Source organism: Eulemur rufifrons, chromosome 17, assembly GCF_041146395.1.
Source record: "Eulemur rufifrons isolate Redbay chromosome 17, OSU_ERuf_1, whole genome shotgun sequence".
Taxonomy (NCBI): Eukaryota; Metazoa; Chordata; class Mammalia; order Primates; family Lemuridae; genus Eulemur; species Eulemur rufifrons.
Window position 1 is genome coordinate 53,495,928 of NC_090999.1, and position 288,358 is coordinate 53,784,285.

The window sequence follows — 288,358 nt, forward strand, 5'->3', positions numbered from 1 at the left end:
GAATAATGTTGGTATGAGCATTCTTGTGCCTAATATATTTTGTAAATCCTTTTACACTGAGGAGAATCCCTGGTTATGAGTACTTCCTTCCCAAAGTAGAAACCAGAACTCAGGTGCCTGCTTCCTCAGCAGCATTGGCATGTGACCTAGGCTCCGCTTTTAGACATACCTGCCCATGACTTCAGTGTGGGGAGAAAATCATGAGGAAGTAGCTGGTAAGAGTGGTGGAGAGTGACCCAGAGACTCTGAGCAGCCAGGGGCAGAGCGGCAGGGCAGCGGTGGTCTCCTGTGGATGCCAGCGCCAGATGGGGGCTGGAGCCTCCAGGCAGTCCTGGGAAGTTCCTGGCTCTGTGCCCCAAACCTCAAAGCCTGACTCTCTCATCCTCACCAGGATTGTTTGAACTCCTTTATTAAATTCCCATTCTGCTTAAAGAACTTGGAGAGGTTTTTGTTATTCATAAAGAGAAGAAACTATTAGAACAAGACTAGATAAACCTCATTTGACCCTATGGGAACAGGAGAAATGCCCCCCTTTGGAAAGGTGGACAAGTCCCAGATAGTGCTTAAAAGCATTAATTCTAAAGCCAGACTGCTTAGGTTCTGTGAAAATTGTCAGAATCAAAATAGTAACCTTTGTCAACAAAAACCCTGAAAAATAGAGCCAGGAAAGGTTATGAAGGTAGAGTTCTCCTGCATAAATGCTTGATAACAAAAGCTATCACAAAAGATGCTGCAAAAACCACAACCTTTTGCAAAGGTCATTGCAACCTTACCGAAAATGTACTTCTGTGAAGACATCTACCCAGCAACTGCTTGTGCAGCCTTGGACTGGTGCCACCTTATTATTGATCCTTACAGCCAAGGATGATTGTCTCAAAACAATCATGTAATCCTTCTCATCTTTCCTTTAAAAACCTTCGTCTTCCCTTACTTCCCCGAATACACACATAGTTTACTCTGACACATGTATTCCCATTACTGTGCTCTATTCCTGAACAAATATCATTTTCTTTTAGAGAGTCTCTGTTTTTTTTTTTATTTGGATTAACAGTTCAAATTCTGGTTCTGCAACTTATGAGCTATGTGTCTTTGGGTAAGTTACTCAACCTCTCTGTGCCTTAGTTTCTTCATTGTAAAAGAGTGATAATAATAAAATGCACATCAAAAAGTTGCTGTAAGGATCAAATTAGTTAACTTATAAAATTTAATTGTGAAGTGACATATCCCAACATCTGGCACTTAGTAAGCAAGTGCCATGTGTGTTTGCTGTTATTGTCACTATTGTTACCTGGGACACTACCAGGCTCCTGGGCTTCTTCGGATGAAAGCTTAATCAGCAGGAAATGCTGGGCAGGCCTAAGTGACTTAACCGGACAGTGTCATTTGTACAGCAGGAATCTCCAGTGTGTTCGGTTCAAAAGAATGGAGGGAGGGAACCTCAGTGGCTGAAGTAGCTGGGCAGGGATGGCCTTGACTGGGGCTTGCGATCCCACCTCCCAGGGACTGAGGGTTGCTCTGTTCCTCCCTACTCCCTTGTCTTTTCTTTCTTTTTTAGTTCAATAGATTTAGGGGGTACAAGTGTTTTGTTACACAGATGAATTATAGAATGCTGAAGTCAGGGCTTTTAGTGTACCTGTCACCAGAATGGTGTACATTGTACCGGATAGGTAGATTCTTATCCCTCACCCCCCACTCTCCCCCTTCTTAGTTCTCAATGTCCTTCACACCTCTTTATGGCCATATATATTTCTCGTTTAGCTCCCACTTATAAGTGAGAACATGTGGGTTTTGTTTTTCCATTCCCGAGATACTTCACTTAGGATAATGATCTCCAGTTCCGTCCAAGTTGCTGCAAAGTACATTATCTCATTCCTTTTTGTAGCTGAGTAGTACTCCATGGTGTGTGTACGTGTGTGTGTGTACACACACACCACATTTTCTTTATCCACTCATCAGTTGAAGGGCAGAAGAGAGAAGGAACTATTAAAAAGCATGCATTTGCCAGGTGAAGAAAGGTTACTCTTACAGAATAACAATATAAATAAAGAACTAGAGGCAGAAAACATTCATTTATTCAATAAACCCTTTGAGCATAGTAAAAACTGAGATCGACCAGAAGTCCAGGGTTTCTGGAGCTCTATAATTGAAATAACTAGTGGCAGGAGATGAGACAGGTCTGGAACCGAGACCAGACACAGACCCTCGGGCTTCTTCAGTGAGAGATGGCATCTGACCTGGGGACTCGGATGTGGACTGGTGCTGAAGAATTTCACTTCATCAGTCTCAGCAAGTCTCTCCATTTCTCAGTCTTACTGTCTCTCGCCAGCTTGGGAAACACTTAGGGATTCTGAACTAAGATTTGCTGCCTCTTTCTTTTTGGTAATCATCCAACTCAGTCACCTTGTTGTTCTGGTGGCCCCAGGTAAAACTCACCTTGGCATTTTGTCTTGCCTGCCTCATAAACATCTGTGCCTGTGTGAGTCCTCTCCTCTCAGATGGGGAACTCTTAGAGGCTCGTGTGTCTTGTTCACATTTGTTTCCATCATCAGCACCATCACTAGTAGGAATTCAATAAATGTTTGTTGAATTGACCTCTGAATGATGTGAATCACAGAGACCATAAACTTATTTCTAGTTTGGGCAAACAGAGTTGGGAGTGTAAGGTTGTATGTTTTAAAGTCTAGGGCTGGAACACTCCAGTGCTCAGAGCATACCTCTGGCAGTTGGCCCTTGAATAAGTCATGAAGCAGCACGACAGCTGTGTGTCTGATGTCTGCCAGTCTTGGGCTTGCTTGGTCTCAAATCCACTTTTGCCCACTTGTGGCCTCTGCATCTGTCTCCCAGGCTCTGCCTGGGTCCAGCCAACAGGAGGCATTGGCGAGTTCGGAAGTCAGGAGAGAGCGTGGAGCCAGTTCTCTCCCCATCTCTGCCGTGGCTGATGTCTGCTGCCAGGGCTGAGCCTCCTCCCTGGTTCAGCTCCCACCAGACAAGCCCACCCTGATTCAGCTTCTGTCAGGTGACTCCAGGTGCCCAGGTGTTCACCTTCTCCCTTTGTCTCTTCAGACTAGAAGTTATAGTATCTTCCTGCAGTTCCTAATTTTTGAGTTTCCACCCCAAATTCTGTTTGGTCTTCCATCCCTGAATTAAATTCTTTTTGTTTAAAATTCTTAAATTTTCCTAATTGGACCCTGAATGATATAATATCTCCCAATCTCCTTTCTGCCTTAATATCATTAATTATCATCATTAACATCACCCTGTACCTCTCTTCCCCCTCCCTCCCTACAATTTCCCTCTTTTAGATCCAGGGCTTTCATGCTGCTCTATTTCTCTTGTTGGGAGGAACATGATCTGATAAACCCATTCATACAAAGATGTGTATCTCTGTGGGGAGTGTATGCATTTAAAAAAAATGTCCAGGGACACAGTAATGATAAACTCAAAGTGATGACTCATGGATGGTAGAATCTCTCTTTCCTAGTGTCCTTCAGAGGCCTATGCCCCCATCCACATTGCCACTTCTAGATTTTGTGTGAATCAGTGAGCATCACTCTACGCCCTCACCCCCAGCATTCTCTGGTCCAGATTTCTGTCCTTGGCCCCATGTGTGGGTCAATGGAAGACTGTGGATGGACCACGGAGCCTATTGCCAGCACTGGAAAATCAACTGAGAATGTATGTTTTGCTAGTAGTGGGTGCGTAATTTTTTTTTCAAATATAAAGTACATACACATTGTTATTCTTTATCTATTTCTTTACAATTTGTACCAAAGCCTGCACAAAAAAGAATAATCCCTATTTAAAAAGTGTGCTTCCCATACTAACAGTTGCAGAATCTCATTTTAGTTGCCTCAGGCAAACATGCTACTCTATGTGTGTATTTGGCTCTGATACATTTACTGCCTCAGAACATGAACATTTTACCATTTAAAATAAACCATGGAAATGTAACTGCATAAAGATTTGATAACAAGCTCCAGCATGGTAAATCTTAGGTCATCTGGGAACTCATCACTTCCACTCTCAAGTACTCAGATGGACTTAAACCTTGAATGCCCTTGAAAACAGCTCTTGGAAACAAAGAAGTCATGCATTGACACTCAGGGTTAGGGAGATCAACCATCCCATTTTTGGGGGAATGAGGGAGGGATGGGGATGGAGGAGTTTGCAGGATGCAGAACTTTCAACGATGAAACCAGGAAGTCCTGGGCAATCTGGGACAAGGTGGTCACCCGATGAAGAACGGATGGCCGGGAAGAGGCAAAGCTCTGAATTTTACAGCTGAAGTTCTGTGTTTGGCCAGGCTGCCATCTAGAAGGAAAACAGCTCTCTGATTGGGTGTGGAGGTTGACACCCAGAAGGAAAGCACCTCTTTGATTGGCTAACCTTGGCTGTGTAGGGTTAGCCTTTTAGCCCACAGAGCTAGGCTACAGGTGAAATAACCCACTAGAAGAGATGAGTGAGGACAAATAGGAAAGGAGAAGCTAGTGAAAGAATGAGAGGAGGAGTGGACCCTCGCAGAGGAGGAGAGGAATTGAAGAGGGAGAAGACAAGCACCTGGATAAGATGGATGGTTTCATACAACTCAGGAGCACGTGCCTCAAAGGCCAAGAGCAGTGGTTCTTAACCCTAGTTAGCCATTAGAATTACTTGGAAACTTCTGACCTCAACCTAAAGGATATGAATGTGCACTCCCAAGGGTACCTTGGCCAGCATACCTAATTTGTGTGTGTGTGTGTGTGTGTGTGTGTGTGTGTGTTTGTTTAGGCACCAACATCCAGCGATAATAAATAAGGAAACATGCCTCTTAATAACTAATTACCATGCTTCCATATCCCATCCAGCTGACTGTAGGAATTTTGCCATCAAAAAGTGTTATTGCTAAAAGGCCACTGGGAGGCCAGGCATGGTGGTTCACACCTGTAATCCCAGTACTCTGGGAGGCTAAGGCAGGAGGATCACTTGAGCTCAGGAGTTCAAGACCAGCCTGAGAAAGAGCAAGACCCATCTCTACTAAAAATAGAAAAAAAAAATAGCTGGGAGTGGTGGCATGTGCCTGTAGTCCCAGCTACTCAGGAGGCTGAGGCAGGAGGATCGCTTGAGCCCAGGAGTTTGAGGCTGCATTGAGCTCTGATGACTCCATTACACTCTAGCCAGGGCGACAGAGTAAGACTCTGTCTCAAAAAAAAAAAAAAAAAAATGCCCACTGGGCTGCTTCCTTGCTTCCTTATGAGGTCTCATAAAGATGTTTGCACAGAGTCTCCTGCTCCAGCCTCCTCACTGAGTTTCCGTTTTTGTCTATTATCTCCTGGCAGCTGGAATTGCCTCCATGCAATTCCAGAGCCTCTCCTTCCTCAGGCCAGTTGGAATGATGACTGTTAGGAAAAGCAACACTCACCTTTACCAACCCATTCCAAGCATGGAATAGGTCCTTTTTTAAATTTTCCTCAGAAGCACAGAGAACTCAGAGTTCAGAGAGAGAAGAGAATGCAGGTGTTAAACATGGAGACTAACACAGGAGATTCCTGCTACTAAAGAGAGCCGCTCTCTCCCTTCGGTCCAGCCTTTCCTCTCCAGTTCTTATTTCTTGTCTTGGAATCAACCTCCTCTCAGGGTGATTTTATGGAAGGAAGATTCATTCTAATTAGGGGAAAACACATGCCCTACCCCTTGTTTAAGAACTTAATGGTACTTCAGGGTCCAACGTGAGCCATCTGTGGTCCTCTGTGTTAAATAAGTCACCTCACCTCAGGTAGGGAGGACATCAATAGTCCAGTCCATGGTGAGTTTCTGCCAAGCTTGGTGGAGCTCTTTTTCAGTCTCTCCTGCCTGTGGGTTAAGGTACCTATTTACTCTGTAGCTATCCCAGCAACATCAACTCTCCATCTTATATGAGCAACTGTCAAATTATTTCCCAGGAACAAAGACAGAATTTCCACTTCTTGCCTTAAACAACTAAAAAACAGGACAAAATATGTGAAACAGTGGTTTCCAGACACGGTAAAATTGGCAATAACAGATCATAATCCTTGATTAAAGGAAGCAAACAAGATGAGCACTCAGGGTGCCCCAGCCTAAGCCCAGGGAGCGTTGCTGAGCTGCAGCGCTGAGCGGGAGAATCCAAAGAGGCCCCGATGGCCTCCCTGGGACGAAGAGCTCAGTGAGCCCAGTGACGAGAATATACAGGACAGATAAAAGGTATACTGATATGAAAGGAAGAAATAAAAGTATATTTATTAACAGACAACATGATTGTCTATGCAGAAAATCTTAATCTACAAAAAGGTTACAAGCACTTATAAGTGAATTTAGCCAGGTTTCAGGATATAAGATCAATATATCAAAATTAATTCTATTTCTACCTACTATCAATGAACAAGCATAAAATAACTTAAAACACACCATTTACTATTGCATCAAAAAATATGAACTACTTAGAGTTAAGTCGGGCAAAAGTTGTGCAAGACCTGTACACTGAAAACTACACACCACCACTGAGAGAACTTAAGGAAGACCTAAACAAGTGAAAAGATAAACCTTACTCATGGATTGAAGGATTCAATATTGTTAAGATGTCAGTTCTCTTAAAACTGACCTGTAGATTCAAGCCAATTTTAATCTAAACCCCAGCAAGACATTTTTGGTAGAAATTCACCAGCTAAGATTTGAAGTTAAGATTTATATGAAAATATTATACAAAAGACTTAGAATAGCCAAAACAATTTTGAAAATGAAGAACCAAACTGAAAGTTTTAAACTACTTGATTTTAAGACTTTTTGGAAAATTAAAATCAAGATAGTGTCATGTTGGTGTAAAGATATATATCAATGTAGATTTGTGTATATATAAAGACATACATTAAAGGAACAGAATAGGGTCCAGAAAGAGATCCGTACATGTATAGCCAATTGATTTTTGACAAAGGAATTCCATAGAGAAAGAATAATCTTTTCAACAAATGGTGCTGAAATGGTTGGATAGCCATATTCAAAAATACTGACCTCAATTCATACCTTATACCATTGGATCATAGGCCTAAATGTAAGAGCTAACCTCAGAAAACTTCTGTTGATAAAAAAAAAAAAATAGAATAAAATTTTAGCATTCTTGAGTTAACCCAAAGGACAACCCAAGTGTCCATCAATGGGTGAGTGTATAAACACATGTTTTTGTGTGCCCATCCAATAGAATACAATACAATAGAGTACTATTCAGCAATGAAAAGAAATAAACTCTCGATATACTCATCAAAATGGACAAACTTCAAAATCATTATGCTGAATGAAAGAAGCCAGACAAAAGAGTACATACTGTATGAGTCCATTTACATAACATTTTAAAAATTACAAACAAAGCAGACCAGGAGCAGCCTGGCGTTGAGGGGGAAAAAAGGTGGGACAAGGGATTTCCAAGGGGAATGAGGTGACTTTTTGGGGTGATGGAAATGTTTCTTATTTTGATTGTGGTGTTGGTTTCATGGGTATCTAATTTACTGAAACTTATCAAATAGTATTCTTTAAATATGTGAAGTTTGTGGTAAGTCAATTGTACCACAATAAACCTGTTTTTTGTTTTTTTTTTAAATACAAAGAGTAGTTTGTAGCAGAGTGCAATTTAAATCCATAGAGTAATATATCAGTCAGGGCAATTAATGCTAGTTGCTGTAACAAGAAACCAAATATCTCAGTGGCTTGATATAACAATAGTTGGTTTGTTGCTTATGTCACAATTCCATGTGGGTTGGGTTGTTCCTGGGAGCTCACAGCCAAGCAGTGACTCAGGGACCCTGGCTCTTTCCATCTTGTAACCCTGCTACCTTCAACATGTGGTCTCCACTCTTTTGGAGGAAGAAAAGAGAGAAGAGATCGTCATGATGAAGTCCATGAGGAGGTGCCTGCCACGTCTGCCCACATCCCTGAGGCCGAAACCCAGTTCCATTTTAGGGCGGTGGGCAAATACAGTCCTCCCCATGCCAAGAAAGAAGAGTAGTGCTTTCATTCATATTCTCACCAGTCTCTGCCAGAAGAAAAAAAAAATTGCTCTCCCCTTAGTATCTATGCGCATGATAACACGTATTACAAAAGAACACTGAGCTTCGGAGCCAAATACCTACATTCAGATTCCTTCACAGTTTTCTCTCACAGCTTTCTTCCACCAGGCGAATCCAAGTCTCCAACTTTTAGAAGACAGAGAAGTGGTTATAGTTTTAAAATCAATCCCACTGCCTCCCCAACTTCTTTTCCACTTTTACCCCTAAGGTTTCAAAACTTTCAAGGTCCAGCCTGAGCAAAGGACTGCAGCCTTGTGTCCTACACCGTCCACATCTCTGAACCTCCAGCATGAGGGGAAACTGAGTCCAGCATGCTGACACAGAGCCGCCCAGAAAATTTGGCCCATTATAGCAGGATAGAGGGACTCCTTGCCCACCAGATAGCCTTGATGAGTGACCATTTGGACAGTCAGTGACAGTGAGAAGATGTGGATCCAAGGGCTTAGACTACCAGTTGTGTGACACTGGGCAAGATAAGTCCTTCTGAGACTGTCAGTTTCTTCATTGATCACAAATATGGGGACAATTATAATATGATCAAAATCAATTAAATAAATAGTTCCTGAGTGCTGTGATGAAATAGTGAACCGTATATTGAACAGTTATGGAACTTGCAGTCTAGAGTTGGAAGCAAAAAAGCAAAGACAGTTAATATGATGTGTTAAAGTCTCTAATAGGAATAATACTCATCTTACCTTGTAAGGCTACAAGGCTCAAATGAGGCATAACAAATACATTTAAATTTTACGTAAACTGTGAAGCACCTTACAAATGTTTGTTATTGCTATTAAAGAAATAGTCCCTGATGTCCACTAGACACTATCACATCCCTGCCACCACCTCAAATGTTTGAAATGTAGAGAATTACTCAATTGTATGACACATTTGTACAGAATTGGAATTAAACGAGATAGTAACACAAGTAGAAGCATTCTGTAAACTCACACATCACATACATATAATTTATTTAATATTCATGTTGTTATTTCTGATGTTTATTACCAAGGGTACTGCCTATGTGGTTCACGATACTCTTGCCATGATGGGATAGCTTGAAAGGGCTGCTGTTTTTCAGCCTTGAGTACATGATCCATGATATAGATGATTGTCAACATGTCTGACTGCAACATAAATAATTCCCCTGACCTCATCATCTGCATAAGAACATAGGGTGAATTGAGAAGTTTTAAATGCCATGAACAGCATATTTTTCACACATGAGAGAAAGGATATTTCATCGCAATATTTATTCCCACCTCACCCCCTATCCTTTCCATTACAAACTTCATCTACACTATCCATGTATCTCCTCTGTTGACATGACATATCATATTTTCAGGGCTAACCAGGAGTCTTTCCCTCATCACATTTCTCCTGAGGCAGTGGGTCTCCCCCAAGCCAAACCCAGCAAAGCTTCTCAACAGGTGCCTGTGGTCCTGGGGCACTTGTTGACCTGACCCGTGTCAGGACATCACTGAAACTCACCTGAAGGGGCCAACAGATGACTCTGCTCAGAAAGACGTGATCTGACTGTTGAGCTTCCAAGTCTAGAGCATGTGAGTTGATTGATACAGGTTTTTTTTTTGTTTTTTTTTTTTTAATATTTTTGTTTTGATTTGCTTCCTGGATTTTTAGTGTCAGTCTGCTCAGGCAGAATTCCTGAGGTTGAGATTGGGCTCACAGTTCTGACACTTCTCTGGACTGGACTAATTGTTCCATTAAAGACAGACACATAATTAGTCCATCCTATGAGGAAAAGAATAAACGCTTTTCTAAACTTAGTATTTATTGTGAGCTTCAAAACACCCAGGGAACAAAAACGTTGTTTTCTTCAGATAACCAAAAAAATAGGAAAAATAAGAATTACCAGATTTAGATCCAACTCTGGAATTCTGTTTCTCCCTCTGACTCCAGGGATGTTTAATGGGAGGTCACTATGTCAATCCTCAAAATGAAAGACATCATTCCAGCAGCTGAGTCTCCTTTAATGCTCTCTCCTCAAGGTAGCATTGTTCCTAGCTCTGTGCTCACTTCTTTTTTCTGTTGGAAGTCTCACCCTGTCCTGTGTAATGATGTCATTACTATATGATGGACTATGTTCTAAGCACTTTGCACATATTAACTATTAAACTCTCATGGCAACCCCAGGAATAAGATCCTATTATAACCCCTATCTCTAATGTTGAAACTGAGACATAGATAAATTAAGTAACTTGCCCAACATAATAAATGTCAGAGTCAGAGCTGGAGCACATGGCACACGCCCTCAGCTTTAACTCTCACCTCTATGCGACAGCGGAGGAGGCATTGTATAATGAAAAGAGTGTGGGTTCTCTAGTCAGACAAGCCTGGGTGCAAATCCTGCCTCTGAAACTCACAAGTTATGCAATTTTAAGAAAATTACTTACATTCTCCGAACGTATTTTTCTTCTATACAATGAGCCTGATAATAATACCTAGTTAGTAGGGTGGATATGACAATCAAATGTACATAAATCACCACTTAAAGGGCTTGCCTACATTTCCAGGCAGATGACTTATAAAGGATATTACAGTATTTTATCTTAGAAACTCCAAGACACCACTGTACCTCTCTCCATCTAGATAGCTCATGGTTGCCTTAAAGTCAAGTCCAAACAAAAATGTGTTATCAGTTCTCTTGCTCAGGCTAGAAATCTAGAGCTAACTTGGACTCTTCCCTTTTCTCCATCTTCCATCCTCCATATTTAATTTGTAGCTTGTCAGTTCTTCCAATTTGGCTGGAAACATCACCTCCATCGCCATTGATAAAACTTACCATGTGCCAGGTGCTGTGTTGAATAATTTAAAATACCTCCTGAGGTAGATATTACTATTACCTGTATCTCCAGTTTAGTGATGAGAAAATGAGCCTTTAAGAGATTAGGTGGTTTGCTCAAGATTTCTTAATTAATATGTAATAAAGCAGAGATTTGTTTTTAAATATATATTTTTATTTTTAATTATTACAGGTACATAATTCTTGTATATCCTTATAGGGTACATGTGATGCTTTGATACAGGCATACAACGTGAATGACTCAAATCAGGGTGATTAGGGTATCCACCACCTCAGGCATTTAATATTTCTTTGTGTTAGGAACATTCCAATTCTACTCTTTTAGTTATTTTAATATATACCCTAACCTATTGTTGTTTATAGCCACTTTGTTATGCTATCAAATATTGTTCATTCTATCTAATTATCTAACTATATTTTTGCACTAATTAACCATCCACAATTTATCCCTCCTTCCACACTACCCATCCCAGCCTCTGGTAACCGTCATTCATTAACTCTCTGTTTCCATGAGATGAATTGTTTTTAATATTTAGCTTCCACATATGAGTGAGAACATGCAAGATTTGGCTTTCTGTGCTTGGCTTATTTCACTTAACATAATGTTCTCCAGTTCCATTGGTGTCAGTTTCAAATGACAGGATTTCATTCTTTTTGTGGCTAAGTAATATTCCATTGTGTATACGTACCACAATTTCATTATCCATTCATTCATTCATGGATACTTAGCCTGATTCCATATCTTGGCTATTGTGAATAGTGCTGAGATTAACTTGGGAGTGCAGATATCTTTTTGATATACTGATTTCTCCTCCTTTGGATATATAGCCAGCTGTGGGATTGCTGGGTCTTGTGGTAATACTATTTTTAGTTTTTTTGAGGAATCGCCATACTGTTTTCAATACTGGTTGCACTAATTTACATTCCCACTAACAATGTATGAAGGTTTCACTGTCTCCACATCCTTGGCAGCATTTTTTGCCTGACTTTTTGATAAAAGCCATTTTAACTGGGTGAGATGATATCTAGTTTTGATTTGCATGTCTCTGATGACTAATGATGTTGAGCTTTTTTTTTCATATACCTGTTGGCCATTTGCATGTCTTCTTTTGAGAAATGTCTATTCAGATCCTTTGCCTGTTTTTTAATTGAATTATTTGACTTTTTCCTATCGAGTTATTGTAGCTCCTTATATATCCTAGTTATTGATACCTTGTCAGATGGGTAGTTTGCAAATATTTTCTCCCTTTTTGTGGGTTATCTCTTCACTTTGTTGATTGTTTCTTTGCCATGCAGAAGCTTTTTAGCTTGATATGATCGCATTTGTGCAATTTTGCTTTGGTTGCCTGTGCTTTGGCGGTGTTACTCAAGAAGTTCTTGCCCAGACCAATGTCCTGAAGCACTTCCCCAGTGTTTTCTTTTAGTAGTACAGTTTCGGGACTTAGATTTAAGTGTTTAATCCACTTTGATTTGATTTTTGTATATGGTAAGAAATAAGGGTCTAGTTTCATTCTTCTGCATACGGATATCCAGTTTTCCCAGGACCATTTTTTTTTTTTTTTTTTTTTTGAGACAGGGTCTTGTTCTGTCACCTGGGTTAGAGTGCAGTGGCATCATCATAACTCACTGCAGCCTCAAACTCCTGTGCTCAAGACATCCTCCTGCCTCAGCCTCCCAAGTAGCTGGGACAACAGGTATGTGCTACCATGTCTGGCTAATTTTTCTATTTTTTTGTAGAGAAGGGGGTCTCGCTTTGGCTCAGGCTGGTCTTGAACTCCTGACCCCAAGTGATCCTCCTACCTTCGCCTCCCAGAGTGCTAGGATTATAGGCATGAGCCATCACACCCAGCCTCCCAGGACCATTTATTGAAGAGTCTTCCCTTTCCCCATTGTATGTTCTTGGCACCTTTGTTGAAGATATGTTCACTATACATGTGAGGATTTATTTCTGGATTCTTTGTTCTGTTCCATTGGTCTATGTGTCTGTTTTTATGCCAGTACCATGCTGTTTTGGTTACTGCAGCTCTGTAGTATAATTTGAAGTCAGGTAATGTCATTCCTCCAGTTTTGTTCCTTTTGTTCATGATAGCTTTGGCTATTCTGTGTCTTTTGTGGTTCTGTGTAAGAAGAATATCATTGGTATTTTGATGGGGATTGCATTGAATCTATAGATTGCTTTGGGTAGTATAGATCTTTTAAGAATATTGAATTTCCTTTTTTGTGTGTGTCCTCTTCAATTTCTTTCATCAGGGTTTTATAGTTTTCATTATACATATTCTTCACGTCTTTGGTTAAGTTTATTCCTAGGTATTTTTGGGGGGTATTTTATTTTATTTGCAGCTATTGTAAATGGGATTATTTTCTTGGTTTCTTTTTCAGATTGTTTACTGTTGACATATAGAAATGCTACTGATTTTTGTATGTTGATTTTGTATCCTGCAACTTTACTGAATTTGTTTATCAGTTCTAATAGTTCTTGGGTAGAGTCTTTAGGTTTCTCTAGATATAAGATCATATCATGTGCACAGAAGTATAATACGACTTCTTTCTTTCCAATTTGGATGCCCTTTATTTCTTTTTCTTGTCTGATTGGTCTAGCTAGAACTTCCAATACTATGTTGAGTAACAGTGGTGAAAGTGAGTATCCTCGTCTTGTTCCAGATCTTAGAGGAAAGGCTTTCAGTTTTCTCCATTCATTATGATACCAGCTATGAGTGTCATATATGGCTTTTATCATGCTGAGGTAAATTCCCTCTATGCCCTCAATTTGAGAGTTTTTATCATGAAGGATGTTGAATTTTATTGAATGCCTTTTCAGCATCAATTGAAATGATCATATGGCTTTTGTCCTTCATTCTGTTGATATGATATATCACATTGACTTATTTGTATATGTTGAACCATCCTTGCATCCCTGGGATAAATTCCACTTGATCATGATGAATAATCTTTTTTATGTGTTGCCGAATTCATTTGCTAGTATTCTGTTGAGGATTTTTGCATCTATGTTCATCAGAGATGTTGGCCTATAGTTTTCTTTTTTTGGTGTCTTTATCTGGTTTGGGTATCAGGGTGATACAGGCCTTCTAGAATGAGTTTGTAAGTATCCCCTCCTCGTTGATTTTTTGGAATAGTTAAAGTAGGATTGGTTAGTTCTTTTTTGAATGTTTGATAGAATTCATCAGTGAAACCATTGGGTCCTGAGCTTTTCTTTGATGGGAGATTTTTTATTATTGCTTCTATCTCATTATTTGTTATTGGTTTATTCAGATTTTGGATTACTTCCTGGTTCAATCTTGGTAGGATGTATGTGTCTAGGAACTTATCCATTTCTTCTAGGTTTTCAATGTATTGGCATATAGTTGCTCATAGAAGTCTCTAATGATCCTTTGGATCTCTGCAGCATCAGTTGTAATGTCTCATTTTTCATCTCTTATTTTATTTATTTGAGTCTTCTCTCTTTTATTCTTAGTCTAGCTAAAGGTCTATTTTGTTTGTCTTTTCAAAAGAAAAACTTTTCATTTCATTGATCTTTTGTATTATTTTTATAGTTTCAGTTTCATTTATTTCTGCTCTGATATTCATTATTTCTTTTCTTCCACTAACTTTAGGTTTGGTTTGCTCTTGTTTTCCTAGTTCTTTGAGATGCATGATTAGGTTATTTATTTGAAGCTTTTCTAGTTTTTTCATGTAGGCACTTATTGCTATAAACCTTTCTCTTATTACTGCTTTCTCTGTATCCCATAGGTTTTGATATATTGTGTTTTCATTTTCATTTGTTTTGAGAATTTTTAAAATTTCCTTCTTAATTTCTTCATTGACCCATTGATCATTCAGGAGCATGTTGTTTAATTTCTATGTGTTTGTACATTTTCCAATATTCCTCATGTTCCTGATTTTTAGTTTTGTTCCATTTTGGTCAGTGAAAATACTTGGTATGATTTCAAATTTTTTTTTTAATTTTTGAGACTTGTTTTGTGGCCTACCATATGGTCTATCTTTGAGAATGATCCCTCAGCTGAGGAGGAAAATATGTATTCTGTCATATGAAAAATTCTGTAAATATCTATTAGGTCCATTTGTCTATGGTGCAGGTTAAGTCCAAAGTTTCTTTGTTGATTTTCTGTCTGGATGATCTGTGCAATGCTGAAAGTGGAGTGTTGAGGTCTCCAGTGATTATTCTATAGGGATCGATCTCTCTCTTTAGCCTGGATATCTTTGCTTTATATTAATATATCTAGGTGTTTCAGTGTTGGGTGCATATATATTAATAAATAGAGTTGTTATATTTTTTGTTCAATTGACTCCTTTATCATTACATAATGACCTTCTTTGTTTATTTTTATAATTTTTGTCTTGAAATCTATTTTATCTGATAGAAGTATAATTACTACCGTTCTTTTTTGGTTTCCATTTGCATGGAATATCTTTTTCCACCCCTTTATTTTAAATTTATGTGTGTCTTCATAGGTGAAATGTGTTTCCTGCAGATAACACATAGTTGTCTCTTGGTTTTTTTAATCCATTCAGCACTCTATGTCTTTTGATTGGAGAGTTTAGCCCATTTATATTCAATGTTATTATTGATAGGTAAGTACTTACTACTGCCATGTTGTTATTTGATTTCTGGTTGTTTTGTGGTTCTCTCTTTCTTCTGTCCTTCCTGTCTTTCTTTGTTAAAAGTAATTTTCTCTGGTAGTGTGTTTTAATTTTTTGCTTTTTATTTTTTGTGTATCTGATATAGGTTTTTTGGGTTTGAGGTCACTATGAGGCTTGCAAAAAACATTTATAATCAATTACTTTAAACATATGACAACTCTGCTTACAAACAATCACATAAACAAGCAAAGAAAAATCTAACAGAAATTCTACCCTTTAACTCTATTGCCCCCTCCCACTTTTTAACTTTTTGTTGTTTCTATACTTATCTTTTTATACTATCTCTCAAAAAGTTGTTATTTTTGATAGGTTTTTATTTTAGTCTTCCTACTGAAAATATAAGTGGTTTATACACCACAATTACAGCAATAGAGTGTTCTGTATTTGTGTTCTTACTGTTACCAGTGAGTTGTGTACCTTCAGATGATTTCTTATTATTCATTAACATCCTTTTCTTTCAGATTGAAGAACTCCTTTTAGCATTTCTTGTAGGTTAGGTTTGGTGTTGATGAAATCTGTTAGCTTTTGTTTGTCTGGGAAAGTCTTTATTTCTCCTTCATGTTTGAAGGATAGTTTGCAGAATACAATATTCTAGGGTTAAAGTTTTTTTTCCTTCAGCACTTTGAGTATGTCATGCCACTCTCTCCTGGCCTATAAGGTTTCCACTGGGAAGTTTGCTGCTGGACATATCAGATCTCTCTCTCTCTCTCTCTCTCTTTTTTTTTTTTTATTTAAGACAGGCTAGAGTGCCATGGCATCACCCTAGCTCACAGCAACCTCAAACTCCTGGGCTTAAGCAATCCTTCTGCCTCAGCCTCCCGAGTAGCTGGGACTACAGGCATGTGCCACCATGCCCAGCTAATTTTCTTTTTCTATATATATTTTTAGCTGTCCAAATCATTTCTTTCTATTTTTAGTAGAGATGGGGTCTCACTCTTGCTCAGGCTGGTCTCGAACTCCTGACCTCAAGTGATCCTCCCGCCTCAGCTTCCCAGAGTGCTAGGATTACAGGCATGAGCCAGCACGCCTGGCCTCAGATCTCCTTTATATGTTATTATTTTTTTTTCTTTTTTCCTGCTTCTCTTAGGACTTTTTCTTCATCTGTGATGTTTGGGAGATTGATTATTAAATGCCTTGAGGTAGTCTTGTTTTGGTTAAATCTGCTTGGTATTCTATGGCCTTCTTGTACCTGAATATTGATATCTTTTTCTGGGTTTGGAAAATTCCCTGTTATTATTTCTTTGAATAAACTCTCTACCCCAATCTCTCTTTCTGCCAATGGATATTCATGGAGTCTCACTGTGAATAATGTTCAGGAATGTAGGTGCTAGCAGTGACAGAGACAGAAAGGATATAGCAGTGAGGGAGACAGAAAATATCAAGCAAATAAGTGGACTTTCAGGTAGTGATGAATGCCAGAGAGGAACATGAGGACAAGGTCGAGCACTAAGGGACAGGGTTTTATTCTGAGTATGATGGGAAGATGTAGGGTGGTGTCGAGCAGAGAAGAGGCATGATAGTGATTTGTGTTTTCAAGGGTTCTCATTGGCTGCTGAATGGAGACCAGTAGGAGAGCAAGGGTGAATGTGGGGAGATGGTAGACTACTCCAGTGGTCCAGGAGAGAGAAATGGTGGTGCACTGTGTAGGGCATGGCAATGGGAGCTGTGAGAAATGGTTACATTCAGGATATACTTTGAAGGCAGAGCTGAGCAGGGCATGACAAGATGAAAGGACTCATAGATGACTCTGAGTTTTTGTTTTTTTTCTTCTTAGAGACAGAGTCTCAACTCAATGCCCAGGCTGGAGTGCAGTGTTGATATCATAGGTCACTGCAAGCTCCAACTCCTGCCTCATTCTCTTAAATAGCTGGGACTACAGGTGTACACTGCCACTCTCAGCTAATGTTTTTCTTTTTTATAGAGACAGGGTATCACTATATTGCCCAGGCTGGTCTCAAACTCCTGGGCTCAAGCGATCCTCCCTCCTTGGCCTCCCAAAATGCTGGGATTACAGGAGTGAGCCACTCTGCCCAGCCAACTCCAAGTTTTTGACTTTAGAAATGGAAGGATAGAATTGCTGTATACTGAGATGAGAAGGACCGTGGGAGGAACAGTTGTTTTTTCCCACAGGAAAGCTTGGTTTTTAACGTGTTGAGCTTGAGATGCCTACTAGATATCCAAGAAGAGATATGGAGTAGGCAGATATACAAGTCTGCAGTTCAGGGGAGGAGGGGGTGGAAAGACTTATTTAAAGCCATAGAATGGATAAAAAGACATAGATAAAGAAGAGAAGACATAGCAGGATGGGGCCCTGGGGCAGTATACTACTTAGAGGTTAGGAAGACGAAGAGGACAGCCATGAGAAAGTAAGGATGCAGCAGATGAGGCAGGAAGGGCCTGGAGAGTGTGGTTTCCCAGAAGCTAAGTGAGGAAAGTGTTTCCAGGAAGAGGCAGTGATCACCTATATCAAATGCTGCTTTGATATCAAGTCAGATGCAGACTGAGACCTGACTGTGGAGCTTGGCAGCATGGAGATTGTTGGTGACCATGACAACAGTGGTTTTGGTGGGTTGATGGGGATGCAAAGACTGAATGGAGTGGTTCAGGAGAAAATGGGGAGAAGGAAGTGGGCCTGGTGTGTAGAGATAATTTATTCAAAGGTGAGTTTTGCTATAAAGGGAAGCAGGGAATATGATGGGGTTTTTACTTACCACTAAATCATGTGTATTTCCTTGGGTCTTCAAGAATTCCTTGTATATTATGACTTATTTAAGCATTCCCCCATTAGTGAACAGTTAAGGTATTTCTCACTTTTTGCTATCATAAATATCACTATATTGAACATCTTTGAACAGAAATAACTTTGGTGTTTCTGATAATTTCATTTCAAGGGAAACCTATAATCTCAAAGTGCCTTGGTATATTCTTGGTATGAAAATTGGGGGCCACTCTATATTGGAGATTCTCTCATGTATATACTTTGGAGAAAATGTAAAATTTTTCAAGGCTGTCCCTATTATATACATCAAAAGAAAGCAGCATTAAGAAGCAAAGTGTTTTATAGTGGCAATAGCTACTATTAATAATTGTCACTGTTGTTTTAACACAATATGATTGATCTCAATATGATTGACCTATACTTTTTTTTTGTGACACTAAAAAGTATAAAAGTAATACTGTTGGGTAGATAGCAAGGGATTTCGGGTCTTCTAGGGATGAAAGTGGGTGCTGTTGCCCCCATCTTGGTCCTGGCCAACAATAATTCTCCATACCTGGGGGAGGAGGGAATACCCTATGAATCTGCCAATCATAACTTATTGTGCCAGTTGCAAAAGAATGCAAAGGACTCTTTAACCCATGGGCCAAACAGCATAGGTACCATAGAGTCCGGAAATTGACCTAGAACAACCCACATGTGTAGTAATGCAACTCCCAACTCTCCAATCAAAGTGGTTTCATGGTGATGTCTGAGTCACTAGGGAGGTTCCAATCCGGGCACTATAAAGCAAGACACAGACTATAACCAGTCCCTTTTTGCACCCTTCCTTTTGCTCTCCCCTTGCTGTGCCAGTGGGTCTGGTCATCATCTGTGGTGTATGTATCACACTCTGTAAACCTATATCTTGTTCTTGCTCCATATCCTATCTTTCTCTCCTCAATGAACCTCATTTTCGTGCTTGCCTAATTTTGGTTCATCTGGTCATTCTTCGGCGATGAGCGCTCCAAGAACCAACATTTCAGACTGAAACCTGAAAATACATGCATAATTTCCACTACTGGATGTAATGTGAATGCTTAAACCCATGTTTTACATTTTCAGGGCATAGCTGAGAAGCCAAAAGAAAACTGCCTCCAGCAGCCAAAATAATTTCCATGTAGTTCTAACTAGAGGATTACATACTTCACTCTCTAGAGGGTTCTTTGAGATCTTATAGTTTTATGTATAATAAATTCATATTTATGTTTCACAAAGTTCTTAGAAGCTTGAGAGCCTGGTCCCCAAGTCTTTAAGAAATCTGAAAATGACAATTAGGAGGTTGGGATGGAGGAGGGGTGAAGGAAGGGTTTGGGTTTGTGGAACAGGTGTAGAATTTCAGAAAGTACAGCTGTTCCTGGCCACCTGGAGGGAGGCAGACAGCGCACACTGCCATGCTCAGTTGTGCAGGTTGATCACTGCACAGAACTCCATGCACAGAGCTGCATCCATTCAGGGGAGGGGTACTTTTTATTCACAGAAAGTCATCATCCACTCACCATGTTCACGTTCTCAGGGCTGTGTGCACCTTAAGGGAGAGCTTTTCCCTAATCCATGCTCCCAGAGGTTGTGCCTTTTTCTAATTTGCACGAATGAGTACAGGTTAGCAACAGCTCTAGTCTAGCTCCTAGATACATTGAATTTAGAATAGTGACCTTAACTCATCAAGAAGATGCCAAAGTATCTTCATTTTACAGAAGGCAGAGATGTACAGTTCATTTATTTATCTTTAGTGTTTGAAGGAGAAGCTTTGGCCATCTAGAACATTGAGTTAGGAAAAACATCATACAGACCTCAGACAAATGGTTTTATTAGCTCTGAGTAATTTGTTCTAGTATTTTGTGTCTCATATTTTGCAAACAAAGAGTTTTCTTTGGTCAAAAGACTGCTGGAAATGAGGAAGGGATAATCCTTTTAGGTTTTAAATACTTGGGGAAGATACTAATTGAGTATCAAGAGACAACATAGAATCAGATATGTGTAAGAGATGGGAACGTTGTATCTTTTAGAAACAGTCTGGGATTCTTACTGGGCCTGCATTATTAAATGCAGTAGTTTCTACATCTATAAGCCATCAAGATGACAATTCCTTAAATGATCTTCTGTCAGGCCAAGAAAAGGATCTTCGTAATACCTTGGCTTTGCTTGACATAATATTTCTCCAAGGACCCAGTGCTGAGGCATTTCTGAATTATAGAAACCATAGGGAGGCTATTTGAGGCCAGGAGTTCAAGACCAGACCAGGAGACATAGTGAGACCCTGTCTCTACAAAAAATTAAAAACTTAGCCGGGTGTAGTGGCTTGCGCCTGTAGTCCCAGCTATTCAAGAGGATGAGGCAGGAGCATCCTTTGAGCCCAGGAGTTGGTGGTTACAGTGAGCTATGGTCATGCCACTGCACTCTAGCCTGGGCAACAGTGCGAGAACTTGCTTCTAAAAAATAAAAACAGAATCAAAAAATAGAGAAAAGTCATTGCAAAAACTCACGAAGCCCATTTAAATTCTACTAACAAAACAGAGTTTAGAGAAGGCAAAAACATTAAAACCTACCTTCTGTGTCTGAAAGATAAGGCCTGAGTTAGGGATTTTGAAAAGCTATAGATTAGGCCGTTCATGCCCCATCCCCCAACTTTAAAAGCTTTGGACAACTCAGATAAAATACCTACTTCCTCCCTTCCTCTCTTCCTCTCTCCCTCCCTCCCTCCTCCCTTTCCTTCCTCCCTCCTTCCCTCTTTGCCTTCCTTTTTTCATCAAATTATCTGAAAAATGTCTCCCTCTGTAAGTATTAATAGTAATTAGGGTTTCCAGATACGGTAGCTCATGTATCCTCTTCACTTGCCCAGAAAAGCGCAAAGAGGACACTCTCACAATTATCAGTGAGAAATGTTTTGTTGCCCTAAAAAACAACTTAAACTGGACCTCTCAGGAAAGAGTCCATGAAATGCCAGCAGGAAAAACAATGAATTCACAGAAGAGCTTGTTCCCAACCACTTGAAACAGTAGTCCCTTTTTCTAACCAGTTTGATCAGCTGGGGGAAATCATCCTCATTTGCATAACCTGCTGGCCCTTTGTGTTTCTGGATGGCACCATTCCAGGGATGCGGTTTCCATATGAATGAAGGAGGTTAAAGGTCCACAGATGCCCATCACACACCTACTATGGTTATAACATCTCTAGATTGTCCAGGGGTTTCTCGTTGTTTTCCTCTCTTGCAATCTTGCAGAAGGATCTAATATTTGCAAATGTTTGTGCCTTCTTTAACAATCCAATAACCAAATATTAAATTATCTTAGAAAATATCTGTGAATTACTTGTGTGCCGACTGCATATAAGCTCTCCCACTGGGTGCTGCAGGGATTAGGGAGACGGCTGTGCATTTGAGAAGCAATCAGGTGAGGAGAAGCACCTAAACATTAGAGCCTCTTCCTATTAGACTGTGAGCACACCAGGAACACGGGCAATATTTTTTCTCTATATCTTCTACATCACCTAAATATAGTGTTGAGGACATAAACTCATGATCAATAAATGGTTCTTGCAGCAAATTTCCATAATTAAAACTCACAACAGTCACCAGCCAAATTTTGGAGGAAACCAGAGCTCCTTTTTCTCATTGTCAGGGGACAGATGACAGCCACAACACCGTATGTGGTAGGACATGATGTCAGACAAGAGGTTGAGAAGAATATTTCATGTGGTTCAAATGAAAAGGACATTGAAGGAGACAGGAAGGGTGAGACTAGTATTAATACCACAGACATTGCTTATTGAGGAAAAGAATCTTTCACATCCGAAAAAACTCAAAGGGTTAGAAGGTTCAAATACTCATCATTAAATTGTTTCTGTGCTAATTTCACACCCTTAATGGTTTCTGCTAAAACATAGAGCTTATCAACTACGCAGGTGTCTGCCTGCTTACTGTTCTCACTGCTGGGATTGGACCACAGAGAAAGAAATAAAAGGCCTCCTGAGGCAATCACCAGCTCCTCTGCATCTAGAATCTGGCTCAAACATGTTGCCCACATTTACTTACTGTCTCTATGGTTGTATCTCCTCTGAAGAACAATGCAAGCTCCCAGCTGGGTTAAACTCAATTTAGTGACAGTACTGTCCTTTAGATATTTAAAAATGTGTAAAGAGAAATGACCATAGTTCTCACACTGTAATTTCAAAATGGCAATTTTCCTGTTATATAGTTTTTAATAGTGAAAGATTTTTGAAAAGGTAAAATGAAAAAAAAATTTATTTTTTTGTGCTGCTCAGTGAGGCAGAGTTAAAATATTCTGCAAAAACAGCACTTACAGAATAGGCAGAACCCTGGGGCTACCATTTATGAACACACAACTGGCAGCACAAGACAGGTGTATTGTCACAGATTCACCACTCAGAAAAGCATTTTATTATTTGCTTTGAACAATAAACACTTTATGGCACACCATTTTAATGATAAATCACTAAGGGGAATAAAAAAATGCGTATAGCAGGACCAAATACAGGAACTCTCTGGGGGTTTCACTAGCTTTCTCTCACAGCTGCTGGGTACATGATTTCTTTTCCGCTTACATTTTATAGTAGGGGGTCTTGGTTTCGGCTGTACCTGTCAGATTTGTTAATCAAATGAATCCAGTCCTAGAAAGGGCATCTGGTGAGCCTATGACAGCATGGCCTTTGGGGATGGATTCTGCCCCCAGCTGCAAAGTCTCCCTTGTTTGGCTATTTTTTCCCGGTTGAAAACTTCACACTTAAAATTTCTTTTTTTTTTTTTTTTTTTCGAGACAGAGTCTCACTCTGTTGCCCAGGCTAGAGTGAGTGCTGTGGCGTTAGTCTAGCTCACAGCACACACTTAAAATTTCTCATCTTACTCCATCAAATAACACGTGTCCACAAGGAACCAAAGGCACCTGATGCTTTTCTGGGAACACTTGGGCTATTCTCATTAACCTTTGCCGCCACCAGTTTTAAATACCACAGTGTAGGTATAAGTGGAAAAGCCAATGTGGCCCCGGTATGCAAAGCCACCCTGTGACTTCCCCCACTGCCATGGGAACATACTTGTGGATGTGGAATGAGTGTGAGAGTGGGTTTATGAGTGTCCGGATGTCATGAATATGTATTGTCTGTATGTGTGTGGGTGCTTGTGCGTGAGTGTGCATTTGTGTGAGTGTTTCAAGGTGAATTTATGTGTTTGTATGTGAATGTGTGTATTTGTGTTCATCTGTGTATGTGTTTGTATGTGATTCTTTGCCTGTGTGAGTCTATGTATGATTGTGAATTTGTGAGTATATGTGCATGTTTGTGTGTGTATGGGTGTAAATGTGTGTATAAGGATATGTTTGCTTGTGAGTTTGAATGTGTGCATTGTGTATGTGAGTGTGTGTGAGCATCTCAGTTTGTGCCTGTGTGTGGTTGCCTGTGTAAATGTGTATTTCTGCGTGAGTCTGTATTTTGATGTGCAGGAGTGGGCATTGTGGGTGTATCTGAGTGTGTATTTGTGTGTATTCTTGTTTGCATGAGTATGTTGTTTGAATTGTGTATTTGTGCAAATGTAGTTGTGTATTGTGTGCGCACGTATTTGCCTATGTGAATGTGTATTTTTGTGTATGTCTGTGGGGCCGTATTGGTCTGCGCGTGTGTATGCGAGTGTACATTTGCGTGTGTGTGTGCACGCGTTGTGCCTAGTGTGCGAGCGCGCGTGTGAGCGTGTGTGTGGTGCGACCGGGCGCTCCACCTCGCGACGACCCGCCCCATTCCCGCACCAGAGCAGAGGCAGCGGCCCGGGCCGGGGCGGGCCAAGGACGGACGCGCGCCGGGGAGAGCCGGCTGCGCCTCCGCCGCCGCCGCGCCGACTTTGCCCTTTAAATCGGTCTCCAAGCCGATTACAGCTGATCTCCCACGTGACGTTTTACCTTCTGTCTCCCGGAGCGCGTTGCCCGAGGACAGTCCTTCTCTCGCTGCCACGCGTCGCGCCGCCCCAGCCCGCCGCGGGGGCTCGGCGTCCGCAACTTTGGGCGAAGCACCGCCGGCGCCGGTGCCCTCGCGGAGCCGCTCTTGACGCGGGCGTCGGGGGATTGGGGGCTTCTCTCGACCGGGAGGGTGGCGGTCAGAGCGGAGAACGTGCCCCGGCCGCAGCCCGCGCCCCTTGGACCCGAAAGCGGGCCGGGTGCCCTGCGCGCTGCGTCGGGAAAGGGGGCGCCCTTCGCCCGCTGGGACCTGAGCGGGCGCGCCATCGGGGGAGCCGGCCGGGCGATGGCCTCGAGGCAGCGGTGAGGCGGGCGGTCGCACGCGCGCCCCCCGCACCCTCACCATGCAGAAGAGCGTGCGCTACAACGAGGGGCACGCCCTGTACCTGGCCTTCCTGGCGCGCAAGGAGGGCACCAAGCGCGGCTTCCTGAGTAAGAAGGCGGCCGAGGCGAGCCGCTGGCACGAGAAGTGGTTCGCCCTCTACCAGAATGTGCTCTTCTACTTCGAGGGGGAGCAGAGCGGCCGCCCGGCGGGCATGTACCTCCTGGAAGGCTGCACCTGCGAACGGACGCCCGCGCCACCCAGGGCCGGCGCGGGACCCGGAGGCGGCCGGGACGCGCTGGACAAGCAGGTACCGCGCGCCCTCCCTCTCGGATCTCCCAGCCTCCGGCCGCCGCACTCCCTTGCTGTTCTAACCCTGGGGTCGGGGGCGGGAGCTTGACAGAGAGCGAGGACAGTGCTCTGGAATCCCCCTGCGGCGTCAGTGGCGGGACATTTCCACGCATCTGCCCGTCTTCATCCAGGGATTGTCCCCATCTCCATCCCCCCACCTTAGCGCCGAGTGATCAGTTCTGCTAGGGGCCCGGCTTTATATTTTTCGCTACCCTGATAGAGGTCGGGTCGTTTTAGTTTCTCTGCTAACCATCCATTGCTTCTCTAGACCTTGCTGGGAAGGATTCTGTCTGGTGACGTGTATTGACACCTGTTGGATGTAGATTGGCAGGATGGAACTAACTTATTTGGAAAAGTTTGATTTCTCCCTTACCAGGATGGCTCGTGTAGATTTCTTTGCCTGCAGATGTTTGATCACAAGCAGGGCTCCTTAAGACGGACAAACACTTTCTGTTGGTCATTTTCAATCAGTCTTTGTGGTTTCGGTCAGTTTACTTTGGTAACATTTGACCGGCTGGGTCTAATTATAAAGGTAAATGTGTATCCGTATTCCTCAGGATTAATATTTGGTAGCCACATTCTTGCTATCTTTAAAAATGTGAGCATTTAAAAAAACGTTTCTGTACTTTTAAATAATGAATGCAACCTAATTCTGGATCATAATTTTATTAATTTTGCTGTTTGCTCATGGGGCCTGGAGTGGGGAAGAAAAACCATGTAGGTTTAGTAACCCCCAATTCTCCATTCATGCAAATACAAAATTTGTATTTTTCAATTACCATTTGGTTATTAAAGTTAGTGCAGACTAATCAAATGTTCCTACTTCACTTCTAGATCCCCACCTTGAAAAAAAAAAAGGCTGATTGTCTTTGCTGTTGCATAAAAATATTTCGCAGCCGAATTTTCCGTGCAAGTCAGACCAAACAGCCTCTACTGCAAACCACAGAGGCTGTGGGAGAAGCTAGCAATGGAATGATGCATAAGATGCCTGCCTAACCCCTTAGGGCTCATAAAACGATGTGTAAAATTAAGAGGAGTTCAAACTAGACCAATGAGAAGTTTTGGGTTTATTTTCCCCCAGCTTTGTTTCACTATAAACCATTAACAGAATTAATTGATTAAAGTTGTTATAAAGATTATAAATGTGAAATTTTAAACATGCCCTTTGATTTTTGAGTGCACATTCAGAGTCATTTGAAAAACTGATTTCCAACTTTATAGATATAGATACTAGAAATATAAACATAAATTTCAAGTCATGCATTTTAGAATTTAAATTAGGAGAAGGAGAAGAGTTTTGAGGAAACAGGTTGTTTTAGTATACACACACACATATATATATATTGCTATTGGTGGAATTTTTAAAAAAGGTATGTGTTCCAAGACTCCACAGGAACCAAAACAGATATCTAAGTGTTATGTCTATAATAAAATAGGGTACTTTAAATTATTCTGAATATATGTCATTGACTTAATTCCAAATTATTTGTTCTCTTTGTATTTATACTAATATCATGAGATAACCACTTTTCTTTTGGAGCTGGGGCTGGGGAGTTGTCACCTGTTACAATTCATATGGCTGTCTGACTTGTTAGCATTATATGGAAACCAACATTTTTCTACTTGGAAAATATCTGGACTCTTATCTTCAGGACTGTTTTCTTTTATACTTTAATAAAGAAACATAACCTCCAAATAGTTTGACTTTCACACCACTTTCTAATTGTAGTCCTAAACAGGTCACTTTAGGACAAAATTTTTTCTCTGTTTATGACCATACAAGTTATAAGTATTTCTCAATCATTTTATGCATCTTAAGAGGTTAGAAATTAGACTCTTTGGTGTTTGGAGACAAAACTGAGATGTAGAGAAGCAAACATTCTACGATGCATTAGGAGTTGGGTTGGGAAACCTCCCAAATTTTATGTTATAGTAGACGTGTTTCTGTGACTTGGGTTAGCTTAGCAGACGAATACTTTTCTCTGGCACTGCCTCTCTGGGTATGTTCAAAGAATTAAAGAAGAAACTGTGAAAATAAGAAACAGTCTGCCTTAAATCTACAGTTTATGCAATTGGTTCCCTTTCAGTTAATTTGTGTTGCTGATGGGCTCAGATCATCTCAAACACCGAGACATGGATCTGTGAAACTGGCGAGGTTGAGTGAGTAGATGAGCAGATGTCAAGGTCTGTTTTACCATGTAGGTTTCTGGAGCTTTCCATAGAAATATCTCCCTCAGCCCTGTAAGCACAGTTGAAGGTTAGGGCTTGAAATAGGATTTAGAGAGTAGAGTTGTTTTCCTACATCATGTTTCTGTGTGACTTCTTTATGCAAATCTCTCACTGTTTTCTCTTTTTTTTCTTTTTTTCTGTTAATAAAATCTCTGTTTGCTAATATGTGAAAATTAAGGGTTTGGCTAAGACGATTTCCAAATTGCCTTCCAATAATGGCATTTTCTGTGTCTAACATTAGCTTTTTGCTGTGTAGAGGATGTGAAAGACAATTTCACAAGATCTAAAGATTACCAGCATCTGTGATAAATACTGCATTGGAGAAGCTGAGGACAAGCAGATGATTGAAGCGGACATTCTGATAAATCAGTCAGCAGATGCACAAACCTATAGTAACAACATGGTCTGAGACAGAGACATTCTTATCACTTACATTGTAGGATGACATATTTATTGCAGTCTCCTAGACAGTTAATACTGGATGTAAATCTTGTAAACTGCCTCTAAACATTCTTGAGAGATCAAATTCCACCTCTTCTTCAAATTATTTTTTATTCTAATTAATTGTGTTTTTAGGTAAGCTACAAAAAGAAAACACCCATTGGTTTGCTTCGTCTAAATAATGATTCAAAGTAAGCTGGTTGACCAAAAAAAAATTTTTTTTACTTGGGTCTTAAGCTGTTTCTGGTTAAGCATAAAAAAGCAAGATATATTTCACTTTCCAAATATGCCTAGGTTGAAGGACTATTTGCACTGATCCATTTTTTTTTCACGGTGTCTCAAGATTTCACTTTGGTGAGTTCTTGGAATATGACGAGGCTCTCTCATCAGCCTTTCGCAGTGACTGCTGTTTTTGAGATGGTAAAGGTGGTATAATAAAAATGAGTTGAGTTTAAAAAAATTTTTAAGTAGTTTCTTTTCTCCAAAAGGCTTGTTTTTTTCCTTGAAAATGTGTCTGGGTGGGACTTCATTCTAAAAAAGCTCCATTTATGGAAAATGAAAAACTTCCCTCTCATTCTAGGTTTGAGGTGTTTAAGGAGAAAGGGAACTTGCATTTAGCAAGTACCTTCTGTGTGTTAAGCTCTAGGTTCTGGGTGTTACCTTCCATTATCTCATCTAATTTGAACTTTACTTCAGCTCTTAGAGATTATTCATATTATTGTTATTATTATGTTCATTTTTACCTATGCTAACACTGAGGCTCAAAGAGTTCTAGGGAGATGATCAATGTCCAACTTCAGATATGAAGGCTAAATGATGTTCGAGAGTTCCTTACTAAGGAGACTGTATTTAAATCCGCTGACCTTCAAGAAATGGCAAATCTGGGTGGATAGGGGTTTGGGTGTAGTGTGCGAATCACTATTTTGTTTATTCTTATTTCCCTTTAAAAACTACTTCAATGGCTGTTTTAATTCTTGAGAAATACAATTGCAGACCATTACATGTTCAAAGAAAAATGTGATTTATTTTTAAATAAACGGTTTTACAGGGCATTCCTTTACTTCAGTGGGGTACCTTTAAAAATATTTGCATTTAGGGCGAAAGTACACATCCCAGTTAGTCTGGTCTGTTTTGCCTACTAACAGGAGAGACATATAGCAACAAAACCATCTTTATTCTTATTTTTCTGGTAATGTTAAATGCTCTATTCAGCCTGATTTCAGTTGTTTTGGTGGAAAATATTTCTTTAGCTCTGGAGGTTTAAAGAAGTAGACCCTTGTCATATTGTGCCGAATTAAACATGCTGATTTAATTTTAAAGGGATTAAAGGTATATGATTTCCCCTGTCACCTCATTATTACACAGTCATTTTAGCCTTGCTACCTTGACCGCAAGCAGAGGATTTTAATTGTTTGGTTGAATTAGGCAGAGCCACATGCAAGCCCTAAAATATGTGTGGAGTATGTGGATGCTGGATTTTCATTCTAGTTCATGTTGGTTAACTGATGTATGATGGCCAACTCAATATATTCTTTTCACCTATTGCTTACTGAACACAAAAGGAAAATGGAATAAAGATACTTGCTAAATCTTATAAAATGTTTAAAAATATAATTTAGGGAACAAAATGATTTATTACTTAAACTTTGTAATCATTCTTCCATTGAAAGTTAAACGAAGAAAAATAACTCATGAATTAGCAAAATTTAGTTATTTTAATTTTGGCTACACTAAACCTAACTATTTAGATGTTAAGAATTCAACATAGAAAAATCCATCTTTGATGTGACAGATATACATAAAAATGCATTTTTATTGTGAGCAAGTATTTTTCTGTGGATTTTACCAAGTGACACCTGAATGCACCATTGAGCGGTGGAAAATATTTGTAGTATGATAACATAATTTTTTTCCTTCTTTTGGGACTTAAAAAATAGAGATATTTTCCTTACATTGGTGTTGATAAGACCTAAAACATGTGTGATAACCAAATGTTTCTGATTTTAGCAAGCAAATGTCAATAGTTTGTTAAAACAGTTGGTGTTGTTGCTATCTATTTAATGCAGATTAATTTTTTAAGTTGATTTTCCCCACATTTTCCAATACTACTTAAATATGCATGCTGTAGTTAGTATAATTTTAATTTTGTGGAATAGAAAAACTTAGTCTTTAAGATTACTTTGTAATGAAATAAGTCATATTGACAAACAATATGGATTTACTCAGATCTTAAATCCTAATATTTACAATTTTTAAGTGGCTTTGTGTTTTTATGTCTGTTCATTTGTCTTACAAGAAAGGGGTGTGTGTGTGTGTGGTAAGATTATTAAGTTTGTTACCTTCTACCATTGAATATTAAATGTTTGTTATGGAATTATATATGTTGAAGTTTGCAGATTTTTATTTGTATCAACATTTCAGGATGTGAGTTATAAATCCAATCTGTCTACAGTTGGGGGGGCTTCATTTTTGAGGACTAAGGATATGTAACGATTCTGTTAAATTACTCACAGTATAAATTCCTTTCTGAAAAGGAAATCTTATCAATATTTAAATGAAACTAGAAATGATATTTGTTAAATATCAATATAGCATTGTGATAAATGTTTATTTTACAACATTCATCTCTTATTCTAAAAATTAACTATTATTCCAAAATTATTCATTACCTTTCCATTGGTGTAACTTTCAAATTTTAACTGATGGAGAAGTTGTAAGTACATTAATTTAATTCCACCAAAGAGAAAATGTTAGTAATTTTTCCCAAGGAGTTAAAATGTAATTGTGTGTATATTTAGGTGGAAAAAAGTAGCAGGTTTTTCTTGTTGTTGTTTTTGTAGAAAACATTGGCATCTGTGGGTGGAACAGAGATGCAGAAAGTGCATATTCTCATAGTTTTTCAGTGGTGCTTGGAAAACTTATGATTCAATGAAAAGTGAGGGTTCAAATCATTTTACCTAAAACTTCTCACAGTGACTACCACATGCTCCAAATATGCTTTTATGGAAAAGGCAGAAATAAAATAAGTTTGAGTTGATCTATGTATATTTAAATGATATAGTATTTCTTTCTGTTTTGAACTGTAAAGGAAGAAATGAGACAAAAAGTTGGGGAGACCTATATAAGAACAATTTACAGCATCAGAGTGAGTAGGTAATAAGAATTACAGTTCTCATAAGATCTGAGAAGATACAGATAAAATGATGTTTTAAAAAAGCTGTGCTTGGCCGGGCGCGGTGGCTCAAGCCTGTAATCCTAGCACTCTGGGAGGCCGAGGTGGGCGGATCGTTTGAGCTCAGGAGTTCGAGACCAGCCTGAGCAGGAGCGAGACCCCACCTCTACTAAAAATAGAAAGAAATTATATGGACAGCTAAAAATATATATAGAAAAAATTAGCCGGGCATGGTGGCGCATGCCTGTAGTCCCAGCTACTCGGGAGGCTGAGACAGGAGGATCTCTTGAGCTCAGGAGTTTGAGGTTGCTGTGAGCTAGGCTGACGCCACGGCACTCACTCTAGCCTGGGCAACAGAGTGAGACTCTGTCTCAAAAAAAAAAAAATAAAAAAAAAAAATAAAAAAGCTGTGCTTAAAAATAATGTGTATTCATCCTTTAGCGTTTTATTTTTTTTAAATGTAGGCCAAATTTCTTTTGTTAGCTCTTTTGATGCTTATCAATATGGCATTGCTAAGACCTATGATAATTGAAACAGCAGGGATGTGAAGAGGCTGGTTACTGGTACTTTGCATTATTTTCAGGATCTTGAAATGTTTTATTTTGTCATTGTGTGATTTAATTTAAACAATGCCTGATTCATTTCCTGAACTGTATTTATGAGCTCATGCCATTAGTGTGACTAATGTAAACAGTGGGGTGAGTCCTTTCAAATCGAGGGAGTATTGGAAAGCTAGGAAGTTTCCTGGGGTTAGCAATGTGGAAATAGGGAGGCTCATTGTATAACATTATAACTAAAAGAAGTCAGGACAAGATAATGTCAGTGGTTCACAAGAATAGGAGGCTACTCATATCCAATATGAATTTGTTTTCTTTTACCTTTAAGGATATCAGTTTCCAGGTAAAGTGTTAGTATCGTGCGTGGTTCATTTCAGGAGCTAAACTGCATGGGTTTCAGTCTTAGCTCCACTATTGACCAGATATATAATCTTGAGTAATTTCTCTTTCTAAGCCTGGTTCCCCACCTGGAAGATGGGGCTCATGACAGTACCTGCTCACCAGGTTTGTGGGAGACTCACAGGCAATAGTCCAGGCCAAGCTCTTAGCACATCTGTCAGCAAGTATCCTTATTATTCCCTTTACCCTTTTATCCTTATTACTCCCTTTCTAATGTAATTCTTCTTCGTCGTCTTTTTGATTTCATATTAGGATCACTTAGAAAGTTTTTTCCTTCTTCTTTAAAAAATACTTTAAATTTGATGCACACAGAATGGTTCAAGGAACACTGATATACTCGTCATCCAACTTCAGTCATCTTCAACTTCTTGCTATTGTCATATCTGTTTCTCTCCATGCATACTTTTTTCTTTTGCTAGACTATTTTAAAGCAAGTTCCAGACATGGTATTATTTCACTTGTAAGTAAGGAATTTTTTTCCTTTTTGGCATTGCACTGTTTGGCACTAAAGATGTAGTGCTGAAAAGAGCTATCTTGGAAAGAGTTTGTAATGTGTTTCTGTTATGATGTATATTATCACGGTAATCATCTTTTTGTTTCTTTCATGTTATAGTAAAGGAAGAAACTTAAGACTGTAGTTGTGAAGACATAAAGGTGGTGGAATTAGCTTTTAAATAACTTCTAGTGTGTTAAATTCCAAAGAGAAGAAAGTTTGAAATCAGTTGTCTAACCATGATCATGGCATGAAGGTATTTTCATGATCTGACCCTACTCTGGAGGGAAATTAAATTATTGGTGATTCTCTTACTGAGGGATTGTCTTGTGTTTACTGAAGTCCACTTACCCACTTCCTCCTTGTGCAGTGATCTCATGCAGAGTCAAGGACGAGAGTTTCCTGCGCTGACCCCAATAGTGCTTTTTCTCCCTCAGTGCTTTGCACAGGTTTGCAACAGTGATCCATAAGCCAATGTTTCATCCAACTTTCACAATCAATTCTGAGACCTAATAGCTAGTCAATATTATTTTGAAGCAATTACTAAGGCTTCATTAATCAAATGGGTAGGTAGCTTTTTCTGGTATTGCTAAACTTTTCTAGGGTTACTTGCTTTCTGTTATATGACTGATTGCTTTAGGTCCTTTTGATTGCAAGGGAGAAACAGGAACTCAAGTTGTCTTGAATAATGGTCACAGCTGAGTGTGGAGGGAACAGTGGGAATAAAAATTGTAAGGCAGTATAAGGGTGAGTAGTGCTGTGTCTTTACTGGGACCTACCTATTCTTTGGATGTTGCTACTGGCTGAACTTTCATTGTTTGGTGCCTGTTTGATTTCTTATTGCTTGTGTTTCCACACAGCTTTTGCTTCCTCTAACTTTAGGTTTCTGTATACCCCTCATGGTATGGACTCAAGGTTGTGGCCCCCCTTTTCCTGCCTTTTTTTCTGCTTCAATTTTCATTGCAGCATCTCCTGGTATATCTAGGGTCATATTCTTGAGAGAGAGAATCTCATTATTTCAGTTCATATTTGGGGGCTGGACAAAATCATTGACCTCTGACCAGTCCATGAATTGGCTGCCAGATAGCAGGAGGGGTGGATGGGGGAGTTTCACGGAAAGTTTGGTGGGTGTGATAGACATTATCATTCACACATCTAGTGCATTTATCAACCTAGTTAATAGTATTTTCATCAAACTTATATTTGTTCATTATGACAGGCCACATTCTCTTCCTTCAGTAGCAGTTTTACATTCTCACCTTATCAGTAAGATCTCTACAAAAAGATCTGTACAATTCCTGTCCTCTTATCCTGTACTGTCCCCTGTACTGTCCAAGGTTCACGTTCATAATTTTTGTGTACTTTTTAATATTTTTAAAGTGATTTAAGTGTTTTTCCTTTGACCATAAATTAAAAATAAACCTATTTTTCAAGTGCAGTATACATACAGAAAAGTGCCCAAATCCTAAGGTTGCCACTGATGAATTTTCACAAAATGAATCTGTTTTTGTAATCAGCACCCAAATCAAGCACTTGCCTTGATGAGCCCTTCAGAAGCTAACCTCATGTCTGTTCCTCTTCACTACCCCAGCCACGTGTGGCCACCATCTTTACTTGTAACACCATAGATTGTTTTTGCCCGGTTTTGAACTTCATATCTATGGATTCATACAGTAAGTACTATTTTGTGTTGGGCTTCTTTTCTTCAACATCATATTTGTGAAAGTCATCCATGTTGTTGGATGTTGTAGTTCATTTCTTTTCATTCATTTGCAGTATTTCATTGCATGAGTTTACAATGATTTCTTTATCCATTTTTCTGTTGATGTATATTTGGTTTGTTTCCAGTTTGGAGCTATTGCAAATAATACTGCTATGAAAATTCTTGTACATGTCTTTTGGTGCGCATACCTGTGTGCATTTCTGTTGAGTGTATATACTCAGAAATGACATTGGTTCGTAGGGCATAAATATATTCAATTTCAGTAGTTTCTGCTAAACAGTTTTCTAAAACAGTTATATCCATTTATGCTCCCACCAGCCGGGTTTAAGAATTCCACTTGCTCTACATCCTTGCCAATCCTTGGTATCATCAGTTATTTTAGTTGTAATTGTTCTAATAGGTGTCTGGTAGTATGTCATTTTGGTTTTAATTTTCATTTTGCTGATAAATAATGAGGGTGAGCACCTTTTCAGGTACATATTGGCTATTTGATTATTTTCTGTTTTGAAGTGCTTGTTCAGCCTTTACCCACTTTTTATTGACTTGTCTTGTGTAATTGATTTGTAGGAGTTTGAAATAGTAAGTTCAACTATATGAATTGCTATTTTTGTACATCAAAAATGGTTGAATATTATAATTTCATATTGTTCATCTTAATATATATGAAAGTGAGTCCTTTGTAGTTATATGTATTGCAACTGCTTTCTCCCACTGTGGTTTGCCTTTTTACTCTCTTACTGGTGTCTTTTAAGGAACAGAAGTTTCAAACTTTAATGTAGTATGAAGTATCTCTCTTTTTCTTTATGGCATTTGTCCATGAAATGAATGGGAATGAGGACATTTGAAGCTGCTTTGTGCAGAAGGTGCAGGAACTGGGGCCCTTCCCTGCTGCTGTGATAGATCAAGTGTGGTCGAAGCGATCAATCACTAAAGACCCAATAGCAAATTAAGTGCAGTGTGCTTACAGCAGTTTGGGATTGCCACACCAGGATGTTTTCCTTTTGGAGGAAGGTGCCAAGGACAATTCTGAAAGACAAAAATCATGATGTTCTTCCTTCCCTCATCCTCCTGGGGTTTAACGTGCTCCCTCTCAAGGTGCTGGGTTGTTGCTCTTCTTCCGCCTCCTCGAATTCTGGGGGTCTCATTCTAGTGGCTCTAACTTCATGTTTTTCCCAGTCATTCCCTACTCAAACCTTGACCTTTCATCTGGAAGGGACTAGGGCACTTTATAAAACTTAACCAGAATTACGTTTGAGTCTCAGAGGCCTTCCTTCAGCTGTGCTGCCAGCTGGAGGGTGTGCCAGCCAGGCTGGCCAGGGGGTGCTGTTAGGAAAAGAAGAATGCCTCATGCCCAGCCAGGGTCAAGGCAGAATCCTCAATTTTCAAAACAGGTCTATATAATATTCTAGGGTTGTAATCACCCTCTGCCCTTCTGTCCTGATCATTATCCAGGAATTGGCCAAGAAGTGACAATCCCTTTCTGGGATAGCCGAATTCAGTGATCAAACTGCCTTACTAAAAAGTGTGTGAACCAGGAGGCGATGAGCAAGAGAGAGACAAACTATCAGTCCATTGTCAAGCACATAGATTAGTTTTAAGAGCCACAATGGTGTGTCTGGAAACAGCTTACCAGTAACCTGACAAAGTACCAACAGCAGTGAGGCAGCACTGATCACCCTGAGAGAGCTTTGAAGGTCTGATGTAGCCAATCTGCCAGGAGCAGTAGGGAATAATGCTCCTTGTAATGTGACCCTCCTCCTGGTGAGACAAATGGGTCAACTTTTGGCAGAAGTCGCAGGTCTGCCATGCAGTGGTAGCCTCTGCATCAGAAAGAGTCAGACTCGATCAGCAGCTGGTCCCATCAGAGAACCAGTTTTTACTTACAGAACCTACATAATTGTTCCAGATCAGCAGCCATGATTTGTTTCCAGGTTCACATCCCCAAGGAAGGATCTCTTTAATCTTCCAGTCTGTAGTTTTCCAAGTGGTAGACCAAACAGCTATGACATTGGCAACAGCCCAAAAGTCTGAGTTCTGCCTCCTGAATGGAGCAACCACATCTGCTTTTGCTTCTGCATAGCTGACACTGAGGATGAACAGCTACAGCACCCCAATGAACACCACTGGGGTTGTAGCTTAGCCAAACCATCAGTGAACCAGGCCCCCGGGCATTCAGGGAATCTTTCTGAATCTAGGGCCTCAAGGAGCCAGTGGCTTTGGTTCAGGTAGCAGAGTGGGGAATAAAGTTTCCCCCAGACCAGCTGTGTTCTTCAATACACCATTTTCATTTGACAAGCAAAGCTTTGGCCTTTCTCACCTTGTTAGTTCTGGAGTCTGACTTGACCATCCTAAAATGAGAATATCAGGCGGGAGAGTCACAAGGTCCCTATGGGTCAGTTTTGACAAGGACTCAGCAGCAAACTTAGTAGTTGCCTGTATGCCTTGTAATTTTGATTGAATGCTGGACATTGGGTGTGAAAAATCATAGAGGTAATTTGAGGACCTGGATGATGTTATTTTCCTTCAGAGAGGATTCACTTTTGCTTTCTTGCAGGCATTAGTGTGGGGATACATTACATTAATCCAGGTCAGCTAGGTTTCAGGCTTTGTGTGAGCTTGTCTGTTTCCAATTTGCCCTAATTTCTAAAGTATAGCTTTTCCAGGGTCCTTTCTGGAATTCTGGCATGTTTACACAACTCTTCCTCCTTAGTCTCCTCAGTCCCATGAAATTGCCAGAAATCGTGCTGCTCCCCGTCTGTTAGCTGCTGCTTCCTGCTTGGGTTCATACCTCTTGGCTCTGCACTCTTATAAGTTAACAAATTCCTGGAGGGGGGAAACTTCTCAGACTGTCAGACTCACTAGTTTACTTCCTTTCTCTCAGATACCCTTGCTCCTCATGCCTTGGCTGACATTTTGCTCAGAGATATTTTCAAACAGATTTTTTTTATATTGTGTCCAACTTTTAAAATTTGTTTGTGTGTGTGTGTGTGTGTGGCTGAGGGTGGGGAAGAGTCTATAACAAGCTACTTGGCCAGTACCACTTAGCAATGAGTTTTAAAAGTGAGTCCAAAAATGTGTGAAATTCCTTTTAAAATAGTGGAGCAGTTATCTCATTTTTTTTCTTGGAGACTTATCTGTTAATTCCTTCTGTTAATATTTTGATAATGATGGACTACTAAGAAAATTATAACTAATCCTTACTTTATCAACTTAATTCGGCATATCTTTGAGCATCATATATTTGAACAGAATATAACAAAAATATCATTTTGTAGTCATAAAATGTTTTACAGATGTTTACCTTTATATTACTAATGGAGGTGTATATTTTGAAGGTACCATGGTGTGAGGCCCATTTTTTCCTCATGTAGTGAGTGAGTTTAGTTTAAACTTTGCTTTTAGATAATTTTCTCATATCTGATGCCTGTCTATCTATTGTCTATTTTAGTTGACGAGCATTTAATTGAAAGCAATCATCTTACTGCACTCATATAGGAGATACTACTAACTTGTTAATTTTTTATGAACACTCTTTTGTATTATACAGTTGTAAGAGCCACGGTTTATTTAATGTGATTTGGGGTTAACATTGAGGCAAGTACTTTACATATATTATCTCACTTAATCTTTACAACCACCTTGAGATGACAGTATCCTGTTTATTTTGCAGATAAGGATACTGAGGCTTAGAGTGGTTTAGTAATTTACTCAGGGCAAACCTTCACTAAATAGGAAATCTGGTTAATAGAACCAAGTTTAGTAACTTAGCATTTATTGAGCATGGCCCCTATCTAGGAGCTAGAAATATATGACCAGGAGGGAAAAGTTTTTGTCTTCACTTTCATTCTTCTCCATCTGAACTTTTCAGTTTGAGTGGAAAACTTCTTGGTCTGATCTGGCCCCCTTCATAAAGCCCATCAGGAAGGCACTGTTTCTACCCTAGATTCATAAAAGCGTGTCAGTAAGGCAAAGCTATGGACCCATATTTATCTAAGGGAAGCATTAGAACTAGTTTTCATAACCACAGTAATCTCTCATATAGAGATCATGAACCCCGTGCTGAGGGCATAAGAGCCCAAACATGGTAGAGAGTGGGGTGCTGGTTAACAGGCCAGTCTGACTGTCTCTGGAGAACTCCGTGTTTTCCTACTGAGCCTCTTGACTTACAGCTCGGGCTTCCTTCTTGGTGTCTGCTCACACCAGGAGGTGCCTGTCACTTGAAGATGTAGAAAGCAGAGCCGTTTGCCTCTTCGACCTTGCCTATGCTATGGCTCTTGACTTTGTGAGAACGTTTCTTACATTTTAATGTGAGTTTGCATCCTCAGTGCCTTGATCTATGCTACCACTTTTTGGCTACTAGCTCTAACTAGGTTTCAGTCTCCCCAGACCCAGAGCAGTGAATACCGTGCTGTCTGAAATGCTGGGCAATGGGGAATGACACTTGGAGCCTGTGCCAGCAACATGCATGTAATTAAATGAGAATGGCCCATATATGTGTGCAGTCTTTCTGTTCTGGGCCAAAGTGTCCCCAGGTATTTGTTTTGTTGGCAAGTTTCACCTGCTGTCTGGAATTGTGAAATCTAAAGATTGACCAGTAGCATCCTGTGATTGTAGATACCCAACTGTGATTTCCTCCCATAAATATCATTATATACATTTGTTTTCAGTGTGGCAGTTTGAGCTGAGACCATTCTTCCTGCTCACCTCTCCCGTCCTTTGCCTTACAGCACTGAAGGAGCAGTGGCTTCCATCTGTTGAATGGTACAGAATGCCCAGTACACTGAGACCAAGTTCCCAAGGTCAGGTTCGAGAGCCACCTTTAACAAGCTGTGGATCTTCAAGCTTAGTCATTTCTTCATCTGGAAAATGGGCATGATAATTTCTACCTAATATATAAAGTGGAAATATTAAATTAATTGAGATCATTTATGTGATAAAAGCTTTGTAAACTATAAAATGCTACAAATATGTTATTTTAAATTCTTCACACACTTTTTTTTTTTTTTTTTTTTTTTGAGACAGAGTCTCACTCTGTTGCCCGGGCTAGAGTGAGTGCCGTGGCTTCAGCCTAGCTCACAGCAACCTCAAACTCCTGGGCTCAAGCGATCCTCCTGCCTCAGCCTCCCGAGTAGCTGGGACTACAGGCATGCGCCACCATGCCCGGCTAATTTTTTGTATATATATATTTTAGTTGTCCATATAATTTCTTTCTATTTTTAGTAGAGACGGGGTCTCACTCTTGCTCAGGCTGGTCTCGAACTCCTGACCTCGAGCGATCCACCCGCCTCGGCCTCCCAGAGTGCTAGGATTACAGGCGTGAGCCACCGCGCCCGGCCCGACACACTTTTTCATTTAAGTGAGGGCAATCTAAACAGCAAATAGTTGAAAGTTTAGTTGCCACAGATGTTTGTTCTGTTCATTTTATGGTCTATTTCAAGAACGAGGGAGAGTATCTGCCTAGTTTGTAGGTATCTCTAGGAGTCCAAAATTTTTAAGTTCTATGGAGAATATTTAGTGGATGGTAAATTCCTTAAAGAATAGTTGGAAGATTACTTTTACCAATTGCAGAAAAATACTACCTTAAAGGATAGATCAGTGAGGGGGGTTTTCTTTGTCATGTGAATTTTTTGGTATGTAGATCCTTCTGACTGTAATAATTATATTAAATATATTAAAGTAAGAATAATTGGCACTTTTTCCAGAAGAAAAAAATGTAGCTAAATTGATATTTGTGCTTTAAAAGCGCTTTTTTTTTTTTTTTTTTTTTTTTTACAGAGAGTGTCTAAAATGTATAATAAAAGGGAAAATAACACAAGTCCACAGCTTACTCATTTTTCTTCCTTTTGGTATAAAGTACTATGGTAATAGGACATTTTTTTAAAAGTAATTTTTTATTTCTAAAAGCAATGTTTATTATGTAAAATTTGAAAATCACAGAGAACTAAAAAGGAAGAAAATGAAAATCACCTGACATCCTATCCCTTAGAGAAAACTGTGTATTGTTGGAGAATTTCCTACAAGGATTTTTTCTATGTATGTCTATAATAAATAGATATTTTTAAAGGGGACAAAATTGTATGTAGAGCTTTGGATCCTGATTTTTTACTGATCATTACATTGTGAGCATTTTCCTTGCCAGTAAATGTTGTTTGAAAATATGTTTTTTTTTCAAATTTAAGAAGTTTAATATTGATAGAATACTAATATCCAATCGACAGATTTTATCTATGAATATATTATTTTTAATGCCTATACAGCATTCTTTCTATCACACATACAATAACCATTCTCCTACTGTTAGATCTACATCTATATCTATATCTATATTATAGATATGATATAGAGATGGAGTCTCACTCTGTTGCTCAGGCTGGAGTGCAGTGGCATCATCATAGCTCACTGCAGCCTTTAACTCTTGGGCTCAAGGGATCCTCCTGCCTCAGCCTCCCAAGTTGCTGGAACTACACATGGGCCTCCCTGCCCGGCTAATTTTTAAATTTTTTTTGTAGAGACGGGGTCTCCCTATGTTGCCCAGGCTGGTCTTGAACTCCTGGCCTCTAGTGATCCTTCTGCTTTGGCCTCCCAAAATGCTAGGATTACAGGCATGAGCCACTGTGCTCTGCCATTTCTTTTAATATTGTAAAGGTTTGTTTTGCTGTTATTGCAAGTGAGGCCTTAGGGAACATCAGGATGGCATTTGTGAATAAAAATTGGCAGCACAGGTGGGGCACATGCAAACAAATGAACAAACAAAAAATTGAGAAGTGAGAGTTTCCCTTTTAACCACCACAATGAAGGTGGTTTTCCCAACTTCTCCACCTTAATTAAAAACTATTTTCTTTAATGGACACACTCCATTTGCATTTCAAGGTTGCTTCAAAACTGGTTGAAAATCCAACCTAAAGCATAAATTTCTGGAATGAAAGTATGATCTCATCTGTGAATTAAAAATATAGAAATAAATATGACCAAATATGGTAGTCTAATTTCTTGAAATAAAACTAAGTTGTGAATACTGTGGTGGAATTTACTCTCACCAGGGGTGATACTTGTTGTAATTAAAGTGCCTAATACTATTATCAATGAGCTCCATTTGAATTCGAAAAGTAGAAATACCTAAAATTACCATATATCATTGATTCTAAGAATATTTGCATTTTAATATTTTACATTTTCTGATATTAGGTTATTTTCAGTCATTGTGTACCTTTGATGTGGTAATATTTTTCCTAAAATCTTTTGCTCACTTATGTTGCATTTCACAGTACCATCTTAGAAACGAAGAAATGTGGCAGCTTCTAGACAAGAGATAGGTGGCATTTATTATTGATTTCAAAGATCTTTGCTTCCATGTGTATTTGGAAGAGCATACAGGAACTGTATAAGGATGTCTATATTGTGTCCTGTACTGTGAACTTTGGCCTTTTGATAAGGACACAGCCGCTGTTAAGAAGTGAAACCCTTCCATTTTAGATTTTATTAAGACTTTTGTTGTTGTTTTTTATTGTTAATACTATTTGGCTTTTTGTTGCCTAATTGATACCACAGCATGGATTCCAAGTTTTCCAGGACAGTTTTTTAAGATAGGGAATATCATTGCCATATGAGAAAGAGGAGAATTCAGTGCTTGACTTTTGTAGTGCTTACTCTGAAAAGATACCTGGAGAGATGGCAGATGTTAGTACCAGTCAACTTTCACCGTCGTTGATTTTTATCTCTTCCTGTAGCCCCAATGGGCCACAAGGTCTTTGCTCACTAAAATTCGAGATGCTGTTGCTGATTCTTTATACAGCTACTGCATTATCTACTTATTTGGTAGTGGGTTTCCATTTTTCATATTCTTCCATTGGGGTTAGAGAATGGGAAATTTGACAGTTAATTTTAGCCCATTCTTAAATTTGATTATGTTACCTTTGTGATTTGAAAAGACCAAAACAAAACAATTAACACTCCCCTTGGGAAACTCCTTCTTCCCTACCTTTAATGTTGGTAAAAGCTGCCTTGCCTCCTTGGACATATTGTATCCTTTCCAGTAGAGCATCGTGTTCCCAGAAGCCCCCCAGCCCTTCCCTGTCAAGGCTTTCTGGGTGGTATTTGATAACGAGGGTAATTTTGGCCAAAGACAGGACTCTTGAAAGAATAGCATTGAACTTCTCATGCTCCCTCCCCCAGCCCCTGTTTTAAAACTTTATATCCCACTGTGGATTTTAATAGGTGAACTCTCTAAATTTGATGTTTAGGCAAAACATCTTATTTGAAAATTATTTTGGGGTCTTGGAAGGCAGGTTTCTTGGGAGCATCTTCATCATTTTGAGGCGGGGAGGATGGGCCCTTGGCTTTTCTCCTGGCAGCCTTGTTGGCTGGAGAAGTGGGTTTCTTCCAGAGCCCACTCGCTACACCCCTGCGAGCCTGTTTCCATACTCCTTAGGATTGCTGCAAATGATTCCCCAGTTAAATCCAGTCAGGCATTTTCTAGGTACTTAGTAATCTCTTTTCTACATTTATCTAAAAGCCACTTACAGTTTTGGAGGGTACATATTGACCATGTTACCATAGTCATATACCAGTACTAGTTACTTACACAGTCACTGTTAAGAAGTGAAAACATTCCATTTTAGATTTTATTAAGACTTTTGTTGTTGCTGTTATTGTTAATACTGTTTGGCTTTTCGTTGCCTAATTGATACCACGGCATGGGTTCCAAGTGTTCCAGGACGGTCTTGATTTAAAATATTCTATCTCTACAGTCCTATAAATGCTTTTGGATTTTCAGGTCATGGTGTCATAGTTTGCTTTGGAAATTGGGGTTCCTGTACTTCCTGATAGCTTTAAAAAATTTTACAAATCCATGGTTAGAATCTTAAATGGTGTTCTCAGCAGTCCATGTGGTACAACTAAATTGTAAGGAAGCTCCCTTACAGCAAGGGTTGTTTGTTGTTACTGAGGTTTGTGAGTACATGAGAGACAGAGAGAGTGAGGGGGAAGGTAGTGGTGCTTTAGTAACTAAAGTCCTCTTTAGGAGGTGCCCGAGAAATTTTCTTTGTCATACTAAAATGTGGTTTGTAAAAGCAAAGCATCTTGTTTAAATGAGAAAAATGATGTGAAGGATATAAAGTCTGTTATAAAGAGAAATAAAATTTTGGCCATGAATTAATTCACTAGCAGTGGAGCACAATAGTGACATGGCTCTTGCCCTAAAATGATAGATGAGGACAGGTATTAATAGGACTTTTCTGCCCATGAGGGTGTGAATATATGTCCTCAACTCTGGTGGCTTTTAGGAGGCCTGCATGTGTCCATAAGCTGGGCTCACCTTCGTTAGAGCCCAGGCACTTCATTCCTTCATTTGCTCACTAAGCAGTTTTGAGCATTTGCTGAGTATAAGGGCTGTACGGAGAGGCCTATGAAAGAAGTTTAAGGTCTCATCTCTGCTGTCCTGAAAGCCTCTGTCAATAGAGGCTGTGAGATGGTATATTTGAAGCTCTGATGACTTAGGTGGTTTAGTAAATACTATACATGTTCTAGGAGGGGGAAGACCTTTCTAGCTTTGTGGTGAGGGAGGGTTTTAGGAACATCTGAGGTCATCCTTGACAGAGCTTAACTCATAGAAGAAGGAAGAGCTAGGCTCATTTTGACTTAAGTTGGGGACATTTAGGTTCAAGTTGGAAAATACCATTTGAGCAAGACTGGAAAAGCAGATGGGGCAGACTGTGTGGCTGGGGGCAGGGGGTAGGAGAGGAATTTGGTTCTATTATTAATAAAATTTACTCTGGGGAATTTTTCCTGATGTCAAACAAGGCTCCACAAAATTTACAATAGCTTGGAGCCGTGTCTCTCCACATTAGCCATGTGTTATGAGGAACATCCACTGTGTACTTTGGTGTTCCTTGTAAAAATGGGTTCCACTGCCAAAAAAATGTGTGGGGGAAATCTGGGTCACACAAAGCAAAGTAGGTTTCCTTAGGATGAGATTTCTCAGAACCTTTGCTATGCAAATGCCTGTGTTAATCCTCCCTTACTTGATCAGTCTGTCTTTGTTAATCCTGCCTTCCTGGGTCTGCCCTCTGTGAAAGTCGATGGCCGGGCACCAGGAGCTGCAGAGACCAAGTTGCGGCTTCCTTTTGCCCCTGTTCCCCTCTGCTCCCAGGACCTGTCGCTCTGGCTAGCATCCACGCCTTGCTGCTGACCATGGCCTGCTCTGGTCAGCACGAACACGTTGGGGTCTCTGTGGTGGCAACTGCAGGGCACTGGATGGTGGAATCTCTGGGAGTTTCAGTTGCTGAGTCTCCCTCCTTCTGGCCACCTGCTCAAGTTGTGGTGACTTGGGCTGTCAGGGGAAGAGACAAGGGCTCACTGGGACCTGGGCAAAACTGATGGCAGCTGCCCTGCCGGCCTTGGGCCAGTTGCTCTTCATCCTGAGAGTGTCTTCATCTGAGGGCACTTGGGTGCAAAGCTGCTCACCACCCCAGGCGGCCCACTCCTGGCAAACAGTGCTATTTAAGTACCTACATAATATCCTGATTTTGCCTGTGGGCCTGCAAAGCCTAAGATATTTACTGTCTGGTCTTTACAGAAAAAACTTGCCAGCCTCTGCTCTGCATCTGTACTGTCCATTATGGTAGCCACGAGCCACATGTGGCTTTTGAGCCCTTAAAATGTGGCTAGTCCCAAATGAGATGTGTTTACATTTACACATGCTGGAATTTGGATATTTGGTACCAAAAAAGGGGGAAAGATCTCAATAATTTTTTTTATTTGAGTACATGTTGAAAGGATATTTTGGATACACTGGGTGAAATAAAATGTATAATGAAAGTTAGTTTCACCTATTTCTTTTTAATTTTTTTCATGTAGCCACTAGCAAATTTAAAATTACATGGATGGCTTGCCTTTGTCATACGTATTATATTTCTATTGTCCAGTAGTTACGTGTAGTATGGCATCCAAGTTTATTGCCCACAGAGCTCTTCTTCAAGAGCTCTACTCAAGCTCTTGAGTAAACCTAGCTGATTTTTCTTGGGGTACAAGTTTAGCAAACATGACTGAACCTTAAGTATATTATGGCTTGAGGTTTGTGTTCTGTTCATAGCTAAGCTATAATTTAATAGATGTAAACTCTTACCTTTAAATAGAGATATGTGTTTCTCTTTGTGTTTTTCAAATATAGATATACTTTTTATATTATATTTTATTTTAAATCAGGTATTCCTTTATCATTCCTCTATCATGTATGTTTTAAACAATCTATGAGCTATATATTTCCTATATAAAAATCATGACCTTGTCATGTCTAGTCTTTGATCCAGCAACTCTACTTCTAGAATTCTGTCCCGAGGAAACAACTGGATGAGTGTGCAAAGATCTGTGTATGAGTAGGCTCGTTATGGAATTGTCATTAATAATGAAAAATTGGATACAGTCTCAATGCCCAAGCCTAAAGATTGATTACTTAAATTATAGAATATCTACATGATTATATTGCTGATATAAACGATGGCAATGGGTTATTAAAGAGTATTTGTAGATGATCAGTATTTTAAAGAGAAATGTATGAATTTGTACTTTTAAAAATTCTGAAAGAAGCAGGTTCTAACTGTTCATACTGATTTTCTTTGAAAAATTTGGGGTACTTTTAATTTTCTTCATTCGTATTTACATGGTCTAATTTTCTATAACAGACTTGTGTATCTTCTATAGTTAATTAAAATAATTACTTAACCATTTAGTAACTGACACATGAAGAAGTAGCTACACGAAAAGTTCAAAATTCTAAGTGAAGATATTTTTGCCGCATGAGAGTTCATAAAAATAGATGTTATTGTCACATAGTAAGGGATATTAGATAAAGAGTATTTTCCCCCAGGTTAGTATTGCAAACATATTGCAAACAAATTGGTCTACTAGTAATGTAAGGAATCATTGGTAAGAAGTAAAGGAATTTGTACTGTCTAAACAATACAGTTATTTGAAAACCTCCTGAGATCTGTTCTGTGTTCTCCACTTTGCTATAATTGTGATGATCAGTGATTTTTCCACTAAAATAATTTCCTGAATTTTAAAATGACTTATGGCTAGTTATTTTTAAGTGGCCCAGCACAGGAAGGATTTGGAGGGGTGGAGTACTATGGGAACTCCTGCCAGTTAATGGAAAATTTGTTTAAAAGTGAACTAAGGCCACCAAATGTACTCTGAAGAGAGTGCTATGTATGAAACAAAGGTTTTATTGTGGCAGATAAATACAGAGTTTAACTTCAGTAGGTCTTTGGATATATAGTGTTTCTTTTTTGCATTTTATTTGTTTCTATGGTGAAATTCAGTGCTAAGAATCAGTTTGACAGTTGAAAAGGTGAGAAAATGGTTTTTATCATAGTAGTTAACAGGTGAGCCCCAGCTAGCAAGCAGAACTCTACAAATGAGATTACCTTTAACATTCACAATATTAAACAAAATTTCATGGAATCCATCACATTCTATTTTGAAATTATACATTTTGGATAGCTTTTATATAGCTTTAGCTAAGTTAATGGGAAATGTCACTGGCAGCATGTATATCATTTAAAACATTGGTGATAGATCTTTTAGATTTTTTTTCTTTTTTAAAGACAGAGTCTCTCTAGTGCCCAGGCTGGAGTGCAGTGGTGGGATAATAGCTCACTGCAGCCTTGAACTCCTGGGCTCAAGAGATCCTCCTGCCTCAGCCTCCTGAGTAGCTAGGACTACAGACTACAGGCATGTGCCACCATACTCAGCTAATTTTTAAAAAAAAATTTTAGAGACAAAGTCTTGTTGCCCAGGCTGGTCTCATACTCCTAGCCTCAAGCGATCCTCCCACCTCAGCCTCCCAAAGTGCTGGGATTACAGGCATGCACCACCACACCTGGCCTCTTGCAGATTATTAAGACATTCATGGGGTTACGTGTTACCTTCTTCATTCCAGCCAGGCCTCTGTGTATACACCACCCCATATACATCTCTTATGGCATTGGGGTCATCGTGTGGTTATTATCTGTATGTCCATCCATCTCCTATGAAACTCTGAACTCCTTGACCACCAGAACTGTATCTTGTTTTTGTATCTCTAACTACCAAACCAGGATATGTAGTTAGTGCCTAGTCAACGTTTGCTGAAAGAGGAAAAATAGGAGAGGGATGTTCTGGATGGGAAAATTATTAACTGTTCCCCATGTTCAAAAGGCAGTAGTTTGAATTGCCCCATGCTGGGTGCTTTTCGGACACAAGGACATCTGACAATATCAAGCTTGGGGAATTTAAGCTACATTTTGTAGGGAGAAATTTATTACTAGTATTTGTCAAGGTTCAGCTTTGCATCTTGCTCACCACTACTTGAATTCAGACCCTCAACTTACCTCGGTTAAGCTTCTAGGTGACTTCCACGCTTCCTTTCCAATTTGTCCTCCACACTGTCATCACGCTGTTTCTCTAAATTAGTCTCATCCCATTATTTTCCTGCTTAAAGTCTGTTATTAGCCCCTTGTAACTGCTAGATGATCCACCCTCTTTCCAGGACGTTGGAGCCCTTGGAGGTCCCTCCCTTTTACTCCCACTGTCTCCATTTCTGGGCCCCAGTCACACCATCAGAGCTGGTCACCATTCTTTAATAGGCCTTGTGCATTGCTGTTTTCTCTGCTTGAAATGCCTTGCAGCTTCCTATTTCTGCCAGATGAGCTCCTTTTCTGCAGAAGAACAGCTCTCTGGCCCCTCCTGGAAGTTTGCCACGCCCTTCCAGCAGTCCCTGTCCAGTGCTTACCAGCTCTTTGATTTACAGTGACCTTGTGTGTCTGTCCTTTGCTTCTGGGCTGCTGCTTCTTCAGATCCCCGTTGTTCAGCTACAGTGCACAAGAAGTGGAAGCGCCCATTCTAAACTGTGGCAGAAACCACAGCTTACCTAGGGGTGACCATCTATTTGATGTAGGGGTGGGAGGTTGAGTGGTTGAGTATAGACCTCTCCACTATCATTTTAAAATAGACAAATAGCCTAAGTCATTTGATTTCAACATTCATTTTATTTTGGCTTCATGAAAGGACAATTTTTGGAAATAAATGGTGGGCGATTTGTGGTAGGTGATTTGTAGTGATGTCATTCATTTACTCTGCTAGTTTGTTTTTGGGCAAATCATTGCACACTGGTGGGAGGGCAGACCAGGGAAGGAACAGGGAGCTGGCTTCCACTTAGTACTCAGAAGGTTGCACTGGAACACCGAAACAAAAAGGAATAAAGTCAGAATATTGATAAGCATAAAATGTAGATTCTTGGTTAAAGGAAAACCACTATGAAATAGCTCATCACAGTTTCATATGATTTGAGCTACTTTGTGACATATATGCTATTCTCCAGCTGCCATCTCCATCACTCCTGTTCCTTTTTGCTTCTGTTATTGATCATGGTATGAAATTCCCTCCCCCCGCCCCTCTCCAATCCAAACAGTATTTCCTTAGAAAGCTACCTTAGGGATCACTTCCACAAGACTTCCTATTATATATGTCATCTTTCCCTTTATTTTGTTTACACCATACTATCATCTCTACTTATATGTAGCTTTGGAATAAATGTATTTTGTGTATATATTTTTGTCTCTTTAATTAGTCTGCAAAGTCGTAGCCAAGGACTGTAGCTTTTCTTTTAAATTACCTGGAGTTCTTAGTACCATTCTATGAAGGTTGTTAATGAATGTTAGAGTCTTGCTGAATTAAGTCATTGTTAAATGTTTAAAATCTTAGTTGATGTATACAGTCCAGGCCCTGATGTATACTTTTTGCATTTGTTTAATAGCAATTGAGAGAGAAACGGCTGGTTTCAGATACTGACATTGCTACATATTAGCAGTCTAGCCTTTTTGCGCTTCAGTTTTTCATCTCTTAATGAAGTCAAAATAACTCTACCTCATAGGATCGATACATGCTATTGCTAGAAGGCATATGGAAAATGCATAACAATGCCTGGCACATAGTAAATACTCAATACATCTTTGTCATTATGTATAGTTTGTACATACAAACAGAAAAAAAAAGCATAACAAAGCATGCATAGTTTGTCCATACATAATTTATCCTGATTCTAAAATTTACTTATTAAATTGGAGACATTAAAAATTTAAGGTGATGTTAATTGAGAATCAGAAAGTTGAACATTATTGTTATTTTTTAAAGAAATAACTCCTTTATTGTGTGTTGATATTAAAAATCAGATTAAGCCATTCAAAATCAGATTAAGTTTTGCTATATAAAGTCTAACCTAAAGTGACTAGCTGTTAAAAGAATTGAGCAAAAACATACTTATGGAAATGTTATTCATGATTTTGCCCATTTCTGTGCAACCATTTTTAGTTAGATATTCTACCATAATGGGGTTTGCCTAAAAACTCCTCTGTGTGAGATTCTGTATTGGAGCAACCTTTATCACTGGAACAACTAATAACGTTGTTGTAGACTTTGGTGCTATTACTGTAGAGTGGTGAAAAAATGTTTTCATAAAGTGCCACATTGTGTTAGCAAATGAGATCTGGAAGGTGGAGATGGAATGCGAGCAGAGAGGGGCTAGCCAGCCCTGCTCCCATGCTGAAATAAACAGCTCCATTTTGAAGCATGGGCTTTATTATGTTCTTTGATTTTGAAATGTATACTATTATGGCCAGTGTAATACGGTGTAGTTATACTGTCGTTAATCATGCTGTCAGTCAATTTGTAAAACTCAATATCATTTTGTGGTAAAATACAATTATAATAACAGTTATTATGAGATGAGAGGGATGGGTGAGCCCTCTGGGAGCTATTTCCTCACCTCTAGAATACTGTTCTTTGTCTGATCGCTTATTGGATTCTGGGATTCCTGCGCTTATGTACTCTCCCCTCCTGTTTTCCCCCACCTACCTTAGGGGCTGCCAAGGTGGGGAGGATAGACAGCTTTGTGCATAAAGGTTGCATGTGTGTTTATGCTGGAGGCCAAGTGGGAGCTGTGTCCCCTGGAGAAAGTAGGGCTATTTTCTTAGCACACAGGTGCCTTCTATTTGCTCAGCTCATTGCTCCATCACCCAGAGGAAAGGCCTTTTACTAATTTGACTGGTAGAAGGTTTTTTCCTTTTTCTGCCCAGCTGGTGCACTGTTGTCTAAATTGCATAATGTGTTGTCTAGTGGTGGCTTGATTTCCAGGTTCTATAGGAAGTAGGTGAGCTTCCCTCATGGTCATAGTTTTATGGCCAACCCAGAGCCAATTCTTGGAGCTCTGAGAATCCTCTGACCACTCTTGCAGTCCTGTTGCCAGTGAAAGGAACGGGGAGGGAGCTCCAGGGAAGGAGCCAGGACCCCCACTGCTGGGCCAAAAAAGTTCTGAGGTTGGGGCTTCCTGTGTGCTGGGGGCATTTTCACTCCTCTACCTGGTTTGCATGAGTAGCTTTGCAGCAGTGGCCCTGTTCTGTAGAGTAGGGCTGTCAGTCCACACCTTCGCTGCCCACACCTCCAGTGCCCCACTGGGCTCCTGTATGATGTCATCCTTTTGTAATTCCTAGCTGGGTTATTCCTTCCCCTGGGTTGAATCACTGGCTGGCTGGCCCTTGTCCTCTTCATTCTGATGGTTTCTAAACTCTATTTAGTGGAAATTCCTCAGTATGAATCTGGGAAAGAGCAGAGGTAAGTACAGTGAGTTCAAATTTCCATTGTAAATTAGAAACACTGACTTCTTAGTACGTGAAGTTTCACAGAAGGTGAGCTGCACGAGCTCAGGTTAGTGATATGGGTCATAGAATTTTGTAAGTTTGTGTGTCACAGGAGTTTGTAAATGTGTGGGTCATAGGAGTTTGCTGATTTGTGTGTCATAGGAGTTTGTCAAGTTGTGGGTCATAGGAGTTTGTCAGTTTGTAGGTCACGGGAGTTTGTAAACTAGATGATAGCAGGAAAGTTATTTACTTCAAGAAATAATAAAACCTTATTTTCACTTTGCTATAGATGTCAGGGACACTTTGTTTCTATCAGCATCTGTTTTCTTTTCTTTTTTTCTTGAAACAGAGTCTCACTTTGTTGCCCGGGCTAGAGTGAGTGCCGTGGCATCAGCCTAGCTCACAGCAACCTCAAACTCCTGGGCTTAAGCGATCCTCCTGCCTCAGCCTCCCGGGTAGCTGGACTACAGGCATGCGCCACCATGCCTGGCTAATTTTTTCTATATATATTTTTAGTTGTACAGATAATTTCTTTCTATTTTTAGTAGAGACAGAGTCTCGCTCTTGCTCAGGCAGGTCTTGAACTCCTGAGCTCAAACAATCCACCCGCCTTGGCCTCCCAGAGTGCTAGGATTACAGGCATGAGCCACCGCACTCGGCCTATCAGCATCTCTTAATTTTATGTTTTCACAGACAGAATATCTGAGCTTCAGGTACCTTAGAGCAAGGCCTTGCAAATCTTACAAAGGTTTGTGAATCACCTGGGGACCTTTTAAAGTGCAGGCTTGGGCAGGACCTGAGATTCTGCATTTCTAGCAAGCTCTAGGAAGACCTTAGAAGCCTTCTGTCACTTAATAGAACCTTGACCATTTTCACCTTTTTCCATTTTTACCTCAAACTCCTACCTTACACACCCATTTTTATTTTGTTTCATTTTATTACTAGAGCCATTTCTGGTGGCTTTTATATCGCTAAGATGTGTATCAATGCACATTTTTGAAAACCTCCTAAACTGTTGAATGTGTTTCCAAGATAACATATACAAAAAAGTTGCTGTCATTTAAAAAATGTTTTTCTCTTTAAGGGATGTAAACATGTTCAAATTTTACAGAAATGTTTTGAGCACCTACAATTTACACAAGTCCTTTGCCAGGGAAGGTGCTTTTAACCCAACTAACAACATTGATGTGAATTCTGAAGGGACAAGGCCCTAGATAAGTAAGTGCTACTATGATGGGTGAATTTAGCATGTAGACAGACTGAATGGACAAGGGAATGGCTCTTTGGGTGAGATGTGCTGGGAAGAAGTTGCCATCAGGAAAGTCGTAATGCACACAGTCTTCCATATCAGCGCCTGCAGCAGCTGGTCCCAGCCTCTCCTGGCCCCATCGTGCCTCCACCCACAACCCCTTCCTGGACCAGAGAAGCCCCAGTGCCTCAGCTGAAATTCCTTTTAACATAGAGAGTGTCACTGTTTACATGTGTGCACATGCACACACAAGAGTGACAGAGACCAAGAGACCAGACTCTCAGTAATGCCAGTATTGCCTTTCTTTGGTAGGATTCTGCCCCTTAAGATCCGAAGTTTCTCTTGACTTTGAGGCTGCAGCAGGGAGCTGCCTCCCAGCCCCACTCAGGGGCGTAAGCAGCCTTCACGTCCACGTGTCTGCAGGAAATTGGCCTTTTTGAGGTTTCTATGAGTTTACCCAATGTAGTCTCCCATCTGTTCCACTTTTTTTTCTGGTTAATAAAGTAAAAAAATTAGTGTTCTAATTTGCAGAAGAGAATAGGAGGGAGATACAGCCGGGATCTTATTTGTGAAAGAGAAGAAACTCTCTAGCAAACAGGAAGCAATTGTTAGCAATCCTAAGAAAAGCTTCAGGATAAGTTATAAAGGTTATTATTCCAACTTGGGCTTGCGTATGGTTTTAAGAGAGCTTAAAATATAGATTAAACTTCATGAGGAAAGATACATGTCACTGTTTTCAGCCTTTTTTGAAAGTTTGTTCTCAATTATCTTCATCCCTGCCTCATTTCAAAAGGATTTGATACAGCCCACAAAGATATACTCACAAAGATTAAAAAAATAAAAAAAAATTCATGAGAAGATGGAGTGGAAAGAAAAGAAGCCAGGAGTATGATCAACATACAAAATATTTTCTAGAAGACGCTGTTCCCTTGGTTAGAGGTGAGCTACAAATTTGGCTGAGAGCTTCTAGGCTCCCTGAGTCAGTGATAGGATTCATAATGTCCAAAAGATAAAGGTAAAACTGTTTTTCCTGTGCTGAGACTTGAAAGAAACACCTTGTAAAAGGAATACTGTGTGTGTATATAGTGAAATACGTTCCCAGCAACACTCCCGAAATAAGTCTGGTACAGTGTTTTGTGGGGCTGCTTTTCAAAAGGTCCTTCGATAGAGGCTGATGACATCATATCTATGCATAATTTAGTGAAGACCTTTCTACAGGGGCACCAAATGATGAAGTCTAAGTGTATAGCTCTTTGGCTGCCTCTGAGGATGAATTTGCAATGTCTGGAGGAATGCATGGACCCCGTGTCCATTGTGCAGTCTTTCATGAGCATTATTTTGCTCAGCCAAGCTCTATTTTTGGAGTATGTAAAGTTGAAATATTTTAAATCACTCAGTGGAAAATTTGTGACTAAACCTTTTGTTAGCAGAAAGTCATCAATTTTAATTTCAAGGAAAGTATATACAAAGTAGATTAAATCCAGTGGCTACTACTGATTGCTCAGTTTCCTAATTTGTGTGGTGACAGGGTTTAAATATGTCATTGAAGTCTGTTTTGTCTCTAAAGTCCTCTGCAGTAGCCAGGGTCTTGGCAAGTAAGGGCTGACATTCTCAAACTGGGTAATTGAGGCTCCTTCTATAAAGGGACAGTTTATTAATACAAAGGTGAGAGCAGGGCTTTGGGAGCCAGCAGGACGATGTGCAGTGCCCAGAGCTGGCTAGGGCAGGGGGCCATTACCACCTCCAGGCCTGAAGGCAAGGGAGCAGGGAGTGGTTACAGAAATGAGAGGTTAGCTTGCGGGAACTAGTTGACAAAAGCCATAGAAGGATGCAGCCAGTCCTGGCAGGGAGTTGAGCTGGAGGGATGGCGACCTCAGCTTCACCCTTTCCCCCTCTTGTCTCCTGATGGTGGCCCTGACGGGTCAAACCCAGTACAAATCTAGAAGGTTTTTGTGTACCTCAGCCCCCTGGGGCACAGCGTGGGTTAAAGAAAGGTGGAGAGGGTGCAGGGGCATGTAGAAAGAACTTTCCCTAACGACACGTTCCTAAACAAATGCTTTGAGTTTTTCCTCAAGGCAAAGAAATTCTGCCTTCATGTGAGCATCAGGAGGGCTTAACCCAGGAGCTGGTCGGGATAAAGCACAGTGGGCAGTGCACCTTCGCAGGGGCAGCAAGCACACTGTCGGGCAGAAGGCGATGCACAGAAATGGCAAACTGATGGCTTCGTCACAGTTCTTCAAGTCTTTTTGTCCTAGTCCTAATGAAACGTATGAGAGAATAGTTTTCGGACTGGAGGGCAAAAATAAAACCTTCATAAAATTTCATTCGCTGCTTTCATCTTTTATAGCGTCGGAGAAAATGCCCCATCCTCTGATCCGTAAATCTCACAGATGGATGACAAGACGGTATTGTGGCCTTTTCTGTGTGACAGCCTCTGCTGGGGAGAACCACCCTCTGAGCTTGTACTCGCTGACGTGATAGCTTGAAGCTAAATCGGCTGGGCCACAAAAATATTATGATTTGAAATCACGTATGGGTACATACTCTCTTGAGGGAATTATAGTGGATTTCCCCTTAGCTTCCCAAACAATTAGTGCAGTTTTCAAAAAGTATAATTGGGGTGTAGTTTATATACAATAAAATTCATCCATTTTAAGTATCTTTTTCCGTGAATTTGGGTGCTTGTACACAACTGTGCTCTCACCACCACAATCAACATACAGAATATTTTCATCACCCCCAAAAGGTGACATGGCCCTCTTTGTAAGTCAGTCCCCTCCCTAACTCCCAGCTCTAAGCAACCTCTGATTTTTGTCACTATCGTTAGAATTTCATATAAATGGAATCTCACACACACACAGTATTTAAATCTTAGAACCAACTTTTGTACCTGGTAACAATATTTATCCAAGTATGTGTGCACGGCAAAAATGATCTGGGTGGTCCTGTAATAACACGGAAGGGCTTAAAATGAAAAGGCAAGTCTACCACCCCACTCTTTCTCATTTCTAATCCCACTTCTTAGAGGCAACAGCATCTAGCTGTCTCTGTCATTAGTTTTTCTAGAGGTTTTGATTAATGTATAAACCACTGTTTCCTGACAGTGGCTGCTGACATGTGCAGGGAGAGGTGACGGTCTTGCCCATTCCATTACCTCCTCCTCTCTTCCGCCGCCTTTTCTCCTCCTCCCTGTACTTGTTAGTTAAATCAGTACTTCTATTGCCTCTACTTTGAACCTTTAATGTTTATTCTTGATTTTACATTTTGAACTAAACTATCACTTTGAGGAAGAAAATAGTTACAATTCTTGGACTTAGTAGAATATCCTTTATGTAAAATAACTACATAAACTATAAAATTCAGGAGCGGGGTTCAGGCATGAGCAATGAAGTTCACTTTGCTATTCTGTGTGTGTGAGATAATTTGTGACTCACTTTTGTTTCAGTCGTATATATATATTGCAAAACAGTTAAATTAGACCTCTGATGCTAACTTAATTTTTGTAAACGTAGCCAAGAAAATTGAGAAGAAACTGCAGGACACCTAAAAAAAGCATTAAAATGTTTGTTTTGCTTTGGTGTATACAGATTCAGAAAAGCAAAGTCAGAGGAAGTTTGCTGTTTCCAGCAAAAACATGAAATTTAAAAGCTTGAGGCACATGATAAAAATTAGCTGGCAATAAAGATTTTATGACTAAAGGGCTCATGATTTGGCAATTAACTGAGTTAAAACATTTTTAGCCAATATTACAAGAACAAAACTTTCACAGGAATATTTATGAACATGAGCCTACTTTCTTTGCTCTTTTATAAATAGTTCTCTTTGAGAGGACTGAGGTTTTCCTCTGGTATGGAGAGTTGCAGGTGCAAACAGAATGGTTTAGCCATTTACCTTCTCGAAATCTTCTCTGGAGGTTGTTGGGTTTGCAGTATCCCAAGTCTGGCGTCCACTTTGCGGGTCATACTTCTCCAAGGATGCCGCACACTAGAATTTCTTTGCCAAACAGAAGGCCTCTCTGTGCTTAAGGACACTATTGACTCACAAAATGCTTAAGGCAAGTATGAAGAGACCTCTTAATACAAGAACAGACCCCTCTTACAGCAACCACAACTTCAAGAAATTTGTTTAACTAAATCTAACAACAACAAGAACAAATTGCGATCTTAATGAATCCCAAAGAACAATTGTCTTCTTTGGTGTATTTATCTAGGGACGATGGCTAAAGTGGAAATTCACTGAAACAGCAAGAGCTTCACATTCATATCAAGAAACTTACTCTTTTGTCACAAAATGCAACAGTTTCTGTAGTTTATGCACAAGTGAAATCTAAAACATAGAAGAAAATCAGCAAATATTTCCCCATGGAGAGATCGAGACAACAGCTGCATCTTTAAAATAGGAAGAAGTGACATTAGGAACATAAGGTAGGAACTGGTGCTGAAGGAGGGCTTTGTATGACCAGAACCAGAGGGCCTTTTGTTTGAGGAGGGAACTATTTCTTCCAGAAGCTGAAATGTCCAGGTGTTCACATGTTGGGTGCATAGGGCTGGAATAACCTTCCCACAGGGATTATCACCTTCCCAGTTTTATGACTTTCATACTATTTGTAAATTTATCTTTCTTGTTTCATCCACTTTCAACGGTACCTTTTGGTTCTCTACTTTCTGCCCTTCGTCCTCTTCTCCTCCTCCTGCCTGTACTTGAAATTATTGTAACTGATACCATGCATTCTGAGATTTAAATAGTCATGTGTGCTTTATGCATAGGTTGATTTTTGAAAGACACAAGCTGAAAATAGGTTTCATCGCAGCGTACAGGAGTCTACTCTGATTAATTTCTTTCTTTGTGGTTCCAATGCCACAACTTCTTTGTCTTCAAGAAATAAGCTTAAACATATTCTCTTCCCAGTGTGCTCACCATATTGTGCCACATTTTAGTAGGCTTGTGCTGTGACTTTCTTTTGATTTTCTCCTCCCTGGAGTTCCTTCTTGCCTTTCATTTTTCTTATTGAGAGACGCATAGAACACCTTCTGCTATGCCCTTCTACACCCACTCTCCATCCTTCCTTGCCCTGCTCTGCCTCCAGGGGTTGCGTCGGCAGGCTCCCATGCCTGGTGGCTTCTGGCTCTGTTCAGCCGATGACTAGTCCAATAGGAGATGAGCAAGAGCAGGGAGGATGAGGCCAGGGTATTCATTCTGCTGTGAGGTGGCCTTAGTCTGGCTATGTACTATGTACTGAAGGCCACTTTTCTTCTCAAGGTAGCATTTTTGCAGACTCCTGGCCTTTTTGACTTGGGTAAATCCTTACTCTCTTGGCACTTGGGCTTGGAAAGGAGTGACAGTCCCTCCGTTGCTAGCCTCCAGTATTTCACTGTCTCTTTTTCTCACATTTTGGTAAAAAGACTCCAAATTATCCTAATCTGAGGGTGCCACTGGCCTCCTGTTGGGACCCTGACTGACACAATGGGGTTCGAGAAGGGAGCAGGATTTACCCAGAGGTGGAGGTTTGTTCACTCATTCCTATTTAAGATGGAAGAACCAAGAAGGCTGCCTGGGCTCTCTGTGTACGTGGTTGGGATGATCTTCACTTTAGGGTGATGAGGTGGAGAGCTCTCTACCACACACTGCATATCACCCCCACAGCCCCTCTCCCTAAAGCCAAAATGGTAACAGTTTTCATTCCTGGGGAAGACTATATACCCGTGTCAGCTGCTTCAGTTCTCCTCAGTTCAATTTCTTTAAAGAAGAGCCTCTGTGTTTTTATTTTATGACTATTTTATTTTATTTTGAGATAGGTTCTCACTCGGTCACCCAGGCTAGAGTGCAGTGGGATCATCATAGTTCACTGCAGCCTCAACTCCTGGGCTCAAGTGATCCTCCTGCCTCAGCCTCCCGAGTAGTTGGCACTACAGGTGCACACCACCAAGCCTGGCTAATTTTTCTATTTTTTGTAGAGATGGGGTTTCGCTCTTGCTCAGGCTGGTCTAGAACTCCTGACCTCAAGTGATCCTCCTGCCTCGGCCTCCCAAAGTGCTAGGATCACAGGTGTGAGCCACTATGCCCAGCCTTTTATTGTGTTCTGTGTTGCTTTTCGTTTGGGCCTGGTGATAAATTGTGGTGCCCTGGGGTGGGAAAAGCAGAGAAGGGTTGTTTCGTAACAAACTAACCCACCCCTCATCCCCCATAAATCTTAGCAGCATAAAACATCAGTCATTTTATTAAATATTATGTTCACAGATTCTGTGAGTCAGGAATTCAGAAAGGGCACAGTGGGGAGGGCTCTCCTCTGTCTTGCAGTGCCTGGGGCCTCCTCTGGGATGGCTGGGACTAGACTAGTGTGGCCGGGAATGGCTGGGGTTGCAACAGCTGGGGCTGAAGGAACCACTTCCAAGGTGGCTTCTAGATTCCCAGTCTTGTGTCTGCGCTGGGGTGGCTGAAGGAAAGACTCGCTTTTGAAGCCCTGAGCTGCCAGGTAAACCATCCACCTATACTGTGGATGCCGCGCTGGAGAGGGCACATATCTGTGCTTTACCTTAAGTCCCAACGGAGCCATGACCTCAGTTTCCACTCTGTTTTCCCTTATGGAAAAGGCAGGATCTAGCTCTTACTTTTGAACAACTTATTTTAAAGCAATATTGTTAGTAAATTAGGTTCTCATACTGAGTCATTTACCATAGTTTGTGATTTTTTTCTGTAGTAAAAGTTAAAGTGTCAAGGGCATATCCGACTTTACCCAATGCTGCTGTTTGTCAAAGTGTGCAGGCAGCTCTGGTGGTGTGGGACTGGTGTTTGAATGCAGTTTCAGAGGGTACATTATCTTGGTTGTGTTCTGTGCATCTCTGCATGCCAGAAACTTTAGCAGAGAAAGGCTCTGTTCAGTTTGGGTTTCTTCAACATGATACACAAAATACAGAACAATATGCATAACTGGCCATAGCAGCTTACTGTTGAATCTAGCCTCCATAACGCTGGACACAAACATTCTTAAAAAATGAGAATCCGTGAGTTAAAAGGATGGTGAATTGTTGCATAACCAAGTTATGCGCCAGTGAATGCGATCTCAATTATTTTATATATTTTCTTATTTCCTATTTAAATAGACTGGGCATGTCCACCAGACTCTAGGGTGCATGTAGTCTTAGTTAAGAAAGTTAAGAAATAGTGTTCTAAAAAGATTAAGCTGATATTTGTGATCCTACAGGGTTACTTTTTTTTTTTTTTTCTCTGTTGTTGTTAGTATGTCTTCACTCCTGGGAAATACAATTGTTTCCCAGACAATAGTCTTCCAGCATCAGTCTTTTTTATTAGATTTACGAATGAAGCTAGTCTTGATTTGATAGGTCTTCTCTAGAATAATTTTAATCAAGGATAAGATCCTATGAGCTAATGATGGGTTTGAGAATTGAGTTACCAGCCTTTGTTAGGCTTCTTTGCTGTCTGAGTTCATTACCAGGCCTGTGTTCCCAAAGGACCCCACAGATTTCAGGTGCACTGTTTGATATTCCTGCAAAATGTACCTTTGCAGTCTTGGTACGCTTTGACCTTTTTACACATGGGCACCTTCATTTTCACTGCCATTTCAGGGCCTTCAGATCTGATTATTTTTCCCTTGAGACCATGAAGGTGCTTCTCAACACTATGATAATCAAGGATTCCTCCCTTCTTGAGCATAGGTTCTGCTCCTGGGCGATTGGAAGGGTATGATGTGGATGTTTGGTGGCAGAGAGATTTCTCACAGACACATACACATACTGTTCTCTTCTGAAAAACTCGGAGCAACCTCTTCATGACACTTAATTGTACCCTGACTTGTATTTGTTTACTTGTTTTCTTGCCTCTGTTTTGTTGTAGGATTGTAATCTCCTTAAGGTCTGGGAGGAATAGTTTTTCATCTTGATAGACAAACAATGCCTAGCATAGATTCTATAATACAATGTGATAGACACTTGGAAATCTGTGTTAAATAAAAAGGAATTCTGGGCTTCTCATCTACTGGTTTGAACAAGATCTTTGTCTTCTGTGTCCTCTTGAAGGGTGACAGAATTAGTAGCTTCTAGGGAAGTTTCATACATTTCACTTGGAAAAGTGTTCATCTAACCAGTTTATCTATGAAGAGACATCTATGTGTAGAGAGTTATCACTGTAGTTTTTTAGCAAATGACTTTGCATCAGTAGTCAAGATGGTAAAATACTGTAGCTATTCAGTGGAAAGTCTATTTTTGAAATGAATATCAATCAATTTTTCCTTCTTCTAGTTTTGCTTTGCTGGAGGAAGTAAAGATGGCATATTTAGCATTTAACATCCATTTCCATTTATAGAGGGAGTAGTTATCTCATCTGTCAACTTTATTTTCAGGGCTTTTTTTCCTCCCCGTAATACATCTAATTATATATTTGCTTTTCTTTCCTGCATTTGTATTCTGGGTATTGGATTTAGTGGTAGGTTTTGATCAAAGTATTTACTAGAATATGTATATAGCAATTAAGATGCCATTCATTTGCTACCTGTTTTAGATGGTCAATAATGAAGGAAGCAAAAAAAACTATAACTGAGGGACAACTAAGGAGCATCTGAGCAATAATTTGTGGCAATCTGTCCATTTTTAATATTTTCTGTGACTCAGAAAACGAGATTTTGTCCTTGTAAACAAGTGATCCTATAATATTAAAGTGAAGGGCCTTTAATTACTGCTGGGTAATTTGCATCTTTGGAAGAAGTAAAAAAGAAAAAGCCATTTTTGCTGTACCTTTATTTAGTAATGATCTAGGTTTCAAAGTATGTTTGTACTTACTGAATATCAAGACCATATAAATAAGACTGTAATCTGGAAATTTTGTAATGAAGCCATCATTTTCCAGGATATTATAAGATATTATCTCACTAGACAGAGTGAAATGAAATATTAAAAAATAGGGTTTTCATTTTCCCTGATGATAAATTATCAGCATTATAATGTTAGGTAGAATGGCAGAACTGATTTTGGTCATGAGGCTGCTTATGGAAAAAAATGCTTTTTGGATGTCTTCAAACCAGCTAGAAGCTGTCAGTGAGGGTTCTTTGAACTCCTTTGTTCAGTTGACATGAATTTGGTCAAAGTAATTGATTACTTGCCAGAAGAAAGTAGTAGCCATGAAGCCTTAATATTTTTTAATATCACAAAGAATTAGACAATTTTTTAATAAAGGAAAAGTAAGTTGGTTTAGATTTTAAGGTTTATTCATACAAACAAAAATAAAAATTTGAATTACAGGTGTCAAAATAGAAATCTATATAACACTAGGCTAGTGCTGAGGCTGACCTACAGACCTAAAGATGCAGAATGTCAATTTTGCATTATTTTGGGGAAAAGAAGCCTGTATATTTTCCCCCAAATTGTGGTGAGCTGAGTCTTCTGAAGTGTTTACCATCATGTTAGTTCTTTGATGAGAGTCCTGGAGATCAGAATTAGGGGACTTTGGACAAAAGAGGTGATCATTTAACTTTACATCAATGGTTCTACTAAGGGCCTTAGTCAGTTGCAAACATTCCCACCCTGTTTACAAATTCCTGCCTGAAAGCAGTCTCTCTGCTCCAGAGCTGTTGGTAACATGTGAACTGGGAGTTGATTTCTGTGCCTTGGATTTGTGCTAATATTGGCAGGCCCCTCTGATCACAGCCCGAGAGCATGTAATGTTCTCTGGAATGATTTGAGGCCTGTAGCCAGGAGAAAGTTCTCATTTGCTGCTGAACTCTAAACACAGTGAGCAATTTCCTGTCATTTATCAGGAGAGTAAATTATGCTCAGCTACTGATTTTTGATGTACTTGGATTTGAAATGTGATGGGGTGTGGCACATTACTTGTCGCACCCCTTCTTATTTCTGGGCAGTGGCTGACCTGCTGATCCCAGACTGGTATTTATTTACCAGAGAGTTTGTGGACTTCCTGTGGGTGAGAAGTGGGGCTTTCTAAGAGGCCGTTTTGGGTGTGGTAGGCCATGAAGCTGCACATCCAGTAGCAACATTCCACCAATTTGGCTTGGGGGTGAGAATCACTAGGCACCTGATTGCTTGGTCAAATCACTTGAAGCAGATTCAATTCTTGCATCTTACTGATGTCCTGTTCTTTAAAGCAAGTGGATCTCTTGGCCAAGTCTGGCTTGTTCCATGAGGTGGTATACACAACAGCTTAAGCTGCTCATTGCATCAGTTAAAATGAGTCTGGAGAATTTACCCTTTTAACACATAGAGGCAGGAGTCCTATAGCCTGGGCAACATAACCAAGTGCAGCACAGCAAATATGGAAAAGGTCCAAATACCCTGATTGAAATCACAGTCTATGTAGCTGGTTGTTTTCTCCCTGGTATGACATCATCAGTATTGTTCTTTACTTGGAACAGAAGTGCGGTCAGTGTTGATAAATTTTAGGTATTTGTTTTCAGCTGCACCCATCATCGTAGTGAATTTCAGAACATTTTCATTACCTGCAAAAAAAAAAACCCATCATCCCTTAGCCATCACCCCCTAATTCTCCCAACATTTCCCAGCCCTAGGCAACCACTTAGTTACTTTCTGTCTCTATAGATTTGCCTGTTCTGGACATTTCATATAAATGAGACCATGCAATATATGGTCATTTGTGACTGGCTTCTTTCACTTAGCATTAGTGTTTTTAAAATTCACTCATGTTGTAGCATGTGTCAGTACTTCATTCTTTTTTATGGCGAAATCATATTCCATTGTATGGATATACCACATTTTGTTTATCCATTCCTCAGCTGATAGACATCTGGTTGTTTCTACTCTTCAGCTACTGTGACTAGTGCTGCTGTGAACATTCATGTACAAGTTTATGTATGGATGTATGTTTTATTTCTCTTGAGTGCATACTGAAGCATTATATTTTGCAATGGTTTTTTCCTTTCTATCTGGAAAATGTAAGGAGAGCTTCCTTGGCAATAATATAGGCTCTGTGTTGGAGAGAGCTTTGATTAGGAGGCAGGAATTGTGGGTTAGAGTTCCAGGTCTGCCCCTGACTAGGCATGTGTTAGGAAATTCATTGTTTCCTCGGCTGTGGAATGAAGTTGTTTTATCGGACAATCTTTAAGGTCCCTTCCAAGTTAAAACATTTTCCTGAGTGATACTAAAAGACTTTTAAGATATGAAGGGAAATATTTCCAGCAGAGTTTAAGTAATAAACCACACCCTACCAAGAACCCCAGATTCTGTTTCTTTGTTTCCTAGTTTGAAAACAACTTGGACTTTAATATTTATTTAAATTTTGTGTTTTTTAATAAAAACAAATAAATGCTCTAAAAATGAATGAATATAGAACCAAAATTACACCAATTTGTATTACCCAATGACAGCTACTTTACTATTTTAGCGTATTTCCCGTCCAGTTTTTCCTCTTTAGGTTGTTTTATTGTTTACGGAGCTGTGATCAAGCTCACTACACAATTTTCTGTTGGGATCCTGTTTTGATCATCCTTCAGACCAGTCTTGAGTTCACTTGTATGCTTCTTGCTCTGATCAAAGAACCTTTGAAAATGGAGAGTCTTTTGGTTTAAATGGCTTTCGGAAAGCCATGATAGTTTTGAAAGTGTAACAGTGTCTCCAAAAAGTGTGTTACAAACTAGAATACTCAGTAGAAAGATTTGTAATTGTAGGAAGAGATGAGGCTGTAAATGAGTTAAAATCTAATAGTTTCTTACCCTGGAGCAGCTAATCCATTTCTTCTTCCTATATTTTGACTGATTTAGAGGCTTATTCCTTTTGTTGGGACTCAGAAACCGATACCCCAAAACATGGCTCTTTGACGTGCTGAACTGAGAGAAGAAGCCTGAAGGTTTCCCTGACTCTCCCACCCACAACTCTCATTTTTCTGTCTCTTCCAAAGCACAGGATGAAGTTATCCTCTGAGGGACGTTCCCTTATCTACCCCAAGTCCAGACCCTCCAAAGAAGAAAACAATGACCTCTGGTACCCTCCTTGAGTTTTCATTAAGTGAACTCAAATCTCAGGAAGGAAGACTGAAGTCTGTCAACACACCTGGGCAGACTTATCACAAACCATTGTCCGCCCTGTGGGTCCAATGGACTTTGTCCCAGGCCACAGTATGTTCTTTAAGCCAATTAAATTCTCCTAAAAATACCTTATTTACTAACCCCCTAAAATCATCCACACTTCCCCATCTCCTTTTCCCCTGAGAAGAAGGGTGTAGAACCATCTGTACCCTGTTTTTGGTGGGGTCATCACTCTGTGATCTCTACTCCCTGCAATGCGTATGCCTTTCCCCTATAATCTGTGTGCCTTTTCTCCTATTAATCTGCCTTTTGTCAGATGTGGCTCCTCATCTGGGAGGGGTTGTGATTTTCAGCAAACCTTCAGAGGGTGATGGGGAAATTTTCCCTTGGCCTCTACTCTTTCACAATGGCAGAAATTTCATAATGTAATCTGCTCAAAAAGTTTCTGATTGTGGTTTCAAATTGACCACATCTTCCCAGAAAACACGCTGCAAAGATTCTTTCCTGTGTTGGAAGGAAGGTTGAACTTGTTTTTCCTTTTGCCTGCTTTCTGGTTTTCAAGCTCAGCAACTGGAGAATTTGCAGTGACCCTTTCAGCTCCTGAGCAACCACTCTGGACAGTGAAGCAGGCCCTTCTGCCCTGAGGAAGGCGTCCATCCCTTCCCAGGGACTCTTTCCCAAGATGAGCCTTGAGGCTCAGACATCTCCTCCCCACTGGCACCAAGGGCCTTTAGAGAGCCCCATTGTCAGCGTCCCCTGGGATGTTGTTGTTTCCTTTTGTGGTAAGAGTTAGTTGGCTGTATATTCCCTTACATTTTCTTTTTTCTGTTTTTAAAAAATTCATGCCGCCAAACTCAACTTTCTCACGGTGGTCCTTGTGGTTATAGTAAATATTGAATGCGGAGAGGCTGGTGTTAGGATCAGGAAAGTGGGCCATTCGGATCAGCTGCCTCTCCATCTTGACTGCAAGTGCAACTGAGGACAGAAGGGTGACCCTATGTCATTCTTCAAAGCAGTGACCTCACCCACCAGGAGAACTACCCAGGAAATGCAAAATGCTGAGCAAGCAGGTCAGATGTGACTCCTCATTTGGGAGGCGGTGAATGGAGGATGGAGATGAGAGTGGGAAAAGCAGCAGAAACGTCTACTTCCCTTGGTCCTGACAGTAATGAGGGAGCTCCAAATGCCCCCAGTTCCCGGGACCCTCCAGCAAGAGACCTGTCTCATACATGCCAATCTTTTCATACCTCCTCTTCCCATATTCTGGACCATCCTTCTTATCTGGAATGTTCCGGTCCTCCTTTGGGATTGACTCAAATGTATTTAGATCTGTTTGTGCAATGAACTATAGCATTTATTGTCATATATGGTAAACACTTTCTGATAGGCCAAAATTAGTATGCAAGGTCTGATATATGGGACCAACTAGTTCAAATGTTTCATAGTGGAAAAAAATGAATGGTGATGGTTGCAATTTTCATACAGCTTATTTTAGCACTTTGACACATCTTGTACTATTTACTTAATTTTGTATTATTATTTAATTGCTTTATGAGTGCCTTATTTAGCTCTTTAGCAAAATTGTATTCTCCTTAAGACCACTGTGTGTGTGTGTATATGTGTGTTTAAAATACATACCAGCATGACACTTTTTAAAATAAGATAGTTGATAAATATTTAATGATTTCTCCATTCCTCCTTCTCTTCTTCCTTCCCTCCTTTCCTTTTTGTAGCACCTGCTGTCTCTTAGGCTGCTGATGTAAAGATTAGAAATGAGATTAGAAATGGCTAGGGTGGCATCTAGGACTATTATAAAATTCAAGGGCAGAATGGAACTGTGTAGACTTGATGATGTTTGGAAATATATTTTCTGAACACACTTATTGTCTGAACAGGTTCTGGCCCATCTATTTCTTCCTTTCCATGTGGTCCATCCCCTCATGGAGGATTGGCTCAGCAAAGTGGACCTCTGTGTCAGAGTCCTGGGGTTTTGGACCCCTTCGACCTGGCTGGCTTTGCCACATGTATAGCTTTCACAGCAGAGAACAGGCAGCAGAGTGTGCGTGGGCCAGTGGGAGCCCATCCCTACTCCTGGCCTATGGCTTAGGGCACGTGCCTTGATGAACATCATACCTCTTTAAGCTTATTTCCTCATCTGTAAAATGGGAATAAATCATGGTGTCATTATGAGAATTAAATGAAGAAATGCAGGATGAATCTTAGAACAATGCCTGATATATATAAAGCACTGAGTATTATTAGTTATTATTTTATTCTAATACTATTTATAATATAATAATAGATATTTATTATAATATTATTGATATTAGTTACTATTTTTATGCCTAAACATGTAGGTATGAACATCATCTTATGCTGCCCAGGCTAATGAAGCTCCCCTGAGAGTATAAGCTCCTAGAGGATAGGAACCACCCCACTGCCTATAATTTCCACTTATGGTATCACACATGGGGCCACTCAGTTGTGAAAATTGTGATGTGAGTGTTGTTCAGTAGCTGATTATCACGGCTGTCAGCTGGAGCCTCACATCAGCTTTGGCAAACACGAGGAGAAGATCCAAAGAAAATCTAAAAACAAGTTTAAAAAAACCAAACTATTCATATCTTCCATCTACTCTTGAGACTCTCAATTAATGGAGTAACCCAGTAGAGTAACCCAAAATTCAAATAAAAAGTTTTACGTACCAAGATTTATAAGGAATAATTCAAAACCTTCTAAGTGTTTCAAAAATAGGCAAATATAATTTAAACAAACATGGAAGTAGTATATCCTCTTTATGTAACATTATGCAGCCTTTATATAAATGTTTACTACATTTTGAAGTAACATGGAAAAATGCTCAGGTTATCATGCGACCTGAGAAATGCTTGAATAACATTGCATATGCAGCAGGAGTGCAACTATCTTACAATAGTTTTAGAAAATAGCCTAGATTGACATACATCAAAATTTAACAGTGGTTGTCCTTGGAATGATGGTGGTATTATGAATTTTCCTCTCTAATTTTGTTTCTCTGTATTTTCTGTATTAATATATATGTTTTATTTTCCTGGACAGAACAAACAAACTTTTTCATAAGAAAAAGTGTACATAGGTGATAGACAAAAGTCATGGTAGTTGGCTTATATTTTCACAATGAAATAACAAAGTCAAATTTGTAAGGCACAGAACTGAATTATTTGTAGTGTATAAGAAATAAGAGTGTGCATAAGCTAAATTAAAGAGACACTATTTTGGAGAGTTTGAGAGAAGTTTAGATTTTTGAAGATTTTTGGAGAAGCAGCAAAAATGTAAAGGTGTAGGCAATGCACATGTGCATGTGTCAGTTTTCTTTTCCGACACTGAAGTTTGGTATTCTTAGCCATTCTGATTGTTGGAGATTGGAGACTGTCATTTTCTTCCAAAAGTCTGACAGCTATAAGCTTTCAGCTATCGGCAAATGAGGTGAAAATGTATTTTTAATATTGAAAGTCTTCTTAGAGAAGGAGGCCCAGCAAAACCATCATTAGTAGTTCACATTCAGGCGACATGTAAGCTCCCTTCCTAATCCTGCTCCTATGGTATTTAATAGCCAGCCTTGTTCACCAGATGTGCTCCAAGTTCTTTTATTTACATAAGTGTTTCCAGCAATTCAGTGTATATTTTTCTACTTATAAATAAATGCATACCAAATAGCCCTCTTTTGCACATTGCTATCCTACAGCATCATGTTTGTTTTAAAGCAGGAAAACATCTAATAGACCCTGAGTATTTTTCACAACTTTACCACACACAGGACTGTTTATATTTATATCTTTAAAATGTATATGATATATTTGTTATGGCTAATTTGAAAAATGCTTAAAATGTGTGAATAAGAGGTAACTACTGTTAACATTTTGGTATGTTTCCTTCCATTTATTTTTATTAATACTCTTTCATAAATGTTACCAATTCTGTGTTTATTTTCTAGCTTGTTTAATATAAGTGTGTCTTATTCATGTTGGTACAGAAAGATCTAACTCATTCTTTTAAACTGCTTATTCATGGTATGACTGTGCTATAGTTTGTTTAGCAATCCCTTTACTGGTAGACATTTAGGTCATGGCACCCCTTTTTTTTTTTTTTGCCTTAAAACAATATTGCAGTGAATATCCTTGTATATGCTCTTTGAATGATTGTTTGTCTAGGCAGTAGTTACTCGATGAGATTTTTGTTTATATTCTCTTCACTTAGTATGTGTTTTCAGTGTATTTCTTTATCCATTTACAAACATGTACATTATATATACATAGATGTTTTATATATTTATTTTTCTTTTAGAGTAAAAGGTCAGTTGCTCAAAATCTTGCTTTTTGTCACTGATTGATGTAATATTCACCTCTTTCCATGTCGTATGTACAGAAAGGGTAAATGTTGCCGATGGGCTGAACTTTTACAGCAGATGCTGCTCCACAGATGCCTGGAAATATGACTGTGAACTTGCTTTCTAGCAACCCAGCTTTTAAAAGGTTTTTATTTTTTATTATTTCAAACGGCAGGAAACTTGCAAGAGTAGTACAAAAAACTTTTTATGTCCATTACCCAGATTTCCTAGTTATGAACATTTTACCCCATTTGCTTTCTCACTCTTTCTTTCTGTATGTATAAACTTATAATTTTTTTCTTGACCTTATTTACCTGATTATGATTGCCTGCCAGAGTTCTCCATCATAAAGTTATTTTTTCCTGTGTAATTAATAATAAATTATGGGGAGATTCATTCATGTTGTATGTATCATTAGTTATTTTTTTCTTGCTGAATAAGTTTTCATTGTGTTAATATACCATACATTGTTTCTCTATTCACCTATCAGTGGACATTTGGTCTCCCCTTCAGAGGAGTTGCTGCCTGACTGCAGAGAATGTGGTCAACCGACAGGCTCTAGACAGCCTCTGTCAGCTCCTTCTGAGTCTGCCGCAGCGCAGAGAGCTGCCTTGTCCAAGGCTATGCCCTTGCTGAGACAGTCCACATTCAGTGACTGAGTGAGGGGGTGGGTATACAAACCCAACCATTTCAGCCTGAGGTGGGACAACTCTGAGATGCAGTTTTTACTCTTTGCCTCTATAGCATCCACCACTGTTCCAACAGCACCCCTTTCTCAGCAAACATCTATGGGTGTGTGGGGGATCCTCTACAACCAGAGGAGGGAGAAGGAAAAAGCCCAAGCTTGGGTTATGGATGGGTCAGCTCAATATGACCCTGAAAGACTAAGACAAGGGAAAATCTTCCTAATGCACAGACCATCAGGTTGTTATCCACTTTGGGAGGGGAGAGAAGTGAACTGAGGTTCAAATATATACAGACTATGGACAGTGGCAAACGGTCTGACTGCCATCAAGGGACTGGAAGGAAAAGGATTAGTTTGGAGACAACAAAGCCTGGGTAGAAGCATATGGATGGATGTGTAGGGGTGACCCCCAAATATGATGATGGCGTTTTTAAGAGACTCTGGATTCTGTTATTTTCCCCTGAAGAGTGTTCATTTATATTCTAGCAGGCACTTGACTTGACTGACTCAGTGTCCAAACTGCCTCCCCTATACATGGGGGCAGCAGCTGAAATCTTTGGATCAATTTTTTTAGTCTTCAAGAGATTGCTTTCCACTGGGCTCCTTGGAACTTGTATGTACAGGGGCCAGCCAAGGATTTGAGCAAAGTTTCTAATGCAGATTTTAGGACATCTCCTCTGTGATTTTCACCTTTTTCAGTATTTTCTCTCTTACTTTCTATTGCTCTGGCACTTCTTCATTCTGTCCTCATTTACTCCTCAAACTAGTAAACTGTGGCTTTCTGCGGGATTTGTGGCAGTGCCACACCACCTGGGCTGTGGTATGCCCTCATGTGAAAAGCTGTATAGACTTGAATCTCATGTACAGATTTCTTCTTTCAAGAATCAAATCTTCCCTTATATTTTGTTGTTTCATAGTTATATATGTCATCCCAAATGTATTTGTTTTATATACATGTTATGTTATATATATTGTGTTATATATGTTATCCCAAATATATTTATGTTGTATATGTTATCCCAAATTTATGATTGTTCTCTACTGGAGAGTTAGTTTGATAAAAGGCACTCTGCCACTTCTAGAACCAGAAACTCATTTCAAATTTTAATAGATACTATCAAATGCTTCTCCACAGGTGGTTTTACCAATGTTGTATCGTTGTTCCCATTTCCCCATATTTTAATAATGATATTGTAAAGCCGTTATCATAGTAACCTGTCTGATGGGTGGAAATGTTACTTCAATGGTTTTTTTTTTTTTTAGAGACAGCGTCTCACTCTGTCACCCAAGCTAGAGTGCAGTGGCATGATCATAGCTCACTTTAACCTTGAACTTGTGGACTCAAGGAGTCCTTCTGCTTCAGCCTCCTGAGTATCTAGGACTACAGGTGTGCCCCACCTGTATCTGCATCTTTTGTAGAGATGCTGTGTTGTCTAGGCTGGTCTTGAACTCCTGGCCTCAGGTGATCCTCGTACTTCAGCCTCCCAGAGTGCTTGGGATTATAGGTGTGAGCTACCACGCCTGGCCTATTTCAATGTTTTACTTGGCATTTTCCTAAATTCTAATGAAGTTGAGAATAGTTTTATATTTATTGGAAAGTTCTATTTTCTATTTTTTAAATTGCCTATTTATAGTTTTACCCATTTTCCTATGGGTTGCTTTTTTGCTTTTTCTTAACAGAGATAGTCTTGCTTTGGTACCTAGGGTGGAACTCCTGGGCTCAAGCGATCCTTCTGCCACAGCCTCCCAAAGTGCTGGGATTATAGGCATGAGCCTCCATGCCTAGCCATGTCTTTTTCTTATTGATTATATATGTGGATTATGATTGTCAGCCATTTACATTACAAATATCTGATAGTCTAATTTCACCTTTGCTCATGGTGTATTTTATCCCACAAAAGTTATCTTTTGTGTCTGCTTCTTTATGCTATTGCTTTTCTAGATATATATATATATATATATATATTTTTTTTTTTACAAAATTTATTTCATACTCTGTAACCAAACTCTGTTTTCCCTGTGGTGGGCAGCAATTGAAAAGTACTAATATGCTATTTTATAACTTTCTTTGAAACTTGTTTAAAATAAAGAATATTTATATGAATATTTCTGAAAATTTTCTTAGGGAGTGTGATTATTAATTTAATCACTCAGAGTGTTCCAGTTTAAATATTCCACAATTAACTTGTCCACTATTGTTGGACTTTTTTATTATTATTAATGATGCTAGGAACATTCTTGTTACCTAGTCATTGTATATATTTCCAATTATTTCATTGGTATAGATTCCTCTATGAAATGGGAATATTTTAAAGTCTGTGATACAAATTGCCAACCATTTCCACAAAGATTGTAACCACTTTTATACCAATCAGCATAATACAGTTTCCAACTCTGGATTTTATTATTTTTTAAAAGTTGAAATTTGTGTAAAATGGTCTTAATGTACAAATATGCATTTCTTTGATTATCAGTGATATTTTTCATATTTTTATGTGTTCTGTAATTGTTTTGTTTTGTGGGCATGTGAATATTCTGTTCCTTTTCCCACATTTCTATTGGGATATTTAGTTTTTCCTTATTTATTAATATTTAGAAAACCTCTTTGCATATTAAGTATATTAATTTGTCCTTTTATATTATCTAGTTTCTTCATGAGCATATGCTATTTTGGATGTATGTGATAATTTTATTATTATTTCATCATCATTATTATTAGGGCTTCCATCTTTGAGGTTTGCAATAATTATCAATACATAAATTCATTGAGTAGTTAGCACCTAAAATGTAAAAATTGAAACAATTTTTTTGTTTTTTTGGAGACACGGTCTTGCTCTGTCACCCAGGCTAGAGTGTAGTGGTGTCATCATAGCTCACTGCAGCCTCAAACTCCCAGGCTCCGGTGATCCTCCTGTCTCAGCCTCCTGAGTAGCTGGGACTACAGGTGTGCACCACGGTGCCTGCCTAATTTTTCTATTTTTTGTAGAAACGGGATCTCACTCTTGCTCAGGCTGGTCTCGAACTCCTAGCCTCTAGCGATCCTCCTGCCTCGGCCTCCCAAAGTGCTAGGATTACAGGCCTAAGCCACCTTGCCTGGCCTGAAACAATGTTTTAAACTAAAGGATTCTTTTTGTCACTTTTATAACGTAATTAACCTAATACTTCTGATTAAAACCCTTTAATGCAAGTGTTTCCTAATTTGGTAAGTATAAGTGATGATTACTGATTTAAACCAGGCACAGTGTCAGAAAAGACTTAGTCATGTCACCATAAGAGGACACTGTGACAATGATGACTAAATTCACAATTGTGCTAGGTCTGAAGCTGACCACAGTTAGATGTCTCTCTCTAAACAAGTAAATAGAGGGCTGGGTGTGGGGGAAGCCAATCATATAGATTAAATATTATCTTCAATAACATCGATTGCTATCTGGAGTGGTAATACAGGAGGAACACAAGAACTTATGTGAGAATTTAATAAAACATGGAGAGGAACCATTGCCTTTCCCTGAAAGTTGGGGATGATGACATAAGCCACCATGTATCACTCTCCATTTGCATAATTTCAGTAGGCCTGGTAATTTACAGGAGCTCAGTTTCCTTGGTTGACAAAAGTTTCTCTGTTCCAATTCTTATGAAATAGCCTTTCAATGATTCGAAGAGAAACCAAATATATCAAGTTCTTTTGGCCATTCTTAAAATGACAGGTTTTCTGACCCCTTATTGTCCTTGTCACTCTCCAATGAACATAGTTGAGTTTGATTCAGTTGTTTATAAAATTTGGAAGCCAAACTGAATGAGTTTTTCCTGTTGTGGTAGAAACTACAGCAGAAAGTAGTTCAACTCTTACTTTTGGAGCTGGATTCTAAGTTACATTCTTGTCTATTAAAATATGTTTAATAGAAGAATACATTCTAAGGCAGTTTGTGAAAGCTGATATTGCAGCATAGTATAGATTTTATGCATGCTAATGCTTAGTTTTATTCAGTTTCATATTTCCACTCTATATGTTGGCTTCTCTTGGGACAAACCATTCAGCAAACTCTTGCATGTCATTGAAGCTTCAAAATATGAACTCCTTTCTGTTTTTTTTTTATTTCAGAATATTGTGGGTGTACAAACAATTTGGTCACATAAATTGTCTTTGCACTGCCTGAGTCAAAGCTACAAGCATGCCCATCCCCCAGACAGAGCACACCGCACCCATTAGGTACAAATTTACCCATTCCCTCCTCCCCCTCCCACCTGCCCGACACCCTATGAACATTGCCTCCATATGTACACATAAGTGTTGATCGATTAGTTCCAATATAATGGTGAGTACATAGGGTATTTGTTTTTCCATTCTTGTGATACTTCACTGAGAAGAATGGGCTCCAGTGCCATCCAGGACAATACAAGAGATATTAGTTCCCCATTTCTTTTATGGCTGAATAGTACTCCATGGTATACATATACCACATTGTATTAATCCACTGATGTATTGGTGGGCTCTTGGGTTGTTTCACATCTTTGCAATTGTGAATTGTGCTGCTGTAAACATTGGACTGCAGATGTCTTTTTTATAGAATGTCTTTTTTCTTTTGGGTAAATACCCAGTACTGGGATTGCTGGATCACCTCTTTCCATAGAGGTGGCACTAGTTTGCAGTCCCACCAGCAGGGTATGAGGGTTCCCATCTCTTTGTATCCATGCCAGCATCTGTTGGTTTGGGACTTTTTGATAAAGGCCATTCTCACTGGAGTTAAACAATATCTCATTGTGGTTTTGATTTGCATTTCCCCAATGAGTAGAGATGTTGAGCATATTTTCATGTTTTTTGGCCATTAGTCTGTCTTCTTTAGAAAAGTTGTGTTCATGCAAAATATGAACTCCTTTCTAAGCCTTTTGGAGCATTAGAACTCTTTTCATCACGAGTATCAAGCAACCACCAAAAAATCCTCAAATACAAAACAACTAACAAACAACCACCACAACAAAAACAGTATGACCTCTTCTTAATTACCAAGGACCCAGTGTACTGGTTCATAATTGTCATACATCCCCTTCTTCTTTTCCCTGTGGATTAGCACATTTATCTGAGGCAAGCAGGGTAAAAAGAGAAGGAACACTGAAATTACCCCGTTCCCCCTGGTAGGGGCCCAGTGTCCTAGGTAGCCAGGAGGTGGCTGGTTCCCAGATGTGCTCTGGCAGTTCTACTCCCACAGCAATGACAAGGTGCACTTCATGCTTTTCAAGACACTTTGATGTATGTTACTGCATTTGATCCTCACCTTGGAGGTTAATAGGAAAGGTGGCCTTGTCTCCACTTGGCCTTAGAACAAAGTGAGCACAAAGAGGAACTTGACAGGGCTCACACTGTGTTCTCCAAGGTGGAATGAGAGTCCTAATGTGTCACCTTCTAGTCTTGGGCTCCCACTGCTGAACCTGTGAAGTCGGCTTGAACGGAAGCGAGTATGCCCACAGCAAGCCCTGTGAACTGAGATGCTGAAAAGGAAGGGAGCTGATAGGAAGAGGGAAAATTCTTCAGCATCTTAGATATTTGTTCTTAAGGAGACCTGGAGGAGGCAGTTGGATGATTTGACATCTGTTTTAACAATAAAGAATGAGCTTTAACATACTATATAAACCATGATATGAAAAGATGGAGTCTATAAATGAGTGGGAGAGTCAGTCTCCTTTGATTGACACAGAATTTTCTTGAAGCTACAAGTGCCCATAGGATAGAGTTGTGGTAAAGGAAAGATCCCAGTCTATAGAAACAGCTACCGAGGCACAAGAGTGAAATGCCTTCTCTCCTAGAGACCAGCAGAGCTGGATCAAGGATAGAATTTTAGACTTTTCTTCTTCAATTAATGTTCTACCAGCTAGCACAATGCTGAGCAGATGCAGTGGGCAGAGAAGCCCCTTACAAATAACATTTTAATGGCAGGAAGTATGAAAGAGTAAGACTGCGAGGAGCAGAAGGAGAGGAAATGTTATCAAGAAACGTAAGTTATTTCCCCCTTTTTTACGCCCACCTTGCTGTTATCTTAATTTGTCTTCTCTCAGTTCTCTCTCTCCCATTTGCTGTTTCATAGTGGCAGCAAATCAGATTTAGTGTGATCTGTCTGTGCCTCTAGGGCTCAAGGATGGGATATGTTTCTCTTATGCACCAGACATACCAGAAAAACATTAATTGAAGCTCCCATGAATGTTAACAATAGCTCAGTTGTCAGTTTGGATAAGTTTTGAGATATATGAAAGTTAAACTCAGAGTCAACATTTGTATAAAGTTTCATCAATATATCAAATGCTTAAAAATATATTTTATTTCCACTTTACAAGCGGTTACAGAAAGAAGAGAGGGGAAAAAACAAGCCAGTGGAGGAGGTAATGAATCATAGGAAGAATAACATGACCACATACTTTATTATTGCTTTTGAAATGCACCTGGGCTGGAGAATTCCTGTCTGTGGTTTTTATCCATCCCCACATCCCGAAACACTTGGAGTCTCTGCTCTGGCTGGGATGGATGGTCATAGTGACCCATGGGGGTGTTGGGGAAATATGCCCCGGGCTGCAGTGGGCCCCTCAATATTATTGTTCAAATTTCTAGGGAATAGGAAGGCCAGACCCCAAGGCCTGGGTGGGACGGAGCGCTCCCGAGCTGTGATGTGGTCTCAGAGGCACTGCTCTCCCGGCTGCTTTGTGACTGTGTGACTGCGATGGGACAGTGGTCCATGTGTTCATTAAGTCATGGAGCCAGGGACAATTGGAAGGCAGCCATTTCTTTATCCACCCAGAATCTGCCTTGCAGGGTGAGAAGCCTGGCAGCCCGAGAAGAGAAGACCACAGTTAAGTTCCTGTGGGGCGCTCCCATCCCCCCTGGCAGGAACCTTGACAGCTGTAGGGAAAGGGTTGGCATATTTGCAAGAAGCTAGGCTTTAGTTCTCTTTATCGAAAGCTGAGAAATGTAAAGAACATGTGTCGTGATTCAAAACCCTGCAGCACCATCCAAATAATATGTATGGGGGCAGCATATTTTATAGAAATTATATTTTTGCTATATACCTTTAAGAAAACCCCAAATGGTTTTTAATCTTAAGTTGAATATTATTGATTTGGCTAATGTAATTTACTATCTATGGGTATGTAAGCAATATGAGAAAGACCTTGGCATAGTTTTGAAAATGGAATAAATATCTTTATTGCTGATTATAAAGCCAGACACGTTTATGATAAATGATTCAAACAATTTACAAATGAAATACGTATATTTTTTGTTAGCTGTATAGCTATACATGTTTACTGTAAATGATTCAAACAATGTAGAAATGTAGAAAGGGGAGGGGCCCTGGTAATGCCATTGCTCAGAAATTGCCACTGTTAGCTGTAAATTTGTTTCAAAGTTGCAGAAGGTTAAGGACCAGAGTTGTAAGTGAACTTCTGTTCTCATGTTGGGTTACATTTGTTCTCTCTGCCAAAAAAATAAAAAATAAAAAAAAAAATAAACAGCAGCAAACACATTATCATAAAAACCAGAAAACTGAAAATGAAAATTCACATAGATGCTAGTAAGACCCTGAACCTTTATATTTCCTATATCTGTTCATTTTGTTGCCTTTCTGGCATTGTATGGTTTTTGTAGGTAAGAGGTAAGAATTTTCGGTGAACCTGTCAACAAACAGTATCTATTCTTTTTGCTCTGCTAGAGGTTTGTGAGATCATTGTGATGTTCTGGTTTTCCATGGCTTATGATAAATTTGGAGGCTTACAGGATCTTTCTTTTCCGTAGAGCAATTTACCTATAATCTCTAAAAAAAATTTGTGTATAAATTCCTTCTCTAGATGGCTACCTGGATGTGACTATGTAGTAATGAAATTGATTATCATGGATGCTGTTTGAAGCAAATTTATTAGGTTAATTGCACCTCACGTTTTTTTCTACTGGTGATCATTTATGCCCCAAATGTTAGTAAGGGCTTTCTGTGTGCCAGGCACAGTGCTAGGATCGCGGGTACAGCAGGACTGGACTGGCAGGGAAGAGATACACATTAATGGACAACTCTAAGGCAGTGGGAGGGAAGAAGGTGCCCAGGGCTATTGGAGGCCAGAGGAAGGAGTGACTTCTTTTTTGCCAGAAAGTGCCAGGGAAGGATTCTCTTAGAATCTTCATGCCACGTTTCAGTGACATGAGTCAAGAAAGTCCAGTAAGAATTTGTGGGTACAGAGTGGACTGGGGATGAAGAAAGAAACAAAGTATGTCAAGACAAAGAGGCACACTAGTAGAGAAGGGAATTGACATTTGTGAAGTGCCTACTGCGGGCCAGGCGCTGGATGTCAGCTGGTTTCAATCCTATAAGGTGTCTGTCATTGTCCTCAGTTGCCCACAAGGAAACTCAGGCTGAGAAAGGTTAAGCAACTTGCCCAAGGTCTCACAGCTTCAGTTACCACTTGGAGGCGTCAGGCATCACATGCAGATCTGACCATGCCACAGGCTTCGCTGTCACAGCTTGAGGCCAAGGAAAGAGCTTCTTGGGGGAGGATATGTCGAAGCTGCTGGTGTGTGCATGGGAAGAAACAGGCAAAAGTGAAAATATGGGGACTGGGGCGAGTTTGTGAAGGGCATTTTCAGCCTCTTTAAGATTTGCTATTAGAATTTGAGAATATGAGCGAAGGTTTTGTAAGCACACATGATAGCTCAGATTTATCTTTTAGAAAGAAAACTCTGTCCGCCTTGTTTGGGATAGAAGGATTTGAGAAAATTGGAGGCAGGGTCACAGATGTATCCTCACTACACTTAGATGTGCAAAGAAAATATTTTTCTAAATTTGATCTTTCTCCTTAAGACTCCCTGTTCCCTCTGAATAAATGGAGAAAAAAGAAGATGCATTTGGTTGAGAGTAATAAATTCAGCTTGATAGGGAGTAGTAAACTCCAGTGATGTAAAAGGTCTCTTTGGTAATTCATTCTTCCTTCTGTGCCATGCTAAGATGGTAGCTCAGTAAAAGGGGGCTTATGTGTCCTGGAGGGTATGTGAGTGTGTGAGTGTGTGTGTGTGTATCAGAGGGCGGAGGCTTTGCTGGTGGTGCTGATCGGGTTTGGACATTATTGTGGCTCTGCCTTGGGCATTGTGTTGACATCTGTTGCTGAAGCATGTGGCTGCTGTAACCTGTGGTCCATTCTCTCTGAGGTCCATTTGCTTACTTGGTCCCCTGGGGCGCTTGCTGAGGTCTCATAGTGCACTTCCCTCCACAGCCCTTCACAGCACACTTGGGGACGTCCACACCACATAGACGCTGGCGAAGGTCGCGATAACTAAACTCAGCCCCTTTCTTTACTTAACTGCTGGGACACCCGTTTTACTGATTTATGTGGCATGGTCATCACCTGTACTGTCCTGAGGTTGGAGGTGGGACATGAGGCTATGGCTATGAGGATATCCTCTAGAGCCCCCAAAGGGAAAGTGGTGCAGAAGCTCCCTGGCTTTGGCTTTGTCATCAACACTTTTAACCCCTCACCCTTCTCTGGGATCTTAGCCCAGAGTGGGGAGAAGCTGTACCATATGCGTCCCTCCCTCTTTCTGCTTTCTCTACCTACCTTGGACCTCTTCTCGTCACACTTCTCCTTGTGTTCCCAGCTCACTGGGACTCCCCCTTGGGCATCCTGTTGGCCTCCCACTTTGGGCTGTAATGGCTGCTGGGATATAGGGAGGGAGAGAGACCAGCTGTGACATAAAGCAACATAAATTGGAAAGTATTTCAAAGCTGTCATATCTGTTATCCCAGCGGTAAAGCTGGTTTCATTCGTCTAGTTGAGGGACAATAAATGCCAGAAGAGGTTCCTAGGAGGGAGCATCGGTGAAACCATTTGGGTGGGGCTGAGAAGGAGAGAGAAACTGATGGTAACTTGGGGGTTCCTAGCTGGGATAGCTGTTGAATGCCAGTGCACTTTACTTGAGAGAGAAGACAAGAGGAGAAGGAATAGTTTTGAGGGCAGGGTGTAAGAGAAAGGGCCCTGGGGGATGGGAGGGAGGGAAGGAAGGTAGCACGTGAATTCAGGTTTGGATCTGATTGCGATGCTGTCTAAAGTAGAAGCAGAGGGTCGCTGCCTGGGAAGAACCTGGCAAGAGACACGGAGTTGGGACTTGGTACTATCCAGGGAGGAAAAAAGTAGACAAACTCATTGTCATTTTAGATGTTGAATTTAAAGACATAAACAAGGACATCACTCTGTTTTAATGCTTCCTCTCACTTTCTGATGACCCAGTACTTTGTAACGTCTCCCCCAAGTTCCTGTGGTAGGACAGGTCAAAGCTGCTATTTTTGATTCCCTAGGGCACTGTAAAGCCAGGTCCGAGACAGATCCACGATGTGTGTCAGAGTGAGGCCAGACACAAAGACTTTGATGAGTGGCTACAAATAAATAATTTGCAGGCACATACGGAGGCAGTGTTTAATTTTTTGTGATTTAGCTGAATTTGTTCAACTCTTGAAAATATAACGTGTACTTCTCAGAACTCTTTCCATCATTGTTGTGTCTGAGACATGGTTTAACCTTTGGGTGTATTCTGCTAATGTAATTGCCTTGCTGTCTTTTAAAGGTGGCTTTTAATTGGGCTCCCAAGCAGCAGCTGCTGTGGAGGTGCTGGCTGGCTGCAGCCTTTACATCAGGCCAGTTCATTAAGTGTTTCCTCTCCCAGACTGGGCGTGTGGGCTTGGACGGTAGCCAGCAGTTACTGAAATGCCATCAGTTATAAGATTGCCCTTTAAGCCACTGATTTGTTATTTTATTGAGTTTTTACTCTTTTCCTCTCAAATTTAAATAGACCTTTATTGAATACAATGGTAAACTCAATACTCCCCGTACTTAGTTGTCTTTTCATAAAGTCATTTCCTTCTAGTTTATAGCATTTAGTCATTTGCCTGAACCCGAGGTTTAAGAACTAAAGACAGCTGTCACTTTGGGGGCTCGGGACTGTCGATGGGGAAGTGTGGTGGGTCATCTCACAGGCATGGCCCAGAGTCCTCAATCACTGATGACACACGCCGGTAACTTTAGAAGTCTCTTAGCTAATATTTTCCTTTTGGTAAAACTGTGCCGAAAATCCCTATCTTCAGGACTAGAGATTAATAAGATTATTGACCTGAGGTTTTTATTTTGTTTTGTTTTATTTTATTTTGTTTCAAGAACTCTCAGACTGAATGAGCAGGACGGGGGTGGAGGGAGTTGGGACGTTTCAGACCAGCTCTGTGGGGCTGGTTCTCTTCACGTCCTGGGATGAAGTCTTGGGCAGGCCCAGGGTATTTTCTGATGACTCCAAAATAATATAAAGTTCTCTGGTCACATTTTCCTCTCAGACAGTTTGGTGATTAATATGTCCAGTCTCCGATAGACTTGTTGAAAATGAAAGCCTCTCCCGTCCCTGGGTGGCGATTGCTGCAGGGAAGGGTGGGTGCCAGCTGCCCCTCCGTCCCTGGCTCTCCTCGCCAGCTTCCTGGGCGCTCTGGCTTTTCCACATTGGGACCCCTCTGGGACGTGTTTCCTCTGCGAGTGGCTGGTGGTGAAAGCTCAGCGTCTGGGGATGCTCCCCTGTGTTTGCAGGAGCCCCTCCGTTTTTAGCGACTGCCCACCAAGATGCAAGAATGCATCTCATCTGCCCGGTCTCCTGTGACCCCAGCCCCTTGGCACTGGGTGGGACCCCGGCACCCTCTTTGTGCTGCGCCTCCTCATCGCTCTGGGCTGCCCTCCTCAATGTCCTTCAGTCTGCTCTAAGACAAGCCCAGCTTGGCTTTCTCAGGTGTGGACAACTTCTGTTCCTTTTGATTTGCCCTCGCCGGGCAGACAGCTGCAGACATTAGCCTTCACACATAGCCAGGCACCAGCTTGGGAGAACACAGGAACTTCTCTGAGCAAGCTCTTGGAGCCCTTCTTACCAGCTTGAGGTCAGGAGAACACCCCTCCCCCCTCCCCAAAGTATGCCGGGGGCCAGGTAGTGGGGCGGGGGACCTAGCACACACAGTTCCCTATGAAGAAATCTTCTATATAATCTCCAAGAGTTTGGTCATTTCAAATTTAACCCTTTTATGGCCTTGAATGAGTGGAAATCAGGACCATTTTTAGCCACCTCCTTTGCAGGTGTGGCATGGTGGTTCAGTACCTCTCTTTGTCACATGGGCATTGGTTGGGTTTGTTGTCTTGAGGCCGCAGCCAAAACTGAAACACAAAGTTCCATTTCAACATTTGGTTACATTGGAAGGCCATTATATATAATATGATTCTTAGATACAAAATATGGACTGCTCCTGTCACTTGTACTTGGGGCCAGTGGAGTGGAAAGGGTCTCCAAAGGCATTTGTCACCTCAGATTAGTTAGAAATGGAGATGTTCCCCTTACACCCTCCTCCCAGCCCCCCACCCCCACTGAGCTAGTTTGCCTATTTGATAACCTGTTTGTATTTTCTTTGCAGCATTAAACAACCCACTCCCTACCCCTCCGGTCCTCCCTCCCTCATTCTCTTCTTTCCTTCCTTTACCAGTTTCAGCCATTTCACTTTCTAATTTGCAAAGAATTTTAATCATATGTTTATGAAGAATTTTATCAAATATATTTTCTGCATCAAATGAGATGATCATATTGTTTTCTCCTTTAATTCGTTAGTAGAAAATATCACATTATTAAATATTTTATATTGAGCCGTATACTTACATTTTTAGATTAACTTGATTTGGCTTAGATGTCTTTTAAAATATACATTGCTGGATTTGATTTGACAATATTTTGGTAAAAATATTTGCATCTATATTCATGAATGAGCTTGGCTTGTGATCTTTCTTTTTTGAACTGTCTTTGCCCAGTTTTGGAATCCATGATTCACAAGCTCTGTAAAATGTGTTGGAGAGCATTCCTGCTTTATCTGCTTTCTGTTTGTGTAAGGCTGGACACATCTGTTCATTGAATATTTGGTAGAACTTACGAGTAAAACCGTCTGGGCTGAAAGGGATTCTTTAATCAGCTGGTTTTAAAAACTAGGTTTTTAATTTTTTAATGGTTTTTAGTTTATTTTGGTTTTCTGTTTCTCTTAAAGTTAATTTTGGCAAGCTATAATTTTCTTGGAAAGTGCCCACATCATCTCTTTTCAAAGTTACTCACATAAATACAACTTTTTGGTGGTGTCGATCCTCTATTTTATCTTTGTTTTCTATTTTTGTTAACTTCTGTTATCATTTTCATAATTACATCTTTCATAATAATGTCCTGTATTAGTGACCTCCAAGACCATCCCTAGGTTCCATGATTTGCCAAGATGACTTACAGGACTCAAAATATAGCTGTACTCACAACTATGGTTTATTGTAGCAAAAGAATACAAAGCAAAATCAGCAAAGAGAAGAGGCGCATGGGGGACAAAGTCCAGAGAAAACTAGGTACTAGCTTCCAAGAGTCCTCTCCCCATGGAGTCACATGGGACATATTTAATTTTTCCAGCAACAAGTCATGACAACACAGATAAAGTGTTGTCCACCAAGGAAGCTCAGTAGAGACTCAGCACTCAGAGTTTTCACTGGTGGCTGTCACGTAAGCATCATCTGCCTATCCCGCACCCAAATTCCAGATACCCAGAAGGAAAGCAGGTGTTCAGCAGAAACCATAGTGTCTGCACAGTTTAGGCACAGTGAGCCATTCTTATCAGGGAATGGCGGGAACCTTCCCAGAATCCATGTTCAAAATCCAGATGTCAGCCGAGGGCTAAGCTTGCAAGCAGGCCTTTCTAAGGATAGTAGTCTCAGGCCTGCTAGGTTAACTCTTTTCTGCACACTTCCTAAACTGGATACTTTAGTTCATTAATTTTTTTCTCTTTCTTTTAAAAAATGAGCATTTAATATTATGTATTTCCTTCTTAGAACTGCTCTATTGGCATTCCACGTTTGGTATATAGTATTTTCATCATAAAAAGTAATTTTGATGTTTTTCATTATAATTTATTCTGTGACCAATGAATAATTTAGAATTGGTGTGGGTGTTGTGTGTATATATGTGTGTGTTTACTGCCAAAAGATAGAGCTTTTAACATTATGCTTTTGTAACTCATTTCTAACTGAATTCCGTGGTGGTTAGAGAACGTGGTCTGTGTGACATGGAGTCTATAAATGTTGCCTTATGGTCTTTTGTGTGTATTTAATTTTTATAAATATTGTTCATGTACTTGAGAAATATTTGTAATTAGCAATGATTATGTATAAGGTGCTATATAGTCCATAAATGAAAATGTATTATACATATCTTCTATATTCCTTGGTTTTTCTTTGTTTTGTTGGATTACTATATTATTGAGTCATGTTAAAATACAATATAATGATGCACTTTTCATTTTTTCCATTTAGTTCTGTCAGTTTTTTGCTTTCTGTATTTTAATGCTATATTACTAGGTGTGTACAAGTTTGGAACTGCTATGCTTTCTAATGAATTGAGTCTTTTGCTGATATAGTGACCCTCTTTATCACTAATTATACATTTAGATTATAGTCCAATTTTGTCTTGTGGTTATTTAGTATATCTATTCTATCATTTTATTTTTAATGTTCTCTTTTTATATTTTAAGTATACCCCCTTTAAACCACTCTTACAGTAACACAATTTTTAATTGTATTTTTGAAATAATTTTAAGCTTACTGAAAAGTTGTAAGAGCCAAAATACAGCTAAAAATTGAGTTACTGTAAAAGTAACACAACTATGGAGGCTGTAAATATTAGGAACTCTATTAATATAACTTACCATATGAATAGGCTAAGGAGAAAAATCACATGATTATATTCATGTATTAAAGATATTATTCCTTTTATTCAAACTACATATATTTTCCCTGTTTGTCCTATGTCTTTATGCATTGCTTATAGTAGTTTTGTTATGCACAAGTTTCTTATTTTTATGTAATCAAGTTGTCAGTCTTAATTTTCTGGATTTTGAGTAGGACGATTTTTCCTACCACTGAAGGTGGTAACCCTTCAGTGTCCTGGTGTTATTCGTGGGTCTTAGCTCCAACTTGGCTCCTTGCACAGACCCAAGACCCTATGTCCCAACCCCCCTTGGATGTTAGAACTCCATCTCCTAGCTGCTAGGGGCTGCAGATGTTACCCTTTGGTTCCCATGTTTTTTGCTATGGCCTTGTCTCACCTTTGTTTCTAGCACCCAGGGATTCATTTTTTTTCCCTCACTATGTTTGGCTATGTATGTTTGGCCCATTTGGAAGTTTTCCCTCAGCTTGGTCTGCTAATTTGCCCTAGATTGGTTCACAGTGGCCAGGAAATTGGAGAGGACAGGAACTAAGGAGCTAGGAAATAAAATGTGGTAGAGATGAGCATCTCTTCTGGAAGTACTATTAGTTTTTTTGGCTCTAACAGTTTGTTTTAAAGCATTTTGAAACTCTATTGGCTAGAGCAGATCTTCAGATGTCCCATCCCTGTTCAATAGAACTTACAAATTTCAGAGATTGTAGTAATCATCATGATCTGCTGGTTATATTGTTATTCACGAATGTTGGTGAAGCCCCATGCATCTTTAACTCAGACATTTATAATTTTGTCTAATTCAAAGCAGACACTAAATCAAATATACATGTGTATTTCTGTGTATTTTACATGAAAATTTTCCACATTTTAACTTGTATTATTCCAAGATTTTTTTTTTTAAACAAAACTTCTGTTTTATAATTGTGGTCCAAGAACTCTGCTTATTGTTGCAGGATTCCCCATTTCATGTCTTTGCTGCAACATGAAGTGGTTTAGTGGCCCACTGTGAGTTTGGAAGTCTGAGTTTTGGTTATATGATTACCTCTGTTCTGAAATCCTCATGAGAACCTTGAGAAATCATTTATAAATTTTTACCTTTATATTAACAATATAAAATTGACCCTTTTTTGGTGCACAGTTTCCTGAATTTAAACACATTTGGATTTGTGCAACCTCTGTAATCAGGATGCCCACCTGTTCCATCATAGCCCAAACTCTCTCATGCTATCCCTTTATAGTTACATTACACACTCCTGCCCCCAGGCCACGGAAACCACTGATCTGTTCTCTGCCACTATTTCAAGAATGTCATACAAAAGGAATCATACAGTATGTAACCTCTGGAGACCAATTTCTTTATTTAACATGATGCTTTTGAGAGGCATCCATGTTGTTGAGTTTACGAAGAGTGTGTTCCTTTTTATTGCTGAGTGGTATTCCATTGTTTGGGTGTACCACCAGCTATCCACTCTCCTACTAAAGGATATTTGGGTTGTTCCCAGTTTTTGGTGATTACGAATAAAGCTCACATGAGAGAAATTGTTTTACTCCTGATAAATTTGGTCTTTTCCCTTCTTGAGCCCAATTCCTTTTATCAAATAATAACTTAGATTATGCCTGTACCCCAAGAAATTCTGATCATGTCTTAGCCCCCAGAATGGCAATTAGGCTTCCTTTCCTATGTCAAGTATAATCCACTGTAAGTGGCCCTCTGGAATACTGTGTTGAATGGAATTGCAAGACTACCTGTGGGAAAACGTGCACAAGCAATTGGTGGCATCTGCTAAGGTTGCAAGAGAGGCAAATGACAGCAATGGGACTGCGTAATTATAGGCATTTTGTTTCTTGGAATGGAGAATAGATACAGAATAGAAAATATAATGGAATTAGCCAGTGCAGTGGTGTAGACTCTTGTGTCCCTGCAGCTCTCTATCAGAAAATATCATGTTGACTTTATCTGCATAGCCAAATTTGTTCAGTGTTCTTTTTTGTTACTTGAATAAAAAATATATTACAGTAAGGTTATGGATTCACTGTTACTGAGGGGTGTTAAGATTCAGTCTGTGGTTATCTTCTAGTTGCAAAGTCATTGCCAACTGGACCAGGAGTGATACTGCATTTTGAAATATAATTTACATACTGCTGATGAATTTCACAAATATATACCCTTTGTAGGCAAATATTATGCTGTTATGCTTGAAAACTAAAACTAAACTTTTTGTGTTTGTTTTTCTTTACAGTATTACTTTACTGTTCTTTTTGGCCATGAAGGTCAGAAACCACTGGAGCTGCGCTGTGAGGAGGAGCAGGACGGTAAAGAGTGGATGGAGGCCATTCACCAAGCCAGGTGAGGGCTCAAGCCATCCTGAGTGATCCTTGATTGTCTGGGTCTTGCATTGGGGTTGTCACTGTTGGTGGTAGTTTTGGAAGAACTTTCAATTCTAAGATGGGTTTACCCTTAGTACCTCCTCCTTAGAAATGTGTGTGATGATTAGTTAAGCTTTCTGTGGCTATATTCCAGCTAAAGATTAAAGGTAATAGATATAATAATAGTAAGTAGTAATAGTAGTAATTTGTGGATTTCTTCCTATGTGCCAGGCACTATTTTAGGTGCTTCTTAATTAAGGAATTTATTAAATATATTGACTTGTCCTCTCAACAATCTGTAACAGGGGTATTATAGTTACCTCTTCTTCTACAGATAAGGAAACCGAGGCCTGGAAAGTTAGTTTGCTTGCCTGGGGTCACACAGTTAGCAAGTGGCAGAGCTGGGATCTGGACACAGACGTGTCCACATTTGTCAACCTTGTCCTGTGCAGCCTGGTTATCAAGATGGGTGATGACAGCCTCTCTCTAGGGAAATAGAAGTGTGGTTTCACTTCCTCCTAAGAAATATCAGGAAGGTGGAAAGGCGTGCACAAGGTCTTGAATGGGAATGAGAAATCTGAAAGAGTTGCAAGGTAGACCCCTCTCTTATTTTTTTCCTATTCATTACCTACATCTGGTCCATTTTTCTTCCCATGACTGGCTCCCGTGCTCACTGCTTTTCACCTGCCCACTCCCTTAATCCAGGCTGTTGCTGCACACTTTCCTGCTCCCTTGACTTGCTCATCTCCCCATGTCTCAGGGCAAAACTCTGGCTGTGGCACGTTTTCTTTCTCTTCACCAGACAAGTCTTCCCTTCTCCTGTCTGTCCGTTCCTCTTTCTGGCGCCCCTCCCTGAGATGAACCCCCAGGAGTCAGCCCTCACTGGCCCCCTCTCCAAGTTGCTGCAGCACTTACATTCCGCACTGCCCATGGGCTACTTAGCAATTCAGGGTATTTTTTTACGTCCTTCATGTTTGAGATTTCTGCTGCCTGAGCAGGACTGATGACGCACCTTGAGAATGGGGCAGGGAATTGGGTCACAGTGGTTTCTGCACGATGCACATTGCTGATTATGTAGTGGGTGAGCAGGAACTATTTCCAGTTTAATTATAATAAGAATGAGGTGTTTGTTCTGAGTTTAGGCTGTTCTTTGAACCCTTGAAACTTTTTCTCCCAGAGCCTCCCCTCCTCTCTCCTCTCCCCTCCGCTCTCTCTTCAGCTACTTTCGGTTGCCACCTTCTCTGACAGGCAGTGTGCTCAGTGCATTAAAACATACTTATCTTTTTTTATTCTTCACAACAATCCAGTAGGGTGTTATTAACCCCATTTTACAGATGAGAAAGCAAAAATTCATGATGGCTAAACAGCTTGGCCAACTTGTAGCACAGAGCTGTGAAGCTGCAGAGCTGGGATTCAAACCCAGGTCAGTCGGACCCCAGAACCTTTAACCAGTGTTCCCTATTATACTTCTCTTTGTTATTTTCTCTCTTTCTCTTCAGTCTTTTCTTGTATTTCTTTTTCTCTTCCTCTATTCCAAGATGAAAGTGGATTAATGGGAGGTCAGGGTCCAGAGGAGAAGAGGTTATCTGCAAAATATTTCCGTTTCTTTTCTTTCTCTGGGAGGCATGGCGCTGGCGACCAAATGCTGTTCTCCCCGCGCTGGCCGCAGCCTGCTGCACACATAATGGTCTGCGCACGTCGTTAGGCCGCCTTTGCTCTGGGTACTGCCTGTCGGAGGGTTTTGCTTCACACTTAGGGCTGATGCAGAATGACTTGCTGTAGGAAGAAAGTCAGGTCTTCAAAGGTGAAAGAAGCATCAAGCTGGCAAGGTAGAGCCCTTAGGTCATCTCCAGACACAATCTTTGTAGCCACTTCTATTCCTTTATACCTGGGAGTTGAAATGAAGTACATCATTTAAAACATGCCTGTTACATACAGAGTGGAATAATAGACATTGGAGACTCGAAAAGGTGGGAGGGGGCTGAGGGATGAAAAATTACTTATTGGGTACATTGTGCACTATTCAGGTGATGGTACACTAGAAGCCCAGATTTCAACACTATCCAATATATCCATGTAACAAAACTGCACTTGTACTCTCTAAATCTATAAAAATAAAAATTAAAAATTAAAAAAAAAAACACCCAAAACCCCACATACCTGCTTGCCCATCTTTTTTTTCATTCCAGAAGAGCAATTACCATCCGTAGCCTGAACGCTTTTATAGTTGCCAAACAAATATCTTGGTGAACCAAACACAAATAGTGTGAATTACTTTAAAGATGATTAGATTTCAAGTAAGAGATCTTTTTTCTATCCTGTGAAAACATATTGTCATATATATGGAAGTGGGTCAGTAATTATTTGGTCATGTTTGACATATGATCAAAACCAGAGCATGTGTGATTTTGCCAGGAGACAGATTTTAGAAATCACTTAAGTGGTTTGGATGATAGAATGGTGAAAATTCTCTTCTCTTTTGGATTTGAAGATTTGGCTAACAATTGATCTTTTTTTTTTTGATGTCCTGAATTTTTGGCCTATTAGGTTTGCTTTTCCTTTGACTGGAGGCTTGGGATTGGGTTCTTTGATGACTTCTTTTACTGACTGCTTTATACCTGAGTTCTTATATTTGACTTTTTGCATGGACATGCTTCTTAAATTTTTGTTTTCTAAATCAGGGAAGACAATAACTTTTTCATTTAAGTTTTATTAAGTCGAGTTTTTGGTGTAAACTTGGATCTGTGAAATTCACCCTGATTTTGTTTATGCAAAAGCCAGAAAGTTAATGAAGCTGATTCAGAGAAAGAATTGATCGTCCATTTTTGCTTGGCATTGTGCTAATAAAACACAATTAATTAGTTGTGGTTGGTTGACTAAACATTTCACCCTCGGAGGACAGTCTGATGGCATTAATTTGGTACTGCTGCCTTTTTAATATGAAAGTTTTAAATTCTTAATAATTATAGGTTTATTGATCCCTCTTTTAAAAAGTTTGAACTTTTGATTAACTGATGAGTAAGCATGAGACTAGTTCTATTCTGAGCTACAAATCCTCCTGCAGTTACTACTTAGAAACAAAGTTTGCTCGCAACCGCCTCTCTTGGTCACTGCTGTTTTCCTGGGACGGTTTTTCAATAGCAGCCTGGGTGTGCTATGAAATTCACATGGCTGTTGTTGGCTTTCTAACTCAGAGCAGAATCTAATTGCCCCTGTTTGCCTTCAGAAGATCTTTGGGTCATTTTCTAGCATGTCCAGTTGCATGTTTTTTCTTTTAGATGTGGCCCAGAAAAAAATCATTTTGGAATTAACATTCTTCATTTTGAGGTTTTGACCTGGTCCAGGAAGCTTGCTGTAATGGTTTGCATATCACTGGCCAAAATTACATTTCTAGAACACTGGCACATTTAGGATATCATCGCATCACATGTTCTGGCACCAATTCAGGGGAAGCTGCTACCAAGACTCAGTCTTGTTTTTGTCTGGGTGAGTTGAGGCCAGAGCATTTTAAAAGCAGTTAAGTCTATGCTTATTTCATAAATGGTTTGCTACATGAGGATGGAGCTCTGGAAATTATCAGTAACCTGGCATCTTTTCTTTGTTTTCTTGGGCATATCTGTCCACCTCAGTTGATTTAGTTGTAGACATCAGGACAATCAAAAACACTGACCTGGTTGATTGTGGGTCCTTAGGGCTTATTGACTGAAAAGACATCTTTGAAGTGTTTCACCTGCTGGAACACCAACCAAGCAACATCTCCGCAGTTAGAAGACAGTCACGGCCTCGAAGAGGATCCATGTGAACATCTTCCAAGGCTTCTCCCATCCTGGCTTAAGCCTCATGCCCCCAGGACCTGGACTATAACAGCCAGGAGGAGAGGGGGAGGGTATTCCAGAGCATAGGGGGCAGACTTTGTGACTACCTGGATATGGACAGTATTAGACGAGCGTGGCATACACCACATCTCTCAGGCCCCCAGCTTGGATGGTGTCATCACTGGGAGAAGAAATGACGAATGAGGGCAGGTTTGTGGGCGAAGGTGGTGAGCACTGACCAGGAAGGGTTCTGCGGGAAACTGGAAGAGTAGGATCAATTGCTGGGAAGGGACGCCGGGGACTGTGAGATGCTGAAGTGATCTTCCTGCCCCTTGGCATGGAGGGTACAAGGGAATGAGTGTCCAGGGGTGACTAGAGAAGTAAGGTGTGTCCTGAGAAGAGAGCTGGTGTGGATTTCTATCAAGGTGGAGGTTGGCGAAGGTTTGTGAAAACTTGGAGATGTTGAGAATATCGTGCCTAGTACAGAGCACTGTCAAGTGCATGTAGCTTTGCTCACCCTGCAAATGTGTGGCTTACACGTTCCATGTTTGAGATTGTCCCACTGCCTTTTGCCTGTTTCCAGTATCTCCAACTGAGACTCTGCTCAAACTCCCACCTCAATTCTCTTTCCCTCCCTCAGTGTGTCTCGTGCAGGTGGATCTTAGGTGTTCCTCTAAGGGCAGGGCATGCAAAGGGGAGAAGGAATGGGACATGTGCTTCCATGTCATACAGCCACGTGAGATGGAGTTGGGCAAGGGCTTGACCTGACCCTTTCTTTCCCTGACTAGATGAGCAGAGAGACTTAATCCTCCAGTGAAATCTTTCAATTAAGCCTTATTCTCTTTTCCAGTGAAGAAAACTCTAATCCAGCCTCTTGGGCCTGCTTTTATCTAGAGTCCTTTTGATTACACGTGCCTGAGACAGCTGTTGAACAACATTCTCTCTCTCCCCTCAACACACACACAAACAACACATACACACAACACACGTAACTGCATCAGACACCAGACACTTAATGTTGTAACCTCACTCTTTTTCCTTAGATAGAGGCTTAATTTCCTTAGATAAAGGCTTAGATAGTATAAAAATCTGTATAACACTAAAGGCCGCCAGGTGTATCATCCCCATAGAATCAGCCCTTTGTAGACTATGCATGGAGAAATCCCTTACAAATCCGAAAAGAGTGATTACATAGAAGAGCTGAAAATGTTTCCTGTGTTACTGCAAAACCGCAGGACTAGAAAATCAGAAATGGGCAGTGATGTTATAGCCCGAAGCAATCCCAAAGCCATATTTTGCATTCTCCTTGTAACAGTAAGACTGTCACTACTTTAAAGCTGAAAACATGGATTTTGTTCATTTGAGGTATTACATTTTTTTTACTGAGAACTTCTCTGTCAGGACTTTGCCTCCAGATTTGCCACGATGAAAGAGAATTCAACATTTTCTTTTCCTAAGGGAAAAGAGCCTCTAAAGTGCAACATGAGAGAGAATGTTTGTGAACTGTGAAAGATTGCACTTGATTTGGTGGTTAAAACTGATTTTCTATAGGGAAAAGTCGGGCTTGAATTTTCAGTCTTTGTTAGTACTTTTTCCTGTCAGTTACCTTTCCTACTCCTCACAGTGTTCCTGCGTCCAGTGCTCGTCTTGCACCGCAAGCGTCTGGCGACACGGCAGGGCTTCCGTGTGTGCTCACCGAGCAGCTCGCTGTGCCGCGTGTGCACATCTCACCCGCAGGAGGGAGCCGTCCTTACGAGTCCCTGCCCGCCCCAGGAGAACCGTCTCTGGTTCACGGCAAATCTCTACCTTGAGCCTTCTCTCTCTGGCTTCTTGCACCATTAGTTATTCCATTTCTCTCCTGTATTTCCAGTCTATTCACTCCTCGTCCCTCAGCGTTTTCCCTGTATTGTTTGGATCTCCTAAAAATCTCTTCTGTCTTAAAACAAAAACGAAAACCTTTCCTTCGTGGCAACGAGTGTCTCCTCTTGCACATGCAGCCTGGCTTCTTGAAGAAATGGTTTGGTGGTTCTCCCTGGGTATGCAGATGGCGCCCGCTCGCTCTTTTCAGCTCTGTCATGGGTTTTGTCCCTGCTCCACTGAATCTGTTGTCACCTAGGTCAACAAAGACTTGCCAAAGCTTTCCTTTCCTTATGTAACTTCAACTTTCTGTTTATAATTTAATACTCACTTTTGAATTTTACAAGTAATACATAAAAGTAAGCTCTCAAAAAAAAAAAAAAAGAAAGAAAGAAAAGAAAATTCAGGCAATGCAAAAGTCAAAGTTATAGTTTCCAGTCACATCTCCCACCCTCATTTCTCCAAGCCCACTTACTTCCTCAGAAGTATTTACTGGCAACAGTTCAGTGTGTATACTTCCAGATCTTTCTATATACTTGTATATGGATAGATAGAATGATTATATAATTACAGACTCTTTTTATTTATTATTCACATTATTTTCCACCTTTATACACTAATTTGGGAGTTTTTTTAACATCAATATATAGGCATCTAAGTCTTACCTCAAAATTCTCATCGTTTTGCGTCTATGTCATGACATCTCTCACTTCCAATTCTCCTTCTACTTTTTGTTGATCTCTTCTTGTCCTATTTCACTGCTCCTCATGTTCTGTCCTTCTCTCTAACGTGGCTGCTCGTGTAGGGCTTCACTTTTGCTCCTCCTGTCTCCTCACCTGGTGTCCACTCCCAAGACTTAAGCCATGTAGATAGACCCACCCTTTCTCGATGTTTTCTCTGTGCTAAACACCATGCCAAGTGCACAATGTACCTATTTTATTTAATCATTGTAACAGCTCATGAAGTAGGTGGCACTATCCCCAGTGAATCTGAGTCTTAAAGAGTCACCAATCCAGTAAGGGCTGGAATTCACGTCCAGGTCAGGCTAACTCCACAGCCTATGCCTTTAACCACCAAGGTGTATGTTGTCTCCATTATATGTAGAAATCCACCAATATGTAATTTTCTATATCGAACTATGATATATATATCATCTCCCTCAGGTGCTCAGAATTACTTGAGACTCAAGAAGTCCAAACCCAACCTATTTTTCTCTGAGCAGTTTTGTGTACCTGTCCTCCTGTCCAGAGAATAGTCTTCTGTACACTCAGCCACTCAAGCCAGCAGGATGTCATCCTGCCCCCACCTCACTGTTCACGTTGATCAGTTGCCAGTGTGCGTTCTGCCCCGAACACGGCTGGTCTCCCTTCCTCTCCGTGTCCGCGGCAGCATCAGGCCGTAGATGCTGACTGCCTGGACTGTTGCTCAGCTGCCTCACCTGCCTCTCTTCCAAGTCTGCTTTCTTCTGATGCATCCTCCACACGTTACCAGGGTGCCCTTTCTAAAAAGAACATCTGATCTGCTGAAAGAATTCCAGGGTTCCTTATTGCTTTTAGTTATTATATTCAGTTCACTTCTTATTGTAGAAAATTTTAAACATATGCAGGGGAAGAGAGAGTCCTCCATGTTGCTTTAAGAAAATAAAATATTCACTCATTTCACTGATATTTATTACTTCCCTACTCAGTGCTAGGCTCTGCCTTGAGGTACGGGGCACAGTGAGCCAGGCCAAGCAAGGCCCTCCATAGCTGACCTCTGTGCACTCCTCGTGCCACCCCTGCCCTTGGGTCCCGGGCTCCAGCTGGAGCAACCACATCAGGAATTTTAATGTGCTGGGATGTTGCTTCCAGTCTGACTCACACCAGTGCATCTTGGTATAGTCAGTTGTCTGCATCATCTACCCTGATCCTCTTCCTCTGCCGGAAGGAAGGCCTGACCATTCCCTTCTTTGGGGCCCCACTGTACTCTCTTATTTCTCTCAAAGCGCCTGGGAGATTATTGCATTGATTTGTTTATATGTCTGTGTCTCTCTGTCAGCCTAAATTCCTTTAAAGCAAATTGTGTACTACTCATCCATTGTTCCCTGCCCCTGGCACAGTGCCAAATTGCTTTTCTAAAATGTATGTACCAATTTAATCTCCCTCCACTAGGGCAGGAGAAAGCTGAAATCGTTGAAAAAAAATCTTTATTATGTCGACAGGTGAAAAATAATATCTTGGTGTAATGAGCATGTCCTTGATTATTGGTGAGATTGACCATTTTTTGCTATTATTAATATTTGTCTGTATTTCCCATAGAGATTATCATCTCATGTCCTTTCATCATTTTTATTAGTGTTTTTCTATCAGTTTTTTAATGAGCTCTTTGTATGATTAAAATATTATTTGTATTTTATATTTTTTCAAATCGACTTGCATCATTTTTTGTCTTATAATTATATCTATGGGATTTTTTTGGACATGAGAGTTTTTGAATTATAATACAATCAAAATATATTGTGGAGGGAAGATGTTCCATTACTTTTTAAAAAATTTATTTTTTTGAATCAAGATATACTTCACATACCATAAATTCATCACTTTAAATTGTGTAATTTAGTGTTTTCCTAATATAGTCACAAGGTTGTGCAACCATCATCACTAATTTCAGACCATTTTTAGCACTAAAAAGAAACTTCATACACATTAGCAGTCACTCCCTATTCCCCACCGCCCATAGCTCTAGCCAACTACTAATCTACTTTCTGGGTCTATGGATTCATCCATTCTGGACATTCCACGTAAATGGAGTCATACAAGCCTTTTGTGTCTGGCTTCTTTCATGTAGCATAATGTTTTTAAGGTTCATCCATGTAGTAGCATGTATCAGTACTTCATTCCCTTTTATGGCTGAATTATATTCCATTGGATATACCGCATTTTGTTTATCCACTTCTCAGCTCATGGCCATCTGGGTCGTTTCCATTTTTTGCTCTTATCATAATGCTGCCATGAACATTTGTGTACAAATTTTTATCTGAACATAGTTTTCAGTTTTCTTGGGTATATGGCTAGGGATGGAATGGCTAAGTCATATGTAACTCTATGGTCAACTTTTTGAGGAACTGCCAAACTGTTTCCCACAGTGACTGCACCATTCTATATTCCCATGAGCAATGTATGAGGATTCCAATTTCTTCACATCCTCACCAACAGTTGTTTCCATTGCTTTTTTTGCTTAGAGTCCTTGTAGTGGAAATTAAATATAAGAATTCATAAATCCTTTTAATCCATTCTGGTTTAATTGGTATAATATATAGGTACTCTTGCTAAAGAATTTTTTGTGATCTTAAAGAAAATTCTATCAGTATCTATTGATGTTAATTTGAAAGAAATCAAAGTCTCAGTGTTAGGAAAGAACCATTAATATCTACTGTGATATAAAACATTTTTCTCAGTTTTGTAGTGTAGTACTACAGGCATGGTGGCTCATGCCTGTAATTCCAGCACTCTGGGAACCCGAAGTGGGAGGAGTGCTTGAGGTCAGAAGTTTGAGACCAGCCTGAGAAAGAATGAGACCCCATCTCTGCTAAAAATAGAAAAATTAGCCGGGTGTGGTGGCACACACCTGTAGTCTCAGCTACTTGGGAGGCTGAAGCAGGAGGATTGCTTGAGCCCAGGAGTTTGAGGTTGCTGTGAGCTAGGCTGACACTACGGCACTCTAGCTTATATATTTTCACTCTAGAAGCATTCCTTAAAATTTCTCTGTCCCAAAGTAATAATTTTACCATTAATGACTTTCTGTTATATTTCTTTGTAACAATATTTTGCCTGCCTTTATATTTAATTGTGCTTTAGAACGGATTATTGACAACTTTCCACACATCCCAAAGTTAATCAGATGTTTAAGTAATAAACTGTAACCGTGAACAGGAAAGAAGGAGCGATGTTTAGAAGGGGTTTTAGTCTTTAAGTTTTGTGCCTCTTTTTGATCTCTCTAAGCTGAGATGCTTGAGTGCCCAGCTATTGTAAAGGGGCAGCTTAGAAGGGAAGAGCCTGTCAGTAGAGAGAGGAGATTGGCGTTGGTGATAGTGTTAGGACCTCTTGTTAATGTGATACCTAAAAAATATTGATTAGCCAGTGAAGCAGAGATACTGCTATGAGAGAATTTGAGAACCAGAAACCGTGAGTGGTATTAACAGTAATGCTGAAGTGGCTGTGCGTGAAGCTGAAAGCCAAGGAGGCAGGCTTTGCTCAGGTAAGACCCGAGCAAATATTGCTTAGATGGAACTGGACTGCTGTCATTCTGATTCAAACACATCATGATTCTCACGATGGGAGGAATGCTGATTCTAAACAGTCTTCTCAATAAAATTAAGCATAACTCTGGAGTTAGCTGGAGTTTTTCTTTAGTGACTTGTCATATGACTTTTCATCTTGGGTTTTGCTGAAATTCACTTCATAAATATATCTTGCATCAAAATAAGTGGGATGAGATTCTGGCCCATCTAACATCTTCTTGCTCATCTAATACAATTTTTGCCCTTCTATAAAAATGATTAGGGACTGTAATTTCACACCATGCTTCTTCTCTGGACTTTTCAGGATTTATTTGAATGTTCTCTTTCTTCTGGAGAGGTGGTGGTTTGGATTTTTTTTTAAAAATGTATTTATTTAGGATGGATACATAATTGTTGTACATATTTATGGGGCACAAGTGATGTTTCAATACATGTATAAATTATATAATGATCAAATCAGGGTAATTAGCATATCCATCACCTTAAACACTTATTCTTTTTATGACGAAGACATTCAAAAACTTCTCTTCTAGGTATTTTGAAATATACAGTACATGATTAACTCATAAATATTACACACCAATATTTTATTCTCACATATATCCCAATCTTGCTATCTGTTGGTATTCAACAGTTTAATTTTGAGTTTTGTTTTTATCACGTTGATTTATGTGTTCTTCGGCAGTGAGAAACTTTTTTTTGGTGGGAATTGAACTAAAAAGCCAAAAATTAATAAAAAACAAATGGAAATAATAAGTAGATTAGGCAAAAATTCTTAAATGTGAGCACTATCTAGTAAATGGAAAATTTAATCAGACAAAACATGTATTATAAATATAGTAGAATAGAAATACCAGTACTCTGAAAAATATTGAAGGGAAGCCATATGTACATGTTTAGTTGATTTAATGCAATCCTGGAGTAGACATCCGTTTGCTAGTGGGATATATAAAGAAAGCTTTGTGATACAAAGTTGAGGGGATACTCTGGTAAGAGCAGAGTAAGAATAGTAACCTAGGGAACCCCAGTGAAATAAATTGAATGACCTGAAAATTACTATGTGGAGAAGAATAAACCATGCAAAATAAATCATCATAGATGACTTATTTCATTTGACAACGACTTTTCATTTGAATGATTCTTCTATGCCAGGTCCCATGCCAGGTGCTGAACTAGCCTTTAATATTTTTTTCTGGATTATTACAATAGCCTCCAACTGTTCCCTGTTCTCCCCTTATGCTCCAATCCTCAACCTGTCCTCTGTGTTTTCTCATCACAATAGCCAGTGTGATACTGTTAATAAAAAGTCAAATCTTGTCCTACCCTTGATCAAAGCTCGCACCTCACACAGGAGGGAAACCTGAGACTTTGTATTGTTCTACCTGCCTTAGAATCCTGTTCCGTCTTCTGCTTCTCACTTACTCCCCTTCAGGAAACCCTCCACTTTGTCATTTCTCAGGCAGGCCAGGCCTGCTGCCACGCAGGGCTTTTGCACTTGCTGGTCCCTCTGCCTGGAATGCCCTTCCACCAGCCAGGCACATGGCCCCCGGTTCCGTTATCTCTCTAGTACTGTCTTCTCCGTGAGAGGCATTCTCACATCCTGGTTAAAATTGGACACCCCTACCCACTACTTCCTATTCTACTCCCACCTTTTTTCCTCTACAGTACAAACCAACAGATGACATACTAAGTATTTTTCTTATTAATTTTGTTGTCTTTCTCTCCCCTCTACTATGAAAGCTTCTGGAGGGCACACATTTTTTTTTACTACTTTGTTTACTCCTGTGCCTAGTGCTTTGAACAGTTCCTGAATATATAACACTCAGTAAATACTTATTGACTCAAAGAATTAATTTAGATTCATAGAAACATATGAAGAAGGAAATCAACATTACTTATAACTATCTATCACCAGTATTTTGTATATTTTTTTCTCTCCCACTTAATGTTATAGAAATGTTGGAAAATATAGAAAATCATAAAAGAAGTAACTCAAGAAGTAATTAAAAATCATCCTTAATTGTTCCAGAGAAAGCTCCCTTTTATGTTTTGCTATATCTCTCTCACTTGGAGTGCCTATCTTTCTCTCTCTTTCTCTTCCCTTCTCCTGCCCCCTTATGTATGTGTACATACATGGTCTTTTCCCTCTGCGTGTGAACCCAGACCTTGATTTCTTCTTTTTTTTCTGTTCCTTTATCAATAGGTGTGGGTGTGCTCCATTATGTTATAACTATTCTTTAAAAACACAATTTTAAATGCATTGTTATCATTCCATTATATAGATATATTATTGTTTAATTACTTCTATTTTGTATATGTGTATTTTTAGATTGTCTCAATTTTCTTATATTTGTTTTAATGAATGAACATCTTGTTCCTTTGTACATCCCTGTGCAGGTCTCTGATTATTTTTTTTCGGTTATTTATTAGAAGTGAGATTACTAAGACAAAGGATATGACCTTTTTAACCTGCCTAGATACATGTTGTGATATTGTCTTCTACACTGGCTCACTCCAGTGGCACTAGGTGACAATATTTACTTACCATGCCTTTGCTAGCCCTGAGTCTTATTTTTTCTGAAAACCTTAACCAATTTCAATAAATAATTTACGCTTCTTTAAGAAGTGCCTTTTTTCATGTATTTATTGGTCATTCATTTATTATGTTCTATGAAGCCCTTTTATCTATTTCTTGACTTGCTAATTGTAGCCGGTGTTGTTGGCTTTCTACTATAAAGATAAAAAATTGAACACCCTTACAATACCTCTTATGTCCCCTGACTTTTGACCCTTCTATTTTTATTACTTACATTTTTTTGGCTCTTATATTAGTTGATTTTATGTCCTAAAATAATATAATTGAACCTCTATTGATTTATCAACTTTAGACAGTATGTATTGACTCTCTGCTAAGAAAGATAAGTAAATTAAGATATTGAATGTGTTTTTATCGTTTTTTTCTCTCACTCTCAGGTTTTATTACTTTCATTATTATTTATTCTCACTTTATAAGCTTTTAAACATTTATATTCTGTTCTCTAAATTCAATTAAGTCTCTGTGTATTGCTGTAGGTTGATTCTGAAGATTAAAAAAACATCTACGGCTGGGTGTGCTGGCTCACGCCTGTAATCCTAGCACTTGGGAGGCCGAGGCGGGTGGATTGTTTGAGTTCAGGGGTTCAAGACCTGCCTGAGCAAGAGCGAGACCCCCATCTCTACTAAAAATAGAAAGAAATTGTCTGGACAGCTAAAAATATATATAGAAAAAATTAGCCGGGCATAGTGGTGCATGCCTGTAGTCCCAGCTACTTGGCAGGCTGAGGCAGAAGGATCGCTTAAGCCCAGGAGTTTGAGGTTGCTGTGAGCTAGGCTGACGCCACGGCACTCTAGCCAGGGCAAAAGAGCGAGACTCTGTCTCCAAAAAAAAAAAAAAAAAAAAAAAAAACTTCTACATTCATAGACACTAAATAAAAAGGAAAAAGAAAAAAAAGGAAATAAAAAACCACTAAAGGGCATTTACATAGTGATTATAACGAATGTCTTGTATCAAATATCAAGATTGGTGTTTGGTCCCACAGAGAATGAATTGTAATCATATGCAATTGGATATTTGAAGGAGAATCTGCATGTGTTGACTTGTAGTTTCTTTCTAGCTTCGTTTATTTCACTTGTTTTGTTTTCTTTCATTCCATGTCATTTAGGAGCACTTTCCTAAAGAAAGGTCCTAAAGAGGGAGCTAGACTCTGACAGAGTCTTTGCTTTCTGTTTTGTTTGGTTGGAAAACCTTCTTATAATTTTTTCTTGTGGTAAGTGTTAGTGGACTAGTCAACCTTTTCTGTCTTGTCCTGGCACTTGGTCGGTGACTGGTTGTCTGGGTATAGGAATTGAGGTTCCAAATATTTTCCCTACAATCCTCTATTATCACCGAGAATCCTGAGTTAATGATGAGAAGTATGATGTCAGCATGATTCTAACTTCCTTTAGATACCTGTTCTTTCTCTTTGGAAGCTTTCATAATTTTTCTCTATCCTAAGAACTCTGATATTTTACCATGGTGTATCAGGGTATGAAATGATTTTATTTATCCTGTCTGATATTTGGATTATTCTTTCTATTTGAACTGTGCCATGTTTAGTTCAGGGAAGGTTTCTTCCATTCCTTCCTTGTTTTCCCTCTATTGCAATCTACCTTTTTTTTCCCTTGTGGAACTGCCAAAAGATACATATTAGACTTCTTGGATCTGTGCTCCATATTGCTTAATTTTTCTTTTGTATTTCCAGTCTCTTTGTGTTTTTGTCCAGCACTCTTTATTTTATCTCTTGAACCACCCAGCTTAGTTTTTAGCCATGTCTGGTTCATTGGTTAATGCATCCATTTACATGTAAAAATATTAGTAATTATATTTTGTTTCTAGGAATGCTTCTTCTTATCTGATTACTCCTTTTCCATGGCAGCCTCTTTTTGCTTTACAGCTCTGATATCCTTCCTTATCTCTCTGAAGGTGCTAAATCTCTGTTGCCTGAATTAGCCTTATTCCCTCTAGTGTCTTTTCTATTTGTTCATTTGGGGCTGTATTTGTTATCTATTGCTGCTTAGCATTTTTAAAACAAAAAACAATTTATTATATTATACACCATTGCTGTGGGTCAGGAATCCAGGCATAGCTTAGTTGGGTGCCTCTGCCCAAAGGTGCCTCACAAGCCTATGATCAAGGTGTTGGCCAGGTCTGTATTCCCATCTGAAGGCTCAACTGGGGAAGGATCTGTGTCCAGGTTAACTCATGCTGTTTGACTAGATTCATTTTCTTGTTAGTTGTTGGCTTGAGCTCACTTCCTAGCTGGCTACTGGCCAGAGGGCTCCCTCAGTTTCTACTTTTCATGGGCCTCTGCGCAGAGCAGCTCACAATCCAGCAGCTGGCTTGCCTCAAAGCAAACCAGCAAGACAGCAAGAGAAGGCAGGTAAGGTAGAAGCCAGAGCCTTCTTGTAAACTCATCTTGGGAGTGCCACCCCAGCACTTTTGCCATATTTTATTCCTTATAAATGAGTTGCTTAGGTCCACCTCACACTCAAGGGGAAGGGATGACATAAGGGTGTGAGTACCAGAAGGCAGGGGTCATTGGGGGGCATCTTAGATGCTGCCTACTGTGGGGGACTTTTTTGAGGAGGGCCTGGTTTTCTCAAGTGTCCACTGTTCCTTGTTTCTAAATGAAGGGATTTGTGGGATATTCTAGATAGCTGGTCTGAGTTCACTCAGTGAATGTAACTGCAGGGTCGTGTAACATGTGGTTTTCAGGTGTGTGGGCAGACAGCAGGAAGGCAGGCTGGGAATCCCCCCTTGGATAATTCCATACCCTTTCACCACATAGTTGGAATCTGCTACCTGTTACTAGCCACTAGAATATGGCAAATGTCATGGGATAGCCAATCTCTTAATTAGATTACATTATGTGGCAAAGGAAAGGAGATTTTGAAGATGTAATCATAGAACTAAATCAGTTTATTTTGCGTTAGTTAAAAAGGAGATTATCCTGGGTGGGCCTGAATTAATCAGATGAAAGACCATAAGGAGGTCAGAGATGCTCTTCTCCTGGCCTTGAAGAAGTGAGCTGCCATGAGTTCCAGAGCTGCAAGGAAATGAATTTTTCCAACAGCCTGAATGAACTTGGAAGATGATTCTTCCCCAGTCAAGCCCCAAGATAAGGGTGCACCTTGGCCGACATCTTGATTATAGCTTTGTGAGAACCTGAGCTAAGGATCTAGCTAAGCTGAGCCTGGACTGCTGACCCATGGAAACTATGAAATAATAAATATGTGTTGTTTTAAGCCACTAAATTTGGTGGTAATTCATTGCACAATAGAAAATTAACACAGTGTATTTCACTCGTAGGCTCTCTTCATGGCTTTCCTTTCCTGGTTCTTCCGTGTGTCTACAGTGGATGTCTGGAGTAAATCCATCACTGTTCTCTCTCAGAGTCCAGCTCCCTCAGTAGGAACCTTCTTTAGGAAGGTGCTCCCCTTTTCTACAGAGAGCAGACCTTGGACAGTGACCTGGGGGCACGTCACTGCTGCCAGCTGTGCCTTTTATTTCTTTATTTTGGGGGCGGGGGTGTGAAGAGGAGGAGCTTAACTTCCAGATGTTCTGAAGGCACTTGTTTGATGAAAGGTGGTAGAGACCACCCTTGCCTGCTCCCATCTGTGTATCTGTTCATTCTAAGCTTCTCTGGGCCATTGTTGGTGAGAACCATGCTTATGCAAGGTGTATCTGTGGTTTCCACTACTCTAATTTTCCCACCCAGCTAATTCTGCTTGCTTGTTTTTTCTCTTCATGGAATTTCATAAAAACGTCTGGTCTGTTGACAGCATATTTTCCTGTTTTCATAATGCTGTTATGGTTTCATTCTTTAAACAGAAAACAATTTTCCTAGCATTTCAATGGGACCTTGGAAGTGAAGGGAGGCAGACGTCAATAATGAATCTGCATGAGCTCAGCCTTACATCCTGAGCTGGACTTGACTTTTTCTTTTTTTAAAAGAGAAAATAAAATACTGCTTTGCTACCTAATGCTGATCTAATCTGTTTATAATCAATTTGGCATATTTCTCATCAAATTGATGAGAAAGCACAGAAATTTTTATCATAACAATTATTTTTCTCATGCTTTATTATTATTTTCTCCCCCTAAAGTTCCCCAAAGCATACTTCTATGAAGACTCTCATCTCTTTTTTTCTTCTTTTCCTTGCTTCCCACTTATACTTACATAGCCTTTCTTTCTGTTCTCTTAGGGTATTTTCTCAGAACAAGTGACTTAAAAATATTTGCTGACACTATGTTCTTTTCTAACAGTAATAACATGCATGATGTAGGTGCTGAAGATGTTGAGATAATTGAACTAAAATTGTGATTTTAGAATTTTCTTAAGACTGTTTTAGTTCTGAGTAACACAAACCTGTTTCAAAGTAATTTAGGTTAGAAAGGGAATTTATTAGAAGAAAACTGCAGTATCTCACTGGACCCTAGGGTAAAATTGTATTCAGATGTCTTTAGAGTCTAGAACCAGGAAGTAGAAAGCTTACAGAAACCTAGGTAGCCTTTATCTTACTGTCTCAGACTTTCTGTCTCTCCTGTCTCTGCTTTTCTGAACATCTGCTTATTCTTTTCTCTCTGAGCAGGCTCACTTTGACTGTTTTGGCATGGATGTGGCCAAATATGGCTGCCCAATGATGGCAACCTAAATTTTCTTTCATACTGTTGCAGTTCAAGCAAACAGGGCAGAAACACAATCCCAGATTCTGAGGGAAAGAATCTATTTGGTTTAGCTTGGGCCAGTTATCTTTTTTTAGCCTGGTTTAATGTGGTCATGAGGGCAGGTTTTGTGGTGTAAACATGACTGCCATGGCCCAAGTTCTCAAAGAGGAGGTAAGTTAGAAGATCGGACAGGACAGCTGTCTCAAAATATTTCTGCTACAACATTCTTGTATGCTGCTATTTCTCATCAGAGAGATGACTTAACTTGTGGTTTAAGAACGTGGGCTTGGGGTCAGACAGACCTTAATTTGAATCCCAGTCTGCCACCTACTAGCTGTGTGATCTGAGGTCATACTTTGCCTCTGTGAGGATCAAATTCTTTCTCCATGCAATTGGATTCACAAATCCTGAGTTCTGGGATTGGTGGGATGAAGAGATGAGATGATGTATGGTACCTCCCATGCACTCAATAAATACTATTATTAATTATTATTACTATCATACCATTTGGGAAAGATGATATGACTGGAGGAATGTGCATTTTACTACCCTGAATAATAGTGCAAGAGGATCTGGAGGCAAAATTCCAGATGCCATAGAATTACATAATCAGTAAAAACCTAAGAGTGAGTTTTGTCTATACCATATTTGGCCAAGAAAAAAAAAATGGATACAGTTTAGGCTGCTGGAGTTAGGGTCCAAAGATTTTAAACTTATTTCTAGAATGGAATTTTTGCTTCTGTTGGCTTTGGAAATAGAAGAGGTCTTGCGATCCTAAAAAGAGCCAAACAGGGCTGATGGTCACTAGTGCAGTCATAATAGCTCTTTTCAGCCAGTGCCTGCTCTAATGGTCACTGCATTCATTCTGCTTGGTGGCAGGTCTATTTTGAATGGCTGACACCTTACTCGGTGAAATATTTTGAATATCACCCCTGGAAACCATATGCCATCGATTCAAAAGGCCTCAGTTTCTTTGTTAAAGGAGATGCCCTACTTTCTTTTTAAAACAATTAAGACTTCTCTTGCACTTTTCTCACTTATATGACAAAATTGTGGGTGGCCATCACCATTAAATGAACTTTTAGTAAAGGATATGTAAAATGATAATGGTTCAAATTCTGTATCATTTAAGGATACCAAATGTAAGCTGAAAGTTAATCTTTCTGTAAAGTAGAGATGGCTTTTTAAAAAATGTAGTGTATGCTGTTCTATATGGAACTATAGTAGCACAGTATCTCAATGACTAACTGTGTCATTTTCTCTCAAGTTATGCAGATATTTTGATTGAGAGGGAAGTGTTAATGCAGAAGTACATTCATCTAGTTCAGATCGTAGAGACAGAAAAAATTGCAGCTAACCAACTCCGACATCAACTTGAAGATCAAGACACAGAAATCGAAAGGCTTAAATCAGAGGTATTTCCCAGTCGATAGATTTCTTCTCATTGTTTCTCGTTTTCTGTCAGTTCATGATTGCCTCAGGCCTGTTCAGGGCAAATTCTAATCCCAGGCCGAGTTCCTCGCCATCAACACCTACCTGGTTGGGCTGTGGACCTGGCCATGAGTCTAATGTCTGCATTAGGATTAGGTAAAAGTGCTATAGGAACATAGCAGCATAATGTGGGTTTTTTTTTTTTATTTGTTTGTTTGGGTTTTTTTGGTTATTTGTGTTCCTGGTGTCCTTATTAGATCAGAAATTCAAGAATTGACTATAACATTTAACTGTTTTTGGATGGATTCTTATAGTAATGATAATTATGCGTTTGTCATAGATTCAGTTAAAGTCCCAAATGACAACTAATGAAAGACCGGAAGTGATGAATTCAGAAGTATTTTAACTTTTTTTAGATTGAAGGAGTCCAACCTTCTCCCCTCCAGAATTTTGAAAAGAATGTTTGGGTTAAACTCTAAGACATTTGCTAGGGTGCATTTTTTTCCTGAAGTTGGAATTCTTGCCTGCCCTCTCCCCCGCCCCCAACCGAGTATGAACTTCTCAGGCCCTCACCCCCAGATGGTCAGGCTGACACCAAGGGACAGCAGAAGGTTGTCGTGGAGCCCACAACCACGGCAGTGTGCCTGGATCCTCCCTGTCTCCCAGGTCTTGGTCTCTAGAAGAGAATCCTGAGCTTACCTTTCCTGCTGTCCTGCCGTTTCTCATGGGAAGTGAGCATAACTGAAGACGGGAAGAGGAATGTAGGAATGAGATTTTTTTTCTGGCCAGAGGTGCGTTAGTATCTTCTTAGAGTCAAAAAAAGGAATAGGACAGACAGAATGAAATGTACTGCTAATCATATCCTCACTGACAGGAACAGTTCAGGCTCCTCAGCCTTGGCAACTTTCTTGTCACTGTCATCAGACAATATATTCCTTTTCATTTCTTCACACCTTCCTCTCAGACACACCCTGTGAGTCCTGTGTGGGGTTTTCACCTCCTGCTCCCTGTGGACATCACCTCCCATACACAGAGCCTGGGTACGAGCTGATTCCGACTGGGATGTGGCAGCTTCTCTGGGGATGACAAGCTGCAGACTGTGTTCAGCATATCATTAGAGTCGTTAATTTCCTGATTGGACCCTGATATCTGATATAGTGAAAACAACAACAGAAAACTTAACAAACCTGCATTTTAAAAGACTATATCAGGCACTATAATTTAAAACAAAATTATTGTGTTCTTTCTTTGCCACTGTAAGCTAGAGCAGATGCTTGTCTGCTAAGCGAAAGAGGTTGGTATTTATTCCATGAAAGAAACTCGGTACCAAGCGATGCTCCTCCATGTTTATTTATGTGTGTTTATCTGTCTTCACTACGTTCTATTTTAGTCTGAATAGAGACTGCAGCTAAAAACTGTCAGTAGCAGGTATGTCTTCTGTGGTTGCTTGACAAGAGCCATAATTTATTTCCTACTCCTTTTATTTTCTCACTTCCTTGCTAGAAAATGGCAGGGGGTGTATTTGGTATTGGGGACAAAATATAAAGACAGGTCAGAGGGGGTAATTACGATCTCTTAACTTTTTAAGTGTTTGCTTGTTAGTAAATCTGTGTAGGTTCTTATGCTTGTCAGGGCCTGTAGTTGAGTGGTAGTCTAGTGAATTTTATTGCTATATGTAGTCTTGAATTGCCCCTGACAGGTGATAGAATTGAGCTGGAGATGTGAAGAAATCCCAGGTAGTTGCAATCCTTTTTAATTTTTCTGATGCATCCTCTTGGCTGGCTCGGACCAACCCCCAGGCTCTGAAGTTCTTTTTGCAGTGGGCATGTTCTCAGGGAGATCTGTGAGTTTGCTGTATCATGTGCACTTGGAGGGCCGCAGGTCGATGATGGGAAACAAGAGCTTTGAGCTGAGTGTCACTGCCTTTGGAGACCACAGGGCATTATGGACAGCCACCTTCAGGCAGGTGGTCGACATGTCCTGAGGAGGCCTTGACCTGGCCACTGTGGCAGTCAGGGCTGAGTTTTGGGCTCACATTCCTCCCAACCCAGATCCCAGCACCCACTTTCCATGGCCACTTCTCATAAGCTCTTCTGTTAGTAACACCAGGCTTGGGGGAAAGCGCACGTTTCCCCTGCCTCAGCACTAAACGAAGAGAGAGTGCATAAAAAGCGGATGTTTCCTGAGGATCTCAGTGGACCACCTTTGTAGACAGAACTTCCTGTGTGTTATAGCTATAATCCAGTATTTCCCGAATCATGAAATGGACCAATTTTGTGTTATAGATTATCGCTCTTAATAAAACCAAAGAACGAATGCGACCTTACCAAAGCAATCAAGAAGATGAGGATCCAGACATCAAGAAGATTAAAAAGGTAGGGCACTGGAGGTTCCCAGCTTGCAGGAGCGTGGCGACCAGTTGTCTGTTCTGCGGTGATGTGTTTGCCACCCTGCCCGTGAGCTGGGAGCAGCCTTGGTGTTTCTGTGCTAATGGCTCCCAGACATGACCTTCAGCGGCTACTCTGGAGAATTTCAGCTTGAGATATCTTTCCACTCTCTGGGAAAGATGCTAAAACTGAACATGTAGACAATAGTGTTCTCCAGTTGAGTTAATTAAATGCTGTCGAACCTCTTGGTTTTGTGCTGCTTTCATACTTTGGGGGAATATTTTTTAAATTACATTTCAAAAATATTTCTTTTAGCTTTAGTCTTTTGCACTATTTATGAAAGATTATTTTGGACATGTGAGAAGATTGAATAAATCAACACATCCACTCAGATTTCTATTTGATTATTGTTGTTTCTTATACAATATCACACAATCAGCAGATCTTTCCATCTTACTGTCGGTTATAATTGCACAGCTTTTACATGAACCAGACACTGGCTCTCACGCCAGCCCACTGTGTTTTGATTTGTATCATCTAGGTTTTGACTCCATGATCTCAATTGTCCTGTGTAAAGCACTTACTCGGCTTTGTTAATATTATGTAAAAAGCTTCACATTTAAGCAATTTTTCCTGAGTATACATCTTCAAATCTGTATTTCTTCTTAATTTTTTATTATTCTTGTTTTTCTATGCTAATAATTATTCCCCTTCACTGTAACAAAACTTTAACTAAATATTGCTCAGAATTTGAAATAGAAATGATTCTTGGGACTAAGTTGAATGTTTTCAGTTGTCAAGAAATAAAAAAGTAAAATAACACCATTTCATTTCTTAGAATTTAAAAATGTTTACTTGAATCTGGTTTCTGTTACTGTGTTGCAAGATTAATTCTATTGCCTTTCTTTTAATAGTATGCAGTTGCATGTAAACAAAAATATTAATAAAATCCAATTTTCAGTTCTGTGGTAGAAACTGGTCTATTAGTGAATAAGTGAACCAGTTACTGCTCAACAGGCAACCATTGCCCAAGTACATAGAAAAGCTTTATTTAGCACAAAATTCACTTAAGTTGATTTTTAAAAACAGTTCTGTTAAATGAAAGAATTCTACCTTCCTTTCTTAATAGAAATAATTTTTAAACCTATTTTTGAACTTATTAAATAGGGTTTGAAATCAACTTTATTGTTCTTTATGTCCTAAATCAAAATAATATCTGTGTGGAAAGGAGTGTTAGCAAATGAATCATTTCTCTATTCTGATCTTGGCAAATATCAATATAATTTTTTTACTTCAAGAGATCAAAACTTAAAACTGATTATAATTCACAGAAATTTTTTATTAGTTTTCCCCAAATAATGTGCATATTAATTTCCCCACTTAATTTTGTTAACATGTGGTTAATTTTTATTGAGGTATAACAGCTTGAACAACTGTATGAAAATTGATAGTGTGATGACAACATTGGTAGACAAATGTTGTCTAGACAAATGAGAGAGTTTTAAACATTACAAAAGAAGGGTAGTTGCTCAAATACATGATAATTTAGACCATCTGGGTGAAATAGTATGGAAAAATAAAAAGTGGAAGGATGTGTTAAATAGATAATAATGATACTTTCAATTATATATGAATGTGTAATCTGCTTTAGTGCTGAATCTGCCACATCTAAAGTGGCAAATCCTAATTATCATATAACAAATCTTAATTAATTATTTTTTATAGTTAGAAAGGACTTCAGATGTCTTTTTGTCAGTCATTTTATTTTATTTTTATTTTTTTAGAGACAGGGTCTCACTATATTGCCCAGGCTGGACTTGAACTCCTGGGTTCAAGTGATCCTCCCATCTCAGCCTCCCCAGTGTCTGGTACTACAGGCACGTGCACACCCAGCTCCGTCAATCATTCTATAGATAAGGAAACAAAGGACTGGAATTCAAGGTCTCCCAGCAGGTTATTGGCAGAGCCTTTGAGTTAAGGATTATGATAAATAACTGTCTGCTCAGTACCCAGCATTTACCTGGACATTTCAAAGATGATCAGTAAACGTTTGTTGCTTGGCTAAAACACACAGGCCAGTGCACTTTCTCAGGCTTGTCTGTTATTTTCAAATCACATCTAGGGAATTCGAGGCTATCGTGTTTTCTACAAAATTGATTTTTAGTTATATTTTATGTTCTTTTTTATGAAGTAATCATCACTGGACATGGTTAATGTGTGTTTTGTCCATGTGGCTAGGAAGGAGAATCCTTATAATTAACAAAAGGCAGGTGAAAGAGCACTGAATCTGGTGGCAGCTTTCCTAGCTGTGTGACTTACTCTGAAATTTATTTTACTCATTTATGAAAGTAAATCATTGGAGGAGCTGATCTCTAACACTTATTTTTTTAAACTTCAAAACAAAATAAAACAAAACCCAACAACAAAAAATGAAATAACCCAATATAAAATTGGCAAAGGATTTGAATAGACTTTTCACCAAAGATGATAAACAAATGGCCAATAAATGCATGAAAAGATGTTCAACATCACTAATTATCAGAGAAATGAAAATCAAAACCACAATGAGATATCACTGCACACCTATTAGGGTAGCTCATATCAAAAAAAAAAAAAAGAAAATAACAAGTGTTGGTGATGATGTGGACACATTGGAACCCTGTGCACTGTTGGTGGGATTGTAAAATGATGTAACCTCTATGAAAAACAGTATGATGGTTACTCAAAAAATTAAAAAAAGAACTATCATATGATGCAGTAATCCCACTTCTGGGTATATATATCTAAAAGAACTGAAAACAGGATTAGAATCTTGAAGAGATATTTGCACACCCATGTTCATAGCAGCGTTATTCACAAGAGCCAAGAGGTGGAAGCAACCAAAATGTCTATCAACAGATGAATAAACAAAATGTAGTCTGTACATACAATGGAATATTATTCATCCTTAAAAAGGAAGGAAATCCTGGCACATGCTACAATATGGATGCACCTTGAGGACATTATACTAAGTGAAATAAGCCAGTCACAGAAAGACAAATACTATATGATTCCACTCATACGATGTATCTAAAGTAGTCAAATTCACAGAACAAAAAGTATAATGGTGGTTACCAGGGGCGAGGGAAGGGGTAAATAGGGAGTTGTTGTTTCATGGGTATAGAGTTTCAGTTTTGAAAGATAAAAATGTTCTGGAGATATGTTGCAAAACAATATGAATATACTTATCATTACTGCACTGTACACTTAAACATAGTTAAGATGGTAAGTTTTCTGTTATGTGTTTTTGCTATAATTTTTAAAAATTAAAAAAATAGATGATCCTATAATGTTAAAGAATTAACCTTCAATTCTTTCTTTCTTAAAATGTTATAATAATAACTAAATATGTAATATTTTTGGAGTCCATATAGACAGGCCTAAAGAGCTTAAGCTTATGGAAGAAACTTATAAACCTGAGGAAAAAAAATTGTGTTTTAAGTCATCATTGTTTTCTTGCTACTTAGAAAAAGCCCGTCATTATTTATTCTGCTGGTGGAACCATTCTGCTAGTGCACCCATGAAAGAGTTTTATGTGGCACAGAATGGACACATCTACTGAAAGGCTTAAGAAAGTTAGTCTCACACCTCCCTGAGATTCCTTTTTGGTTTTTTTTTTCTGTAGGTTCAGAGCTTCATGCGAGGATGGTTGTGTAGAAGGAAATGGAAGACCATTGTGCAGGATTACATCTGTTCTCCTCACGCTGAAAGTATGAGGAAGAGAAACCAGATTGTGTTCACCATGGTGGAGGCGGAGTCAGAGTATGTGCATCAGCTCTACATCCTGGTCAATGGCTTCCTCCGGCCCCTGCGAATGGCCGCCAGCTCCAAGAAGCCCCCCATCAGCCATGATGATGTCAGCAGTATTTTTCTCAACAGGTTTGTCTTTGCATCAATCAGAGTCATGTGAAAAAGCCATTTGTATTTCTTGAAAGAACTTTTACTTAATCTTAAAATAGGTCTTATAAATTCATCTCTATGAGTTTATGATATTAAAAATAAGGAAGCTATCATTTGTGTTTCATTGTCAGCCCAAATTTGCATATCTTTATCTTGAATCTTGGCATCTAATTTTCTTAATTTTTCTTGTCTATTTGACTTATGTTTTCTTTTCATTGTGTGGGTATGTGTGTGTGTTGCGGAAGGGAACCTCCCTCATAAACTGAGGAAAATGGAGTGATTAATGGGTATTTTCATGTTAATTATACAGGATTATTTTAGGAAGAACAAAAACTGGGGCCTGAGAATCTCTAGTGAATTTGTTTGCTCAATAAATGTTTATAGTGTCCTTACTGCTGAGGATTCTTGAGTGAACACAGCAGAAAATCCCTGCCTTCATGAAACTTAAATTTTGATGCAAGAAGACAATGAATAATGAATCAGTGAAATATGTAGTATTAATATGTTATATGGTGATTAGCGCTGTGGAGAAAAATAAAGACAGGAAGCAGAGAAGATTGCAGAAAGGGAGTACCTGGGTGTTTTACTTATAATTTTAGCTATTTATTTGTTTTTGAGTAGATAATATAATTATATGGTTCAAAAGTCAAACTAACATGAAGACATCAAACAGCAGTTAGCAGCGGCACTCTCGCCCTGTTTGACCTGTTCCGCCCACTTTCTATGCATAGCATCATTTTATTAGTTTCTTATATATTCTTTCAGTGTTTCTTGATTTAGAGCTAAGCAAATATGAATATAGAATCTTATTCCCCTTCTTCTTACACAAAAGTCAATGTACTTTAACATATGCTTGACTTTTTTCGCTTAACAATATATACTGAAGATCTTTCTTCCATATTGATACCTAAAGAGCACTCTGTTTTTTAAAAAACCACTATATGGGGTTGGGCGCGGTTGCTCACACCTGTAATCCTAGCACTCTGGGAGACCGAGGCGGGTGGATCACTCGAGGTCAGGAGTTCAAGACCAGCCTGAGCAAGAGCGAGACCCTGTCTCTACTAAAAAATAGAAAGAAATTATCTGGCCAACTAAAAAATATATATAGAAAAAATTAACCGGGCATGGTGGCGCATGCCTGTAGTCCCAGCTACTCGGGGGGCTGAGGCAGTAGGATCGCTTAAGCTCAGGAGTTTGAGGTTGCTGTGAGCTAGGCTGACACCACGGCACTCACTCTAGCGCGAGCAACAAAGCGAGATTCTGTCTCAAAAAATAAAAAACCACTATATGGTATTACAGTGTATAAATATGCCATAGTTAGGTTGTTTTTTTTTTTTTTTTTTGGTGTTTTTTTTTTTTTTTTTTTTTTAATAGTCAGTGTTCAGAAAATCTTCAAAGGTAAGTTAACATTTGAGCAAGGACTTGAAGTTGGTGAGGAAGCCATGTGGCTTCCTGGGGGAAGGGTGGTATGAGCCAAAGGCGTTGCCAGTGCAATGACCTGGGGCATGGCCTGTGTGGCCAGCCAGCTTGAAGCCCTGCCCAGCTCAAGGGAGGAGTCGGGGAGTTAGCAGATGGGACACGTACAGCCATTGACTTTTACTCTAAATGAGCTGGGGAGATTCTGGGTGGGGTTTTGAGCAGAGAAGTGTCATGATATGACTTACGTTTTCAAAGGCTCACTCTGACTTTTCTGTGGAGAATAGGCTGTAGGGAAGTCAGTTAGGTGGCTATTTAATCCAAATAAAATAAGAGATGATTGCAATGTGTTGGAATCTGGGTGTATTTTTAAGTTAGAGCCAGTAGGATTTGTGGATGGTTTGGATGTGGGTTTTTTGAGAAATCAAAAAGACAAGTAAGATTCCAAAGTTTTTGGCCTGAATGACTAGAAGGATGGCGTTGCTATTTACTAAATGGTGAAGATTGAGGCAAGGACAGGTTTAGGAGAAAAGAGGAGGAGTTTTCTCTTGGACCTATTGAGCAGGAGATGCTATTAGCCATGCAAGTGGAGACCTCAGGTGAACAGGGATTGGACATTAGTCTGGAGTCAGGGGAGGGTTCTGAGCTGGAGATATAAATTTGGTAGCTGAGAATTAACCATGGGTTTAACAACTTGGAGCTTACTGGTAACACTGATGAAGGGCCAAAGCCTGATTGCAGGGGGCTTCGGAGAGAATGGGTGGGGGAGTTGGGAATTGGAGAGGGTGGGGAGAGAAAACTCTTTTAAGGATGGTTGCTATGAAGAGGAGCAGAGAAACAGGGTGGTACCTGGAGGTAAATAAAGAGGGAAAAAGAATGATGTAGGCGAGAGAAGGGAGAATTGGTGAGCAGTAAACGCGAGTAAGCAAAAGTGGATAGAATATGGTGATAAGTCAAGAGAGTGGTCTTAGCTGGGAGCATGGCAGGGAAGGAATAGCACATGGACACCTCTGTAGTTAGGAAGCTGACAGTGCAGATGGGAGGGAAGTGTCAGAGTTGAGTAAGAGAGAAGGGGCAAAATAGTGATCAAGTAGAGCAGGGTAATGAATGGATTCGGGAATGCAGCATAGTTGCTGGGTGGCACTCAGAGTCCACATTAGCTTGTTACGCTAGTAACACTTTACAGTGAGACCAGTCAGGATGTCACATGTTTTTCTTTAGCCACTTTCAGTTGCATGGATGCAGGTGCAGAGTGAGTGGATGTTTGGGATTAACTAGGATTGGTGTTGTGTGAGGTGAATATGATGAATAGACAAAAGAATAAGGGAGTTGAAGGTGTATGCAAGGAAGAGATTATGACAAGGAGCCATGGAATCTAACCTGTGTAGAGAGGGAAATGCTGGTGTGAGGGGGTTTTGGCCAATGAAAAGGTGGTAGGATCTCTAGATTTAGGTCCTGAAGGTGTGAAAGGAGTTTTGGAGTCAGGGTTCTAAAGGTAGTGAACTGAAAGATAAGGAGGCGGTCAGAGAGTGGTGTGCCTGAAACTGGGAGAGGAAAAGGACGCAGTTATTGACAATGGCAAAGTCTAGAGTACAATCAAGGCAGTGTTGACTGAGGCCAATGGAGGGCAGGATCTTTGGAGGAGTTCAAACCCCTGAGAAGCCAAGATACTAGAATGTTGTTTGTGTGCCTATTGGAGTCACTGAGAATTAGGACAAGAGTAGTGTTGGAAAAAGGACCCACAGTGAGCTGGAAGCTCAGATCTCAAGTCTCCAGGAAGAGTAACTGGGGGTTTGTAGATAACTGCAAAAAGGTAGGGTGAGGAGTGGTAGTCTGATAACATGAGTCGAAAAGCTAAGTTCTCTTTTGTTGAAAGGAGGGAGGAAGATTTCCCCACATTGCATGGCAGTGGCTCCTCTCAAGTGTGTGAGACATGCAGAGGGGCTTGGAGTGGCTCTTGGCCCCCACGCATTAGAGCTAGCATTTTGGTGATACTTCTGTCACCAAGTGTGCAGTTTCAACAGATCGGATGGCAGTGAGCGGACTTGTGAACTGCATGCTTTCATAGTGACGCCATCAGAGCCTGTGCCACTTCGGTTTTAGGTTGCCTCTGGAGGTTTGTTTCCATTGGATTGCTTGATCGGAAACACAAAAGGCCAGGTTTATCGTATTGTTTCAATTTAGAGTCAAGATGTGCCTCTTTTTGGAAGGTGAGGCCGTTAAGCTCTTTATACAGACTCACAGTTGTTTACTACACCTAGTGCTAGATGGAGATTTTAAGAGATACTTAAAATGTTTTTATATTTTTAATTTTTATGGATACATAATAGTTTATTAACGGGGTACTTGTGAACATGTAATGATCAAATCTGGGTGAGTGAGATATCCATCACCTCAAACATTTATTATTTGTTTGTGTTGGGAACATTCTAAATCTTCTCTTCTAGCTATTTTGAAATGTACAATAAATTATTGTTAACAATAGTTGCCCTATTGTGCTATCAAGCAACAGAGCTTATTCCTTCTATGTAACCGTATTTTTGTACCCATTAACCAGCCCATTTTCTTGCCCCCCTCCTTACTGTCCTTCCTGGCCTCTCTGGTAATCACCATGCTGTCCACTACTTCCATGAGATCAACTTTTTAAGTTCCCACATATGAATGAGAACATGCAATATTTGTCTTTCCGTGCCTGGCTTATTTTATTTAACATACTGTGAAGAAAGTATGTTTTTAAAGGCGAGGTTTAAAGGGTGTTTTGGTTTAAAGGGTGTTTGCTGTCGTTACTGTTGTTTAGCTGGATTCCTTTGCCTTGCCTTTGAGATTGAAGACCTAGGCAGGTCAATTATTTTGAATTTACACAGCATTTATACTTACAAAAATGTAATCTACCTTTTTATATACAGAATTGTTTCATCTGTTTTCTAACCATCTAGGTGTCAAAATATGAAGGTAGATGTATCAGTTAGTTTTCAATGTAGGACAGATACATACCTCTCTGAGTGGAGGGAATTAGCTGCTTAAAGAATCTGTTGGAAGGGCTGGAAGAATAAAGTTAGGGACCTGCCTCTACACTGCTGAGTTTAAGGGGACAGCATCGTAAATGTGATCCAAAAGTTAGGAAACTACTGCCACTGCTATTGCTGTGACAGCTGCCTCTCAGACCCATGAAGCTGGTTCCCAGAAACTAGAATTCTGAGGCTAGGTGCTAAATTGCCCCTAGAGCACTCACATCTCCATGACTGACTTTTGACAACAGGAAGATGGCTTCTTCTTGCACCTTCCGGGTCTTGCCGTGTGCATCTATTAGTGGAACTGAATTTACATCCAGTCTCATAGCTGCAAGGGAGCCTGGGAAATGTGTTACCCCTTCACCTCTCCAACTAGAAGGAAAATGAAATGCAGATTGAATGACTAATCTATAATACCTACCAAACTAGATTTGGTTGAAATCTTTGGACAACAAACACTACTTAGTTAAAATTTCTATAAAAGAGGTGGGGTGCAGTGACTCACACCTATAATCCTAGCACTTTGGGAGGCCAGGGTGGGAAGATTGCTTGAACCTAGGAGTTCAAGACCAGCCTGAGCATGAGCAAGATCCCGTCTCTACAAAAAATAAAAAATAAAAAAGTTAGTTGGACGTGGTGGCACGTGCCTGTAGTCCCAGATACTTGGGAGGCTTAGGCAGGAGGATCGCTTGAGCCCAGGAGTTTGAGGTTGCTGTGAGTTATGATGACACCACTGCACTGTAGCCCTGGGTGACAGAGCAAGACCCTATCTCAAAAAAAAAAAAAAAAAATTATGTAAAAGGAAAACAAATTATAAGCAGTGTGTATTTTATTTCATGGACCATTTGAAATAGTAAGGACTTCCTGATGTCTGTTGTAATGGAATTTGACTTGTAAGAAGTCAAGGTATCTCACTGAGATGAATAGTTCTGGGTATGAATGTGTCAATGTGTTAGTTCAGAAAAGGCTTCAAAGACTCATTGCAGTAGGTTAATTCCAATGAGGAAAAAGCAAAAGATGTTTTGACTTTGGTAACTACCTTTCTTGGCCCCTTTAGGAATTTAGATCCTTGATTTATGCATTGTCCTTATTTTAGTATCTCTGTGTAGGCTTCACTCTTTTCAGAAGATTCTTTTACATTTCTGTCTTGAGTATCTTAGGAGTGGTTATCCTAGAGTTCTGTCAAAATTTTTGCTTTGCATTTTTCCCCTCTCTCCTTCTGTCAAAACTCGTTTCAGTGAGAGAGACCTTCCCCTGAGTTATCTAGAATCAAATACAAAAAGAAAAAGGATCATAACTTTTTCTGATTATCAATTGAAATGCTGCATTCTAACAGTAGAAAGCTCACTTATAAACTGATGAAGAGGGTTATGTGACGGTGAATGGTGCTTTCTGTCCTCCAGTGTTTGAAGCTTATCAGAGTTTTCTGAGGTTGTCATAGTACTTGAGGGAGGCTGGTATAATCCAGGCTATTGTCGGCCGTGCAGTTTGGAGGCTCTATGAGACATGGATATCATGTATATATTAAGGATTAAAGGATGCAGTGGACTTTTTTAAAAAATGAAATAAACACTTTACAGCAACTAAATTATATTATTTTCTCATTTTTTTAAATAGTGAAACAATCATGTTTCTTCATGAAATATTTCATCAAGGACTAAAGGCAAGGATAGCAAACTGGCCTACTTTAATTTTAGGTAAGTGCATTCTTTAAAGTTATAAGATCTCTCAGAATGGCTACAATTATAGTAAAATAACTTCTGCGTTATTCAGCCTGTGCTGTTGGAATTTCCCTGTTGACCTGTGAGCTTTCTTTGCCACTAGGAGTCTGTCTCATTGCCTTTGGGTCCTTTGGGCCCTGCCTCAGAAGTTACCTTTCGACCCTTTCCCCAGGCCTGTCATAGTTCCTTTGGGGCTGGAGTCATATTCTGCCCTAGGGTACATTCTACCAGATTATCGTTCAGGCCTCAGGACTGGGGCCCCATGTGTGACACCTGGTGCCGGGAGCCGCCCTTGGCTATTCCCGTAGAGTGTAGGTAATTTACCAAGCCCCAAGGGAATCAGCCACATTAACTTCTTTTTTTTTCCAGCTGATCTGTTTGATATTTTGCTGCCCATGCTGAACATTTATCAAGAATTTGTGCGTAATCACCAGTACAGCCTCCAAGTACTTGCCAATTGTAAGCAAAACAGAGATTTTGACAAACTCTTAAAACAGTACGAAGCCAACCCTGCCTGTGAGGGGAGGATGCTGGAAACGTTCTTGACCTATCCAATGTTTCAGGTAAGTCACCTGCGATGCATTTCACAAATCTCTAGTTCCAGCTCAGTGTCACTGATACCTAGTGTGACCAGAGCGGGACGTATAAGCACGCCCTGTGAATAACGGCACACGTGCATCCTCTGACACTGTCTCAAGCTTGACCCTGAGATCCACAAACAGTGTGCTACACATTCTCTCTCTGTCCAATATAGGTAGGAAAACCAGGCAGTTTTGAAGCAAATAGTTCAGAAATGATTTTTTGAAAAGCAGCAGAATTTTCTCTTTGCAGAAAGATTCCACACAGACCTCTTTCATGGAGTCTCCTCCTCCAGCATGTTTAAAAATATTATTTGGTTTACAGAAATAGGATTCTGTGCAAATGTTCCAGTTTATGCTGGTTGCATAAAAGGTTCTCAGGGACTGGAGCGACTGCTGGGAAGCTTTTGTTTTTCGGTGCATCTTCCCCCAACTGTCGTGGTTGCTGTCCGGTCCCCGCCCCCCCCCCCCCCCACCCCCGGCCGGGGATCTGGAGAACAAAAGGAGGACGTCCCTGGTCACAGAGGCTGTGGAGGCTGAGGAGCCAGCAGGCACTGGCCGGACCTGGGGACTCTCGGCAATTAGGTTGCCAGGATGAGGCTGGGCCTTGTCTTGATGTCCAGTTTTGGGGACTAGAGCAACCGAAGGGATCAAGTACATTTGCATTCTTTCCCGAATCTAAGGTTTTACTGTTAAGAGCTCTGGAGTGAGAACCATGGAGGCCAAAATGTGTATGGAACCTCCTGTTCTTTTGAAAAGTGTCGATTCTGTTCTTTTGGAAAGGCATCGAGTGTTCCCATTGTGGAATTTATGGGGCTTCTGGCCAGGCCTTCAGATTGTCATGTGGTAAACCGATTCTACTAATCATGTGTGTTATGGTTACTGTGGAGAGCTCTGTCCTCCTGAACATTACCGTGACCCAGCTAATCATTTTGCAGCCTCAGAAAGAAATGTTGCTGTGGTTTTTAATTATTTGTCTTAAAGTTTGTCAGTCCTGCTCAAAATCCTGGAAGTCGCCATGGAAGTTCAGTAAAATTTTTTAAAACCAAAGGGATGCATTTGAAACCACTTAACTATAGTGAAACTTTATAATGTTATTGTTTTTTCTGTGGTACTGAATTGTTTGAACTCTTTGCCTCTCTGAGGAAATATTTCATGAGAAAATTTTCAGAGTTTTTTTTTTTTTACTATATATATAATTGGAATTTAAGATTTTATTTACAATGAAACTCATGTAGTGTAATGTTCTTCTGAGATTCTGTCTGAACTTTTGGCAGTTATCTCTAGGTTATGATCCAATACCCGAAATTGAATCTGTTCAGTAAACCCAAGTCAGGTGAAAATGCAAAGGTAAAGTTGTGAACAACACATGGAGCATTCAGAGAGGTATCTAGCTCCCTTTCTGACAGCCCACTGATGTCTTTCTCACTGTTACTGAATTCCTTCTTGGTGTGATTCTATCAGTGTTTTAAAATGGCAGAACTGCACTTGCAGTGTAGATGAGGTGTCCAAATACAGTTGAATGTAGGACCTTGGAAAGGTATTTAGAGTTCTTAAAAATGCTGGGATACACTTCCACCTCCTCTCCCTCCTTCTCCCTGGAGTTTAAGCCCAATGGCAATGACTAAGCATTTTGATTGACCCTAACGAATTCTCATAATGTCAGAAAAAAATCATTGGACTAGGAATCTTTAGGAGACCTGGTGTCTCACTCACCCTTCAGTCATAGCATTGGGGAAAATAATTGAACCAATCTAAATCTCTATTTCCTAATCTCTAAATTGAGGCAGCTGAGCTCTGGTTATCTCCAAGCTCTCTAGCTTTCTGATTCTGTAATCCCGAGTCCTAGGATTAGACTGGCTCTGACATTGTGGGTTGGGTAACTATGTGGTGTTGCAAGGAGCTTGGTGTTAGCCTAGGAACCTTCCCCTTCAAGACTGTGGTGACCTCACACCCTAGAATTTAGGGTGAGATTGAAGTTTTTTTTGCTTCTCCCAGACCAGGAAAATCAAAGGCTTCAGCTTGTGAGAGCCTTTGCTCTGGGAGAAGTCTAAACTTAAAGAATTTAGCCAGAATGGGTCTCACTGCAAGAAATGAGCGAATTGAAAAAGCACTAAATTGTCTTCATCTGCTTCCCAATAACTATTTTGAATAGACCAAAAGGAGAAATCCGAGTTTGCTGCCCAATGGCTTCATGCACCTTGGTGTCTCTCCTCTGTCTTCTTCACTTGGTACCTCACCCTCCTGCCTTCTCTTTAGGAGTAACCATGAAACAGTCGAGGAGAAATTGCCTTTTCTAGAAGCTTGAAGATTTTGTCTTACTAGGCTCATTCTATCCTGCTTGTTCCTGTAGTCTTTCACTAATGAGGTGAAAGAGTGAAGGTGATTGTTTCCTCAGAGAGTCTGGGCATATCTGCTTCCCTCCGCGCACCTTGTGTGAGCGGCGGTGCTTCTGCGTGTCTGCCATGCTCCCGTGTAGGGCTGAATGCCTTGGGATAAGGACAGGGTCCTACACTTTTTTGCCGTAGGGCAACAATGGAAGAGGTGAACCTAGTTTACACTGCCAAGGGGCTTCTGGCCCACATTTTTTCCTGAGCCTAGACATGGGGGCAGAAGTTGGTGTTGGGGCAGAGGGAGGGGGGGAGATAATTAGAAGCCTTTAGCCTGAGTATGTGTAGAAGAAAGAAGGTGATTGTATTATTCCTCCTTCTGGGCACTTCTTTGAGTTAGTCAATTGCTGCTGTTAATTGAGCTATGTTGAAACATGGAGGAATTGTAGAATTTGGATGATGCAGTAAAATTATCCCCAATTGAACTATCAGGCCAGTAAGTCCAAGTGTTGCCAAGAAATTTGTTATGGAAAATAATGTAGTCATTAACATACTTTTTATTTATCAAAGACAGTGGCTTGGCTGGTACTGTTTAAATTGGCTTCAGCTGCTCCTCTGTTTATTTGGATATTACGTGTTGGAAGTCCGTGAGTAAGCCAATCGTGAAATCTGCGCCTGACAAGAGCAGTACTGTTAGATGTTCTCCAGAAACAGCCACTTGTTCTTTTATCCACTTATTCACTGTAATTGGAGAGCAAGCTAATTAATGTCTGTGAAGTGACAAGTATTTGTTCCATAATTGAAAGCAGAATTATGATTCATTTAGACAGTTCCTATGATTCTCGGCTTTTTTGGGAACAGATTTATAATCAGCTCTTGAGTATAGAGCTGAGCTGTTTGGAGGGCCGTCCACTTCTCTGCAGAACTTCCTTGGCCTGCTTTTTGGCAGATTCAGCACTTGTTTGCTCCTCCACCAGAAAGTGGTATGAAAGGGCCAGTGACTGAATTCAAATCTGTTCATTTGAATCTTAGCCAGGGACTGTTTTAAAGCAGATTTAAGTATTGGGGGAGGATCATGAAGCTATTGACTAAACTCGGTTTTGTGGGTTTTCGGTGCGTTCTAAGTAGTCAGGGTCTCCCACTCCTGCCTCCTTTGCTATGAAAAATTGACTATGTTAGCTTAGCTGCTGATGGCCTTAATGTCTTGTGGAACTACCAACTTACAGGCAAACTTTTATGGATCATGCGATTGTGCCAACAGAAGGGATATTTGAAAGCACACTTACCCCGGGAGACTTCACCAAGTGGGACAGCTTTAAAGGCTGTTTTAGTGAGATGTTCAAGGGATGAAGAGGAAGAAAATCTCCATCTGTCCCACAGAGGGAGGGGTCTCGCATGTCCCACCCTCTCATACTAAAGGGATCTATCTGTGCTTCCCTACACCTTAACTTGACGTCACTTCCTAGGACACGATCTGAGTATGCACTGCAGTTCGATGTCTGTGATGAAGGTGGCTGCCATCTGTGCATGGTGCACACATGTAGGCACTCAGTAAATATTAGTGACATCCCAGTGAAGGCCACCACCTGCATGACAGCAAAAGCAGATCCGTAGTTAGGGCCACCAACCCCTCAGGATGGAATGGCGAGAGCTGCACACAGGGCCCCAGCAAGCTGTTTTTACTTTCTTCATTCTCAGGGGTCCTTTCAAGTGCTGAGTGAGACTTGGGTCCCCGCAGAAGAGACCCTCGAGTGTGGCTCTGAGCAGAGGCACTTAGGGCACTGGTCAGAGCTGGGCTCATAGCTGGCTCTGCCATTTCCTATGAGGCCACTTTGGGCAAGTTCCTGAACCTCTTCCCACTTTACTTCCCTATCTGTAAAATGGGGAAATAATTCCTATGTTGTTGGAGGCCTGGACACATGAGCAAAGTCTGGGGCACGCGGTCTGATCTCCAGCGGGTAGTGTTATATAATATTAATAACTGTTGTTCATGCATGTTATTGTTAAAATTAAGCCCACAGTCCCTGCTTTCTAAAAAAACTTTATAAGCCAATAAAAAATAAATATGTTGAATCACTATACCTTGAGTTAAATCTCTGTCATGGTCTTTTAAAATCTTCCTATGGTTGGTGGAGTTTCTGCCTTTGATAGCATTCAGATAGATAATCTGTTCATAAGCAAAAGTATAAATAGATAATCTAATTAATACTTTTTACTACAAGGGGTTGAATTGAGATAAAGTAGGAGCAGAATGTAATAAAGGTGAACATAGCTTCTCCCAAGTTTTAATTCTTAAAGAGAACAGTACAGTAGGATTGTCAATTTTTTAAAAATTTTGCAGACAGAAAAACATATCTAAAATACAGACTTAAGTGACCTGATGATAGATAGCTATGTCTGTTTCCCTATGAACCAATTTTCAAAAACTGTGATTCCAAAAGTATGATTATGTCAAAACATTACAGAAACAATCAATTGTTTCTTTGTACCCTAATACTTCATTTATTTGCACCTTTCATGTGTTTTTTATGAATTCTTTTTTGATGTGTGTGGAGTTTGAAGCGTAGTTTGTTTTATTTGTGTTTCTTTAAAAAATTGTAAAACAATCAAAACTGTAAGAGTAGAGATGAGCTTCTCAGAGTGATAAAGGTGCTCTAGAGGATGTCCCCTGTCACCCCTCCTGACCTCTGGCTCACACTGGCTTTCTTTTGCATCCAGATCCCCAGGTATATCATCACACTGCATGAGCTCCTAGCTCATACACCCCATGAGCATGTGGAGAGGAAAAGTCTGGAGTTTGCTAAATCAAAACTAGAGGAACTATCCAGGTATGCAGAGAACTTAAAATAAAGGCTTGGGATGGGAAAGCAGCAAGTTAATTTCTTATGCAAACCTGTTGTTTATGTTCCAAGGACCAAGTAGCAAAACACAAGTCCAGCTTCTCAGCTTCACCTTAAAGTTCAATGCTAGCTCACGAGATGAAGCTGTCTTTGCCTTACAGCGTATGAATTTATGTAATGAAGACTAGGTGTACTTGGTTAAGTTTGGAAGTGTTCACATTTCTTTCAGCATAATAAAAAAATGACTTTCATTTGCATTTTATATTCACATTTGGCAAGAAGCTAGAGAATGTACAGTTTGCATTTCTCAGTGACTTTTCATTGTTACAAGTACTTATTTACGTCTGTGTTCCTTTAGCTTATGTGGAATAAGTGGTATAAAGGTCTCTAATTTAGTCTGCCTCCAAGAAATGGCACCCTACTTTCAATGAGGGGAGCTGTCCATAAAATAATATGTTGGTCTCCTGTAGTATTTAAAAGCAGGCATTCCCAGGACACTCACGGATCACTGACCCACTTACCGTTTAGAATCTTCATGCACATTGGCCTTGTTTTGAGTCATGACTTGCTGAAGCCTGAAGGTGCAGTCTGCTTCCCCCACAGCCCCAGTTCAGTGATAGAAGTTCAAAACCGAGCTTCTCAGATGGAGCTCTTCTTTGCCCACTTGCTATGGCAACAGAAAATCTCTCTTACCATGTCCCTGTCTGTGTTGTGTCTGACAGAGTAATGCACGATGAAGTCAGCGACACTGAAAACATAAGGAAAAACCTTGCCATAGAAAGAATGATTGTGGAGGGCTGTGACATTTTGCTGGACACCAGCCAAACTTTCATCCGCCAAGGTAAGTCCTTGTGAAACAGACTCATGGCCTATGTGTTCTGTGCACCTGTCACACGATCTCTGGCACCCCCAGGAAGGCATTTTGGAGCAGGCCTGTTTTAGCTGTGTGCTTGTCCTGTTCATGCAGGACACCCCTCGGCCTTCCCCCCTGCTGTGGTTGAGGCCCACCTTTGTGCTGTTTCTTTTCAGGGGCCATGAAAAACAGCAACACAATCATAGTAAAGCACGCGTGGGGCAGTCAATTACACTCTGACTGGACTCTCCTCCTCAGTGGACCGGACATTCTCTGCAGCCCCAAGGAGGATGGGTCGGCCTGGCCCATCAGAGTGGCAGTGCCGAATGGTGACGATATCCAGGCAAAGGCCCAAGAGAAACTTGCGTTGCTCAAAGCCCTTTCCCATAAGACTGGGGACAATGTCCGAAGTGAAAACAGCTGCCTCTTGTTCCCATTTTTCATCGGCACATCTGGATCAGTCCCCCATGATGTGATTTGACTCAACTGGTAACTTCAGTTGCCAGAGGCAATGTCTCCTGATCAACCCTCGCCACACTTGGGTAATGGCGAAGCTCTCGTGTTTGTGGAGTGTGCTTTGGGGGCATCACCCGGTAAATCGAGCTTTTGAAGAGTTGAAGATGTTTGTGCTGGAAACTGTGGAGAAGCAATAGCTTGACAATGCATATTTCTCCTCGGCTCTTATTCCAAAGTGCAAAAAGTAAACCACATCCCAAGTTATTTTTTAGTACTTAGGTCTTCTGGAGAAGGGGAGCATGCCCCATGCAATTGGTTTGAGACAACATATTACACACATTTATCATTGTGAACTTGGTGAGGAGTGGGATGTTTTGTTTATAATGCGCCAATGTCATTTGAAGATACGTGCATTGCTGTTGCCTCCCATCATGTGCTGCTTAAAAATCTTTTTTTAACCTCATCAAACAAGACATTATTTGGGCTGTGCACATTAATTTTTGTACAGAATATTTAAAAAGTTTAATGCATGCCATTCTATTTTTCATTGTTTACAAGGAGAGAAACCACACATATGTTAAAGTTTGGAAGTATATTTTAGGAAATGATTCCTTTTCTCATTTTTGCCTTTAGATGTTATGTTTTCTTTAAGTAATGGTGGCATATAGTACTAACAACATCAGGCCTTTGTAATTCGTCCTGTATGCTCTGCACAGACTGTGTCCCCACAGTGGCTTCCCGCCTGCCTGCCTCTGTGCCTTTTCCTGTGCTGTCCCCAGCCTGGGGTCTGGCAATGCCCTCATCCATCTCTTTTGTGCCTATTGAAGGTCTGCTTGTCCTACCGGGCTTACGTCACATACCTCTAAGGAGCCTTTTAATATTTCCTCCTCCTCCTCCCCTCCCTTCACGTTGGAATGGAATTACCTTCCTCTCTGTTTCCAAGGCACTTTGTTCCTGGTGCATGTATTTCGTCCTCTTGTGTAGAGGCCCTTGTTTGCATGTCTATCTCTCCCTATAGTTGTAAACTCTGAAGGGCAGCATTTATGAATTCTCTCTGCCATGCCCTGTCTAGTACAATGCTTTCCATTATAGATACCTGGAAAATGGGCATTGACTTCAATTGAATTATTTGTTGAATTGCAATTATGCTTGTAAGGTGTCTTATTTTGTATTTTTCTTATATTTGGACTTCACTGAAAATATCTCTGATAGTCTTTATGGTATGTGAGAATGGAACAAAAGTCTGTATAACTAGCATACAATTTCTGGAAGGACTTTTGATGGGAAAGTATTATTACCCATAAACATTTAGTATATTGCTGAAAACAGGCTGTTTTGGTCTGAGTTTGAAAAAATATCCATTATGAAAAAATGCTGGAAGGTCAAATATATTGAATACACCATATTTTTTTCATTACAATTGGAAAAAAACAATCATGAACACTTCTCTCTTGGGTTCATGTCCGTATGTTGTCTGTTCCTTGTTATATACCAGGTGTCTAAGGCACTTCTGTCAGCTGTTGATATTTCTGATATTGTTGTTTTGATGTCGATACACTGATTTGCCTTTCAGCAGTATTTCTCTGCATGTTTGGTTTTGTTATTCTGTTCAGGAATTATTCAATAAAGATGGTTTCTAAAAATCAGACCTTAATCTGAAAGTAGAAAGTAATTCAGTTGCAGGCAATTTGGAAAGTTTGCGTTGCTTTGCTTTGGTTGCGCCTATCATAACTTTTACTTAATACCCTTAACAGGCTTTCAGACCTATTGAGGTGTGTCTTTTAAAATTATTCTTTAACATTTTGAATAATTCTATTTTCTATGAGATGGGTTACAATTTATTTCTAATGGTGTGCTAGCATTTGTGTTAATTACTTTTAGGGATGGTATGAGGTCTATTTCTGTGTGTATGTGTGCGTGGTGGTCTCAACCTTATATGAATTTTTATTCTAAGAACTAGAAAAAAATAAGTCATCCTGGTCAACTGAAAGGTCACTTCAGAATAAAGGCAATGGCCACTTTTGAATGTTAATTGATGGGGATTCAGTGATTGAAATAACAGAGGTTTTATTCTAAATGGATTGGGTGGGGAACATGTGGTCTTAAGGCTACAAGGTTCCACACTCCTCTCTGAGGGGCAGGATGCAAAGGACTGCATCACAGGAGTGGTCTGATATTGTCCTTTATTTTCCAAAATCTATTAAAAGTTTGTTGAGTAAATGTGTCTGAGGCAATAACAAGAAGACAGTATAGCTGTACCCCTGGAGGTCAAATCCTGTCTCCCCCACTTCTTTGCTCTATGATATTGGGCATTTACTTAACGTCTCTCTCCTCAATTTCCTTTCCTTAAATTGGAGTTAATAGTAGTACCTGTCTTTTAGGATTGTTGTGAAGATTAAGTGAACTAATGTTCACAGAACCACCTGGACTAGTGCCTGCAAGATTATGACATAAACCTTAAAAGACAAGATCCAAATTTTGGAATGAGTTTCTATTTTCAATAACATGGATTATATATGAATATTTATTAGAAGATAAAGGCACTCCAGGTTGACATTTTGTACGAAATCCATTGTGCGCTGTTAACAGTGTCTTTGTGGAAATGGAATCAGGAAAATTCAGTACAAGTAACTGAATGCAGAGTGAAACGCTTTGAGAATGAGACATGGCCCTCTCTGGTACGTTAATCACTACCAGGCTCTAAATCGTGTGCTTTCAGTGTACCAGTGCTCTTTGAAATTGTAACCTGGGGTCTAGAGATAGTTACACCTTCTCCAATGCCTAACCCAATTAACGTGGAAATCATCCTTCATTCTTTTTTTACTGCTGAGTGGAATTAACAATAAGGGCATTGGCCAGTCTCCAGTGTCATTCCAGGGCAATTTAGCGATTGAAATAACAGAAATTTTGTTGTAAGTTGACCCCAATTATTAGATAGACTGATGAGCAGGCTGCAAAGGATTGTGCCATAGCAATGGTCTGATACTGAGGAATTACTGATTTAATACTAATTATTTCACTATTTTGTATTAACTACAGAAAAATCTTTTCTTCATATCTCATGGCTATGTTGAAACATCATGTCAAACATAAGATGAACTGTAAAAAAAGATCTATGTGAAGTGCTTTTTCCAAATATGATTACTTTACAAACCAAACAATAATTTTGACATTTCTTACTTTTAATTCAGATGTATACAGGTATGGACCTAATGTCCATATTCTCCTACTTGGATATGAGATAAACAATTATAGATTAAGCATATTAGTGTGTGGTTGCCAAGGAAACATTTATTTTTTTTTTACCTTAAAGCTGAAATCCGCAGTAATTGCTAATATAGGAGCTAATAGTGTATTGTGTAATTTCTTTTTAAAATTTTATTTATTTTTTGTATTCTGTAATTTGACTTAGAAAATCACTAAATTGCTAGAAGCACTTACCAATGAACGCGTTATTATCAAGTTTTCACAGCTTTGCTTATAGACTTTCTGAAAATGACTCCCAAACCCATCTGTCCCCCAGGACATTTGTCCAAGCCCCTGGATCAATTTACTCCGCCCTTGCTATCTGCCTGATGCCTCACGGCCAGCCATGGCGATGCTAGAACTTATGGTCTTTTCCTATCCGTGCCCTTTCCAGGGTTCAGTTTTTTTTTTTTTTTTTTTTTTTTTGAGACAGAGTCTCACTTTGTTGCCCAGGCTAGAGTGAGTGCCATGGCGTCAGCCTAGCTCACAGCAACCTCAAACTCCTGGGCTCAAGCGATCCTCCTGCCTCAGCCTCCCGAGTAGCTGGGACTACAGGCATGTGCCACTATGCCCGGCTAATTTTTCTATATATATATTTTTAGTTGTCCATATAATTTCTTTCTATTTTTAGTAGGGACGGGGTCTCGCTCTTGCTCAGGCTGGTCTCGAACTCCTGACCTTGAGCGATCCACCCGCCTCGGCCTCCCAGAGTGCTAGGATTACAGGCGTGAGCCACCGCGCCCGGCCTCAGGGTTCAGTTTTATGTTGCTGAATTCACTGCCATCCCCTGGCTATGCTGCTCACTTGGGTGTGACCCCAGGAGAGCTACTTAGCCTCAGGCCTCAGTCTCCCCATCTGTGAAATGGGGGGCATTGAACCAGATGCTCTGAGAGGCCTCTGCCAGCTTGGATTACATCTCCATAAGTTCCTTGAGCACAGCCTTTTGCTGCTATTGCTGCTCATCTACTGCCCTAACCTCTCTGCTTCCTGCTGTTCCCACACCCCCTACTCCTCTTCAGATGCAGTCCCTTGCCCTGGGCTGTCTGCTAGTCTCCTCCCACCCACCCTGCCTCCTTCCTTCACTCTCTTCTTGCTATTCCTTTCCTGAAGTGGAGCCTTCTCCTGGCCCCTTGTTCCCCTGATCCCATGCCATCACCTGAGACTGTTCTTTGCTATTCTTAAGGCCTGGAACAACCGCCTTCTCTCTGTCTGTCAAGCAGCCCACGGAAACACCCACCTAACAAACGGTGTGAGATCGGGCATGGGGACTTGGGTCCTTTACCACCCTGCACACCTTTGCACCTCTCTTAAAAAGGAGATGCAATTTGGAACATTCATATGTTAATGTGAACATTTTGTGATTCACAGTCATAGTTTAACTCTCTTCTGTGTATATGCTCTTTGTATAAAGAACTTTAGTGTTTTGTTTCCACTTACAGAAGTAATCTGTGCTCATTGCAACAATCAGGAAACCCAGAAAATGTATGAAGAGGAAAATCAGGTTGCCTACAATCTCCTTTCTTAGTGATGACCACTGTTAATGTTTAAGGGTCGAATTGCATTTAACAGTTCTTATGAGGCTGATTTGAGCCTGTGTAAGGCTGCATTTGAAATAGGTGGTGGATTAAACAAATATAAGAAATGTGATACCCTAAAAGCCCGGACTTTACCGCTATGCAATACATCCATGTAACAAAATTGCACTTGTACCCCTTACCTTTATACAAATAATAATAATAAAAGAAGTATTATTGGCTGTGGATCTTTCAGAAGTTAGAACGAAGATGTTTGCAGTAATCTTTCTTAGTGCTTTTTGGCTTGATGTTTAACTTACATTGGAATTTTCTTTTGGGGGAGGGGTGGTCATTATTAGGGTGAAATCTAGAAATAATCAAAGGTAATCTCAGTATTATATTAAGTCTGTGCATAGCTTCTCACATTGAATGGAAGATAGTTTTGCTCATAGGGGGGTGCTCTGGGTATAGATTTTATGCCATTTATTTTCCATTTAGATTCCACAAAGAATTTTTATCATATATACTTTAAATGAAACTTGAAATAGCTGCTCTTTAAAAATAGTTCTTAACTAAATTTCATTGAATTAAATATTAACGATATATGTATTTTTATAATACACATATATCGTACATTCTATTTTTTAAATACAAAGTAAACTATGTTAATATGATATTTATCTACTTTCTGTGCTTCAGGAAGAATAAATTCTATTTGCTTTTTATTATGTTATTATATTACTGTGTAATATGTACATTATTGTTAAGTAAATAAATTAACTGGGATCAAATCACATCACTAAGGACAGATGGTAGAAGTAAACCCATTCTTTGAATTCAATATAGCCTTCTTTCAAACTTATTTTCCAGCTTATAGATGAAGAATCAATTCTAAAGTGTTTCACAAAAATATTAGGAACAGTTCGGTCCTTAAAATACAATGCGTTGTTTCTTCTGCTCAGAGTGTGGGAGATTTACTTGTTCTAAGGATGCATCAAATAAATAAATCCTTGGTATCTTGGGAAGTGGGCCCTAGACTTTATTGCCACAGCAGGGTCCTCACCTGATAGAATTTTAATTGCTGTGTATTCTTCATTTTTGTAATCACCAGGTTCTCTTATTCAAGTACCTTCCGTTGAGAGGGGGAAACTTAGTAAAGTTCGCCTGGGTTCGTTGTCTTTGAAAAAGGAAGGAGAGAGACAGTGCTTCTTATTTACAAAACACTTTTTAATTTGTACAAGAAGTTCAGGAGGAAAACTGCATCTGCTCAAGGTACTGGTTTTCCATGACTGTTCCATTTATGTTCCAAGCACTTAGGAGGTATTGAGGTTAATTCAACTGTGACTTTCCTGGTTTTATTATAAAACAGATTGTCCTGATTCCATAAAGAGTGAGGTAGTGTATAGTTACCAACATTTACTTTATTACCACTTGTATTCAAAGTAATACAAATTTATTTGAAGTGTGCATTGCCATAAAGAAGTACAATTAAATTCATAACCTGGACAAAATTATAACTAGTTGATGACTACTGAGCTGCAAAAATCTTCAAATCACTACAGAGTACAGATACGATATTTACTAAATGCTATTTATTTTATCTTGCTCTGTACCAGGAGCCAGCAAACTGTGGCCCATGGCTTACTGCCTGTTTTTGTTAATAAAGTTTTATTGTAACACAGCCATGCTCATTTGTTTACATATTATCTGTGGCTGTTATGCTAAAATGGCAGGTTTGAGTAGTTGTGATAGAGATCACATGGCTTGTAAAGCCTAAAATATTTACTATATGACCCTTTACAGAAAAAGTTTGACTATCTATTCCTTCTGTTGCTTAAAAATATTGAACACTATGATGATGGTTTTCTACTGCTTAAACTACTTCCTGGTTGGTGAGTCCAGCCCTTTGCTGAGCTGCATTACTTTCTGAAGCTGCTATGGTGCCATCTGGTCTCCCATCTACTGACTTGCTACATTTTATAAACATTGAGAGTGAGAGTGGGGTGGGGGGGAAGAATTTAATTGAAGTTAAATGAATCCAATTTCTTTTACACATCTAAGTTTAAATTTGGACCCTATGAAAATTTTTTTATGCATAGTAGAATTAGCACGCTTACTTCTGTGGCAAATTGAGTATAAGGTTTACAAATCAGAGCTTCCCAATCTACACAAGATCTTCAGCCTCTTAATGAAAAATCGTTTTGTTTCCAGACAGGTGGGGTTCTCTCTCTCATAGAATGTACGTTGATTGAAGAGCCCGATGCAAGCGATGATGACTGTAAGTCACATTCTCTGACTTAGAATTATATTAGAATTAAAAAAAAATAAAATTCTATGTTTTTATGCTTTTAGTGTTAAGAAGAGCTGCTTAAGGAAGCAAGAAAGCTGCTGGGAATAAACTCCCTAAAGTCATTTATATATAAAAAGTTCTATTGAGAACCATTTAGCCCATGAGCCTTGTTAAACTGTCTTTGGGAATTAGCATTCTACAGACTATCTCATGTTAGTGACTATTCAGTGACACATAGAGAAAAAAGAAGAGTAGAATTAGAGTGTTGGAATTCTATAGATTATGGGATTAAAAAAAAAACAAAACTAGGAAGTGAGAAGGAAACCAGTATCCTAGGCCCGAGTGACCTACTGACCTCAGCTTCTTCATCTGCTTATGAGCTTAATAAAGTCTTTCCTGTGCCCGAGAAGTACGATACTGCTGGAAGGAGATTCTGGACTTGCATGCACATTTATCATATTACTAGAACTACGGGAAAGCAGCTATCCCTCATGTTTTTGTAGTCACATCTAATTGTTTGGTTTACATTGTGTCTAAGCCAAAGGTTCTGGGCAAGTGTTTGGGCACCTGGATTTTAAAATAGTGGTGGAGCCTCCCGATGCTGCTTCCTTCACCGTGGTCTTGTTGGCACCTTCGCGCCAAGAGAAGGCTGCCTGGATGAGCGACATCAGTCAGGTAAGCAAGTGGCTTCTGCCAATTTTTTTTTAATTTTACAACATAAACATTTAGAGAGGATTTTTCAAGTTCTTTTATTTTTATTAAAAAATGACACCCAGGTTGTTGAACCTGCCATCACCACTCTGTATCTCGATAGGCTGTGATTGCTTTTTTGTTGTTTGTTTGTTTTTCTTTTTGAGATTAAAATTTACTTGAAATGTAGTAGTTGCGTTTTAGCTCCTGGGCATTTTGCACGAGCTGCAAATGTAATCACTTATGTTGAGCAGTATAGAAATTGCCCTGTTAGTAATAAATTCTCCAATGACTCCATGTTTTGTTTGTTTGTTTCTGAAGTGGAAAAGTGGTGAGTGATACAAAAACAGCTAACAAGAGCTATAGTGAGAAATCAAGAATTAAAGAATCAAAAGAGACACTGTCTGTACTATGAAATCTGAAAATGAGCTCCTGTATTTCCTACAGGAAAAATTAGGGAACAGAATTGCTTATCTTTCCTTCCTCAGCAATGCCCAGTTAGGGAATTGGTGCATTTGTTCAGGCAATAATATGATTTAGAAATATGTCAAAACTAGTCATGATTGGACTAGGGCATTCCTAAATTCAAGTGCCATGTGAATTTTGGATCCATTTGCTAATATAGGGGAAAAGTGATGCTGTGTAAGGAAATATTAAAAGAAGGCTTGAAAATTATTTTCAAAGTTGTTAAGGAAGATTGAGGCAAATGGAAAAGGCATATATAGATTTCATTGCCTTCTTTTTTTCTGAAGAGCTCATAGTAATTTGTATGTAAGACTTAGGAGGAAACATGAACTGTATCATTGTTCTTTAGTTACTTAAACTTTTTTAAGCAACTGAAAACCAAAGAGAATGAATGGTAATAATAATTATTTTTATTTGCCAAAGAAGTTTTAAACACTCGATTTCATTTGGCCCTCGCAATAATATTCTGAAGGTAAACAGAGAGAAATATTATTAGTCCCATTTCACAGGTGACAAGCCTGAGATTTGGAAAGCTAAGCATTTGTCAAGTTACCCAACTGCATTGAATCAAGACTCAAACCTAACCCAGGCCTTCTTTTTTTTTTAGTACTCTAAACATCCTCTATCAGAGTGCCTTATGCTGAATTTTTACTTATATACCATCAGGACTGCTTTGATGGTGAATAAATAGGTAGAAGAGAAGCCACTTCATTTCTGGCTGACAAAGAAATGAAAATATGGGACCTTCCATATTTGCATAATTGCCTCCTTGGGGTGATTTATTAATACTTTCATTAGCTCTGTGCTAGATCAATTAATACTGTAATGCATCTCTTTCTATTTGTAATGCACTTCTTAATCTAACAAAACTCTGGATCATTCATTCATTCATTCTACGAACATTTATTGAGGAATCACCATGTGCTGCCAGGTATCGTGCAGGTACCAGGGATACAGCAATGATTCCTGCTTTCAAGCAGACAGGCTGGCTTGTAGGGAGGCAAAGGAAGTAAACTTAATGCAACAAAATTTTGTGAGCATTGTAAGCCAAGATAAGTGGGAAGAATGGGGAGAATAGGAGTAGGCAAAGGTGTTTTTCCAGCTCCTCTACCTCTACCTTGTGACATAACTGGGGGTCCTAAGATATGGAGATGGTAAAAGTTTAAGAGACCTTCCTTAGGGTGCCTGCTGAGGCATTGTTGAGAGAGAAAGACTTGGAGTATGTGAATCATTCTGTGCCTGGTCTTTTAAAGAAAGGTAGCCAGCGCTTTGCCTGCCACAAACATCCAAGTGAGTCTTTCTCAGCTTAGACTACACCTTGAGGTGGAAGTATTCAATTTTCTCCTTATTTCCCCCTATTAGCTATGGCTAATATGTGGCTTAGCAAAAAAATTGTACTAGATTGTATCTGCAGGTGAAGGAAGTGAACAGAAAGTTATTTCTTTTTCAGTGATGATGATATCACATGAAATTACTGTGCTCAATAATAGAACCTTGACATTGTGTGGCATTGACACTTGTGGTTTCATTCATTCAACAAATACATTTATGCAGTGATAGCTATGCTAGGTACTATTCTAGGGATTTATGGCTCATCATGAACAAAAGAGACAACAGCAACGAAAGATTCCTTGACCTTGATCTTTTGTAGCTTACATCCTAGTGTGGGGAAGACCAAAAATAATGGATAAAGGTAATAATAAATAAGTACATACTGTTTTATGGTAGGAGGTGATAGGGCAGGGCAAGAAGGAGTGGGCTACTGGAGGTAGATGTGAGTTGGTAGAGTTTTGAAATGGTGGTCCCCTCACTCTGAAGGAGACGTTCAGACAAAGCCTGTAGTCAGTGATGGAGAAACCGTGTGGATATGTGATGGAGGAAAGTCCTTCCAAGCAGAAGGAAGAGCGATGGCAAAGACTGTAAAGCAGGATGCCACATATTTAAAGGAATACCGTGAAAGCCACTGTTGTGGGAATGGAGCATGCGAGAGGGAGAATAGAAAAAGAGGAAGGCAAAGAGGTAAGAGGGGCCAGATCAGGGATGCCTTTCTAAGCCAATGAAAGGGCTTTGGCTTGTACTGTGAGTCAGATGAAAGTTATTAAAGGATTTGAGTAAAGGAATGCCACCATCTGACTTAGGTTTGACAAGGATCCCTTTGGCTGCAGCGGTGACGATAGACTGAGGACAGAGGACAGAGTGGACACAAGGAGGTGAGTGAGCAGCTGCCGCAGTAACCCAGGCAAGAGATGTTAAAAGCTCCGACTGGCACAGCAGGAGTGGAGTTGGAGATAAGGGTTCTGAGTCTGGATTCATTTTGAAGGTAGAGCCTGCAGGGTTTTGTTATGGATTCGATCTAGGATGCGAGAGAAAAAGAAGAGTCAAGGATGACACCAGAGTTTTTGGCCTGAGCAACTGGCAGAATGGAGTTGTCATTAACTGAGATGGAGGAGTCTGCTGGGGAAAGAGATTTGAGTTTGAAAATCAGAAGTTTACTTCTGGATATGTTGAGTCTGAGAAGTCTGTTAGACATTAGAGTGGAATTGTCAAATAAGCAGTGGAATATGGAAGTCCAGAGTTTAGGGAGAGGTCTGTGTGGGAGACACTACATTATTTGGGCAGCATTTAAGGCTGTGAGACTGTTGAGATCCCCAAGGGAATAAGCATAGATAGAAATGAGAAGACAGTCATGTGTGGACAGAGAGAGGGGTCAGGGAGAATAGGGAAGAGGACCAAAAGGAACCATCAGTGCGGAAGGGGTACTAGCCAAGATGGCGTCCTAGAAGTCAAGAGGAGAAAAGTGTCAAGGGGAAGGAGTGGTCACGTGTCAACTGCTGCCCAGGGCTGAGCCAGGTAGTGAGTGTTCCGGGTGTGAATGGTGGGTGGTAGGGACAGCGTGCTCTGCTCTTGACTAAGCCTAGCCTGCTGCCCAGAAGCCTACATTGCAACTGCCTTCATTCTGTGCTTAAAGCATTTTCATTTTATGGGAGAAATTACATATGCATTCATGGAATTTGTCAGTCTCTCAAGTATATCTCTGGATGTATTCATTATTTATAAGATGAGTTTACTGAATGCTTGAAAATGTACTGTTTAATATTTTATTGTATATAGGTTATGGACACAAAATCGAACTAGAAATATTCCCAACACCCAACATACTAAAATGTTTATCAGAGTATTTCAACAGATAACCTGAGAATTACATGAGAATTTTTTAAAATTGCAGATTCCTGAAGCCACATTCCAGAGGCCACTCTAAACTTCCTGGATTTAGCAAGCTCCATAGATCAGTTTTGCCCAATTAAATTAAAGAATTTCTGTTCTGAGAAATGAACTCTATCTCTAAAGTCTCTGCAATCCTGCCATACAGAAATGATTTTATAGTTTGTCTCTCAGTATATATATATATATATATATATAAACATCATTTTTGCTTTTTACCTCATTTACTTCTTACTGTATTCTTACAAACTTTTCATATTGGTTCCTTGTAATAACTATATATAGCTATTAGAAGCTATATATATATAAAATATACATATATCCTACCACATTAATTTATCACTTTTATAGCTTTTTCTGAATAATTGAGTATTGAGTATGTGGGCTATTTCCAAGTTTTAGGGTTAATATATCACATGGTTCTAAACATCTTTGTGCAGGAGTTTTTTTCCCCCTTTTAAGGTCCCTTGTTGGTGTATATTCCTCAAAGAGTATAAGGCAGGTCCAGAGGGCCTGATCACTCTCCTGACTTCATGATTCCTTCAGGAAATACATAACTGATCATTTCACTACATCATCAACAAGGTATCTATGTACCTTTCTTCTAAGTCTTGCCGATGTTGAGATTTGTCACACTTATCACATTTTCCTATTTAATGGAAAAGTGTTTTGCCTTCTAGTGGTTATAATTTATATTTCTGTAATTATCAATGAAATTAACATTTTCCACTATTTCTATTTCTTGTCTCTTTATACCAGATGAACATTAATTCATTGGTTCTATCCTTATAGGCTAGAGAAACGGACATTTTATTTCAATTTAAATAATGAATATGTCTTCCATTATTTTGCCTTTTTAATTTTTGTCATTGTTTTTCTAAATCTTAATTTTTTGTGGCTTGGTTTGAAACCACCTTCCTAAGCTACTACACTGTGTTACACTAATCACACATGACTCTTATTTAAAATAATAAAGTGATTCCTGAGCATTGATACAATCCCAGTTTCACATAGGAACTCTGCAGAAAATTTAAGACTTTTAACTTTGCCAGGTCTTTCTCTCTGAAGCTGTAATTTTTAAAAAAGAACAATTGCTTGAATGATTAATCACACTTTTAGTTACATCAGTAAGGCCATAATTAACTGTTGGCGCCTCCAACAAAATGTGCAAGTGGCTAATGGTCTCAACCAATAATTCTTCTCCTTTTCCCTCTATTTATAGGGAAAGATTTGAGGCTGAAGATTTGACCATTCATTTCAATAAAGTGCACTCATTTGTGCTTGTCTTACTATCATACATAATGGTTTATTAAACAGATTCACTATAATTATGGGTATTAACTAACATGCAGAATTAAAATTCACCTCTGAACTTTTTGGTTTGGGCAGATGTGCCAAACACAGACCAATGTAGACAGATTTGCTGCACATTGGACGTGCTAAAAATGCACTAAGAATAGCTTCTCTGGAATCAATAGGGAATTTTCTACTCTAATATGAAAAGGTAAATTAAAAGAAAAATCAAATCTAACTTTTCTTCCCACTACTTAGAAGTATTGAGAAGGTAAAAAATATGGTGACACAGTAGACCATTGATCTATGAACAAATACTGCCTTAAGCAAGACCTTTAAAAACCCATGCAGGAGAAGTCATTCTCAGCACTGTCCAGGGACCAGCTGCATCAAAATCACCTGGGGCTTTTGTAAACGTACATATTCCCAGACCCCACCCCAGTCATTTCAAACTGAATTAGACTATCCATGATCTAGGAATCTGCTTTCATTATCCTGTTAATTTCAAAGTTTGCTGTAATTCACATAATTTGAATATGACATAAAGATACCTGACACCCTGCTTATTTTAATATATTTCTTTGTAACTGAGTGGACTCTATTCATTTCCCCAGGGCTCCATGACTTCTTCTCAACAACCAAGGTGTATGCTTATATAATCATAAGTATATACCACACCTTCCACTATAAGTATATTCATACACAACTTGTACATGTGAGTGTGTCTATATGATATACACAGAACTCTTTCATCAGTGCAGCATTACTCAGGGGCCCAGATGGAAGTGAGATAAAAGCAGAATTCCTAATTGAAATAGAGTTGGTGGACACAGAGTCCTCAGGAGCTCTGCTTATTCACACCCAAGTTGTCCCTGAAGCCTGGCTGGGGATAAAGAGCCCATTTTGAAAACCACTCCTCTAACATAACTGTATCATAATATCAATCTGTCTGTCTCTCCATCCATCCTAAGGATGGATTAAAGATCGTGTACCAGTTATCCAAGACCTTTTTGTATAGCTATAAAATATGACTTTTCATTACATGGTCTTTTGAGATATGGTTCAGATTGCATGTATATTTTGTTCTCCTGAAACTTGAGTGTAAATGCAAATTTCTTTTTTTTTTTCCTAATAATTTTAATGGCCGACACAGTGGATCATAAAGATTTATGAATGAGACCTGACACTGGATAATGGGTTGTGCTAAAATGGTCACATAAATCTTTTCTTTTGGATATAAAACATTTATCCCAAGTTCCAATTCTGGCAATGGGGAGGACTGAGATGACTTAGGTCCCCTCTAGCTACAAAATGAGAAATTTTTAACAGGAAGAATCAGTAAAAAAAATTAATACATAGGTGATATTTAAAGATAGAAAGGGAAATCTCTAGTTGCTAGAAACAACAAGGGAACTTAAAGCCAGAGCAGAAAGCTTGTAAGGTGAAGACTTAGAGACTTAGGAATGATTTTAGATTATGTGTTGGTCCCAAGCCCTAGGAGTATTAACATATTAAGGAGGGAAGAGGTAGCCTCGGGCCCATTAAAGTAATTGGGATCCCTATTTAAGGCCTGGACACAGGAAGTCTGTTCCCTCTGTGAAATAAGAACTTAAGAAACCCTACCCATTGCCCCAAGGAAAGAAAGAAGGAAGTTTTCCTTAGCCTTGGGTTCTGAATTGTTTAAAAATCTCCCTTGAAAAAAATGAATGTGTCTCTGGTCTACAGATTTGAAATTCAGATTTATAATATCCACATAGTCCCATCTGAAAAATTATTATAAAAGTAACTTTCAATTGTTGAAATCCCAAACATGCTTGTAGATGCAAACACAAAGCCACTTCATTAGCAACATTTCTACAATCCAGGGTTCATGATCTGTGCTAAAATAAAAAATTACAAATTTTATGAGTACATTACCTATCATGAGCAAGACTCAGCAGATGGGGGAACTGTAGAATTAGCACTGCAATAACTTCAGATAATAGGGTGACAACTTGGAAAAGACAGTAAAATAAGAATGTTTAAAATGTAGCAAAACTATGAAAGAAAGAAAGAGAAAGAAGAAAGAAAGAAAGAAAGAAAGAGGGAGGGAGGGAGGGAAAGGGAAGGAGGGAGAGAGAGAAGGAAAGAAGAAAGAAAAAAAGAGAGAGAGAAAGAAAGAAAGAAAGAAAGATCAGAAGAAAAGAATAGATCACCATGTAAAAAGGAGCAGCGGATATCAAAGAACCAAATAGAAAATCTAAAATAGGAAACTATAGACATCAAACTTACAAATTCCCTGCAAATTCATTAAAGACAGTGGATCAACCACAGCTCATGAGAAGATTAAGAACCAGGTAATATATCTATAAGGAAATTACCTAGGCTATAGCAAAGACAGATAAAGAGATGGCAAACATGAAAAAGAGATTCAGACATGGAGAATAGAGTTAGGAGGTCCAACACACGTTGAATGGAAATTCCAGTAAAAAGATTTGAGAGAATAGAAAAGATGCAGTCTTTAAAGACAAAATGAGTAGAAATTTTCAAAATGGATGAAAGATACGAGTGCTCATACTGAAGAAGCATACTGAATTCTAAGCTGCATCTACTCAATGAAAACCTCTTCTAGGCACATTGAGGTGAAACTATGGAAGATAAAACACAAAACGAAAAATCTCAAAAGGTAGAAAGACAGATTACCTATGAAAAATTAAAAGATAGGAAGGTAAAAACTTTTTTACAAGGAGAAATATGTAGGAACAGTCACTGTATCTTTGTAATAGCAGAAAAATGGAGACCTCTTAAATGTACCAAATAAGAGATTGCCTAGGTAAAGTGTACTATGTATGTGTATACCTTAGGATAGATACCAGTTAAAATGAATGAATGAATGTTACACATAGACATGAACAAATCTTAAAATCAACACTGGTTGAAAAAATCACAAACACCTGTGTAAATTTTTAAAATGCAAATAATGTATTAATATATTATAATGGGCAGATACATACAAATATAGTAAAATAAGAAAAAAGGAATGAAGGAAGGACAAGTGGATACTCATCAGCGTCAGGACAGTGGTTACTTCTGGGGTGGAAGGAGCCTACTGCAATGGAAGGGGGCTTTCTCTATGTGTGCAGTGTTTTCTATCCTTATAAGAAAAAGGATGATCTATAGCAAATATGGCAGAGCATTAATATTAGTTAGGTCTAGGTGGCTGGTATATGGATGCCTCATTCTTTTCTGTATGTTTGAAGTATTTCATAATAAAAAATAAAAACACTGAAGTGAAAAATACAAGTCTGTATTTACCCTCTTTCTGCCTATATTTCTTGAATTCCAAATTATGAATCCCTATATTCATGAAGGGAGAGAGGTGAGAAAAAAATTGAAAACCTTTGCCATTCTATTTGTTAGATGAATAATGATTTCTTTAAAAAATAAACAGCTTTAATAGTACTAAAATTCTTAACCCCTCATTTTTAAATCTTTTTTGTGATAGTTTTTTGGCATGTTATTTTCTCATTCCAATTCTTTTTATATAATTACGTTTTTGAAAAAATTAAATATTTTTGTCAAAGATATACTCTAATGTGTATTCATATTAGGGAAAAACAGAGATTTATTTTCTATTTTCTCTCTCAAATTTCATGCAGTATTCTGCCTACGCTGTTTAAATGTAACTCTAGCCAATCAAAAATATCTCTGTGTGTCTCTTCTGTGTTTCTCTACAAAGCCTTCTCAGGTCCTGGGTCACTATACCCTGGACTGACACAGTAGATGAGGGATGGCAGAGGGAAAAGCACTTGTTTCTTATGTTGGGGACAGGTGAGAAAGCTTATGTCCCAATCCTTGGCACTTGGATCACACATTATGGCTCCTGTTGGGGACTATGGAAGCTGATTGTCCTCCCCGGCACCACTTTCCACCCTACAGAGTGCCCCGGGCAAGTGAACTGGGAAGACTGGTCTTGAGACCCCCTTCCTCTTGGTTCCTCTTTCAAAAAACCAGAGTTTTTTCCTTCTGGTCTCCAAGGGGAGGGGAATGAGCAAAGTCAGCCCACAGAGAATTGCATCTTAAGATGCCCTGATTGTGGGTATCCCATTGCTTTGACAGGACAGCTCTGCTTTTACCTGCTCTGACTGTTGGCACATGTAGTGTGAAATGCCCTTTGAACTCATCTACAATGGTGCATTTGCTAGGTTTCCAGACTTTGTACCAATCTAATTCCTGTATTCCCCAGGGGTTTGGACTAAGAATCCCTCAGAAAGAGGAGTTAAATTTCTGCTCTCCCACCTCTTGTCCAGAATGAGGCATCTATAACTCCAGTCTGTGTCTCTAGCCACCTCCAATGCCCACTCCCATCTTGTCTGGGCTCCTCTGAACAGAGTGGTTGTCTCTTTGGAGCTGTGTGGGAGCTCTGGGCCGAGTGTAGGTGATCTCACTAGGTCATTACCTCACCTCTGTTCTTGATTGTACAGTCATCCTAAGGCTGTGGTCTGTATAAATAAGCCATTTGCTTAGAATATTAAAGGAAATTGAAGGAACAGTGTTCATTTTCCCCAGGTCTCACCAAACACCATCTGTACCCACCCCACTTCCTGTGTTGGTTACCCAAGTGGATTCCTCATTGTGCTTCAGAAACATGGAGAGTGAAAAGAAGCCTAAGGAATGGCTGGAAAGGCCGCTGGAGTGAAGGCTCACGTACCCTCATCCTCCTCTCCCCGTGTGTGCAACCGCTCACCCCATACAGTCCTTTTCCTCATCACCCCACCCCTGCCCACCACAAAGTGTGGTAAGAACAGGGATAAGGTTAATCCGTCGTCCCCCTGGGATTAGGAAAGTGAACTTGCCTTACTCATCTTCGAAGCTCCTCCACATGTCCTTACCCTGCTTCCCAGTCTCACCTCCCAGCGCTCAGCCCAGTGTCTTCACGTAGTAAGTACATAATCAATGCAGTTGTAACAACCGTTGAGGAAAATCCCCAGTGCCATACAACCAACGCATCTTCGTGATGCTCTTGAGAATTCAAAAGAGACTGATTTGGGTTGGACTCTGGATCATTCAGAAGACATTTGGCCATGCTTTATTAGTTTTAAATATATTTGCATCCGAAAATTTAAAAATTGCCTTCCAGCAATGGTCATCTTTTATTTTTACCTTGTTTTTTTCTCTTGGTTTTGATCAGTAACTTATCCATTTTTATCATTTTTTTCTTCAGAATAGATATCCACACCCTTTCCTCTTCATTCCCACAGTCTGCCTCAGGGGAGATATGAATCATTTCATTTTTTGACTCGGAATATTGTTCTGATGATCTGCTGTCCCCAAGCCTCCGGGCTGCGGACCAGTGCCGGTCAGATTAGCGGAGGCATCTGACCCTCACACGAGCACGAACCTCAGCGCTAACTGCACATGCGAGGATCCAGGTTGCGCTCCCCATGAGAATCCAACACCTAATGATCTGAGGTGGAACCGAGGTGGCCAGGTCCCCCCAACCCCCATCCGTGGAAAATCTGTCTTCCACAAAACTGATCCCTGGTATCAAAAAGGTTGGGGACTGCTGCTGCTGATCCTGGGGTCTCCACTTATTCCTCCCTCTTTTCCAATGAATAGCACCATGAAGCCAGTTTAGATCTTCTCGACATAGATGAACTGCTGAGAAACCCTCAGTGGCTTTCCATCTGCCTGTAGGATAAAATCCAAACTCAAGACTCCCTTCTCCGTAACCTGACTCCAGCTGACTTCTTCAGTCCTTTCAGTCACTTTCTTCTGCCTTAGAGACACAAGCACCAGCCAGCCCCGTCTCTTCTTTCTTTGAAATGGGGCCCTTGATACACATTTTCACCTGGCCCTGACTGAGAGCTCTCCCGTGGAGGTGGTGTGTCGTTTCTTCAGGCCCAAGAGGGTACCCCACCTGCTGGCAGCTTGACTCACTGGTGCAAACACTGACTAAATAACAGGGCACACAGGGTACTGCGGTTTCAGGGTTTGGGAGAGAACACCATTTCCAACTTCCTGCTGCTCGGCACTTACACGAAGTAGGACGAGAGAAGCAGCATTTATTGAGCCTGAAGGAGAGCTGCCTGTGCCCTTTTCTGGAGAACGTGAAACTCGTGCAGGGAACCAGACCAGCAGAGAGAGGCTGGACCTCCAGATCACATTCTTTGGGGGCCACCACTGGGTTGTTTGTTTGGAATTGTACTTTCAACCAATGTAGAGGGAGTTTATACAAAACAGTTAGGTAAAACTTTTAGGTACTTTAAAGATATTGTTGAGGACATTGTTCACTACATTATTCAATATTTTTCTTTTATGAGAACCCATGAGATAATCTTTCTCCCTGGTCTCAGACTAGGGTTAATTGAATTTCTACTAACGTAAATTTTGTAACTAACCATGCCCCTCTTTGAGTCAGCTGCTCCATAGCTTGGCTAATTTTGAGGCCCACTTAAAGCTTCATCACATGTTTTCCATTCTTTATCTAAGTCCTCTCTGATGTTCTTACTTATTTTGACTTTTGTCTTATGTGTTTTTGTACTCTACGTTGTGTGAACAAGATGGAGTATAAATTCACAGATAAGCACATCTAACCAAATTTATAGTTAGATAACCATAATTATTTATATAAAAACCATAACTCCAAATTATTCCCAGATGCTGTAGTTTAAGGAAATATATTGAAGGGAAACTTTAATTCACTTTCTCCTCGTAAGTTAGTGTAGTTTATACCTGGTAGTTGAAATAATGGCATAAGATGTGAGGATAACAAAATTTTAAGGAAAAACAAGTATAAAAATGGCTTATCTACTAAGTAGACTGAATAGTCAGGATTCCAATGATGTAAAGTTTCTTATATGCATGTTTGCTCTTTTATTAGAACTTCAAGTTTAAGGTAGACCCTGAGTTCAGGACCTGTGTAAGATCACATTGCAATCAGCTTCTGTGTACCATTCAGTTGCAATCACAAACCACTATATAGCATCCTAGCGACCAGAAGCAATTTTTTGTTTTTAAAAATTGTTTTATTTTTTTAAAATTTTGCTATTTTGTTCTAAGGGAATATATATAATTCAAAATAAATTCTTCTCTAACCCAAAGTAGTTGCAGAGGAAAATTTCAAATGGATAAGGCATAGATTAAAACATGGAGGCAGGGAAAATTAGCAGAAGTTTCTGAGACCTCCTCCTAGAAAAGAGAAAAAGATGATACAGGGCTTTAACCATGCCAGAATCAGGTGAAATTATACACCACTCCCTCACCAAATCAACATGGTGTCAATGAAAACTGTTACAGATACTAGTAAAATGTGGGAATTTATTGGCAGAAAACACCTGAGAAGCAGGCACAGTGCTTTCTAGTGAGACAGAAGACGAATTCTGTCCAAAGAAGCCACCGTTTCTAATCTAACTACTCCATACCACCTGCTGCTCGCAGGAAATGGATATAGCAGGGTCAATCGCAGTCAGAAGGCCTAAATCTCTCAAGTAGTGTTGGCACAGCCAGGGAATTATGTTCAAGTGACATTGTGGTGAGAATTCTTGAGAAACACATTCCAGGAAAATATAGCTGTTGCGTCTGTGTTTGGTATTTGTCAGGCATTTGGTTGGTGCACAGTTTTGGTATCCAGATATGGAATCTGTTCATCAATGTATAGTATTCACCTGCTGCTTTGTGCGTGTGTGTGTGTGTGTGTGTGTGTGAGAGAGAGAGAGAGAGAGAGAGAGAAATGAAATTCTTTTGGGCTAGAAACAATTCTGGGAATGAATGATATGCCTAGGTTTTCATGTGGGTTGTAATTGCCTGTTTTTTAATTTCACAGTGTGTGGACAATATACGATGTAATGGTTTAATGACTATAGTGTTTGAAGAGAATTCCAAAGTTACTGTGCCGCATATGATTAAGTAAGTGCAATAATCCTTTCCTTTACATTTTCATCAAGCTCAAATTGGCAGAAAATATAAAACCTTGAATAAAATGTTGCTTTAATAGGATTCTGCTTCTTATTGAGAATATGTTTCTTGACAGACAATAATTCATGTTATGCCATCGTAAATATAATAAGACAACTATCATAGTGGTTTTTCAGATTCACAGTTTACTTTATTGACTCATAGTGTAGAACAAGTTCATACTGTTACATATGCCTTCACTCAGGACAAAATCTCATCAAGATGTTCAGGTTCAATATAAAAAATTAAAATAGTGACAGCCAGATGTGTCAAGGGCAGAGGGTGGACTAAGGTGTAGCAGACTTATTTGGCGTCTTCCCAGAGTAAAATATATTTTTAAAAGCAGTTCTATCTTTAAAGAAAAGTTACTTGAAACTAAGAAATGTTGGTCTTTCATGCCTTTTTATGTGGCTATTTTGAAGTCCGAACTATTTATGCTGAGGCAACAAATAACATTAATTTCAGAAGGATGACTTTCCCATTCTGATAGATATTAACTACAGTTAGCATCATCCCAATGGAACAAGTTCTAAGACTTATCAATTATTGTGTCAGGTGAAGGCAGAGTACATAATACCAGTGCCATTATTGCTACAGGAAAATAGAAACTACAAAAGAATGATATTTTATATTACTAGTCAAATTTTAAAATATTTTGGGTAGGACCTTTTTAAATTCTAGGGCAAAGATTCCTTTTGCATTCAATTTTCTAGGTTTTCTATTTAGCATAATTTTAAAAACCAGATTAGGTAAAAAAATATGATGCTAAGATTAAGAATAAATATGAAATATTAAGTCAAAAATGCAAATTATGACAATTTTTGAATTCCCATCATTGAGCTGGAGTTTTCTTATTAATTTTCTACTATAGAATTCTTATTTTAATATTTCAGAAAATGATATATATGATTTTCATTCTTTTTGAAAGTACTTTTTTGGAGATTAGACAGCCATGAACGGCCAACTGCTTTAGAATTAGAATGTGTAAGTCAGAGAGTACAGCCAAATTATAAACTCCTCGACCCTAGGGCAGCTGTACACCCACTACATATATATTTTGTTGACTTTAAAAATTAATACTAATGAAAACTTTAGTTTTGTGCCTGACCAATTATTGCTGGCACCTGAATGTATCTTCTGTTCCCCCCCACCCTCAACCATGGCAGTTTTACCAGGGTCCACTTGCATAACCACTTACATGCAGACCAAAACTTTTCTGCCTTTGGGTGCACAGAGGCAACACTTAAATGAGTTGGAATTGCTCACCTGCTGGAACAGAAACCTGTATCTCGGGCTGTAAGGATTTTCTATTAAAGCCAACATATCTATAATACGTTAGATGTATTCCCAAGGCAGAGTGAAGTTTCGTATATTTATTCCTTCTATTTTTCCCAGCCTTGTCGAGCCTGGTTGTCCTTAATCAGGGAAAAGAGTGCGATTTTACAATCTCTGTTCCTTCTCATGACCCTATTCTACCGTAAATCTTGTATTCCTGCCTCCCTGTGCATCTGTCTCCTTGGCTACATACCATGAAAAAAATCCCAACATGTTTCAGAGTTAAAAGAAAAAAATTGTCCCATCATACTGTGTCTTGTTACTGACATAGCATCACTTTTTAAGCACTCATTTCCTTTTAAAACTTACCAATTATAATAGGTGATTTGGGTTTCATTGCTCAAGATTGCTTTTGAAGTGTTTACCAAAAAGCAGTTGCTATTATCATGGGAGACTTAGTTAATGCATTGTATCTTTCTTGAGATTCCCTTAGGAAATAAAGTAAGATCCTGTTCAGTGTAGTAAATGAAAACTAAATAATTTCATAATATTCAATTTCTTTACTTAAAATGAAAATGTAATCATGATTTTGAAGGACAGTGGTATAATTCGTCAGTTTTATTTTAATTTACTGCTGCCTGTAACATATTTTTTTCTCCTAGTTTTTTAAATAACTATAGTAAAAAGATGCAAAACTCCAAAGTACAATTTGAATTCAAAATCATGACACTTAATAGTTGAAAATATTTCTTTAAATGGTATGTAGGCTAAGGCTTTCTTTTTTTGAATAATATTTGACCTCAACTTTCTTAGAAAATAGAGATTTTGGGTAGAAAAAGTGATTCTCCCATTCAGCCATTTTCTGGACAGACTGATGGATTTATAAAAGTTTCTCCGATCTTTTTACAAAAGAAAATTAAGAGCCAGAAAAATAAAGTTGGTTGAGGTTCACATCATAAGTAGAAGAAAAAGCCACACCACTTTCACGGATCTCCAAAGATGCACTTGGGCATTTTGAGATCAGTAATGTGACTAAAGCTATCAAGCCACCCTTAGTTCTCAGCAGGGGTAAGCTCATTTAAAATGCTCTTTCAGGACTGCAGAAGAAGTACTTCTGCCTGCACCAAGCATACAAGCATACTTTGGGCTGGGAAGTTTCCAAGAGCAAGCTAAGACATCTATCGATTCCTTTTTATCCAAAAAGAAAATAAATATATAATTTAAAATCCCTAGAAGCTCTGAAAGAGCTAATTAAGGGCACTCACAATAAGCCAGCTGAGTCTTAGCAAGCAATTGGCTCCCTGAAAGTCACCGACCCTGTAGCATATCCTTTAATCAAATGATAAAATCCAGGGCTTCATTGATCGTCTGTTCTGAGATGCTGCAGTGAAAGGGAAAGAAGGATCTCGAAGGGGAGGAGAAGGCTACTGGCAAAGGCAGTGCACTTGGAGAGGCTGCCAGTGCAGCCGCCTCCAGGTGAGCTCTCAGGAGCAGGAGATTTTACAGAATGATAAAAGAGGTGTATTGCAGGGTAGCAGTGGTGGGCCCTGTTCAGGGGAATATATTTCACCTATTATGTTTTTAAGACTGCAGAATATTGAAAACATAATGAAAACATAGCATGTCACACAATTTATGGATTTAACAGTATTCAGAAAATGTGTAGCCTTAAAACACATTCATAAGCCAGGAAGAATAAAATAAATGAATTAGGCATTCAATTCAAGAAGTTAGAAAAAGAATGAGAAACTAAACTGTAGGAAAATACAGGAAGAAAATAAGATGAGAACAAACATTAATAAAATACAGAAAAACAGTATAATTATTAAATCAAAGAACCAGTTGTAGGGGGTAAAATACCTCATCATATAATATATCAGTCAGTTGAATCAGGAGAAAAGGGGGAAAGCACAAATGTACAAAATTAGAAGTGAGAAAAAGAAATAACGATGGATATAGCAGTGCTGTCTGTGTCTTTCCTCCCCTGTTGGGGGGAGTGTCGCCCACTACTTTTTATGGGCATAAGCAATGCTTCCCCCCAACCCAAAAAGGTGGCTTTGGTTTCATTTTCCTAGTAAAACACAACTGACCTGGAGAGAGAAGGAATCCACACAGTGAAGTGAATTATTATTACCTTTTCCATTATTAATTCAGGGCTTCCTAAATTATAATGCCATGCTTGATGTTTTCATAACCCTGCCTTGTCGTATGTTATAGGTCATGTCAACATATATAGTCAGCCCTCTGTCTCCACTGGTTCTGCTTCTGTGGATTCAATCAACTGCAGATCGAAAATATTTGGGGGGAAAAACCCAAAAATAGCTATACAACAATGAAAAATAATAACAAATTTTAAAATGCAGTATAACAACTATTTACATTGTGTTAGGTATTTTAAGCAATGTAGAGATGATTTAAAGTGTATAGAAGGATGTGCCTAGTTATATGCAAGAACTACACGACTTCATATCGGGAACTTGAGCAACTGTGGATTTTGATATGGAGGGAATTCTGGAACCAATGCCCCAAGAATACGGACGGGTGACTGTAAATTTCTCCATCTTCTATCAAATGCGGTGGAAAGCATACACGTGTGTGTGTGTGTGTGTGTGTGTGTGTGTATGTTTACAAACACTGACATACTCTGTGGCTGAGGAGGAAGCCTCCTCCTGGTTTTATCATCGTGTTCCTGCTTTTCTCATAGGTCCGATGCCCGTCTTCATAAAGATGACACTGACATTTGCTTCAGTAAAACACTCAACTCCTGCAAAGTGCCCCAGATCCGGTATGCCAGCGTGGAGCGCCTCCTGGAGCGACTGACGGATTTGCGCTTTCTTAGTATCGATTTCCTCAACACCTTCCTGCACACCTACCGGATTTTCACCACTGCCGCTGTGGTGCTGGGGAAGCTTTCCGACATATACAAGAGGCCTTTCACCTCCATCCCTGTCAGGTATGCCCGGGAGTTGCCTGTCCTTAAAGTATAGTCCTCCTGGTTCCTGAGTCACCATGCAGATGAGCAGCCTCGCTCTGCAAAGCAGCTCCTAGGGTGCGTTAGCCTGCCCTTGAACTTAACCATGCCCCACCAGGAGAAGTGGTAAGCAAAGGTCACAGAGAGTTCCCCAGGGAAGAAGCTGAGAACCCTGAAGTCTCCAAGTAGCATTGGCTTGCTCTGTGATTATTTGGAATTTCTGTTGCTTTAGGATTTTCTTTCTTTCCTCCCTTCCTTCCTTCTTCCCTCCCTCCCTTCCTCCCTCCCTTCCTTCCTCCCTTCCATCCTGACAATTGTGCTTTTCAGACTTTCATATGCAGAAGAAACAGCTTGGGAGGGATGTGTCTTTTTAAACTGCCTGCTCTGATTCAGTAGGTCTGGAGTGGAGCCTGAGTTCTGAATGTCTAACAAGCTCCCAGATATACCAATGCTGCTGATCTTTGGGCCACAGTTGAGTAGCAAGGGATTAGATAATTTCCCAAAAATGTCTGTGTTTCTTTGGCAAGTGCGTGGCATACATGTAGCATGTAGATTAAGAAAGGTCCAGTGAGAGAAATGCAATGATATTGTGGCCTTTAAATGAAGGGAGCATGTTCTTGAATGACATCTGGGAAATCATTTCACTTGGCTACAATCTGTTAGTAGCTTTTGCTCTTATTTTTAGGTCATTGGAATTGTTTTTTGCTACCAGCCAGAACAACAGAGGTGAACACTTGGTGGATGGAAAATCCCCACGTCTATGTCGCAAATTCTCTTCCCCACCACCGCTGGCTGTGTCCCGAACATCCTCCCCAGTGAGGGCCAGAAAGCTGTCCTTGACTTCTCCCTTGAACTCAAGGATAGGAGCATTGGACCTGACCACTTCCTCGTCATCTGGCAGTCCCACCACCACCCATAGCCCCGCTGCGTCCCCACCGCCGCACACTGGTAAAGTACCGTTGGATCTTAGCAGAGGCCTCTCTTCTCCAGAACAAAGCCCGGGATCTGTAGACGAGAATGTAGATAACCCCCGCGTGGATCTGTGTAACAAGCTAAAACGAAGTATTCAAAGAGGTATCATCCAGCACATTTACGTGATTACACCCAACGTTTGCTGGCCATCTGCTTCCCCCAATTCCTCCTGGAACCCCAGTCCCCTGTCTTTACATCTTTCCTACTGCTAACAGTGGCTAGGTAGAAGAGAAAATTCCTGTAGTTTCCTCTACCCCTTGTGGAACAGAGGACAAGTTTAGTTGTCCTTATGTCCCTATAGTAAAATGCTAATGGTAGCCGGTTGTCTATGGAAGAATAGCATGTTGGAATGGTATTACTGGGAGGGTCTTGGTATTTGGTTAGGGCTGGTTGGCTGAAGAGCCTAGCATGATGCTTTGCATGGAGGGAGGTTGTGGGCATCCTCGTACATGAGCTTGGGCCTCAGAGCTTTCTCCTCCACTGTTTGCCTTAAGCCCCTGTGTGCTTCCAGCCTTTTTCTGCGGAGGATGACCCAGTCTGAAAGCACCAAGATGGCTTCTTCAGTTTGGTTACGAGGGCAACACTCTGTATTACAACAGAGGTATACAGAGAGAAATCAAATCAGAGACAGGATTAATTGCTCATGCCACAGTCAAATGGTTTTTTAAAATGTGGATTAGATCATAGGGTTTCCTGCTTAAATTTTCTAATGACTTCCCATTGCACTTAGAATAAAGTACATTCTCCTTCCCAAGGTCTTTAGATCCTATGATACTGGGCTGCTGTCTTCCTGCCTGGCCCCTGCCCCTGCCGGGTTCCCTCATCTGCCAGGAACAGTCACATTGATTTCCTTTTTATGTCTCAAAAACACCTTAGTCATTCCTGCCTCGAGGCTTTTGCACTTGCTCTTCCCTCTGCTTGGACAGCCTTTCCCCATGTAAGCTCCGTGAGGCCAGAGACCTTGCCTATCTTGTTCACCTCTGTATCCTCAGTGTCTTGGCCAGTGCCTGGCAGTTTTTGTTAAATGAATGAATGAAGTAAAACATGCAGTGAACTAATCGCGGGTCCTCTAGCCCTGCTGTCCCCAACCCCCTAGGCAGTGGACCCAGTACCAGTCGTGGCCTGTTAGAAACCAACACAGACCTCACAGCAGGAAGTGAGCAGTGGGGAACAAGTGAAGCTTCATCTCTGTTTACAACTGCTGCCCATCACTCGAATCACCGCCTGAGCTCTGCCTCCTGTCAGATCAGCGGAGGCATTAGATTCTCAAAGGAGCGAGAGCCCTACTGTAAACTGTGCATGCAGGGATCTAGGTTGCTCACTTCTTATGAGAATCTAATGCCTGAGGATCTGAGGTGGAGCTGAGGTGGTGATGCTAGCACTGGGGAGCAGCTGCAAATACACATTATCATTAGCAGAGAGGTTTGTGCAGAGCAGACTGCACAATAAATGTGATGCTGTTGAATCATCCCGAAACCATCCCTCCAGCCCTGGCCCTAGTCTGTAGAAAAATTGTCTTCCATGAAACCAGTCCTTCGTGCCAAAAAGTTGGGGCCCACTGCTCTGGCCCATCACCTTAGCTTCCTCAGCTTGGTACAACATGGGGGTCGGAGAAGGTGATCCTTGTTGCTTTTAAAATCCAGTGTTTCTGTAATGAAAATAAAAATGGTTTCACAGCCAAATTAGCAAAGAGCTTTTTTGTTAACTGCATAATTGATTTATTTATTAATAACATAATAAAAATTGGGCAATAAATCAGACAGTGTCCAAATTTCAAGGAGGATCATTCAGATGGAAGAATATACCCTGCTTTTCTGCCCGGTTGAAGTTCCTGTGTGCTTTCTAGCTCAGATCATTTAAATAAGCTTCCTGATTGAAGTACTTAATGGAATTTTAACTGGAGTGGTTGTCATCATCAAAAGTAGCACCCTTTTTAACAAGAAATTCTTTAAATTGACAAGTTAGCAACTAAAGAGGAGGAAAGGGGGAAGATAATTAAAAAGTCATTAGAACAGCAAGCTTCAGCAAAATCATGATGGATTCTTCTTGGGAATAACGAGGTAGTGCAGGAGCTGACAAGTGCATCTGGGGTTCCATCCAGCGCTTGGGAGCCTCCACGGAGGGCATGACTCCTGCCCTTCCTAGGCACAGCGGCCTGGGAAGTACAGGAATTTTCCAGAATATGGGAAGTTTTCTCCCTCCTTTATTGGATCGCAGTAAGTAGGAGAGGAGAAATCTGGAGATAAGTCTGGATTCTCATGTTCTTTTTTGTTAGGAGAGCTTTAGGAACAAGCATTTCAGTGTCAGACATTAGTGGCTCTGAGGCTGTGGTTTGATTGCTCCTGGGGCTGGGATAAAGACAGAGTTAGTCTCACTCAAGTCATTGAGTGAGCTCTTGTCTGTGCTGGATGTGTGTGTGCTACAGAGTTCATAATGGTAACTAAGATAACGCCTTCACCCCTCACACTGTACTTATGCAGATAATAGAGACACAACATAACTGTAAGGGTAGATGGTACAGGAGGTGTAGATAAGAGTGGTCTGGAAGCTGAAAGGCAGGGAGATCACATCTGTTTGAGCAGAAGTGTCTTCGACATGAGCCAAGAAAAATAGATATATGGGTTGGAAGCAGGAGATGGGAACACGTCTGGGCAAAGAGAATATATAAGCAAAGGGGTAGTGGTACTCACCAGAGGTTAATGCCAATTTGGAGAGCAGGAGACATCATTGCTTCTCAAGGGACAGATTTTGTCCTGTTTTGGCACCAGGGGCAGCCCTGTAGTGCAGACCCCATTACTGGCCTTCTTAGGGCTTTCTAGCATTGAGTAAACTTGAAAACAACAACTCTCCTAAGTAGTTTTTCTCCTCCTCCTTCTTCTTCTTACCATCTGAACTATTTTTATGTGTATAGCTTAGTAATGTTAAGTACATTCACATTGTTGTACAAGATATCTCTAGAACCTTTTCATCTTGCAAAACTGAAACTTTATACTCATTGAACAACAGTACTCCATTTTCTCCTCCCCCAAGCCCTTGGCACCCACCATTCTACTTTCTGTCTCTATGAGTTTGATTACTTTAAATACCTTGTATTAGTGAAATCATTTAGTATTTGTCCTTTTCTGACTGGCTCATTTCACTTAGCATAAAGTCCTCGTGGTTTATCCATGTTGTAGCATGTGGTAGGATTTCCTCCTTTTTTTAAGGCTGAATAATACTCCATTGTATGCATATACCAGGTTTTCTTTATCCATTCATCTCTTGATGACTATTTTGGTTGCTTCCACCTCTTAGCTATTGTGAATAATGCTGCAGTGAACCTGGGTGTGCAAATATCTCCTTGGGATCCTATTTTCAATTCTTTTAGATATATTATATATACCCCAAAGTGAGATTGCTGAGTCATGTGGTAATTCTACTTTTAATTTTTTTGAGGAACCTCCATACTGTTTTCCACAGTGGTTGTGCCATTTTGCATTCCCACCAACAATGCACAGGGATTCCATGTGCTCACCAACACTTGTTATTTTCTGGGGTTTTCTTTTATAGTGGCCATTCTAATGGGTGTGAGATGAGAATCTCTCTTCTTTTTTTGTAATTTCTCAGAGATTGCATTTTATTCGGCTAAGGCCTAGTAGTATGGATATTAATTTTTTTCCTTTAATAGAAAAGCAAAAGCAAAAGCAAAATCTATTCCTTTCTGCATTATAGTCTAAACACATGTCATAGGTCTAGAGGTCCCAGTCCAGCTGCCCTTTGTCAGTCATGATTAAGTATACCACTTTATTTGTAACACAGGGAGTGTTCCACTTGGGTCACCAAATTCCCTAGTTCTGGTCTTCAAAGCCCAAGCCCAGTGATGGTCCAATGCCATGGCATGAAACCTGCTTGGGATGGAGTAAGAATCAGTAGTTTTTTCTCTGGAGCAATAAACTGGAAGAAAGTTAGACTTGGGGTGTCTTTATTTTGTGCCACTGTAACAGAATATCTGAGACTGGGTAATTTATAATGAACAGAAATCTATTTCTTACAGTTCTGGAGTCTGGGAAGTCTAAGACCAAAGTGCTGACATCTAGTGAGGGCCTGCTTGCTGCGTTATAACATGGTGGAAGGCATCCCATGGGTGAGAGAGAAAGAGAGGGAAAGATAGACAAAGAGTGAGAGGGAAGGGGCCAAACTCATCCTTTTATAAGGAGCCCACTCCCAAGATAACAGCATTAATCCATTCCTGTGGGCAGAGCCCTCATCATCTAATTGCCTCTTAGAGGTCCCACGTCTCAATGCTGTTGCATTGGGATTAAGTTTTCAACACATGAACTTTGGGGTACACATTCAAACCATAGCATTCCCACTCCTGGTCCCCCAAATTCATGTCCTTCTCACATGTAAAATATATTTACTCCATCCCAATAGCCCCAAAAGTCTTAACCTCTGCTCCAGCAATAACTGAAAAGTCCAAGGTCCAAAGTCTTACCTGAATCAGGTGTGGGTGTAACTCAAGGTACAGTCATCCTCAGGAGAATTCCCCTCCAGCTGTGAGCTTATAGAATTAAAACACATTCTCCACTGTCAAAATACAATGATAGGACAGGCATAGGATAGACATTCCCATTGAGAAAGGGAGAAATAGGCAAGAAGAGAGGAGTAACAGGCCCCAAGTAAGTCTAAAACCCAACAGGGCAGACAAAATTAAGTCTTAAGATCCAGAATAATCTTTTCACTCCATCTGCTGCCTTCTGGGCACACTGGGTTGGGGTTGGGCTCCCAAAGCCTTAGGCAGCACTGCCCCCATGGCTTTGCTGGGTTCAGCTCACACACCAGCTCTCCTGGATTGCGGTCTCTTGCCTGCAGCCCTCTCAGACTGGTTTTGCATGCTAGTAGTTCTGGGATCTCTGCAATGACTTCACTCCCACAGCTCCACTAGGCGTTGCCCCAGTGAGGACTTTCTTTGGTGACTCTGCTCCTATGATAAGTCTCTGCCTGGGCCTCCAGGCTGCCTGTGACATCCTTTGAAATCCACAGTTTGTTCACTCTGAGAACCTGCAGAATTAGCACCATGTGGATGCCACCAAGAGTTAATGCCCTCTGGAGCAATGCTCTCTGCAGCAATGGCCTGAGCGGCACCTGGGTTTGCCTGAGCCACAGCTGGGGTGGCTGAGAGGCACTGCACAGAGATGTGGTGAGCAGAGTACAAAGGCAGCCCTGGGCAGTGAATACTGAGGTCCCTTGGGCTCCTCTCTGGAAACCTTGCCCTCAAGATCCTAGCTAGCCTCAAAGATCTCTGAAATGCCTTTGGAGTCATTCTCCCATTGCCTTAATGAATACCACCTGGCTCCCTTCTCTCTCTCTCTCTCTCTCTCTCTCTCTACTAATCTCTTTCATACTAATCTCTTTAGTAAATGGTCACTTTGCTCTCCTAAAGATGCATTTTTACTCTTGACATGGCCAGTCTGTGATTTTTCTAAATCTTTCTGCTTTGCTTCCCCTTTAATTATAAATTCTACCTTTAAATCATTTCTTGCCTCTTGCATCTAACTATATGCAGTTAAAAGTAGCCATACAGCTCCTTCAATATTTTGCTTAGAAATTTCTTCTGCCAGATATCCTAGTTCATTGCTGTTAAGTTCTCTGCCTTCCATAAAACCCCTGGGCATGGACACAATTCACCCAAGTTCTCTGCTACTTTATAATGAGCATGACTTTTACTCCAGTCTCCAATACCTTGTTCCTCATTTCCATCTGAGACCTGATCAGAATTGTCTTTATCACCTATATTTCTACCAACATTCTGAACATGATCACTTAAGTAATCTCTAAGAAGATTCAAACCTTCCCTACAGATATTCTCTTCTTCTGATCCCTCACCAGATTCTCTAACTCTCCATTGGTGGCAATATAGGCTTTCTCTAGCCGGCTTCTCCAAACACTGCTCACTTTTACCATGACCCCATCCCTTAGTCCTGCCTTTCAGCACTTGTTCCTAGCGACTTCTTTGCGTCATTTCTTTTCCCTTTCTATAACCATCCTCTAATTCATTTATCTCATTTCTCTCTCTCTCTTTCTTTCTTTTCTTTCTTCTTTCTTTCGCCTTTTTTCTTTCTTCCTTCCTTCTTCCTTCCTTCCTTTCTTTCTCTTCCTTCTTTCTTTCTCCTTTTTTGTTTCTTCTTTCTTTCTTTCTTTCTTTCTTCTTTCTTTTCCCTTTCTATAGCCATCCTCTAATTTCTTTTTAATGTATTTATTTTCCATCTTGTACTTAAAAATATTTAATGTGGTAGTTCAAAGACACACAGAGTACCACTGGATTAAAAATAAAACAGATAAGGAAATCAAGCAATGGGAAAAAAAGGAGGGGAAAGTTATGTGAGGCCTGGGGTATGGTTAGTGAACAAATGAAAACTGCATGGTCCTCTGCAGCTGCGGTCCCCAAACCCTGGGCGGCAGACCAGTACCGGTGTGGGACTGTTAGGAACCAGGCCACAGAGCAGGAGGTGAGCAATGGCGAGGGAGCAAAGCCTCATCTGTATTTATAGCTGCTCCTCATCACTCACCATTCTCCCCCCACCCCCACATTTTACTTCAGTGTCTGTCTGAAAGTTCAGTTTGTGTGCACACACACACACACACACACACACTCCTATTGTAGGGGCCAAGAGTGCCTCTGTGTTAACCCTGCTGTCTAGTCTTCACAAAGAAAAGGGAGATGCTGATCTGTCTTTAATTTGAAAGATGTTTGCGTGTTCTTCCCATAATGTTAACGCTTAAAACATTTGGCAAACTTGAATAAGAATCCTGTGCCAAGAGTTTATACATTTTCTGCTTTTCACTGAAGGATATAACCCCACACAATCTCATTGCATGATATCCGTTTTGCCTCTTAGGTCCTTGCTGGCATCATAGGTCTCCCTCACTGCTATCCAGCTAGATGTTTCAGGGCACACACTTTGAAAAATACTAGTGACCTTTGTCCAGTTTTATTGTCATTGCAATGATAATGCCAGCCTTGCAATATTTTCTGGCAAGAGAACTTCAAATGATGTGAAGGGAACGAAGAGAAATAGGAAATATCCCTCAAAATGAGCGAGGCAATGAACTTCATAGGGAAAAAAAGAATGCAATTTAATTTTTGTCCAACCCAATCCCCAAGTCTGTTTCAGGCCCACCCCAACATTCACTAGTGCCCTTTTGTCTTAGTGCCAGGCAGTTCCTATCTTCTTCCACCCAACGTGCTTCTAAAAAACACAGATAGCAGCATGACTCCGATATTCAGATTCCACCCAGTGATGAGGTCTCAACAAAAATCAAGGCAACGGCAGACTAGGAAGGGGAGCCACAGGGGTGCTCGCCATACCCACTCTGTGCTCACTTAGGCCACGGCTGTGCAACTTAGCCGCCTGAGTGTTGCCGCACAGCCCACAGCACTGGTGTCTGTTTCTGTGTTCCTAGTTGGAAAATTGCCTGCCTGTGGGCTGAAAGTGCTCCCAATTTTAGCATTTGTTTTGAGCCCACATCTGCCCACTCGTCCTGCAGGCAAAGCTGTTTGCATGGAGCTTGATAGAAAGTGAACATGCCAGAAGGAAATGCTTCCCCTCCCGCCCCTCCACCGTGCTGGCATGGTTTCTTCTCTTTAGGTGCCTGTTAGCGTACGGTATTATTCTTCGCCTTCCTGTTCTTTCAGGACTTGCAGGTCCTGTCCAGCTCTCCCTGGGAACTTTTTTTGGGTTCAATGTCATCTCTGACTAATGATTTTCTCATTTTCCTCAGATGACTGAATGGTTGAATCAAACCAAGGACACATATTTGATATTCTGCTTGTTCTTACAGAGCAGATGCCTTCCGTTACTGAATTTTGAAGGAGTTATTTAGAAAATAATAAAACTAACAGCTAAGCACTGATTTTTTTTTTTTTTTTTTTTTGTCTGCATCTTGCATCATTGCCGGTTTTACTGTAATTATGTCATTCAGGGAAAGATTCTAACCATTTCCCTTCACTGGCCTCTTTGTCTTTCAGAAGAGCAAAATTGTCATATTTCTAAGGGAGTAAATCACATGCAAGTGTAAAAATGGCTTTATATGAAGTCATTAGAGATTTTGGAAAGTTTGAGTGAAGTCTTGAATGAAATGGCAAAGGGAAGTAGTTCTGCTGACAGGATTAATATAAAATTAGTGGAGGTGACTCTAAGTTTTTATTAGTGGACGTTAGTGAAAAGCCCAAGGAAAAAGAAATGGAAGGATTACTGGAAATTTATTAAATTTTTATAATATTTTTTCTTGAAAGAACATACACTTAGTTGTCGTTCTACCTGCCTAGTAAGTCAGTGGGAGGGGTATAGAAACGTCGTTAGTAATAGCCTAAGTGTGACCCTAGAATGATGTGTCTTTTATTCTCGGGATGCTAGCTGCAGTGAACAGGCTCAAATGATCTCAAACCCTCCAGCAGTTCACTTTTAAAATTTCGACTTGCTTCCTGCTGATCTGTAGCTCTAGCCAAAAGATACCCAGTAGAATTTTCTGGGAGGAGGGGAATGCTGTATATCTGTGCTGTGCAGTGCTGTGACCACTAGCCACGTGTGGCCACTGAGCACTGAAAATGCGGCTAGTACAAGTGGGGAGCTGAAGTGTTATTTTAACTTGAGTTAATATAAGTTTACGTAGCCACATTTGGTTAGTGCTGCTGTTTTGGACCATGGAGCTCTAGATTCCTAGGAGCCCTCAGAGCTTCCTGGGGTGGGGGTGGGGGCTACATTGATAGAAAGTCAAACTTTAGTTGGCTTAAGGGAGCAACCCAGGCAAAGAACAAGTGAAGTCCCAATTTTTATTCCAATCTGGTTTATAATCTGAAAAAGTTCCTCTTTCCCCATTCCAAGAATGAAAAAACATTCTGAAGGGTGGGGGATCCACTACATACCCCCTGTTTGTTTGTTTTTTTAACATCTGCTGTTGCATTGGACAGAAGGGGCAGGCCAGGCTCAGCCAGAGTCAGCAAGCAAGACAGGGTTAGAGAAGATCCGTATTTTAGATTTGGTGTGGTTGGCACTTGACTTTGCGTTTAAGCCCTTTAAAAATGTAGACTGATGTGAAATGCTTATTACCTGCAATGAACTTTTGTGTTTCCATGCATGATACTGACAAGAAGCTCTTGAATTCATGGCCTGGTTGTTAAAATTCATGATGTTTTCAAGCAGCAGTCTTAGAGTCTGCACCAGCCGAGCGAGCAGGAGCGGAAAGCTCCCCCGCAGCGGACAGCACGGAACTTTCACCCTGCAGATCCCCCTCGACTCCCCGGCACCTCCGCTACCGCCAGCCTGGAGGTGAGAGCTCAGAGAGGGACAGAGAAATGTAAAAGTGAAAAGTGACTTTGAGTTTCTGAACCTTTCCCTTGCCTTACTGTTTCATTGCCAAAATATTTTTTAGTCTCAGTTATTAAAATGAATTAGAAGCAAATACAGTCAGCCCTCTGTATCTGTGTGTTCCGTATCCCTGGTTCCGAATCTTTGGATCCAAACAACCACCCATCAAAAATATTCGGGAAGGCCGGGCGCGGTGGCTCACGCCTGTAATCCTAGCACTCTGGGAGGCCGAGGTGGGCGGATCGTTTGCGCTCGGGAGTTCGAGACCAGCCTGAGCAAGAGCGAGACCCCATCTCTACTAAAAATAGAAAGAAATTATATGGACAGCTAAAAATATATATAGAAAAAATTAGCCGGGCATGGTGGTGCATGCCTGTAGTCCCAGCTACTCGGGAGGCTGAGGCAGGAGGATCCCTTGAGCTCAGGAGTTTGAGGTTGCTGTGAGCTAGGCTGACGCCACGGCACTCACTCTAGCCTGGGCAACAGAGTGAGACTCTGTCTCAAAAAAAAAAAAAAAAAAAAAAAAAAAATATTCGGGAGGAAAAGAGCATCTGTACTGACATGTACAGACTCCCCCCATTATCATTATTCCCTAAACAATATAGTATAATGACTATTTACATATTCATTTACATAGTCATTATACACAGTATAATGACTAATTACATTTTATTAGTTATTAAAAGCAATCCACAGGTAATTTAAAGCATATGGAAAGATGTATGTAGGTTATATGCAAATACTACACTATTTTAGATCAGGGACTTGAGCATCCATGGAGTTTGGTATCCAAGAGGTGTCCCGGAACCAATACCCCATGGATACCAAGGAACAACTGTGTTGCTACTGTAGCACCAAGTAGTGGACAAATAAACAATTAGAGAATATGTCATCAGTCTAACTAGTATTTGTTCTGTCTGATTATTGCATTGCATTTTGTGTAATGTGTCTTTAGATGATGGCTAGTGGAAGACTTTCAGTGCTAGTTTTACCAAAATGTTCCTAGACTCTGCTACCTTACCATGAGTCCCAGTGGAGTCTATAGAAATAGAGTCATCTGGGACACCACAATTTTGGAGGGGCCTTATTAAAACAACTTCCAGTTACATGGGACCCCAGTCATTATTATTGCTAGTGGCAGAAACGGGCCATATGGTTTTTCACATATAGTTATGAAAATTGTAAAACATTACCCCGTAGTTTGTTTGGGAACACAACAAATATCCTCTAATTGGAGGAAAATCAGAGGAAAATGTAGGAATCTTTTGAAAATCTCCTCATTTTCCCCACTGCTCAAATAAATATATCCAAATAACAGTTGTTTTGAAATGTTTGCTTTTTTCTTCTCAAGCCAATTATTTCAAGTCAGAAGAGAAAATTACACAATTACGAAACTAGATTCCCCTGAAGTAAATTGTAAAGGTGGTTTTGACTCTCATGCTGCAAGGAAGGCATTTTAGCCCAAGGTAAAGTGCATGGCTCCAAATGGTCATCTGTGGCCTTAGCCGCTTGGTGGAAGCAGTTGTCATTGCCATCAGATCTGAGGGCGACTCAGAGGGTCAGGGTCAAGCTGTTGTCAGATTTGCCTTGATGGATATTAGCCCTTGGAGCTATCAGGTTCCTGGTCTGTTATGGGTCACCCTGACATTTGGGTGTTTCTGGTAAATTAAAGTGTTAAGCTGGACTCTCCTGGCTTGTCATATGACAAATCCAGGTCTTGAAAACTTCCATGACCACTGCTACCTAGGACAGATCCCCACGAGTTGATTGTGACCTGGAAGAGTTTGGAAGTGAGACTCTACCATGGCAAGTGCTATATGCTATTCACCTTGTTACTATTATTAGAGCTCTACTTTATATTCTCTTTTCATATGTTTACATTCACAGATAAAATTTTTAATTATTATTAAGGATTATTTGGAAATCCAAATCCTGTTGGTGGATTAACTAAGTCCTTTGTTTCTTCCCTGATATGACTAAATCCTAGAGCCATAGAAACATACGAAGGAGGCTGAAATCTGTGATAATATGAAGAATCTATATAGGGGCAGTATCACATATTTCCTCCCTGTCTAGCTGAAATTTTGCCTGTTCCTCTGTCTACCTGCCGCCTTGTTCTGAAAATATTATAAGGCTACTAACGAAAGAGAAGATAGAGCTATTTTATACTTTCATGGGCACATTAAGGCCACTCTTTGCTTTCCCGCTTATTTATTTATTTGAAGCATGACTGTATAACTTTAGGGGCAAACTAATAAAAACCCCTCAGGTCAGAATCACAGTGAACTGTTTTTACTAAAAGCCTGAGTGAGGAAAGCCAGCATTGCCAAATGCCCCATGGAAAGTACAGTCTGGGGAGAGAGAGGGACTGCCAGGCTCTCAGTGCATCCTTTCAATTTTAGAAGGGCCACGCTTAACCCATCCCCACTTTTAAAGTTGCTTCGAGAAGAAAATTCTATTGGTAACATGATGTAGTATCTTTTAAAAATATATATTTTTATATTGAGATACAGTTCACATACCATAAAATGCACCCTTTTAAAGCGCAGAATTCTGTGGTTTTAATGTACTCACAAGGTCAGGCAGCCATAACCACTATTTAATTCCAGAACATTTTCATCACCTGAAAAGAAACCCTGTACCCAAAAGCAGTCTCTGCCCATCCCTGTCTTCCCCCAGCCCTGGCAACCACTCAGCTACTGTCTGTCTCTGTGGATTCCTACTCTGGACATTCCATATACAATTGTGACCTTTTGTGGTTGGCCTCTTTCACTTAGCATAATGTTTTCCAGGTTTATCCATCTTATAGCATGTTTTTGTTTGTCTGTTCCTCAGTTGATGGACATTTGGTTGTTTCTACTTTTTACCTGTTATGAATTCTCATGTACAAGTTTTTGTGCAGATGTCTGTATTCATTTCTCTTGTTTACACACCCAAAGTGGGGCTGCTGATGTGCTATTTTGTTAACAGGGATAAAAAAGAGCATTTGACTCAATCCTTCATCCAGTGCTGGAATAAAAATGAGAATTTGCATTACAGAATATCATCCATTTGCTTCACCTTTCTATTTCGTTTCTTTTCAAATAACCAGGACAGACAGCTGACAATGCCCACTGCTCTGTTTCACCGGCTTCCGCTTTTGCAATTGCCACAGCTGCGGCAGGACACGGGAGTCCACCAGGTGAGTGGGGGAGCAGCTAAGCACAGATACGCGACAATGTACGTGAAATCGGTGGCCCTTGACTGCCGGGGTCTTGATGATGCACTCGCTGGGTGGCTTGTTAAGGATGCAGATACTGAGCTCCTATTCTGAGTCAGTATTTCTGGGGAGACACAGTCTTTTAAATAAGCATCTTCAGAAATCCTGTCATTTGCAACAATGTGGATGAACCTGGAGGGCATGTTATATGAAATAAGCCAGACACAGAAAGACAAATACTGCAGGATCTCACTTATATGTGGAATCTAAAAAGTCAAACTCAAGGAAGTAGAGCACAGAATGGTGTTACCAGGGGCTGGTGGGGAGGGAGGGAAATGGGGAGATGTTGGTCAAAGGATACAAAATGTCAGTTAGACAGGAGGAATAAGTTCTGAAGATTTAAGTACAACCTGGTGACTATGGTTGAAAATAATGTACTGCATACTTAGAAATTGCCAAGAAAATAGATTTTCAAATGTTCTCACCACAAAAAATGAATAAGTGAATGAGATGATAGGTGTTATTTAGTTTGATTTAATCATTTCTCAATGTATAGATACATCAGAACATCACGTTGTACCCTATAAATATATACAATAAAAAAATCAATGAAATAAATAATTCAATAAGCACCTTCAGATGAGTTTCACTGAAGGTCTGTGTGTTACACTTCTGAGAAATTCTACATCAGAGAAGGTTATGTTATTTCTCTCACATCGTTTTACGGAGTTATTCAACCTTTTTAGCCGAATTACTGAGAACAGGTTTCCATTTTAATTGAGTACAATGCTAAAAGCATATACAAGGTGGGAGGGAAGGCTTGTGGAGTGGGGGGAGGAAGGAGAGGAACCATTGCTTTAGCTGACTCATAATTCATTTCCAGTAGCTCCATGCTTCTTTCTGAGTGGCTGTCAGTTAATTTTCAGGGTAAAGAAGAAGTACTTAAAATAAAAGCACAGTATTTTAATAGATGAAAATCATATTCATTATCTTTCTTCGTCTCTCATGTGCAACGAGGACATTATGTTAAAATAAGTCTGTAAGTGGTAAAAATAGCCTTGTTGCTGTGTCTTTACCTAAACTACACCTGTGAGTTCCAATCATCATGATTTGTAGCACCATGAGAGATGGTGTATTTTGATAGCTAGCCATTTTTTACAACGGAGTCCTTTTCCAAAGCCTATGAACCTATATTCACAATATTAACTAGTAGGTCTCATCTGTGTGATTTTTTTCTAAATTGAAGAACAGAGAGATATGTTCTATAATGAACATGAACTTCCACAGTAATTTATACATTATATAGTATAATATATATTAGCTTATATGTCCCAGCTAAATAAAAATTTTGCAGATTGACCTCATTCTACTTCTTCAACATTTTGCCACACATACTTTATTGGATGTGGTCAGGCTAATTGGAGTGTTCTTTGCCCAAATATTCCTAAACCTTTCCCTCAAAAGTCCTATCAGCATAACTCAAAGTAGCTGATAATGCTCGTAATATTGGTGTTTCATCAATCCGTTTGACTTCTACTGTTGATTACATACTATAATAATGAACATTTTTGAGAGGAAATAAAGGAGTCTTTGCTATGTATGCTCTTAGCAGATTATCAGTCGTGATTTGCTAAGAACTTCTCCTGTCTTCCATTCTCACAAGCTAGTCTGTCTTTGGTAAAAGTGAAGTACAAGAGCATCGTCACAGGTTTCCTAATTTAAGTATGGTTTTTGAGGGAAAATACTTTTGGGTTAATTCAAGAGAAGCCCATTTCCCATTTGCTGGAGCCTGGGCAAGGGAAGGTCTGGTTTTTCACCTGAGGTTGCAGTGGAGATTGAACTATTCTAGTGCACTTTACGGAATGTCTTTCTGACTTTGGCTTGTCTGTGCACATTGGGCCAGAAGGAAAAAGTAGCCCAAAGAACCAAGTCTTTCTCGCTTTTCTGAATGCCCACTGCTTCTGCTGCCTTTCTTCCTACTTCTCCCCTGCAGCTGAAATAGCCCTAGGAGGAAAGTTGTCTTCAGTGAACTGGTCTATGCTTCATGGACTTGCTGATGGCCCACAGCCAGTGTTGGCAGGTGCAGGGTAGCTGGAATCCTGGGTGAGCAGACTGCTCTTTTACTATGTTATGGTGCCTGGTGTGCAGTCTGGAGCCACATGATTCGATTTTAGAAGTAAAGGCAATAAGGGATTGGACTGGACAGTGCCTGTGGCTCTGCTGTGAAGGCAGCAAGTCGCACGTGGGCCAGTTTCAGTGGCTAGTGGCAGTAACAAGGGGAGTCTCTTTGGGAGTGAAGCCTAGTGCATTCCCGGGGCTCAGTCATTCAGTGGAACTGTCCCCGCAGGCTTCCACCTGCCTGGGAGAACTGGGCGGACAGCAGAAGCCTCCTAAATAAAACTTATTGACTCAGAGCAGAAACGGGGAAGGGCGAAGAAGATGATCTGGACTTGCTGGCTGGCCAAGGAGAGCCTGATGGTGCCTGGGGAAGGGCCAGACCCAGATGCTGGACAGGTGTTCAAAGGGAGTGCCAGATAAGAGTCAACTCCCAAAACAGACTTCGTGTGTCTTCTATGAATCAGGAATTGCCAACCTGAATGCAGCCTAGAACCTGATGAGTTGCGAAGGCCAGCAGGAGGGAAGGTTGTGTAGACAAGTAAACACCTCACGCTTTCATCAGTGTCTGCAGGCTTCCTGTCTGCTTGTTCGGGCTGCAGTATGGGCATACCTGGAAGTGCAGCTCTGCTGTGTTCTGGCCCCAAACAGGAAACAAGGGACCTCCCGGCCAAGCCATGTGGTCTGCAGAGTGGGTTGCCATGTTTCAGGTTTCTCTGCAGGTTCCCTCCTGCTTTAATCCTCTCCCAGCCCTGCCCACAACCCCCATCACCATCCAAATACACAGGAATCTGGCAACCCTGCTGTCAATTAATGATGATGCTTCTGTGAATGCTTCCAATGTTACTTGTCCCTCTGTTGATAGTGTTTTTCCGGCAAAGGCACGCAGCACAGGAATGTATCTTTTCACATAAATTTTATGGTCTCTTGTGTTTCCTGATTAATTTCAACTTCCTACACACACTTTCTAACCTTGCTGTATTTTTTTTCTTCAACATTTATCACTATTTGACATACTGTATATTTTACTAATTTATCTTGCTTATTTTCCATTTCTCCAATAGAATATAAGATCCATGAGGGCAGGGATTTTTGTCTATTTTCTATTCTTCAGTATTCCCAATATCTAGAATAGTACTGTACACATAGTAAATGATCAGTGAATGCATATTGAATGAATTAATGAACCAATGACTGAATCCTCATACTTACAATAAAGAAGATTCAGTGCAGAAAAGAAAAAACTACACCAGGTATTTTTACATTACTGTAAAAATACCATTTACAGTGCTGTGGTATTTTTAAATTGTTAGATGTTGTTATTTTTATTGTTTTTTCTATGGCAAAACGGTTTTGTCTCATTTTTCTGACTGACCTGGGGAAGTGATATCAGTCCCTTCAAGTCAGCAAGCAGCTTTTGAGTTTCCCTTGTGCTTAGTAACACTTTTTTTGATACCCAGAGCCCTGAGCTGAGCATGTCGTAGGCTCCTAAGTAAACCTTGTTGACTTGGTCTTGATCTGACGTAAGACTTTCCCTCACACTCATGATTGGAAAGTTCTTGAGACATGCCTAGACCTGAGGGCTAGGTTCACCCTAAAGGTTGGCTGCCAATCAGAATGCAAGCACTACACTTACCTGGCAGGGGAGATACCGTGATCACGAAGGTGGTTTTCCCAGGGTGAGGCTTACCCATTGCACTACGGATGTGCTGACCCCTGCGATTCCCCAAATGTGGGAAACTTGACTGCATAATTTGTGATAGTGGGGGACTACGTTCGTGCTCTCCCCTGGCATCTTTAAAAAAAAAAAAGAATCCAAGCACTAACTAAACTGGTAAAGCTTCATACTGTGACATTAACAAGAACTGGTTTTGTGTTGCAATCATAACCAAAGAAGCAGGCTTTTCTTTCTCTCTAATAGAGGCACCATCGCTGATCTACAAGTTAAATTAGGCCCAGTTACAGAAGGTTGCAGAATTGTGGGTCCGATGCTTATACAATTTGGGGAGGCCCATCTGAAGGAAAAGAATAAAAAATTGCAAATATAAACCTTTAGGGCACCTCCCAGGGCTTTGGAAGAGGCCCATACAAATTCAGAGGCCCTGAAGCTTAACCTTCCTGATATATCTGCTTTTGAGTCCAATCCAGATAATTCTTGAAATCACAACACCTATGGGAAATTTTGTGTGTTGGGGAGTGGAGGTGAGAGTACCAGTGATCAATCACTAGCCATCTTTCTTCTAAATTAGTCCAAAGTTTGTTGGTATAATGAAATGGCAGAAAATGCCATCCATTGAAAATGAACAGTTGACCAGAATAACGTATTAATGTATGTCACCACTCTGATTTCCTTCCCTAATGTCAAATAAGTCTCCCTTTCTGTAGTGGGGCTTTAATGCTGTACAGTAAAGATTGAGACAAAGGGCAGTTGATGGTGTTCTTGTGTGCCACCACACTGGTTGAAATGTATTTGCAGGCCTCTGCTCAAATTTAACAGCTCTGCATAGAGTAGAAATTAAAATTTGTGCTTTTCAAATGGCTGATGATACTGGGAATCTGCAGGTGCAGTTTGGATGTAGTTACAATGTGAATAGAAATGCAAATTCAATGAATAAATATGTCAAGGCACATCATGGCGCTTACTATACACCTGAAGCTGTAGGATTAATTATAGAGTTTATGAAATGATCTAAAATGAAGTATGAAAGTGAGAGGTGGGTTATTTTTATGGGAGTAGAAATAATGGCAGTGGAGGGACTGTAAGCAACTCTTGATTATTGGAGAGCAAATTATATGTTTTACTGTTCCGTGCAAGTCACAGTAAATTAACAGAGTAGAAGAATGGTTGAGGCACTTACAGGAAAATTAATGGCACTGTCACAATTGCTTAGAGAAATAGTGAATCCTTTATGGGTGATAACCTGGTACTTGTAAAGTAGATAATTCATAATCTGTTTTCTCTTCTGTAAAACCAGTCATGCCTTATATGGTAAATAGTAGATCTAAGCTTGGCATGAGTTAGGTTTGGACTAGTTTTAAAAATATTGATATCTGCTCTCACAGCCAGAGAGATTCTGACTTGACTGGTCTGGGGTATATCCTGGGATTCAGGATTGTTTAACGTGCCTCAGGTGATGCTAATGTGGAGAGAACCACTTAGGTGGAGGTGTGTATACTGGAGTGTGTGTGTGTGTGTGTGTGTGTTTATGTATGTGTGTGTGAATATTTTACTGAGGTCAGTTAAGGGTGAAAATCTGGATGTTTCCAAATTCCGTATTAGATTCGGATGTAGATGGATTTGTGATTGTTTGATTAATTCAGTAGAAGCACATGGTTAGAACAGTTGTGTGATCCTCACTCACACCCTCAGGCAGTTGAGTAACTATGCCTTGATTGCATTCCACAGTCTAGTGTTAATGTATGTATTCAGTGTTTTAGGTGTAGAATCATGGAAGGCTGGTGGGCTGGCTGCAAGGAGAGCTAGACTGAACCTTGTGTGAGTCACACTGGACAATTTATGTAATCCCTCTGGGCCTGGGATTTCATGATTTAAGCCTGAGGGTTGTAATAGTGCAGTGGTTCTCAAAGTGTGATCCCTGGGCCTGTATCATCAGCATCACCTGGAAACTTGTTAGAAATGCAAACTCTTGGACCACATGCCAGGCCTACTGAATTGGAAACTCTGGGGATGGGGCTCAGCATCTGTATTGTAACAAGCTCTTTAGTTGATTCTGATACATGAAACGTTTGAGAACCAGTGAACTAGTTTAATGTCTGAGCTTCCTTCCCTGTTTAAAGTCTGTGGTTCCATATTACTTGTAGTGGACTAGCCAAAAGGAAAACCTAACTTTTTTTCTCTTCCTAAACCTTATATATAATTCAACCTTTACCTTTTGATAGCTCTTGTATAGTATGGATAATTGATGTTGTTCCAAGTTGCACATTTAAATTCTCACTCTTCTTTATCATTTAAAATATGGAAGGTCGCCCAGAGTTCTGCATCATGTTAGAAAATCTTTTTAGGCCAGGCGCAGTGGCTCAAGCCTGTAATCCTAGCACTCTGGGAGGCCAAGGCAGGAGGATCGCTTGAGCTCAGGAGTTCGAGATCACCCTGAGCAAGAGCGAGACCCTGTCTCTACTAAAAATAGAAAAATTAGCTGGGTATGGTGCATGCACCCAGCTACTTGGGAGGCTGAGGCAGAAGGATTGTGATCCCAGGAGTTTGAGGTTGCAGTGAGCTATGATGACGCCATTGCACTCTACTTGGGGCAACCCAGCAAGACACTGTCTCAAAAAAAAGAAAAAAAAAAAAGGAAAGAAAGAAAATCTTTTTATCTCAAGTAATAGAAACTGTTGTAGTAATTTTTCTCCAGTTACATTTTTATAACAGCTTTATTAAGACATAATTCACATACCATACAACTTACCTATTTAAAGTCTACCATTCAATGGATTAAAATCCATATATCCCCAGAGTTGTACAATGATCACAATAAATTTTATAACATTTCCATCACCTCTCAAAAAACCCTGTACCTATTAGTGGTCACTGCTATTTTTCTCTTCCCCTAGCCCCTTGCAACTGCTAATCTCTTTTCTGTCTCTATAAATTTATCTCTTCTGGACATTTAATGTAAATGGAATCATAGAACATGGGGCCTTTTTTGACTGGCTTCTTTTACAGGGCATATTGTTTTTGAGGTTCATCCATTTTTGTAGCATGAATCAATTACTTGATTTTTTTTTTTTTTTTTTGCAGAACTGTATTCTGGTGTATGGATGTTCCACATTTTATTTCCATTCCCCAGTTAATGGACATTTGGGTTATTTCTACTTTTTGGCTACTATCAACATTTGTCTACATGTTTTTATGTGGATGTTTGTTTTCATTTCTGTTGAGTACATACCTCGGAGTGGAATTGCTGGGTTGGATGATAAGTAATGTTTAACTGTTTGATGAACTGTCAAACTGTTTTTCAAAGTGGCTACACAATTTTATATTTCCATCAGCAGTATAATAGAGTTCCTGTTTCTCCACGTTCAGGTAACACCATACTGCTTCCAGGGTAGTTTAGGTACTTTGTAACAGAGTAGTCCCAATCCTTCCCTTCTGGTATTACTGGCATTTATTTCACTTGCTATAAGGTAAAATCACCCAATACATCGTTATTATTATTACTTGAAACAGTTATCTTTTAGATCAATTAAAAATAAGAAAAATAAAAGATTTTATTTCATCTTCATTTATTCCTTCTCTGGTGCTCTTCTTTTCTTTATATAGATCCAATTTTCTGACCTGTATCATTTTCCTCTGCCTGAAAAACTTCTTTTATCCTTCCTTACAGGGCAGGTCTGCCAGCAATGAATTCCTCCAGCTTTTGTTTGCCTGAGAAAGTCTTTATTTCTCCTTCACTTTTGAGGGATAATTTTACTGACTATAGAATTCTAGCTTGGTGTGTTTTTTCTTTCAACCCTTTAAATATTTCACTCCACTCTTCTTGCTTGCCTGTTTTCTGATGAATGTTGTAATTCTTATTCATGTTCCTCTATTGGTAGGGTGTTTATTTTCTCCAACTTCTTTCAAGAATTAGTCTTTGGCTTGCTACAGTTTGAATATGATATACCTAAGTTTGGTTATTTTGATATTCATTCCGTTTGGTGTTCTCTGAGTTTCCTGAATCTGTTATTAATTTTGGAAAGTGCTTGCCATTATTATTACAAATATTTCTTCTACTCTAGTCCTCAGCATTCTAATTATGTGTGTGTTATACCTTCAAAATTGTCCCACAGTTCTTGTATGTTCTCTTCTGTTTGGGGTTGTTTTTTTCCCCTTTCTTGTTTCTCTTGGCATTTCAGTTTGGAAACTTCTATTGACCTTTCTTCAAGCACACTATTCGTCCCTCAGCTGCATTGAATCTACTGATGAATCTGGTGAGGGCATTCTTCATTTCTGTGTCTATGTTTTTTATTTCTAGCATTTCCCTTTGATTCTTCATTTCCATCTATCTGCTTATATTACCCATCTGTTCTTGTATGTTGTCTACTTTTTCCATTAGAGCCCTTAATGTATGGATATGGTCCCTGACTTACGATGGTTCAGCTTACAATTTTTTGACTTTACAATGGTGTGAAAGTGATACTCATTCAGTAGAAACTGTACTTCAAGTACACCTACAACCATTCTGTTTTTTACTTTCGGTATAATGTTCAATAAATTACACGAGATATTCAGCACTTTATTATAACCTAAGTGTCCTGAGCATGCTCAGGTTAGGCTAGGCTAAGCTATCATGTTTGGTAGGTTAGGTGTATTAAATGCATTTTTGACTTATGGTATTTTCAAACAACCTGTGATGGGCTTATCAGGACATAACCCCATTGTAAGTTGAGGATCATCTGAAATCACAGTTATTTAAAATTCCCTGCCTAATAATTCCAAGCTCTGTGTCATGTCTGATCCTGATTCTTTCTTTTATTTATTTATTTTTTGGAGACAGGGTCTCGCTTTGTCACTCAGGCTAGAGTGCAGTGGCATCATGATAGCTCACTGCAACCTCAAACTCCTGGGCTCAAGTGATCCTCCTGCCTCAGCCTCCCAAGTAGCTGGGATTACAGGCACATGCCACCATGCCCAGCTAATTTTTCTATTTTTTTGTAGAAATGGGGGGTCTCGCTGTTTTTTGTTTTTTTTTTAAACTCAAACAAGTAAATTTTTCCTTTAATATGCTGGAGTCAGTGCTATTACATGGTCAGGTTCTGGTGAGGGACCTTTACCCAGGGTCTTGCTCTTGTGCAGGCTGGTCTCAAACTCCTGACTTCAAGTGATCCTCCCACCTCAGCCTCCCAAAGTGCTAGGATTATAGGCATGAGCTAGCGCACCCAGCCCTGAGCCTGATTCTGATGCTTGCTTTGTCTGTGTTATGGGCTGAGTTGTGTCTGCCCCAAATTCACATGTTGCAATCCTTTCATTACCTATGCATATGGTTGTATTTGAGATAGGGTCTTTAAAGAGGTCATTAGGGTTAAATTAGTTCACATGGGTGAGCCCAATGTGAAGAGAAAATTAGGACATCCACATAGACTGAGGGGTGATCATGTGAAGACACAGGGAGAAGATGGCCATGTGCAAGCCAGAGAAAGAGGTCTCATAAGAAACCAAACCCGCTCACACCTTGATCTTGAACTTCTATTCTCCAAAATGGTGAGAAAATACATTTCTTTTGTTTAAACCACTCAGTCTGTGGTTTTGATGACATGCCTTGTAGTTTTTTGTTGAGCCCCGGACAAGTTGTATCAGGTAATAGAGGCTGAGATAAATAGGCCTTTAAATGTGAAGATTTACATCAATCTGGCTAGCATTGGTGCTGAGTTTGATGTTTGCTGTAGCTGTAGGAACCAGGGGCTTCAGATTCCTTCAATGTGATTCTTGTTCCTCTTCTTGACTGTGGGCTTCCCTAGGTATGCCTCCCAGGGAAAATCTACACCTTCCAGCTCTTTCTGCTATAATCTACTATTGTCATACTGGATCTCTGCTGGTGGGGTGGAGTGGTGGTAGGGAGGGAGAGTATTCTGTATCTTTCAATGAAATCTCAGTGTTGTAAGGGATTCATGTCTTGAAGCTGTGGCCCTTATACAAATGTTTCTCCATTGGTAGCTTCTTTTCTCACTGTCCCCTACTTCCCTGGCTGTGGCATTCCCAATTTATTTCCTTGAATCCCTGACTTCTATAGACCATGTTATTTTCCCCTTTAGGTAAGATGGGAAGGCTAGAGGGGACAGGAGTGGGAGAAATGCCTTTTCCCCAGCTGGGTAAGGCTCAGGCAAAATCTGTTTCCCCGACGAGTGGGCCTTCATTGTGCAGAAGGCTCTGGACATATTTCACAATGTTACTCTGCCGCTCTAAGCCCTGTAAGGGCCATGAAGAAATCTTTCCCCAGTCTTTAATGTGAGGGCCTGGTGTGGATCCTGGAGGTAAAGCCCATGAATATGTGAGTGTCTCACTCTCAGGCTGGTCCACACCCAGCCTCCAGCAGTTCGTCAACACGACCCACCATTCAAGTGTTGCTTCCGGTTTATGGCTCCAGCGACTTCTGCTCTAGGTAAGCAGATCTTGGCTATGTCTCTCTGGATGTACCTTTCTCTCCAGATTTTGGGGAATGGCTGTTTGCCCAGCAATCTTAATTTTCTGATGGGTACGAGAAAAGTTGTTGATTTTCAGTTGTTCAGCTTTTTCTTGTTTTTGGTGAATGTGATAATTTCCAAGTTCTTTACAAGTGAGAGCTGAAACTCATAGTCTCGCATGGTGGGATTTTTACTGTAATCTGTTGATTTTATAGGTCAAATGGGGAGAATTGTACATCTTAACAATATTCAATCCATGAACTTGGAATGTCTCTTCATTTACTTTCATCTTCTCTCATTTCTTTCAGCAATGTTTTATATTTTTCAGTGTGTAAGTCTTACATTTGGTTTCTTACATTTATTCCTAAGTATTTGATTCTTCAGGTGTTATATGAATAGATCTGTTTACTTGCTTTTATTTTAGATAGTCTGTTGCTTAATATAATATATAGAAATACAATTGGTTGTTCTATACAGTCTTGTTTCCTACTACCTTGCTAAATTTGCTTATTAGTTTTACTAGGGTTTTTTTGAAGATTCTTTACATATAGAATTATTTCATCTGTGAATAAAGTTAGTTTTATTTCTTCCTTCCCAATCTGTATGCTTTTTATTCCTTTTCTTGCTTTATTGCACTGGCTAGAACTAAACATTAAGTTTTATAAGCCTGTGTTTTGAATTACCAGTGCTTCCTTTCAAGTCCTTGGTAGGCATGAGAACTGTACAATAGTGATGATATAGTTGGTGCTCTTTTTTTTACAGTAATAAATATAGTCATGTCAACATGCAACCAGGTCACAAAAGACACCCAGAAAAATAACCTCACAAACATCTTTCTGTATACATCCTATTGGAATCCAAACTTTGAAACTAGATAAGCTATATCTTCATGAGCTTTGTTGTCTAGAGTCACTGGGTAATTTTTTTTGCATTCACCTGTTTTCTCTCATTCCTCAACAGATTCAGAATGTCTTTTTGTTTGTTTTTTCCTACTGGAGAGTATCTTAGTTTGAGACATATTTTCTATTGTTTTTTTCAAAATATGTAAAAACTATTTTTTAATTATTTCACCAAAGATAGCTAGTTGAAGTTTTGGGGATAAGATATGGGATATATCTAATTTATATTTTTAAATAAAAATATTATTATTGCTATTGTTAATGAAAAATAAAGAGCTTTGGCCAAGCAAATTTAAATTAACAGTAATTCCAAGTACTATTTTTAAACACACACACACACACACTCTCACATTCTCACATATTGCCTGGAATTAGAATTGTGGAACTGAAGAGCTACATTTCTGACTGGTGTGAGTGCAGCCCTGAGCCTGCAAAGCAGCTAGGCAGGTGGGCCTTGCATTCTCTTCCTGGAGAGATGCCACACAGCAAGTTAAATCATGGATATGTCTTTGCTGCACCTTCCGAGCAGACCAAACCCTTGTTCCAGATGGCCCGAGCACCCTCGTCCTTGACTGTGCTGCACTGCCAAGTTCTCTTTCTTTGTACTGCCCTTTCCTGGGCTCGCTGCAGACCATTCTCCTCTATTACTGTCTCTCCTCAGCAAAGGCACAATACCGTTGATTGTGCCTCACATTGCTTAATCGCTGCTTGATTGCCTTGCAGTTTCATCCATTTCAGAGCCAGGCAAGTACCTTAAGTCGGAATGGAGAGCTGATGCTATGTGTAAAGGGGACAGCCACTGCTCAGCTCCTGCTGATTGCTGCCGGGGGGACTGCAGGACTAGGGCTGTCTGATGTGTTTTCTCTGTTTTTTTTTTTTTTTTTTTTTTTAGAAAAGCCAGAAATCTGTACATTTATGCATTTATGTGAAATCTTCTGTTTTGAAATGTTGGAAGTGAATTCACACTCTTTAAAAAGCACTGTCCAGGCCAAACAAAATACTTCTGTGGGCCATATTTGGCTGTGAGCCACCAGTGTGTGACCTCGGATTTACTGTAATCACTTACAGCTGGCATGGTAGGTTGATAGAGCTCGGATTTCCAGAGACACTCCTAAATGTTGGCAGTGGCTCCTGAATCTCTTCAGTGCCACCCCCACGCATCTTCTTTTTCTTTGGCTGGGCTATTTGATAGAAAGTTGATCTCTTCTCGTGCACTGTGCGTGACCACTGTTGCTGTCAGAGGGTAATCTTATCTCAAAGAGCTAAGGGATACCTCACTATTACCCGCCACTATGGAAGGGACACAGTGGGGACTTGCTTTCTTCGTCTCCTCATTTTATAGGTTCTGAAGCAAGTGTGGGACCTGGCGTGGAGAAGGCCCTTGCCCAGGTTCTCATAGTCACTGAGAATGAGTCTCAGATCTATCTACCACCAAATTGCTGCTTTCTTTGCCCCGATATTGCCTCTAATCCCATATTAACTTCAAAAGAGCAAGAGCTTGGGAAACTTGAATTGCTTCATTTTGTTATTGACTCTTGTTCCTGTCTTTGTCTGTAGCACGTTCATTTCTTTCCATCTTTTTTCCACCTCTGTATCCACCTGGCATTCCCCTAGGTGACAGATACAGCAGTTTGGGACCTCCAGAGAGATGAGCTGGATGAGAAATTAGTAGTCTGTATGTGGATTCTTAGTTGGCCAGCAGTTTGGCATTGAGGGGTCTGTGATTTTTCACGGGATTGCAGAAACCAGGGCCTTAGTGCAATGGTATGATCTGGTTAGAGGAAGCATTTATCTCTGTATTGAGAATGGATTAAATTTGCAGTACATTATTGATTACTGTGAATTAAGTTGATGTCACATATGTACCCTGTTGTCTGTAGTCTCTTTCAGGATTAGTGAGAACACTCAGCACTGGTTAAATAGCTTATCTGCACAGAATCTGGGCTTTATCCAATGCCTACATTACAAGCTAAAATTGAAACTTCAGGCAGGGATTACACATCGATTTTCTGCTTTAAAATCAGAAACTTAATATCATGTAGATGTTTTAGTGCATTGATTCACAGTGGAGTGTGGGTGCCTCTTGCACTCTGGTCAGGAGTCCAATAGTCTCCTTCTGCAGCCTACTGGGTCCTGTGGAATAAGAACAGGGATTTCCTTAAAATACACCTGTCCGCCTGAGGATTCTGAGCAGCGTCCCAGAAGCAAGGACTCCAAAAAAGAGATGTTATTGATGGAAATGTGCCACACATGTGAATGGTGTGAAAACAGACATAAGGCTAAGCATCACTGCTCTCCTATGTGCCAACCCTAAAAACACTATGCTCACTTTCTGCATCCGATTCTCTGTTTCCTGGTGAGTCAGGGGATGGTGGGAAATAGGCCATCTAACCTGTTTTAGCAATGGCATTCAGAAGTCTAAGGTCAAAACGCTGGCTACATATAATGTTTCTCGATGGGGCCCTCACTATGTTTTCATTTTGGGGGCCACCCACCTTGCCTTATTTCTTATTCATCTCCTCTTTTGCCATCCTGATGCATTTTGTCCTTGGTAGTTCTCACCTTTTGGAATTCTGCATCTGTTTCCTGGAGCTATGTCCTCTTGCTAGGATTGGCTACATACTTTCAAGGGCCCATTGTAAAATGAAAATGCAGGTCTTGTTGTTGAAAATGGTATTTTGAATTTCAAGACAGTGACAGCAGAGCATGGGCCCTTCTAAGCAAGGGCCCAGTGTGACACAGATTGCACACCATGCAGCTGGCCCTGCCTCTCGCAGCCTGGTCAGTGGCCAGGAGTCTCCTGCTGCATCCTACTGGGTCCTGTAGGGAGTCGCTGCCAGGATGTGCCCTTCAGTGCATTTCTAGGGTTATATCCTGGTTCTGTAGAACTTTTCCATGGAGAAAAGTGTATTAATAGAAGATAAATCCTTTTACTTTAAAGGTGAAAAATCTTAGGCTGAGAGAGATCAGTTAGGAAGAGAAAAAATATTGAAACATAGGACTCCTGATTTTCTGAAGAGAATGCAAATTTTCAAGAAAATAATGTACAATAAAATACTTTTAACAATGCGAGAATGCTGAACATAATCTCTGATGCGTCAGAAAGGCTCTTACTGTCTAATGATTCAGAACGATCATAAAACAAAAACTTTCATTATATGAGACTAAAAAGCATTCTGATTTCCTGGACTTTTTGGTTATTTGAGCCTTTACAATAAATGCAGTAAGGCGAACAAACAACAATAGGCATGTCGCTATTACACAAAGCTGAGAATCGTTACTCTGGAACATTAGAAATAGTAGACAGCCTCAACAGTATGCAGTGGAAAAGCAAAACAAAACAGTATGCAATGGAAAGTGAAACTTCTTAGTGAATGTTCTTTGGGGAGAAATAATCCTTGATAATGGTTTGATTGTGTAACATTTCATTAGCCCCATAAATTAAAAGAATGGGATAAGATTTTAGTTATAACATTTTCCAAACTAGTAAGTCAAAGAGTAAATATGGTATTCAAAGTAATTTTAGAAATATACTGCTTTTATATGGTTAGTGGTGGAAGTCTGCAGAGGGTAAACTGAGTCTTGAAACTTCTAAAGTCTATGTTAAGGGAGAAAGGGGCCTTTCAGCTGCTAGGAAACCATCCCCTTAGACTACATGTTCCTGTTTTGTGCAGCAGATGTAACTGATACAGGCTGCACACTTACTGGCATTGGTAGACTCCAGCTTCACAAGTGCTGGGAAGATCTGAGGAGGCAACTTGAGAACATGCAATTAGCCTCTTCTATTGACTATGTCTACATAGCAATTGTGGGTAGCTTTTACAGAGGGCCTCCCAAATCTCACCCACATCTTGCAAACTCCTTTGCTGTGCTGCCCAGTTGGACATTTCTGTATACAAATTGAGTGGTTGTACTTATCAACATAATGATAACAATATTAATTTAGCATTATATGCTTCCATAGGCTATATATCAAACACTGTTCTAAGCTCTACATATGTTGGCTTATATGTGAGGTAGTTACTATTATAATATCATTATACTCACTTTCTAGTAGAGGAAATTGAGATACAGAGAGTTAAGTAAATCACCTAAGGTCATGTAGGTAATAAGTGGCAGATTTGAATCCTGTCCTCTGGCTCTTCTAACCGCCACCCCACCCTGCTTGGATTCACTGGTACTTTATTATCTTGGCCCAGTGGGCACTTGATGTTTAAGAAAATAATGAAGAAAGGGCCCACAGGATCTGTCACCAATCCCTACCTCTGCCTGGCATATGTAGGGCAACGCTGGAACTTGGTCTCGTGCTTCCAATAATGCTGCCATTTTCTTTAGAAAGGGGCAATGAGCATTTCTGTTGGGTGGTCTGATGGTTTTAAAAATATGCCAACAAATTCTATGACACTTCTTCCTTCAAGAGGTGGAGCTTAATTTTAATTTCTCTCCTCTTTCGTGTGGGCTGGCCTTAGTAACTTGAATGAATAAAATAAAGTGGAAGTGATCATGTGTGTCTTTGGAGGCTAGGTCTTCAAAACCGCAGACCCTCCATCTTGGTTAATCTCGCTCTTGGATCACTTGCTCTGGGGAAAATCAGCTTCTATGTTACGAGGAGAGTCCCACAAGGTGAGAAAGCAGGAAGGAGCCCTCTTGGCAGCAGCCCTGTGAGTGAGCTTGGAAGCGGGTCCTTCAGCCCCAGCACAGCCTCCAGAGGACTGCAGGCCTGGTGGACATCTGGAGTATCCTTTAGCCAGAGCCATCCAGCTAAGACCCGAATTCTTGTCCCAAAGAAACTGTGAGATAATAAATGTTTATCATTTTAAGTCTCTAAGCCTTAGGGTAATTTGTTATGCCACAATAGGTAACCAATACAGGTGGGATCATGGTAGCCAGTAAATTTCAGCCAAATTATTTTTAATCAAATTGAATTTAAGAAGCATATTTTCATTTTGGAAAGAGAAGCATCTCTGGATTGTTCCCTATGGAAAAGAGCACACTGGGCTCATATTCTACCAAATATTTTGAAATCGAGGGAATATATCTGGAATTAACATGTAGCTTAAATCTACCTTATATTTCAAGGTCTCTAAACAGTCTTTCTCTTCTCCCTTCACTTGTAGTGCCCTGAATTGAATAGACTCATTTTTCTGCTATTTGAGAGCTGAGAGCAGTTTGATTTTAACACAACTGTTGCTTAGCAATAGGAAGGAACTTAATGGCTCCACTCTCTTCTGCAAACCGAGAAGAGCCTCCCTGTGTAGGTATTGTCTGTCTGTAATGCTGCATTTAAATTGTAATGATCATTTTAAGATAAAATTGAAGCTGGCCTATGTGACATATTATGCTTACATCTCAGTTGCCCAAGGGCTGGAACTAGCTCAGTTTGAGGCCCCTTGTGGAAAAGCTGCTCTCTTGGAATTATGGGGTATTTAGACATCTAAGAAAAAGCTGGAAAGAAGCTAGCAAATTCCTCATTGGTAGGAAAACAGGTGGTTTGTATTCATCATACATTACTCTGTGATTCTGGGACTGAAAACTTGGCTCTTAGGATGTTGTGACTAGAAACTGGGCCAGTGATTTCAGAAAAGAGGCTACAGAGAAGTGGGAATTCCAAAACCTTTAGGGGGAGTGGGAGACAGTGGGATGTCTAGCCGCCACCAACCTCACTACCCAACTCTGTTGGAAAGGTTCCCAGAAATATCAGCTGCTTAGAATTTTTAAACACGAAGTCTAAATCGGATTGTTCATCAGAGAGGTTGGTATCCAGATTCCAAATTAAAAGTATTATTCTTTCCCACTCTGTGGAATAAATTATCCACAAGTTTACTTGATTTTGTTTAATCTCGTATTAGTTATATAGGTCTTTCTGTGCACACCCAGCCCTATACCAGGTAATGCAGAAAGATAAAAATGAAATGCGAGGCAATGCTCTGTAAGAACGATCCAGTTGAGGAGATTAGATGAACAGGCATAAAGTAAATATTAAATGATCAAGATGTAAACTCCAGAATATTGATCAAAATCAGTGTAATTATTGGCCATGTTAAACGCTGGATTTGAGATTTAAAATTCTTTTAAAAGAAAATGTCACATTAGCGAAATAACAAGCCTTCAGTGCATGACCCTGAAAGAATAGGTTAATATAGTTTCAAAATATTTTGTATACTCTTCCAATTAGTCAGCTTTCTCTGGCAGCAGATTTTTTTTTTTAACGTTAAAACACTTTTCTCTTTTGGATCTATAAGTTATTCTTTACCGGTGCACAATTCCTGGTTTAGGTAACAGTAGGCGGAATTTAGCAGGTATCAGATTAAGTGGAGGCAGCATCTATTGCACTGGACTAAGTTAATATTGCCAAGATTTCTACATGTGCATTATAATGACAGTTGATGAAAGACGTATATTGAAGCAAATTATATTTCACTGATTTTGAAAGTTAAGAGTCATAAACCTACAGAAAACCCCAAATAGCCTAATTGAAATAGAGTAAAATAATAGTACCGTGATGTGTTTTTATGTGTGTTTTTAAAAAAAAAATCAATGTAACAAATAGCCACGGGGGACCAGCCATCTCCTTTTTCAGATATTATTGGATCAGCAGCTGTGAGGGCTCTGAGGCTAGATGTTTAATTATGTGTAGCGTTTGAGTGGCAACAGCACAGATGTTACCTGCCTGTAATCCTCCTCCTCTGTACAGATTTCTCTTTGTTCTTGCTTCTAATTTTCAAGATCCAGTACACAATTCAGAATTAATTAAAAACAGTAGAGCATCTTAGTCTGGATAAACCTTCATCTGGCAAATAACGTTACACTGCCAGAGATTTCCCCCGCCAAAGCCAGTTCTCTTAATTCCTGTGGCCTGTGTGTCCCTGTAGAGGCAGGCGCCGATGGCATGCAGTCCCCGCAGAGGCTACAGCCTTCCACCTCTGCCTTCCTCAGCTTCCTCGCTGCAGTGTGAAAGGTCTGCAGGTGAGGTTCTCATTCCCTTTTCTCTGTACCAGCCTTATGGACTTGTAAAGACCTAATCCTATTCCTCACACTTGTATGCTGCCTTATAATGTTGAAGCCCTTCACTAAGGAACGGCATGTGTGTCCATCACAACAAACCTGTAAGCGGGAGGGCAGATATCGTCTTCCTATTCTGATGTATATGTCGGAAACAGGCTCAGCGAGGGCAAGTGACTTACTCAAGGGCAGTTATGAATCACAAACTGGACTCTGAATATAGTGCTCTAGATTGCTTTTGTTAAGTGCACTTCAGAGCCATATCCCTCTGATATTTCAAGAGACAGCTGAACAATTAATTGGTATGCACTTCCTATCCAATGATTTTAATGACTGACCAGCTTCGAATATGAATCTCAACTTCCTTCCCTCTCAGATTCTGTCATTTCCTGTATATAATAAAGTTTCAAGAACTGCCTTTTATTCCAGATTTCCTTTGTGTATTTCCTAATTTGGGTTTAATTTCCCAGAAGGGCTCGGGGCTTAGCACCAAAGCCTTCCGGAGGAGGGTTCTCAGGTACTGATTGACACACAGAGAAGGTATCTTTAGGGATTGGAATATATTTCTTTGTCCTCATAAACATTTCTTCAGGTAAACATATAATATTAATAGAACTGTCATGGCAAGTAGAAGAAACCCCTGAACTCACCAGCCAGATTTTATTTATTTACCTTATTTTAAAATCTACCCACTACGAGTTTCTTTGAAATACATCCTGCACATTCAACATCCTTTGATGGTGACCTAGAGAGAGAAGCTTCTCATTCTCAAAGATTGGCTGCCCTGTCATGCTTTTATTTCTAAACAGCTTTATGGAGCTGTATTTCACAGATCATACGATTCTCCCACTTAAAGTGTGAAATTCAGTGGTTCTTAGGATTGCCCTGCCATCTTTTGTGGACTTCCAATCTTGATTTTTGAAAACACTTGGGCTGCCTACTGTGGAAAGCAGTTCTCTCAGGATCTGTGATAGCCCCTCTCGCCCGTGGGAGTTCACAGTCGAGCTTTGAGCTTCTGTTCTTATTACACTGAGGGTGGGAGAGAGAGGCTGTGCACTGCTTCCCAAGGGCAAGCCTCAGATTGCTGGTGACTGGTGATCTGGCAATTGGAAAAGATGTTTTTAGGGAACATAGGCCACCATGGCCTTAGGGAGGATGGGGTATCTGTGTGGGCAGTGAAGAATGACTCTCCAAGGAGTCAGGATTAAAGAGTGGTCAAGAGCATGAACTTGGGTGTCAAAAAACCCTGCTTCTGAGTTCTATTGCTTATCCAGCCGTGTGACCCTAGGGCAGCCTCTCTAAGTCTCATTTTTCTTGTCTTCAAAGTGAGGATAATGATTGTACCTAAGTCACAGAGTTGTCATGAGGATTAAATGAGGTGAACCATAAACAATTCTTAGCTCAGCATTTGGAACCATCTAAGGGTTCAATGAATATTTCCTGCTGTTATTATTGACTGTTTACTCAATTTATAAGCTTTTAGAGAGCAGGGACTGTTCATCATGGGATCCCCTGCCCCTATCTTCATGACAGACCAGGGTGTTGAATTGAAATAGACACATTTCCCCATCACCCATGTGTCTGTCTCTTCCTGGCTCACTTAAATGCATGCATGTGTGTGGATGCACACATAAACACACACATACACACATGCACACTACTCCCCAAATGGACTGCTACATGGGCAAGAATTAGTAAAATAACTGCAAAGGATATTAGTTGTGTTGTCCCATGGTAATCCAATGAAAGGAGTATAATTTATGGGCACTATCAAGAGACCTAGAAATCACTTTGTTAAATGAATGAATCTATGCTATGTAACGGTGTTCACCACAGAGAGACAACACTGTGTATGGTGACACACAACTGGGGAGAGAAGAGCAGGAGACTTGCCAGTAGGTTTTTATGGTAGTATTGTGAGGAGATATTTAGGATCCCCTGTGGGGCTGTTCAGGAAGGGGAAGGAGTCTGAGAAATGTTAGTGTAGACATTTTCAATGGACTACATATAAATATATTTTTGATGGTGAAAAAGAAGCAATGAAGATGATTAAATTGTGAGTCCAAGGCCTCACAATTTAACTGTGGAAGATAAAGTTAATAATATGATAATGATCTCAGTTCACAATTAGCTAAGTGTTAGGTGTCAGGAAGAAACCTAAGTGGGAAAACCAAAGAGAGGGGGTGAGATGTACTTTGGGGATGAGCCTGTCCAGCACTCTGGCCTTTGGAGAGGCATCCACCGAGCTTGGTAATTTATGTCTCACATCATTTTGGAAAGGTCTTGAGACAGATCTCTGGCTGCATTGAGAGTCAGAAGGCATTATCTGGGCGCCATTCTGGAGAGAGAGTCCAAAGATGGTTGAGTTTTCAGTCCATGGGGAAACTGGTATCTTAATACCACTCCTGGGGCTAATTTCCATAGGAACAATCTTGGACCATATCCAGGCCTATACTCAGCCATATTGGTGTTGTGGTCAGGTATGTATTTCAGAATAGTTTCCAGTGTGGTTCAGTTCAGTTTATGATTTTTTTTTAGCCCTGATTACTTTGTATGTACAATGATTATAATGATTTATTTCTGTGGCAGTACTGAACACACTGGGTTTTTCCATAGTCAGAATGATCTTAAGAACTAATATTAAATCTATAGAAAGGAGCTATTTTTTGTTCAAATTCAAATGAAGATTGTGGATACTAAACTCAGCCTTTGGACAATTATTGCTAATAATTTGAGTTGCCACCAATTACTTCAATATTATTCTTTCCACAGGATGTTTTAACACAACTAAAAAGAGAGAAGGATATACAAATTTAAGTTATTCCTTTCTCCTTCAATATAGGTAGGATTTTAGGTGATATACTACTCCTTTCCCACTTCAGAGCTGTCAGATTCAGAACTAGGGGTGACTTTATCTATCACAGATGAAGATTCTGTGATGTATTATTTGCCAATTCTTACATATAATAACAAAAGATCTATAAATAAAAAAATCTGATATATTGGGCTTCATCAAAATTGAAAACTTTTGTGTTTCAAAAGATACCATCAAGAAATTGAAAAGGAAACCCATACAGAAATGGGAGAAAATGTTTACAAATCATATATCTGATAAGGAAATATCTAAAAAATATATAAAGAACCCTTACAACTCAATAGTAAGACAAACAACCTAAGTAAAAATGGATGGAAGGTTTGAATAGACATCTCATCAAAGAAGATAAACAAATAGCTAACAAGCTCATAAAAAGATGCTTAACATCATTTGTCATTAGGAGAAATACAAATTAAAACCACAATGAGATACAAGTTTGTACCCTTTAGAATAGCTATAATAAAATTGACAGACAATAACAAGAGGCAGTGAGAATGTGGAGAAACAGGAACCTTCATACACTGCTGGTGGGAACATAAAATGGTACAGCCACTTGGAAAACAGCTTGCCAATTTCTCAAAAGGTTCAACATGAGCTTACCATGGAATCCAGCAGCTCCACTCCTGGGTACTAGGTGAGAAATGAAGGCATATGTTCACACAAGGACTTGTACGTGAATGTTTATAGTGGCATTATTCATAGTAACCGCAAATTAGAAACAATCCAAATGTCCATCAACGAATGACTGGATAAACAAGTGTGATGGATTAAAACACATTAACACAAATGTGATACATTAATACATAAACAAATATGATATATAGTAACTGTGATATATTATGAAAAATTATTCTGCAATAAAAATATTGTGCTACTTCAGGGGTTGGCAAACATTTTTATAAACGGTCAGGTAGTAGATATTTCAGGTTTGTGGACCAGATGCCTCCCTCACAACATCCCAACTCTCTACTCTTTTAGTGCTAAAGCAGCAACGGACAATGAATGGGTGTGGCTGTGCTCCAGTAAAACCTTACTTACAAAAATAGGCAGCAGGTAGTTTGCTGACTCCTGTGCTCAGGGAAAGGAGCCAGATGTAAAAGACCACATACTGTATGGTCCCTTTATATGAAATACACAGAAAGAGTAAATTGATAAAGACAGAAAACAGATTAGTGGTTGCCTGGCTTGGGGGCAGAAGCAGGGAATAACTGCAAATTGGCACTAGAGATATTTGGGGTGATAGAAATGTTCTATAATTGGATTGTGGTTATGATTGCACAACCCTATAAATGTACTAAATGTCAGTGAATTACAGTCCTACAATGGGTAAATTTCATAGCATGTAAATTAAACCTCAAGAAACCTGTTAAAAATAATATGTAATTTCTGTTGTTTTTATAGGCTTAGCCATTTTATGTCCATATTATTAGCCTCTTCATTTTTATCTTCAGTGAAAAACTTATTTTATTAGTGACTCTAGTGTCCAAGCTAAGAGCAGTGCCTAGAGAGTTTTATAAGTGCCTTGGAACTTTGAACTCTTCTCTCTAGAACAAAAGTTGATATGCATTAGATGAGCTCTTTTTGAACCCTCACCCAGGGATCTTATTATAAGGAAAACTCTGGTTAGGTCTCTGAAGGGAGCTTTGTAGCATCCTCAGTGCTGCACTATCTGGAATTAAATGCCAAGGACTGTGGTTTTGGAGGTGGATACAATAGGAGCTTTTAATTTTGCATTTTTTGCAGAGATATATATATATATATTTATATATACATATCAGTTCTTATAATATCCAACCTAGACTAGAGTAGGTTAACTTGTCTGATGCTGTCCATGCCTTGTGAGAGTTATGTTATGCTAAGCAGAGCATTTATGTGTGCCAGTTGTCAGCTATGATCGCTGCGTTCACACCATGGGGTCCGAGCCTCAGATGAGTCAAGGACTCCATCCACAGTCCCTCTTTGGATCATTACATAATTGCCCACTGCATCTTACCAAGACAGTAAGTTAGTAAAGTACAGAACTATTGGCATTTTTGATACATAGGCAAGCTCTCATTGAGCTGAAAATTATCTTGCTGGTGACATAATCGGTCATACTGAGAGAAAGAGGGTCTCCTGGTGGCTGATGCAGTGGTCTGCTGATTTGGTTTCATTCCCCTCATTAGAGAGCATTTTTGGGGCATGATCTTGAAAGAAAATAGCCCTTTTTATCCTCTGGGCTGATGATGGAGGATGAGCGCTAATGAATGGCCTCACTGTATGATTGAGATGGTATTAAATCCTTGCCCTTAGACCTGAGTGTGAGAGCCCGTTCTCGGAATCTTCCAGAGTCAGAGGTGATGGTGTATCCCCTCAGGAGAACATGCTGTTTACCAGTCTTAGAATTTTTATGGTTTACTAATATTACTAGACTTTCTATAGCTGGAGAGGACCTCTTAGACAATATATAAATATTGTTTTATCCCTGCTATAACCTCTCTCTACCTTATATACAAAGATTCCCATATGTGTATTTTAGTGTGCAAATGATTTGATGTCTTGTTGCAATCCTCACAATGAAGATACTACTATAAACATCATTAGCACCAATGGACTCACTGCCAGTGTTTTGGCCCTATATGCATTATCATCTTCTATTTCAATTATTTTATTTTGTCAATCAGTCCTTTTTTCTGAGTCTATAGAATGATCCTTTGCAGTGGTTTGGTTCTCATTTAAATGGGAAGTCAGATTCTGCCAGGCAAACAGACTGAGGCAGGCTTTTTAAAACTCTCAGGGGCGAACTGTCTTCTACAGATGGGCTCAAGAGTGTCTGATTCTCTGAGGACTAGCCTCAGGGTTGAGAGAGAAGCTTCTGTGCAAAGTCTCCTTAGCTTTGCTGGGATTTCTTTTTTTCTTTGTTTCTTCTTCTTTTTTTTTTTTTTGGTGGCGTGGGGTCAGTGATGGGAAATTGGTTGTGAGAAGTCTGAGTAGTTAAGTAGAAATTATGTAGATCTGAAGATCCCTCTGGGGCTAGTACCTCTTGACTGTGGAATGTGCTATTTTAATCGAATGCCAAGACCTGTCCGGGCACTGTTTCCCTTGTCAGCCTCTGATATCCGACAGGAAAGGTGGCTCTTGATTTCTAAGTGCAAATATTGAGTGTCCCCGGCTGATTCCTGAGCATTTGGCATTGGGCACTTCTAACTGTTATCCATTAAAGTTTGGTTTGGGGGAACAAATGAGCTAGTTTCTTTGGGAAGAGATTTGTTACAGGGAATCCGATACATGGAAAGGAAGGGCTGGAGGAGTAGGCTCCAGGCTGGACTTCCAGAAATCTCCTCTGGAACACCATGTAGAACTGGCCCACCAAGAGGGCTGCTGCCTCTGCAGTCGGGGGGCGCTGGGGAGGCGGGACATCCCTTCCGGAACTGCTGACTTCAAGAAGACATTGACTTAGCTGCACTCGGTGATTGGGAGGCTGCCTCTCTAACCCCACACTGGGATGCTGCCAGGCTAATGCAGAAGAATCCTGGCCTCCACGATCATGCCTGCCAGCCGAGATGGCTGTGGCAGCAGGAAAATGCCTCCATCTCACTGCCACCTTCCGGGCCTTGATGCTCTACTTGCATTCACAACTTGAGTTGCAGGAGGGCCTGGGAAGTGTAACTTCTAGCTTTTGAGCCTTCAAGCCCCAGAGTACAGGGAGAAACATCTCCTTGTCTTAGCCTTTTACATGTCATCAGTTATACATATGAAAGAAAATGTCCATTTTTAACCATCTTAATTCAAATATAGCTTTAAATATATTGGGAGAACGTATAGTGAAATAGTCAAATAGACATAAGGTGTTTTACAGATGTAAATGCAACTCTGTTGACCCCCCCCCCAAACTCACTAATTTAGAATATTTTCAGGCAAAGAAATTTTTGTGCAATATGTGGTCTAGTTACAAAAGAAACATGCAATTAGAGGGTTCTTGTGGGATCCAAGTTTATGTGCATATGAGTGTACATCAAGTTCTGTGCTTAGAATAAGTGACCCTTTATTTTCTGACCTGGGGAAAGTACAGATGTGATGTGTGTCCCAGCCTAAGGCGCTGCGTAATCAGAGAGCTAGACTGGCTGACTACACACTGGTGTTTGCTCATTCGAGAATTGTTATAAGGTAGGGAAATTGGAACTTATGACTGCTGTGGTCACATCTATAGTAGATGTGAACAGTACATGGTAGCATTGTGCAATGCAAAAATTCTCCTACCTCATGAGCTTAGTGGGGTAATGAGTGGGGTTAAATGAATTAATATGTGTAAATTGCTTAGTACAGTGTCTGGCATATGATAAACATTATATAAATATTATTATTATTGTAATATTTTCTATAAAATGGGGATAACTTATAAGGTTGTTGTAAAGCTTAACGGAGGTTAGTCCCTGGCATATGTAAGCACTGAATGATATTAGCTATAAAATAATAATCATAATGTTTGAATTCTAAAAATGATGCTTTCAACGTAGTATATTTCCTAGGCCTTTTAACCCAGAGGTCTCCTACTTCTGAAGAGTAAGACAGAGTTGCTGGCTTGAATTTGAGAGAAGAGCACAGAGGCCATCTTCATTTCTTGAGCACTGGGCATTTTCTCAGCTACCTGAACATTTACTCCATGGGTTTAGTCTACTTTATAGCCTTTCCATAGGACCTCAAGTCCAAGCAGTTAGTCTACTTTTGGAAAGTTATTTTTCTTACCAAAATGATACTTATTCATTGTGGTTATTAAGGTCTCTGTCCTTAACATTGGGCCAAGTTTGATGGGAAAAAAAATAGGTCAACCCTCATGAAGTTTAGGAATCAATATGGTTCATTAATTCATTTTTATATGAACCAAATACTTTGACTTGATTTGATAGAAGATAGTTTTGTACAAGTATCTGGTAGACTGCTCAGTCATTTCTAGACTGTTGAATCATTTCTTGGGACATTAAATAGAAAATACTTTCAGAATTTGTGGTTTAAGAAAGGACTTTCTCTAGCCTAATGAATAGTGATGGTAACACAGACTTAGGGAATGGAATTCTTGGGGAGCTTCTGGTGCCTTCTGGCAGTTGCATACCCATTTGTAAGTTAAGTGTTGGCCTGATCAACAAAGTATGGATTCTGGAGGGAAGAATGATGAAATTCTCCTGTGGGAATTAAACTCCTATGTACATGAAGTAAAGGTATCAGGACAGGGCAAAAGAGGAACTTTGAAGCTCTCAAATATGTTTTAAGAGTTTTTAGTAAACTATGTTGAAAGTTTTCAACATTGAGCATTGAGCAGCCATTTTCCATTGAAACGATACAAATAGACCTTGTCTGTAACACTCTGCGGAGACATGAGAGGCAGGCGGGCCAACCCCTGGCAGCTAGGGTGGAGGGTGCCCCAAGAGCGGGGACCAGGGCATCCCGCCCTTGCATGGAGGGCGTTTTCCCCGGACCTAAGTTTTCACAACTGTGCACAAGTGTCTCTTCTGAGTCCTCAGTTGCTAAACTGAAAGTGCTTTAGAATACCTCAAGTCTTGTGGTTAAAGACCCTGGGGAGGAGGGATGGGAGGAATCGTGTGGTAAATTCCAAAGCAGGGAGGTTCAGGAACCTCCTGACTCAGGAAATACCAAGGTCTTCCAATAAATGGAACCAGTCTGTGTTGGTATATTTTTCCACCAATGATAAAAGTGAATTAAAAATCTGAGATTTTAAAGAATAAAACCAGTTGAACAGTTTGACCGAGTACCTACTGTGTGTGAGGCCCTTTGTATGAAGGGAGGTCTAAATGTAACCCAATGTCTCAGGCCTCCAGTGTTGGACCTCAAAGTGAGGCCCGATTTTTTTCAATACTTGCATCACAACAATTTAGTAACTGCCGCCCCAGCCTTGTAATGGTTATGGATCACCATTGAAAAGTCCATCTTTCCAAGAATTCCTTGGGAATATTTCCAAGAATTCCTGGCACTGTTTTTACCTGATCTTGCCTGCCTGCTGCTGAGTCTCTAGGCCAGATGTCTTGCCTTAAGAACATTATCCGCTGGTCCTGTGCGCCTCTGTGGCTGCTGCTGAAGTTTTGGCCAATCTCCAGGGATGCTTCTGCGAAGCCCACTCTCCTCACGACGGGCTGGTGTACGTCTCTGCTAATTTGCCCAGACCACGTGACTTACACCTTCCCCAAGCCCTGGGGATTTTAAGAATTCCAGAGCACCAGTCCAGACTGCTCTTTGCTTCTGGTGACTTGACTTTCAGGAGGCCTCACCGTCCTTTCCTACAGTCTGGCCTGGTTCTGTGCCTCACAGGTCCACTGGATACGTGTCAGTGTCACTGAACCCCAAAGAAACGAGATGGAGTGTGGTCTATTTCCACTCAGGGGGCCTTACATAAACTCACAGATGCCATTGGACCTATGGAATTGGCATCACATGACTTTACTAAGAAGCACCAGGACCAAAGCACCAATGGATTATTGGGGCGAGAAGTAAGACACTTTGCTTCTCCTGCCGAAAGGCTGTCTGGTTACAAATGTGCTAAGGACACCTAAGATAAGCGAGAGACACAACCGCCATTGTCACAGGGGAGGGCAGCAGTGTTGAGGAGGGGCCTTTTGTAAGCACATGGGAGGGCTCCACGGAGACTGAGGTGCTAGAGGAAGGATGGGGAGGGAAGGGGCCATGATTAATGACATCAGTGAAGGGAGGGTATCAGATGCCTGGTGGTCCAAGGGGACACTACGGAAGGGACCTTAGAGGCATCTGGGTAAGCTTCTTGTGTGACCAGGGAGGAAACTGTGAACCTGAGAGAGGATGGGACTCTTCTGAGGCTACGCATTGAGATAAGCCTGTTAAAAAATTCCCAGTCCTCAGGCCGGGCGCGGTGGCTCACGCCTGTAATCCTAGCACTCTGGGAGGCCGAGGCGGGTGGATTGCTCAAGGTCAGGAGTTCGAGACCAGCCTGAGCGAGACCCCGTCTCTACTAAAAATAGAAAGACATTATATGGACACCTAAAAATCTATACAGAAAAAATTAGCCGGGCATAGTGGCGCATGCCTGTAGTCCCAGCTACTCGGGAGGCTGAGGCAGTAGGATCGCTTGAGCCCAGGAGTTTGAGGTTGCTGTGAGCTAAGCTGACGCCACGGCACTCACTCTAGCCTGGGCAACAAAGTGAGACTCTGTCTCAACAAAAAAAAAAAAAAAAAAAAAAAAAAAAAATTCCCAGTCCGCTCCAAGATGTTCTTTCCAACACATTTCACATATTGCGGCTCTTCCCAGGGGTGAAGGAAGAGAGTGAGGATGAAATTGTAGCGGGATTTTGGAGGAAGGGGAATTAGGGTATTTTCCAGTCTCCCTCATGAGGGGACTTTAGTCTTCAAGTCGTAGGTGGCTAGGGCTGCTCAGCGTGAAGGGGTGGGCTGTCCTGGCAGTGTGGAGTGAGGGCATCACTGTACTGAGCTGTTAGCACTACTGGGGGTTCAACTTGCCCTCAGTGGATTAAGTGATGGGTCCAAAGCTGGTGACATAAAGGGACCCAGGGGTGTCCGAGTGTTGACTTCCCAGCAGGAATTCTTACTTACACACTTAGAGAACTAGTTGTAATATTATACATAACATGCAGCAGCCATTTATCCAGGCCCTGTTTTGAGGCATGAGTCCTGGGGACCCAATGCTAATGGGTAAGTGTTGTTCTTGCCCCAAAGCAGCCTCAAGGCAGGAGTAGACTAGCATTGCCAGTAGGGACACAAACAAGGGAAAATGCGCAAAACCAAGAGATTCTTAAAATTTAGAATCATCTGTCCGTCACTTGTTGTTAAATTAATTTTCTTGAATAGAATTATACAGCAAGCTGGTCAAGAGTCTGTCTGAAATCCTGGATAGGTTTACCTTCAGTACACAATCAATGATAGTGACATTCTCCTTACCGGGCTTTCTGTAAGTTTCACAGCAGGGTACAGGATTTAAAATGGAAGGCCCCAAGTGCAGCTGCAGACACAGGTGCCTTCATTCTGACCCTCAGCCCCTCCTCTCCATGGGCACATGAGGAACAGCAGCTGCCTCCCCTGGCAAGTTCCGATGGGAGGATCCAAGTCACGGAGTATGGAAGAACCAAGACTGCAGCTGAGGTTACAGATGTCCATTGACCGAATCAGATGGACTTGGTGTCCAAACAGAGCAGAGCCATCCTCTGGAGAGAATCTGAGAGTTGCACTACCGGGACCCACGTTAGGACTGCAGATCTCATATGGGTCTCCTGCCCTCCAGACAATCCTAGTAGTCATGTCCCTATGCTCTGGGACAACCATTTCTGTCTTCTTCTGTCCTCAGATCTCCACATCTCTCGCCAGTCTCAGCTGATGAACTTGTTTCATATTTCACAGTGAAAACAGATACAAATGGTCAAGGACGACCTCTTTCCTCCACTGATTTCACCAGCCCCCTGCACTTGTTCTCATCCTCTGTCTTCTCCCAGTGGCTCTGGAAGAATCACCCCTGTATTTCTCTTGGGTCCGCCCCCCACTTTTCCCCTATCCCTTCCCATCCCTTTCCACTTCCTCAAGAGCTGTTCTCCTGCAGTTACCCTTTTCTCCTTGGCACCAGTTTCCCTCTTTACTCAACTATCCCTGCCACGTGCCGACCTGTCTTAGCATAACCTATTTACCAGCTACAGCTCCATTTCTCTGCTTGTTTTCAAAGGAAAATTGTCTTGAACAAGTTGTCCATATTCCATGTCTCCACTTCATCACCTCTGTTTTCCCTCAACCTATTCTCTTGGACTTTGCCTCTGCCACGCTTGAAACGACTCTGATCCAGGTCACTAGTGACCGTCGTCTTGCCAAAGCCAAAGCCCTCGTCTCCCTCAGCCTCTCAGCAGTATTTGACACAGCCAGTCACTTCCTCCTTGTTGAAACATTTCGTTTCCTCTTGGCCTCCACGAGACCACGCGTGTCTGGTTTTCCTTTCGCCTTGCTCTCCTCCCTTTTGGGTCTCCTTTGCTGACTCCTCTTTGACCAAATCTCTCCAGATTGTGGAGTCCCAGGGCTCTGTCTGGCCTTTTTCCCTATCTGCAGTCTCTACCTAAGCAAGCTCATCCAGACTTATGATTTTTAGGTACCATTTAAATGCTTGATACTCTCAATTTACATTTCCAGTCTGACCTTTCTACTTGAGCTTCAGGCTGTTATGTCTAATTGCACCATTAGTGTGGTGACTTACATGTCTGGAAGACATCTCAAACTTACTATGTCTAAAACCAAACTCTTGATTTTCTTGTTTTTCTCCCCAAAACTTACCCTTGCCCCATTTCAGGAAGTGACATCATCGTCTACGTGGTTGCTTGGGCTGCAAACAGTGGAACCATTCCTGATTCCTCTTTCCCTTGGACCTTGTGTTAGTTTCTTAGGGCCACTGTAACAAATTGCCTCAATCTGGGTGGCTAAAAACTACAAAAATTTATTCTCTCACTATTCTGAATGCTAGAGGTCCAAAATCAAGGTGTCAGCAGGGCTGTGCTTTCTGAAGGTTCTAAGGGAAAATCCTGCCTTGCCTCTTCCTTGCTTCTTCTGTTTGCTGCAATCCTCAGTGTTCCTTGGCATCAAACTCCAACCTCTGCTTCCGTGGTCACATGGCGTTCATCCCTCTGGGTGTGTCTGTGTCCAAATTTCCCTCTTACTATAACAGCACCTGTCATTGGATTTAGAACTCACCCTAATCCAGTTTGACACCTCAAATTAATCACATCTGCAAAGACCCTATTTCTAAATAAGGTCACACTCACAGATTATGAGTGGGCATGAATTTTGGGGGGACACTATCCAACTCAGTGCAGCCTTCCACACCTGATTGATCGGCAAGGCTTAGCCCTTCCTCCTCCAGCACTCTTACCATCTGCCGCTGCCAACCTGCATCACCTGCATCACCAGGATCACCGGAGTCACCTCCTCACTCCTGCTCTCTCCCCACACTGCACATGGCAGCCAGAGTAACCTTCCCAACATGCAAATCAGACAATACTATTCCCCTGCGCAAAACCCTCTGGTGGCTCCCCAATACCAGAGAATAAAATTCAGCTCTTTAACTTGGCTTAAAAGATGCTCGGCAATTTACCTGCTCTCCAACTTTATCTCCCTTTTCCTGCTCCTTTAGTCACTGGGCTCCAGCCACACTGGGCTGCTTTCTGTCCCTCAGTCATTCTCACCTGTCCCGGCGTTCACTGTTCCTTCTGCCTGACACACTTCCCCTAAATCTGCACACGACGGTCGTTCACATCCCGACTCTGCGTCCCCTTCTTAGAAAGGCCTTCCCCACCCCTACCTAGCTAATGTGCCCTTTCACCACACGAGCCTATTCACCCTTCATATTTTCAATATTTGAGTTTAGTTTACTTCTTTGCTTATAGATGATAGTATCACTGACATGAGTCATTATTTATCATTTCTGTCTTCCTCTAGTAGAATGTAGATCCCGAGAGCAGCTAATTAGTTTCCCTTGCTCACCGCCGTCCCGTCGCTCCTGCAAAAGTGGTTGGCACCAAGATGCTCAGGGAACAATTTTGTGTCTGACTACGATGGGCTAGCTTTGGGCTATGTGGCTCCCAGCCTCCCTCCCAAGCAAGGTTTGTTTCATTTTCTAATGGTCAAACATACTGTTTTTAGACATTAAAACCTTTTTGTATAAATTCTTATACATTAACAATGGAGGAGGAGAAAATGGCCTGTTTTCATCCTCCCTTCCCAGTCTTCTCTAAAATTCTCTGCTCTGGCTTCTTCATAATATCTCAGCTAATTTCGTCCCCCCGCCCCACCCCTGGCGTACACAGGCATGTGCTCATTCACAACTTCATACATGCTTTCAACACACCCGCTCTGATAGGAAACTATCACTCACTCCCCCGACGCCCATTCCTACGGAAAAGCATTTCCAGAGGTGTGTGTAGGATTTTGTAGAAAGAAATATAAAAGGGTTTTAAAACTTACTATTATTTTGGTTTGTGGGGAAGCTTTACCTAATGCCGAGGATGTGAGTATTGTTCCCCATCGGGCTTGAGTGTTGCATCTTACCCAGAGGAGGTAGCTAATGCCCACCAGGGAAGTCAAAGTAACATACAGAAAAATCTTCTTCCCTTCCTTTTTCAGATGTTGGTTATAAAGTTGAGCAGAAAAAAAAACCAAACAATCAGGAAATATAAAGTTCCTTCCTTTTTTTTCTTTGTAATTTAGTGTTCCTCAGATTAACCATTTCTAGTGCATTGACTGTATTTTCAAAGGCCTTTCTGAGTAATACTGATTTTATTATTTTTCTTGAACTTCTAAAATGATTGCTGTATTGTAGCTTTCCAACTGGTTCATGTTCTTGTCTCCCACAAATCTGTCGTCACCTTTTGGTTTCTAAGCTCTCTCTCCTTCTTGCCCCAGCCATTTTTCTGGAAGTCATTTAAATTGGCTCATGCTTGTGGCTTCACTTCTCATCTAACCCTCAGATGCCCCATTCTGCTTTGGCAGAAGTCACCCTCACCCATCATCCCTGGCAGTATGTTCTTGTTGCATTTCTACACCAGCATAAAAGCTGCTGGCAGCAGTGGGGGGGGGGGCGGGCGGGTAGGGGGCCCTGAAACCTGCTGTTCCTTGTGAACAGAGGTTCAGGTGGTGTATTTTGGTGGGCAGAGCCTGCATTTTAGCATCACTAATCTGGCCATGAATCCTGGCTCTGAGTTTACCATCTGTGACCTTAGGTGGCTGTTGGACTTTCTGAACCTCCCTTTCCTCATTCGAAGAACATGGAATATGTTCTATGGAATTGTGAGAATTAAAAGAAATAATGCACAAAGTTTCCCAGTAAGTTTTATTTTCAACTCAATGTATGATCATTCCTTTAAGACTCTAAACAACACACATTTTTTGAAAAAATCTATAAGAACAATTCATTTGACAGTCTTAGTTACTGATTTTCCTTGAAAGATGAAAGCAAGAAAAAAGATATTGATTTTACCATTCCTCATGTATTTTTCATCACAAATGATGATAGACCTGCTAAACTTCTTTTCCTCGGTCTGCAAGGTTGTGTTTTTAAATTGTTACAGTTAATTGCACTTAGAGAAAAATCTCAGGTTAACCTGAGTAAGGAGAAGAATTTAAAAACTGAAGGGTTAGGACATATTTATAAAAAGGTAAAAATAGAAAAACAAACAAAAAAACTCTCTCTGCCATATTGATTCATTGCCTCATTAGCATCTTGCCAATGGCGCCTTTAAAGAACTGCCCCTTCACACTTGGCCATGTGCTTTGAGTGGGAGCTTAGCTCCCCATCCCTACCACGGCCACAGTGATGAGTTCATGGAAGGCACACCATGCAGTTCATGTCAGTAAAAAGCAAGGATTTGTTTGGGGGCTCTGAGATAGAAACTTCCTCTCTCCTCAGTGGAAGTTACCAAGAAGAATGCCCTCTCATCCTCTGGATGGGATGAGGTAGTGTCTAAGATTAGCATGGCCTTACCCATTTCTGCTACCTGGAAGTGAGAAGCACTGAAGATAAATAGAAATGACATCACGTGACTCTGAATCAAATGGGATCTGAATCTAGAACTATCTCCAGTTATATGAAACAGAATTCACTTTTTACTCTAAGACAGTTGGAGTTGAGTTTTCTGTCCCTTATAACAAAAGATTGCTAACTGATATTCCATTAAAATGGAAGCAGTTGAATGTGCCAGTAGATCACTACACCAGATGTGCTACCCTATCCAGACTAAAGTTCAGATTCTGTTATGGTAACCATTATTCTAGATCATCTCTCAAGAAAGAGTGTGTCGATTCATAGACTCAGTGAACACTGTTGCCGCGATGTACAGCACAGCATATGTGCAAATCTCCTGCTTGTCTGCATTGACCTGTGTTTTTAGTTTACTAGATGTGTGACCTCAAGAAGTTACTTAACCTTTTCATGTCCAGGAAAATATTCTAGATTTGCTTCCGTGGGCAATAGGCAGATATTAGAAGTACTTGCACTGGAGCAGTAACAAGTTAAAGAGATGTTTAGGAGGATTATTCTGGAAGAGATAGACATCTTGCTCATTTCCAGGGTTTTGAATATTACATTTTTAGTGTTTTACTTGTTTGAAGGCTATTTCCTCCCTCTTTAGAGAGCAAATTCCTTGAAAGCAGGGAGTGTATGTATTTGTTCACCCAGAACCTACATAGTCAGTACCTGGAACATAGTAGGTGATCCACAGATATTGGTTGAATAATTACATTATGGATGGAGGAAGAATAGAAGGACAGAGGGAATGGAGAAAGGAAAAATAAGAGACAGTAGCTGCGACCCCTCTGTGCAGCACCCAGACTTAGGACGGTGGCAAGAGAAGGAGAAGGCATAAACCTGACAGATGCTACCAGAAGTTAACAGTTTGTTGACTGAATGGAAAAAACTAAGGAGAAATGGAGAAGAGTAAGGTTTCCCGCTTAGGAGGCTGAAATCATGTTTATCCCATGAAGTCTACGGGAAAGTTAGGATGGGGAGGAGCTGGAGGGAAAGAAGAACTTGATCTGGGGGAATATTCTTATGAGTGGAGAATGTGTCAATATGGAAATGTCTTGCAGGAAGCTTGAAATAAGGGGCTTGGGGAAATACTGGACTGGGAGGTGTCAGGTTGGAGGGCACAGTAAAACCCTGAGAGAGGATTATGTCCCCAAGGGAGTGAGAACCGAATGGTGTCAGCTCGAGAAGAGAGGAGGCACCAAGAAATGAGGCAGAGCTGGACAGACTGGAGGACAGGGCGAAAGTGAGGAGAATGTTCTGTGACAGAGCAAAGACTGAAAATGACAAGAGAAGCATTGACATATGTCAGTAAAGCACAGACTTACTTATCTAGGATTTCTGGCAAATTAATGCAGGCTGTTTCAATAAGTGCTAATTGTCTAAATCAGTCACTTTCAAACTTTTTTATTGTAACCCTACTATAATAACATAATAGTAGGATGATTTCCAACTCTAAGAAATACATCTTATAATATAACCCAGGATACACACACACAGACACGTACAATTGAAACAGAAGTTTCCCTAATTAATGCTTACCTTCACCGTGTACAATTCACTCAGACAGTTTTCATCTGTTTCATTTTTAAAATGCTGATCAAAACACATTAAATTGACTTTTGTCTCCAGTAATATGTCATGGCTGGAAGTTTAAAAAGGACTGGTCTATATAATGGTTATGTAGAAAATGTAATGAGTTTGGGAAAAGAGCACATGTTGAGGAAATTTAATTTCCAGTAAGGCAAGTAAAGATTTTAAAATCCATGACAGTATGAAACATATCTATCTCTAAGGGTGCCATGCTCTCATACGTCACAATTTAGAAAAGAGAGAGAATTAAAAGGAAAGCATTTTCTTTTCCAAAATATCATGCAAACACATGGCGTCTCTGCTTGTATGTGAAGTGTCAGTTTAACAACTTTCAAGAGAAACTTAAGGCTTCAGCTTTGGATGCTGGTGGAGGGTGTAATTAAGAGCACTCTGGCTTTGGAAATGGATGGACCTTGGCTCAAATCCTGGTTCTGACACTTACTAGCTCTGTGCCCTTTGCCAAGTTTCTTAACCTTTTTGATTTTCCGTTTCTTTGTCTGTAAATGAGCATAACAACATTTACCCTACGTGATTGCTGTTATGGTTAAAAAAAAGCCGCGTTACTTACTGTACTATGCTTAGCACTTGGTGGGCATGCAATGAATGGCAATCGTGATTGTCCGTGGTGATGAGGGTTAAATTATAGACCATCTGTAAAGCTCCTAGCACAGTGCCTGGCACAAAGCAGCAATTAATATTCATAACCTTTCCATGACCGCAACAAAGAGTAAAAGTAGAGCTGTAATCCAAGTTCACAGAAGTATACAAAACAGTTATATGTTTTGTCTTGCACAGAATGTTTTTAGAAAAATGTCTACTGGGTAAAGCAAAGCACATTGACAACATTGATGCTATTGGTCAGATTGTGTCTCATTTGTCTAAAATGAAAAATGATACATCACTGAAATGGCATTATTCTTTATTACCCCACCTATAGAACTAGTAAAATGCTCACAATGCATTCATTCATTAAGCCTAAATTTATTAAGCACCTATGATGCCAGGCACTGGGGATAAAGACACAACACAAACCAATTTCTAGAAGTACAATTAAAGTAACCAATAGTTCAGGTCCCTCCCGACCCAGGTAGCCAACCACCATGGCCCATTGATATCAATGTTATCCCTCGCATTTTGTCTCTAACTGATTCTATTCTAACTTTCCTTACTAAGTCAGAAAGCAGGCTTAAAGATCCTTTGTTGGCATTGATAATAGCTCTGTGACCACTTCTTGGTGATCTACTGTTGATGTTAAAATCCTGCACCATATTCAAGAATTCCTTTTCTTTTACAGTTTCTTCCTTGGGTTGCCTCAGGGTGGCTCTAACTGGACTAGCCCCTAATCTACCTGTGTGTAATCTTATTTCCATGTCACTGTTATTTTTGCTTGCCGCTGACAAAGTAGACAGTGAAGTTGGCCGAGTATCACACCATTTGAAGAGCAAAATGAAAATTTCGGCAGGGCGCGGTGGCTCACGCCTGTAATCCTAGCACTCTGGGAGGCCGAGGTGGGCGGATCGTTTGAGCTCAGGAGTTCGAGACCAGCCTGAGCAAGAGCGAGACCCCATCTCTACTAAAAATAGAAAGAAATTATATGGACAACTAAAATATATATATACAAAAAATTAGCCGGGCATGGTGGTGCATGCCTGTAGTCCCAGCTACTCGGGAGGCTGAGACAGGAGGATCGCTTGAGCTCAGGAGTTTGAGGTTGCTGTGAGCTAGGCTGACGCCACGGCACTCACTCTAGCCTGGGCAACAGAGTGAGACTCTGTCTCAAAAAAAAAAAAAAAGAAAGAAAATTTCCCTTCTTTTCCTATTTTTCAACCCCCTTACCTTCCTCCCACTAGTTGCTGTATTTTCTGCTTGAGATAGCTTTCAAATAAATAGCCATCATGGAAATCTGGTGAAAGAATGGTCTTTATTCAGATATACGGCATCTGCAGAAACTTTCAAATAGCTTTTATTGGGAGTAATGCAATTTTTGTTAAGAAAAATGCCTGCTGAGTGCCTGCTATGTGTGAAGCTGACAGGTCCGCAAAGAAAAATCTCTTCATCAAGCAGTGTGGAGTCTAAGAAGGGAGATGGTTATAAAGGGTGGAATGGCTCACAGGGTGTCCGGGGGAAGGTCCATGAAGTTACATCTCATTCTTAAATTCACACGTTTGGTGATTCAGTTCTTATTGTTCTTTCAGATGGTTTGGTTTGCAAAAATTAGCCAGCTGACCAGTGCCTACAATGGAAAGAATATGCAAAATTTGGAAAGTCAGGAATCTCGGGGTAATAGACTTCTCACATGAGAGCACAGTTACTGAAAACAGTACAGATCTGATGGACATCAAACTCTTCATTTCCTTCCTGAAGGACCTTTTTCACTGCTTGAGCAACACGTGGAGGTCTTTGGTCTTGGAGAGAAATATGCTCTCAATTCTATTCAACCACTTGATAATTTAGACATGCCCTAAACCAGATACCCGAATCATCTATCTGAGGGCCATACCTATGGTAGACCCCGATAGATCGAGTTTTATAAAAGGGGCTGCTGTATACTCATTCACTGTGCTGTCATGTGTAAAGATGATCATGTGTTCTTGCTGTAAGACAGACATCAAAGTCCATGCCAACGTGCTTCCAATCAGACATGCTCGTTGTTAGGTCTGGAGTTGAGAGAGAGACACACGAAGCCTCAGATGTAGCAAAATGCTGTTTATTTTGAGCATCTGGGTGTAGATGGGTGGAGACGAAAAAGCATCCACCCTGAGGGAGAGGAAAGCCTTGGGTTTTTCTGGGGGGAGTGAGTAACACCTGCAGAGACAGGGGAGGGGGGTAGCTTCATCCTTATCAGGAGGGATAGGAATGCCGGTGTGTCGCTGCAGCTGTCTGTGGTCAAAATTAGATTTATAACCTTGGACTCTTCACACTACTGTGGCTTTTGTTTCACAGTCCTTATGCTATTTTTCGGGTTCCCATTCTAAGTAAACCTAACACTCGTCTCACCATGTTTCACACTCTATAAAGCCATATGATCAGAGCAACAATTTTCCACAACTTGCCAGATTTCTTCCTGGCAAGCCACCATCTAAATTGAGAGCTGCTTGGACAATATTTATTTCTGAATTTAAATATGAATTTAAATTTCTGAATTGAAACATAAATGGCACAGCTAATTGGTGGCCATAACCGTGTGGAAGCCATTCTGTCCTAGGATCATACATCCACCCCCAAGGAGTCCTTGTGCCATTCTTTGGAAAAGAGAGTAGCAAATATTTGTGGGGCTTTAAATATTTTTCACTTGTCAAGTATGACCAGCACAACCAAACTCTACATATACGAGGAGAATCTATTTTTCTAATCTCACACATCTGGACTACCTCCTGTGTGTCTAAACACAGGCTGTTGAGACTGGGACCATCTAACAGTTCTCCTGTCTGAAATTCTTGGTAGTGGTGGAGGGACGGGGTGGAGAGTGTCAGGTTCCTGATCCATGCGTCTACCCTTCCTTGCTCATGTGGATGGCGTGTGTGTTTTGTAATTTTGGACTGTGAGGGGCTTTCTCAGTAGCGACCCAGTCCATGCTGAGGTTGAGTGCATGTCCCTCTGGAGAGGTTTTGTGTGTGCTTTGGTTGGGGTCCCCAGGGTTATCGCTGGCCTAAGCCACTTTTTATTTTGGCTTCTGATCTGGAGGGCAGACCACGCAATAGTGGTTCAATCTGAGCATGAGACCTCCATGAGGTGGGCTGTGGTTGTCAGTTCTCAGGGAGCCTGATTTGTCCCCTGGCCCTAGCGCGATCCAGGCTGAGGCAGATAAGTATCTTAGTTGCCTCTACTTTCAAGGAGGAATTTTTTTCCTGGTCTACTCTTTTACCAAAGGCTGGTCCTTTGAGAGTTCCAGCTTTCTGTGAGAGTCTCAGTTCCTGTCTTCCTACTCCCACTTCATGAAGCCCTAGGGCTCCTTCTGAACCCGACACCATGCTACTGGTCACCTCCGCTCCCTCGGGGCAGCGCCGAGGCTTGGCTCTGGCTTTCAGATCCTTCTGTGTGTCTACCCTGAACAATTCCTTACTTTCTTGAGAACTCAGCTATTCATTTAGAAGGATATTTGTTATGTTTTACTCAGAATTTCTAAGTTTTTAATAATGAAAGAGTGTTTTCAAGATATTTTGTCTGCCAAGAGCACATCATCACCATCATCTGAGAGAATTCAAATGTCTGCTGGTGGGTGAAATATGCCTGTCTATATTCAAATAGGAGTGAGGAGAAGGGGCCTCTGTCCTTTAGAAACTTACAGAATTTTTTTTATGTCTATCTCACTCAGCTCCGAGAACTGCTCATTCAGTCATTCGCTCAATTATCCTTCTGTTGATATCTCCTTCAGTAAATACTCAGTAAGTTCCTATTGTCAGGCTTTCATTCATTTCTTCAGCAAATATATATTGTGCACAGCGTCTGCTCCGTGCCAGATAGGTGCTTGTGCTCAGCAAAAAACACACTAGCTCCTATCTTCATGGGGGACACAGATATTCACATAAATAAGTATAAAACTGCAAATTCACAGAGTAAATGTGTATGGTGCTGTGAGATATGTAATGGCAGATTTGTCCAACTCAAGCTAGTAAAGACTCATTTGGAGAAGTGAAATTAGAAGCAAGAGTGGCTTTCACTGAGTGAAAGGGGAGTGATAATTGTTCCAGATATGGAACAGTATGTGCAAAGGCCCTGGGGTGAGGATGAAGGACTAAACGAAGGGTGGTGAAATGGAAGAGGAAATAGAAAAAATATGATTCCAGAAAAGGCTGAAAGGAGATAGGGCCAAACCATGTAATCTGTGTTAAGGAGTTTTGTGTTTCTTGTAAGAGCCACCAAAGGGCTTTATTTATTTATTTATTCAGAGACAGGGTCTTACTCTGTCACCCAGGCTAGAGTGCAGTGGTGTGATCATAGCTCACTGCAACTTTGAACTCCTGGGCTCAAATGATCCTCCTGCCTCAGCCTCCCAGGTAGCTAGGACTACAGATGTGCACCACCACACCTGGCTAATTTTTTTTTTTTTTTTTTTTTTTAGAGACAGGGTCTTGGTATGTTGCCCAGGCTGGTCTTAAACTCCTGGCCTCAAGCGTTCCTCCCATCTCAGCCTCCCAAAGTGCTGGGATTACAGGTGTGAGCCACTGTGCCTGGCCCACTGAAGGGTTTTAAACACTGGAATGGCACATCCTAATTTTCTTTCTGAGACCTTAAAAGATCTTTCTGACTTCAGTGAGGAAAACAGATTTGACGAGGCAAGAATGAGAATGGAGACCAGTTGGGCGGCTACTGCGGCAGACCAGCTGAGAGTTGCTGGTAGCTCAACCCAGTTTTGGCTTTGTAGGTGGGAAGACATGGGCAGAATTGAGATTTATTTAGCAGGTAAAATTATTAGGAAGCAGCAGAGAGATGAGATGGGAGTAATTCCAAAGTTTCAGGCTTACGTAACTAGATAAATGGTGGTATCTCTTTGCTAAGATAGGGGACACTAGAATGAGGCAAAGTTTGGTGGAAATGCCATGGGTTTTTCTCTTTTGGACATATCAAGCTTCAGGTGTGTTTGAAACATCTTAGAGGAAAAGATCAAGAGGCAATTGGATATATGGGTCTGGTACTCAGAGAAGAGCTCTGGGGATATAAACATATGAGTAATTTGCTTGTAGATAATCATTTAACTGGTGGGCCTAGATGAGACTTCCTAGGGAGAGATTATAGATGATCCCTTGGCTATATCCCTTGGGACATGGAGGTTACTGATGACCTTAATGGGAGCTGTTTTGGTGGTGAGACAGGGTGAGAAGCTTGGAGTAGGATGTAGAGAGAGTGGGAGCTAGGAGATGAAATCAGTGAGTAGAGACAGGTCTTTCAAGAAGTTTGCCAGTGAAGTTATATAAGGCCTTAATAAATTTTTAAAGGAAATATATCACTTAATTATGATTGGAAGGCAGAATCTATTAAAACAGGGAGTCAGTGGAAAAACATTGAAATGGTTTCTTGGTAATGAAGAAAAGGTAGCCAAGGCAGAGACATAGCCTGGCACAGAGAGGACTCAAAGGCACCGAACCAATATTGAACTGTAATCATAGCTAACATTGATCGAGCTTTCACTACTCTGCCAGTGCCATTCTGAATGCCCCACATGTAGTAAGAAACTGAATCCACAGCAATTCTATGAGGTGGGTATACTCATTATCTAATAAGGGACATGAGGAAGCTGGTCCCCAGAGAGAGAACCTAACTCGCCAGGGTGCGAGAACAGTGATTTGAACCCAGGCAGTCTGCCTGTAGAATCCATGTTTTTTTTTTTTAAATTCTTTTATTTCATTTTTGATTAACAAATAATACTTGTATATATTACATATTTATGGGGTACAATGTGATGCTTTGATATATGTTTACATTGTATTTTGTTTAACAAATCCATTGCCTCACATACTTACTATTGTGTGGTGAAAATATTTAAAATCTACTCTGTTAGTAGTTTTGAAATACATCATTCTTAACCACTGTGCTATATTGCTTCTCAATATAGGTATGCATGATAAAGTATTTGTGTCATCCATGAACCAAGATATGGGCTCATCCATCTGCAAATATTGAAAATGTTATTGGTTATGTAACCACTTTGGGGCAAAAGTATAAATTAACGCTGACTCAAAGACATTGTTAAAATTCCTTCTTGGCTTTGTATTATAGAACAAGACAGGCATACATGGACACGGGAGTGTCATTAGAGCAGCTTTAGCTTTAATTGTGTCCTTTAATAAATGTGTACATGTTATTCATTTAACTACACCTGTAACTGTGTGGCGAACTTGCTGCTGGGAGTGGAATAGGTAAGTGGAATTCACAACAGTCTGAAGCCACTTGCATCTCTCTGCCGAAATGTGTCATCTGTGAATTGCATTAACCCATATCCAAGAATAGGTGACCTTTTTTCGGGTCCCTGGGGATTGGCTTTAACTACAACATGTGTGTGTTTCTTTTCCTCCTAAGGGTTTAACAACACCGAGAGAACATGTGACAAAGAGTTTATTATACGGAGAACAGCCACCAATCGAGTACTGAACGTCCTCCGCCACTGGGTCTCAAAGCACGCACAGGTAATTCAGTGACCTCGTTCATTACTCTCAAGGATTTTTTTAAAGTCGTTACCCATGTAAAATAGCTCCTGATTCTTTGGAGGTAAAAGTTCGAAACCTTGAAATTGGAACGTAGGAAGGGAGCAAATAAGATAGACACGCAGATCAAAGCAGACACACATGTCTTGCCAACATCCACTTTTTCAGATCTACAAATGACATGACACGGGGAAACAGGGCTCCTCTCCCCCTCGTCTTCTGAGGCAGCAGCACAACCTGTGAGCACTAAGAGCCATGGTGGGGCCACTGTCCTCTGCCCCCCGGAGCACCTTTCGCAGCCAGAGACCCTCTGGTGTCTGGTCAGGAAGTGTTTTCTCATTCAAGAGATATTTTGCTTCGTGCCCTTTGATGTTTTGGCTCCTAGTACTGTTTTTAAATCGTGTCCCACTGCCAGGACACCCACATGTTATCTATTTATGTGTTTTTTCGTGCAAGTTTGTAGAATTTATAGCCCTTTCACAAAACAAAGTCAGGCCGCATTTTGCCTCGCTGGTTCATCGCGTGCACAGTGCTTTTCTCACCCACCGCCAAGTGACAGGCAGGGCCCTCCTGGACCACGGCTGCAGGAGAGTTTTGGAGAGAGAGAATGGAGCCCTGCGTGGCTCGGATCAGAACATGTGAAGCATATAAAATTGTGGGCTAGCTAATGAGTACCGCACATGATACGAGAAAAAGAGAAGGTGCTCTTGGGTCTTTATTGTATTCTCAGAGGCCGTCACGGGGCTGCTGCACAGTCCTTGGTAATGACCACGTGTTTGATAGGGTCACCACAAGGGCCAGGCTCCCGAGAACCCAGTGGTAAGAGAATGTACTAATTAGGAAAAGTGGGATTTGGGCCTCACCACCAGTAAGTCCATAAAACTTCTCAAATAAATAAAAATGGGTCTTATGGGACTCAAATGCCAAGACTCATCCTTAGCTCGTTAGGAATGTTTAGTCTCTCCTCTCTGTAATCTCAGCGAGCTGCTGGGGAATGCATTTTGCCTCATCACAGATAAAGCACCATAAAGGGGTTTCTCCCCTGTCTGATTGTCCATCCCACTCCTCTCTGGTATTCTTCACCCAGCATCTTGACATCTAATTCCTGGGGCCCACAGTGGCTTCCGACATGCACAGTAGCTTTGACAGAGGCCGAGCAGGTTGTCTTCCGCAGCCTCAGCGTGGCCACAGCCAGTGCATGCCAAGAGGCGCCAGTGTGCCCCCGCTGGGGTGTGCCTGGCCTCGGCTCCCCTCCTCGCTTCCAGATCCTCTCTCGGGAACCCTCCACTGGCTTTCCTGTCAGACCTACTGCCTTTTCTCAGTCCCCCGCACCCTCTTTCTCTAATTATCTCAAACAAGAATCTCTCCTAATTCATGGATAACTCTTAGCTAGAAAAGTACCACCAAGCAAAGGACAATGTGCTGGGATTGTTTTATTTTTGCCAAGAGAACTCATAGATGGGGAGAGATTGGTGCACTGAGCCCCTCACTTACAATAAAGAGTGTTATGTAAGCTTTTGTCATCTGAATTGTGTGACAGCTCAGTTGTTCAGACAGACAGTTCAGATGCGTTGTGACCCAAGTGACTTCAGCTGCGTTCATACGTGAGCAAGAACTTCTGTCCCCAGTTCTGAGGAGCGATCCCAGCTCCTCGGACTCTACGTGAGGGGCACACGTGAATGGTATAAACCGCTCAGGCGTTCGGTCTGTTCTTCTGCCGTGACCGTTGTATAAAGTACAGACCCCGGCCGTCTACTTCGCTGATGTCCCCAAGGACATTCTCACCACAAACTCATTTGTCTTTTCTTACTTTCCTTGCATCTGTGAATGGCCTTTGGGGATCTGAGGTTGGTTTCTGAGGTCCTGGTGTAACCTCATCAGGTGTAAATCCTATCACCTTCCTCGTCCCAGCGAGTTCTCAATCATTCTCTCTATGCAAGTGTATGACAATGTGCAGGATGTTTCTGGTACATTTCCACTTATTGGCCGTTGCTTTAGGGCTTTTTTTTTTTTTTTTTTTTTGCCGGCTTGAGTGTCCAGGTTTCCTTCCTTCCCTTTACTGACTGGCCTCTGGCCCCCTGGTGGTCATTCGGCCTCCAGAGTGGGCAGTCTGAGTAAGCCGGGCAGGCTCTCGGGAACAGGTTAGTAAACAGCAGGAATAGACAGAGCTGCTCTCAGCTTACGGTGCTGGGAACCACGTTGTGTGGCCACTGCCTCCTCTCCCTGACCCTGGGCGTAGCGTGAGCCATCTCAGCTCAGGGGAGGTGTGAATGTGGTCCCTGACTCCAGGGACCTAAGAAAGCGAACCATTATGCTGCTTAAAGAATAAAAACTCATTTTGGTACCTTGATCCAAGTTTATCTAAAGATCTTTGCTCTCCTAAGGCAACATCCAGCTATAAGACGGGACTGCTGCTGAAAACCTGCACTGTAATCTGACTCTGCCAACTAACCCTCACCTTTATTGTCATTGGTTTTCACATCATAAAATGAAGGGCATGGAGAAGATGGTTTTTAATTATCTGATTCACTCTGTTGAGCCCACTTAAGGAAGAATGTAACATTATTGTGGTAACCTGATTACTTTGAATCAGTAGCTTTTAAAAAATGAGTAGAAAGTTGTACTCCTTTCAAAAATACAGCCACGCATGGTGACAATTGCATTTTTTCTCACATGGCAAACTACCCAAGGACACCACTTCAATTTATGGAAACAGAAAAGCTACATTGAAGGCCCAAGATGTAGATTTGTCCCCGAATAATCCAGAGAATCAAATCTACCACAAATAGACATCATGTATTTATTCCTCATAAAGGGTAACTAATGTTGGCAGATACTACCCTGAACTTTATTCAGGAGAAATACAAAGTTGCACAGGTATTGGGGATGGGGGTAGGGTGAAGGGGTTTCCGGAGAAATAAGAGTTCCCTAGGATATTGCCTCCTAACTCTACCCCACATGGTGCTAAAATAGCCTTTCTTCTCCTGGAACCTTCTAGCCTTTTCTTTAGTTAATATTTGGTGAGGCTAGAATGTTCCGTTTTGGGGAGTTCTAAAAGTCTTCATTTGTTGATACATTCTGGCCTGATTGCTCCTCGTTTTGTTATTCCTCCTCACTCATTGTTGCCTGGTTAGTTGAAAGTGAAGCCACAGGACCAAGCTGGGTTTCTCCCATATGCGCCTTGTGTGTGGATCAGCAGACGGTGCAACAGCCCAGAGCCAGGGGGACCTGTGTGGGTTTCTCGTCTGTCTGTTTGTTTGTTTTAGAGACAGGGTCTCACTATGTTTAAGACTGGGCCAGTCTGAAACTCATGGGCTCAGGTGATCCTCCCGCCTCAGCCTCCCACAGTGCTGGCATTACTGGCGTGAGCCACCTCGCCCAGTGTTCTTATTCCAGCCCTGCCACCGCAGCTCCTGTGGGGCACTGAGCTGTCTCTCAGCCTCTTTGGGTGTTAGTTTCCTCTTCTGAAAATGAGAAAAACCATCCCTGCTCTAGCTCTCCCAAAGATGTGATGAAAATTAAAGGTTATGTTGAATTAAACGTAAATTACAATATAGATGTCTGTGACTAAATCTCTTACATCTAAGGACAGGAGAGATGCATATTTTATCTCCATACAACTAGCTGGTAAGGTCCTTGCAGAAAGCCTCATCTCATTCATCTTTGTATCTCCTTTCACGTAGTTCTGTGACACTGGCCCCATGACACATGCCCAGTAAATAGTTGTCAAATCGAGTTTATGTTTTAATGTTTCTGTTGTTCATTCCCTCCTGGATGTCATTTTCTAGCCTTTAAAGTTTCCACAATCAGCCAAGACAGAGACTATAACCACTAATGAACCAGAAATCAGGGCTGTGTGTGTAGACGATCTAAATAAAGGAAGTGTTTTCATTAGGTGCCCACATGCTTCTCGAGCATCTCCTGCTGGGAGGCCTTCTGTGTCATTTACACAATTCCCAGGTCCCTGCAGCTGTTGGAGCTGCAGAGCTTTTAACCAGATGCTTCCATGATTGCTTTTGTCTTCTGTGCACAGACAGACGGGTGAGGGACTTGGAGGCCGGCTAGAGACAATTCTGATCCACGCTCGAGTCTCTGTCAGAGGCCTTGCATGTATAATCTATAGCAATTTCAGTTTTCCTGAATTATCTTACTGACCAACCGATTCTGAAGAGATACCTGTCCATTTATTTGAGGGATTTCACAGCCCCTGGGATGACACTGATAAAGGAGCCTGCAGCTGTGCCCACAGGCTACAACTGGCATCATCAGACTCTGGGTACTGTCTCAATGACAATGGCCGAGGATGAAACAATCACACATTTTCTTATTGTAGGCTTAGGGGAGTGTTTTAAAAACATGAGATCGGACAAAAATGACCTACTTACATAAAACTCTCCTTCCCAAAGGGGTTTGTAGAGAGATCGTTGCTATTCCTTTTTCTGTTTTCTCACCTCCTTGATTCATTCAGTGAATAAGACCTGAGCACCAGTGTGTGCCAGGCACGAGAGTGGCTGTGAGAGCGAGCAGGGTCCCTGTGGTCTCCACCTCCAGGAGCTTCCAGACACCGGGCAGAGACACCCGCTATGAGCCGTGTACTCGGTGCAACTGCGTGTGTGTCAGGCTGTTAGATCTGGTTCTTCTGACTGTCTCAGACTCCCAGGCGGAGGACCAATGGCACAGGAGGAGGTACAGCAGGCAGCAAAAGCCCGTATATCCGTAAGGGAGCTACTAGGCCACCTAAGCAAGACGAGCTGAGAGCTGGTGAAACCAATCGTGCCAGCAACTGTGATCACCCACCAGTGGGAAGTTGAGGCAGGACAGGGAGGGTGATTTCCAGAGTTGTCAGTGTACATTCTCTGCCACCATGGGGCAGGGGAGGACAGGCTTCCTTTTCATGTCAAGCCACATGAGAGACACTTCAAGGACACCCCCCAGCTAGCCTCCCCCGTGTAAAGGAGAAAGGTGCTTGCCAGGCAACGTGAAGAGAGGCGGGTGCACTGGCAGTGAGCGGCATTCGTGAGCACTCTCGTGAACCAGGCGGACCCGTGGGGTCCCATCCGGGCAGCCTGCATCCTGCCCAAGAAGACTGCTGGAGGGGTGGTGTGAGCCCCATACACAGTGTCGGGGGAAGGTGTACTACTGGCAGCCTGGGCCTCAGGGAGTTGAAAGTGACTCACGGGAGGACAAACATTGCCTGGGCCAGGGGAGCTGGCCTTAGGTCTCCATCGGAGAGCTCTCCCAAACCCCACCGAGGTGCCCGCAAGAGGAAGGGCTAGCCACTGTGCACTTGCCACATCCAGAAAGAGCCAGGGCCAGGCTCCCACTGTACCGTCACCTCAAACTGCGTCCCTTTCCCCGGACCTGAGCTGCAGGACCTGAAGCAATAGCAAGCAAGTGGGGGAGGTGGTGGAGAGGACAGAAGGGGCCCCCGTGCAGGCTGCCACGCTGGAAGCAGGCCAGGCCAGGGCAGGAGAAAGACTGAACTGAAGCTTTGATTAATGTACTGGACTGGATGTTTGGATTGTTAAAATGAGACCATTCTTGTAACTAAAAGGTACTGGAGGACTTGGGTGCCTGCCCAGAACTGCATGCAGGGTGACCTACAGAGCAGTGTCCTGGAGCTGGCAAGAAGCAGCAAGGCTGTTTGATGATTCCGTCATTGTTTTGATACAGGAACTGGTCTCTTGGGAGAGCGGTTTCACAGAATCTATCAAAACAGCTGAGATATTGTATTTCTAACTCGCTTAGATCCTCGTACATTCATTTTATGGTAACAAAGAGGTGTGTATTTAGCTGATAATGAAGAACTCTTGAGTTTATACTTAAGTTTATATGCTTTTGTGGGTTTTATTGAGATATTACATACTTCATATAAAGGGCACTCAAGTGTGCAGCTCAATACTTTCTGCGTGTCTGCATACCCACATAACTACCACCCAGATCAACATCTGGAACCTTTCCTGCACCTGAGAGGGCCCCTCCCAATCGATGTCCTTCTTCCTGAGCATTGCCCAGTGTCCTATTAGTTTTAGTATTGTTCTTATTGACATTATGCACTTTTTATATATTCAGAATAAAATCCTTTATCTGCCAAATCATATTCATTTCCCCAGTTTGTTCTTTTACTTTTAGCTTTGCTTATGATACTTTTTACATATATACACCCTTTTCCCATCATAAGAGGGTTTTATATATACTTTGTCCTATAAACATACAAGCACTCACACACTCTATCAGTCTTTTGTTAAAATATATATTCCATAACACTTTCTGAACGCAGTTACCAAATAAGTGTAGTCTAAGGCACAAGACAGGAATTCGCAGCTATTGCCACGCTGCTCTGTAGTCACTCGTGGCAGCTGAGTCCGTATCTGCAGGCATCACAGTGAGAGTTGAACCCAGGCCCAGGCTGTCTGTGCAGTGCCGGTGTCAAAGCCAGAGTGGACGTTGGAACCCTGTAGGGGACACGGTGGGGCTACAGAGTTGGGGTGATCTGGGCTGAGCGCCCTGCTCTGGCGTTTGTTGGCTGTGGTCTGAGCAAGCGATTTAGCTCCTCTGGGGCTCCATTTCTTCCTCTGTAAAAATGGGGAGAATTCCACTTTTTCCTCGTGGCGATCGTGAGGATTACATGAGGTAGAACAGAGGAGCCGTTGCAGGTGGGTGCCCGGGTAGAGGTGGCCTTGTGAAGGTGGTGTCTGGCCAAACCCTGACCTTTAGGCAGGCAAATGCTGTTGTCCTCACCGGACCAGTGAGCCAAGTGAGTGTCAGAGGGGTTCAGCGGAACTGCCCAGTTACACGTTCTATAGTCTTGTGTCTAGCACAGTGGCCTCTGGCCACATGGCGCTAACACTGATCACCTGCAATGTAGCTAGCGTGGCTGAAAAACTGACGTCTTAATGTTATTTAATTTAACTAAATCTAAATAGCCACATGTGACTGACTAATGGTTGCAGTATTAACAGCACAGTTCTAGACCTCTCAAACGCACAACAGGGAAACAGACCTGGCTCCCAAAAGCCCCCTGAAACAGGGCCCTGATGGGGTGAGCCTGCTGACGGGGGTGCCTTTGTTAGGTTTATGGAGAGGAGAGCCAAACCTGTATGGAACGTCAGTGGTGGGGTTCTAGATCTCAAAGAGAAGACAGGAGCTTTTTCCCAGTAAGGAAACAAACCAGTGAGCTTCCTTCTGTCTTGCAGCCCCAGGCCATGGACCCACTGAGGTGGAAAGGTGGGTGCTGGTGTGGTGGCCTCTATGTAGTGTGTTCAAGGATCTCAGGGATCAGATTTTCCCAAAAATGTATGTTTTACACATACATTTCTGTTTGTTATTTTGACAGATGATAGAATAACACAGAATAAAATTAAAAAGGGGCCCCTTTTTAATTTTTTTATTTCTTGCCATTGCTTAGCAAAACGCAAAATTCAGCATCAAATCAGAGCACTAAGTTCAGATGTATTCTTTGTTCCAAATCTGAAATGGAGGCTGGGCCAGGACAAGCACAGTACAGAATTTTTGGTGTGGGTGGAGAACGAGAGGTGTAAGAAGCAGTCAGCTACTAAGCAGGCAGCTCCTGTCACCTCTCCTGACAGCTCCAGGCCTGCTGCCAGCTCTGCCCCTCCTTGTCCAGCCCTGCTCCTGCTCGCTGGCCAGGGGGTACTTTTCCGTCCACACTCCCTGCCCAGTCACTGCCCTTGGGCACTGACTGGATCTTCTCTTCTACTTGAAGACAGTCCCAGCGTGTGGAGGCCTGACCTTGGCGCTCTTGCAGGGGGAAGAATGCCTCCCTGGGCAGCAGCACTCTCTGCTGTCTGGGGTCTTCCCGCCCCAGGTCTCCTGAAGATGCTCAAGGTGTTACAAACCCCTTTCCCCAAGTCTTCACCACCACAGGATGAGGAGACTTCCAGGGGAGATGTGTCCCTAGTCCCCTGAGTGAGGAGGAAGCACTGGATTCCATAGAAATAATCTGGGAGCCTTTAGCCAGGCGTGGTAGCATGTGCCTGTAGTCCCAGCTACTTGGGAGGCTGAGGCAGGAGGATCGCTTGAGCCCTTGAGTTTGAGGTTCTGTGAGCTATGATGATAGTACTGAACTCTAACTGGAGTGACAGAAAAACCCTGTCTCCCCCCAAAACAAACAAACAAACAAACAATGTTCTAGGAGCCAGCCTGAGGTTTGATATTATTTAATTATGATATGGGCACGGGGTCTCTTACAGATGACTTGAGAACATATTCTGAATGGCAGACTCCAAAATTAAAATTAAAAAATTAGCAAATACTATCTTATTAACTATGTATCAGGCAGGCACTGTTTTAAGCAGTTTTCAAATATTGTCGTTTATTCCTGACTGTGCCCTTTTGAGGGAGGGAAGGTAGATATTGTTATTACCCCTGTTTACAGATGGAGCAACGGAAGCTCAGACAGATGAACTCGTTTCCCTGAGATTACACAATGGCAAATGGCAGTGCCAGGTTTCACACCTGTGTGGCTGCACAGTCCTTGCTCAGAACCCCTAATCTCACAGCCACTGCATTTTGACAGCCAACGCCTGAGACACGGACTGCTCAGAATGTGAAATGTAAAAACCCACTTGTGACTCAGAACAGAGAGAATGTCACGTGTTAACACTGCCAATGCCTTCCCTCTCTAATTCTAAACCTTTCCGTAGGAAAGTTACTTTTGTCCTGGACTCTATTTTGTGTTGCCCAAACAAAGGATTTGTACGTGCTAAAGGCAGTGCAGGGCGGGGCGCTGTGTCCCTTCTGAGGACCACTGCAGTGCCTCCCCGGTTCAGATGGCGACAGCAGTCGCCTGTGCAAGCCTCCCCGCCCCCGGCCGCTGGCCTGCAGGAGGCGCAGTGAGAGCTGTCCATGGTGCAGGGCCCGGAAACTCCCCCTGTTCTTAGGACATTGAGACCTTAGACATCTCCACCCTGACAGGCGGATCAGATGCTGCCCCGCTGCTCAGGGACCCAAAGTAGGGCCTATCTTCAGCCAGTGGGAGCCGATGGGGATACCAGGAACAAGAAGATAAAATCTAGTGTCAGTGTGAGATGCTGGCAGCCACGAAATATTTTTTTAATGACAAATTAGTTGTCCACTGCTTCAAACTTGCAAACAGCTTTAGACAAACACCCGGTCAGAGGATAATCAATGGCCTGTATACTTTTTATGTTAGTCTCACCCTTGTTAATTGATGCCCATTCCCTTCTAGCTGTCCACACCACTTCCTGTCGACCTCTGCCTGTCTCAGCTAAGAGATCCCAAACATCCACCAGCTACACACCAGTGTTTGTTCACAAACTCAGATTTCCCATGGGAGCAGCCAAGATGAAATAGAGAATGCTGTGTTTAATTTAATTAGTCCGGCCACTTCAGGTCCTTTTGGCCCCTTCTGATGTCCTGGGCACATAGGCTGACGTTTTCTCCACCCTACGGTGCTGGAGCTGCTGCATCGCTTCCCTGGCCTTCGTGTTCTCCTTCTCCCCCCAGGACAGACGCCCTGGGCGTCACAGTTCACTTTGGGTCTTCAGAGATTCCTGGGTCAAGAAGGACTCCTGTGAGGACAGAAATCCAGAAACCTGAACACGAGTCGGGATTCCAATGTTAGCTAGTTTCCTCATTGTAAAACTGGCAAAATGATCTGTGTAGAGTTCTAATGCACAAACGAATAACTTGTCATATTTCTCTGGAAAATACAAAATGTAAGAAACTAGTATCTGATAGGTACAGATTTTCTTTCTTTTTCTTTTTTTTATAAATCCCTAAAGATAGATTTTCATTCTCTAACTCTTTTTCTCTGGTCCAGGGAAACAACCAACCAAGTATGAAAATCCTAGTTCCTTTAACTACTTACCGAAGCTTTTTCTCATCTGGTATACATCCCCATTGTTGTCCTTTAAACTCTCCTTATGGAGAGACATTTACTTCAGGATTTATTAAGTCAGTGTGAACTAGATTTAAGCTTTCAGGAGGCTTCAGTGTCTTCAATAGAACTTATTTTCAGTTTCCATTACTTGCCAAGACAGAAATTTAGTTTTCCCTGTAGAACTAGTGGGGTTCTTTAACCTTCTGTGGATGGGTTTCATTGACAGAGAAACCACTGAGAAGCACCACATGGGATTTTATGTACATCAATAGCTTATCTCTGTCATAAGAGCTTTCTGATGCAAGTGCCGTGGGGGGGGGGTGCGCTTACTTTTCCTAATTTGCATCCCCCACTCTCATAATCACTCCTGGATCTCGGAAGCATTTCTGGAGACCATGGCATGCAGCTGAGTCCTCAGCGTGGCGAACGATGGCCAGTGACATCATCCGTCCTCATTGGATCTGGCCGGGCCTGAATCCCTGCTCTCCATCACTTTAGAGCTGCCTCAGGATACCAGTAGCTGACTTAATACTCGTGCGTCTGCTGGTTTGTTCAGGTTCCATGCTTCGGCCCCACTTGTTGCCCTTCTCCGTGTGGTCCTCTCCTCTCCACTCTGCCCCCAGATGTCACTAACCTGTAGCTTCCAGTCTCTTTGCATAAAGTCTCTCCTTGGATGAATGTCAAAGCTGCTACTTCTACCATGTTCCTGTAACTCTGAATGCGTCTTCTCCATGGGGAAGGAATGATGTACATTTCCCTACCAGCTTTCTTCATCAGTCTTTTTCCCTCTTACGGATCAGAGTAGGGAGAAAAAAAGTATAAGTAATAGACTACTTTCTAGTACTTTCCTAAGGCTTATATTAGACTTAAAGATAATTTTGTTGGCAGGTGGCATTATTTAACTAAGAAAGTTTTAAACATCAGGATTAAAGCAGGCCCTTTCAGACTTTTCTTTTTCCCTCTAGTCTTTGTCATTGTCTTGAAAGCTAAAATCCATATAAATTAACCACCTATCTAGAAATCTAATGGAAAATACAGCTTCTGGAAAAATTCTCTCTCTCTCTCTTTTTTTTTTTTTGATAAAGCTTTTTAACCTGACTGATTCCCTTTTGAGGCTTAAAGATGTAAGCTTGGGAGCTATCTGACTTCAGGGTTGTGGGTAGTATTTAAAAATTCCTGTAACCACAGCTGTTCCAAACCAGAGGCTGAATTTTATCAAGTCATTCAAATGTAGAGTCATTTGTTAGAAAATGATCGAATAAATGGTTTTCTGGATTTTTTTCCCTTCTAACTGAATTGGTGTCATTCATTGCCATTTGCCTCTTCCCAGTTATTTTTGTACTCACATATCTTCCACATTTTGCACTGTGCCTTCCCCTAGTATCCTCCCACTTTACATCTGCTAAACTAATTTCCCAAACCTCCAGTTTAAGAATTAGGTAGCATATTACCACTTGTCTCAAAGTCAAGTACCCTCCCTACAGACTTTTGTCCATTCATTCAACAAAAATTCAGGGGCTTACCAGAAGCTTTGTAAGCACTGTGCTTACCTGACTTGGGGCTTAATTATCTCCAGGTTTTACTACCTGAAATTTAAGTTCCTAGGTGATAGCCAGGTACACATTTCCTGTATATTCTGTTCCTCTTTGAAGATTCAAGAAGCTGATGAGTAAGTAATTAATGACTAATACGTGTTGAGCATGTACTATGGCATTGCTTTGCGGAGTTTAATTCCAAACTTATTGCCCTTTCTTATGTTTTCCAATTAGAATGTTCTTTTTCATTGTGTGAACAATGAGGCTTTTAAAATATTTTTGTAGTTATGCAACAGGAAATGCTGGAAACCCTGCCCTTCCGCTTTTCCAGAGAGAAGCCCTGATTCAGAGTCATTGTTGCCCAGAGGTGTCGTTAGACACAGGCAGGCCAGGGGTGGTGGCTGGTGGGCAAAGGGAGCCGTGCTATACAGGGTGCCCCACTCCAGCTTTTAGCCAGCACAATTTCCCCTGGAATAGAGCTTCAACATTGGAGTTCTGATAAAGGTTCCTCTCCTCGAAAGACTTGAAAACCACACCGGTTTAGAGGCCTGTTATCTCCAGTTCATCCAAATGAGGAATCAGAGGTGTGTGTCCCGGACCTGCCACGGCTGATCTACACACATCTTGAGATGATCACTCAGCATCTTTGCCTCAGTTTTCCAGTTTGCAAAATGGCCCAGTCTAAATCTATACCACAATTTAAATTAAATTTTTCACCTTGTGAAGTCAAAGAAGACAGAAAACAGTAGCATGCTTTTCATTTCTCAAAAATCATTAAGTCAAACCCTAGTCTCTTATTTTTGAGCCTAACACATCCTAAGACCTTCCTTTATGAGCTCTTTGTTCCGGGTTTTAAAAGTATTTGTGTGGTTTTAATACACTCTGCAGTATTTCGACTTTCCTTTTAAAATCTCTGGCCAGTGTTAGGAATACACTGTACTGATTACAATGAGAAAATTACTCTCATAATTCTCTTTATCTTCAAACTGTGTTTATTGAGTCAGACTTTCCCAATGTCCTAGAGTTCCCTTGGCCTCATGTAGTAAATTACTAATTATTACCCTGCTCTCCTGAAAGAATGAATGTAATTTCCAAAATGCCTAAGCTATCAATCGGGATTAGTTTTCAAGTGCTAGAGAATCTGATTTATTGCTTCACAGATTATTTTTCTGTTGTCTGATCTAGTCTTGTTAATGCAAACTGGTTTGTTCAGACTGGAAACCAGAGCCTCAAGATCCCTGTCTCAAATAGTACAGGTGGGAAGTAGTTCCAGGTGCAGCGACTGCTTGACGTTTCAGCCTAGCCTTCCCCAAGCCAGCCAGCACTAATCCACTGATGGCTGCTTTTCCTCAAGAGGCGGTGTGGTGTAGCGGTTAAAAACTCAGGCTTTAGCCAAGACTGCCTGAGTCCAAGTCCTGGGTCTGCCACTTGCTACCTGTGTGACTTTGGATGAGGTACTTAGATTCTCTGTACTTTGACTTCCTCATATGTAACGTGTGAATAATGATAGTGACTTTGTTGTAGGATTGCTATTGAGGATTAAATTAGGTAATAAAGTGGTGAAAATATTACCTAGCGTGGGGCAACCTCTGGCTAAGTCTTAGTTATGGCTGTAATTACTTCAGGAGTTGTTTACCAACCTAGGGAAAATCATATATGATTTGCTCATCATGTCTGAGTCAATAAAATCTTGGTAAAATAGCCCCTCTCCCACTAGCTTCTCTCTCTAGGATTCATTCTAACATCATCGCTTGACAATGTTTCGCTTCTAAGCATTGCTCGGTCCACACTCCATTCCTTGACAGTTTTGTCTTGCTCTCCGCTGCAGGTGTCGCCTCTTTGAGGTGGTTCCCAGACCTGCATCCCAGGGTGGTTTCTTTGTTCCAATCCTGTCTGCTCATTCCTGCTTGGCGAATTAGAAAACAAAAACTACACTAAATACTGCTGCTGTGGAATCTTCAGTGACATGTCAGGGTGTCTCGGGGGCCTCAGGTTCACGCACCTGGCGCGTGAGGCTTTGTGTGGTAACCTTCGGCAAGCAGCTTCTCGCCCCGGGCTCTGCCTGCCCTGCAGCCCGCGGGTCCCGCCAGGTCCCAGCCCAAGGCGGCTGCAGACGCGAGTTGCGGCCGACCCCGGAGCGCCATCTCGTGGGCGCCTGGCGCGCTGCCTCCGAGAAGCCGCCCCGTGGCGCTTGTGCCACCCAGCGTTCTCTCTGCCCATTTCGGGTTTGGGGAAACGCAGCCAAAAATGACATTCTGGATAATGACAAAATGGCTGTCAGCCAGACTTCTTGTGAATAACTGAGCTCTGGATTTTAATAGGGCAAGTATCTTTTGCTGCCTTAGATTTCTTTTTTATTCAGTAGCAGCTACTATATTTTTAACAGGGATTTTTGAACGATCAAGTCTGTATTTTACATGCATTTGTGAAGAATGAAATTACACATTCTAGACAGTACATCAGAAGATTTCGATTTTTTTTTTCTTTTTGAGTTTTTGTTTATTTGCTTATTATTTATCTATTTTTTAATAAACATAGGCAGTGCTCCTCAAAATGTGGTCCCTGGACCAGCAGTGTGGCATCATGTGGGACTTGTTAGAAAAACCCAGAATCTCTGTCCCCATTCCAGACCGGTGGATGCGGAATCTGAGTTTTAGCTACAGCCCCGAGTGAGTCCTGTGCACAGGACAGTTTGAGAAGGGCAGGTATAAAGGACTCTGGAGTCAGGCAGGAGTCAGGCGGAAGACCTGTGTTCTTGTCTCAGTGCCTGCGTGTCCCTAAGAATCTAATCGCAGCCTGTACCATCACATCTCTCCAGCCTCAGTGGCCCATGTGTGAAGGGCGATCACGAGATCATGCCTCCTGTCTTGTCTGCTGCCAGGTCAACTGAGGAAGAACTAAAATTATATACAACAGATTACTCTAGACCTTGTAAAAACCCATACTAATGTAAGCAAAATTGTGAGTGCAGATTCTTCTGTGTCACACTCAGCTATCAGAGTCCGATTTATATCAGCAGCAGCGCAGGGAATATTCAACTGTAACTGTTCGTCATGCTTCAGATAGTGTCTCGGCTGGTTTCATTAAGTCTTTCAAAGGTCCTTCTCAAGCCAGTCTTCCCAGAGCTCAGAATAATAAAATTACATTCTGCTTTCCTTAACAAGACGGTTCACACACGTGCTGTCCTGGGGTCCACAGGTGAGCCCAGTATGGGGCACAGTAAATGCTCAGTGATGCTTGCTGATTAAACCGCTGATTAATCCTCAACAAGGCCCAAACAGTAGCCGGATGTCCTTCACACTAATCGTGCTGTTTATGATAATCAGATTATTTGCATCATTAGAGACCCGACATAGCTACACAAGGACTCGCTTGTCTCACTAATATATATTAAATATTCATTAAGGAAATAGACTCCTGGTGGCTGAGAAATTCTTTGGTAGTGCACACAGATTAAAGTAGGTGAGATCATTATCACTAACTGTTTATAAACAGTTTCCCTTTATCTTGAAATGAGGGAGAGGGTAGAACAAAGGGGAAAAAACACTGGCAAAATATTACTTTCTTCTGCTTGCATACATTTTAAACGAAAAATTAATAGTGAGAATATTAATTGTTGAACAATAAGTAGGTGAAATTTTAGGAAAATATATCATCGGAAGCCCTAAGATTGATAAGACATTAACATCTGTGTTACTCTTGGGTCCAGTGACTCTTGTTCCCAAAGAAATGGTGCTAATGTCAAACAGTGAAAAGTGAAATATTGAGAATAAGTTACTACTGTTTGCCACCAAACTGAGGTACAAAAATACTCAATTCAAGTTAGGTTAGACTTTTGCATTGTCTAAAATTTGTGAAATAATGAACTTTAAAAATTTTTTTTTTATTAAATGTAGGAAATTTTTGCTGTTTTCTTTTTATCTGATTTATTGCAATTAGCAACCTTCTCTCTAATCCATTAAAACAATTCAGAATGTCAGTGCTTCAAAATTACTTTCCTTAAAGTTAAAATGTAATTATAATATGTCACTTTATGTGGGGAAAATAAACACTCATGCCTGCACATAAGAAGGTACAGTCTCATATCATTGTACAAGAAATAATGTATACATTATGAGGACATACTGTATCTAACAAGATATACTGTTAGACTCTTTGATTCTGTAAAATTAAATTGTTATTAATGAAAAAAAAAATAAAAATAAACATCCTGTGCAGTGCTAAAAAAAAAAAAAAAAAGAAGGTACAGTCTATCAGAGCAAGAGCCTTAAAAGCAGGACTTTGCAGTGTTCTGGTCGTCTCCGAGTATCTGACAATGCCAGTATGCTGCCTGGAGGTGTGTCATACAGATACATTTAATAAAAGAGTGCAAGAGCCACAACTCTACCTTTTTATTCTATTCTTTTTTCCCAACACTGACCTTGAAAATTTTCAAATCAAGAGAAAAATTTCCAGAATCAAACAAAGTACACTGATACACATCTTGCATCCTCACCAATGGCTAACATGTTTACCACCTTTAGTCCCTCTCTCTCTCCCCTGTCCCCGAAGAACAAGAACCTGCTCTTACATAGGCAACAGTAAAATGATCAAATTAAGGAAAATTTAACATTGGTAGAATGCTCTCTACTGGTGCCTAGCTCTGATCCAGTTTGTGCCAGTTGTCACAGTAAAGCCCTTTCTAAGCATTCCCCTGCTGACCCCAGGTCTAATCCAGGTTCACGTGGTGCATTTAGCTGTGGCCCCTTTGGTATCTTTTAAACTGGAAGAGTTCCTCGGTTTTTCTTTCCTTCATGACATTGACATTTTTGAAGAGTACAGGCCAGTGCTCCCTCACGATTAGATCAAGATTATGCATTTTGGGCAGAAATGCTAAGGAAGTGATGTATTCCATTACAGAACGTTGCTAGTAGGTACATGATGGTTTCTTCCATCACTGGGGATGATAACTTTGATCACTTGGGTAAGGTGCTATCTGACAGATTCTCCCTTTGAAATTAATAGGTAAGCTCTGGGGAGTACTCTGAGACTGTTAATTCTGTCCCAGTATATTTTAGTCAGCCATTTTAGCACCCATTCATGATCCTTGCCTGAACCCGTGATGACTGCTTTGGTTGAAAATGGCAATTTTCGAACTCATTTATTCCTTTGCATTTACTGGTTGTAATTCCACTACAAATCACAGCTTTATCTTCTACCCCCTTTATCTATCTATCTATCTTTGTAAGCAGGGTCTTTTTGTTCAGTTAATTATTGCTTACTACTCTCATCATTCATTTGGATGCTCATATTCCCCTACTTTGCGCTTCAGTCTCACTCCTGTGTTGGTTTGAGGTGGCCCCATCAGTTTGTATCATTCTTTAGCCCTTAGCATGTCTATATTGATATAGATACATGTTGGTAGCTTTAGCATATCTTCACTGAAGTCACCACCCAAATGATAGATTTTATTCTTGCAACGAATATTTTTCGAGCTCCTGCTGTGTACCAGTTACTGATCTTATTCCTGATTCAGTGGAAAAGCAGGCAATTAAATTGGCCCTTATAATACAATCAGCGTGTTATGATAGCGGTGAGTTATGTGTTCCATGAAAGCACAAAGAAAAAACTCCCAACTCCACTGCGTCAGTTAAGGAAGACTCTGGGGAGAATGCATATCACCTCCTAGACCCAAAAGATGAATAGAAATAAACACAGGGAGGGGGCACAGTGTTCCAGGCTAAGAGCAGCATGTATCTCTCTGAGGAACTGAAGGCATTGCCAGGTGTAGAACAGTGTGAGTGAGTGTGTGTGAGTGTGTGGTGTGTGTGGTGTGTGTTAGAGGTCGTGGGGACGCAAGCAGAGTGAGAGAAGCGATTGGAGGGGTTGGCCTGGCCCTTGTAAGCTTTGTTAAGGACCCTGCCCAGTTGCTGTCCCCAGAGCAGCTGTTCTTAACTCTGACATTCGCATCCCCTGGGGAGCCCATCAGAAATGCCAACACCAGGGCCTCATCCCAGACCAAGCAAATCAGGGTCTCTGGGGGTGGCTGGAGCTCTGTGGTCCATATGTTTTTAATTTCCATAGCTTCTAGAGAATTCATCATGAGGCATGGTGCCACATGTCACAGAGCTTTATTAACCCTTCAAAACTAAAATTTAAAAAGATTCATTTTATTTTATAGGATTTTGAGCTCAACAACGAATTAAAGATGAACGTCCTAAATTTGCTAGAAGAAGTTTTGCGAGACCCAGACCTTCTTCCCCAAGAAAGGAAAGCCACAGCAAACATCCTGAGGTAAAAGCAATTGCAGAGGCTGATTGAATTACGTCAGTTTGTTTGTGCTATGTTCACAGAAAATAAGATCCTGTAAAACCAGAAGGATAAATCTGAAGATCCTGGGGGCAGCAGGGATTGTGTTCTCACCAGTAAAGTATTATCTGTCATCTTCTCTTTCCTGGGGGGCAATTTGGAGGCTGCTGTCTCAGGAAGACTTTGATCTGGGTGGCATAACTCAAGTGGAGTGTGACGGCACCTATTTGTGTGGCCAGACTGTGGTTCACTGTAGGGCCAAACGTTAAAGGAAGGAAGCCTTAGGGATCCTCTCCTGCGAGTCCAGCAGACATTGCAGAGAGATTTTTTTTCTCATTGTTTATCGTAAGCTCATGTTTGTAAGCAGGGTGGTAGTGTTTCTGTGGGAGTCCTGTGCACCTAGATTGTGTGTGCACCATCCCAGAGGAGTTACGCATTTTCTTCGGCTTGTTTCACTGGTCCTAAACCAATTTTTCTGTCAACTTTTCCATTTAGGATTTCCACCTCATATAGTTTGTGTGATTGTGTGGGATTGTATAAAGTGCGACTCCACACCTCTGTGCCATAAAGGCTTGAACTTTGTGTATCCCACTGGAGACTTGTGTCCATAGTTGGTACACCCAGCATTTAAGCGAGTAGCAAGCTTTCTTACAGCTTCTTGAAGTGCTGGGTGGATTTTTTTCTAGTCCATGAAAAGGGAAGCCATCAATGGCTTTGTGCAGACATTTCAGTTACAACTTCCCAGCTCACTCATGGCTCTATCTTCTTTCCCCACTTGCGGGTGGGAAGCCCAGCACCTATCTCCTAGGGCCTGGTACTCTCTTACCATTCTGATTTCTAGTTCCCTCTTCATTTACAATCTCTGCAAATAATCCTTTCTTTCTTCCAAGCTTGGCTACTTTGTTTCTTTGTGCACCTTATCCAGAGAGCTTGTGTGTGGAAGGGAGTCTATTTTAGCTCAGTCCACCGTGTTTTTGGAAGTCCCTCCCTGACACAGCAATGCCAGATTTGGGTTTGTGATGCTCTAGCAACTGGCCCGTAAGTCATCTTAGCCCTCATTACCTGAAGATCCCGTAGCCAGACCATTCTTTGGTGTAGGGGCTTTTATGTGTCCCCCCTCAAAAAAGATATGTTGAAGTCCTAACCTCCACTACCTCAAAATGTAACCTGATTTGGAAATAAGGCCATTGCAGGTGTAATCAGTTGAGATGAGGTCTTACTGGGATATGGTGGCCCCCGATCCAATTTGACTGGTGTGCTTATAAGAAGTTGACCCTAGAAGACAGACACAGAGACCATGCCATGGAGGCAGAGACAGGCATTTGCAGCTGCAAGCCAAAGAGCGCCAGAGATTGCTGGCAAACCAGAAGAAGCTAAGAGAAGGCAGGGGAGGACTCCCTGCCAACATCTTGATTTCAGACCTCTATCCAGAGCTGTCAGACAATACATTTCCGTTGTTTTAAACCACGCAGTTTGTGGTATTTTGTTAGGGTAGCCCTAGGACACAATTAGAGGCCTTATTTACTTTTTCCAGTCTATGAAAACATCTAAGTAAGCTTAGGGATTCCATTACTGAGTCTATTTTCAGATTTTAAAGTTGTAAATGTGTATTCAGGAAAAGCCTGTTCCAGCGGATGAGTGATTATGCCTGTGGGTGATGGCCGTTCCTTTCCTCTCCGTGTAAATAGCTCGTTGTGCTCTTTGTATTTAAAACATTCATACTTAAAAAACTGTATTCTGGAAGTTTGTGTGCCTAGGGACATTTGACTAAGTAGCTTTCAGGGAAATGATGGTGTTCAGACTGGGAACAACGGTCAGGGTTGATTAATGTGAGGCCCTCTTCTTGCCAGTCCCCTCAGGACACCTGTGCCACACATTTCCAATCAATCCTAAGAGCTTTCCGTCCGCACCAAGAGGGGACCTGAGAAACCGGTCAACTGGACTTGGTGCTTAAGATGAGTCATATTCACCATCCCAGGTCTTCATCATTCGTCAGGCTTAAGATGTGCCCATTCTCTGCCGAATGGTAACCTGAGAATTAGAAGCGCAAGGCCGACAGGGAAGAGAATTTTTAGTGGATGGTACAGTAGGAGTAAGACACTGAGCAGTCTGATTCTAACCTTTGCAGGATGTCAGGGGCTTAGATCTCGGCCCGGCCACTTGCAGGTGTCAAGTTTCTCCACCAGTGTGACCCTCAGTGTCCTCATTTAGAAAATGGGGCCTGGAATACCCACTTTACTGGGTTGTTGGGAAGGGTACATCATATGTATAAAGAGGTTGACACAATCCCTGAAACGTAATTAGTCTCATATTGCAGCTATGATTATAATTATTATTATTAAACTATTAGCAGCACTGACAGGAGCTCTTGGGAAAAACAGTTTTGCCATCAAGGCAATATGGCCCAAGGAAAACCAGGCTAGATCGCAGCCAGTCGTGACTTTTCTTAGGCTTCATCACCTTGTCTGCCCAAAGAAACTGTGGACCAGTCTCCAGATAGAGGCTGGTTGCTCTTGGCTCTGTTTTTAGACTACCCTTATTTCCGTAACTGAAGGAGGAATTTTCCATTTATACAACTTGCTTGATCCCATTTCCTTTTTTTTTTTTTTTTTTTTTTTAATGATTGGTTTTCTTTTCTTTCTTTCTTTCTTTTTTTTTTTTTTTGAGACAGAGTCTTGCTCTGTTGCCCCGGCTAGAGTGCTGTGGCATCAGCCTAGCTCACAGCAACCTCAAACTTCTGAGCTTAAGCAATCCTTCTGTCTCAGCCTCTTGAGTAGCTGGGACTACAGGCATGCCCCACCATGCCCGGCTAATTTTTTTCTATATATATTTTTAGCTGTCCAAATCATTTCTTTCTATTTTTTAGTAGAGATGGGGTCTTGCTCTTGCTCAGGCTGGCCTCGAAGTCCTGACCTCGAGCCATCCACCCGCCCCGGCCTCCCAGAGTGCTAGGATTACAGGCGTGAGCCACCGCACCCGGCCGAACCCATTTCCTTTTAAGTATATTTGGTGCTGCACAGTTCTGAACTGTAAATCCAGGTTATGGCTGAGGGATGAAAACACGTCCTATTGTAGTTAGATGTGGCTCTGACAGTTAGAGATTTATATGCATTCCAGTCATACAACAGAGAGATCTGAACATAAAAAATGTATTTAAGCATATATTACATGAATACAGTAAAGCAACACTTCTCTGTGAAGAGCCGTCCCTGACTCACAGGAGTTATTTAATGATGAATATACTTAGTTTCTATAGGTAGTTTCTTGCTCTGTTTGTGATTAAAAACCTCTGCTCAGGACTTTTATATTTCTAAAATACCACTCCCCTCCAAAGTTGTCTAACTAGGTGTCTTCAAAAATCTACTCAATGTAGAGATTTTTATAGATACCTAACATGCCACAGAATGAAAAGAAACAGTGGCCGACTTCTTGGATGGTCAACGGTGGTGGACTCAGTTCCTACAGAGGTTACCCTCAAACCTCAAAGCCGCAAGTAGCATCATCAGGAAGACATAAATATTAGATAACTTAATGGAACCAGAAAGCATCTTGGAATATGAGAGATCAATCACTGAGAAGAGGAACCTTTGATAGGCGCTAACTTCTTGAGCATTTCTTTCCAAGGGAAGGATATTTCCTGGCCTCATAAAAAAGATCTTTCCCACTGGTACACATAGCTGTGGAGCCAGAGATCTCTCTCCAGGAACCTAGACTACAGTGGAAAGAGTGACATACACGTCAGGAAAGGGTCACTTCCAAGTGACCCTTCCAAAATGTGATTTGGGAGTCTTTGAAGAGAATATGTTTAACTTATTTTTTCCTCCTCTTAATCTGCCCTTCAGCATGTGATGACTATTCCTTTCTGCTCACAAATGACATGGCTAATTGCTGGCGAGAGGGTTGCCACTAGTATAATCTGTTATAGAAGGCTCCTGCTCCCCTTCAAACAGCGAGAGCTTTTGCAAGAGGGGAGGAAGAGAGAGGAGGAAGTGGCATGTATTGACTGTGTGCTCTGGGTGGGACCCTTGCAGAGCTGCCTCTCCTGAGTTGACCTACAGGAAGCTCAGAGTAACAGGAAAAGCACAATTGTTCTGGAACCCTGGCAAGCTAGTCCGCGTCTTTGAGCTTTTGTTTCCTCATCTATAAAGTGGAGATACTAATGCTTAGCTAGAAGGCATTTTGTATGGTACAGGAGGTAGTGTGTGTCAAATGCTTAGCACGTGACTGGCACACAGTTAGAATACAATAAACCATCTGTGTTGATTTTGTATTTTTTTGTGGTGGTTGTTATCAACTCAGAATACAACAGAACATCACATCATTACTTCTTTTAAAACTGGCCTCCTCCAGCAGACAGGCTACATGGTTCAGGACTGTTTAAATATGTTAGTACTTTCAATATGTGCTTGTGCCTTCATTTTGAATAACTTAGTTATATAATTGGATGCCTACTCAGCATAATTCTCCTGGACTCTGAAATTTTGTTGAAGAAAATATCCTCCCCCTTCTGAAACCAGTATCTTAGGTATTAATTAACTTATGTGTTCATTTACTTATTCATTCATTTATCATTTATCTCCCCTCCCCCCAAAAAAGATATTTATTGAGAGCTGAATGACACTGTATATGGGATTTGGGACCAAAAGCGCCTGAGGAAAGTCTGTCTAGAAAGCAAAGGGGAAGAATTTATCTGCCGGCTCCTGCCTCACACTGTTTGGAACCTCCATGTGCTTCTGGTCTGCATGAGCTTGCGAAGGGGGCGGCTCTGCACCTTCTGCGGCAGCGGCAGCAGGGAAGGCCCAGGGTAGCGGGTGGAAGGTGAGGATGGGGTGCTCAGGTCTGTGACTGCAGCTCACTGATGGTCTAGAGGATGCCCCAACTCACGTGATAGATCATCTCCGTAACTCAGAGCACACCCCACTCACCCTCAGGTTCGCCTTGACGGTGACTGTTCTGTTTACAACCTTGCATGTAACAAGTTGACTCTTTGTTCTAAATTAGCTGTCTTGGCGATTCTCTTGTGTTTGTCTGTTTTGGAACCACTTGTCCCCAGCTCAGCAGCCTGTCCTGCTGCACATCCTTGCAGACCCCACCTCTCCGACTACCCGCCTAGGGGAAACCAAACTATATTTTGTAGTTTCGTTCCTAGCATGTCTATTTTTTTTTCATGGAGGATATTTTGATTTTTTTTTTTAGAGCCCTTTCACAAGATGATCAAGATGACATCCACCTAAAATTAGAGGATATAATTCAAATGGTAAGTTCAGCCACATTTCTATCCAGCACAACCATGTGTAAACTACCTCTCAAAGGTGAGCTTGTAAACTTATCACCGAGTTAGACCTGTCTTTGAAGCTCTGTGAGGTGGACCACATTTGGTGTGGGGCCTACGGATGGGTCCATGATGTTATTAATGTCGACTTGATATTTTTGAGCTTTCCGCCATTTCCCTTCATAGCTAGAACCTGGTGACGGATGTCCCGTTTCCACACACGCAGCTGCCTGCCTCACTGACCTGCCCTGAGTGTTTCATCTCCCTTCTTCCTCTCTCGCAGACTGACTGTCTGAAGGCCGAGTGCTTCGAGACCTTGTCAGCCATGGAGCTGGCGGAGCAGATCACCCTCCTGGACCACATCATTTTCAGAAGCATCCCCTACGAGTGAGTGCGCCTCGCAGCAGGCTGGGCTGCACTGGCTGGCGGAGAGAGTGGATGTTATTCCTAAGGCAGACGTCTGTGTGTGTGTGTGTGTGTGTATATGTGTGTGTGCGCGCGCGCACATGCCCAGAGGCATGAGTTTTAATCTTAAGATGGTTTGAACCCACTTGAATGTGTTTTGATTTTAGTTTATATTGGAAATATTGATTTGGGGACTCTCAAAACAGCCACTCTTGTGTTTCTATATGGACTAGGGTTACCATAGAATGTGAATTTCTTTGTACACTTCTATCCTTGAATTCCAGAAACCTGACTACAGTTACAATAGTGGTTCTCAAACTTCAGTGTACCTAAAATCATTTGGGAAGCTTGTTAAAAAAGGTACATTCCTAGATAGCCCCCTCAGGAATTCTGATTGTAGTAGGTTTGGTTGAGGCCCGGGAAACTGTATCGTCAAGGAGAAAATACAGCTAATTCTGGGGAGGCCAAGAGTACACCGTGGGGAACACTGATCTAGGGCAAAGGCTGTAAATTCTGCCACCATTCTTCACCCACTTCCATAAATCCACAAGTATTGCTAAGCTTCATCACACGGCCTTTTAGTTTGCTTGTGTGTAGAGTAAGGGGAGGCTGTTTAAGGCCCTTCCAGCTGTCGTATTTGGTACCTGCGCAAACAAGGCCTGTGTTTGGACAGATGGCAACGGTGAGAATTTTCTGTGAACTAATAGCTAAATTGGAGGTAAAGGGAGGGTGGGATGAGAGACATGAACGTGCTCTGTGTCCTATGCAGAGCAGAGGATGTCCGTGATGATGGAGGGTCCAGGCGTGGGCAGGTGGCTGAGGGGCAGAGAGACACCAGGGCAGGGCCAGAGGATGCCCCTGCAGACTGATCTTCAATGCATTTTATCTTCTTTCCCTGCCCCTCTTCCAGCACTCACAGACCTATCCGTAAACATGAAAAACAAATTAAAATAGGGATGTGCCCCGCAGGCCATTCAAATCAACCCAGTGATTATTTGAAGACTTGAGTTAGGACCCACAGTGTTTCTTCCCACCCGCTTCCACCACCGCCCACCCCCACTAGCCTCCAGCGCAGTGAGAAAGAATGGGGGATCGTGGAGGAGGAGGAAGAGCAAAGTCAGGACTGTTGTGGTTGCCGCTGTCCCCTCCTGGGGCCCTCCCCACCTCTCCTCCCTGTCCCCTCAGTGCCTGTGTGAATATCTACCAGTTATTTCCATCTGTGCAGCTGGCACCCCCGTGTCCAGCGCTCCGCAGGATGGGAGCGGTACCAACAAAAGCAAGGGACAAAGAACCTTGCCCGAGGACTCAGTCAACATTTCTGTATTAAGAATGTGTCAGAGTCATTTCAAGGTTTTTTTTTCTTTAAATGCTTATACAAAATAATTCCTGCACGCTCCGTCTTAATGGTCCCTGGTTGCTTGCTGGGGTCTGGCGACCTGCTCAGGAGTAAGGTTCGGAAGGCAGAGCTTCCGGCCAGCTCAGCTCCCACCCGCTGAACAGCCTCTCCAGGTGCACATGCTGTGAAAGTGTAACAAGGAGCGTTGTTTCAGCCCTCACCGTGTGCACTGTCCTGAGCTTTGGGGATAACAAAATCCCTGCCCTAGGAGCCTACGTCCTCCAGCAGAATGGTAGAGCAGAGTGGAGGAAAGAATTCTGTTCTTGATTAACATTTTTGGTAGTGATGCATTTTTTTGAACTCTTTGCTAAAGCTTAATACTTTTAAAACTAATCTTGAGAAAATAGGCATGGTTTCTGAATTAGCACTTAACCTCTTCATTTTTCCTGTTTTGGTGGTGGTTTTCCAACTTTAGAAAAGCCTTTGTATGATCCCAACAGGGACAAAGTTCTAAACATTTATAAGAGAAAGCTGGAAACTGAAAAATCTTTTTCTTTTTGGTATCAAGGGGTGAAATGCTACCGTTGGGCTAAAGTTTGTGAGGTCGGTAGCAGCAGGGGTCAGGTGACATTCTAGGCACTGTCAAGTTTAATGTGTCTAATATTCATGATAATCACCCAGGATCATAGTCACCAGTTTTTAAAAACTTAATTGGTTTTTGTGTTTTGTTTTGAACTTTCAGAGAGTTTCTTGGGCAAGGGTGGATGAAGCTGGATAAAAATGAAAGAACACCTTACATTATGAAAACCAGCCAGCACTTCAATGATGTGAGTAGCCATAAAAAGAAAACTGTGGACATGTTATAGGAGATGAATTGTGGGGTCTTAGCGCTCCTCCCAAATCAAGCAACTCTGCCACCTAAGAGCTCACAGTAATGTAATAATTTCCAGTTAACTTCCTAACATAAGAGGTTTGCTTTTGATGGTACCCAAGTCTGGTAAGTGCTCAATAATGTATAGGTTGTGGTTACTTTTTTCGATGATTGTTGCTTCCTGGTCCTAAGTTGACTAACAGAGTGAGCAGTGCATGTGTCACTGGCTCCTGGTGGTGGCGGTGGTGACAGTAAGATTGGGTTGGTGCAACTAACTCCTCTTCATCATTACTGACCATTCAGCCCGGATTGCATTCCAGGGTTGGAAGGACCTCTTAGAGCATAATCGCATTGTTTCCGTGGCTCCGTGCTGCAGTGGCCAGCTGTCGGTCCATCTCCCAGCTCTGCTTCTCCCCAGCAGGAAGACTAGGAGATGCTTTTGTACCCACCAACTTTCAATTGGTTCTGCTCTCCTGGTCTTAGTCCTGTGGTAGAACTAGTAACAGATGTGGGAGTGTCTTCAGGTCTATCCAGGCAAAGAGAAGGCTCCCTTTCCAGTTCTGCTAAACTACAGGAAAAGGAATAATGATGTGCTTAAAAAAAATAAACAAAACCACCAGGAACCCCATGGGTAAATTCATAAGTTGTCCAGAATCAAAATACGAAAATGACAGTGTAGACTCCCAGGATAGTGCTTTGCACAGGGTATAGTCAGAGCACATAGATGCTGCGTGCACACTCAAGCACAACGAGCTTCAGCGCCACTGCTGCCTAAAGGACGAGATGCGTGACTCGTCTAGTGCACACTCTGAGAAGCAGAGTCTCTGCTGTGGGAAGGAAATCTCTGTTACCTGTGCTGTACCTGCACCTGGGGTATAATGGACACTCAAACCAGAGATTCTGCCCCAGGCCCCAGACCCACGTATCTCCTCCACTCAGATGACCTCTGCATCGAGCTCTCAACAAGTTGCAGGTGGAACCTGTCATCCACAGCCCAGAGCCACCAAGCCTGCTTCCTCATCATCATCTCTGTCCGCGGTCTTGGGTAATGGCCTCAAAATACACTCACCCATGCACGGGATTTAGAGGTCACCTTCTCCCTTACCCACCTCACTCTTACCACCCCCCAACATATTTGCGAGCCCTAAATCCACATGTATCTCAGGCACTTCCTCACCCTGCCTTCCCCACTGCTACCACCTTGGTCCAGCCTTCCATCCTCTCTCCCCAGGAGCTCCTAGCACGTCTGTCCCCTGCCATATCACTGCCCTCCAACGCCCTCTTCATGCAGTGCCAGGGGAACGACTCCTCTGAAAGGCAAATTTAATTCTCTCTCTCTCTTTGACAAAAGTCTGACAGTGGCTTCCCCTCACCTTCAGGATATGGTCCCAACTGCTCAACCTGGTGTACAAGAGCCCTGCCCGTCGTTATCCTTGCCTCTCACGGCCCCTGTGCTTCTCAGATGGCTGCCACTCCTCCACCACACTGTGCCTCCCACCTCTGTCCCTTTGCTCTTATACTTGGATGCTTTAGGAGTCAGTGCAGGCATGACCTCTTTCTAGAAGCCTCCTCTGTACTAGGCCAGATGCCCCAGGCTGCCTCCATGTTCTCAAGCCCCTCCACACATAGATGTAGCTTTGCTTTTCACTGCTCAGATTACCTTAAGGTCAGGGACACTGATTTATTTGTCTTTCTTTTCTCAGCACCTAAAAGAACACATGTTCTATCCCATTTCCTCAATAATTATTGGAAATAACTGCATTAAAATTACTGATTAACAAAATCACCTCTTCCTTAAACAGACTGGATTCCAAATAATTCCTGTCTTTACTGTAAGGATGACTAGATCTCAGAGAATAGCACCTTAGTAGGTGCTTTAATGAATATCCGCAATGACAATTTTGAGGCATTATAAGATCTTAAGTATCTTCAGAATCAACAAAGAATGGGTGTGTCCATCAGACTTAGTGTATGGATATAAGATTATATGCCCCATTTTCCCTTTGTTAATGCAGTAATCCTATTTTGGCCTTTTCTTTTCCATATTGTAGAAGTTGAGCTTTAAACTGGCTTTAACTAGCAGAATTACAGTAGTTAGCCTTGAAACTGTAGGTCCTTTTACCTGCTGGTGAAAAATAGGATAATAAGAAGAAGATGTTCTCTTTTCTTCTGCAGCTGAGTATTTGGTTTGAGAGTTGATCAGTTGAGAATTTGATCTGACTGGGGACAAGTGTTTTTTCTTTCTCTGTAACTAAGGCTTCCCAGAGTGAGGACCTGCACACTGTTGAGAGCCAAGGAGTATGTGGAAAGGCCCCAAGGAGTGACACCCAGGATCTGCAGACTTTGCCTTTCTTCAGGGGTTAGGGTCCTATTTCCTCAATAATTATTAGCAATAACTCCATCAAAATTACTGATTAACAAAATTGCCTTCCCCCCCCCCCCGCCCCCGACAAGCTGGACTGCAAATAATCCCTCTCTTCACTCAAAGGGTGAACAGATGCTCATTAGTTTGTTGTTATTATTATTACAGACTGTATACTCTCTTTAGAAAGTTGATCTCTAAGTAAGGAATGTGATCTTCACGCCACTCAACACCCTGCTTTCCTGACCTGTCTGCAGATAATTTAGGTATTTTGCGTAAATGCACTGCTTTGGCTCTTAGACAGCCTCTCTGGGCTTTTTGATTGTCTCAGATGAGTAACCTGGTGGCCTCCCAGATAATGAATTACGCTGATGTCAGCTCCCGTGCCAACGCGATCGAGAAGTGGGTGGCGGTGGCGGACATTTGCCGATGCCTGCACAACTACAACGGCGTGCTGGAGATCACCTCCGCCTTAAACAGAAGTGCCATCTACAGGCTGAAGAAAACTTGGGCCAAGGTGTCGAAGCAGGTGAGCCTCAGCGAGTGACATGTCCTGCTGCTGAGAGGAGGAGAGGCTGGAGGACAAGAGACAAGATAAATATGACTAATTAGGAAATCATTAACTGAAACGAGCAGCTCAGCTGCCAAAGAAAGGTGCCAACACGGCTAATTACTGTGTTCTTACCACTTAATTGATTTCACTCATGTGCATTTCTAAAACACTCATTAAAACGTTTTGGGGGACAACCTCAAACAATGTGGTTGTCAGTCAAGAATTTCCCGAATTATTTTAGGAGGGCACATTGATTCCAAGTGACAAGAGTGATATCCAATGAAATCATTCTTTCTTCCCCAAAATAAGGGTACAAATGCCTTAGGGCAAAAGCCAGGGCGAAGGGCCTCAACTTTCACCTTTTTCTTTGTCATTCATGTAGTGAATTTAAAGTTTTGGCATAATGACTTAGATATGCAGAAATACAGTTTCTTAATTTTCTTCCGTTGCACTCAGCTTGCCTATGCCTGTTTTCATTCAGATATTTTAAGATTCAAACTAAATCACAATTCTTCCCCTGCCCTTTCTCCTGGCCTGCTCCTTAGGTGTTGGTGGGTGTTGGGGACGGCTTCTCCAGGCTTCCGGGAGGCTGCCTGCACCTTTGGCCCCCTGTTGTAGTCTTTTGCTGATTGGTCATTGGGTGCAGGCCACTGTGGCTTGCCGGGAGCTTGTGTCACATGGTCTGCCTGCCCCGCCCAGGAACAAGGCGTGGTGACTGTGCCCAGAGAGCTCGGCTGACCTCACCACCCCCACAGGCTCCTCTAGCCCTTGGTGATCCTTAGGGGGCATGTAAACTCTTCGTTACTGGATGACCACCTTGGCCCTCTCAAAGGGCCCTGGGGAGTTTCCCAGGCTCCTTCATATCGCGTTGGTGCCAGTGGGTAGGAGGGGCTACATCAGGCCCTGTCTGCTTAACCCTCGCTCATATACCACCACGCCTACCTGTGACCACCCAAACGTGGCGAAGAGCATCTGCAGGGTGCCCACCTCTAGGGCTCCAGGCTGGAAGAAGAGCATAAATATATTCTGCTGACATTTCCTCCACACTGTCTGGCTTTATTGCCCCCCTAGCCCCAAGGATTTAAGCCCCTCTCAGAGACATTCATTATTTCTTACACTTTTCTATCCTCATTTCTCTCACTAAAGCTTTCCCTTTTGCACAGAAGAGACTTTAATTTTTTCATGTAGCAAGAAAGCAAGCCTACGTCATATCTTTCCTCCTACCTTCCCCCGTTATTCCTTAGCAAAAATACAGTGCTCTAAGTATCCTGAATTTGGCCCCTTAGCACTCATAAGTCCTTTTTCTGTCAATAACACCTGGACCTGGTAAATAGAAGCCACAGTTTCAATTAATACTGTTTTTTTTTTTTTTTAAAAAAGAAAACCAAAAACAGAATGCCTTTTATTTTGAGATGATTGTGGATTCATGTGCAGTTGTAAGGAATAATACAGAGATTCCCTACACCTTACACAGTTTCCCCCAATGGCAACATCTTCCATAGCTATAGACAGTACCACAGCTAGGAAATCAACATTAATATAATCCACCAATCTCATTCAAATTCACCAGCTTTCCAGGGATCACCAGCTGTCATCAAGGGATCCCTACATCTTCCTTAAGAAAGCTTCCAGGCTTTCTCTATAGTTGACTTAAGTGACATTCTTATCTTTGACAGGATGCAGGTTTAGGGATCAATGAACTGACCATGGAATAAGACATAAGACTGATACTGAAATTATTGTTTCAAATTTTGAATATACTACCTGTAAAGGTATTAAAACATACACCATTTAAGTCACAGGTATGGGTAACTCACAATGGCTTAGCAGGGCTGATAGACTGTCCTCCAGAGAGGCATCTCCTGGGCCAAGTGCCTCACTCTAGGCACAGTGGGTAGGGCCTGGCTGCACATATACCCTGCGTCAGACACCTTCCGTAATACCATCTGCCCTGTGGCTGTCCCTTCTCCACACCTGAGATCTGTCTGGGAGATGTCAGAAGCACTGGTAGAATCTGCACTCTGGAGCCCGCAAATCTGCTCTGTGGCTGTAGGGCAGACTGGACTTCTGCAGACTTTTTGAGCAAGGTGAGCCCTGGGCCAGACAGGAGGTCTCTCAGAGCCCTCAGAAACCAGGATGGGGGAGGCAGCCCTTCAAGCTGCGCTGAAAGCTCCCACCGCCAGGAATGGGTCCTCACCCTCAAGGGCCACCCTGCCACTCCCCTATGTCCACTGAAGAAACTCCATACCAATGTCAACAGCAATGTTATTATTTCACAGTAAACATTAATTATATTTTTCTAACAAATTCATGATGATGATCAAAAAAGAAAGGATCTGGAGTAGAGTATGTTTCTCAGTCAGTACCAAAGCGACCACAATATGTGCTTTGATGGTTTGGAGATTAACATTCAAAAAGACTCATTGTGAAAACGCCCTGACAGGAGACCTCTCCTTTAGGATTCTATATGCAACACGCGCTTTTCAGTTCTTTTAGTCCCTAAGTTTTCCATGCATTGCAATTTTTCTTTTCTACACATTTTTCTTCTCTTTTTGGCTAAATATGTAGACATAGGCACTTGCTCTCCTCCACGTGCTCTTTTTAACATTCCCTGTAAACACAATGCCCTGTCCCTACACTGGGAGAATCAAATCATGCAGTGACCTTTATTCTGGCAAAGGTCACAGCACCTGCCACTGGAGAAGAGAATTGAGCATCTTTGGGCAACTCACTATCGTATCAAACCATCGTATTTTCATGACATTAAGTTTTTGTTTTTGTTTTTAGACAAAAGCTCTAATGGACAAACTTCAGAAGATCGTTTCATCTGAAGGAAGATTTAAAAATCTCAGAGAAACCCTTAAAAAGTATGTCTATCTTAATTATTAAATTATTCATAATTAAGAAATATATGTACATAATTTATATAGTATACAAATAGTGACCTAGTCCCTACTTTGCTTTGAAAAGAAAAACAAATGGGAAACAACTTCCATTATCTAGGTATTTTCTGATTTTCCTTTTCATTTGGATACTGTGCGTATGGTGAATTTCTTACAGGTATACTGATGGCATGCGGAGTATTCTGATTAAGAAGAAAATGTCATCATAATAAATCAGACCATCTTGTAGTACAACAAGTTTCTTGCTTCAGTTATTTCCTCATCTAAGTGCAATGATTTCCTGCAGTTTTTATTTAAATATTCTAGCACTTGTTGATTAGTGTTATATATTTTTTGTTTTCTATTTCTGGATATTTCTTTTTCTACACACACACGTAGAACATAGAAGCTATTCTGTAACTGGTTTTCTCATATCTACCACAATTATTTTACTTACTCTGGAAAAATGTTAGTCCTGTGATGGTGTGAGTGAAAGCCAGCCTAATAATCATCATAATATTAGCAGCAATAATAGTATAAGAACTATTCACTGAATATTTGCTAAATGGCAGGTTTCATGCTAAGTGCTTGCTGTGTCTTATTTAGGCCTCACAACAAACTAAAGAGATGAGCTTTTCTGTCTCCATTTTATAGATGAGGAAACTGTAGTTCAGAGAGTTTTCCCAGTATCACTTAGTAACTGGTCAAGCTGGGATTTAAACCCAGTTCTTTCTGCATCAAAAACCTGTGTACTTGGCCTCAGGCCTCTTTGAGAAGACCAAATATACCCACCCTTGCTCCTCCAAAAACAAAAGGAAATAAACAAAACAGTGTCTCACTTTAGTTTGCAGCTGTGATGTTAATTAAGTCTACACCTTCTAAAATATTTAACTAAAACAGAAAACAAGATTTACTGGAGTGCAGAGCTCTAATCACATTGATTTTTCCATCCAGTTCATTAAGGTTGAATGTTTCTAATTTAATGAGGTCAGGACATAGGGGTTTTCCTCTACAGCTTCTCTGCCTCAAAGAAGTGTGGCCAATTTACAAATACTGCAAACGGTTGCTGCTAGCAAATATTTTGTATTTGTCTCTAAGAATCCTGTTGTTTGAACATGCCATTGTCTCAAAGACATAGTAAAGCACGGGCTGTCATTCTGTATTATATTCTATTGTGAAATGTGTTTAAAACTCTGCATAACATGAGTGTGCTTCTGAAAATGAAATAAACAGGTTTTGTTCTTCAGAATGGAAGCAGCATAGTTGCTTCCTGTTTAAATTGGGGAGGGAAGTAGACATTTGCGTTAATGAGTATGAGGACAGTGCCTCTTGGTCTTGCAGTTGCAACCCTCCCGCAGTTCCTTACCTGGGGATGTACTTGACAGACCTGGCGTTCATTGAAGAAGGGACACCAAACTTTACTGAGGAAGGCCTTGTCAATTTTTCCAAAATGAGAATGGTAGGTGATAATTTTGTAATCAGTCTGTTTCAATGACTTCAATGGCTTATAGAGAAGAGGCTGAGTAATAAAAGTCAATGTCTGCTTTTTAATGTCATGGATACTGGGTCTAAAACCGGATGTTGGCTGATGGAGGAGATTTTTGGAAGAACCATTTCAGCTTGCAGTCTGGGCAAAGGGGAGATGGAAGAAAGCTCCAAGGAAGACTTTCTGAGACCCACCAGTGATAGATGGTTGCTGAAGGCTTCTTGCTGGACAACCACGTTCTGAGCACCAAGCTAGAAGCAAGGAGCCCATAGACAATAGCACCCAGAGCTTGCCTCTTCCAAACCTGAGGCCGCCCACTGCCAGCTGTTTCTCGATTATAAACTCAGTATCTTCTTGCTGTTGGCATTTCACGTGGCTCCTTGAAGGGCAAGAAGGCAGCATGCATAGGGAATGATCAGACGGGGCTCCACCTATTTCACTGGAGGAAGGGCTGACTGTCTGGGAAGAGGCCTCAGGAGAATGTGCTGTAATATAGGAAAATACCTTGGCTTTGCTTTCATTGTTGTCATTTTGTTTTATTTTCCCTGTTAGATATCACACATTATCAGAGAGATACGCCAGTTCCAGCAGACTTCCTACAGAATAGACCATCAGCCAAAGGTAATATTATATGGTTGTGGTTGTCAAGGTATTAATACAGAAACAAAAGTAGAAATTAATGAATTAGAAAACAACTATGAAGTTGATCAATAATACCAAAAGCTAGCTCATGGAAAAAGATCAATGAAATAGAAAATCTTGGCAAGTCTGATTAAGAAAAAAGAAAGCAAAAAGAACATCAGTTCATCATCAAGTTCTATTGATTTTGCATCCTGTATTTCTTGTGAATCTGCTCCTCTTCCTTCTGCTGCTAACACCGCCACCCCGGTCCAAGCTACCGATGTCTGTTGCCTGATCTACTTGCCTTCACTCTAGAATGCAAAATCCATTCCACAAATTACAGCCAGATAGAGCTCTCCAAAACACAAAGTGGATGATTTCTCCCCTTGCATAAAACATTTTCTTGAAATCCTGCCACTTGCAACAACATGGATGGAACTAGAGAACATTATGTTGAGTGAAATAAGCCAAGCACAGAAAGACAAATCTCACATGTTCTCACTCATATGTGGGAGCTAAATAGTAAAAACAATTGATCTCATGGAGACAGAGTAGAATGATGGTTACCAGAGACTGAGAAGGGTAGTGGGTGGGGGAGGGTGGATAAAGTACGGGGATGGTTAATGGGTACAAAAATATAGTTAGATAGTTAGACAGAATGAACAATATTTGATAGCACAACAAAGTAACTATAATCAACAATAAATTAGGGTATTTTTAAAATAACTATAATAAAAGAGTAGAATTGGAATGTTCCTAACACAAAGAAATGTTAAATGCTTGGGGTGATAGATGCCCCAGTCACCTTGATTTGATTAATTCACATTGTATGCCTGTATCAAAACATCATATGTACCCTATGAAGATATACAACTATTATGTACCCATAATAATTAAAAAGAAAAAAAGAAAAGCTTGATAAAGTTTGCTATATCAAAGTTTGCCATGACAAAGGGCAATTATTTAAAATGTCAAAAGATGAGCAGTAGACTAGGAGACATGTGCAACATATAAAACAAAGAGACAATAAAAGTATTGCTGCAATCTATAAGAAAAGCATGAACAACTCAAATCTCTGCGATGGAACACTACTCAGCAACAAGAGGTAACAAACTACTGATACATGCCACAGCATGGAGGAATCTCAAACCATGATGCTGAGTGAAAGAATTCACTCACAAAGGGGTATTACATACTGTATGATTCCGTTCATATGAGTTCCAGAGTAGACAAAACTGGTATATAGTCATAGAAATCAGAGCAGTGGACCAGGCGCAGTGTGGCTCACGCCTATAATCCTAGGACTCTGGGAGGCCAAGGCTGGAGAATTGCTTGAGCTCAGGAGTTTGAAACCAGCCTGAGCAAGAGCGAGATCCCATCTCTACTAAAAATAGGAAAATTAGCCAGGCATCATGGTGTGAGCCTGTAGTCTCAGTACTCAGGAAGTTGAGGTGAGAGGATCACTTGAGCACACGTGTTTGAGGTTGCAGTGAGCTACAGTGACACCATTGCACTCTACCCAGGGTAACAGAGTGACATTTTGTCTCAAAAAAAAAAAAAAAGAAAGAAAAAGAAAAGAAAAGAAATCAGAGCAGCGGTTGCTTCTGGGAGCAGATTGACTTTTAGGGGTGATGGATTTTTTCTATATCATGATATGAGTATAAGTTACATGGGTGTATACATTTGCCAAAACTAATCAAACTATTCATTTTCACTTTTGTACCTTATATTTTAATAAAAATAAAGAAAGACCACTCCGCCCATAATGAGCTGAAATAAAGAAAGAAAGAAAGAAAATAAAGAAAAATGTTCATGGAAATACCTCATGCCCCATCATTTTCATTTCTTTCCTTTTATTTCTGGTGTCTATCCTAGTAGAACATTCACATATGACCACTAGAAAGCATGCTAACAAGGGTTTCATTGTAACTTTGTGTAGTAGTGACATATTAACAGCAATTAGACTTCCATCAACATAAGATCTTAAAGCTCTGATATATTGCACTATTAATACTGTACAGCAGTTATGTCTCCTTGCATTGACAGAATGAACTCTCCATAACTTGTAGTTAAGAGATGAAAGCAGAGTAAAATGCACACTGTGGTACCATTTATGATTACAAAGGGAAAAAACGATTTCTGCAAGGACCCGTAACGTCTATAAAGACGTCGTAACATCTGGGAGAGTACAAGGCAAATGGTAACAGTGGTGCCTCTTCAGGGAGCTACCTGGGAATGGGGACTGGAAGAGGGCTAGGGATGCTTGATTTTTATTTTTACAATGACAGAATAGTCATGACTTTTTTTAGCGATATGAAAGTTTTTAAATGTTTAAGAGAAACTGTTGAACTGTGTCGGATTCTATTCAGAAAATATACGTACTAGTGTTCCGAAGGAAGTAAAAGCTGGGATTTCCCTTTCTTCTCAGGTCACACAGTACTTGCTTGACAAAACCCTGATCATAGATGAAGATACGCTATATGAGCTGTCTCTGAAAATTGAACCTCGACTCCCTGCTTGAAAATCTGGCCTTACCCCTGAGTCCGCGGAGTTTCCACGGAAAGCGGGACAGACGGAATTGTGCATGCCACGCCTCACAGGGTGCAGCATGGAGCCCGTCTCCTTTCTCCACCGAAGAAGATGGAACCAGACTGGAATTCTGTCTCCAGCCAGAGAGAAAACCCAGCTGTTTGGGTCAAAGACAGATGCTTCAGACTCGGGTGGGAAGGTGAAAGACTCGTATTTAGTAAAGCTGACGGCACAGTTTACATAAGGGAATGTAAGATGGGAGACGCTAGTAGCCATTTTAATGAAGCGGGTAAGAAGGTATATTTCAGACTCTGTCCCTCGTCTGTGAGTACTCGGGGACAAGGATCCGTGGAAAAGACCTGTGATGTTTCCCTGGCACATATTGGCCCGGGCACACCGACCAATCTTCTCCTAGGATTTAACTGCTTCCATTACATTTCCTTTTGTCACAAGCTTCACAGAAGAGCTGAGGCTTCCTCTACAGGGATGGGCCAACACATAAGCAATTCCAGTCCGCAGCATGTGCATGGTTTTCAGTGCATTATATATATTTATATTTGAGAAATGGTATGTTCTGAAACTGCCTTTCCAGTCTTTAGGCGACACGATAGGAAAGAAATGATGAAAGACAAATGGACTGTAGGTAACATTTCCTTAATTAAATACAGTGGGCTGTGCCTCAGAGGATTTCAGCCAGTGGCTGACTTGGGGTCGGGGTGGGGAGCTTACTCCTGAGACAGTTGGGCCCAAGAAGCCCACCGCCTTGGAGAGGCAGCTGCGGAGTTTGCAAAAAGGTGCACGCCCACCTCACCGACAAAACTGTGGAGCACGATGGGAGGTCACCAAGTGCTATGGGGAATAATGGGTTTCGATACCAAGGGAAAATACATACCCGAAAATCATCCCTGCACCTCTAGCTTGTTTTCTCTTCCCCCACTCGTAGTACTGTAGGAATCTATCCTGATTTACACAAACCTTTTTTTTTAGGCTCACTATGAACATTGGCTGTATTTTTTAAAAACACTTTAGTGGGATTTTCTTTTCAAAAACCCACATTTCCATGTGCAGTTGGTAGCTATCTTTGTTTAAAAATGATTTTGAGATATTTCTGAGTGAGAGTATCGTAAGTGCATGGGAAATGGGCCCAACCACCCGACAGCTTGTTAACGTAGAAAACCAAATGCAGGGGCTAGTCCTGCTACCCTAGGCTGGGGAAGTGACCTTACTTTTCCCAAGATAGTCAGTTATTGAAGAAATAGGGCTATCTCATTGTTTACCTCCCTCTTTTCTTCTCAGGGAGACTGCTGCTTTAAAAGAAGGAAGAGAAAAAATATAGAGTTATTACCTGAGCCTATTGCACCTGACATTTTCTCTTAGAGGCATGAAGCTTATTGATGCTGACAATAAAAAATTGATCTGTCCGGCTGTTTTCCCTCTTTCCTTGCACTTTAATTATGTTGGTAGAGCTAACAGCTGACAATAAATTCCACTTGCTGGCTCTTAAGACCCCATGGAAGAGCCAGCACTGATAATGTACCATAGAGGTAGAGAATGTATATTTTCTGCACGGTAAGGGCCATCTCTGTACATAACTATTTAGTGAAATAACAATTAAGTAAAATATTTATAATATTTGAAGACCATTCCAAAAATATTTTCAATAGCTCATTAGCCAACAGTGTAGCACTAAACCCAAGGAGGGTTATTTATGGATGCTGTATTTTTCTTTTTTTAAAAAAAGTTGCTTGTTTATTCTCTTTAGTTTCAAATAAAAGGTTGACGCATCTTGATGCATGATGAGAAGCATGGGCTGTTTGGATCCTAACAATGCATAACTTGTGATTTATTTCTCAGTGTTCAGAAACCGAGGGTTTGAAATAATACGTGTCAATTGCCCCAAACACCTCAAGGTCTCGCAGAAGCAAAGTAAAAGCAAAGGTTAGCTTTCTGGGCTCAGAAACAGTCGTGAAAGGTGGACTAAAGCCAGGACAAATCTGTGAACGGACCACACACATACTAGTTTCAGGCAAAGCAACAGTGGGACGGTCCATGCACTCTGCTCTGCCTTGGCGTCACCAAAGTCCTTTGGAGGGAAAAGGATGGTTCTATATGCACTTTCCCTGGAATTTTGGACTCATTTCTTTGACCCAAATTTTCCAGAGGCACTGCAGCCATTCCTATTAAAAAAAAATAAGAGAGAGGAATTTCCAAATGCCCCTTCCATTTTGGAACGCAGCTTTTCCTGGACTGGTGACAAACCTTTTGCCCCTATTTCCTGCAGCCTGTTGGAGACACCCTGGTCATCTGTGGGCACTGTCAGTTGCTATGCTGATCCTTTGCTTTCCTTTTGTTTTTTTTGTTTGTTTTAGAGATGGGGTCTCGCTATGTTGCCCAGGCTGGCCTCAAACTCCTGGGCTCAAGCGATCCTCCTGGGACTACAGGTGGGCAGCGCCACACTGGTCCTTCAGCATTTTATTGGGAGTTCCAGGGCCCTTCTCTGCTTCCTGGATTCTGGAGCTTCGCTGAAGCTGCAAGAGAGCAAGGGAGAGAACTCCACCTCCAAGGGAGTTCCTTTTGATGACCTGCACCAGTTGTGGGCCAGCTGGGATACGAATGCACATTTTTTAAAAACCTCAGTTTGGTCACATTTAAAATCCCCAAAAGCAATTTGCAGTATTTCTTCTGACCCATTTCTAAGAGTAGATGGGAGGTCAGGCTCTAACAGCCAAGTAGCGAGCATGTATACTGTAAAATTAACCTAGAAAATCAGAAGTAAAATCCAATTTCATGCTTTCAAATGAATACCCACGATTTGTACTGTCAATGGAATTATCTTTGGGCTTTTAGGGGATGCCTTTGGTTATTAACTAAGACATCCAGTTTTGCTACAGGGACAAATCTCTTACCTAAGCTGAGATATTATTTGACAGATTCAGGCACGAGGTAGAACATTGTCACTTTTCCTTAGTGTTTTTCTGAAGGAATTTAAAGAAGGAATTTTAAACTGCTGTTGCAATATTTTCAAGCGACTCTCACACAAAGTCCCATTACTGTTTGTTAAGTTTCAGTACATCTTAACATACTACTTATAAACCAATGAAACACATAGACACCGAGTCATTTGGGAAAGAAAAGTCCATTATGGTCCCATGTGGAGCGTGTGATGACGGATCAGCACCTCTTCACCCATGTTACTCTATGGGACAAGCTCTTGGGCCCGCAGTGATTGAACAGCTTTTAAATTCTGAACTAAAAAGAATAATGCAATAGAGGGGTTATTCCCGATAAAATTAACTTTTATTTAAAAGCAAAGGATTTATTTAATTTTTTAAATTAAGCTTTTTACTTGATCTGATCTGCTCAAGAAAAATAATAGTTCTACTTAATGATGTCGAGCCACTGTCTTTTCCACAACCTGTTCCATTTTTCACCAGAAAGCCAGTTGTGAAAGAGCACTGAACTAGGCATCCCAGCCCTGGGTCCCAGGCCTGGATCTCCATCTACTAGCTGGAAAACCTTAGGCCAGTGTTTACAGCTCTCTGAGCCTCAGTTTCCTCATCTGCAAAATGGTATGAGTAGCAATTCTTGTGCTGCCTACCTCACAGAGCTGTCACGACAACCAAATGACTGTCAACTGTAAAGTGCTGTCCAAATGTGAGGTGACATGATTACTATCCTCAGCTCTCTTTTGTAGAAGATTGAAATGTATTTCTTTATTATCTGTGTGTGTGTGATGGGCAGACACATGTGTTAGTCTGAGAAGCATATTGTTCGTGTCCAGCTGCTTTGCAAATCTGTGGACATTTGTGATTTTGGCAGAGGGATTTGTGCTGTGGCCTAACACTTGTCAGGTGAGGTGTAAGTTATGCCTACATGCAAATTAAACTTCGCCTTTCTTGAATACTTGGAACTTTCATTGTTTTTGTCATTTAATTCTTATCTCATTTTTCTACACTGTCCTCTTCTTAGCAATGAGCTCCTTCAGATATTCTTTTACTTCTAAAGTTCAGAGTGCAAAACAGCTTAGAAGAAGCTCATGTAGCAGGTAATTTGGGAGACCTCCAAAAAGATATGAATGATCAACTAGTCACACTTGCTTTGCAGTGTGTAGGTCTTTCCTGTGACATCCCCAGCCCACATTTGACTACCTCCAGACACGGAGAACTCACTACTCCCTGGAACAGCTCAGTCCATCCAATGGCAGCTCAACGCTCCTGAACAGGCTGTGGAGACAAGAGAAGCCACTGGGGGTGTGGGGGGAAGAGGTGCTGGTCCGCAGTCACTAAGTCCAACCTAGGATGGGCTCCTGAGCTCTGTTCCCACCTGTGAAATAAGACTCATATCTACCCCTACAATTACTGCAAAGGTTATGTGAACTAATATATTAATATGGGAAAATACTTTAACTTTTGCCAAGTAGATGAAGTTGTCCTAATATTTAGTGCTGAAGGACTCGTGATACAGCTGTTGAACACAAGAGTGAATCGAGGAGAGGGGTCCCTCCTGCCCAAGTAGCTTCCTTTTCCACTTCTGAAATGGGCATTCCAGGCTGGTGGGGCTCCTTCATCTTGTGGCATGGCCATCCCACAAGGCATTGACTTTGACCTTTTGCAAGGTCCAGTCTGGGTCCTCCTGCAGCCACGCTCCAACTGGACTCAGGAACACAAAAGAGAATAAGCCCAAGACAGAGATGTTTTTAAGAAAAACAAGTGACATGGCAGCTGTCATCTTCACTTCTGTTCTTGTCCTTGTGGCAAAAGCCAGCTACATGGCCACAGCAGTGTGGATAGAGCCCCTGAGCTTTGAAGGGACTGGGCAACGATGAGAAAGGAATAGATGGCATGTGGCAGGGGTGGCGTTTGAGGATTTCTGAAATCTGGAATTTTTGCTGGGAGCCACTCGTAGAGGTTCCATCCCCATCACACCACCTTTGTAAGAAGCTTGAAGATGACCAGGTCCCCAAGGCAGGCCCTCTCTCTTCTCAACAACGTCCCAACTTCTCTTCTGATCTTGCTCACTAACACATCAATTTACACTGTAAAATATGAGTGCTTGAGTAGGGTGTGTGGAGGGGGCCCTAAATGTCGATTAAGAACTAGGGGAATAAAAGGAAGAGGGGTTTTCACTGTAACAGCCGTTCTTCAAACCTGTGCTTCCACATTCTTGGAAAGCCTCATCGTTTTCTGGATCTTGGAGCTGGACAAGTTCAGGGTCACCGCATTTATTCCAGTTGGTGCTGGAACTGACTTGAAACAAGTGAGTGTGCAAAAGAGCTATTGCGAGAAGAAACAGGCCTAGACGCCCCCCTCCTCCGCCTCACCCCACCCCACCCCACCCCACCCCACCCCACCCTACAGAGCCCAGTCTGCTGAGCAGCCTTCAGCGCCACAGGCCTCCAGCTCTCTGACTGTTCCCTCCTGGTGAGGGAACATGAAATCAGTGTGGTTGGTCCTGATCTTCAGTCATTTTAGGGAGAGAACATAGAAGAACCTAGAAAAATACCAGAGTATATCACATATGTAACGGGTAACGCTTTGTAAAAATGTTGACTCAGTGTGAGCGAATGATAGCACACACAGATGCTCTTTGACTTATGATGGGGCCATCCTAAGTGGAAAATATCACAGGTGGAAAATGCATTTAAATCCCCCAACATACTGAACGTCGCAGAGGAGCAACGCAGTGCACCGTAGAGTATCAGTCGTGCACCCTGGTGATCGTGTGGCTCCCTGGCCCTGCCCAGCATCCCAAGAGAGTTCCGTCCCACATGTCGCTAGCCTGGGAAAAATTCAAAATTCGAAGACTAGTTTCTCCTAAATACGTATTGATTTTGCACCATCATAAAGTTGACAAATCATAAGTCAAACCGTTGTAAGTTGGGGACCGTGTGTGTGTTAACTGAGGTATAACCAATATACGGTCAAATGCTTGAAGCTGAAGTGTACAGCTTGGGGAATTTTCACACGTGTGTACACCATATAACCATCCCCACATCAAGAACCTTCCAGGCCCCAGAAAGCCCCTTCACGTGCTCTCCCAAGCAGTACCCCATGCAAAGGCAAAATAGATATTTTTGCTACAAGTCGTGTTTAAAAGAATTGGAAACTCTGACAGAGAACCCTGCTGGGCAGAAGCTTATTCCTGGGGCTCCACTCCCTGCTCCGTCCACCCCTCTGAGCACGCGCTGGGCCCTGAGAAGGAAGAGAAAGGACTCAGCTGGCCATGTCCATGTGGCCACGGAAGCTGAGTACGTGACCGCCACCAGACGCCGAGGCAGGCTCCCTCGAAATGGCAGGACTGCTGCCCAAGATCCTGGCGGGTCATTGCTATTTACAGGCAGCCTTCCCGGTTGGCGGAGGATGGGCCCGGCAGGGCTATTTTTAAACAGGGCCACGGCCTGCCAGGCCTTCTGGGTGGTAGATTAAGCTGGTGCGGACGGAAAGTAAGATGTGTCCTCTACTTCAGATGGCCCGATCTTGAACAGAGACACGATTGTCACTGTGCCTGGATCCAGGCCCCAGACAACATGTTGGAAGGAGGTCACTGCAGCCCCTGGCTCGGGGCCTGGTCAGCTGCTGGAGAGAGGCAGCTTTGGACATCTCTCCCCTCTTGGACCTCGGCTTGCAGGGTTCATTCTCCAGAGCTAACTGGGGCCTCAAGGGTGGCACACCTGAGAGGAGGGAGAAACGAATCCCACAGCAGGTGTGCAGCTCCCCCTGCCGGCCCTTCTGTTCCGAGACCAGCCGGCCAGGCAGGCTGCAAGCCCTGAACCCCTCTCAGAGCCCTGGGAGACGCAGCCTCCAGGCTGTGCTCAGGGACTAAGGCCTCTGCCTTTGCTCTCCAAGGGGGAGGGAAACATTTTAGAGGAAGGGCAGGTGCTAGAAAGAGCCCAGGGCCCAGTGCAGAAGCGTCGGTGGCCTGCGTTCAAGGGCACAGCTGGGGGAGCAAGTGCGTCCTGCAGTCTGGGCCGGGATTGGCCGACACCCTCAGGCGCCGCCCAGCCCCGGAGTCTTTTCAAGGCCGGGCCCTGCCGGCTCCCGTTATACTTCTTGGCTGTGTGCGTGCAGCAGGACGTGGGACACTCCGGCTTCAAGGTCAGTGAGTCCGTGAGACGCTGCTTTATTCCTGCAACGAGGAGGCACTGCTAGAGCCAGTGTGAGAGGCCCTGGAGGTGCGGACGCAGACGGGGACCACGTGTAGGACAGGTACCATGGGCACTGCCCCCGTGTGAGGAAGTAAAGGTGACTCGATAAAGAAGCCAGCAGTGTCCGCCCTTAGCAGAAGCTCCCCACTCGTCCTCGCACGCAGGCGCGGACAGCTTAGCCCAAGGGACCAGGAACATACCAGCACCCTGTTTGCAGACCTTCTTTTTGACAGTGACTCAGGGACTTGGGTTGATGGAAATAAAAAATCCAAATGCTGAATTTTGACACTAACTTTGGGACAAGTTTAAACTTTAAATTTCTTTCCCTAGTAATATGCAGAGCCTAATCCACTCTTTCCTGGGAATGTTTTTCCTCGGCAGCATCAATAGAGGTGCAAATAGCGACTTGGAATGAACTAACTAGAAAATTAAAATTTTAAGGCCCTCAAAAGGAGCTAATTACTAATAAGCTCAAATAGCTGGACCCAGTTTAAACTGGTGAATATTGTTAGAGATTCATTTTTGAAATCACTAATATGTGGATAATGGGCCAAGTAACCGTCCCCCCTCCCCACCAGAGGTCAACAGAAAAAGCTGCAGAAGTGGCCTCAGTGTTTCATCCACAGCAAAGGCCTGTTCTTTGCTATGATAGCTTGCTTGCTTGGCTCTCAGAGATTATACCAGTCCTGTTCTTAGTCGGTGGCATCTCTGCCTTCAAATGCTTTGAATGAGCAGAGAGTGACATTCGCCAAACAGGCCAAAACCCACTGGTATCCTCAGTGCTGCCCTTCAGACGTCTGGAAAGCACTGCCAGGCTCTGTGACCCTCACCGTGTCCTCTGGAATCAGGGGGGTGGCAGTTAGTGCCCTCATGCAAGGATAAGCTAAACTGGTGCGTGCCTTTCCAGAAGGGCCACTTTTCCTGTCTGTGGCACTCACACTGTCTGTTTCTTAACTCATGTCCTTGGTCTGTTCTCTGGCTCCTCTCATGGGGGAGAACGCAGCCACCACCAGCACGTGGCAAGAGGCCTTCCTGCCGGGCGGGCTCTGCTAGGAGCTGGGCTGTATTCCGCTGCCGGAGCACTTCACTTCCTGCACTGCCTTTTCCAAAGACCTCAGACCTTGCAGTCGGTCTGCGGGACAAGGCACCGTCCCAGCAAAGCACGTGAGTGCCACAGGCACCCTACGGACTCTGTAGGCTCCACGACCAAACCGCAGCCTTAGGGAATGGGCCATGAGCCAGGTCACTTCTCCTAACAGGGCGGATGAGGAAGGTTCAGGAAACTAGGCTGGGAGGTGGGGTATGGAAAGGGGAGTCTAGGGCTTTCAGAGGCAAGAGGCGGACTGGCTCTGAGACAGAGATTGCCCCCTGCTCAGAGGCCCTGGGTCTCCATGTCTGCTGCGGCCTAGAGCAGGATGCACTGTCTGCCCAGAGGAAACCATGCAGGGCCTGTGTCGAGCATTCTGGGAGTTCCTGCCCACCGAGCCCGGGATCCCGCAGGGAGCCAGGCCTGAAGGTGACTGCTGGGGGTCACACCCACCCCTGCCTGGGAAGCCTCAGGGACTCCTTCCCTCGGGCAGGGAAGAAGGCAACCCACTCGTTCACAGCAGTTTAAACGACTAGACGGCTCCTACTTTCCTATTTTCTTGACAACAATTTATTATTAATACCTTGGAGAGACAGGTCTGGTCCCATCTTCATCACGAGGCCGAGGAAAGGCCTCTGTCTTACAGGGCAGGACTCTAACCATCTCCTGCCTGTGCCTCTCTACTTGCTGAGTAGCACAGAGAGGCCCAGGGGTGCCCAGTGACTTTGACCGTGTACCCAGTGGTCGTGAGGTCATGTGAACCCTTTGCTCTCATAAATGGGGAGGGGACAGCCATTTGCTGCTGGCCTAGGAGACTATCGTCCTGGGAATTTGTTCAGAGAGTTCTGTGGAGCTGCTCCAACCCCAAGGACGTCCTTTGTTTTGGGGTGACTCTCTGGGTGGAAAGCTGACACGTGGTCCTCCCCCCAGCCTTCCACCTGCCTTCTGGCCAAGGAGCTCAGACACATGGATGCCACGAACAGCTGGCCCAGAAATAACTCTGAGGCAGCAGAAAAGCACATGCGGTCCCCATCCAGGTGCTCAGGACGACCAGGAGGCTGAGGTTTGTGGCAGTGACAGAACCTGAGGCCTCCACATTCCAGGATGTCACAGAACCAGGAAAGACCCTTAGAGCAGGACCCAGACTCCCTATATGCCGGCCTGGGACAGAGAGATGTGCAGCTCTTGCGGGCTTGATGTGGTTGTGCTTGTATTCTAATAGAGAAGGCAGCGTAAGAGCAAACAGGATGCTGTTGCCTTTGGCTCCGTCGGCGCTCTTGCGCCCCCCAAAAATCTCACTGGTTTGAAGCCCAGGTGTTCTGGCCGATTTTAGCCCAGATGCTATAAGCAATGCTTTTCAAATCAGGAGCCACAGAGGTGTTCCAGGGTAGGGAAACTGAGGCAGATAGTTTCTATGGGCTGGAGCTAGATACTACCTTCCTGCTCACCCCCTGCAATCCCCACGTGTGTAGAAGGAGGAGAAAGGAGGGAAGGAGAGAGAAAGCCTGAGAGAGAGGCCGGCTGGCCCAGCAGCCCTGCGTGGCTTGGCAGGCACACTGGGCACCTAGCGTCAGAGCGGAGTGGGCAGAAATATCCCTGGCACGCACGCTACCTCAGCAGGGAAGGACACGGAAGGAGAACGGGCTGGTAATATTCTGGGACTCTGGGAGGAGTCATATGCTCTCAGGTGACAATCCTGTGCCTAGGAGCTGCTGTCTTGGGGGTTTAACTGAGTGAAGTGGCCGGTGGCTCCACAAGTCTTGAGCAGCAAGGCAGGATTTCCCTCCAACTGCCCGTCCGCGCAGGGCTGCGTGGGAGCTGTTGGGGCCCACAAGGAACCCGAATCCAGGGCTAAAGACACACCTGGCTTCAAATCCCAGCTCTACCAACATACTGGCGTGGACACCTGGAGCAGCTCACTTCACTTCTCTCGAGCCTCAGTTTCCCCACCCACACAATAATGCCTGCTTCGCAGGCTTGTTGCCAAGACTGAAGGTAATGTTTGTAAGGCCCCTAGAATGATGTGGGACTCATGATAGGAGCTCAATAAATCTTAGTTTAAAAAAAAAGATAGGAAGTTTTGACTCAGCGTGCAAGGATGGAAAGGATATTCCAGGGAGAAGGAAACACCCAAGCAAAGGTCAGAGGTGGGAAAGTGGGGGACCTGCTGGTGAAGCCAGAAGTCACTGGAGACACGTTGCGGGGGAGGGGCTTGGAAGGAGAACCCGGGGGCCCAACTGGTCAAATCCATTTTGTGGTTCGTTTTCAGAGGCTGATCAGTAGATCTGAAAGTATGTGATAAGCACCTTCTGAAATAAAGTCTTGTCCTCAGAGAAATGACAAAGTAAAACAAATGAAACACTTTAAATGGTAAAAATGTCAGCTAAAATTGAAAAGCGTTCAGGGAAGGGGCAGACGAGTGCCGGCTGGGAGAATCAGCTGTGGCCCAGGGAGGTGACCCCACAGCCTCAGGGCTGTTACGGGAAGGGACTCACATTTATTCAATGCCGACTGCAACCTGTGCCTTCATCCCACAACACCCCCGGGAGAGGGCTCGTCGTGCCCACGATAGAGAGGGAGCTGCTGAGGCTCAGGTGGTGACACGCAGGGTTCCCAAACCCAGCTGGGCTTGGCAGTCGCCTGTGCTTGGGAAGCTTTTTCACAATATACAGCTGCCAATGGCTTTGACAGCGGTACGCGGTCACACAGGTGTGCGTTCAAACTGCACGTCTGTCACTCACTAGCAATGTGGCCCTGGGCAAGTCATTTAACTTCATAGAGGAGTGTCTGTCTTCACCTACACAGTGGGGCGACAGCACACAGTGTGCCTGCTGCAGCAGGCTTCCGCTTCTTCCTCTTTTCCTCCTTCTGAGGCAACTCTGACTTGTTTGGGTAAGACACACATTGAAGGCCCCAGAGCAGCTCCACCTGAGCTTCTCTGGAAGTTGCAAAGAACAGGAGGAGGTGCTTAGGGTGCGACATCACCACTACTGGCAGCAGTGTCCATGGTGGGGCTGGGCGGCCAGGCCTTCTCTCTAGGTCCCATGGAGACTTTGAAAGGATCCAGGACATCCTGCCTAGGTCCTTGTTTGACTCATCCCCACCTAGCCTGATTTTGCTTGTTTGTTTTCTTGACCAACTCCCAAAGTACATTAGAAGCCCCCAAAGGAGGGGACTGTGTTTCTTTTGCTGATTCTCATACCACCTCGCACAGTGCCTGCACTTAGTAGGCTCTCAGCAAAGACTCACTGATGAATGAATTCCATGCTTCCTGCTGGGGCTGGAAGCCGACCTGGGGCCGTAACTGACCCGAGGCCTCCTGGGATTCTTGTGAAGGAGCAGGTGCCAACCGAGTGGGCACAGTGGGGTGGGGGTGAGGCCAGAGAACTGCGCCAATCAGAGAGCTGAGGGGGTGATGGGAAGGAACTCGGGTGGCAGAGAGGTTTAGAGCCAGCTGCCCTCAGCCTCGTCATGTCCAGCAGGCAGGGCTCCCTGGGAGAAGAGTCCTGGTGGACCAGCACCTGCCATGGTCCTAACTGCCCACCATACATCAATGGGGAGGCTGGATCAGCCAGCAACGAACATCCCTAAAGAGAAACATTTTAGGAAGGAGATGTGTGCTTTCTGCAAGATGTATGTGAGATGCTCCTGCCGTTTGCAACCCCCCTGGCTACAGGAGTGGAGCCCACAGTGAGGGTGTCTGGAAGCTTTTATCCCAGGGATAAACTCCACAGCTGCTCTGGCCCCCTCATCTCCTCTCCCCAGTGATCTCTGAACAGAACAGTTCAGTAAGTTATGATAATGCTCAGGGAATGGGGGGAACCAAAAAAATGTTAAAAGCTTTGCAAGTGAGCCTCGGATTTCTTTTTGCTCCAGACTTTGTCCCAGTGGTTTCACAAGATATACTGACTTATAAAACCATGTTTGGAAACTAGGCAAAGCCAAATACTGACTGCATTGGTGGACACAGATTACCTCTTACACATAAACATCTTCCCAACTTTACTTATTTATGCCACATGTTATCATGGTGCAAATAACCAGTCAAGCCTCTTCTAAGCAGTGGCCTGAGCCGCAGATAATGCTTATGTAATACTGCAGCCTGCCAGGTAACAGGGAAAAGCAACTTTCTGCCTGTGCAGCGTTTTAAAGCCTAACATGCGACAGAGATTTAGCTTAGTCATGAGGGAAAGTGGTTTCGTTGCAAGCCTGGCTCTGGGGCCTTGGAGAGTGTGGAACAGCCATTCCCAGATCACCAGCCTGTACAAGACCCTTGTTTTAATCTCACACCCAGGTTTATCAATTGGGACCTTAATAGGGAAATTCAATGTCTCTGTGTGTCTTGAGGAGAATAAAACAGAGTCAGGGAGGCAGGAATTCTTTGCTTCATCAAAACTTGAAGTCTGTGTCAATTCTCTGCAAGGGAGCAGGGATTACTTGAGAATTTCAGTTCCAGGACTGTGTTGCTGGCTACAACCAAAGCCTCCCCGGGGTCACTGGCATGAATTGTCTGTTATTGGTCAGACACCAGTGCAATGCTGAAACTCTCTCTCTTTTTTTTTTCTTTTGAGACAGAGTCTCACTCTGTTCCCCGGGCGAGTGCCATGGCGTCAGCCCAGCTCACAGCAACCTTAAACTCCTGGGCTCAAGCAATCCTCCTACCTCAGCCTTCCAAGTAGCTGGGACTAAAGGCATGTGCCACGATGCACAGCTAATTTTTTCCATATATTTTTAGTTGTCTGGCTAATTTCATTCTATTTTTAGTAGAGATGGGGTCGCACTCTTGCTTAGGCTGGTCTCGAACTCCTGAGCTCAAACTATCCTCCTGCCTCGGCCTCCCAGAGTGCTAGGATTACAGGCATGAGCCACCATGCCTGACCAATGATGGAACTCCTAGAAGTAAATGAATATTATGTCCAGAAACTAAAATACAGATATAATGACACCTCAAACATTAATATTTTGAGCCAGACACCCACCCCCACATCGCTTTCACAGGAAGGAAGACCTTTCAAGACTACCAGTTATTTTTGGGCTATACATGGAAACCATTCCCTCCCCTTTCTCCTGACTCTGCTTCTTAAGACTTATCTTCTCAGACAGACTCGGGTATGGACACATATCAGCACACAGGCAATTTAAGGAAAGAGAGATAAAGATCAAGACATTTGGGTCAGCCTCAGAAACGAATGCACTTCCTGTTAGCTTAAGGAGACCAGGTCCTTCCTGGATTACTTTTAGGCATGTATTGCCTGGAAAGAATCTGAGCAAAGCTTCTTTTACTTTAGTGAGTTCTACAGTAAACCTCACAGTGACAGCATTGCCTCTCTGCTCATAAAGTGGATTTGAAGGTGTGCAGCAGAGGGGACAGCCCAAAGGATGTATGTCAGTGTCGCTGCCACACACAAGAGAAAGGAAGCATTGGTGCCGCTCTTTGCAGAGCCCTCACCTATTCTTAGAAGGATGCTGACTACAGCCTAGGAGGGGACAAAGCAGTATATGTGATGAGATTAATGTTGGGTCATTGCAAGTCCCCAGGACGTCAAGAAATGACCATTTCATCTTGTCTGTTTTTACTACTATATGCTGTCGTCAGGATTGAAAGAGTTGTTTGCAGACATGAGCACAGAAGAAAAACGGTCTAACAATCTGATTTCCTGGGCTAATGTAGAAAAATAACTTCTTAAATGTTTTCAAGGTCTTCGATGCTCTTAGTTGAGATACTCAAGTTTAGTAGAGACTTCCAGGTGATGATTCACCTTATCAGGAGGAGTTTTTCCTTCACTGGGTGGCCCAGGTTTTCGTCCATTGCCATAAACATCAACCCAAGTTCTTTGAAGCAACTGATCCACCTAAGCTGGAGTATCTTGCAGCTGCATCCTGGGAGCCTTCCAATTGTTAGGGAAATCCATACTCTCTTTATTTAGGCATCATGGAGACCAAATAGTGAGAGAGTACTGAGAGCTACCGGCTCTTTTGTTCTCCACTCAAAGACTCACGTTATATAGCTCCCTGTTTGGTGATACTGTGGGGCTCATTTGTCCTTCTGCAGGGTCTCTGTATGGGTGTGTTTATCCTGATTTTCATCACTTGTTGATAATTATATAAACACTTGTTTATATTTACTCATTTTAATCCATCATCTGCATTTCAGGATGTCCTTCTGCTGTCGTTGCCTTTCTTTCTCAAATATCTATTTAGTAGGTTCCTTTGTTATTGATCTTTTCTTTATCTGTGTTTGTTTTTCTCACTCTTCACTTTTTTTTTTCCGAGACAGAGTCTCACTCTGGTGCCCGTGCTAGAGTGCTGTGGTGTCAGCCTAGCTCACAGCAACCTCAAACTCCTGGGCTCAAGCAATCCTTCTGCCTCAGCCTCCCAAGTAGCTGGGACTACAGGCACGCACCACCATGCCTGGCTAATTTTTTATATACATATATGTATATATATTTTTAGTTGTCCAGCTAATTTCTTTCTATTTTTTTAGTAGAGACGGAATCTCGCTCTTGCTCAGACTGGTCTTGAACTCCTAAGCTCAAACAATCCGCCTGCCTCGGCCTCCCAGAGAGCTAGGATTACAGGCGTGAGCCACCACGCCCAGCCTCACTTTTCACTTTTGAAAGATGGTTAGACAAGACCTTTAATTCTATGTTTATAATTATTGCTTCTAAAAGTATTATTTTCCTGGCCTCATTTTTGAAAAATCAGCTGGTGTCATTTCTTTGTAGATGAACTGTGTTTTCTTTGTCACTGATATCCTACAGTTTCACTATTATTTGTCTAGGTGTCCATTTCTTTTTAGTTTGCTTGGGTGATGTTGGGCCTCTTGAGTCATGGATTCTTGTCTCTCATCAGTTCTGGAAAATTCTCAGCCACTTCTCATCAATTATGACGTCTCTGTTTTCTCTATTCCCTCTCTCTGGGATTTCAATTAGATGTGTATTTGACTTTGACATTGTATCCATCAACTCTCTTATATCTCATATTTTCCATTTTCATATTTCTTTGTGCTACATTCTGAGTAATTTCTTAAGATAGACTTTCCTGTTCATTTATTCTATATTCAGTGTGTCATATCTAGTAGTTCAATTTGGTTCTCTTTCAAGTCTGCTTGGTTTTTGTTTTGTTTTGTTTTGTTTTGTTTGAAGACAGGGTGTCGCTCTGTCATCCAAGCTGGAGTGCAGTGACATAATCATAGCTCACTGCAGCCTTGCATTCCTGGCCTCATTTGATCCTCCCACCTCAGCCTCCCAAATTGCTGGGATTACAAGCATGAACCATCGTGCCTGGGAGCTGGTCATTGTTATAGTCTCTTGTTGCTTGCTCATAAACATGATTCCAACACTTAGTTCTTTAAACATTCTATTAGAGCTAATTTATATTCTTGTTTGACAACTGCAGTATCTTCAGTCATTGGAAGTCTACATTTATTTCTTCTGTTGACTCTCATTCATTGTAACTCCTTGTGTGTTTAGTGATCTTTGACGGGGAATTTGTTATTTAATCTCAATCTGTAGGAATCCAGAGCCTAATCTGAGGAAACCTGCTTTTGCTGGGAGCCAGGGGATGGGAGTGTGCTGACTTAGGGCCACTTCAGTCCCTTGCAAAGGTCCTAGTTCAATGGGGGAGTCCCAGACTCAGCCCCCACCCCTCATTGCTGATACCCTAACCTTAGTGCTCAGATGGGCATCCACCCTCAAGGTAACCCAAGCCCCTAGCTTATTACTCTGAGCTCTCACACAGAGCTCATTTTGGATGAGAGGAGTGGGAGGGTGGTCCTCAGAGATTTTCTGTACCTCTTAGAAGCCCAGAAATCCATCCTATTCAGGGTCCAGTTGTTGTACAGTGGCAGAGTCCAAAGGATCACGTGGTCTGTCAAACGGCTGGAAGTAGAAATTCACTGTTTTTGTTTATTTTTTAATATCATATTACAGGAGAAAATGGCATGTATTGCAGGCAGTTTAGACATTAATGATGTCTAAAACTACCTAGATTTTCCCAATCAGTATGAAGGGAAAAAAAAAAAAAAAAAGGAAGAAATAGAAAAACAAAACACACCAAAAGAGTGGCTATGGTTCCTGCAGTTCTTTCTCTTGTCTGTTGATCTCTATGCTGTGGTTCAGAGTTGTCCTTTGAAGCTATCTAATCCAGTTTCTTTGCTTTCCAGACACTTATCCAAGAGGCAAGGATGGCCAGTACCTTCTCTAAGTTGCTAACTGGCCGCAATGCTTCTCTGCTGTTTGCTACCATGGGCACCGGTGCCCTGACCACCGGGTACCTGCTGAACCGGCAGAAGGTGTGTGCTGAGTCCCGGGAGCAGCACAAGCTATTTCCCCCCAGGTAAGGCCTCTCGGCTTTAACGCAACTCCCCGTGCAGCCAGAAACATGCTTTGCCCTGCTGGAAACTGTCAGCCAGCGTCCTTCCTTTTGCCTTTGAGGATGACTAAGTCAAACTGAGACTCATTAAGCCCCACAACCTGGGGCAAATACAGGGAAGTGTAGCATCGTCATTCCTGCCCAGAGCTTGCAGTCCAGTCGAACAGTAGTAATAGTGACAGTTAACATTTGTTGAGCACTTTTATGTATGCTAAGCACTTTCCATGGACTATCTGTTATGCATCTTGGCATCTTTTTGTTATAAAATGGAGGCTTAGAAAAATTAAGTAGTGTGCAAGTTCACGCAGCCGATGCAGCGAATTGCAAATCTAGGCCCCCTGATTCCAGACCAACGTCTCTCTCGCTGCTCTACCATCTTTGGGAAAATGCAGTGTCATGGTACTGATTTTAAGTATCAGCTTTAAAGGGCACTGCAGATGGGAAGTGGAGGAGTGCCATGAGGGGATGAAAATAGACATATTTTCTCAGCCATTGGAACCTTGCCGTGGATGAGACACCATGGGCGGAGCAGAGATTGAATGGTGTGCCAATGGCATGGGTTCCAACAGGCAGGTGTGCGCGAGAGACAAGGAAAACCCTGAGGTGTTTCTCAGAGACACTTACTGTCTCTTGTAGACATGAAGATGTCTGAGGGTATCACTGGCAACCGTCATGTACCTCAGGAATTCCTGAGGTGAGAGTACTTGTGTTTGAGCCTGTGGTGGTCCTGAATCCCCTATTCTTCAACCAGTGCATACCCCAGGGTAAGACAGCACTCCATTTCATTTTTTATTATTCCAACCGATTTTTACTGAATGCCTGTTTCAATAGTCAGGCACTGTCCTCAAAAAGACAAACAAAGCCCCTCCTCTGGTGGAGCTCGCATTGCAGACAAAGGACAGAGACACAGATGAATTTCAACGTAGTTCCACCTGCAGGGTTTCTAGCCTCTGCACTGCTGACCTAAAGTACCCAAACACGGCTCTCCTTAACGTTTTACCGAGCTTCTGGGTTGCGGGGTGGCGGGGAAGTCTGCATAGGATCTCAGTTGATTCTCATAATTATCTTCGCCCTGTCGCCTCCATCCGTGAGCCACAGTCTGCGGGCTGCCACAGCAAGCATCCCGGGATTCTCAGGCAGGGCCACGGCCCTACGGGCAGCTCACCGGGACTACTCTTTCTGAGCCTGGCTCCCTTAAGTCAGGACTCCCAGGCAGCTCTAGCCGAGTGTCCCGCGCGCTGACTGAAGAGAGCCCGTGGAAGGATGGGCAGAGACCCAGTCCTCCCCCAGGCCCCTCCCCGCGGCGGCTGTGGCTGATCGCCCCTCTGCTCCCCGCACAGCGCCGACTACCCTGACCTGCGCAAGCACAACAACTGCATGGCCGAGTGCCTCACCCCTGCCATCTACGCCAAGCTCCGCAACAAGGTGACGCCAAACGGCTACACCCTGGACCAGTGCATCCAGACAGGAGTGGACAACCCTGGCCACCCCTTCATAAAGACTGTGGGCATGGTGGCTGGGGACGAGGAGTCCTATGAGGTAAAACTATCGGCTGCTGGTTCCGCAGGGGCGGAGGAGGGTGCGGGAATGGTTGAAGTGCACAGTTCCAGAGTCCTTCTCTTCTCCATGGAAGCCAGCTCCAGCAGAACCATCTGGAATGCTTTCTGAACAATGAGGTCTACAGCTTCCCAGGGACAAGGCTTCTTTTGCTGCCTCCCTATTATCCCTCCCCATGGAGGAATGAGCTGCATGACAGACCTCTCTGAGCCTGTCAAAGGGATAAGTTGGCACAGAAAAAAATATATAATGCTATGTATTTGCCAATAAGACGTTAGGAGCAGGTGCATTTGTGGCTGAGCTTTATTGGGTGTGGGTTGGGAAGAGCGTTCAGTGGGCCTTTAGTTTAGGAATTCTCTTCCTGTTACTGATTAGACAGCCACTGTAGCCAAGACTACTGAATTCACCAAGTCTCTTGGACAAATGTCATGATCTCAGCAGCCTCATCCTTGGTGTAGAAGCACAAGATGGTCTGGTACTAGCAGAGCTCAGCCACCATGCACCATGCAGAGCAGCCTCTCCATCGTGCAGCCTCCTCCCTCAGGTCCACCCTCTTCGTGCACTTCTCTTGCAGGGAGCTGAAGGCAGTTCCCCGGGAAGGTAGCCACCGAGAGGAGAGAGGGAGCCATTTTCAATAAACAAGACTGGCAGCTCATTTATATACTGCTCTGGGTCTGGTCTGGGACCAAACTAGAGCTGGCTGCCTCCCCACTTCCCACAGCTCCCAAAGACTGCAGGGTGCTCTGTTACAACTTCTCTTAATGCTCTTTTATAAAGGATATCCCTGAAGTTGTTTTGTTTTGTTTTTAGAATAGATTTTGCACAAGACCCTCTGGGCTGGGGAAGGTCCTCACAGGGCGAGAGGTCCCTGCCTTGCCCTAACTGCTGCTGTGTACTTTTCTTCTGGTGCAGGTTTTCCATGAATTTAATGTCACTTAAACTTTAGAACCTGACCTTCTCTTTTGAGCACAAAACTGCTTAGCCTCTGATATGGCAGCTTCTTTTATCCCACAAAAGCAAAAACTTGTAGGAAACCCCTCACATTCTTAACCACAAAATTTTCTTCGTCTGAGGGCAGTGAGCTTGGCAGAATCGCTAGAGAGGAGGTTAAGATGACAGAGTTCAGCAGCCCTGCCCTCTCTTAAGGGGCAAGATGCCTCTAAAAGGTTTTCTTTGGTGGAAGTTTGTTGTTATTATTATCCACCAATCCATTCTCACACCCATTTCCTGCATGGTAGCACTGAGAATTTCAGAGGAGGAGGGCATCAACTTGGCCCTTAAGATAAAAAGGGACAAGTGACTGGAAAGACCTTTTAATAGTAGGTGATCCAATTAAATAGGAAACGGAAGTATCTTCCCTCCCGCAGGTGTTTGCTGACCTTTTTGACCCCGTCATCAAACTAAGGCACAACGGCTACGACCCCAGGGTGATGAAGCACCCGACAGATCTGGACGCATCCAAGGTAGGCGCCAGCCTCCCTCTCTACCTTCCAGTGCTCAGAGCCCCGGCGAGGAGAACTGGAGAGCGGGGCTCCCCGCCCTGAGCCCGATGCCCCTTGAAAGCTCTGGAACTGCCCAGGCACAGCCTACTTCCTTGAGGGCCACAAAGAAGGTTAGGAAGATCCCCAAGTGTTTGTTTTCCTTAGGAAATACCATTAGGGTAGAGTTGGTCACTGAGAATTTTAAGCCTTTCCTACAGCAACTCCTTTTTTCATCCCCAACCTCCTAGCGAGGGTAAAGGCTCCTAGACTGCATTGTGGAAAACAGCTCCGACCTTTACTTATCTAAGGCCCCTGCCCCGAGAATTCCCGACTCCGTCCAACATGCGGGTTGTGCAGTCACGCACAGTGCGAGGGGCCCTGGGGACAGTGCAGGCCGGTGGATCGGAACCCACTGAGGCTGTGGCAGGCCCGTAGTGACCCCATGCTCTGCTCGGCAGGTCACCCACGGGCAGTTCGACGAGCGCTACGTGCTGTCGTCTCGGGTGCGCACGGGCCGCAGCATCCGCGGGCTGAGCCTGCCGCCCGCCTGCACCCGGGCCGAGCGGAGGGAGGTGGAGAACGTGGCCATCACCGCCCTGGAGGGCCTCAAGGGGGACCTGGCCGGCCGCTACTACAAGCTGTCGGACATGACGGAGCAGGACCAGCAACGGCTCATCGACGTGAGTGGCCAGTGGGGCTTCCAAGGGAGGGGCTGGACCGAGAGCCCGGGCTGCGCGGGAAGGCCCCTCCTCCAGCTCCGCTCCAGCCTCCGCCCCGGCCCGAAGCTTGCTGGGCTCCGCCCCTGGGGCCCTGCCGAGGGCTGGGCCAGGTGTGGGGTTTCTACCTGTTCAGTATAAGGAAGATGAGGCTTCTTGTACTTGTTAAACCATGGAAATAGTGTATGGATAGCATCCGCATAGGAAACTCCAATGTGGAGTTGGTGGGATGAGGAGAGGGGGTGGAGATTAATGGAGGGTCCCCTTGCTTGTTGATACCTGGGAACAGTTAGGTGTGGACATCCTGTCTGTGCTTGGCAGATAGTCTCCACTGCCCCACCCAAAGAACATCCTGGAAGCTAGGAAAATCTAGAAGGGAAGATCCACGTGCAAGGCCTACTCTGACTCTTGGAGCTGATTCCTGCTGCCTCCACTGTGTCTGTCCTCCACAACTTCTCTCTGGCACTAGGGTAGACAAAACCCAAGTCCCTTACTTATTTTCCCCTTAGCACAGCTAAAACTAGATGGTGTTTTAGTTAAAAACTTTAGCTAAACTCCAAAGAAAAGGAGAAACAAAATTCTGTCATTTCAGAAGATGCAAATGCCATAATATGTGCTATCTTTGCAAACCACACAGGCCAGTTAGATGGTCTATGGGCCTCACTTTCCTGGTCTCTCTGGCCATCGGGCCAACCATTCCCCTGCCCTGTTACAGAATAGGCCCACCTGCACCTCGGGTAGCCACTCTGGTTTCCTGCTTAAGGGACCTGCTGCTTTCCAGGCAGTGAAAGTTCACAGTCCTCTTCCGGCGCAAATCTCTGATCTCTCCCATTTTTAGAGATCGTAGGCCTCCTCCCCCTATATCCACTTGATTTCTTACTTCAGTGTAATCATATTTGACTCTGTATTATCTGTATGTCTCATTGTAGAGTATGTACATAGCTATGCAAGAGAGAGTAGTGTATACACAGCAAGTCAAATATCGGTCTCTTGACACTGGTTTTGATAGGTGGCATAGTATATTGAAGCAGTTAAAGGCACAGTCTTGGGATTCATAGAGCTCTAGGTTTGAATCTGGGCTCTGTGACTTCCTAGCAGTGTGATATTAGATAGGTTGTCTTACCTCTCGGAATCTCAGTTTTCTTCGCTTACAAAATAGAATAATCACACTTCATAGAGTTGTTGTGAGGATTAAAGGAATAAATTAAAAGCACATAGCATAGAGCCTGGCACATAGCATTAAATTAATGGTAGCTATTTTTACTTATGGGCCACTATTGTACAACTCTAATACTTTTCAGTGAAAGAAATTATAATAATAAATGAGCCAATAATGCTAGAAACATAGAGAATGGTGACTGTGTAGAAAAGACTTTTCAGGATAGCCCTCTTATTCATTGCCACTCTGCCAGTGCATAGGGTTGGCGTTGGTGTTGTAGACACACTCCACAGTGCTGTAGTGAGCATCTCCATCTGCACTAAGCCAGTGGTTTTCAGCCTTAGCTTCATGCTAGAATCACCTGAAGAGCTTTTAAAAATCCCAATGCCCAGAGCATACTCCATAACAATTAAGTCAGAATCTCTCGGGGATGGAAACTGGGCATCAGCATTTTTCAAAGCTCTCAGGTTATTATAGTGGGCAGCCAAGGCTGAGAACCCTAAGAGACCTCAGCAATTATAAGTGAGTTGGAACTTGGTCACTTGGCCCTTGCAGTCATGTCTGATCTCATCAGTCTCTCCTCTCTGCTTTGTCCCTTTTGGCCTACAGGACCACTTTCTGTTTGATAAGCCAGTGTCCCCTTTATTAACATGTGCTGGGATGGCCCGTGACTGGCCAGATGCCAGAGGAATCTGGTATGGACATAGCATTTTTACTTTTACTCTTTCGGATCGCCTGCTTGTCCTAACCTGAAGCTGTTGTGAACTGCAGTTGATAGCATGCCCGGATTGAGCTAAATGGAGGAGATAGGCTATTTGGAAATTTTGTGTGTGTTTATGTGTATGTGTATATATACCTAAGTACTGTGATGTGTCTAAGACGTGTAGGAATGTGGGCCGGTTTGCATGAACTATGCATGAGAAGAAAGACTACCTTTTTAAGAAAAAATTAGCTTCATATTATTTGACCTCACAGAGAATCTGTTTCATGAATGACATTAAAACAAAAGAACAAAAAATGAAAAACAAGTATTGAGGATTTAAGAAAAACCCTAAAAGGAGGAATGGATATCTAGTGTATACATATTTTATCTTGGCCAACAGTCCTCAGTCCACTTTGACTCCCATACCTCGGTAGGTTATTATATGAGTGTACCTGAAGGGACTGAAATGGGCAGCTGCTCGGTTGGGGTGGATAGGCAAGATCTATGTAACAGACATATGTGAAATCTTGTGTAGGTCATACATCTTAAGCTGCAGGCAAATGCTTTTTTTATATAAGCACAAGATTTTGGTTGAATATGTTAGGAGACAAAATACTCTAGTTAGCATCAAAGCCAAGCAAGTGTTATCATAGTTGAATTATCATCATCCTAGTCTGAGGAACTAAGGGGATTATATTCTTCCTGGGCAAAAATATGACATCTTTAAGGGTTGGAGTCAGTAGTATTATTCTATCAAAGTAATATTATTTTGTGGCACTTGTTCAGGCACAATTAAGTGACAAGGGCCATCTAAGAAATGAGGAAGGTGAAATGAAGCAATCAAGCTAGAGAGGTAATGGGAGTTTTCATGTGTTGAAACAAATGCTATTAACACTCAACACTGTATCTCTCTCTTCATTAGGCATAATTATGATAAGACATTTCTCATCTGGATAAATGAGGAAGACCACACCAGAGTAATCTCCATGGAAAAAGGAGGCAATATGAAACGAGTATTTGAGCGATTCTGTCGTGGACTGAAAGAAGTAAGATGTTATCAGAGGTTTCTGAATACTCATTAAAATAAAATATTTTTCAGTCTGGAAAGAAGGCATGATGGTAACTTGGAAGAGAGAGCTAATTTTTTTTGAGAGATCAAAGCATTCTTTTGGAGTGGAACTTCTAGGGTAGTGCTTCAGAAAATAGCTGACTTTCTCTTATTAGAAAGCTCCTGTGCTTTCCTCCCCTTTCCACAATGGCTTCGGGAAGTCTGTGAATCATTACTTATTTTTAATATTGCTCTTGGCTATTCTAAGGATAGAGACAATATAAGATGTCACCTGACCACAGACTTAACCTGCTGAGAATTCCTATATTCTTTTACCATCTTGGCATGAATAATACCACCAACTAACATTTACTGATGGCTTAGTATTTGGTAGGTACTGTGTTCAGTGCTTTACATGGTTCATTTAATTTAGTTGGACCATTTTAATATTTTGATAGAAGAGCTTTCATTTTCTATTAAAGGAGTACTGTAAATTCATCTGAATTTCATTCATTAGGGTATACATGTCTCTCCCTGGTGTTGGGGACATGCCAAATGAATGGATATCTGAGAACTCTGCCATTTGTTCACTGTTGTTCTACTCGTAGGTAGAACGGTTAATCCAAGAACGAGGCTGGGAGTTCATGTGGAATGAGCGCCTAGGCTACATTCTGACCTGCCCTTCGAACCTCGGAACAGGATTACGAGCTGGTGTCCACGTTAAGATCCCAAAGCTCAGCAAGGTAACGCTTTGTGTCCAGCAGCCCTGTTGGGTCCCTCCAGGATCAGCTTGGATGTGGCTGCTTTGTGGAGGGAGAAAACATCACTGCCCTTTCCTTACCTCTTACTTTCTCACCTATAATAGAAAAATAACCAGAGAGGGTTGTTTGCCTCAAAAGACATTTGGATTAGGATAAAAGGTTGAGGGGCTGTGAGAAAGGGATGGTGGCTTCAAGAATAATACCTTTAAATTCTCCCTCCTGTAACAAATCAGGACAGGTAGGCGGGCAGCTCTGCTCTCCTCCCTGAAGTTCCTGCCATCTCCTTTCTCTGTCTCTCCTAGTGCAAGTGGTTCTCAAACTTGAGCTTCCATGAGAATCACCTGGAGGGCTTGTTAAAACACAGATCACCGGGCCCCACTTGCAGAATTTGCATTTCTAACTAGTTTCCAGGTGATGCTGATTGTCTCCATTTCTACGGTCACAGTCAGGGCCCCTACTCCAGTTGGTGGGAGGGGGAGACAGCATGCAGGTGTGTCCATGCTAAGATTTAAAGTCTGGGCCTGGAAGTGGCACGTGTCACCTCTGTTCATTCCATTAGCAGGAACTTAAGTCAGTGGTTCAACGCTGGAAGAAGAGGAAATAGATTTTGGTGGGCTACTAGTAGTTTCTGCCACAGCACACCAAGTGAATCAAATACTTTAAAACAATTTTAGAAAATGTGCTTCCTGCCAAAAAAAAAAAAAAAAAGCACGAAAATTTTTGTTATTTAAAACTTCAATGTTAAGAAAATTATTTGAAGTGATTTAACTTCATGATGTTATTGATAACAATGACAACTGTTACATAAATGAATAATTAAACATATGAAAGCTGGCCTCTAGATGTCAAAAAAAGGGTATAGAAGTTAAGAACACAAGGTTGGAGTCAGACTACAGGTTCAATTTCAGCTCTGCTACCTTCTAGCTGTGTGACTTTGGGCAAGTCAATTCCTCTAAGCCTCAGTTTCCTCATCTCTGAAATGGGAGTGAAAGCAATACCTACTTCATTGAGTTGTTTTAAGGCTTAAAAGTTCCAACGCAGTGCCCTGGTACATAAATGCTTTATAAACGATAACTGTTAATATCTCTCATCATATGCCTTTTCTAAGTGAATGTGCCAAGGATGGTGAATCAGTTTTGCTTATTGTGGTATTAAGTATTATCCCTTGTCCTAGGATCCACGCTTCTCTAAGATCCTGGAGAACCTAAGACTGCAAAAGCGTGGCACAGGTGGCGTGGACACTGCTGCAGTGGCAGACGTGTACGATATTTCCAACATCGATCGAATTGGTCGATCAGAGGTACCATCTCTCACTTTCCTAAAATAATCTGACAAACTCAGCATAAGAGAAATAGGAAATAGAGAAGTAGCCTAAACAGTCTTATTTTTTCCAAAAATTCAAGACCTCTTCCCTGATGGAGTCTTGAGTCATGTTAGCTTTTCATTTGTAGTATTATTGTTCCATGGGAAATAACTGCATAAAGGTAAACACAGTGTAATCGGAAAATTTTTAGGCAAGTAAAGGAATTCACAATGAGAAAGTTGTCACTCACCTGTCACTGAGATCTATTCCAGCAATCTTCAGCAGACAGGAGCTCTATTATGCTAAAGGAATAGCAGTATTTTATCACTGGAAAGTCAGAACATGTGTGCTATCCCTCTGAGGATGGTAAAATAGGGGAATTTTCTCTTGATTCTGAATTTCCTTTGGTGAAGGGTACATACTCTCATCTTCACTTTGGCATTCCTAGAGGCTTGATAGTTTTTAACCTTTTATTTCTAGGGCTAATGATGACAAGGTATGCACTAGGAATAGCTAAGGTGCTCAGGCTAGGCACAGTGGCTCACTCCTATAATCCCAGCACTTTGGGAGGCTGAGGCAGGAGGATCACTTGAGGCCAGGAGTTTGAGATCCAGACTGAGCAACATTGTGAGACCCTGTCTCTATAAAAAATAAAAATTAGCTGGGTGTGGTGCACTTGTAGTCCCAGCTACTCTGGAAGCTGAGGCAGGAGGATCGCCTGAGCTCAGGAGTTTGAGGCTGCAGTGAGTGAGCTTCAGCCTGGGTGACAGAGCAAGACTCTGTCTCAAAAAAAAAGAAAAGATCCTGCGATTGTGCTCATCCTTCAGATTCTATGAATACCTAAGATGAATAGAATTCATAGACTGTGTGTAGGCCTGAAGTGATGAATTAGATTAGGCATAAAAACACACTATAGGCTGAACACTAAGCACATACTGAGCATGCTAAGTTATACCAACTTATCTGGATGTGGTCGCATTGAACATATCATGTCTATCATTAATTTAAAAGCCTCTTCTTCTCATAACAAAACACTTAATAATTCAGTGGCTGGTTATTAAATCTGTGGGTTTTCAAAGCTCTCTTCCTCCTTGCTAGTTTTTGAATATTTCACTGCCTATTGATACCCCTACTGGTAAACTGAGGAAAGAGAAAGGAGAAAACACTCAAAACAGTTAAATCAGCTTGTGTGCTCCCAGCTCTGGTAAGGAAGGTACTTGAGAAAGAAGTGGCTATAAATACAACTTCTAAAGTTGACTGGATAAGTGTGGTATAGTGAATAAAGAAAATCTGAGAGCCTAGCCCTGTTGAAGTCTAATATTAACTAGATATTTACTACTGGAAAGCAAGGTAGTTAATGCTTTAAAAAATTTTAAGTCTAACTGTAAATTAATAGGCAATCAATAAAAAAGCTAGAAAAATGCCAGAGTATTTTTTTTATTTTTTATTTCCTTTGAGACACAGTCTCACTCTGTCACCAGGTAAAGTGCAAGTGGTGTTATCAGAGCTCACTGCAACCTCAAACTCAAGCGATTCTCCTGCCTCAGCCTCCCAAGTAGCTGGGACAACAGGCGCACACCACATCACCTGGCTGATTTTTCTACTTTTGTAGAGACAGGATCTCGCTCTTTCTTAGGCTGGTCTTGAACTCCTGAACTCAAGCGATCCTCCCACCTCGGCCTCCCAGAGTGCTAGGATTACAGGCGTGAGCCACTGCATCTGCCCCCAAAGAATATTTTTTAAAACACCACTTATTTAGCTCAACAACCCTGATAACCATTGTGAATATTATTCTAAATTACCCTCCATTCTTTTTTATAATCATTCAAAAAACTTTTAAAAACATTGTTATTATAACACATATTTGGTATTATAACACAAATTTTCCCAATGTAGTATATCATGAGCATTTCCCCACAATATTATATATTCTTCAAAAACATATTTTTAATGACAGCATAGTAAAGATAGTCTATTATTTATTTAATTTTTTCCTGATTATCTGATATTTTGTTTGACCCTCTCTCTATATAACTTTAATCACAACTCTGATTTATTCAGTTAGAATATATTTCTAGGAAAGGAATCCTTGGTTAATAATCAGGGGGTGCTATTTATGACCAAATTTTCTACCAGAAGATTCCTACCAAGATACAGTCCCACTGGCAGTGAATGAGAGACCCATCTCACCACACTCTCACCAACACTGGGATGGACCAATTGGATAAGTAGAAAATACGTGTTTTCTTAATTAGCAGTGACTGGCTTTCAGATTCAACCCTCTCTCAGGACTTCAGTTTCCTTACACACAAAAAGAGATAGGGAAGGAACTAGACTCTGTCGTGCCTAAGGTCTAACACTCAATGACTCCTTCTGTCCTTCCTGCTCATTCATGAGTTGTATCATGCGCTTTAGGGCTGTCTGGAATTAACTAATGCTTACTATCTTAGTTTGTGTCTCCTTGGGAGCAGTGCAAGTAATTTGTTTGGGAGGCAAGCCCAGGGGACACAAATCATAGGTAGATGTGCTCTCGTTTAAGAAAAAACAACATTTGGAAACCAAAGTGCTAACATATTTTTTAAAAATCAGGAATTTTAGAAAGTTTAATATAATTTGCAGTTTCTTTTAATTAATAAACTTGCCTGGCACAGTGCAAACATGATTTAGTTGCCAAACATTTGACTTTAAGCAATTTTTTAGAAAGACACCCACTGTGTAAATCATGATATCTTATCAGATATCATAGTGCTCAGATAGGTAGGTTAGTGGCAGGTCAGAAATCAGATGCAGGCCAAAGAACAATACAAGGGTGTCACTGTGGTGTCTAACTTTTAAACAAATGCTGACATTTTGTAGTAGACATTGATGGGGAAAAACGGTGTCTGAGAGGCAAACTAATGGTTTTCAAATATAAAAAAGCTTTACGTGCAAGGTAATAACCCCATCTTAATCAAGGAAAGATAGAGAGAAACCCTTGTGATATCTCTGCCTTCCATCTCTGAGAAGGACCTCCAGACAACTCTCCTCCCACAACTGCTTAGGGAAATGGTGAGAAGGAAGAAATTGTTCCAAAGTCCATCTAAGTGGCAAGTTCTCGTTTATCCCAGTGTTGGTCCTGCTGACCAGTGCCTGGCAGGTGCCTTCTACTCAAATTAATCATTCATCTTTTTCACTGTCAAAGGTTGAGCTCGTTCAGATAGTCATCGATGGAGTCAATTACCTGGTGGACTGTGAGAAGAAGTTGGAGAAAGGCCAAGATATTAAGGTGCCACCGCCTCTGCCTCAGTTTAGCAGAAAGTGAACTTTCCCTTTCCCAATTTATAAATAATCTGTCTGCTGGTATGACAGACATAAAGAAGTCTCTACTCTGAGAGTTTTTGTAGACTTGGAAAAATGTAAAATTGTAGGCCCTTGCCTATCTTTACAATAAAACTCTCCCTAAATATCTTTGGTTTGTTTCTCTGATTTTTAAATAATACTAAGAAGAGCAAACACATCCAATTACAAGTAACAAAATAGGCAAAAATATTTGAAGGCAATGATAAAACTAACATTTGTTAGACCACTTACATGCACATCTGGATAACTCTCTGATTATCTAAATGTTAAATATGGTCAACCCTTTAACAAATCCCTTATGGACACTATTAGTAAGTGAGGAACTAATATAATAAACAATTTTCTGGCAAGTCCAGCAAGAGGAGACTATTTCTCTTGTGTGGAAATAAAGACTATACAAATGAAGACAAACAGAGGCTATTTATTTATTCAGAGTTTGCTATAGCAAGGGAGTCAGCCACCAGCCATCACTTGCATTTGGCAGAGACTCAAAGGCAGGCAGTGGCATTGGAAAGCTTTACGGTGAAGGAAAGGGGAGGCTTCAAGTATGCTCTGATTGGGGTTGCAGGCACAGGGAAGTTGGAGGAGGGTTAACTAGAAGTGGAGAGTCCTATGGGATTAGTTTGGGAAGCATATTTGGCTTTATGTGGTTGGTTCTGAGTTGGAAGCAGGGGCAGAAATTAGTGAGGTTGGCAGTCATTGACCAAGTCCCGACCATTCTGGACTGACAGTTACATAGGTTGTGGTTTGGCTTCCTGGACTAGTTGCTTTAGAGGTTGTGGGTGAGAGCTCTGCTGTGATACATGGTTTAGTCATTGTCCATTTGTATATTTAGTCTCTCAAAAACAATTCAAAATGTGATGTCTGAAATACTGAAAATGTTTTTAGTATAATTTAAAAGCTGAATTCTTCCTTCAGCATGCAGATCTTTATCTTGAATCTTGTTATTTTCCATCCATCCTGTGATGTCTGTAACCTGAAGGGACATGACAGAAGAGGTGGGAGCCAATTATGTAACAAGTTATGAAACTGCTCCACACGCAAAAGACAAATATCGTTAGCTTGAGCAACAGAAATGAGATCGAGTTCTACATTGTATAGTAAGCGAGCACTGCTAAGTGCTAGAGTTAAAATATATCAGTGCTATGATGTAAGCATTTGTCTTCCCTCCTGCTATATTGAGAAAAATAAAGTATGAAAAGAATACAATTATGTTGGTGCTAATAGGCACTACTCTAACTTTTGAGTGACAAATTGGTACGCGGTAGAAATTCAGAAGAGGAAACCATACCAGTATAATTCGGGATATCACACTAAGTGCCCTGAAGGGGATGGGGTGACGGGCTGTGCCACCAACCAGTGCCTGAAGACAAAGGAGGGATCGCAGCCTCACACAGTCAGTACAGAGGGAGAAAGGGTAGAGAAAACCATGGTGTCATGGTCAGCACATTGACTCTACAGACACACTGTTGGGGTACAAGTCCCAACTCTCCGGCTATATGACACTGAGTGACTTAATCTCTAGGTTCCTCAGCGTCCTCTATATGAAATGAGAACAATGATTATACCTATCTCATAGGGTTGTTGAGAAAATAAAATTAATTAGTATTTGAAAAATTCACTTAGAAGTTCTCAGCACACATTAAGTACTATGTATTTGCTGAATAAATAATAAAAATAAATCACTATTATAATATTATAATAATCTATCTCTGAATATCCCTTCACAGCATCCTTTAGATCAAGCCATCAGGACTGACGGTCCTCTTCTTAAAAGCCTTATGAACTAAGTGGTAAGTGAAGGGAAATTCACACAGCTACAGAAACATACACGTAAATGAGCTGAAAAAAGACCAGATAGGCACATACACCAATACTTCATTTTTTTAGAAGAAAAGCTGAAAAACAAGCATTGGCATAAAATATATGGCCACTCATATAAGAAAGCAAGCCTTGTTTATACTACAACATCTCAAGAAACATCAACATGAAGAATTAAGTGAATATCTAAGGCAGAGAGAATTCCAGAGAACATCTCTCTCTTTTTCTGTTGCTGCATTCTTATCTAATTCATTTCTCACCCTTAACCATTAGTTTTAATTCATCAATAACCACACTGACATTTGCATTCAATATTGGCTTGCTCACAAATTTTTAGTACTTAATCTTTAAATTATCTACCTTTGAAATTCTTGATTTGTAAGGCTATTTAACCTTTAGTATGTTACCAGGAATGTACTCGTGTGCAACTTTACCCTTTAAAAACAAAATATTTGTAGCTAAAGACAGTCATTTAAATCAAGTCTACAATGGATTCCTAAACATTTCATCTGCCACCTTGCTTTTCTTTGAAATCCTCCATATTCATCAACTATCCTTTCCTGACAGCTCTTCAAACAATTTTCAGATTATGTAACAGCACTTAACTTGGATACAAGAATATCCTTTCTCCTCAAGCATTGCCAAGCATTTGAGTGATATGATCCTGTTTGTAAAGTTGTGGTAAGTTTTAATTTTGCTACAAGCAAGAAGCACATTGGCAATGTTACAGAGAAAATAAAACATCTTTGATGTGAAAGATGAGTCCATTGGAAGAGATAAAGGGAATTTTAGCTATTAATTAAAAGTCTAATTGAATACTATATCTTCCAGCCAAAGTAGACATAGCATGCAATAGTTCTTGTTTACTGAGGTCTAGTTCAATCAACATTCCATCAAGCAATGATATGAAGAGAGCATGGTTTTGAGTCACAGGCCTTTTAAAAATTGCTATATTCCTTGTATCTGAGGCAGATGCAGCTACAGTAGGAACTGATGGCTGGGAAATCATTCTGGCTGTCTTGCATGAGGGAAGGAGAAATAGGGGTCTTCTTGACTGCTGGGCTGACACAATAAGTCTGCTTATGGAAACTGAGCTATTCTTCTCTCATGCCAAACATGACAAAAGAGCATGTTGGAATGTTTTGAAATCAGCCAAAAGAAGTTGTTTTGAGAGCAAAAGATTTACATTACATTCAGGTTCAGCCTGAACCAGCTATATGACCATAGGCAAATTATTTAACTTAATAATGTCTTGGTTTCATTCGTAATATGGAGATAATTTCTGCCTTACAAAGTTTTATGATGATTAAATAATCTAAGGCAGTGACTTACATTTTTTTCTTTTACTGTAACCTATGGGAAGAAATATATTTTGCATTAGAACACAGTATGCACATATATGAAAGTGCAAGTAAATGTATGTATAATCCAAATAAAAGTTTCACGTAACAAAATTTACTCTTACTATTTGAAACACACTGTGATATTTTTCTATTCTAGATTATCTTATTTTCTTCTAGTTTTAAAAAATTCTGATTATAATCCACTAAATTGATTTCAAAACATATTAGTGGGATAAAATTCAGTTTGCAAAACACAGACTTAATTAACTGGCTCAATAAACATTAAATTCTCTCCTTCCTTCTTTTTTGTTCCTTTCAATCCTTTAAATATTTTGTTCCATTGTCTTCTGATCGCCATATTTTTTGATGAAAAGTTCATGGTGTTGCAAATAATTGTTCTTCTATATATATGTAATGTGTCATTTTTCTCTGACTGCTTACACTATTTTTTTAGCAGTTTGTCTATAATGTGTGTAGGTAATTTTTTTCATATTTATACCTATTTGAAGTTCACTGAGCTTCTTGAATATGTTGATTTATGTCTCTTACAAGTTTGGAAAGTTTTTGACCACCATTCCTTCAAATGCTTTTTCTGCCTCATTCTCTTTATCTTTTCTTTCTGGGACTCTAATTAGCTATATATTAGACCTTTTGCTATTGTTCCACAGGACCTTGAGTGTCTGTCCATTTTTTATAAATTTTTTCTCTTTTCAGTTTATTCAATCATTTACCTCTCTCTTCTTTAGATTGGATCATTTCTATTGTTCTATCTTTAAGTTATTTAATTCTTTCCTCCGTCCTCTATATTCTGCTACTGAGTTCAACCAATGATTTTTTATTTTTTATTTATTTTTTTATTGTTTCAGGTTTGGACATGAAGATTTATTTAGACTCAGTCTAGATTATCAGTCCAGATTCTAGAATAATGTCATAGGGAGTGATGAAAAGTGGGAGGGAAAGATTCAAGAAAGGGGTCAAGAAAAGCATCCAGAAGGTTCCAATCTGGTAGAAAAGGAAGACAAGCATGTAAAAGATTGTTAAAAATAAACATGGATACACACATATGTTTATTCTTAGGTCACTAAATATGAAATGTCTGATTTCAGATCAAAAGTGTAGTTTGTTATATCTCAAACAAGAAGTAGTACAATTAATCAAAGTATACACCTAAACTATCAACACAGTTTTGCCATCTTATTTATGCCAGCAGCGAAGAAGCCTGGAGAGTGAGTGGTGATGAAATCATGAAGGCCATTTTCCACAGCTTGCTGAGAACTGAATATTTTCCTTGCAAGAAGTGGTACAAAGCCTAGAAGAAGTGGGAGTCAGTTGGTGCAAGGTCTGGTGAATATGGTGGATGACAAAAGACTTTTGAAGTCCAGCCTCTATAGTTGAGCAGTGTTGTTTTTTGTGACGTGTGGTCTTGCAAAAGAATTGGGCTGCCTCTGTTGACCAATCTAACCAATGATTTTTTAATTTCAGATATTGTATCTTTCATTTCTCAAGTTTTCACTTGGTTCTTTTTTAAATACATATTCTATTTCTCTGCTGAGATATTTTATTTTTCATTCATTGTAAACTTCTTTTATACATTGAGCACAGTTAGAATAGCTGCTTCTCTTGTTTTATGTCTCTGGGTCATCTTGGTCATCTCTGGATAAACCTGTGTTGATTGTCTTTTTTCTTGTCATATTTTCTTAGTTCATTGTATGTCAAGTAATTTTGGATTGTATCCCGTGCATTGTGAATGTTATATTTCATAGAATCTGGGTTTGACTGTAGTCCTCTAAGAATGACTGATGATTTTAATAGGCCATTACCTTGATTAGACTCAAACTTCAGTCTCATCTGCAATGGCTGGCAGTTCAACACACAGTTAAGTTCTTTAAGCCTCAGTTGTTAATTGCTTTGAAGTTGCTTCATTCATGTGTTGATCAGGCAAAGACTTCAGCAGAGTTTATCCAAAGAATTTGGACCTCCACTTCTCTGGCTCTCTCTCCTCTAGAACACCCCTCTGATGGCTATGATTTTCCCAGCCCCCATCTCCTAGTTCACTAGGCCACAAAAGTAGTGGGCTCTGTATTGGAGTCTTAGCTACTACTCTATGTCGTACCATGTCTGTGGCCCATGAAGGCCAATGTTACAAAATTCAAAATGTACATCGTACAATCTCATCCTCAAAGATTTGAATGCCCTCCAAAATCTGCCTACTTTTGTTCAATCTCCAGAATTCTTATATAATTTTTAAAATTTAATCAGAGTTTGTATTTTTTATCTGCAGGAGAGCGAGTCTGTTAGGAGCACATTCCACCACTGAAGTAGAACTCCCTCCTTCTGTGACTTTTAAGGAAAACTGATCCTATTTTAACAGTGTAGGGAAGGGAAAATTAATCTTTTGATAAAAAGCCTTAAAGTCATCAATAAACAAGAAATGAAGGAAGAAAACTAGCATTTCTTATCACTGAGATAAGTGCAATACATGACAGTATTTGTGGAAACTCAACTATATCCACAGTTACACTGAATATAAATAGTTGACTAACTACAGCTATGGGCCAAATCTGACTCACCACCTATTTTTAGGTAAGTTTTATTGGAACACAGCCACACATTCATTTACATATTGTCTACGGCTGCTTTTGCACTACAATGGTAGATTTAAGTAATTGCAACAAAGGCTATACAGTCCATAAAACCCAAAATATTGTGGCTTTTTATAGAAATAAATTTTGTCAATCCCTGATCTAAACACTTCCCTTAAAAAGCAGAGACCATCAGACTAAGGGAAAAAAATTTCAAAACCCAATCATATCCTGTGTACAGGAAACCTACTTTAAATATAAAGACACAGGTCAAAAGTAAAAGGATGAAAAAAGATATATGAAAGACCATGAAAACACTTATCAAAAGAAAGATGAAATGTTCTATTATTACTAAAGTAGATTTCAGAAGAAAGGATAATGGGGGCACGTCATAATTATGTACATACATGTCAATTCATTAGGAAGATTTAAAAATTCTAAATACATGTTCACCTAATAACAAGTTTCAAAATACATGAAGCCAAAACTGAAAGAAGAAATAAATACAAATTTCTCTCTCAGTATTCCATAGAACAAGTAGACAAAGTATCAGAAAGAATCCAGAGGACTTAAACAAAAATATTAACTGTGTTTGGGGCTGCCAAGAAGCAGATGCCAAGACAGGATTTCACATGGAAGTGATTTTTGTGGGAAGGGGGCAGGAGAAGGCAGATGCTTTTGAGCCACTACACTAGACTGAGAAAGAAGAAGGCAAGAACAGGCAGGAAAAGTCCCAGACAAAGAAAGGTTAAACCAGACCAATGGAAAGTTTCTTCACACCTGTTAGGAGAGTTTTGCATTTCCTAGGGCAAGAATGCTCAGTTATGAGTTGAAAGCAGACAGCAGGAAGCCTGGCCTCAGTGTGAACACAATGGTTCATCCAGAGGAGCAATAACTGGGGATGTTAGTCAATTATGCTAACTGCAAGAGGAAATTTCAGTGATATATTTTTATAGTCACCATAGTCCACTGTGCATCATACAAATTTATCTCAGGGAGAAGCTCTTCCATTACTTTCATGGGTCTCTCTTCCTAAGGAAAACCTTAGAAGAGGGAGGTTAGTGGTATGAACTAAAGCCCCCATTGCTGGTACTCACCTTCAACCTCCTCCATTAGCCATTCTAAATTTTCCTCACCTTCATCTAACTACCTTGGCAGACCTTTGTGGCCTACCTTGTTTTGTGAGCCAAATATTCAGTCCTGATGCCTAGGCAATTACATCCTCTCAGGCCAAGGTTGTGTCACAAATCTGCTTGCTTACAATGGAACAAGGTAGTAGGTACCAGGAGGAATCCAAGTGCTTCACATATTCCTCCCTGCTCTGTTGCATAAAAGCAGGGACACAAAAAGTCTTTTATTCCTTTTGAATGTCAAAAATATTTCATAACCAATTTTTAAAATTTAAAATTGGATCAGGTATAATTTTTTAATGTCCATCAGGGATATATAGCTGTTACTCAATTTCAATGGAGAAAACTTTGTTATAAATTCCAGAATATTTACTGTATTTGACGGGCAAGGTAGAGATGGCATAATCACCACTTCTCTATATTAGAAATATTTATTCCATTTCTCATTATGTAGGGAACTATCCAGGGGTTTAAAATTATATTGGCAGAGAGAACATATATGAGGGAACCTCAAAACCCTTAAAAACAAAAGGTAAATAAGACTTCCATCTGAGAATTAAACTAGAAAAATCTGCACAAAATGGAGATTAGCCATGTGTAAAACCAAACCAAACAACTACTTGGGAGGCAAGACTAGAACGGCATAATTCAGAAAAGGAAGCCAAATCAATTTCATTTTACTCTTTTGTAAAAATCCTATGTAAAGAGAAGGCAAGTGGTTATCATGGAACCTAGGAAAGGGGGATTAAGAGATCACACCTGAGGAGTAAGCCTTAAGCATCACTGGAGAAAACTCAGTTGCTGCTAACATCCACATCCTCTTGTTTGCTCCTATGGTGGGGATGGGGTTAGACTGCTTGTCCTTGCATCAGGCCCGTATGTTCAACGAGTCACTTATCTGAGGGCCGTGAAAATACCCACACCAGAGATCAAAGATTAAAGATGTGCACCATAATTAATCACGTATTCATTCTGTAAATATAACCTGTATCTGAAAATTAGTAAATCTAGTTTGAGAGATGTAATTAACGCAGGATTTAAGATTTTTAAAATAGTTTTATGAAAACTAGAGTTACAAAAGAAATTCAATGAACTGATCTTGTCATTTATTTTTTATTATATACATCATACTCCCTACTCTTCAAAAATGCAGTTGACTCATATAGGCTATATCTATATATATCAGACAATTTGGAGAAGAAAGTCAAATTTTGGCATCTCTACAATATCTTTCTTTGCATAAAACTCAGTTGTTAGCATAAGAGCAGCTATTAAAATAGAAAACTCTTTTAAATAATGTAAGTGAGGGTAAAAAGGAAGACACTGGGCTCCTGAAATGTAAAAGCTGCACTGCTGAAGACATGGGCAAACATGTAAATAGAGACACATCATTTGTGAGCACTCTGCAGATATGGCCTGAATGACTTGGAACTCATCAGTACTGATGAGGCACTAACTGCATTCAGGTGCACTTCAATCAGAACTAGATTATATCATTAAAATTAATGAGGCACAAGAAGACTTTAATGAATAAAAGAGGGCTTGTAATAAAATCTTTTATACATTTTACTCATTTGGCAACAATTTGGTTAACAGTGCAGTCACATCTCTCTTTGGTAGACAGGTAAAAGTTTTAGTTATTCAAGGTTTTATTTAAGTAACACATTATATTCAACATACTCCCTGGCACATCTCTTTAATACTCATTTAATGGCCTATTGGTTTAGCTTAATTAAAACTGAGATCAATTTATCTGTCTTTTGCCATCCTGTTTTTTAGAAATAGACACTAAACAATCTCTCTCTCTCTCAGATCCCAAATTTTCTCATCATACTGCTGTGATGTTTTCCCCTCACCCTGGTTTTTCTTTTCTAGGAATATATTAATCATGACTGGTGGTGGTGGGGAAAGTCCAACCATCTCCAACAAAACAGCACTACTATAAGATTCAGTAGTATATGAAATTGGGAGGGAAAGATGAATATTTGTTAGGTATCAATGTGTACTTTAGTATTAGCCTGGCAAATAACAATGAAATCGTTTAGACAATCTCAGGAAGATAACATGTCCATATCTCTGAGCACAGGAAAGGAAGGAGATATTTTAAATTCTAGTTCCAGTTTTGACAAATTTAATGTTAGTTACACTGTCCACATCTTAGTTTCCCCCAAGTATAAATGAGGGCTGCTATTCATGACTATTAGTATGTAACAAGTATTACCATTTATAAAAGTATGTAACAAGTATTACCATTTATAAATACTTGGGAAGCTTTAGAGCATAAGATGCTTAATAAATTGTGACTATTATTACTTTGAAATATTTTGTGTTCCACAAATAGAACTTTCTAAGTTCAAATTGATAATGTGTTTTGTGATAAGAAAGGGAAACTATATATGGAGAACACTTTGATTCTTTAAGAACTTTGTAAATAGTAAAGATGTAAAACCGAGCTTCAAGAGAATCAAGAAAATACTACTTTTAAAAAGGTTAAACATCAGTTTTTTAATTTTTTTTAAAATTGTAGCAAAATATACATACATAAAATTTACCATTCTGATCATTTTAAGTGTACAGTTCTGTGGCAATTAAGCACATCCACACTGCTGTGTAACCATCATCACCATTCTAAATATCAGTTTTTAAAATAAATACCCACAGGAAAAGTGGCAACACATTTAGATTGAATACTGAACCTTGGATTAGGTCTTAAAAGAAGTCCCTCTATCTCCTCTTTCAAGACTCATTGTTTGGAGATCTAAAAGCCACATGTACCCAAGGTAGCTAATGTTCCTATTTGAAAACTTGCTGATGACTTCCACATGGCACTGCCCTGGGCACAATTCCACAAGTGCCCTCCTTTATTTACTCCTTGGGGAATTATTAGCATACCTGTCTATCGTCTCTACTAGATTACAGATTCCTCTGGGGTATGGACTGTGTCCAAATCATCTTTACGCAGCTCACCATCACACTCTCATATCTTCCAGAATATATACAAATATGACTTTGTACATTTTCCTGGCCCATAAATGTTTCTTAAAATATTTGTGGGACCACTTTTCCCTTGATCATTTACATGCTATGCTATAGTTTTTGGCAGGCTGCTTTTTTCCTGTGTGGTCCTTTTAAATTAGTTCATCCTAAATCATTAATTACGCTATTATTTTTACCCAGAGACATATAGGTAGATTATTTTATGTAGCAGTTACTAAATCCACACTAAACATTTTGGTTACTTGGTTATGTTCACTTTGACCTTTTATAAAGTATTAGCATAAATCCTTCTCTTTCCTTGTGTGTATGTGAGTGAGTGTCAGGCTCGTTTACAGAAGCACTTCAGCTTATTGGAGAAGATGTTAGAGTAGGTACATGTATTTCTTTTATATTGATGACTCCTCATAACCTCCCTAAGCCTCTCTCTAGTTGCCTGCAACACATTCTGTCAAGTTTTTCCAAAACCTCCCCAGGAAGAAGGAATTTATCTGTAATCTGTACTACCACTGTAATTCCTTCACTGATTATTATACAACACTTATCACCTTATTAGTGGTTTATGAGTCTGCATGTTTTACTCTCACAGGCTGTTGGCTGTTAAATGGCAAGGAGACTCTGTCATTTCTATATATTTAGCACTAAGGTACTGGCAAACAGTAGATATCAAAAAAGCACTTTTTCATCACCTACCCCATTTTATAGAATTTCCATTTCTAACCATAGAACCTCCTATTGTTCCCTTTGAATGGACAGTCTAACACCCATGTCAGGTATCATTTCCTCATACATAAGGAAAGAGGAGGAAGTACTCATTTCAGAGACTACAAGAGAGCTTGCAAATTTTGCCACTTATTTGTAATTTAGGTTTAAGTATTCATTTGAAGCACTTAACACTCTAACTACTAAAAAGCATGATTAGGAACTCGAATTTGAGAGATACAACAGAAGAGGGTGAGATGAGAATCAGAAAGATACATAATTTTTGTGATTAGTGTTCCAAGGCTATTCTTGGTCATGTTTAAGCAAAGAATATAAAAAAGATTCAAGATTTTTCGGAGGAGAACACAAACTTTATATTATTCCTACTCCTTATTGCCTAGCAACTTCCACTAATGGGTTTCTCCTGCTAGACACTTCAAATAGATTTTCTTTCACTTCAGAAATAAAGCAGTACTCACTGTAACTTTGTTATTGAGAAAAACAACGATGCAAATGAAAATACAGGGTCATCTCCATGTGCATGTCAGATAACAAAATTCTTGTCACTAGTATTGTGTCCTATGGTAATCAACTTCACTGCAACTTAAACAATAAGATAGGATTTTAAAAGGTATATATTTCTATGAATATATAATTGGAAATTCTCATGTGCTGTGTCCAAACCCCTATGGATTAAAAAACTCTTTAATAACGTATCTAATTGTAATATAAACTCATTGAAGAACTCATTGTAAAATGATACATAAAGAAGGAAAAAACCTCATAATTCTATTGCCCATTGGCCTTATTGTAAGGATCCTGAAAAAGCTAAAAAAAAAAAAAAAAAAAATCACTAACAGATTTTTAAGAAAGAAGATGTTAGAATGTCACTAGTCTGGATCTCATTTTTATTTCCAACAGTAGTCATTAATTCTTTTCCTCTCTCTTCTGCTTATTTTTCTAGATAGTCTAATACAGTTCAGTGAGTGTCCAGAGGGTGCTGAGCACTTCATTAGGTACACTTTCCATACACAACCTTTTTCTCTAAATCTGTTTTATGGGATCTACTGTTTGATCTAAAAAACTATCCTAGTTCTTCACTGCTTAAGCTCTAATGGATAAAATTTGAATACTTTAATTTCACATTAAAAAAACACTTTGATTCGGCAAAACCTAGCCCCAGCCCTCCTTTCCAGATTCACTGTCCTCCATTCCAAATTTCTCCATAGCTAAAGTGGTTGCCTCAAAGTTGCTCACTCTAGTGTGAGACTTAGCTGGAGGGACAGCCCACTCAGGCTGGGTCTTGGACACTCCTGGTCCTGCAGCACCTACTGGTCACTTCAGCTAGGCTGGCCAAGCACCTCTTACCAGAGAGAATCTGGGCAAGAATGAGAATTTGAAATTCTAATGGTAGTGGTTCTGATTCCAGGTAAGATGGAATAAGCACACTGCACTGCACTCCGTCTCTCCCACTGAATGCAGCTATAAAACATGATACATACATCAGAAATCTGAGCAATGAAAGATATTAATGAATAGTAGCAGGAAAATTGGGGAAGAAGCCAGACCAGAATTTGAAGTTCCACTGAACCGTGTTCACAATGTGTTTCCCTTGTGAACTCAACAACAGCCCAAACCTGCAAGTGGGCACTTGGGCAGAGAGCTACAGAAGTTTTCTTGTCTTGAGAAGTGATTAAATTTCTAGCACTTAGAGTAGGAGAAATCCTCAACTCTCCTTTTTTTTTCTATTCCTCCCTCCCCCTCTTCACCACCCGCCTTCCTACTTCCTTTTAGCTTTTCTCTGTTCTCTCAAGCAGCAGTCCTCTAGCAATTCCACAGCAGGGGGGGCAGCAGCAGCAACAATAGGAGCCTACAGAAACCAGAACTCTGAAGGAAGGAAACTTTTTCTGATTGGAGGATCTGTGGTCCCAGGAAGGTGGGGCAAACCCCTATTACTTTTTCTTCCTTTCTCACTGTTCCCCCCCGCCAACTTGGTCCTGGACACAAGCAGAGTTATAGGAAGTGGGCAGCAGGGCAGGGCAATTAAAGCCCCAGACCAAAAGTATCAAGAAGATCACGTGGTGGAGGGGAAGGATCTCAGGAAAGTGATTCTTAAAGTTGTTTATGAAATCCTGGACCCCTCTGAGCTCTGCCAAGCACAGAATTGACCCTAAATAGCACATATAGATTTTGAGAAATAAACTATGGGACAGACAATTGCTCATGTCCCAGACTGGCCACTGGGTAGTGTAAATGTGTAACAGATCCAAATAACATTACAAAAATTTTGAAAGCTGAAGTGACACTGGAACCACAATCCACAGAAGGCTGGTGAGAACTTGCAGCCTGAGCCCAACAATGCTAACTACTAAAACAAAAATGTCAACTTTCTCTGTAGGATTTAAACAAGAGCCAGAATCTTATAACACAATATTCAAAATGCCCAGGATACAATCCAAAATTACTCATCACACAAAGAACTAGGAAAATCTCATTCCACATGGGAAGAGATAATCACTAACACCTACATGATACAGATGTCAGAATTATCTGACAAAGATTTCAAGCAGCCTTTAAAAAATGCTTCAAGAAGGGAAAGCATTCTTAAAATGAATGGAAAGTCTCAGCAACTTTCTTTTCAAAGAAATAGAAAACATAAAGGCGAACTAATTGGAAATTTTAGAACTAAAAAATACAATAACCAAAACCAAAAAGTCATTATATGTACTCAATGGTAGAATGGAGATGACAGAAGGAATAGACTGTGAACTTGAAGACAGAAATAGAAATTATTCAATTTGAAAAACAGAAAAAAAGAGAAAGTTTAAAAAAAAAAAAATAGCCTCAGACACCTGTGAAAAAATAAGAAAAAGACTAATAATCATAGCATCAAAATTCCAGTAGAGGAGAAAGAGTACAAGGCAGAAAACAGAAGAAATAGTGTCTAGAAATTTACCAAATTTGATGAACACCTAAACCTACAGATTCAAGATGCTCAGTGAATCCCAACAGGATACAACCAAAGAAATCCATGCTCAAACATATCACAATTAAACTGCTGAAAATTAAAGACAAAGAAAATAGTCTTAAAAGCAGCCAAAGAAAAATGACACATTTCTGCTAGAGGAACAATTATTCAGATGGCTGAAGATTTTGCATCAAAAACAATGGAGACCAACAGGAAGTGGAACATTATTAAAGTGCTGAAAGAAAAAGAACTGTCAAGCCAGAAATCTATATCTGGTGAAAACATTCTTCAGGGATGAAAATTACATGAAGACATTCTCAGATGAAGGAAAGCCAAAGAGAATCTGTTGTCAATAGACCTGCTTCAAGGGAATTGCTAAAGGAAGTTCTCCAGACAGAAGAAAAATAATACTGGAAGAAAACATGAACAATCTGGAACAAAGAAAAAGAAACAGAAATGTTAAGTGTTTAAATAAATATAATAATAAACTCTTCCTAATGAATTCTTTACAGTATGTTTGATGGTTGAAAACAAAAATTGTATTATAACATTTTCTGATGAGATTTTCAAAAGATGGAGGTATAATACATAAGACAACTACAAAATAAATAGGGACCTACACGATGATTAAGTTTCTATATTTAATCTTTTTGCTACTTAACATTTTGCTACTTAACACTGGCAAAATGCTGATTCCAAGTAGACTGTGAAAAGTTATGCATGCATACTGTAATCCCTAAACCAATCATTTAAAAAACTGTATTAAGAGATGCAGTAGTCAAAAATATAACAGATAAAAATAGTCAAAAGCGCACCATTAATGTGGAATATTAAAAACGTTTAAATAACCAAAAGAAGGCAGGAAAGGCTAAATAAATAGATTATTTAAGAAGAGAGAATAAATATAAAACAAATAACAAAATGGTAAGATATTTTGGAAGTATACTACTGAGCATTTGAGATTGATGTTATGCTTTTTCCCTCAAATCTTCTCATGATAATTTGGACAGAAAATCTAATTGGATGAAGTACACCTGTGATCTAAAAATGGGCTTTCATATAGGAAGAGCTATCTCAAATGTATGACCACACTATCTTGCTTCACACTCCTGAAAGAATGCCACAATCATCTATTCTACAGCAACCAAAGTGTTTATCCCATTTTTGCCTTTTCTCAACATTCCTTCACTTTAAGCTTATATCTATCCTTATCCTTTCTCTATTTTGTCTTTTCCTTTTCCTCCATCTATCTCTGCAAATATAATACATATAACACAAACCTGAATTTATGCTGCTTGGTTAAAAAAAATACTGAGTGCCTCCTTTACGCAAGCTATCATGAGGGGAACTAAGAGGCAGTAAAATAACCCCAGCCCCCAAAGAGTTCAATACTATTTTTTCTATGTGCAAAATATAAACTGCCAAATCTATCTTAGTACCCATAACAATGTCATCAACTCTCAAACAGAAAATTGACAAAGATTTTACTGGCCTACCAGAAAATAACCTTCCCCCTCTGAGTATACAGGACTCTGGGGCTTACAATTAAAAAAGCACATCTCATAGGAAAATGAAATTCTCTTGTCTCTTGGAATGTGAATCCTGCATTTCAGATGAACAAGAAACTCAAGTTCTAATCTATAAATTATACAAAAGTATCTTTACACAATATGAAATCTTACTTGGTCTGCTTCTGGTTGGTTCCCTACTCACAAATTCCATACAGATGATGGATAACATTCTGAAAATATCCTCCCAGGTGCTCTACCTAAGAGTTCTAGGTTTTTTTGGTAAATTTTTTCCAGTACAAGATAGAGCTCACTGTATTTACAAACACTACCCTACCTTCTACTTCCACAACCAGGCCCTGGTTTAAGCAATTACTCTGTTGTACCATTTCATACAGTTCAATTTTCAGGAAAAAAAAAAAATTCTCTCTGCCAGGTTCTCCTTTTAATAGAATCTACTTTTACAGGGATTGGGAGTGGAAGAACTGATCCTCTACCACTTTACACAAACCCCTCTCTTCTAAAATACCCAAAAGTCAATTCAACTAAGCCTGCATACCTTCTAAGTTGTACCAGACTCCTGCAGCACAAGTGAGAAAGAGCAGAGAGAACATTCACTCAAGTAGTTGGGTCACAGGTAGACTTCTCAATAAGCTTTACATTACTGATGTATCAAATTAATGTCTTATTATCTGTACATTAAGAATTTACATAGTCATCAAGAAAAGCACCTTAAAATGTACATACAAGCCAGGTGAAAAATATTTGTGAAGTAAACAAAAGAATTAATTGAAAATTCTATGTGAAAGTAATTTCCAGACCTTAAGGTCCTATAGCAATGTAAATTATTAGTAATATTATAATACTGTATTTAATCTGCTTATAGAATTAAGGTCAATCTTTTTTTTAAGGTCAGCCTTAACAGGTTCCTAAAATGTTTTTATACTTCTTCCTTTCCACAGACTACATCATTAGCCTAGATAATTTCTGGACAAAAGAAAATAAACATTAACTGTTATGCTTTAAAATTAACTTCAAAATATAACCCCTAAAACTGTATTTTGTTCTGAAGTAAATGAATACAAAACTGAAGTACTTGATGCATAAACTTCTTTTATTCATACTCTGGGGTAGTATCATTTTTGTATCCTTTCATCTCAATCCCTAAAGTAAGGCCTGAATTTATAAAACCACCAATATGCCAGTAGCATCCAATTGTATTGCATATAATGCATTCTAGTGGCACAGATCGCAGTTAACCAATGAGTCTGTCAAGAGATGGCAATAAATTCTGTGTTAGGAATGCCAAAGGCAAGACAAAAGTCACTTCACAAACTTTATTGGCCAAAACTACTCTGAGACTTAATGAATATGAGAATGGGCTACCCACTTTTCTGGGTTTTTTTTTTTCTGGTGGTTGCTACTGTTTTAAACTACACTAAATAACTGGATTTAAAACACTTTGATTTGTTATTCACTCATTTATCAAATATAAAATCACCTACCTTTCTTCTTATATTCATTCAATAAAAATTTAATGTCTTCTATGTATCAATCCTGTAACATAAGCATGGCATAAACAGCAACAATAAGATGCACAGGATCCATATCATTTTGATGCAGTGGTGCTTACAGTCTAGCAGGGGAGACAGATAATACAGTAAGTTGTAGGCCAGAAGTATAGAAGGGGCCCTATATTCCTTCTATTCCAAATCTAATATTTACAAATAGTAGTTGATCATGAATATATATACAGAGCTCCTAGAATCAATAAGGAAAAGACCAACAATCCAATAGAGAATGGGGAAATGATGTAAACTGTTGGTTCATGGAAAAGGAAATGCAAATGACTCCTAAACATATAAAAAGATGCTCAATCTCACTTGTAATAACAGAATTGAAACTTTAAACAATATCAGTCTATCATTTTCACCTATGGCAGTTTGGCCACAACCCAAAAGTGTGACAATATATTCTTTGGGGAAGCATGGGAGACTAGTGCTCTCATACATTGCTGCTGGGTATATAAATTGATCCAAGTTCTAAGGAGGAGAATGGGCAATATCTATTAAAATTTAAAATGCATATCCTTTTTGATCCAGCAATTTTACTTCTGAAAATTGATACTATAGATACATTTGCATATGTGCAAAATGACACTTTTGAGTTTTTCACTGCAGAATTTTCTATACTATAGTCTCCCCTTACCACAAGGGATATGTTCCATGCCTACCAGTGGATTCCTGAAACCACGGGTAGCACCAAACCCTATATATATTCTGTGTTTTCAATCTGATAACCGAGATGGCTACTTACTGACTGACGCGCTAGTATATATAGCATGAATATGCTGGACAAAGAGATGATTCACATCCCGGGTACGATAATGTAGAATAGTGGGAGGTTTCCCCACACTACTTAGAAGGTCATATAGTTTAAAACTTATGAATTATTTCTGGAATTTTCCATTTGATACTTCAAACTGCGGTTGACCACAGGTAACTGAAACCATGGAAAGCAAACCACAGATAAGAAAGGACTGCTGTAATAGTAAAGGATTAGAAACAACTGAGACATCCATAAAAATGGGATGGGTTAAAGTGAAATTCTGGCCCCATATTCTCTCCTCTCCTTGTGTGACTCTTATTGCAGACTTATTAGCTTTTTGATATTGTCCCACAGGTCTATGAGGCTCTGTTCATTTAAAAAATGTTTTCCCAGTTCTTCATATTGGATAATTTCTCTTAAGCTGTCATCAAGTTCACTGCTGCTTCTGTCATTTCGATTCCACTAAACCTACCACATAAATTTTTATTTCAAACACCCTATTTTGGTACTAAAATTTCTACCTGGTTCTTTCTTATACTTTCTATTTCTCTACTGAGATATCCTATCTTTTAAATCACTTACATTTTTTTTCTTATGTCTTAATTTACAGCATTCATTTACCTCCTTGTGCATATAGGCCCTTTAAAGACCCTAGTAATTCCAACATGTGGGTCATCTTAGGGTTGCCCTCTGTTGATCTTTTTCCTTGAGAATGTTTCACATTCTTCTAGTTCTTTGTATATCAAGTCATTTTGGATTTTATTGTGGACATTGAGGGGGGTTACTTGGTATATAACCTGAGTTCTGTTTCATTCCTTAAATAAAAAATTTAAGCGGGCAATTAATTTGTTCAGACTTGCATCATAGGCTTTGTCTCACTTTTTGTGAGCGGCAATTCAAATCTCAGTTGGTTTCTTTAAGCCTCAGAGTTTTGTCTTGTGCATGTGTGGTTCAGGGGCCAGCCTGAGACTTGTGTGGAATTATTCATCTTTTTGACTCTCTGATCTCCAGAATTCCTCTTTCTCTCTCCAGGTATGGCTGTCGCATGCTCCTTTTCCTGGTTCTTCCAGCCAGAATGATGGTGGTGGACTTTCTATTATAGTTTTGGCTATCTATCCTGTACCACTTTATGACTGAGGCCTACCCTCAGAGCAAAGACCCTGACACACAAACACAAAGGGACATTCACCCATGTACTAACTGCCTCTTCAAATTCTGACTCCCCTCCACAGTTGTCTTTTACTCTTCAGAATTCTCAGGTAGTTATTTTTTACATTTTGTCAAGAATTTATACTTATTAGGACGAGAGATGGTTTGAAGAAAGCTTATATCATAATAAAAACTATTTTTGTTTGAAACATAAAAATGTATTGCCCATGCAAAAAAAAATAACATTAATATAATTAAAAAGAAT

General features: G+C 41.1%; 2 protein-coding genes and 1 non-coding gene across 4 annotated transcripts; all 3 read left to right on the top strand.

Annotated features, from left to right (window-relative positions):
- The first annotated feature begins 24,587 nt into the window (after positions 1-24,587).
- Positions 24,588-240,889, top strand: RASGRF2 (Ras protein specific guanine nucleotide releasing factor 2). Its single transcript, XM_069492794.1, has 27 exons — positions 24,588-24,875; positions 85,918-86,024; positions 104,509-104,656; positions 106,958-107,047; positions 110,724-110,977; positions 117,043-117,122; positions 117,516-117,709; positions 122,773-122,882; positions 123,617-123,735; positions 130,075-130,235; positions 131,175-131,241; positions 131,792-131,928; positions 144,728-144,810; positions 148,838-149,086; positions 149,790-150,178; positions 159,259-159,384; positions 162,515-162,604; positions 204,768-204,874; positions 222,453-222,565; positions 227,777-227,837; positions 228,136-228,239; positions 230,336-230,420; positions 233,158-233,355; positions 236,167-236,246; positions 237,603-237,720; positions 238,300-238,368; positions 240,797-240,889. The coding sequence occupies exons 1-27, from the start codon at positions 24,588-24,590 to the stop codon at positions 240,887-240,889; spliced, it is 3,720 nt and encodes a 1,239-aa protein (XP_069348895.1).
- Positions 166,366-166,528, top strand: LOC138398560 (U1 spliceosomal RNA). The gene has a single exon (XR_011236032.1). It is a non-coding gene; the product is annotated as a U1 spliceosomal RNA (small nuclear RNA).
- A 7,049-nt stretch (positions 240,890-247,938) lies between the features above and the next one.
- Positions 247,939-269,671, top strand: CKMT2 (creatine kinase, mitochondrial 2). 2 transcript variants are annotated; one of them, XM_069492303.1, is made up of 10 exons: positions 247,939-247,995; positions 257,293-257,465; positions 258,842-259,040; positions 260,426-260,521; positions 260,998-261,219; positions 263,024-263,109; positions 264,040-264,163; positions 264,774-264,908; positions 266,101-266,226; positions 269,411-269,671. In XM_069492303.1, the coding sequence occupies exons 2-10, from the start codon at positions 257,314-257,316 to the stop codon at positions 269,528-269,530; spliced, it is 1,260 nt and encodes a 419-aa protein (XP_069348404.1). In that variant the 5' UTR covers positions 247,939-247,995; positions 257,293-257,313; the 3' UTR covers positions 269,531-269,671. The 2 variants fall into 2 exon arrangements, with proteins under 2 accessions (XP_069348404.1, XP_069348405.1); XM_069492304.1 differs by having other exon boundaries at positions 247,939-247,991.
- Positions 269,672-288,358: the final 18,687 nt, after the last annotated feature.

Bases quoted from the DNA above. Each gene is read 5' to 3' on its own strand.
- CKMT2 (XM_069492303.1), top strand. From the start codon at position 257,314: ATGGCCAGTACCTTCTCTAAGTTGCTAACTGGCCGCAATGCTTCTCTG. The intron at 264,909-266,100 runs GTAACGCTTTGT...CCCTTGTCCTAG, and splicing joins AGATCCCAAAGCTCAGCAAG to GATCCACGCTTCTCTAAGAT. The intron at 266,227-269,410 runs GTACCATCTCTC...TCACTGTCAAAG, and splicing joins ATCGAATTGGTCGATCAGAG to GTTGAGCTCGTTCAGATAGT.
- RASGRF2 (XM_069492794.1), top strand. From the start codon at position 24,588: ATGCAGAAGAGCGTGCGCTACAACGAGGGGCACGCCCTGTACCTGGCC. The intron at 117,123-117,515 runs GTAAGTGCATTC...TTTTTTTTCCAG, and splicing joins CTGGCCTACTTTAATTTTAG to CTGATCTGTTTGATATTTTG. The intron at 159,385-162,514 runs GTGAGAGCTCAG...TCAAATAACCAG, and splicing joins CCGCTACCGCCAGCCTGGAG to GACAGACAGCTGACAATGCC.